The sequence below is a fragment of the Mesoplodon densirostris genome, chromosome 17, assembly GCF_025265405.1.
Source record: "Mesoplodon densirostris isolate mMesDen1 chromosome 17, mMesDen1 primary haplotype, whole genome shotgun sequence".
NCBI classification, from domain to species: Eukaryota; Metazoa; Chordata; class Mammalia; order Artiodactyla; family Ziphiidae; genus Mesoplodon; species Mesoplodon densirostris.
Window position 1 is genome coordinate 33,369,789 of NC_082677.1, and position 288,358 is coordinate 33,658,146.

The window sequence follows — 288,358 nt, forward strand, 5'->3', positions numbered from 1 at the left end:
CCTTTGATGTACTTTAAACAATGTATGTATGGGACTGTGTTATTAGAAAAGAGTGATTTTATATATATATAGATCTCATAATCAGTTGAAAGACATTTATTTAAATTTTGTTCCACACACCTTAAGTAATTTTATCTTTTGTTGGTGAGTGAGATTAGATTTAGATTCACTTTTCTCTATAATTTTATGTTAATAATAATATTTTTATTTTAGACAGACTTGAGAACAATTGGCAAGAAATTCCTCCCCAGTGACATCAATGGTGGAAAGGTGGAAAAGGTAATGAAAAATGTTAACTTCCTAAATTATGCTAAGTACAATAAATATGAACATCTACTAAATTACTGGAATTATTTTTTGTCAATGAAGACTGCAACTTCAAAATATTTTGGAGGTGAACAAGTCACAGATTTATCATTATAGTGACTTCCTATACACATGGAAAATTATTAAAGCTTAAACTTTTAAACTTTTGGTGACTTTTCAACATTTAAAAAAAACCTTTTGTTTCAGGAATTGTAACTATGACACACTTACTTTACATGTGAGACTTACCAGATATTATTGGTGCTCAGGAAAAGGACCTTTTTGTATCTTTTTATTTTAGTTACCTGTTAACCATATTTGTTTAATGAACTTATTAATATAAAACTATAAGATTGGGAAAGAGTGTTAGGAGCAATTGGCAAAGCCGTGCATTTGGTTGCTGCTATCATTTTGTGTAACACATATATGTATTCATGTTATGAATTTTTCAGTGATGTTTTTAAAATACAGGGATACAATTTTTAGATACCAACTAGTCAGTCTTTTACTTCTTATTCATTTGTATTCAATTTCTTCTTTTTATTTGAAAATACATGTAAATTACGTCAACCAAGAATTTTATATGTGCTACTGCTCACTTTTTGAACTATTACAGAACATCATTATGTATAATTTAAAGAAATACTTTGAATGTATATGTTTTGTGTTTGAATAAATATTCTTATCATTTTAACACTCAGATATTTAAGATAGTTGCTATACCTCAGATATTTAAATTTTAGATAATTTTAAAAGGTCTGAAATGCAACAACATATTTTTCACATTTTCCCTTATGCAGTAGATGGTAATCATTTAGCTGGAAAGAAAACAAGAGTTTATTTTATAATTTACAGTAGTTTTTTTTTTTTTTTCTTGCGGTATGCGGGCCTCTCACTGTTGTGGCCTCTCCCGTTGAGGAGCACAGGCTCTGGATGCACAGGCTCAGCGGCCATGGCTCACGGGCCCAGCTGCTCCGCGGCACGTGGGATCCTCCTGGACTGGGGCACGAACCCCTGTCCCCTGCATCGGCAGGCAGACTCTCAACCACTGCGCCACCAGGGAAGCCCTACAGTAGTTTTTGAAGCAGATACTCAGAGAAGAAAGTTCTACAAACGCCTTAACAATTCATTTTAATGTTTAACAACACTCTGTGTCAGCAAACTTTAGTTGTATTTTAACCTAAATTTCTTATGATGCAACTTGAAGTCCGTAACGTCTTCTTTATCTTCCCTCAGGGGAAATGGAGAACATCTGGTTACCTTCCCTTGTGAATAACTCTTCATATACTTGAAGCCTTGTAAATGTCAGTACCACAGGTTTCTTCTTGCTAAAGCCACCTATCTTGGTTCCTCTGTTTATTCTGTCTCAGGCATTCCATTCATCTTCATTGTTCTTCTCAGAGTCCTCTCCAGTTCCTTACATTTCTTTTTCTGGTTGTGGTCGTAGTTCTCAGAGCTCAGCATGCATCAGAATCATCCTGAGGCCTGGCTAGAACACTCATTGCCAGCCTCTAACCTCTCCCACTCCCACGCCTCTGTCTCCATTGAACTGGGATAGAGCCCAAGAATTTATATTATGAACAAGTTTCTGTGGGATGTTGATTCTGCTGGTCTGGGAAGAATAATTAGAAAACTTCTGGGGTATAGAACTCCAAATTAGGCAGCAGTCTTGGACAGGTCTGATGAATGCAACAGTTCTTTACAGGAAAAGTAACTAACATCAAAGCAGTGGCTGTGCATCCTTATGCTAGTTGATTTAAGAAAACTAGCATTCTGGATTATTGATTTTCCATTGTTTCTTCGTGTGTCTTTAGGGATACTCAGAACCTATCTCTGCTATAAGCTCATGGGGAAAGGTACTGATAAGAGTTTTCTCTTCCTCCAACTTCTCAGAGCACTTTTTAAAAAATACTTTTTAATCAGTTATCTATTTTATACATATTACTGTATATATATATCAATCCCAATCTGCCAATTCATCCCACCACCCCACCAGCCCTGCTTTCCCCCTTTGGTGTCCATACGTTTGTTCTCTACATCTGTGTCTCTATTTCTGCCTTGCAAACTGGTTCATCTGTACCATTTTTCTAGATTCCACATATATGCGTTAATATACGATAATTGTTTTTCTCTTTCTGACTTACTTCATTCTGTATGACAGTCTCTAGGTCCATCCACGTCTCTACAATGACCCAATTTTGTTCCTTTTTATGGCTGAGTAATATTCCATTGTATATATGTACCACATCTTCTTCATCCATTCTTCTGTCTGTGGACACCTAGGTTGGTACCATGACCTGGCTCTTGTAAATAGTGCTGCAATGAACATTGGAGTGCATGTGTATTTTTTTTTTAATTAATTTTATTTTTGGCTGCGCTGGGTCTTTGTTGCTGTGCACAGGCTTTCTCTAGTTGTGTCGAGTGAGAGCTACTCTTCATTGCAGTGCATAGACTTCTCATTGTGGTGGTTTCTCTTGTGGAGCACGGGCTCTAGGCACGTGGGCTTCAGTAGTTGTGGCACACAGGCTCAGTAGTTATGGCTCACAGGCTGTAGAGTGCAGGCTCAGTAGTTGTAGCACATGGGCTTAGTTGCTCCGTGGCATGTGGGATCTTCCTGGACCAGGGCTGGAACCCGTGTCCCCTGCATTGGCAGGTGGATTCTTACCCACTGCACCACCAGGGAAGTCCAAGGGGTACATGTGTGTTTTTGAGTTATGGTTTTCTCTGGGTATATGCCCAGGAGTGGGATTGCTGGGTCATATGGTAGTTCTACTTTTAGTTTTCTAAGGAACCTCCATACTGTTCTCCGTAGTGGCTGTATCAATTTACATTCCCACTAACAGTGCAAGAGGGTTCCCTTTTCTCCACACCCTCTCCAGCATTTGTTGTTTGTAGATATTCTGATGATGCCCACTCTAATCAGTGTGAGGTGATACCTCATTGTAGTTTTGATTTGCATTTCTCTAATAATTAGTGATGTTGAGCAGCTTTTCATGTGCCTCTTGGCCATCTCTAAGTCTTCTTTGGAGAAATGTCTACCTAGGTCTTCTGCTGAGTTTTTGATTGGGTTGTTTGTTTTTTTCAATATTGAGCTGCATGAGCTGTTTATATATTTTGGAGATTAATCCTTTGTCTGTTGATTTGTTTGCAGATATTTTCTCCTATCCTGAGGGTTGTCTTTTCATCTTGTTTATAGTTTCCTTTGCTGTGCAAAAGCGTTTAAGTTTCATTAGGTCCCATTTGTTTATTTTTGTTTTTATTTTCATTACTCTAGGAGTTGGGTCAAAAAAGATCTTGCTGTGATTTATGTCAGAGAGTGTTCTTCATATGTTTACCTCTAAGAGTTTTATAGTGTCTGGTCTTACATTTAGGTCTTTAATCCATTTTGAATTTATTCTTGTGTATGGTGTTAGAGAGTGTTCTAATTTCATTCTTTTACATGTAGCTGCCAAATTTTCCCAGCACCATTTATTGAAGAGACTCTCTTTTCTCCATTGTATATCCCTGCCTCCTTTGTCATAGATTAGTTGACCATAGATGTGTGGGTTTATCTCTGGGCTTTCTATCCTGTTCCATTGATCTGTATTTCTGTTTTTCTGCCAGTACCATATTGTCTTGATTACTGTTTGTAGTGTAGTCTGAAGTCAGGGAGTGATTCCTCCAGCTCCGTTTTTTCCCCTCAAGATTGCTTTGGCTGTTCCGGGTCTTCTGTGTCTCCATACAAATTTTAAGATTTTTTGTTCTAGTTCTGTAAAAAATGCCATTGGTAATTTGATAGGGATTGCATTGAACCTGTAGATTGCTTTGGGTAGTATAGTGTTTTTCACAATATTGATTCTTCCATTCCAAGAACATGGTATATCTCTCCATCTGTTTGTGTTATCTTTGATTTCTTTCACCAGTGTCTTACAGTTTTCTGAGTACAGGTCTTTTCCCTCCTTACATACGTTTATTGCTGGGTAATGTATTCTTTTTGTTGCAAGAGTGAATGGGATTGTTTCCTTAATTTCTCTTTCTGATCTTTCACTGTTAGTGTATAGGAATGCAAGAGATTTCTGTGCATTAATTTTGTATCCTGTAACTTTACCAAATTAATTGATTAGCTCTAGTAGTTTTCTGGCCGCATCTTTAGGATTACCTATGTATAGTATCATGTCATCTGCAAACAGTGACAGTTTTACTTTTTCTTTTCCAATTTGTATTCCTTTTATTTCTTTTTCTTCTCTGATTGCCATAGTTAGGACTTCCAAAACTATACTGAATAAGACTGGAGAGTGGACATCCTTGTCTTTTTCCCTATATTAGTGGAGATGCTTTCAATTTTTCGCCATTGAGAATGATGTTTGCTGTGGGTTTGTCATGTATGGCCTTTAATATGTTGAGTTAGGTTCCCTTGCCTCTATGCCCACTTCCTGGAGATTTTTATCATAAATGGATGTTGAATTTTGTCAGAAGCTTTTTCTGCATCTATTGAGATGATCATATGGTTTTTATTCTTCAGTTTGTTAATATGGTATATCACATTGATTGATTTGCATATATTGAAGAATCCTTGCATCCGTGGGATAAATCCTGCTTGATCATGGTGTATGATCCTTTTAATGTGTTGTTGGATTCTGTTTGCTAGTATTTTGTTGAGAATTTTTGCATCTATATTCGTCAGGGATATTGGTCTGTAATTTTCTTATAGTATCTTTGTCTGGTTTTGGTATCAGGGTGATGGTGGCCTAATAGAATGAATTTGGGAGTGTTCCTTTCTCTGCAATTTTTTGGAAGAGTTTGAGAAGGATAGGTGTTAACTCTTCTCTAAATGTTAGAATTCACCTGTGAAGCCATCTGGTCCTGGACTTTTGTTTGTTGGAAGATTTTTAATCACAATTTTAATTTCATTACTTGTGATTGTTCATATTTTCTTGCTTCAGTGTTGGAAGGTTATACCTTTCTAAATATTTGTCCATTTCTTCCAGGTTGTCCATTTTATTGGCATAGAGTTGCTTGTTGTAGTCTTTTATGGTGCTTTGTATTTCTGCGGTGTCTGTTGTAATTTCTCCTTTTTCATTTCTAGTTTTATTGATTTGAGTCCTCTTCCTTTTTTTCTTGATGAGTCTGGCTAAAGGTTTCTCAATTTTGTTTATCTTCTCAAAGAACCAGCTTTTAGTTTTATTGATCTTTGCTATCTTTGTTTGTTTCATTTATTTCTGCTCTGACTTATGAAATCTATCCTTCTACTAAGTTTGGGTTTTGTTTGTTCTTCTTTCTCCAGTTCCTTTAGGTGTAAGGTTAGGTTGTTTATTTGAGATTTTTCTTGTTTCTTGCTATTAATTTCCCTCTTAGAACAGCTTTTGCTTCATCCCATAGGTTTTGGATCGTCCTGTTTTCCTGGACATTTGTCTCTAGGTATATTTTGATTTCTCCGTTGAATCTGAATGAGATCCTTTTCAGGTTGAGTAATCTTGGTTGTAGGTTCTTCCCTTTAATCACTTTAAATATATTGTGCCATTCCTTTCTGGCTTGTAGAATTTCTACTGAGAAATCAGCTCTTATCCTTACGGGAGTTCCCTTGAATGTTATTTGTTGTTTTTCCCTTGCTGCTTTCAATAATTTTTCTTTGTCTTTAAGTTTTATCAATTTGATTATTATGTATCTCGGCATGTTTCTCCTTGTGTTTATCCTGCCTGGGACTCTGCGCTTCCTGGACTTGGGGGCTGTTTCCTTTCCCATGTTAGGGAAGTTTTTGACTATAATATCTTCAAATATTTTCTCAGGTCCTTTCTGTCTCTCTTCTCCTTTTGGGACCCCCCTAATGTGAATGTTGGTGCATTTAATGTTGTCCCAGAGGTCACTTAGGCTGTCTTCATTTCTTTTCATTCTTTTTTCTTTATTCTGTTCCACAGCAGTGAATTCTACCATTCTGTCTTCCAGGTCACTTATCTGTTCTTCTGCCTCAGTTATTCTGCTATTGATTCCTTCTAGTGTATTTTTCATTTCAGTTATTGTATTATTTGTCTTTGTTTGTATGTTCTTTAATTCTTCTAGGTATTTGTTAAACATTTCTTGCATCTTCTCAATCTTTGACTCCATTCTTTTTCTGAGGTCCTGGACCATCTTCACTATCATTATTCTGAATTCTTTTTCTGGAAGGTTGCCTATCTCCACTTCATTTAGTTGTTTTTCTGGGGTTTTTATCTTGTTCCTTCATCTGGTACATAGTCCTCTGCCTTTTCATATTGTCTTTCTATAAATGTGGTTTTCATTGCACAGGCTGCAGGATTGTCGTCCTTTTTGCTTTTGCTGTCTACCCTTTGGCAGATGAGGCTATCTAAGAGGCTTGTGCAAGTTTCTTAATGGAGGGACTGCTGGTGGGTAGAGCTGGGTGTTGCTCTGGTGGCAGAGCTCAGTAAAAATTTAAACCACTTATCTGCTGATGGGCAGGGCTGAGTTCCCTCCCTGTTGGTTGTTTGGCCTGTGGCGACCCAACACTGGAGGCGACAGGCTCTTTGGTGGGGCTAATGGCAGATCCAGGAGGGCTCACAGCAAGGAGTACCTTCCAGAACTTCTGCTGCCAGTGTCCTTTTCCCCGTGGTGAACCACAGCCACCCACACCTCTGCAGGACACCCTCCAACACTAGCAGGTAGGTCTGGTTCACTCTCCTGTGGGTTCACTTCTCCTTCCCCCTGGGTCCACTTCTCCTTCCCCCTGGGTCATTATGCACACACTACTTTGTGTGTGCCCTCCAAGAGTGCAGTCTCTTTTTCTCCCTGTCCTGTCGAAGTCCTGCAATAAAATTCCGCTAGCCTCAAAATCTGGTTCTCTGGGAATGCCTTCTCCTGTTGCCGGACCCCCAGGTTGGGAAGACAGATGTGGGGCTCAGAACCTTCACTCCAGTGGGTGGACTTCTGTGGTATAATTGTTCTCCAGTTTGTGAGTCACCCATCCAGTGGTTATGGGATTTGATTTTATTGTGATTGCGCCTCTCCTACTGTCTTGTTGTGGCTTCTCCTTTGTCTTTGGATGTGGTGTATCTTTTTTGGTGAGTTCCAGTGTCTTCCTGTAGATTTTGCAGCAGTTAGCTGTGATTCTGGTGCTCTCGCAAGGGCGAGTGAGCGGACGCCCTTCTACTCTGCCATGTCTCACAAAGTTTTATAAGTTGTCTCTTCAGAATTTCCTTTGAATGTAGCTAACAAAAAAATATATAACTTAGAATATTTGAATCTAGAATTTTCTCTGCCAAATTTTATCCTTTGAAATATTTTTAATGCTGATGTAGATTTAGTTTATATATAAGATGAAAAGATAGAAAATAAGCTCTGTTCACGTGAAACAGAAGTAGAGTGGGATATCCCCTTTCTGCTCTTCCCATTTATATTTTTCCTTCAGACGCCAAATATAATTCTCTTCACAGTATTCGTGAAAATGTTCTGAAAATTAATTTTAATAGAATTTTTAGAAGCCAACACACGGGAATTACTCATTTTATTTGCCTTTGGTTAAAACTTCATATATTATATAAAAATATAACTACTTTCAGGCAAAAGTAAATGTTTAAGGAATGTATTTTTGACATGAATTACTTGTGCGTCTATCTGTAAAATAAGACTAATACAGTAAAAGTTGCTTTATTTGTGCCTTTATTGGAAAGCTTTATTACCCAGCACTTCATCATGTTAATGGTGACAGAATCATTAAGACATAGGTCTAGACACTAAAATTATGTAATAGTTCTTATTTAAAATATATTTTAAATAAAAAATTTTACATAAATTTTATTCTAATCTGTGCATAAGATAAGCAGAGTATTTGAATAAGTAATCTTCCTGTTCCTTGAACATGCCAGATTTTGGTATAAAATAATAATATTTTCTAATTTTCTTTTAATAGTACAAAAATAATGAATGAAAGAAAGAACTGTATCACCTAGTGATTTTACAAATAGATCATACTAGAAACTAATTTTGCAAAAACTAATTTAGACAAAATTTAAAGTGTGAGATAGACTAGCTGTCCCAGGAAGCAGAGGCATGGTTTTGATGTGCTTCAGATACGATGTGGAGAGGGAGAATAAAACAGTAGGGGCTGGTAACATACTGGACAGATACAGATTTTAGAATTATTGGGCTAGATTTAAATCCTCATTCTTCTGCTTATTATGTTTTTGTGACTTCTGGTAGTTATTTAATCTTGCCAGATTTTAATTTTCTTATCATTCAAATATTATGTCCCTTATGACATTGAAGAATTAAATGACGTAATTTATGTGACATCTTAAATGTAGCACAATGTGTATGGCAAATATTGAACATTATGGGACATTTAGGATGGTATTTTTGTCCTGGAGATCTAAGAGTGCATGTTAATTACCTCAGTTTGTTATCTTGTTACTTAGAGATCTCCAAGGGAATGCAGTAAATGAAGTAAGGCAAATGGATACTTCATTATTGACTGTGTTTTAGCCCCAGCCCCTAATGCAGAACTTTATCACTTGAGCTAGGTTGATCTTAGGATAATAGAATCAAAATAGGTCAAATTCCTGCTCTATTTCTACTAAGTTCCATGCCTGCCTGTGATATTACCACTCCTAAGAGAGAAAGCCAAAGGAAAAAGAATTGGAGAGCATTTGCCCCAGTGTTTAAGAAGCAAATCCTTAATAAGCAAGAGAAGAGAGGAGGCTGTCTTTTTAGAAGCTACTTCCATTAGTTTTGTGTGGGTCCTTTAAAAGAGCCGTAGTCCTGTGTCTTCTATCCCCCTTGGAAGCTTATTCATTAGGCCCCAGGCTCCATCCAATGTACTAGAGACTTGGCAAGACAGAGCAGTAATCCTCTTTAGAAGTAGATTAAAGGAATGTAGAGAGGAGTCTTCAAACTTCTTCTCCTGAGAGGCCAAAAGTAAATGCTTACATGCTGTGTATTGTTATTATCATAATTAATAAGACTTAGATAACAGCATTTCAGCATTTGGAAAGGAAGTGTGGAGAGAGCTATGATTCGGTAGGAGAGATGGTAGGTCTGTAGTTAGGAGAAGACAGTTAATCCTGGAACATTGTATTTACATCTGTTTTGTCCTAAGACAAACTGGGACCTTCAGAAGGGCATTGTCATCTGAAGTTTGAAACTGAAGTCTTAATAATTCTATTAGTTATCACTGATTATTTTATGAGGAAGTAGGATGGCCAAAAAAATACAAGTAACTTTGTTAGTAATTAATGTAATAGTTCTGTTCACATTCTTTTCTCTTTCCTTCCATTCTCTTAATATTATTTTGCAGTTCCCATATTTTCTCCATAAGGTTGCTTGTAACCTTGATGCAAAGGTTTCAGACAAATGTAAAAAGTAGTGAGAGTGGGAAGATGACAGTTTTCTCCAGGGTTCTAAGCCTAAGCTAGATTTTCCCATAAGCAGTTTATGTTTGATTTTTAGGCCATAAAGGGTTTTAGAGTGGAGCAATATGTTCCAAGGAAGCTATATGCTGCAACTTCTGAGTTTTTCAGGGCAGGCTTTTTATATCTAGATATTACAAGGTCCTGGAATATTTAGCTTGCAAGGTAAAAATAATGGAAAGAAGTCATGACAAAATGGAAGTAAAACTATACTTCCTATAAAACTGTTTAATATTTTTCATATTCTTCTCCAAGTTTAATATTTTGTTGTAGTTATTTTCATAGCTTTAGCCTCTGAACCAAGGTGTAGAAGTTAATTACAAAATATAGGTTAATGTAAAAATGCTTTATTCCCAGTCCAGCTGTGTGAGGACTTTAATGCATTACTGTGAAGCCCTAACAGGAAAGGCTTTCCAGATCTGTGTTTATTTTTTTCATCTAAGTTTAGGACTGACAGGTTGTATATGCATTTTTTTTTTTTTTTTTTTTTCGGTACGCGGGCCTCTCAGTGTTGTGGCCTCTCCCGTTGCGGAGCACAGGCTCCGGACACGCAGGCTCAGCGGCCACGGCTCACGGGCCCAGCTGCTCCGCGGCATGTGGGATCCTCCCAGACCGGGGCACGAACCCGTGTTCCCTGCATCGGCAGGCGGACTCTTAAGCACTGCGCCACCAGGGAAGCCCTGTATATTCATTTTTAAATGTGAAACTGTGATTAAAGGCCTAATTTTTCCGGATAGAATTGACCTTCTCAAAGCCTCAGCAACACCAACATCAACCACAAGATGGCTTCACTGCCTTAAAATTCAAACAATGCCCTCTCACCCTCAGACAATATAGAACTTGGATGTTTTCAGAAAAAAAATAATTGAAAAATGTTTTAAGTTAAATAAATTGTATGTTTTATATATGTTAATAGATAATACGATTTACCAGTGTTTCTTTTAGTGAGTTATTAAAATTAAACATGCACTTTTAATTTTAGAAAAATGGATTACTAAAATTCTGATATTACTGTGCTTTATTTACAAGCGCTTATTGGCAATTATTAGTAGGACTTCTGTGTAGTTTAAAAACAACTGCACAAAACAATATATAGAATATATATTAGATACTCTAATAATAATTGAAAAACAAACTGTTCACTTTTTTTTTTTCTAATTCTCCTAGAAAACGAAATGCTATAGCAGTGAAGGATGGAAATAGGCAAATGACACATTGAAAGAAGTGTTACTTTTGACTGGAGTCCCACAATGTTTTTCTTGTAATTGATTGGCTGTAATTGCCCTGATTGAATAAGAGCAAATTATCTGCTGTGCTGTTACTTTGATGTATAAATTGATGTTTTTTCAGGTGATCTCAAGATTGGGAAAACCTATTCAATATTATGTTGTCTTTTTGTCTATTACTAGACATTTATAATACCCTGTTTTTAAAATTTCTAAGGGGTAGAAACTTTTAGATCTTCTAGTAGGTATACCATCATATTTATGATTCAGGAAGTTTTTCTTTTATTATTATTTATTTATTTATTTATCCATTTAAACTCTCTTGACGTATATGAATATCAATTGAAAATTTTGAGATCAGGATTAGGGACTACCTTCCCAAAGCTATTTTTTTCAGTGTTCCTTTTGCTTTTAACCTTCTTTCTTCTTGACCTTTCTTGGTACAAGCCCCTAACTTACCTGGGAGAACCCTGGTTTTCAGTAAACACTTCTTCTCTTTCTCTTTATTGAGAACCTATTTTGTGCCAGGTCCCATGTTAAATAATCTGTGTAATCTTCAGAACAGCATTGAAAAATAGAAATCGTTACCAACCTCTGTTTTACTTTAGAGATGAGGGAACTGCAGCTTTTCTAAAATCATAGTCTTTTGTTGCTATAGGGCCTTAATAATTGCCATGTGAATGGAATGTTCTTCCCTCGGCTGTCAGGCAAACTGCTACTTAGTCTTCAAATTCCAACTTGAATGCCACTTCTCTTCTAATTTTCTTGACCTCTTTTGAACAGAATTAATTTTTAAGAGTTAATATTCCCACTGCCCTTTATACCTACATGTTTTTAGTATGTAACGAACTTTATCATAGTTTTAGAATGTATGAAACAAAGAAGACAGACTTTGGTGTGTGGCATATCTGAGTTTGAATTCTAATTCTACCTCTTACTGTCTGGGTAACCTCTGTCAAAATACTTTATCCTCTGCTCTCAGTTTTCTCATTTAAGACACACAAATGGTCCTAATATACTTTTTAGTTCTGGAGGTTAATTAAATAACTTATGTAGGACTTCCCTGGTGGCGCAGTGGTTGAGAATCCGCCTGTCAATGTGGGGGACATGGGTTTGAGCCCTGGTCTGGGAAGATCCCACATGCCGTGGAGCCACTAAGCCTGTGCACCACAGCTGCTGAGCCTACGCTCTAGAGTCTGTGAGCCACAACTACTGAAACCGTGTGCCTAGAGCCCGTGCTCTGCAACAAGAGAAGCCACTGCAATGAGAAGCCCGTGCACCACAAAGAAGAGTAGCCCCCGCTTGCCACAACTAGAGAAAGCCCATGCGTAGCAACAAATACCCAATGCAGCCAAAAATAAAATAAATAAGTAAATAAATTTATTTAAAAAATAACGTAAAAATCCTGCCACATTTTCTGGTGTATCTAGTAAGTGCTAAATAAATTATAGTAAAAACACAAGGTAACTTCTTTATCAAGCAATTTTTGAATGTATATATGTGCTAAGTGCAGGGGCTGCAGAGATCAATAGGACAGCCCCTGCCTTGAAGCATATACCCTAATAAGAGATCAAGAAAGCAACAATGTCAGTATAGTGGAACAAATGCTATGTCAGAAGTACATACAAGGGAGGGGCAGCCATCTCAGCTTGTTAAGCTTAGTGAGATGAGGTGGAGAGGTTGCTTTTCTTGCTAGACTGTTAGTTTTTAGACTTGTAATTCTCAATAAGGGAATAATAGGTAAATCCCCATTTGGGGGCATATTTAACATCTTATGGTGGGAGAGTGTATCTGGTGTGTGTATAAAAGTTATATATGTATACACATGCATACACACACGTATTATTTATATTTAGAAAATAAAACTACCCCAAAAAAGGTATTTTATTATACAAACTATAGAAAATAAACCTTGACAAAATCTTCTTGCCTGATAATAATACATGGAAGATAAATAAGTTAACATTTATACTTCCTAGAACCTGAATTCTCTGCCTTTGTTTGGGGGAATTTCCCATTTTCAAAGTCTTGGTGGTGGAGAAGAAAATGCCAGATACTTTTTCCCTAGCCTCCTTTGCACCTATGCCGTGCACATGTACCTCAGCTTTACTAATTCAGGTATAGCTGCATAGGACATGGGTTAATCACACCAAAAAAGCAGGAACTGTGGTGAATCTTCTTTGGTAGTGGCAGAAGCTACAGCAGGATTGAGTTTCTAGAGTAATAGCTGCCAACAGTGCTGGGGTCAGTGTCCAGGGCTAGTGAAATTGATAGTACAAGGTGTAGAGCTAGATGCTTGAGTGTGCTGGATCTAGCTTGTTCCAACTGATGAAGGCCGAACATCAGCATCTCTTCCCTGTTTAGAGGTGAGTAGTTGAAATCAGCCATGGGAATTGGCAAATGCTACAAATTAGGGCTTCTTCTCTACCCTTCCTATCCCAAACTGTTTCATCAACATACTACTGCCATTAAACCAGTCCGTGGTTTGACTTTCACTGCTATTCTTGCTGTGAAGGCTACAGACTTAGTTCTCTAATACTCCTGACACTTCTGTGAACTACTCAATGCCTTAATTTCAAAATGTTACCTAAATTATTTGAGCAATTTTAATGTAATATTGGATATATACAAACATCCCTTTTGAAGCTTAAAAATGAGGTGAGCACCTGTGAAGCCTCAGCCTGTTGTAAGAACTAGAACGTTACAATACCATTGTGTGCTACCTCTTCCTCTCCCAAACACCAAGAAATGATTGTTGTGAATTTTGACTTTAGCTTTTCTTGACTTTTAGAAGACATATTTTAGTTACATATGTAGTTATTTCTGTGTAATATATTGTTTTTATGAGAGAGTTTTTTTTTTTTTTTTAATTAATTAATTAATTTATTTTTGGCTGCGTTGGGTCTTGGCTGCTGCAATGGGCTTTTCTGTAGTTGCGGTGAGCGGGGGCTCCTCTTACTTGTGGCGCGTGGGCTTCTCATTGCAGTGGCTGCTCTTGTTGCGGAGCACGGGCTCTAGGCATGCAGGCTTCAGTAGTTGTGGCACGTGGGCTCTAGAGTGCAGACTCAGTGGTCGTGACGCATGGGCCTAGTTGCTCCGCAGCATGCAGGATCTTCCCGGACTAGGGCTCGAACCCATGTCCCCTGCATTGGTAGGTGGATTCTTAACCACTGCGCCACCAGGGAGGTCCTACTGTTTCGTTTTTAAGCTTTACAAAATGTTAACAGATTGTCTGCTGTAACTTGCTTTTATCATTCAGTGTGATGGCTGTAACATGTGTCCATGCTGTATATACCCAATATTCATTCATTTTCACTTTTATATAATATTAAGCTATCTAAATATACCATAATTTACTTATTCATTCTCCTGTTGATGGACATTTAGATGTGTTTCTTTTTCCCTTCTTTTTTTTCTTTAAATAATAGATGCACTACTACTACGTCTAGGAACAAACTTGTATATTTTTTCTGATGCATGTGTGTAAGAGTTTCTTTAGGGAATATAACCAGGAATTGAATTATTGTATGCTAGAGTAAGCCAGTGTTCAACTTTACCGGATAATGCCAAATTATTTTTCAAAGTGGTTGTACCAATTTGTATTACCTTCAGTAGTGTATGTGAGATCCCATTGATCCATGTCTTTTGTGGCACTTGATATTATCAAATTCTTCTAATCTTTTGGTTGTAACATACATTATTCTTCCTCAGGCTATTCTGTCCCTCATGACCACCTTCTCTAATATACATTTTAGAATCAAATGATCAAGTTTCTTAAAATGGGTCAGAGTTTTGAATGAAATTGCATTGAATGTGCATATCAGCTTAAAGACAATTGACATCTTTATGATAACTAATTACAAGTGAAATGCTGGTAAGCTGCCTCTCTGAAGAGGAAAAAATAAAGCCCTAATATATAGTAGTTGCCACTATTTGTAGTATAAAAAGTCCTGCAGGGGCTGATTATAAGCTATTATACTATGAAATCACCAAAGCTGGAATTAGGAAGAAGTGCTCCTAACAGGCACTTGTGAACTGGCCTGAGCTGGCTTCAGCACACCTTTGGATGTATCTCTTCATTTATTTAGTTTTGTCCATAAAGTTCTATAATTTATTGAAATTATATAGGTTGTGTATCTATATGCAAGCTTTATGCTCGGAACTTCCTATTTTTGTTGTTGTAAATGGTGTTTTTTAAAAAAATTACTCTTTTTTTCTTTGTTGGGGTACATAAAAAGGTAACCAATAATTGTATACTAATCTTAAATTTGCTATCTTGTACTTATTATTCTTAATAATATATCTGTATATTCTTTCACATTTTCTCTATATGCCTTTTGTTGACACTTCACATGAATGGGATCACACAATATATACTTTGTTGTATCTGGCTTCTTTCATTTACTGTCATGTTTTTGAGGTGAATCCATGATGTAGCATGTATCAGTAGTTTGTTACTGTTTATTGCTGAGTAGTATTCCATTGTATGGACTTTACTTTTTCCTTTCCATTCTCTAGTTGATGGACATTTAGATTGGTATGCATAGGTCTCTTATTGTTTTTTCATTGCTACTGAAAGTATGTTTGTGTTTTTATTATTATTATTACTCTTTAGATTGTTTATTTGCATTATTACTCTTTGCTTCCTGGTCAGTCTTGCTCAGTATCAGTTTCATCAGTCTTTGCAAAGAACCAATGCTAGACTTTGTTAACCCTCTTTATTGTATTTTTAGTTTGCTATTTCATTAATTTATCTTTATTTTCTTCTTTCTTGTACCTTATTTGAACTCATTCTGTTGTTCTTTTCCCAACTTGTTAGTTCGACTCATTTATTTACTTTGTTTTCTAATATAAGCATCTCAAGGCTATTAATTTTTCTTCTACCATTGCTTTAACTATATCCCAAAGGTTTTACACATGGTATTTTCATTATCATTCAGTCCTAAATATTTTTCAGTTTATATTAAGATTTCTTCTTTGTTTTAATAATAGAACATTATCTTTTTTCTTTTTGTTACAGATTTCTAATTCAGTTATATTGTGGTCAGAGAATTTGGACTGAAAGATAGCTGTATTTGAAACTTTATAGAGGCTTACATTATGGCTTGATATATGTTTATATGTCACATGCTTGCTTAAGGGGAATATTTTTTCCCTAGTTGTTAGGTTCACAGTTCTATATAAATTCTCTAGATTAGGCTTATTGTTTTATAGTCTGTGTTTGATAATTCCAAATTCTCAACTCCTTAGAGTCTTAAATTAAAAAAAAATATTTTTATGCTTCTCAGATTTTGTAGCTTATTTCCTTGTATCATATTTTCTTGTAATTTTATATTTCTTTATCTTTCTGCATGGAAATCTTGGGCACCTGAATCAGGAAAGCTGATAGAAAGGATTGTGGAGCTAGTGTGGTGCTACTAACTGACAGTGAGTTGAGATTCTGGCTAAAGTTAACTTTGCTACTTTTCCACAAGCTGAAAGCTGAGGCTCTCAATTGCAGTGTTGTTTTGATCAGAAGCAAACATAGATTTTCTCTGGAGGAAAATGTCCTCCAGATTGAGGCTTACCATAGATGCCTGCATGGGTGACATGGGGAAAGTTCTAAAATTTCTAACATTATAATAAACAATTCTCTTTTGTTCCAGTTTTCTTGAGTCTGATACTATCCTTAGGATGGTGCAGGGTGTGACAAATGATACTTTTTATCTGATTTCTTCCTGTCTCACCCCTATGTTTATTAATATCAAATTTTGTTAAAATGATACTGAGTTATTTCAACAGAGCAAAGAAGTAGATGAGAAAGAGGGCGTCATAAAAATTTATCCTTCAGGCTTTTAAAGCAGCTGTAGGCAGACCACTATTTCATATTCCAAGGCAACTTACTTGAATCATTACCCAGTTGCTTGGATCCTCAGGTAGAGATGTGAATAGTGCAGCAAAAACTTCTCTTGATATAAATATAGTGGATGAAAAAATGAGCCCTAGAAAATCTCTACTGAAGCCACTGGAAATGCTTTTGGAAGTAGTAACAGTAAAGAAATAAATTATGATTTTAAGTACTTAAAAAGGACTGCGGAGAATGAAACTTTTTTATTCTCTTAATTTTAACCCACTTTGCAATAATGATGGAAGATTTATCAGAACTTAATCATATTCATAGATTCCTTCTGAGTATATGGCCCCGTTTCTAGGGTTGATGGAAAATGTGATGCTTATGCTGTTAGGTATAGATAGAGTGAGAAGTTTATTTCTCAAGGAAACTGATAAGATTATAAAAAGAAATGGCTGGCAGATTTTTCATAGTATCATAGAATGTCTAAATTTAGATAGTTTCTTGATTCCTCAAAAATTCTCAGTTTTAACTGTTTATTAGGTGTGATCAGACTATAGATAAGTGGTTCCATGTCATCCAAACTTTGGAGAGTCTGATTGTAAGCAAGAATGTTATTTAATATGATCAATAAATTAATAAACTAATACAGTCATTTAAATCTGACATTCCATATCAATTGATATGACTAGTTAGGAGTTCAGATGATAGAGAGGTCCACCTACCTAGGGAAAGGAAGGAATGAAGCCTGGATGACTTTTTCTGGCCCCAGAGAATCTGGTGTATACTTGATATTGTTTATTAGAATTAGAGATCTTCAGCTCCGTGGTTTGTGACCACCTAGAGGGCTGGGATAGGGAGGGTGGGAGGGAGGGAGATGCAAGAGGGAAGAGCTATGGGAACATATGTATATATATAGCTGATTCACTTTGTTATAAAGCAGAAACTAACACACCATTGTGAAGCAATTATACTCCAATAAAGATGTTTAAAAAAAAAAAGAATTAGAGATCTTTCTTCTAACCTATTTAAATTTTTTACAATAATTTCTTTTACTTGCTCCTTATTGCTCAGGTAAAGGTGAAAGTCAGACATTAAAGAAATCTTGGGCAAAATTAATCCTTGATTTTTATTATTTTCATTTAAATATGATATCTTTTTTCACTTTGGGGTTGCTCTTGACACTAGATGAACAAGGATTTTGAAGTTAATTCTCATTCAGTTTTGTGGATGCTTTTAGATGATTTTAGATTCAGTGTTAAAGTTAGGATTTAGGATCTTAACATTTTATTCTACTATTTGTGTTTTATTTAGATCCAGTACTTCCCTATTTATTTTTTGACTACAGAGGATAATAAACTGAATATTGTAAACATAATAATGAAAAAAATGTTATATCTGCAATTTTACTTATAGAATCTTTCTGAATTGTGGTACTAGTCATAAGCCCTGTTGATTCAAATTGAGAATTGATTATAAAAAGACTGTGTGCAATTTGGGAGTTTCTAAGGAGAGTCTAATAAATAGTACCTTCTTTTTTACTTTGGTTCTGAATCGATTGATAAAGAAAGAAGTGGCAGATGTGGGCCAAAGTATCAGCTTTACTACTGATAAAAATTAATTTGGAAGATATGGCTTGGTGGGAGAGCCAAATGGATGCATTAATTGAACCACAAACCTGACAGATTTGTACACTCACTTATTGCAGTGCCAATCCAGTGAAGAGGCTGAGTAGGTACCTCCTCCTCAGGGTCCCTACCTAGATCCCAAGAAAGGAAGGGTGAGGATGAGCCCAAAATATACAGTATATTCTTCCCAATCAGATAAGTCATTTCATAAGTGGGTGTGTTAGTTTCCTGAGGCTTTTGTAACAAACTCCCACAAACTTGGTGGCATAAAACAACAGGAATTTATTCTTTCACAGTTCTGTGGGACAGAAGTCTAAAATCAAGGTGTCAGCAGGGTTGGTTCCTTTCGGAGGCTCTGAAGGAGAGTCTGTTTCATACCCCTCTCATAGCTTCCAGTAGCTGTGGGCAGTCTTTGGTGTTCCTTGGCTTGTAGATGTGTAACTCCAATTTCTGCCCCCATTTTTTTCTTCCCATGGCCTTTATACCCAGTGTCTTTGTGTTTATTTCCCCTCTCTTCTAAAGAAGCTCATCATTGTATTTCTCCTAATCCAGGATCATCTCATCTTTAGATACTGATCTTAATTAGGTATGCCAAGTCCCTTTTCACAAATAGGGTTATGTTTACAGGTTCCAGGTAGACATATATCTTTTGGCAGGGCCACTATTTAATTCACTAAAAGGGATGGAGAGGCCAGGAGTTGGAGTAGTTAAATAAGTAAACTTGCTGCTTGCTAGGAAACATCAAGATCTGGGAGCAGGTGTTCCTCCCTAGCATTCCTAGCTTTTTGTTCTCATGGTCAACCAGTTGTAGGAGATCGGCAAAAATGGTCCTGTTCCCCCCTCTGTGATTGCATTGTTGGCATTATCTTCAATTTGTGTTTCTTTGGCAGAATCTTTTAAAGCCACTTGTCCATTTTGTGATCATTAATGGTTAAAACTAGGTAATATCTGTATATCCATTTAACTGCACACAAATAAATGTCAGTTTGTCACAATACATTGAAAGCAAACAGACTAGTGAAGGTGCCATGTCAACACCCTTGAGATGTAGATTTCCCCAAATTCTATAAAGATGCCTTGTGACCTATGTGTCATATGGACTGAATGAGAGTGCCTTTGTTGCTCTGATTATGAAGTAGTAGGAACATTTAATTTCTTTCTTACTAAGAATTAAATAGAAACAATTGTTTTCCTCCCACACTTGAATGTATGTGCACTCCCTAGTATCATTGTGGAACACATAAGTCTAGATCACCACTGATTGTCTAATAGAACTTTTTGCAGTGATGTAGGACAGTCTGTATACGTGTTGTGCAGATATGGAACACTCAGAATGTGACCAGTGTGACTGAAGAATTGAATTTTAATTTCACTCATTTTTAATTAATTTAAATGTAAATTTAAATAGTTATATGTGGTTAGTAAAGCAAAGGCTAAATATTTGTCAGTGTCTAGGCTAAAAATATTGGGAGTAGTAGAATATAGAGAATGATGAACATTATAAGAACCGTTAACATGCCTCTGGTTTAATTTAAATGTCTTTATTTTAATGGCATTAGCAAAAGTAAAAGAAAAAGTTTATCCTGAATTAGTAGCTTATCTACATTTGTTAAAGGTTTTAGACTTATTTCAACATAGAATTTTTTTTTCATTCTTGAAAATTAGATGTGAATTTCATATCTTTTCTCTAATTATATTCTCTAGGGCAAATTTATAACAAAATTACTCCTTTTCAGGAGAGATACTGGTAAATATGAAGTGGAAATTTGTCAACCTGGGAACATGCTTACTCAAGAAATTGTGTAAATGTTATTTCACATTTCTTTTTGCTGAAAATATAAATTAAACTAATGCATACAGAAAGATTTTACTTAAAAGGCTATAACAAAAAGCTTTTTTTTTCTTTGTAAGTGTGATACTACTTAATGGATATAATATTTTATAATGTAGAAAGTGTTACTTTATGTTAAATTTATTTTTCAGACATGTAAGCAGATTTTGCTCTCATTCCCCAGTTATACCATAAGTGTTTTATTATATAAAAACTTTTAACTTAATATTCAATAGCTAGTTAGCCCATCAATTTTCTTTTTGTCTTTGATTAAAATATGGCTAGATAGGACATGTATTCTCCTTACTGCCAATGCATAACAGCATAGCATTAAACTCATTTAAAAAGGAAATGTGCCAATAAGTCAAGTATAGTTCACACTTCTTAGATTTTATATAGTTTAAGTTTTGGAATATGTTTTTTTTTTTTTTTTTTAATGCCAGAAGAAAGTGTACTTTAAACTTGATGTTTTTGAGCAGAAAACATTCCTTTCAACTGCTGCTGTAAAGTTGATGTCCCTTAAAAAATTACCAAGTTCTTTAATTCTAGAATGTCTGTTAATGTACATGGGTGGAACGGGGGGGTATATGTGAACAATTGAGAGCACATAAGACTGAAAACATCTTTTAATATACCTTTAATTCAGAAAAATAACTTTTTCCCTGAAGTTTTTTCCTGTTATTTTCTGAAAATGAATTCAGAATTATATTAAAAAAATTCTTCAGGAGACTTTTTTGAAGTTTTATCTTTAAATACAAAAGAAAATAAAACCCACCCTGATGTGTGTAACAGTTTAAATTTTGAACTTATTTAATTGAAGTTATCATTATAAATAATAAAGTATAACCATTAAGGAAAAGAGAAACATTTTAAGTGAAAACAAAGCTATGGCTAAAAGTGATATTTATTCCTTTGTCTTTTGACAGCTTGAAGGTCCATGTGTTTTGCAAATTCAAAAAATTCGCAATGTTGCTGCACCAAAGGATAATGAAGAATCTCAGGCTGCCCCAAGAATGCTGCGTTTGCAGATGACTGATGGTCATATAAGTTGTACAGCAGTAGAATTTAGTTACATGTCAAAAATAAGGTAATTGGCACTTTATGGTGTATATTTGTTATAAGTGTTTAAAGGTACTGTTCACATTGGATTTTGTTTTTAAGACCTTTGAAAACAAGGAATGAACTCTTAAGTGCATGTTACAGTTTTCCAGAATAAATTAAAGAGTTTGTATTTTTACTTTATCTGTAAAGAAAAATAGTTTAAAATGGAGTTAGTTGCTCCTTACTTTTAAAGTTACTAATTAAAAACAGAAATTTAAGGTGTTCTTACATGGAAAGTAAGCTTTTCAATTTTATCACTAAATTTTAGGTCATTAAAATTTTTTCAGAACAAAAATTTCTTTAAATATGTTACAATTTCTTCCTTGACAGTTAGTTTTATCCATTCCACTGTTTAGCAGTCTAGAAAAGTTATAAGCAAATGGGTTTTCTTGGGGAAAATGATTGAAGCTAGAGGGGTTTGTATGCCACCCCACTTTCTAAGAGGAGGAAGAACTCCATAAGGAAAAATTTTCCAAATCTTTGTTTTGGCTATTTTTCATAAGAGGTTTTTAGAGTCATGCCTGTTGTAATGGAGAAAAGCAATGAGAAGCAAGAGAAAGTGTCACCTTTATTCTCAGTGTCCCCATTAGATCAGTTTAAACTCTGTTTTCTGAGATGGGAATTTTCATTGGACATTTGCAAACCCAGCCCCCCTTTTCTTAGTCATTTTATATGCTGTGTTTGCTGCTCAGGGTCCTTTGAGCTTTTTCATTTAGTGTAAATGCCTAGACCCTGCTTCTCTCCTGCCCAAGAATTTATTCCAGCCTCTTTATTCGGTGCTGGAGGGACAAAGGTATTTAAAAAGAATTTAGATTTTGTCTCCAAGTAGCTTATATGACAACAAGGTAAGCACACAGCATACAGATTACAATAACTATATCAACTGAAATGAATAGGAGTTCAGAAAATTACCTTTACCTGGGGGAGTCAGGAATGGGACTTAAAATATGAACAGGTGTTTTGAGAGAGATGAGGGGGGAATAGCACATGCAAAGACATGGTACCCTGATAGCAGATGAGTGAAAAGTTACACTTGGAGGAGCATAGGTGATTGGCATTGTGGTATGTGGGAGGAGATGTGGTAGGTTGAGGCCTTGTATGCCATGTTCAATGATTTCTTTTTTTCTTCCTTCAACTAGTGTCTGCCTTTAGTGAGGGAGGCTCCTTCCTTAGAAGATATATTTATTCGTCTGAAATGTTGATTTTCATATACAAAAGGGAGTATATTGACTTTGTGATTATGTTGCCTTTTTTTTGAAGAGTAGAAAGAGTCCTACTTTTATCGAGAAACTTCCATAAAAGGAAGTGCAGCCTTTCCTCCTTTGACAAATTTAATCAGATCCCCTCCAAGGGAGTTCACAGATGCCTGAGAAGAAAGACTTGCCATGTAATGGCTCATTCTCTCATTTTACTGCTGTATATTTCTCTGAGGTAAATGAAAACACAGGATCAACCCAGAGAAGAGGGTCCCTTACACTGTTTTCTTTTGTTGAATTTATTACAGTTTGACAGTTGGAAAAAAAAATGTTGCTACTTTCTCATTCACTCATCATTGAAGTAGCATGTCTACTTTTGGTGCTGTAAAAACAACAGCTTACAGAAGTGTTCTCACATATGAACAATTTGGGAGACCATTTTCAAAATAAGTTTGGTTATTGGTTATCTTAGAAGGAAGGTAAAAGAACTCACTAGAGAGGATAAACCAAGAACTGGTGTAGAATGTGTTTTCTCTACTGGACATTGCATTTCTCTGGGGTGCTTCTTTACATTCATCTATCCTACCTCCAGCCCCACTTCTCACTGTATTTTTGTTTTTGTTCTGCTTTTTTTTTTTAAATTTCAATGAAGAGAGAATAAAGGAACTTTGGAGTGTGAATAAGTATTAATTAAGTCACAGTATGCTCTCTGAGTAAGAGTTAGTTATGGCCCTGAAGGTGATGTAATAAAAATAATATTAAAATTTTAGCACCTATTTATTCTTTTGTGGGAATAGAACTATAATTTAATTTGGTGAATAGAACTCTTTATCAATTATCTTAATGAAATTGTATGTCCAACTTCAAGTAATTCACCATGTTTTCCTTCTTAACCTGTTAGAGAAAGAGTTTGGGAAAGGTACAGTTACTTTACATAAAAAATTAGCTCATTTTGATTAGCTTTTAGTTTTAAAAATCACAACTTAAATGCCCCTGTAATTTGTTTGCTATTTTTTAAGGTCTTTTGTAGTTTCTTATGTTGCTAATTTATGTTTTTTACATTTTCATTTCATTTCCAATTTACTAATGTGTTAGAAATTATTGGCGAAAAATGGTTTTAAAGAATGCATATTGGTCTTATATAAATGATGTAATTCATTAATAATTTCTTTAGAGGTAAAGAGTATAGCAGCCTGGTACCCTTGGTGCTTAGTTTTTTTATTTATCCCTAAATGATGACTATAGAGTTAGAAAATCTGTATCTGCTGATTACCTGGAATTGGGAAAAACTTTACTTAGTGTAAGTGTATTCAGTTGTTGCTGATCTTGAAGTTTGATAGACGGTGTGGTAAGTTGCCTACATTTACCACCACACAGCTCTCTACTTAAGAGTTAGGTTAGGCAAGGCTGTCCATGACCATTTGTTTTCTAAGTTACATAGGATGACTAAGAATGATTAAGCTTGGAGTCCTCAGAATAATTTTTACCAGATAATGTCTTACTCCATATGGGCTCTTTGAAACCGTAAAAATAGGCATATTCTATTTCTTCTTGTTAATAACTATTTTATCAACCGTCTTTCTTAAAAATAGACCAGAGATAGCAGTGCTTTCATTGATTTGCTATTGCACTTATCAGCACATGGTGAATTTTATGAGCTTTAAAAAATGTGACAATGTGAAGTCTTTCAGCATGATTTTCTAATTTATCCGAAGTGTTTTAGGACTATCTTTATTCCTATTTGGAGTTCTTTACCCCTTGCTATATGTACAAAGAGATGCAGTGGATCTTGGTATATGTGCTTTTACTTTAGAATAAACCTATGTGATGAAATGGATTTCTTCTACTGTTTCCTTTATTAAAAGATTGATAGGAGGGTAAACATCTTTTCTCTGGTTTTTGTAAAAGGGGTCATGGTGTTATAATGTTTGCCCCACATCTGATAATGTTAACCTATTATGAAAAAAATACTTTTGAAGTCAGTATGCTTTAGAGCAAATAACTCTCATCTGATCTTTAACTGGATAGTTAACCAAAAAGAACATTGTTTCATGTGGATTACAGTAACTCATATAGGTGTTAAATGTCTAAGATTATTACTGGTTTGATATCTCTTCTGTATTGAAATTTAATTTTATAACATAGTATATCTTTGCAATAATGCACAAAGCTCAGAGGGGGAAAAAAGGGCAAATCTTACATTTATACAACATGGCATGGTTGAGAAAGTACTTTCATATCTTTTATTCTATTTATCTTTACCATAAGTTTGTGAGCTGTGATTTTTATTATCCAGATATTTTTTATTTGTTTGTTTGTTTGTTTACTGACTTACTTATTTTTATTTATTTATTTATTTTGGCTGCTCCGGGTCTAGTTGCGGCACGCAGGATCTTCGTTGCAGCATGCAAACTCTTAGTTGTGGCATGCATACAGGATCTAGTTCCCCGACCAGGGATCAAACCTGGGCCCCCTGCATTGGGAGCACTGAGTCTTACCCACTGGACCACCAAGGGGGAAGTCCCTATCCATATTTTTTTACATGTAGAAAAAAATTAAGGTAGAAAATGACAGTCTTGTACCTGGTCTTTTGACTTCCTTCCTGATGACCTATTCACACTATATAGCCAGTCACCTGAAAAATAGTTTTCACATTAGTGCATTTTGAAGAATTTTACTAGGTCACAGTATAAAACTGAATTCCAGTTTGGGGAAGGAGCTTAAATGTGTTTTAACTCTTTTTTTCCCTTTGCTTTAGCCTGAACACACCACCTGGAACTAAAGTTAAGCTTTCAGGCGTTGTGGACATAAAAAATGGATTCCTGCTCTTGAATGATTCTAACACCACAGTTCTTGGTGGTGAAGTAGAACACCTTATTGAGAAATGGGAGTTACAGAGAGTAAGTGTAAACGAAGAATGGTTTGAACTTTTAAAACACTATACTCTTTTTATTGTATTCTCTGTTTTAAGGGACCTTCCTATAATGGATCGTAAAATTAGTTCTTTATGCCAGAGTTGAATAGAATGGAACACAGTGATCTTTACAGAAACTATCTACCTTTGTTTAAGCATATTGTTCTTCTAAAACAGATGTCATTTTCAGTATTTGTTACATTTTATTACTTATTTTAAAGGCCATTCTTTACTGACGAGTTTGCAAAACTGCCAAGATACCAGTTGTAAGATATGTGTAATGTATCTGTATATAATTCTTTCTTCAGAAAACAAGTGTTTGTGCATATATATGAATGATGTATGTGTATTTGTCTTATTTACACACACACACACACACACACACACAGATACAAGTGAAAGCAAATTAGAATTTCACTATAATGAAAGGGTTCTTGTTGCATTTGTCTTCCTAGTCACATTAGTTGATGTTTTCACCATTTATGTTAACAGTATCTTCATCCTCCTAGTCATCTAGGTTATCTAGTAATTGTCCTTCTACTTTGCTTCTAGCCACCAGTTTTATTGATCCTCTGCAGTCAGATTTCTTGTCAATCCCTTGCTCTCAGGTTCCATTGCCATTATTGTAGTTTAAGTCTCTGGCCTGGACTACTTGCAGTAGCCTTTTAACTGGTTCCACCATATACCCTTTCTCCATCTTCTAACTTATTGTACTTCTGCCAGATTACCTTCAACATAATTCAGACCATGCTACACCCTGCTTTTATTTCACATACCTTAATCTGAGATTCAGGTCATTTATAATTTAGCCCTAGTTCCAGCTTACCTTTTCAACTTTCTTAATTTTTTCACATAGGTTTTGTTTTAGCTAAATGGAACTACTTTTTATTTGATTCTCTAAGCTTTCCTCAGTTGCACTTTTGAAAAAGAAAAAAGATTTTCCCACTTTTAAGACATTTATCTTAGTTTCTCTCTCATCCCCATGCTTTTAGACTCAAAACAAGTGCTCGTTTTTTTTCACAAAATGAAATAATTGCTCCTTTATTGAATTCTTAGAATACTTTATTCATTGTATTAAGAAGTATATTACTTTTATCTAGCACTAAAATTATATTTATTTCTTATCTCCTTTGATTGTAAGCTTTTTGAGGTCAGAATTCTTGTTTGTGTTATCTTTATTCAATTCTACAAATATTTGTTGAACAGTGTGTAGGTCTTGAGCTGGGCTCCTGTATCTGTATATCATGTAATTCACCTAGCAGTCTTGTAAGAGAGTGTTATGTCCATATGGATCAGAAAATAGGCTTTAAGAACCGTTAAACTTATTTTATGATTAGACCACTAATAAGTGATGGATCTGAGCCTTCCTGTATCTCCACAGTGGTGGCCCTGAGTCTTATATGTAATAAACATCATAACAAATAATAGTGAAATAAATGAATTACAAGCACATAGAGCGAATTACCCTTTGAGTTAGAATTGATGTTTTTGTGCCACTCTCAGATCTTGTCTGTTGTCTAAAGTGAGCCAAGGGGCCTAGCAATATTTCAAGCTTTTGGTATTTTAAGATAAATTACTAATTTTTATCTTCTAAGTTTGAAAGTGCCTCTGTTTGGGATGTAAATAGATAAGGAAATTTAGGCACATTTTTTATTCCTTAGTACTCATTCCTTATGATACTAATGTGCTACACTTTGGGCTGCTGTGAAATATAAGATACTATTATATACTATATAAGATACTATGAAATATAAGATAATATTCCATAACTGCATTGTTTGATTGAAAATGTTACACAAGCAAGTTAATCAGAAGTGGTTTGATAGTTTTATATAAATAGCCAAGTTTATGAACTTTGAATTTCCTGGAGAAATCCCACCCATTTCATGTGATCTTTTCCTTTCACAAGTTGATATACTGTATTTTCATTATCATTAGAGATTTTTAAAAGTGTGTTAAGATGTTGTCAAGTCAGACCAACATATTATACATAATTTTTACAACCCAGCCAGAACTACCTTACTAAGTGTAAAGTCAGTCAGACATTCCTAGGAACTTCCTCACCTCCAGCACACACACATACACACACACAAACACATGCATGGATCAGTAGTAGTTTGACAGTTATTCTTGTAATGTTTTATTATATATTTTTGCACTTTGTTTCCTGAAAGCCATGCTAGTATTTCTTATTAGGGGGCAGTAAAAATTTACATGAAAAAGAGTTTAAAAACATCTTAATATGATAATAATTCTCTTTGGTTTTATAGTTTTTTTGAGTTTGGTAACTATAGTGTTGTAGAAATCATGGAGAGTTCAAATTACTTGAGCATCTGGCAGGTGAAACACATAGAAATCAAATGTACACATAGAAATAATAAACCATAGAGTTAATTTTGGAAGTAACGGGGTCCTAGGCATTCTTGCAAAATAAATAGAGGGGGAAGAGAACATTGGATAGTATTTAAAGCATGTGTAGGTGTTGTAGTTGTAGCAAGTTGCTTATAGACAGGTGATGAAAAGAAAAACTCAAAGTATGATAAAGATAGGTTTTGGAGAGTTCTGTAGCAGATATAATTTATAAAGTAATGTAGTTCTATAACATTTTAGTGCTCCCCCCTCACCTCCTATGACAGATAATTTTTTAAAAATTTTTTTCTGTTTTTAAAAATTGTAAAGTATACATAACAAAGTTTAACATTTTAATCATTTTTAAGTGTAAAATTAAGTGGCATTAAGTACATTCTTATTGTTACACAACCACCTCCCTCCAGATTTTTTTATCTTCTCAAATTGAAACTCTGTACCAATTAAACAATAACTTCCCATCACCCCCCTCCCAATCTCTGGCCACCTTGTACTCCAGCTACCTCATAATAGTATAAGTCATATAGTATTCGTCCTTTTGTGTCTGGCTTATTTCACTTAGCATAATGTCTTCAAGGTTCATCCATGTTGTAGCATGTGTCAGAATTAACTTTTTAAGGCTGAATAATATTCCATTGTATGTAAATGCCGCATTTTGTTCATTCATCCACTAATGGACATTAGGGTTGTTTCCACCTTTTGGCTATTGTGAATAAAGGTGTTATGAACATGGGTGTACAAATATCTGCTTGAGTTCCTGCTTTCAGTTCTTTTGAGTTTATACTCAGAAGTAGGATTGCTGGATTGCATAGTAATTCTGTTTAATATTTTGAGTAACTGCTATATTGTTTTCCACAGCAGCTGCACCATTTTGCATTCCCATCTGCAATGATTAAGTGATCCAATTTCTTGACATCCCTGCCAACCCTTGTTATTTCATGTTTTTTGGATAATAACCATCCTAATAAGTGTGAAGTGGAATATCATTGTGGTTTTGATTTGCATTTCCCTAGTGCGTAGTGATGTTCAGCATCTTTTCATATGTTTACTGGCTGTTTGTGTATCTTCTTTGGAGAAATGTGTATTTAAGTCCTTTGTCTATTTTAAATTTTGTTGTTGTTGTTGTTGTGTGAGTTTTTGATTTATTTTGGATATCAATTCCTTATCTGATATATGATTTGCAAATATTTTTCACATTCCATTGCTTGCCTTTTCACTCTGTTGGTAGTGTTCGTTGATGCAAAAGCATTTAAAATTTTATTGAAGTTCAGTTTTACCTGTTTTTTTCTTTTCTTGCCTATGTTTTTGGAGTCATATCCAAGAAATTGCAAAATCCCAATGTCATGAAGCTTTTTCTCTATGTTTTCTTGTGGAAGTTTTATGGGTTTAGCTCTTTGGCTCTTAAATTTAGGTCTTTGATCCATTTTGAATTAATTTTTGTACATGGTATAAGTCTTTTGCATGTGGATATCCAGTTTTCCCAGCACCATTTGTTGAAGAGAATCTCCTTCCCCTATTGAATGACCTTATCTTCCTCATCAAAAATCATTTAACCATACATGCAAGAGTTTATTTCTTTATTCTATTAGTCTGTCTTAATGCCAGTACTGTTTTGACTACCGTAACTTTTTAGTAAGTTTTGTAATCAAGAAGTATGACCTTTTTTCAGGATTATTTTGACTGTTGAGGGTCCCTTGAGATCCCATATGAATTTTAGGATGGATTTTTCTGTTTCTGCAAAAAGCATTCTTAGGATTATGATAGGAATTGCATTGAATCTCTAGACCTGTTTGAGTAGTATTGCCATCTTAACAGTATTAAATCTTCCAACTCATGACTATGTGATGTCTTTTCATTTATTGGTGTCTAATTTCTTTTAGCAATCTTTTGTTGTTTTCATTGTATAGATCTTCTTCTTTGTGTAATTTTATCCCTAAGTGTTTTATTCTTTTTTATTCTAGTATAAATGGAAGCTTATAACTTGCAGTTGTTTTTTGCTTAGCCTAGTTCTCAGCAGTGACTTAAGGGAATTCCTATACAGGTTTCTGGAGCTTCATTTCTGTACAGGGCTCTCTTTTTCAAAACTCTGCCCCAGAGCTTCCAGTTATTTCAGCCTGGCTTGAGCTATGAGACATTTTCTCAACCCAGCTCTCTGTGCTGTCTGTCTGCATTATGCCTCCAAGCAGAAAGGCAGAGTTCACCTGTTTTTTTTTTTTTTTTCTCTTTCTCTTTGGGATTACAGTCCTGTGCTACTTCTTGCCCTATGTCTTAAAACAGTTGTTTCCTACATGTTGTCCAGATTGCTAGTTGTAGAGTGAGATTAAGTCTTGTCTCTTACACAGTCATAGGATGGGAAGTAGAAATCCTGTAATATGCTTTTAATTATATACTGTGTATTGAGAGATGGTATTATTGGCAGTTTATGTGAGCTTTTAAGGAAGTCATGGCATAAACTGAAATGATTTATTGCTCTTTGAATGGTCTTTTTCTTTTATCTAAATTAAAACTGGGGAAGGGACCCCTAGATAAGTTTGTGCATTTGCTGTTTTTTCTTAAAATAGGTTAACATCATAAATACAGCTTATCAAGAAATGTGATATTCATATACAGTTTAAATTTTTCTTTGATTAATTAACTGAATATTACTGTTGTCTTTAGTCTTAGTTTTTTTAAAATATAACTTATATAAGATACAAAGTATTCTTTTTATAATTCAGGGACTCTAGAGTAGGTATAAGGTACATATGGTAATTTTTAAACTTATTTTTCACCATTTAAAATATTTTAAATGTAATATTTTCTATAACGATAATCATTAAAAATGCACAAAAACTTTAGAGTTGAGAAGATGTATTAAGTGAAAACCAGTGCTTAACAGATATATGTTAACACCTCAAAGACAAAACAGATAGGAAGAATAGATGGGTGAAAATATTCCTTACGGCATTTTTTTTAACATATTTATTGGAGTATAATTGCTTTACAATGATGTGTTAGTTTCTGCTTTATAACAAAGGGAATCAGCTATACATATACATCTATCCCCATATCTCTTCCCTCATGAGTCTCCCTCCCTTCCACCCTCCCTATCCTACCCCTCTAGGTGGTCACAAAGCACCGAGCTGATATCCCTGGGCTATGCGGCTGCTTCCAACTAGCTATCGGTTTTACATTTGGTAGTGCATATATGTCCATGCCACGCTCTCACTTTGTCCCAGCTTACCCTTCCCCCTCCCCGTGTCCTCAAGTCCATTCTCTAGTAGGTCTGCATCATTATTCCCATCCTGCCCCTACGTTCTTCATGACCATTTTTTTCCCTTTAGACTCCATATATATGTGTTAGCATATGGTATTTGTTTTTCTCTTTCTGACTTACTTCACTCTGTATGACAGACTCTAGGTCCATCCACCTCATTATAACTCAACAAATAACTCAATTTCATTTCTTTTTATGGCTGAGTAATATTCCATTGTATATATGTGCCACATCTTCTTTCTCCATTCATCTGTCAATGGACACTTAGGTTGCTTCCATGTCCTGGCTATTTTAAATAGAGCTTCAATGAACATTGTGGTACATGACTCTTTTTGAATTATGCTTTTCTCAGAGTATATGCCCAGTAGTGGGATTGATGGGTCATATGGTAGTTCTATTTTTAGTTTTTTAAGGAACCTCCATACTATTCTCCATAGTGGCTGTATCAATTTACATTCTCATCAACAGTGCCAGAGGATTCCCTTTTCTCCACACCCTCTCCAGGATTTATTGTTTGTAGGTTTTTTGATGATGGCTATTCTGACTGGTGTGAGGTGATATCTCATTGTAGTTTTGATTTGCATTTCTCTAATGATTAATGATGTTGAGCATTCTTTCATGTGTTTGTTGGCAATCTGTATATCTTCTTTGGAGAAATGTCTGTTTAGGTCTTCTGCCCATTTTTGCATTGGGTTGTTTGTTTTTTTGATATTGAGCTACATGAGCTACTTGTAAATTTTGGAGATTAATCGTTTGTCAGTTGCTTCATTTGCAAATATCTTCTCCCATTCTGAGGGTTCTCTTTTCATCTTGTTTATGGTTTCCTTTGCTGTGTAAAAGCTTTTAAGTTTGACTAGGTCCCATCTGTTTATTTATTTTTTTATTTCCATTTCTCTAGGAGGTGGGTCAAAAAGGATCTTGCTGTGAATTATGTCATAGAGTGTTCTGCCTATGTTTTTCTCTAAGAGTTTGATAGTGTTTGGCCTTACATTTAGGTCTTTAATCCATTTTGAGTTTATTTTTGTGTATGGTGTTAGGGAGTGTTCTAGTTTCATTCTTTTACATGTAGCTGTCCAGTTTTCCCAGCACCACTCATGGAAGAGACTGTCTTTTTTCCTCTGTATATTCTTGCCTCCTTTATCAAGAATAAGGTGACCATATGTGCATGGGTTTATCTCTGGGCTTTCTATCCTGTTCCATTGATCTATATTTCTGTTTTTGTGCCAGTACCATACTGTCTTGATTACTGCAGCTTTGTTGTATAGTCTGAAGTCAAGGAGCCTGATTCCTCCAGCTCCGTTTTTCTTTCTCAAGATTGCTATGGCTATCTGGGGTCTTTTGTGTTTTCATGCAAATTGTGAAATGTTTTGTCCTTGTTCTGTGAAAAATGCCAGTGGTAGTTTGATAGGGATTGCATTGAATCTGTAGATTGCTTTGGGTAGTATAGTCATTTTCACAATATTGATTCTTCCAATCCAAGAACATGGTATATCTCTCCATCTGTTGGTATCATCTTTAATTTCTTTCATCAGTATCTTATAGTTTTCTGCATACAGGTCTTTTGTCTCCTTAGGTAGGTTTACTCCTAGGTATTTTTTTCTTTTTGTTGCAGTGGTAAATGGAAGTGTTTTCTTAATTTCACTTTCAGATTTTTCATCATTAGTGTTTAGGAATGCAAGAGACTTCTGTGCATTAACTTTGTATCATGCTACTTTACCAAATTCATTGATTATCTCTAATAGTTTTCTGATGGCATCTTTAGGATGCTCTATGTATAGTATCATGTCATCTGCAAACAGTGACAGCTTTACTTCTTTTCTGATTTGGATACCTTTTATTTCTTTTTCTACTCTGATTGCTGTGGCTAAAACTTCCAAAACAATATTGAATAATAGTGGTGAGAGTGGGCAACCTTGTCTTGTTCCTTATCTTAGTGCAAATGGTTTCAGTTTTTCACCATTGAGGACGACGTTGGCTGTGGGTTTGCCATATATGACCTTTATTATGTTGAGGTAAGTTCCCTCTATGCCTACTTTCTGGAGGGTTTTTATCATAAATGGGTGTTGAATTTTGTTGAAAGATTTTTCTGCATCTATTGAGGTGATCATATGGTTTTTCTACAATTTTCTTAATATGGTGTATCACATTGATTGATTTGTGTATGTTGAAGAATCCTTGCATTCCTGGGGTAAACCCCACTTGATCGTGGTGTATGATCCTTTTAATGTGCTGTTGGATTCTGTTTGCTACTATTTTGTTGAGGATTTTTGCATCTATGTTCATCAGTGATACTGGCCTGTAGTTTTCTTTCTTTGTGAAATCTTTGTCTGGTTTTGGTATCAGGGTGATGATAGCCTCGTAGAATGAGTTTGGGAGTGTTCCTCCATCTGCTATATTTTGGAAGAGTTTGAGAAAGATAGGTGTTAGCTCTTCTCTAAATATTTGATAGAATTCACCTGTGAAGCCATCTGGTCCTGGGCTTTAGTTTGTTGGAAGATATTTAATCACAGTTTCAATTTCAGTGCTTGTGATTGGTCTGTTCATATTTTCTATTTCTTCCTGGTTCTGTCTTGGAAGGTTGTGCTCATAGAAGAATTTTTCCATTTCTTCCAGGTTATCCATTTTATTGGCATATAGTTGCTTGTAATAGTCTCTCATGATCCTTTGTGTTTCTGCAGTGTCAGTTGTTACTTCTCCTTTTTCATTTCTAATTCTATTGATTTGAGTCTTATCTCTTTTTTTCTTGATAAGTCTGGCTAATGGTTTATCAGTTTTGTTTATCTTCTCAAAGAACCAGCTTTTAGTTTTATTGCTCTTTGCTGTTGTTTCCTTCATTTCTTTTTCACTTATTTCTGATTCATCTTTATGATTTCTTTCATTCTGCTAACTTTGGGGTTTTTTGGTTCTTCTTTCTCTAGTTGCATTAGGTGTAAGTGTAGGTTGTTTATTTGAGATGTTTCTTGTTTCTTACCGTAGGATTGTATTGCTATAAACTTCCCTCTTAGAACTGCTTTTGCTGCATCCCATAGGTTTTGGGTCATCGTGTTTTCATTGTCATTTGTTTATAGGTTGTTTTTTTTTTTGTTTTTTTCAGTACGCATGCCTCTCACTGTTGTGCCCTCTCCCGTTGCGGAGCACAGGCTCCAGATGCTCAGGCTCTGTGGCCATGCCTCACAGGCCTAGCCGCTCCGCGGCATGTGGGATCTTCCCGGACTGGGGCACGAACCCGTGTCCCCTGCATCGGCAGGTGGACTCTCAACCACTGTGCCACCAGGGAAGCCCTATAGTTATTTTTTGATTTCCTCTTTGATTTCTTCAGTGATCTCTTGGTTATTTGGTAGTGTACTATTTATCTTCCATGTGTTTGTATTTTTTACAGATTTTTTCCCTGTAATTGATATCTAGTCTCATAGTGTTGTGGTCAGAAAAGATACTTGATACAATTTCTATTTTCTTATATTTACCAAGGCTTGATCTGTGACCCAACATATAATCTATACTGGAGAATGTTCCATGAGCACTTGAGAAGAAAGTGTATTCTGTTGTTTTTGGATGGAATGTCCTATAAATATTTTTTAAGTCCATTTGTTCAGTGTATCATATAAAGCTTGTGTTTTCTTATTTATTTTCATTTTGGATGATCTGTCCATTGGTGAAAGTGGGGCGTTAAAGTCCCCTACTATGAATGTGTTACTGTCGATTTTCCCTTTTATGGCTGTTAGTATTTGCCTTATGTATTGAGGTGCTCCTATGTTGGGTGCATAGATATTTACAGTTGTTATATCTTCTTCTTGGATTGATCCCTTGATCACTATGTAGTGTCCTTCTTTGTCTCTTATAATATTCTTTATTTTAAAGTCTATTTTGTCTGATATGAGAATTGCTACTCCAGCTTTCTTTTGATTTCCATTTGCATGGAATATCTTTTTATATCCCCTCACTTTCAGTCTGTATGTGTCCCTAGGTCTGAAGTGGATGTCTTGTAGACAGCATATATATGGATCTTGTTTTTGTATCCATTCAGACTGTGTCTTTTGGTTGGAGCATTTAATCCATTTACATTTAAGGTAATTATCGATATGTATGTTCCTATTACCATTTTCTTCATTGTTTTGGGTTTGTTATTGTAGGTCTTTTCCTTCTCTTGTGTTTCCTGCCTAGAGAAGTTCCTTTAGCATTTGTTGTAAAGCTGGTTTGGTGGTGCTGAACTCTCTCAGCTTTTGCTTGTCTGTAAAGGTTTTAATTTCTCCATCAAATGTGAATGAGATCCCTGCTGGGTAGAGTAATCTTGGTTATAGGTTTTTCCTTTTCATCACTTTAAATATGTCCTGCCTCTCCCTTCTGGCTTGCAGACTTTCTACTGAAAGATCAACTGTTAACCTTATGGGATTCCCTTGTATGTTATTTGTTGTTTTTCCCTTGCTGTTTTTAATAGTTTTTTCTTTGTATTTTATTTTTGATAGTTTGATTAATATGAGTCTTGGCGTGTTTCTCATTGGCTTTATCCTGTATGGGACTCTCTGTGCTTCCTGGACTTGATTAACTATTTCCTTTCCCATATTAGGGATGTTTTCAACTATAATCTCTTCAAATGTTTTCTCAGTTCCTTTCTTTTTCCCTTCTCTTCTGGGACCCCTATAATTCGAATGTTGGTGTGTTTAATATTGTCCCAGAGGTCTCTGAGACTGTCCTCAATTCTTTTCATTCTTTTATCTTTATTCTGCTCTGCAGTAGTTATTTCCAGTGTTTTATCTTCCAGGTCACTTATCCGTTTTTGTGCCTCGGTTATTCTGGTATTGATCCCTTCTATGGAATTTTTAATTTCATTTATTGTGTTGTTCATCACTGTTTGTTTGCTCTTTAGTTCTTCTAGGTCTTTGTTAAATGTTTCTTGTGTTTTCTCCATTCTATTTCCAAGATTTTGGATCATCCTTAGTATCATTATTCTGAATTCTTTTTAAGGTAGACTGCCTATTTCCTCCTCATTTGTTAGGTCTCGTGGGTTTTTACCTTGCTTCTTCATCTGCTGTGTGTTTCTTTGTCTTCTCATTTTGCTTAACTTACTGTGTTTGGGGTCTCCTTTTTGCAGGCTGCAGGTTAGTAGTTTCCGTTGCTTTTGGTGTCTGTCCCCAGTGGCTAACGTTGTTTCAGTTGGTTGTGTAGGGTTCCTGGTGGAGGGGACTAGTGCCTGTGTTCTGGTGGATGAAGCCGTATCTTGTCTTTCTGGTGGGCAGGACCGCATCCGGTGGTGTGTTTTGGGGTGTCTGTGAACTTATGATTTTCGGCAGCCTCTCTGCTAATGGGTGGGGTTGTGTTCCTGTCTTGCTAGTTGTTTGGCATAGGATGTCCAGCACTGTAGGTTGCTGGTCATTGAGTGGAGCCGGGTCTTGGCATTGCAATGGAGATCTCTGGGAGATTTTCGCCATTTTTTGTTGTTGTTGTTGTTGTTATAAAAGTCCGTAATTTATTACAGATCATATGATGGGGAGATAGCTTTTTTTTAATTTTTAAGATTTTAGGTTTATTACAAAGTATAACTGCTCAAGGACATCCAATATCCAGTCGATGAATTAATCATGTACTCACATACCTATACACAGATACATTCCTATACAGAGAGCTCATTGTTAAATATTCAGAGGGTTTACCTCTGGTCTCAGTGAAGAGGGCCACTCCCTCACCTTGATATCAGTATGGCTGAAATTCTATTTATGGGTCGTATATCCTCAGCAATTCTAGAGTCTCTGATTGTCCCCAGATCTTTTTTCTTCCTTTAATCATCAGTTTTTACTTAACAAAGTTGATTTCTGGATTGAGTTTCATTTTGAGAAGAGAGGTTTTAATCAATTAATCTGGTAGTGTGTCTGATTAATTGACAAGACAAAGGCCTAGGAAGTGAGATAATTTCCCCCTTTCTCTAAGGTCAGCTGAGTTTTGGCAGCTCCATTTTAATCCTCGTTAGATATACTTCATCAACCCTGCTTTCTTAGACCTTGGTTTCAGGTAACTCAGTACACATGTAAATCCAATGTACAACCACTTTGTATACCATTCTCTCCCTCGTTTCATTTTTTTTTTTTACTTATTTTGACATTGTTTTTCATCCTTAGCTGGTTTATATCTATTCTACCCTTTGATTATATTTATTTATTATATACTTTTTTAACATCTTTATTAGAGTATAATTGCTTTACAATGGTGTATCACTTTCTGCTTTATAACAAAATGAATCAGTTATACTTATATATATGTCCCCATATCTCTTCCCTCTTGCATCTCCCTCTCTCCTACCCTCCCTATCCCACCCCTCTAGTGGGTCAGAAAGCACCGAGCTTATCTCCCCGAGCTATGTGGCTGCTTCCCACTAGCTATCTGTTTTACGTTTGGTAGTGTATACATGTCTATGCCACTCTCTCACTTTCTCCCAGCTTACCCTTCCCCCTCCCCATATCCTGAAGTCTTTTCTCTAGTAGGTCTGCATCTGTATTCCCATCTTGCTCCTAGGTTCTTCTGATCATTTTCTTTCTTTTTTTTTTTAGATTCCATATATATGTGTTAGCATATGGTATTTGTTTTTCTCTTTCTGACTTATTTCACTCTGTATGACTGTCTCACCATTTGATATTACATGGAGCTGGGAGTCCTCTGGTGGCCCAATGTCCTGAACTCGGCTCTCCCACCTCCGAGGCACAGGCCTGATGCCCGGCTGGAGCACGAAGACACTGTCATCTACACAGCTCAGAATAAAAGGGAGAAAAAAAGAAAAACAGAAAGAAAAATAAATAAATAAATATAATATAATGCAGTTATTAAAATAAAAATTATTAAAATTTAAAAAGTAATTTAAAAAAAGAGAGAAAGAGGAGAGCCGCCAAACCAAAAAACAAATCCACCAATGTTAACAAGTGCTAAAAACTATACTAAAAAAACAAAAAATGGACAGGCAGAACCCTAGGACAAATGGTAAAAGCAAAGCTATAGAGACAAAATCACACACAGATGCATACACATACACACTCACAAAAAGAGAAAAAGGGAAAAAAAAAAAATATATGTATATATACCATTGCTCCCAAAGTCCACCATCTCAATTTGGGATGATTCATTGCTTATTCAGGTATTCCACCTGAATAGGTGGAATGCAGGGTACATCAAGTTGATTGTGGAGATTTAATCCACTGTTCCTGAGGCTGCTGGGAGAGATTTCCCTTTCTCTTCTTTGTTCGCACAGCTCCCGTGGTTCAGCTTTGGATTTGGACTCGCCTCTGCGTGTAGGTCGCCAGAGGCCGTCTGTTCTTCGCTCAGACAGGAAGGAGTTAAAGGAGCCGCTGATTCGGGGGCTCTGGCTCACTCAGGCCGTGGGGAGGGAGGGGTACAGATGCGGGGCGAGCCTGTGTCTGCAGAGGCCCGTGTGACGTTGCACCAGCCCGAGGCGCGCCGTGTGTTCTCCCGGGGAAGTTGTCCCTGGATCACGGGACCCTGGCAGTGGCGGGCTGCGCAGGCTCCGGGAGGGGAGGTGTGGAGAGTGACCTGTGCTCGCACACAGGCTTCTTGGTGGCTGCAACAGCCACCTTAGTGTCTCATGCCCGTGTCTGGGGTCCGCGCTGATAGCCGCGGCTCGCGCCCGTTTCTGGAGCTCATTCAGGCAGCACTCTGAATCCCCTCTCCTCGAGCACCGCAAAACAAAGAGGCAAGAAATAGTCTCTTGCCTCTTCAGCAGCTCTAGACCCCCTCCCAGACACACTCCCGGCTAGCTGTGGCACACTAGGCCCCTTCCAGCTGTGTTCACGCAGCCAACCCCAGTCCTCTCCCTGGGAGTGGCTGAAGCCGGTGCGTCAGCTCCCAGCCCCCACCCGCCCCAGTGGGTGAGCAGTCGAGCTGCTTGGGCTGGTGAGTGCCGGTCGGTACCGATACTCTGTGCGGGAATCTCTCTGTTTTGCCCTCCGCACCCCTGTTGCTGCGCTCTCCTCCATGACTCCAAAGCTTCCCACCTCTGCCACCCCCCTCTCAGCCCATGAAGGGTCTTCCTAGTGTGTGGAAACCATTCCTCCTTCACGGCTCCCCTCCCACTGGTGCAGGTCCCGTCCCTATTCTTTTGTCTCTGTTTTTTCTTTTTTCTTTTGCCCTACCCAGGTACGTGGGGGAGTTTCTTGCCTTTTGGGAGGTCTGAGGTCTTCTTCCCGCGTTCAGTAGTTCTGTAGGAGTTGTTCCATGTGTAGATGTATTTCTGATGTATTTGTGGGGAGGAAGGTGATCTCCCCGTCTTACTCCTCTGCCATCTTGAAGCTCCTCCTCCTTATGGTATTTTTAAAGGACTTTATAATGTGAGAAATTGCTTTTGCTAGGAAGTTATTTTTTTCATTTCCATAATATATTGTTATCTCTCTAATCATAAATATGATAGGGAAAAAAGAAAACTAAAATTAGTAGCGTTTGGAAGCTTTTTTATTAAAGAGCAATCTGAGTTGAATACTTCTTTGAAGTATAAATTGATTTGCAAGACAAGACTTTTATTAAGGAAATTTTACTGTAATTGAAATTAACCTCCATATTATAAACTATAGCAGTCTGATCTCTTTAAACAGTTAGAAATCACTTTTATCAGTATTCCTATGAACTGTTTCTAGTTAACAGCACTTCTGACACCAAGTGTGGAGTTTTCTTTTTCACATCAAGCAATTCTCCAGTTCTCTCCACTTGGATACCAGGTGAATGTCCTAAAATTTAATTCAGTTCTGACACTAACTACCTGGAGTTAGTACACACCCCATAGGTTAAGAACTCCGTCTGAGAAGACTGCCCCTCACTTCAGGTGCCAATTGAAAGTAGTAGGTCCTGACGTTATCCACTCTTCTGTCCAACTTGGCTATAAATTAGGGGCTCTCAGGATCCCCTGCTCAGATTTGATAATTTGCTATAATGGCTCACAGAACTTAGGGAAACACTTTACTTGTTATTACTGGTTTATTATAAGCGATGTTATAAATAGCCAGATGAAGAGCTTAATAGGGTAAGATCCAGAAGGGTCCTGGACACAGGAGCTTCTGTCCCTGTGGAGTTCGGTGTGTACCACCCTTCTGGCACATGGATGTATTCACCAGCCCAGAAGCTCCCTGAACCCCATCACTTACGGGGTTTTAATGGAGGTTCATTACATAGGCCCGCTTGATTTAATCACTGGCCATTGGTGATTGACTCAATCTCTAGCCCTCTAATCGCATGGTTGGTTTTTTTGGCTCCCAGTTCCCACCCTGGAGCTTGCTAGGGGCCCATTAATAGTCACCTCATTAATATAAACTCAGGATGCTCAAAGGTGCTTATTATGAAGAACAAAATGTGCTCCTTACCCCTGTGATTCAGGAAATTTCAAGTGTTTTAGGGTCTTTGTTCCAGGAACTGGGGACAAAGACCAAATATATATTTCTTATTATATAACAGTATCACAAATATGTTGTTTGCTAATAGATTTTTATGTCTAAACATTTCATTTTGAAGATGATTTCCAGTTAATATTTTTCTGTCAGATTTTAGTTTTACTATGCATTAAAATGAAATTAATTAAAATGAAATTCTTGCTACCAAAGTTTATCATCTTTGTTGAGAGGTTTTAACTGTGTTTTCTTCTTATGGGAGCAACTTGACAAATACTTCTTAAAATCATATGTCAGTTTGGGTTTTGGAAAGGGGAAATAAGGGGAGAGCCTTTGCCTAGTTATTGAAGTTAGGAATAAGATATTTTATATAGTTTGAAATTAATAATAGAAGGCTTTTTTTCTATTTCCTATAAGAATCTACTAAAATGAGTAGATTCCTGGTACATTATAAGTGTTGTTAAATATATTTTTAATGTATAATTTCTGTTTTACAACTCACTTTTCTCACAGAGCTTGTCAAAACACAATAGAAGCAATATTGGAACCGAAGGTGGACCACCTCCTTTTGTGCCTTTTGGACAGGTAATGACTTTCATTTTGGCAGATGAATTTTAATCAGCAAAAAGTGTTTTTTATTTGTATTCAAGCTGTGTTTCATTTTGTGCTGAACTGTTCACTCAGAGGTCATAAGAGTTATATGGAAATATATTAACTACAGGAAATCAGTAATTGTGTTTTTTTTCTCGTTATTGTAATTAAAGTTTTTGTGTAGATTCTTTTCTCAAAAGCTGTTAACCCAGGGCTTCCCTGGTGACGCAGTGGTTGAGAGTCCGCCTGCCGATGCAGGGGACACGGGTTCGTGCCCCGGTTCGGGAAGATCCCACATGCCGTGGAGTGGCTGGGCCTGTGAGCCATGGCCGCTGAGGCTGCGCGTCCAGAGCCTGTGCTCCGCAACGGGAGAGGCCACAACAGTGAGAGGCCCGCGTACCACCCACAAAAAAGCTGTTAACCCAAAGATTGAAACAGTTAAGAGACACACCTGAAATGCAGCTTAAAATTAATTATTATCAGATGGTGGTGGGCGCATTTTTTTTTGAGAGAGAGAAATGCAAAAGTAAGAAGACAAAAATATGCTATAATTTCTCACTTTGTTCATTAAAAACAAAAGAGGGAGAAAAAATAAAAGCATCATCAGAAAGATTGACAGGAGGCAAAAGAGTGAGAACATGAGGCAGGGAAGGGCATCACTGCACTTTAGGAGAGCCTGCTGTCCCAGCTGCCCCTTCTGAGATTCCGTTCTTCTGCCTTGATCCAAATGCCCATCTCAGTCAGGTACTTAATTTTATTTCCAGTTGGTATTTTCATTTTCAACTACAGCAGCCCTGATTCTTCTCTCACATAAGCTAAAGGTTTGCCTTCTGCTTCCTAACTTTCAGCCCCCTTGCTGCAAAATGTTACCTTGAGGTAGCTCCTCAGCTGACCAATATCTTGTGTCTTCCTGGTTGTGCTAAGCATCAAATTGCCTTTAAAACAATCTCCTCCAGCTTGTCCCTGCTTCATATCTGAAGAATCTGAGAATAATCCCTGTGGCTGCTTGCTCTTTGCCACATGATGCCACTAAAATTTAGCTCTTGGTAATCTGCCTTGCATTTGTGCTTTATTTTCCTTCAAGAGTGCTGGCTTAAGGTGAAGATGAGTTGGGGACACAACAGCTAGGAAACAGAGACCTATATCTCAATAACAATTAAAAAAATTTTGGTATGAAAAACAGATACCTAGTTGATCAGAAAATAAGTGGGCAGGATCAGTTGACTGGCATCCTCTTCAAAACCCTTTTTGGAGGATCTACTCAAAATTAAATAAGACATTCTTGCATTGTGGCTATTTTGAAAGTATTTAAAACATATGTCATTTTTTTATTGTGCTTTGGAACATGGGACAGTCAAGATAAAAGGAGGCATGATCTATGCTGATGATATTCTTATTTCTATCAGTGAAAAACCCCAAGAATGAAAACAGAGTGTAAACATTTTAATAATTTATATTTGAAAATAATAAATGCTGTGTTGGTAAGAATTTTCTTTCCCCTTAAACATTTTGGTGATAATACTTCTTTCAAAAATTGCTCACAGAGACTTATGATTTAATTATTTTCAAGAATTTGACGTGTGTTTATAGTTTTTTTGTATTAGGAAGTATATTAAAAGTTATAGCTTAAATAATATTATTTGTTTATGAAATCCATTGTGAAAATCTGTTATTCAGCATCTTAGCCTTGAACATGGGTTAAAGATAGAATATTCTTGGCTGTGTGTTAGAATCAGCTATTTTATATTTATGTTATTGAAGATCAAAAATCTGTATATTTGTATAACACATTTATTTGAGAGCATATTTTTATTCTTCTTTAAAATTATCAAGTTGAAAAAGGTTCATTTTATAGGATTTTTGCTGCTAGAATTAGAAGAGAGAACAGAATTCAGGACTTATTTTTAGACAATGATGGCTTTCTTAATTTGTCTTAAGAGACTAAAAACCTAAAGCTTTGCAACCTGATTAGGGGGAGGGAGTATGTTTTTAGCTTTTGGCTTATACGTTGAGAGACACCTTTCTATATGTTAAAATAACTATAAACTCTCATGGATATTGTGGCATAATGTGGAAATCAAGTGCTTAATAAAAAACTGAATTTACTTCTTGGGCAATAGTCTAGACTGTTTGAAATTTAAAATTATTTTAAGTCATTATCCTAAAATGAAACTTAGATCTTTTGGTTTGATGTATATTTTAAATATTAGGTTGGCCAACATGTTCATTCGCAAGATGTTACAGAAAATCCCGAACGAACTTTTTGGCCAACCCAATATGTGCCCTGTTTTAGATTGCCTACATTTAGTGTAGCTTTCATTTACCAGTTACAATTACTTAAAAGTTACTTCAATTAGTTTTCTACCTTTATTTTTAAATCTATGGGAAATAATTGTATTTTTGTGGACTCTTAGCTGTTGTGATACAAATATTTCTTTTGAAGACATTACTTTCTTATGAAAAACTTGAATCTCTTTTGGAACTACTGAAACAATTTATTTTTATTTATTATTACCAGAAGTGTGTATCTCATGTCCAAGTGGATAGCAGAGAACTTGATCGAAGAAAGACATTACAAGTTACATTGCCTGTCAAACCTCCAAATGATAATGATGAATTTGAAAAACAAAGGACTGCTGCTATTGCAGAAGTTGCAAAGAGCAAAGAAGTAAGAATCTAAATCATTATGAATTTGTCTTATTCCTTGCCATTATGTTCTATTTAGATTACTCACAATCATTATTGTCTTTTCACATAAAGTAACTAATTGAACAGACTTTTGACATTCTTTTTCCATATTCCATCAGTAGAAAATGCCCTGGTGCCTTTTGGAGTCTTATGGTTACACGTTTTACTCATATACATTCCTTTTCCAATCTCCTTAACAATTCCATTAAGTTACCTTTACTAGCAAACCACCCTTCTTTTCTCCCGCTTTCTTTTCTTCTTAACAGTATACAAGTGAACACAACTTTTTTTTTTTTTTTTTGAATGGCAGAGGGTTTCCTGTTATTAGTTGGGATAGATGATACTTTTTGAGGATAATTTTCCCCTATAATAGAAATTTTTGAGGAATTCAGGTAAATATTAGAGGGTAAATCAATGGCTCAGGATTAACATTTTTTGTCAGTTTTCATTCTTTAATGTATAGTAAAAAATAATTTTTATCTTTGGATTATATGTGCATTTATACATACCCTCCTTTATCATTTACTGCTGCTAGCCAAAAGGTTTTCTTTTTATTATTTGTAATTGCTTGCTTATTTTAAATAGGTGTTTTCTCTAGTTATTTACTAATTTTTAGATTTTGACAAGAAATTTTAGTTCATGAATTGGTTGCTTAGATAGACTTTTCTTAACCAGTGGTATTGAAATAGGTTTCTTTATTCAGAACCAGTAATAAATCTTAGCTAACAGCTGTTTTCCTATTTAAATTCAAATTTTAAGTAGGAGACTTCTTGAATTTTGGTAGTTCTTCATGCAGTGTCTTTCTGTCCTGTTTATATAGGGGACAACAGCACAAATTCTGGAATCAGGCAGACAGGAAACATATCCTGCTGACAACCTTGGATAGGTTACTTAAGTTTTGTACCACATTTTCTTTATCTATGAAACTGTGAGAATTAAAATTGCTAATCTTTAAAACATTTAGAATACTACATGGCACAGATCATGATATTGTTACTGAACTCCAGTTCGGCAGCTTGTCACTCAAGAATCCAATGCTGAGAGTGTTGGGTTAAAGGAAAGATAGCTTTATTGAGGAAGCCGGGAATCCTGGGGAGAAGGTAGATGCATGTTCCAGAAAACCAACTCCCAACTCGCCAGTTTTGCTTAGAGATTATATAGGGGAAAGAGGAAAGGGCTACGTGCTCATGGGGAAGGGGCTGTCTTCTATTTTCAGAGATGTTTTTCTTGATCACATGATTCCAAGTAGCTAGCAAGTCTCGCTTGTGGTTGGAACATTAAGTCACAAATCTTTGATTAGCTGTTCCTGGAGAATAAGGAACAAGGGTGAGGCCTATAGAATAACTAATCTTCAGTCTCGATATACATCAACAGCTTTCTTCATCCAACAAGCTAAGCTAAGTTAACGGTAAACTAGAGTAGAAGTCAGGCATAGTAAGCATAAGATCACAGCCATATCCTAACTAAGAAATAGAGTTGGAATAATGCTGAGAAGCTGAGAGCCCCTAATTATAGTCTCACTGCCTCAGTTACAATAGTCCTTTGCTAAAAGCCTTCAGTAAATGTGACTATTGCTACTCCTCAATGTTTTCTCTATTCTAAGACACATTTAAAAATCATTTTTAATATTTCTGAAATTAATTCATTTTGCACAGTTTACATAAAATGCATTTCTTCTTTCCCAAAAAGCTGTTAAAATTATGGAGTTTCAGAAAAGGATATTGGGAGTATATCAATTTCTTAATGATTATAGGAAAGTTGTTCTTTTGATTTACATTTTTCTCAGACAAACTTTCTTTCCAAAATCCTGTTTGATGTCTATTTTCTGGAAGATGGGACAGACAAGTTAGGAAATTACTGAAGTAATCCAGGGGGAGGAAAGTTTTTGGTAGCAGTGGCAGCTGTGTAGGTGGTGCAAAGTGTTCAGATTCTGGCATTTTGAAAATACAGCCATCAGAGTTTCTGAGAGATTAAAGATGGAGCTTGAGAGAAAAAGAGGTGTCATGAATGACTTCAAGGGTTTTGGCCTGAAAAATTGGCAGGTTAGAGTTGCTTACTTCATACTGGAGAAGACCGGGGTGGACCAGGGTGTTATTAATATAATTAGTATATTAATACTGAGGTACTTCTTAGGCATCCATGTGGTAATGTTTAATAGGCAGTGATACAGAGAAGAGTGTAGCTGAAAGGTGAGCTTTGGATTGGATGTATGCATTTGAAAGTGGTAGGTGTATGGATTATATTTAAAATCATGAGGTCAAATGAGATCACCAAGGGAATGAGAGCTGAAGGGAAGAGAAAAGGAGAAAGAATGAACCCTGTAGCATTTCAACCTTACCAGTTGAATGAAAGAAGTTGAACCAGCCAAGGTGTGACCAGTAAGATAGGATCAAAACAAGAGAATACAGAAATTATTTCATGGAGGGTGATGTATTGAATTTATCAAAGACTGTTGAAAAGTCATGTAAGATGTGGCCTGAGAATTAATGTAGAGTTAGGAGTCATTCATTCTCTCCACATTCCTTTATCATTCATATAGATGCTGGTAAGATAAAGTATAAGTGTGCAGATATCAGTGGGTGGGTTGATGTGGTAAAAATCTATGTAAGTTCTTTAGTGATTATTTCCATTTTTTCAGTGAGGAAGTAAGCATGGTCAAACAGGCACAATGAGGGAGAAGATGTTTGAGATTTGAGGAGTGAGGAGAACATGTAAAATAGTGGTTTTTATTATTTGTATTATTTGTCTACTTTCTTAGATTCTAGAATCCTATTACTGGATCATGAACATAATGTAACAGATTCCTAGATGTTTGGTGCCTTGCTAAAGAAGATTGGGAGGGTGAATGGGCTAAGAAAATGTAGTAAGATTGCAAGACAGCATTAAGGCCCACTCGGGGTTTATGGTCGTGATGATGTCACAGATGCCTAATTCACATAATATGGAGGGGATGGTGTGGCTCATACAGGACAACATCAGTTACTTTATGGGTAATGTTTAAGTTGTGATGTTTCTAGATATTTGTATGTTTAATGGGTAACAACTGTTTTAAAGCAGTAAAAAGCAATTCTGAAAATGCTATTTATCCTATTCCTTAATCCATAAAGGGGAAAGAAAATAATAAGGAAATGCCTCCAGAAGATGGGACTATTTCACTGGCACCAAAATAAAAAGCACTTTTGGAGTTACGTAATTTAAATTCCAGAAATAGGGGCTTCCCTGGTGGCGCACTGGTTGAGAGTCCGCCTGCTGATGCAGGGGACGCAGGTTTGTGCCCTGGTCCAGGAAGATCCCACATGCCGCAGAGCGGCTGGGCCCGTGAGCCACGGCCGCTGAGCCTGCGCATCCGGAGCCTGTGCTCTGCAATGGGAGAGGCCACAACAGTGAGAGGCCCACGTACCGCGAAAAAAAAAAAAAAATTCCAGAAATATATTTAATTTGGAACGGGTCAGGATCCAGACTTTTCAGGTAACTAAGTTCTAATATATTAAGCAAAACAGTAATATTGCCATCTGTTATGAGTGTTTACCATATGCCAGTTATTGAATTCATCACTTCATGTTGATGATGTCATTTAATCCTCACAACATCCCAGTGAGGTAGGTGTTTTTGGGCCGTCCACGCGGCTTGTGGGATCTTATTTCCCTGACCAGGGATCGAACCCCTTCCCCCTGTAGTGGAAGCATGGAGTCCTAACCACTGTACCACCAGGGAATTCTCTCGTCCCTGTTTTAAAGATGAGAAACCCGAGGTTCATGGAGGGTAGAAGTTAAGTGACTTGCCTGAGGGCAGGAACTAGGAAGTGGCTCAGTACAGATTTAGTCCCAGCCTTGTGTAGCTCTTAAGCCTGTATTCTTACCTATACTACATTGTCTCTCAATCTAATAAACTTTGTGTCACATTAATATAAAATCACATTTTTCCTTGTGGTTATGTAAGCAATGACTATCAAGACATTCCAAAGCTATTTTTTTTTCTTTTTTTGCTGGGATTGCAGAAACCAAAAATTGAATGAATCCAGTAATGGGTCTTTGGTCTTTGAACATGTAGTTTTAATTTTGATTTGAATTAAACTTAAATATTCTGGTGTATCAACCACCTAATAGAGGTATTTAATATGTTGTTCATTGATGCTTATCTCACATCATTTTTCTATTTTTCAGGTTCTATTTCTTTACATTTTCATCTGATTCAAAATAATTTCCCAGTCTTATATAAATGTATATCTAGGATGTTTTCTTATTGTAATCATTTTAAGATAAATTAAAAAATATTGATAATTATATCTAATAAAAATCGTCTTGGCTTCTGCTTTTATTAGCTCTATTAGAAAACTATAAAGATATTATATAACCAGATATTTAATTTAATATTGTACAAATAACAACTGCAGAATACTTTTCAATCATGAATTTGTATCTTTCCAAACTGGTGTTTTTTCTGTTCTAGTCTTTCCACTGTAGTTTTGACAAAACAAAAATGAGATCAAATTCAAATTTGATTACACATATAATTATTCAAATAAGTCAGACAAAATAAGAAATATGGACTTTAAAGCTTTTATACATAGTTGGTAAGATATAGCATATGTGGTAATTAATGTAAATAATAAATTAGTAATGAGACTTTTAATCCCATGTTAAAATTTGTATTATTTGTCTACTTTCTTAGATTCTAGAATCCTACTACTGGATCATGAACATAATGTAACAGATTCCTAGATAGGTTTGGTGCCTTGCTAAAGAAAGCCTTGCCATGTAGCTGGATTTGTAACTCAGGTCTCATGATATCAGTCAAGTATTTTACCCTAGAATAATTTTTGACACCTAATCTCCATAATACTTGTACTATTTTCTTTTCTTTTATATTGTTGTCTACTTAGGTTTATTCTGATGATTTGCCTTGGCGATTTAAAGATTATAATCATGTAATTTTTTTAATTGCTTCACCTGGACTTGTGAGATTATGACTAGTAGATATTTAGAAAGAATTAGTTAACATTTCATTTTTTTCCTGTAAAGCAAAATTAAGAAACTTAACTACTTCAGTTTTTAGTCATAGCTTAGCCTTTAGAGCTTTTTAAAATGTTATTTATTTACATTTCTTTTATCTTTCTGTTATCTGAAGACCAAGACATTTGGAGGAGGTGGTGGTGGTGCTAGAAGTAATCTCAACATGAGTGCTGCTGGCAACCGAAATAGGGAGATTTTACAGAAAGAAAAGTCAAACAAATCAGAGGGAAAACATGAAGGTGTCTATAGAGAACTGGTAAGGCTGAAGAACCAACCACAAAGTTTATGTCTTTTTTTCTTTAATAGTCTTGGTTTTTTTAATTCTTTCTCAGAACCACCACTGGCTTTTTGAGTATATTATAAATAGGTGTCACAACTCTAAGAAGGCTTTCATTAAGGATTCCAGTTAATAATTTCCAGTTATTCCATGGAAATTTTGGATTGGTTGAAAAATAATTTACTTAAGTAAAATTTACGCTTAACTTTCTAATGTCTGAATGATGTCTTTTAGAATGGATTGATAAAAAGTCATCAAATTAAACAGAAAACGCTCAATGGAAATTATATTCTAAAAGATGCATCAGAAACATACAGTTATGGGCCGTTCCCTACCTTCCTCACATCTTTTCTCAAATTTTGTCTAAAGTGATTTTGTTTTGTTGTGTTCTTTGGGAAAAATATATTGAAATAGTAAATGTATATTATAGACTCAATTGCAAAATATTCCTGGATTTTTGAGATAATGGGAGGAGTCAGAGATATTTCTGGTATGCTACAGTGTCCTCAGATATAAGGGAACTGACAGGAATTCATTTTCCTCTGCCTTTAAAGGTTAAATGACTTTGGGTGATTTTGTCTATAGAGTGCTAAGACTAGCTTAAATAATGGGGTTTCATCACCTCATGTAACAAGAAATTTGGAGATAGATGGTTACAAAGATTGGTAAATTCAGCAGTATAACAGTGTTGGACCTCTGGTGAGCATCTCTCTAGTTTCTTGGTTTTCTTCTCTGGGTTACAGGATTCTCTCTGTGTGTTAAATCTTCATGCAATAAGTTCAAAGGCAAGAAGGAAAGGGGACATTTATCTGGGTGTGGGTCTGTTTTATCAGATAAAAAAATAATTTTGGAAATCTCCAGTAAATTCCGTCTATGGTTCATTGACTAGAACTAGGTCATATGCCCACTCCTAAATCAATCACTAGCCAAGGAGAATAGGTTTATAACAGAGCCAGACTATCTTTTCCTTGAATACATGACCATCTCTTTCTTTTAAAAAAAAAAGTCAGTTTTCAGGTTTGAGTGAATACAGCAAGTTGAAAACTACACAGTCTCTAACTCAAGAAACTCTTAAACTTGAGTGAATTGAGAACCCTTGTCTGGGGATGTCTTGCCGTAGAACACCGAAGACCAGCAGTTTCGGATTGTTGTGAGGAGTAAAAACATGAAGGGAGTTATATCACAAAGATCGCAGAATGGAAAGCTCCAGGAATTGGGCTGTCCACCAAAACAACTCTTAAGCTGACAAACATTGTCTGAAGCAACTATTTTACAACTCTGGAGTCAAGTCAAACTCTTACAGCATACAGAGTGGTGATTAATGAAGAAAGAGGATGGTCACTGGCTGACCAGGGAGATAATGGAACAAAGACTCCAGTGATCACATATCACAAGGAATAAAATCCTTACAAAAGAAAATCTGGAAAAGTTGCTAAACAAACTTACAGCTGCAGTCTTCATTAACTAACAACAGCAGTCCCTGAGGAGGAGGGAGAATCTGATTTCCAAAATTACCATCAATACAGTATTCAGAATTTTCAGTTCTCAACAGAAAATTACAAAGCATACCATAAAACAGGAAAGTATGATCCACTCATAGGAAAAAAAAAAGAAATTGAAAGAAACTATCCCTGAAGAAGGTCAGGCATTGGGCTTACTAAACAAGAACTTAAATTAACTGTCTTAGAAATGCTCAGAGGTGTGAAGGAACCATTGACAAAGAGCTAAAAGAAATCAGGAGAACAATATATGAACAAGTAGGGAATATCAATAAAGATAAATTATAAAAATAAAATAGAAATTCTGGAACTGTAAAGTACAGTAGTGGAAATAAAAAATTTCATTAGTCAGGTTCAACATCAGACTAGAGCAGGCAGAAGAAAGAATCAGTGAACTTTAATATAGGGCAATTGAAATTACCCAGTCTAAGATGCAGAAAGAAAAAAATGAAGAAAAATAGAGCCTAAGGGACCTATGAGGTACCATCAAATATACCATCATACACATTATGTTGTGTATGTTCTCTTCCCAATAGAAGAGAAAAAGGGACATAAAAAATATTTGAAGAACGAATGCCCCCAAATTCCCAAATTTGATGAAATCTACAAATCTAAGAAGCTTAGTGAACTCCAATAGGATAAACTCAGAGACACACCAAGACACATAATCAAGTTGTTGAAAGCTACAGACAGAGGAAATCTTGAAAGCAGTGAGAGAGAAGCAACTCATCAAATACAAGGGATCCTCAATAAATAAATGGCCAATTTTTCATCAGAAAGTATGGAGGCAAGGAAGCAGTGGGATGATATATTGAAAGTACGGAAAGAAAAAAACTGTTCACCTGTAATTCTGTATTCAGAAAAACTGTCATTTAAGAATGAAGGAGATGGGCTTCCCTGGTGGCGCAGTGGTTGAGAGTCCGCCTGCTGATGCAGGGGACACAGGTTCGTGCCCTGGTCCGGGAAGATCCCACATGCCACGGAGTGGCTAGGCCCGTGAGCCATGGCCACTGAGCCTGTGCATCTGGAGCCTGTGCTCCACAACGGGAGAGGCCACAACCGTGAGAGGCCCGCGTACCGCAAAAACAAAAAAAAAAAGAATGAAGGAGACTATCAAAAGGACAGTTTGAAATTTTAATGACCAGGAACCCTGTTCTTTTGCATGTTGCATGGTATTCAGTTCTTTATTTTCAACAATTGAAAGAGGACTTGATTGGGATGTCAGTTGACAGGTTCTTAAAACAATTTTTGATAATAGGTGGTATCATAGGTTGAATTGTGTCCCATCTATCACCCCCATGTCCCCCGCCCCAAACAAGATAGCTTGAAGTCTTGACCACCAGTACCTTAAAATGTGACTGACTCTCTTTGGAAACAGGATCTTTGCAGAGATACCAAGTTAAAAAGAGGTCATTAGGTTGGGCCCTAAGCCAATATGACCCTAATTTAATCTCCTTATAAAGAGGGGAAATTTAGACACAGAGATATAGACACTTACAGAGGGAAGTTGACCTGAAGACACACAGTGAGAAGATGGCTGTGTGACTGGAGTGATAGATACATCTATAAGCTAAGGAATGCCCAGGATTGCCAGCAGACAACAGAAACTAGAAGCGGCAGGGAAGGTTCTTCCCTAAATCTGTCAGAGAGAGCATGGCCCTGCCAACAACACTGAATGAGAGTTAACTGGTTAACTGCAAATCAGATTAACAAGAAAGGTACAATAAGTTATACCAAGGTTGGATATTAATTGCTTCTTGAGTGTGTTTGGTTAAATCCTATGTATGGGACAATATTCTTAATTAGGTATTTACTTGGGAGATAATTGGGAGAGGGAAAGGCTCTGGAAGGATTTTTTTTTACATTTAGATAAGTTTTTGAATAAGAAGGATGAATTATAGATGTAATGTCCAATCCTTTTTACATTTACTTTAGTATATCTACAGCAGGGATGTAAATTTTCTCTTATGTGTCAACTCTGATCTGTTGATCGTTGCTACTATATTTAGAAAGGATTTTGTCTTTGGAAGTCACAAAATCAGGATTTGAAAAAAAGTCAGGGTTTTAAAAACGGAATTTTAAAAAACGTGCTATGCTTTTAACAACATCTACATGGGTATCAGAGTAGCTGTCTGCACCATGCATGCCATGTGTAATGCTATCTTAAAGCCTATCCATCTTAACTCTTAAATGTATAAAAGTTAGTTATGTATTCCTCAGCTGGTTATGTTTCAGTAATTTCTTCATGGGATGTGTTTATGTTACTTAAACAGTCCTTTAATTCTACTCAGGTCTAGATTTTTCAAGATATAGGGTTCTGACATTTGTAAAGTAGATATTTTTATTTGGGGTACAGGCTGTCAAAGCTTCATAGATAGTATTGCTAATAAATATAGAGCAGAGTACTGAAACAATAGAGAGTAGAAAAAAAACCAAGCTACTGAGATGGTACCATTTTGTTAGCTTCTTTTTATACTTTGCATTTTTGAAGAGGTGCTATATAAATTGTACTTCCTTAGGACAGAGAAGTATCAGCCATGAAAATTTTTCATTAGGTAGTTTTCACTGCCTGTATTATCTTCAAAAGCCTTATTCTGACATATAAAATTTCTTTTTTGTTTGTTTTGCATTTGTAATGGTACAGAGAAAGTACTCAAGGCACAACCCTGCATATCACAGATCCTTCCTTGACTATTGGTATGAAAAAACAGCAAGTGATGTATTAATATCACAATTTTTCCATAAACATCAGATGTAATTTTTAGTTTAAAAAGAGTATGTAGTTAAAAACTTATACCTTGCTTGTTTATTGGCTATTAGCATAACTTATCTCTTCGTTCTTTACAGGTTGATGAGAAGGCTCTGAGGCACATAACAGAAATGGGCTTTAGTAAAGAAGCATCAAGGCAAGCTCTCATGGATAATGGCAACAACTTAGAAGCAGCACTGAATGTACTTCTTAACAGCAATAAACAGAAACCTGTTACGGGCCCACCTCTGAGAGGTATAATTCATTAAGCAATGTGCCAGACAGTATTATTTGATTTTCAGAGAAATATATGTTGTCGACAAAGACTGGGTTTTGTTGCTGTGAAGGCTATAATGGTAAGTGGAAGGAGCAGCAGTTTGGGAACCACAGAGTCTTATGTAGGTTATTCTTAGTCTCATTGTCTTCATCTTTATATAAAGTAGGTCTAATACCTTATTTAACAAGGCCATGAATAATACAGAAAATATAAAGTAACTAGCTCTGTTAACTATTTCTAGAACTATTTCTAGGCCATTTGTATAAATGACTAATTAGTCTATAAATTTTTAATAATTAACAGGAACATGACTTTTATTTAATGTTATTTTAAAATTATTGTATGGTCAAATGTATTATGTGATTTTTCAAGTCCCAATCCTATATTCTTTTAAAAAAATAAGTGGTTGCTATACAGCAGAGATTGGCACAACATTGTAAATCAACTATACTTCAATTAAAAAAAAAAGGGGGTTAAAGAAAAATCTTATAAAAATGCTTTATTTTTCTTAAAAGATAATTTACATGAACAAATTCAAATTTCCAGATAGATCATTTACAGGATTAAAGGTACTACTTAATATAGTTGTTTAAAAACATTTTTGTTATAATGGATGTAGAATATACAGAAAAATATCAAAAGAAATATATATATAAAGTTCTACTTAAGATGTCTGCTGATTATATTTTAGTGTATATTCTTCTTTTGTTTTTGCATGTATAATGTATATGTCTTGCTTTACTTGTTAAGGTAAAGGAAAAGGCAGGGGGCGAATAAGATCTGAAGATGAAGAGGAACTGGGAAATGCAAGGCCATCAGCACCAAGCACATTATTTGACTTCTTGGAATCTAAAATGGGGACTTTGAGTGTGGAAGGTAGGCCAGCTTAAAGTAGATTTCTTTTTATTTTATTTATTTATTTATTTATTTATTTTTGGCTGTGTTGGGTCTTCGTTGCTGTGTGTGGGCTTTCTCTAGTTGTGGCGAGCGGGGGCTACTCTTCATTGCGGTGCGTGGGCTTCTCATTGCGGTGGCTTCTCTTGTTGCGGAGCATGGGCTCTAGGTGCATGGGCTTCAGTAGTTGTGGCATGCAGGCTCAGTAGTTGTGGCTCATGGGCTCTATAGTGCAGGCTCAGTAGTTGTAGCACACGGGCTTAGTTGCTTCGTGGCATATTGGATCTTCCTGGACCGGGGCTCAAACCCATGTCCCCTGCATTGGCAGGCAGGTTCTTAACCACTGCACCACGAGGGAAGTCCCTAAAGTAGATTTCTTTTTGAAACACCAGACTTTATTTGGAATCGTACAAAAAAGGTATAATATACTGACAGTGTGAATGTCTACTCTTGGGTATTTACAAATTTATTTAATTACAAATTTCCTGTTTGACAGAAGTACAGAAGAAAATTTTAATTGTTGCATTCTGAAAATAATAAAGCTTATTTTGCCCTCTAACTGTATGATGGGCAATATCACCAAACTCTTACCCTCAGTTTACTAGATGACAGATTTAGCTATGAAAACATATTGTTATATTGGATAAATTACTATATAATTTTATATAACTTTTTTGATTGTGAAATTGGTCTCTTTTTTTTCTACATATTATACATTGTATGAAAATATGTGGTTATGGTTAGGGTTAAATGAGCACAGTGAGTGAATATGCTCCCACATTGTGATATATTTCTTAGTATGATATATTTTAGTGATTAACATAATACTGAAAGAGATATAATCATGTTAAATGTTTATTTTTTAATTGAAGTATGGAATATGATAAATATTCTCTAGAATTGTAAGATTTGAATATATGATTCCAAAAAGTTAGGGAAATATTCTTTTAGATTTAGTTTTCTCTTTCAGATATATTTCGAATTAAATTTAAGCTCAGCGATAAAACGCTTTTATAATAAATTTGAAGTTTACAGATTTCATGAAAATGGAATCTTTTGTTAGATGACAAAGAAAAGATAATGCATTGTTTGAAAAACAAATGTTGGATGTAGAATGTAGATGAGATTTGTAAGTAGACACATGTAAGAGCAGTATTTTTTTGCTTTTAAAGTATGATGAATTCATTTCCTGTTGCTGTTTCACAAATTACCAAAAGGTCAGCGGCTTAAAACAATGCAAATATACTATCTCATAGTTTCTGTGGTTCAGGAGTCAAAACACAGCTTGGTTGAGATCTCTGATCAATGTTTCACCTACTAAAATCAAGATTTCAGCTGGGGCTGTGATCTTGCTTCAGGCTTGAGGTCCTCTTACAAGTTAACTGGTTGTTAGCAATATTCACTTCCTTGTGGATGTAGGACTGACATTCTTGCTTTCTTGTTTGATGTTTCCTGGGGAGTGCCTTCAGCTCCTAGAAGCCCTCAGGTGCTTGCCACATGACCTCCCCCCTAGGCAGTTCACATGTTTGCTTCTGCAAGGTTAGCAGGAGAATCTCTACTGCCTCTTAAAATCTGACTTCTAGATATTTTTTTCTCAACCTCCCTTTATACTATCCCAATCAGAGCTCCTTTGATTTCCTTTTATCCTTCTGTCTCCCTACATTTGCTTTTGACTCCTAGAGTCTCTACTAAATCCTAATGAAGTTGAGACCAAGAATAGTAATTCTACGGTGACCTGTGTGTCTATCAGCTTTCAGTTCTCACAGAACACATCCTATACCAACAAAATTTAGTATACTAGCATTCCACTTGGGAAAAGGTATTAAAGTTAATTAAGATACATGACATGAATAATACACTCAAATCCAAACATCAGTGTTAGAGAGACTTACTTCTGAGGGGACAGAAATTTATAAACACATATGTTAATATTGGATATTGTTTTAGTAGACTGGTTTGTATTTACATTATTGTTATTAATATGGTACAGAGTCAGCTAGAATGTGAGAAAGATATAGACATTATAATAGTATTTCACACCCTAGATTTTCACAAGGAATATAACCTGTGACCTTCATAAATCCCCAAATTAAAAAATTAGGTATTTCTAATGTTTGTAGAGGCCCTTAAATTTTATCCAAATTCACGTGTTCCTTTGATCATCCTAACCCCAGAAATTACCCCCTCCAACTTACATTAGAGTTTTCTGTCTTACTTGATAACCACTGTTCTCAGAGAAGCAAATTTCTGTTCTTTCCTAGAAGTACTGTGTTGGGAGGCCAGCTAACCAAGATGGGAGATAGGCAGAGGCTTCTTAGAGTAGGTGGCATTTAGACAGGTCAAAGGAGGAGTGTTGGGGGAAGGGCGGTCCAAATGTAGGGAACTCTGCATGTCCAGGCTTGGAGGCAGCAGAACGCCAGTTCCTGTGCCTGGGAGGTTATGGGAGAGGTAGGGGTAGAAGGCCAGATGGAAAAGCAGTAGTCTGGAGCCAGATCAAGAGGATTTTGTCCTCAGGAGTTTTTATTTTATCCAAATGACAGTGCAAAGCCATGAAAGGGTTTGTGGCATGACAGTAACAAAGTTTGGTGCTTTCAGAAAAAAAAATTTGTCCATTGGCAAGGTGGAAAATGGGATTGAGACTGAAGTGAGGCTACAACTGTATGTGTTGTAAGAAATTATTCATTCTATATATGCAGTATTTTATGTAGTATTTATTTGTACCTGGTCTATGATAAGCGGCAGGGACACAAAATTTAATAAAATACCTCATTCAGAAAATTCATGGAAATAGATGGATTTTGTAGCTCTTGCCCCAAAGAAGTTTACTGTTTAGTTTGTGAAAAAGAAGAAACCACAAACTTAAAAGGTCATAGGAATGCTTATTAAAAAGAATATTATTATTAACTTTGTGTAAACCTTTTTATCCTTTACTTAGAGTAAGCAACACTAAACAAAATATAAAGACTTAGAAGAGGTATTTTGAATACAGTAGTCAAATCTGATCTGGCATTTTTGTAATCTGTAATAACATTACATTCTTTATTTCAAAGTTTTATTGCCAAAATAAGGCTAACTAGTTGTTTTGAATGGCTAAGAAATCCTTTAAACAGGCAGCCTTGAAAATACTGCTTGGTTTGCTATTTCATTGTTTTAAATGTTTGACCAGAGAAACTTATCCTTTCAGTAATAGCTCTTCTCACCCTGAATTCTTTCTTTCATGATGCTGACATCACATCAGAGGAGATTAATGATAACAAACATGAGCACAAGTATCAGGACAATAAATTGATACATATATGGACTGAAGATTATCATGCTTGTAGATGTTTCTTATGCAGGCATGCCTGGAAGATATTGCAGGTTCGGTTCCAGATCACTGCAATAAAGTGAATATTGCAATAAAGCAAGTCACACGAATTTTTTGGTTTCTCAGTGCATATAAAAGTTATGTTTAAAAAAAAAAGTTTATCCTATATTGTAGCCTGTTAAGTGTGCAATAGTATTATGTCTGGAAAAACAATGCACATACCTTAATTAAAAATGCTGGGGCTTCCCTGGTGGCGCAGTGGTTAAGAGTCCGCCTGCTGATGCACGGGACGTGGGTTCGTGCCCCGGTCCAGGAAGATCCCACATGCCGCGGAGTGGCTGGGCCCGTGAGCCATGGCCGCTGAGCCTGTGCGTATGGAGCCTGTGCTCTGCAGCGGGAAAGGCCACAACAGTGAGAGGCCCGCGTACTGCCAAAAAAAAAAAAAAAAAAAAAGCTTTATTGTTAAAAAACGATGCTAACCATCATCTGAAGCTTCAGTAAGTCATAGTAGTAACATCAAAGATCACTGATCATAGATCACCATAACAAATATAATAATAATGAAAAAGTTTGAAATATTGTGAATAACCAAAATGTGACACAGAGAATGGAAGTGAGCAAATGCTGTTGGAAAACTGGTGCCAGTAGGCTTCCTTGATGCAGGGTTGCCACAAGCCTTCAATTTGTTAAAAAAAAAATGCAATATCTGCAAAGCGCAATAAAACAAGGTGTGCCTGTATTCTCTTGGCTCTGTCTTTGTGTAATCCTGTTACAATAAAGGTGACAGGATTAATGGAAATGCTTGATGTGTTGTCCTCCTCAGATATCTTGCCAAAAAAAGATCATTCTGTTACTCCTTCTCTTATTAATTCTCATACTATTGAGGTATTCCTAGGTGAGCTGAGGTTCATAGTAAAATAAACAGTTGAGGCAAGTTAATGAATTGTTTTTCTGCTTACTTCATGATTTCATGTTTCTTTTTAATTGAAAATAAAACCCAGAATAACCTCTTACTTTTGTAAAATTGAATCTCCACTTTGGTTTTCGCTCAGAATTTGGTCATTGTTCCATAAATCTTATGTTCTAAAATTAACTCTGCATTGATGGGAGAAAATATTGGCCATTTTTCTAAGGAAAATCTAGAAAGCTTTTCAGGATAGAGTCTCCATAAATTTTAATGGTTAAATGCCTTATGAGCAGCTAATAAAAAAAACTATGGGCTTTTCATTTTATTCATGTTCATATCATCAGTGTCATTATTTGTGTCTGTTACAGACCTAAATTGATTATAAAGAAGTAATCATGATTCAATGATGTGTATATTTGGGGTTTTTTTAAATGTTTGTTTCTAATTCAGTTGAATTATCAAACCGCTCTTGCTTCTATGTTTTGTATCATTTAAGCTGTCTGAGTATTTTCTTTAGTTCAGGTAACCCTAAAAGTCATGTTTAGCTGAATAAGCCTAGGCCTGGATGGACTTGTTATGTTATATCAAATTCTGTGTAATGTGTTAGGCTTGTTGGAAAAAAAATACATTCTCTAAGAATGTGTTTCTTACAGAGTTAATGCAGGTAAGTACCACATTTACTTTCACATTGTATTATATAATTTTCTCTAAAAGAACAAAGGGCACTATCATTTCTTTATTCTGATTTTTAAAAATTTCCATCAGAGATACAGGCTTACCTTGGAGATAATGCAAGTTTGGTTCCAGACTTCTACAATAAAGCAAACATCACAATAAAGCGAGTCACACAAATTTTTTTTTTTTTTTTTTTTTTGGCAGTACGTGGGCCTCTCACTGTTGTGGCCTCTCCCGTTGCAGAGCACAGGCTCCGGACGCGCAGGCTCAGCGTCCATGGCTCCCGGGCCTAGCCGCTCCATGGCATGTGGGATCCTCCCGGACCGGGGCATGAACCCATGTCCCCTGCATCGGCAGGCGGACTCTCAACCACTGCACCACCAGGGAAGCCCCACAAATTTTTTTTGATTTCTCAGTGCATATAAAAGTCATGTTTACACTATACAGTAGTCTGTTAAGTATGAAATAGCATTATGTCTAAAAAACAATGTACATAGCTTAATTAAAAATTACTTTATTGCTCAAAAATGCTAAACATCATCTAACAATTCAGAGTTGCCACCGATCTTCAATTTGTAAGAAACACAGTATTGACAAAGTACAATAAAGTGAAATGCAATAAAATAATTAGTGCCTGTGATTGATCATCACATGTACTTTTCCTAGAGATTTTCTCGTATCATTAACTTTTTTGTTGTGTCTTTTAATTCAAGACAAATGTAATTCTAGTTGACATTATTATCAATATTCTGAAAAAAATGAGGTTGGGCTTCCCTGGTGGCGCAGTGGCTGAGAGTCCGCCTGCTGATGCAGGGGACACAGGTTCGTGCCCCGGTCCGGGAAGATCCCACATGCCGCAGAGCGGTTGGGCCCGTGAGCCATGGCCGCTGAGCCTGTGCGTCTGGAGCCTGTGCGTCCGGAGCCTGTGCTCCGCAACGGGAGAGGCTACAACAGTGAGAGGGCCGCGTACCGCAAAAAAAAAAAAAAAAAAAAAAAAAAAAAAAATTAGGTTGGATTACATTGTTTTACGAGAGTAATCACTAAAGTGTTCTATGTGATATGTAATAATTTGCTGTCAAGTTGGTTGATGTCAGTATTCAACTGATGAGTTTTTGATAGGGTTGTGTTCGAAAAGGCTCATGTATAGGCTCTTAAAAATTTTTTTGGTTTCATAGACTAGATAGAGTTCATGGCCAGATTATCAGGCCAACTTTCAACTTTACATACCTTAAGTTTATCAATATATTACTTCAGTAATACATAACTACCATTTGAAACAAGGCCCACTAGAAATATATATTTTAAGTTTCAACTTGGGACAAAAAGAGTAGGTTTTATTCTTTCTATTATCATGGAAGATATCTGGGTTGGCCAGAGATAGAGGGAGGGGTTGCCTTAAGACAGTAACTTTACTGTTTTAACTTTTTTTTTTTTTTATTCTTACCCAAATTTATTTGTTTTTTTTTCTTTTTTTTTTTCTTTATAACAAATTGAATCAGTTATACATATACATATGTTTCCATATCCCCTCCCTTTTGCATCTCCCTCCCACCCTCCCTATCCCACCCCTCCAGGCGGTCACAAAGCACCGAGCTGATCTCCCTGTGCTCTGCGGCTGCTTCCCACTATCTATCTACCTTTCGTTTGGTAGTGTATATATGTCCATGCCTCTCTTTCGCTTTGTCACAGCTTACCCTTCCCCCTCCCCATATCCTCAAGTCCATTCTCTAGTAGGTCTGTGTCTTTATTCCTGTCTTACCCCTATGTTCTTCATGACATTTTTTTTTCTTAAATTCCATATATATGTGTCAGCATACAGTATTTGTCTTTCTCTTTCTGACTTACTTCACTCTGTATGACAGACTCTAGGTCTATCCACCTCATTACAAATAGCTCAATTTCATTTCTTTTTATGGCTGAGTAATATTCCATTGTATATATGTGCCACATCTTCTTTATCCATTCATCCGATGATGGACACTTAGGTTGTTTCCATCTCCGGGCTATTGTAAATAGGGCTGCTATGAACATTTTGGTACATGTCTCTTTTTGAATTATGGTTTTCTCAGGGTATATGCCCAGTAGTGGGATTGCTGGGTCATATGGTAGTTCTATTTGTAGTTTTTTAAGGAACCTCCATACTGTTCTCCATAGTGGCTGTACCAATTCACATTCCCACCAGCTATGCAAGAGTGTTCCCTTTTCTCCACACCCTCTCCAGCATTTATTGTTTCTAGATTTTTTGATGATGGCCATTCTGACTGGTGTGAGATGATATCTCATTGTAGTTTTGATTTGCATTTCTCTAATGAGTAAAGATGTTGAGCATCCTTTCATGTGTTTGTTGGCAGTCTGTATATCTTCTGTGGAGAAATGTCTATTTAGGTTTTCTGCCCATTTTTGGATTGGGTTGTTTGTTTTTTTGTTATTGAGCTGCATGAGCTGCTTATAAATTTTGGAGATTAATCCTTTGTCAGTTGCTTCATTTGCAAATATTTTCTCCCATTCTGAGGGTTGTCTTTTGGTCTTGTTTATGGTTTCCTTTGCTGTGCAAAAGCTTTTAAGTTTCATTAGGTCCCATGTGTTTATATTTGTCTTTATTTCCATTTCTCTAGGAGGTGGGTCAAAAAGGATCTTGCTGTGATTTATGTCATAGAGTGTTCTGCCTATATTTTCCTCTAAGAGTTTGATAGTTTCTGGCCTTACATTTAGGTCTTTAATCCATTTTGAGCTTATTTTTGTGTATGGTGTTAGGGAGTGATCTAATCTCATACTTTTACATGTCCCTATCCAGTTTTCCCAGCACCACTTATTGAAGAGACTGTCCTTTCTCCACTGTACATTCCTGCCTCCTTTATCAAAGATAAGGTGACCATATGTCCGTGGGTTTAACTCTGGGCTTTCTATCCTGTTCCATTCATCTATATTTCTGTTTTTGTGCCAGTACCATACTGTCTTCATTACTGAAGCTTTGTAGTATAGTCTGAAGTCAGGGAGCCTGATTCCTCCAGCTCCATTTTTCGTTCTCAAGATTGCTTTGGCTATTCGTGGTCTTTTGTGTTTCCATACAAATTGTGAAATTTTTTGTTCTAGTTCTGTGAAAAATGCCAGTGGTAGTTTGATAGGGATTGCATTGAATCTGTAGATTGCTTTGGGTAGTAGAGTCATTTTCACAATGTTGATTCTTCCAATCCAAGAACATGGTACATCTCTCCATCTATTTGTATCATCTTTAATTTCTTTCATCAGTGTCTTATAATTTTCTGCATACATGTCTTTTGTCTCCTTAGGTAGGTTTATTCCTAGATATTTTATTCTTTTTGTTGCAATGGTAAATGGGAGTGTTTCCTTGATTTCACTTTCAGATTTTTCATCATTAGTATATAGGAATGCCAGAGATTTCTGTGCATTAATTTTTTATCCTGCAACTTTACCAAATTCATTGATTAGCTCTAGTAGTTTTCTGGTAGCATCTTTAGGATTCTCTATGTATAGTATCATGTCATCTGCAAACAGTGACAGCTTTACTTCTTCTTTTCCAATTTGGATTCCTTTTATTTCCTTTTCTTCTCTGATTGCTGTGGCTAAAACTTCCAAAACTAGGTTGAATAAGAGTGGTGAGAGTGGGCAACCTTGTCTTGTTCCTGATCTTAGTGGAAATGGTTTCAGTTTTTCACCATTGAGGACGATGCTGGCTGTGGGTTTGTCATATATGGCCTTTATTATGTTGAGGAAAGTTCCCTCTATGCCTACTTTCTGCAGGGTTTTTATCATAAATGGGTGTTGAATTTTGTCGAAAGCTTTCTCTGCATCTATTGAGATGATCATACGGTTTTTCTCCTTCAATTTGTTAATATGGTGTATCACGTTGATTGATTTGCGTATACTGAAGAATCCTTGCATTCCTGGAATAAACCCCACTTGATCATGGTGTATGATCCTTTTAATGTGCTGTTGGATTCTGTTTGCTAGTATTTTGTTGAGGATTTTTGCATCTATGTTCATCAGTGATATTGGCCTGTAGTTTTCTTTCTTTGTGACATCCTTGTCTGGTTTTGGTATCAAGGTGATGGTGGCCTCGTAGAATGAGTTTGGGAGTGTTCCTCCCTCTGCTATATTTTGGAAGAGTTTGAGAAGGATAGGTGTTAGCGCTTCTCTAAATGCTTGATAGAATTCACCTGTGAAGCCATCTGGTCCTGGGCTTTTGTTTGTCGGAAGAGTTTTTATCACAGTTTCAATTTCAGTGCTTGTGATTGGTCTGTTCATATTTTCTATTTCTTCCTGATTCAGTCTTGGCAGGTTGTGCATTTCTAAGAATTTGTCCATTTCTTCCAGGTTGTCCATTTTATTGGCATAGAGTTGCTTATAGTAATCTCTCATGATCTTTTGTATTTCTGCAGTGTCAGTTGTTACTTCTCCTTTTTCATTTCTAATTCTATTGATTTGAGTCTTCTCCCTTTTTTTCTTGATGAGTCTGGCTAATGGTTTATCAATTTTGTTTATCTTCTCAAAGAACCAGCTTTTAGTTTTATTGATCTTTGCTATCATTTCCTTCATTTCTTTTTCATTTATTTCTGATCTGATTTTTATGATTTCTTTCCTTCTGCTAACTTTCGGATGTCTTTGTTCTTCTTTCTCTAATTGCTTTAGGTGCAAGGTTAGGTTGTTTATTCGAGATGTTTCCTGTTTCTTAAGGTGGGATTGTATTGCTATAAACTTCCCTCTTAGAACTGCTTTTGCTGCATCCCATAGGTTTTGGGTCGTCGTGTCTCCATTGTCATTTGTTTCTAGGTATTTTTTAATTTCCTCTTTGATTTCTTCAGTGATCACTTCGTTATTAAGTAGTGTATTGTTTAGCCTCCATGTGTTTGTATTTTTTACAGCTCTTTTCCTGTGTTTGATATGTAGTCTCATAGCATTGTGGTCGGAAAAGATACTTGATACAATTTCAATTTTCTTAAATTTACCAAGGCTTGATTTGTGACCCAAGATATGATCTATCCTGGAGAATGTTCCATGAGCACTTGAGAAAAATGTGTATTCTGTTGTTTTTGGTTGGAATGTCCTATAAATATCAATTAAGTCCATCTTGTTTAATGTATCATTTAAAGCTGGTGTTTCCTTATTTATTTTCATTTTGGATGATCTGTCCATTGGTGAAAGTGGGGTGTTAAAGTCCCCTACTATGAGTGTGTTACTGTCGATTTCTCCTTTTATGGCTGTTAGTATTTGCCTTATGTATTGAGGTGCTCCTATGTTGGGTGCATAAATATTTACAATTGTTATATCTTCTTCTTGGATCGATCCCTTGATCATTATGTAGTGTCCTTCTTTGTCTCTTCTAGTAGTCTTTATTTTAAAGTCTATTTTGTCTGATATGAGAATTGCTACTCCAGCTTTCTTTTGGTTTCCATTTGCATGGAATATCTTTTTCCATCCCCTTACTTTCAGTCTGTATCTGTCTCTAGGTCTGAGGTGGGTCTCTTGTAGACAGCATATATATGGGTCTTGTTTTTGTATCCATTCAGCCAATCTGTATCTTTTGGTGGGAGCATTTAGTCCATTTACATTTAAGGTAATTATCGATATGTATGTTCCTTTTCCCATTTTCTTAATTGTTTTGGGTTCGTTATTGTAGGTCTTTTCCTTCTGTTGTGTTTCTTGCCTAGAGAAGTTCCTTTAGCATTTGTTGTAAAGCTGGTTTGGTGGTTCTGAACTCTCTCAGCTTTTGCTTGTCTGTAAACGTTTTAATTTCTCCATCAAATCTGAATGAGATCCTTGCTGGCTAGAGTAATCTTGGTTGCAGGTTTCTCTCCTTCATCACTTTAATTATGTCCTGCCACTCCCTTGTGGCTTGTAGAGTTTCTGCTGAGAGATCAGCTGTTATCCTGATGGGGATTCCCTTGTGTGTTATTTGTTGTTTTTGCCTTGCTGCTTTTAATATGATTTCTTTGTGTGTAATTGTTGACAGTTTGATTAATATGTGTCTTGGCGTATTTCTCCTTGGATTTATTCTGTATGGGACTCTCTGTGCCTCCTGGACTTGATTAACTATTTCCTTTCCCATATTAGGGAAGTTTTCAACTATAATCTCTTCAAATATTTTCTCAGTCCCTTTCTTTTTCTCTTCTTCTTCTGGAACCCCTATAATTCGAATGTTGGTGTGTTTAATGTTGTCCCAGAGGTCTCTGAGACTGTCCTCTTTTCTTTTCATTCTTTTTTCTTTATTTTGCTCTGCAGCAGTTATTTCCACTATTTTATCTTCCACCTCACTTATCCGTTCTTCTGCCTCAGTTATTCTGCTATTGATCCCATCTAGAGTATTTTTTATTTCATGTATTGTGTTTTTAATCGATGCTTGATTCATCTTTAGTTCTTCTAGGTCCTTGTTAACTGTTTCTTGCATTTTGTCTATTCTATTTCCAAGATTTTGGATCTGGGAAATAGAATCTTGGATCATTTTTACCATCATTATTCTGAATTCTTTTTCAGGTAGACTGCCTATTACCTCTTCATTTGTTAGATCTGGTGGGTTTTTATCTTGCTCCTTCTCCTGCTGTGTGTTTTTCTGTCTTCTCATTTTGCTTATGTTACTGTGTTTGGGGTCTCCTTTTTGCAGGCTGCAGGTTCATAGTTCCCGTTGTTTTTGGTGTCTGTCCCCAGTGGCTAAGGTTGGTTTAGTGGGTTGTGTAGGCTTCCTGGTGGAGGGGACTAGTGCCTGTGTTCTGGTGGATGAGGCTGGATCTTGTCTTTCTGGTGGGCAGGTCCACGTCTGGTGGTGTGTTTTGGGGTGTCTGCGGACTTTTTATGATTTTAGGCCACCTCTCTGCTAATGCGTGGCGTTGTGTTCCTGTCTTGCTAGTTGTTTGGCTTAGGGTGTCCAGCACTGTAGCTTGCTGGTCGTTGAGTGAAGCTGGGTGCTGGTGTTGAGATGGAGATCTCTGGAAGATTTTTGCCGTTTGATATTATGTGGAGCTGGGAGGTCTCTTGTGGACCAGTGTCCTGAAGTTGGCTCTCCCACCTCAGAGGCACAGCACTGACTCCGGGCTCCTCAATTTGGGATGATTTGTTGTCTATTCATGTATTCCACAGATGCAGGGTACATCAAGTTGATTGTGGAGCTTTAATCCGCTGCTTCTGAGGCTGCTGGGAGAGGTTTCCCTTTCTCTTCTTTGTTCTCACAGCTCCTGGGTCTCAGCTTTGGATTTGGCCCCGCCTCTGCGTGTAGGTCGCCGGAGGGCGTCTGTTCTTCGCTCAGACAGGACAGGGTTAAAGGAGCAGCCTCTTCGGGGACTCTGGCTCACTCAGGCCGGGCGGGAGGGAGGGGCACAGAGTGCGGGGTGAGCCTGCAGCGGCAGAGGTCGGCGTGACGTTGCACCAGCCCGAGGCGCGCCATGCGTTCTCCCAGGGAAGCCGCCCCTGGATCCCGGGACCCCGGCAGTGGCGGGCTGCACAGGCTCCCGGAAGGGCGGTGTGGTCAGTGACCTGCACTCGCACACATGCTTCTTGGCGGCGGCAGCAGCAACCCCAGCGTCCCACGCCCGTCACTGGGCTCCGCGCTTTCAGTCGCGACTCGCGCCCATCTGTGGAGCCCCTTTAAGCAGCGCTCTTAATCCCCTCTCCTCGCGCACCAGGAAACCAAGAGGGAAGAAAAAGTCTCTTGCCTCTTCGGCAGCTCCAGAGTTTTCCCGGACTCCCTCCCGGCTAGCTGTGGCACATTAGCCCCCTTCAGGCTGAGTTCTCGCCGCCAGCCCCAGTCCTCTCCCTGCGCTCTGACCGAAGCCCGAGCCTCAGCTTCCAGCGCTGCGCACCCCGGCGGGCGAGCAGACAAGCCTCTCGGGCTGGTGAGTGCCGCTCGGCACCGATCCTCTGTGTGGGGATCTCTCCGCTTTGCCCTACCCAGGTATGTGGGGAGTTTCTTGCCTTTTGGGAGGTCTGGGGTCTTCTGCCAGCGTTCAGTACGTGTTCTGTAGGAGTTGTTCCACGTGTAGTTGTATTTCTGGTGTATCCGTGGGGAGGAAGGCGATCTCCGCGTCTTACTCTTCCGCCATCTTACCCGGAAGTCCTGTTTTAACTTTTTACATCTAAATAAAACCAGGAAAACCTTCATTTTTCCAAATAGGGAAAAAGAGGCATTGTGAGAAAATTGGACAGAGTAACTTTCTTAAATTCATACTCCTCTGTTTCCTTGTTTCTATAGCTTATTTTGTAAATTAAGTATTTGTTACAAGTTTTATTTATGTTTCTCCATATTTTGTGTCAAAATTTTGGAAAGTAGACTAGAGAATATGACCCAGTTATATAAAGGGTAAACACTTAGAAAAATATGAACAGAATTTAAATAGAGATTTTTTTATGTAAAGGATAAGATTTAAATTAAACAATTATAGGAACTAAGAACTCATCCAACATTCATAAATGTTGGACATGGTCATAGGTGATCAAGCTTCCCCTTTCCAGGACCCAGTCTCATCTTCTGCTTTTCCTCTTTCATTCCTTGGTTCATAGAATTCTGTAATCTCTCAAGAAGCATGATTATCTGAGTCACAGTCCTTTTGGCTTTTTGGTATAATTGAGAAGAGCACCTCATAGCTAGTTGCATCTGTGTTCTTTCTACTTTCAAGCTTGCCAGCTTGTTGCTTTCTTGTAGGACTTACTGAAGGCAATAAGAAGTAACCAACACCTTTCATCACCCTGACATTTTCATACCAAGTTCTCTAAAGCATTGGCCTCATTAGTTAGGTGGTCTCAGTTCCAAAAGAATAGGCTACAGTTTAACCAAACAATGAGGAGTGCCAACTTCTGTTAGGGGATAAAGCAGCTTTCACTACCCTGTACCCTTTCTTTACTAAACAAGTTTTACATTTTAGGTCTGTCACTTGTATCACTCTTTTTCCTGGCACTAATTTCTGAATTAGTTTACATTAAGCTGTAAGCCACAGAAATCCAAATATGCGAAAAAGTAATTTATTGGCTTATATAAGTGGAAGGTCTTTCTCTGTCTCTGAATTGTGTGTTGATGGGCTGTCTTCACGTGGTAACAAAGATTGGCCCAGGTAGCACCAGGTATAGCATAAGGCCATCGTATATAAGGGGGCATAATGACATATAAAGATAGGCACGTAAAAACTTATCTTAATTTTGCAAAAACATTTTTTCTGGGAAAAGATAAATACCTTTCATCATATAATTATTGATTCCCCAAGCTCAACTCCCAGTGGGGATGTTGGCATTTGTGTGTGTGAAGTGGCTGAAATAGGAGTACAAAGAGACTTGGATGGTCTGTTTGACAGTTGTTGGTATCAAATCTCCATTCATAATATGAAAAAGTAATTTAAAAAATTATTTCTCAGAAACAATATAATGGCCCTTATACCTGGCATATCAGACAGAAAAAGACCTTCCATCTTCTAATGTCTATATCTGCCTCCTTCTTAGTCAGGAGAGCTTAGGACATCTTAATTGATTCTGGATTATATGTTAAAGGGGAGGGAGTAGTTATCACTGAAAGCAGAGTTCTTTTACCAAAAGAAGGGGAGAATTGAATGGATGCTGTGGCAGATAAATACAACTGATTCTACCACTAACTTAACTCACATCTCTTGTATTTACTAGCTGTATGTCTTTGGGAAAGTTACATAATCTCTCAAACCTTAATTTCATTATTGGGAAATGGGGAAACAGTTGCACCACCTAGATTTAGAGTTATTGAGAAGATCAAATTAGATTATGCATAAAAGTGCTAAGCACAGTGTTTGGCACATAGGCCTCCATATAATGGTAGTTCTAACGCCACCACCACCACCACTGTCATCATCGTTAACATCACTGTGATTAGCAGGAGTAGCAATGGCATCCTCCACTCATTGTGTCCTCATCTCCTCCCCTACTACCCAACTTCAGGCCCTCATCAACCCTCCTGACTTTTTGCAGAACTTTATCATCTCATCCTCCATTTTGCAAACAGTGATCTTTCAGGACACAAATTTGATCCCACTACCCCCTTGCTTAAAATGCTCCATAGACTCTTCTTGTTGGCAGAATAAAATTCAGATTATATTACATATACTATTTTTGTGGAGTTCCATTTCTTTATTTTCTGTGGCTTTTGTGAGAAGTAGCATTTTTCTTGGTTAATGGTACTGTATAATTTCAAATTCCGCATAATATTCAGATGTAATATATTTAGATGGCAGCAGGTATAATATTAATGGTTGATGCATATGAAGTTGCAGGCTTTTGATGGTTGGTAAGTGTCTTTTTTGGTTTTGTTTTATTTTCATTTAATCAAGTTTCAAGTCAGTTTAAATAGTTTGACTTATAGATTTATAGCTTGAATTTTAAAGAATGAAGAATAGGGATACAGGAAGGAAATGTGATAGAATGGTAACAGTTTTATTGGAAGGCCAGAAAACTAGGTCAAGAAGACAAGGAGAATGTGTATGTGTAAGGCTAGATGTTCTTGTGAAGGATTTCCTCAAGAAAGGATTGCCCATGTATTGAGTATCGTATATGTTTACATCACCCATGTATTGAGTCTTGTGCTTGTTTACATCCAGTTGCATCAAACAACATTCCTCCTCATTTCCCTATGCAACTGATTGATTGAAATTGATGGTGGAATGCTTACTTGGAAGCCAGGGATGAATGATTGCTATGTGAATAGTCATAAGCTGTTAGCAAAAGAGAGAAAATGTGTAGTTATCTACCCCACTGCCTGTCACTTTCTCTCTATCCCTAACCACCAGTATGACCTTCCCAGTCCTTGATTTTTTCTTATAGGACTGATTTCTTTCTACCGTTACCTTTTTTTTTTTTTGAAGTGCAAATTTACCCCACATATCTAGATAGTGCTTTAAGGTTAACTTGAGATAGTTGTTTCTAATTCTGTCATGTGGACTTGTTACTTCAACAGTGAATAGTCTGTACCGGTGATACTGTATTCTATACTGGTATAGTGTCTGATTTTGAATAAGTACAGATAAGTACTGAAATTGAGAGTAAGTATTCAGAAACTCTTTTAGCAGTTTGTCAATGCCTCAATATTTGTTACTGCATTTTACCAAAGTGACAGTCAACAGCTGATTGGAAATTAAAACCAGAACCAATAACTACAGCAAAAACCCTGGTCCTTAGCTAGAATTACTTTGAAATGCTCTGATCTGTGTTGTTATGACATTGTGGCCCCTAGATTTTTAAGCATTCTGATAGCATAGCACCTGACATTATCCAGGTAGTTTAAGGTGCTAGATAAAATAGCAGGTGGAAAGTGAAAATATGCCACAGTGCTGCACAGGTAATGTCCGGATTATTAATGTAAAGTTAGTAGTTATTTGAATTTAAAAATTAATTGTATATAGAAATTTACATGTGGATTTAGGGATAACTTTAGTGAAAAAATTTAAAGGTAATGTATAGAAAGTTGGTGAAAATTGGCTTACTGTGAATTTGAAATACACTTTTTAAAGATATGTTAAGTTTTTAAAAAATCAAGGAGAGATACTCAACAGGCAGTAGAATTTAGAGATTGAATAGAGCTGGAAGAGCCAGCAAAGGAAACTGAGAAAACAGCTGCCAAAAAGCAGGAGGAGTAGAAACAGAGATAAGGATGGGAAGTGTCCATTGGGTTTACATAGCATTAAGAGTGTGTTGGTGAATGTTTAACAACTGGCTCTGGGGGAAGAGGTGGAAGGCAGGGGAGGGATGCTCTGATTTTTAGCTTTTCCTGATTTCTGTGGTGTAAATGTTCCACTGTGGCTAATTTCAAGCTATCAACAATTAGCTAATTTCAATCTGCAACCAGATTGCAGATTTTCTGAAAATTTAATAATCTGTTTTTGTGCAATATTCAGACTGGCTCCAACACACCACTGATTGGAGACCTTGATAAAAATAGTGTCAGTGAAGTAGTGGGGCTAGAAGGTAAGCTGAAGGATATCCAGTAGATAAATGTTCTATGGATGTTAAAGTGATTATTTTGAAGAGAGTGGTAAGAAAGGATGTATTTAATATAGCATGAAAAAGTTATGCTGTAGGCTTGGGGTGATGGGCAATTTCTCTTCCTATAACATAAGATTTTTACAAGGCTACAGTTTATTTTTTACTATATGGAGAACATAATCATCTAATAGCCAGTTGTATTTATATGTACCTGCTAAGAATGAAACATAGTTCCTTGTCTTAACTTTTTTAATCTAAGTCAGAATTCATACAGAATAAATTTATAGAGGAAGTAACTTTTAAAGAGGAAACAAAGTATAAATTTTGAGCTGATAGATAAAATTTTATAGCCAAGAGTTTTGTGATCATTACAGAATATACACAATATCTCATGATATTTTACACAAAAGCCCTGATTTGTATAACTGAGAAAACTAGTTGAAAATTTTGATGTGAAGAAAAAGTAATCGGGTTTATATATAGACATAGAAATATTAGAAAGTGTTATGCTTCTGTTTTAATGTGAATTCATGTACTAATCAGTTAATATCATCTTTTTGTAACAAGTATCTTTAATGATTTGTTTTTATTTTGCTTTATTTGTTGAAGGATTACTCAGCAATAATTTTAACCATTCTTCTTGAATTCATGTCTGCATTAGTAGGTAACCTGTTGCACTGTGGTACTATGACTTTTTAAAAATAGTATCTGGCCCATAATGGCCATTCCTTTGGTTTTGCGAAAGAGCTTTTGTGATTTCTGCATCGCACCAGAAATGAACAAATGTAGGTGATAAAATTGTAGTTAACATGTTGGTTACATTCTGTTTTGTTCCTATGGGCAGGCAGGTTGGCATAATGAGAAAATCGTGGGCTTTTGCTTCAATTAGATTTGAGTTAAGCTCTGGCTTCAACATCTTCTAGCTGTTAGCCTTGCTTTTTGTTAATTCACTTGTAAAATGGGGATAATAATATTGCCCTTCAGCGTGGTTGGGAGAATTATATGAAGTAATGTAGTCAAAAGACTTTAAAGTAGAGTCAGGTGCGTAGTAAAGTCTTAATTAAGTCATTTCTTCAGATAGGTGTCTCAGAATAAAATGAAGAGTCATCTTGGGAAACAAAATATACCTGTTTTTTTAGTATAAAAAGCAGGTACAACTGTGACTGGAGAATGAATACTCTGCAAAGAAGTATTAATATTTTAAGATACCTGATTAATCTAGCATATTCTTATGTACAAACCCAAATAATTTGTGACAATTAATAAATTCGTTCTTAATGATCCTTGCATTTCAAATCATGGGGCTGTAAAACATTGTAATCAATTATCTTGTAAAGATGCATTTTGAAACTCATGATCTGGTCTAATACGAACATTTTATTACAAGGCAAATGAAACTCATGTAGTAGTCTTTGATTAATTTTATCATATGGACTTGTATCACTTTAATTTTTTAGATGTTTTCACAGTTTTATCTATTTTGTGCTGAATTTTTCTGTCATTTTTTTGCTAATTTTCTTTTTTTTTCTCCTATTTAATATTAAATGTTACCAATTTCCATTTATGCTTTTGTTTTGTTTCATCTTTCCCCTTCAGGTCATTAAAAAAAAGAAAAAAATAGTGATGCATTTTATTCTCCTTCCTATACAGAAGAGTGTCTCAGTATATTCCTATTAGAGTGACTGTAGACCTGGCCCCTGGTGCCAGTTAGTATTTTGGTGGTTTGGAATGATCATGCCTCCTCACGAAAGGTGGCAGAGAGCCACTAGATCCCTACTGCAGAATTGAAGAGCTTTCTATTTGACTTTTGGGCTATTTCTTAATTTATTTAAAATCACAGTTCCAGAATTTAGTGATTGAGCATATTTTTTTATTTATTTAATAGATTAGTTCAGTTTCAAAATATTTACTTTATACCTGACATCATTACTTAACTACCTAAGATAAAAGGTATTAGGTTTAAGGAAATCCAAGAATGATGAAACCTTTAAGGACCTTCCTTGGCTTACTCTTACTTTGTTTTGGAGTGAAATGGATGTATATGAAAACTATGTTCTTTTAAAAGCACAATTTTATCTTCTGCCTCATCGAGTTTATTTTTTTAAAGGTGTTCTTATTTAAAAAGCAGTTTCCTTTATAGATTCTTCTCTCACTATATTGCCTCAGCATAATAATGCAAATGAAGTATATTCTTTAGTAGTAAAATTAATTATTTTATTCTGTAATCTAACGTACTTCTTCAGTTAAAATAGATTAGGAAATCTTTACCTTTTTTCTTCTTTTAGAAGAACTGAAATCAAGTCCTCCCGCACCTACCAAGGCTATTTGAAGCCTTCATTCCGTATATATGGTTATTCAACTGCCATTTGTAGTCCAGGATACTCAGTTACTCTCATGATGACTTAAGTTATTTGTATTTCCTGATCATCATAGATTTTGGTGTCCCTAACTGGAATAATTTTGAAAAATTGATCCCTAAACACAAATCTAAAAAGCTTACTCCCCGAATATCTATTCAAACCTTGTTGTCAGGAAATAAAATACCTTCATATTTGATTTATTTTGGAAGCTGAAAAATTTATTCAATTCAATATATAAAGGACTTTACCTCTCTCTATTAAATAAACCCCACAACACCTGTATGTTACGACTACTGTGGGGACTATTGATAATGTGTATAAAGTGCTAGCGTGGGGTACCTGATGCATTGCAGATTGTCAGCAAGAGACGGCTGCTGCCTTTATTCTCTAATAATGACTGGAGCAAATGCCAAAACATGCTTTCTGCTGAAAATGCTCATTTGTGTCCATTTTTCTTCTCTCTAAAGAAAAAATTAATATTGACTACAGTGGTTTAAAAATAAGATACTTGTGTTATATTTATAAAGCCCATCTTGGGGAAAAGTGATTTTGTAAAAATGTCTCTGTAGATGGTCTTGGCTAGTATTTGAGATCTTGCATGTTTGAAAAATCTTTATTCTTTGTCACAATTAATGGGTGGTTTGGCTGAATGTAGAATTGTACTTAGAAAATATTTTTCCTTTAATTTCAAAGACATTTAAAGTCTGTTAGATTGCTTTCTAGCTTCCAGTGGTTCCATTGAGAAGTTTCTTTTCATTTTGAGCCTTGATCTTTAGTCTTGACTTGCTTTGTCATTCAGGAACTTTTAAAGGTCTTCTCTTTATTCCTATTGATCTAAACATTTTATCTGGTACCTTTTTTCCTCCAGTGGGTGTTTGGAAATGTATGGAGACAGTTTGAGTAGTCACAGTGACTAGGAATGCTGAGGGAGAATGCTTTAGGATTTAGTATCTGAAGGTCAAAGAAGTTAATTTTCTTGCAAATACAGGAAACATTCTCACCCAGAATGTCAATAGTGCCCCTGTTAAGAAGTATTGTGACAGTGGGGAAATGTAAGAATAATCCTGATCTGCATATTGATTATACAGTATGACAAGAGAAACAAGATGTGTACACCAAAGACCAGTCAATATGATTGGTAGTAGTGTTATAGACATGCTATGTGAAACAATGGAGGAAGAAAGAGTAAGTGACACAGTACAAACTGAAGTAGAATAAAAATGATTATGTGAAATATAACCATCAGATTATGAGTATATATTTACCATGTTACTGATTTTGATTTCTAGTTGGACATTATCTGCACTATTTTGCTTAATCATATTAGTTGGACATTATCTGCACTATTTTGCTTAATCATATTTTTGACACTTTTTTCTGTATTTCCAAGTAGTACCTGTTCTTAATTACTTTGATAGGTTTATAGTAAATATCTAATTGTAATCCAAACACTTGGCAATTCCAGATCCAGAAAGATTTGAGAAATATTTTTTTTTGCAAAGACTAGAACTTGACTGACAATGATAGCTATACATTTTAAATGGGACTGGGATTCAGAAAGGAGTTGAGCAAGGGTTGTACTTGTACAGTTTTATAGCAGCTTCTGTGTTATCAGGTTGCAGTTCTATTTCATTACTGTCTTGGGAAATGAATTACCAGAATAGCATATATAGATAGGCTTTGTTATAACAGTGCAAACGTTCAGTGACAAAGACAAATTGTTTTTGAATTATCCACCATTTATTCATGGTTCATATCATTGCTTTACTTCACTAATGTGGCTAACCAGGCAAACTGTACATTAGAAATACAGGACCCTAACAAAGTAAAGAGGGATTAAGATAATGAGGTGGGAAGATAGTGGAAGATGTTAAAATAGTAGTTTGGTAATTACGTATTAATACAGAGTCTTCATTTTGATATGCATATGATATACTTTTACTTTTCAGAACCTAAATCACAGCCACAGCAGCTTCATCAAGGACAACACAGATTGTCAAATACTGAGCAAAATGGAGTAAAAGATAATAATCAACCAAGATATCTTCCTCGAAATGATACCAGACAGCCAAGAAATGAAAAACCTCCTCGTTTTCAAAGAGACATCCAAAATTCAAAGTCAATTTTAGAAGGCAGCGGATTACCTAGAAACAGAGGTTCTGAAAGACCAAGTACTTCTTCAGGACCTGAAGTATGGGTTGAAGAGAGAATCAAGTGTGATAGACCATATTCTAGATATGATAGAACTAAAGATACTTCATACCCTTTAAGTTCCCAGCACAATGATGCTGCATTTAAAAAAAGGGATAACTCTATGCAAAGCAAATCAGGAAAAGTTCTATCCTATGCAGAGGCAAAAGAAAATCCATTTCCTCAAGAATCCATAGATTATAATTATCAAAAACGTGGGAAAAGAGAAAGCCAAACAGCAAATCCTGATCATTTTTATGATAGGAAACCACGAACAATAAATAATGAAGCTTTTAGTGGTATAAAAATTGAAAAACATTTTAATGTAAATGCTGATTACCAGAATCCTGTCCGAACGAATAGTTTCATTGGTGTTCCAAATGGAGAGACAGAAATGCCACTGAAGGGAAGGCGAGTAGGACCTATTAAGCCAGCAGGACCCATCACAGCTACACCCTATGATGATAAAATATTTTACAATAGTGGGCCCAAAAGAAGATCTGGGCCAATTAAACCAGAAAAAGTATTGGAATCATCTATTCCTATGGAGTATGCAAAACTGTGGAAACCTGGAGATGAATGTTTAGCACTTTATTGGGAAGACAACAAGGTATGCATGTTACAAAGTTATTAAATACTAATAATACTGAATGTAAGAGTCTAGTGAGACCATAGAAAGCCATTGCTTTGGGACTGAGTTGTGTTCTATGATTGTACTTGTTTATAAAGTCTTTGAATAGATGTATACATATATAACTTATCAAAGGGAAAACAAAATATTTAATATTTTTTATGGATGCTTAGGAGTCCCATAGGATTTGGTTATGTTAGGTTTGATTTTCACTTGCATATCAGAAAAGTATTGTAAAAGTGATGAAGTGAAGTTGATGAGTTACTTCAGTTATCATCAACTGAACTATTAATATTTTCTTTCTAGTAAAATTATACTGATTCACAAGGAAGAAAATCAGTTGAATGGCACACAAATTCTGCAGATTTCATTTAATTTAAAGATAAATACACAGTCAGCCTACTTTAAAAAAAACTAAGAGCAGGAAAGTTAATTATTTAGCTAATAATAAATAATTTAAGAAACAAATCATTTAAACAATCTTCAGTTCTACATTATATTCTGGCTAAAAGGGAAAGAGGAAAATCGTGAAAAAAAAAAAAAGGTGAGGTTGAGAAGGAATACAGTGCATCAGATAAAAGAGCCTGGCTGAGAGGGAGAAGACCAACACAGTGCAAACAGGAAGGGGAAGAGGACAGAGGGACCCTCAGAGAGAAGGGCCTTTGTACGTGTTTCCCCTTCTGCCCAACATGATCTTCCACCAACTACTCTTCTGATCCTTGAGGACTTGGCTCAGATACTTCCTAGAAGAAGCCCTTCTTTTCTGCCCCCTCATCCCTTCTACATTATTGTCTTTCTGAATCAGTGCCTTGTTCACTTTCTAAAACTTATTACAGTTTATAAGTATTTTTGGTTTTGGTTCCTGCATTGATAACTCCTTCCCCTACCATGATTTTAAGTTCCTTGAAGGCAGGACTATATATCTCTAGTTTTCCCTCTATTGCCCTGTTCCTCTCATAGTGTAGGGATTTCATAATTATTTGTTGACTTTGTTAACTAGTTCATTCTCAAGGGGGCACTTACACAGGAAAAAAGTCAAGTAGTTAGGGGACTGGAGATATTAACAAGGTAATAAAAACAGAGGTGAGTTACAGTGTGAGGGACCTAGGTGGATGTGAGGATCAAGTCAAAAAATATTTGAAATAAATATTTCAAATGTAGAGTAGTTTCAGTTGTTAAGGGTGTGCCTGTGTGTGGCTAAAAGGAGTGGTGGAAGTAAAGTTACCTGAAAATTTCAAGGAACTGAAATTCAGGCTAGGAAGTGTGGTTGGATCTTTTAAAGATTCTGTAGGACTTGGGATCAGGAGGTGTTATTTAATGATAGCAGCAAGGAGGGGTCCAGGTACAACTAGATGGCATAATCTTTTAAGATTTTGGTATGAATGTGAGATAACATTTGCCTAGAAGCAGCATCTCTACTGTCAAGTTTTTATTCAAGGCTAAAAGCAGAGGAGGAGACAGCACTAGCTGTGTCTTTTCTTTTTTTCAAGAAAAACAAAAGCCTTCCCAGAAATACCTACAGACAATTTCATTGGTTGGAACTGTTTCACATGGCTTCTCCTTGGCTATTAGGGAGACTTGGAAAGCAAGTACAGGTGTTCTTCACTATCTAGACTCTTACTCTTGCATCTGAGACCACTCACTTTCCAAAATACAACAACTGTTTGATTTGGCTAGTGAGGGGTTACTTATGGAGGGGTTACTCCATTATGGTAGAGGCAAGAAGTAGTTGGAAATCAGTGTTAGTTTATAGAACTAACATTGTCTACCTTAGAGGGAGGGTTCACTTCTGTCAGATGCTTCTGGAAAAGTTAAGATGAGGATGGAAATTTTAGTTTGCATTGGACAGTGTGGAGTTGATGGTGACCTTGACGAGCAGAGGAAATAAATGATTAATAATTAATCATTAATAATGTTTGAAAGGCTTGGTAAAAGACTCAGGCTTTCCATTGAAATCCCATAAGGATTGTGCCCTAGTAGTAAGTGCAAAATACAAACAAGCCAGTACAATGCCTAAAATCAACCCTTTACATGATTAAGGATATCTCCTTGTACTCTGTCTGCCTGCCCCCCAAAATATAATCCTCTTTTGGGGAAAAGTAACATTTTCTATACAGATCCTCTTCATGGTATTTCATCTACAATGTCTGGCATCCTATAAAAAATTATGAGGCATGGTTAAAAATACAAAGAGAGAGAGAGAGAGAGAATATGAAAGACCAGAAACAAATAAAGCAACAGAGAATAACAGACCTAGATATTCAGATATTACACTTAGACAAGTTCTTCAACAAATATTGAGTATTCAACAGACCATTATTGAGTAGCTGCTAAGCGTTAGGTGCTTGGGATGTAGAAGATAGTTTTGTCTGTGCTATTACCCAAATGCCTTCAAATACCTGATGAGATTGTTTTTAAAGCTTTACTTTCAATTGTAATTTTCTCAGAAAATCAATGATACTGAATTCATCGATTGCCTCTACTGAATATATTCAAAATAATGTCATATAGCTTCTGAAAGATAGTGCCTAATATTTCCCAAAATGTTTTAAGCTTTTAGAGTATTCTTAGAATAATTGGATGATCGTCTAAGATGACTACTTTGAATTTACGTGGATGTATACATTCAGTTTAGAGTGAAGGACTGTAGGCTCTGTATAGATGCACCTTTAAGCAAATAAGATAAATTTCACTCTCTGAAAGAGATGGCATTAGTTATCTTCTGAAACCACTTAATTTAAGAAATAGCTTTTAAGTGTCTTTTCAAGAATAGGCAACTTTCCAATTTTCTAGCCAGAGACTAAGGTAAAGATTTAAGAAAAGCATTGTCTATAACTGTCATTAAGAAAGCATAATCTTAATTGCATTGTAATGATGTTTTGGAAATAATCAGTTAGTATCATTTAAAACATTCCTCATGATACCTTGCCTTCTCTCAAGCTTTACTTCCATAGCAGGATTTGAGCATCTGGGACAATGCTTTTTCTCCCTGTATGTCTGCCATAACTAGTTCAGCTCTTTCAGCCCTTTCAACTGGGATATTGTAACGGCCTCCAAATTGGTCTCCTTGCCTTAAATCTTATTCCTCTTAAACTTGTCACTGAAACTGCCAACACTGTGATCTTGGTCTTAGAGCATGTCATTCTTCCTAGTTAAAATCTTTCACTTGTAGTCTTTAGCATGCATATAGAGCCTCTATCAGCTGGTCCTTACCTTCTTGTCCTATTGGTTGACCCTTCTCACATCATGCCATAGTTAATTTAAAACTGCTTGTTGTTTCCTATACTTCTCTTTATGTTTTATGTCTCTGTAACTTTCCCTGGAACACACTCCTCCGTTCTTAACTTGGCTAAATACTCTTCATCCTTGAAGACTGTATCCATTGTCATCTGCCCCAGGCAGATGAACTCCTCAACTTTATTAAGTGCCATATCACTACACCTGTATTGCAGTACTTTCCACATTATATAGAATTCATCTTTCACATGTAGCTCCTGAAAGGATGTCAAGTTATTTGTTTTCCTAGGATGTATTATGACTAGCTATCATTGTTGAACTTACCTCTTGAACTTACCTGAACTGACATTAAGTATCTAAGAAGCTTACAACTGAAGCATGGGTCCAGAAATACAGCAATTTAAAGAACACAGAAGTGTAAGGCTAAGAAATAAAGGAGGAAGGGAGAGATGTGAGTGTATATTAAGAACTCTAAGATAAGGAAAATTCTAGCATGGTATCTCTAAATTTGCTAGCATCCAGATCTGGAAAAGAAAATACGATGGATTAACTTAATAACTTTTGTAGTGTGAAGTATACTAGTTAATCAGTGAAAACAGGGACTTCCCTGGTGGTCCAGTGGTTAAGACTTTGCCTTCAAATGCAAGGGGTGTGGGTTCGATCCTTGGTCGGGGAGCTAAGATCCCACATGCCTTGGGGCCAAAAAAACAAAAAATATAAAACAGAAGCAATATTGTAACAAATTGAATAAAGACTTTTAAAAAAAAAACCCATCACTTATTTAAAAAAAAATCAGTGAAAGCAGGTTCTTTCCTGGTATACCCAGAGTAACTGCTATTTTAGAAGATTTTAGAGAATAAGAATTTTTGTTGTGTTTAGTATTTTTTGATTCTGGTGAGCCTGTTAATGTTACTGAACTCAGGCTTTTCTGTTCATAGCTTGAAAGCCAAATCTCGAGAGACAAGTGCTGGGTAAAAGGAAGGATGGCTTTATTGAGGAAGCTGGCAGTTCTGGGAAGAAGATGGACTCGTGTCCCAAAAAACTAACTCCCCATTGCTGATCAGGGGGCAAGAGCTTTTAAAGGGGACTTTCAGGGATGTACGGGTGGAGGGAGGGGTTGGTGGAGGGGAGCTACATGCAGAACAGTACAGTCAGCTCCAGCAATCATCTTGAAATTGGTCATGCAGTGATCTGATCAACATCATATGATTGTTTTAAGTACAAGTAATCTTCAACTCCAGCATCAGTGTGTTCCCATTTTCTTGAGGCCAGTTCTTGGAATTGTGTAAGATGGAACAGCTTATGTCATGGTTACAGTCATCATGTGGTTAACTTTTTCTTTTTTTTTTTTTTTTTGCGGTACGCGGGCCCCTCACTGTCATGGCCTCTCCCGTTGCGGAGCACAGCCTCCGGACGCACAGGCTCAGCGGCCATGGCTCACGGGCCCAGCTGCTCCACGGCATGTGGGATCTTCCTGGACCGGGGCACGAACCCGTGTCCCCTGCGTTGGCAGGCAGACTCTCAACCACTGCGCCACCAGGGAAGCCCGTGGTTAACTTTTTCTACCTGGTGGGGGTTTCAGTATCTGCAAAACAGCTCAAGGGATACAGCCCAGAATATTTATCTATAGACCTGGAGGAGAAACTAAAGGTCCTTGACTTTGCTTAATGGTTAAACTATCAATATTATTATTTTGTCTTGTTTGACTATTTTCCTTTGTTTCTGCATTTTCTCACTTCTCTGATTAAATTTATTCTTTGGCTAAAGTTTTTCTACAGACAAGAGGCAGGTGGAGGACATGGAGGGAGAGGGGTGTTTGTCCTGGAAGGTCCTATAGGGTCCTGTTATATTAAGGGTTACTGTTAGAGTGTTATATTAGAGCATCCAACTGCCCTAGTTTGAAGAAAACATTCCTTAAGAGTAAATAAGAGTTTTATGAGTTTTTCGTTTCCATTTCATATTCACTAAGCAACGTTCAGACGTATAATTTGAGCCCTGAATGGGTTGACCTATAGTGGAGGGAATACTCCAATCAGTTGACCTACTCCCAGTTACCTCAACAGATAAATTTAAAAATTGTAGTTGTTATGTAAATTCAGTTCCTAGTGAGTTTGTTAATGTGTGTTGGTTCCAAGAGCCAAGGAACACTGGGTAAACAGATGAAATAAAAGTGTCCGGTCTTACAATGTCTCAAATCCTATAAATCCTGGATACAAGTCATGTGCTTACTTTTTACCTGAAAACCCTCCTTCACCACAGCTGCCTGTATGACTGCAACAATAAGCCTTTTTCTTTGTTTGTTTTTTTTGTTTTTTTGTCATATATTTCTGTTTTTTAAATACATTGCTCCATACTTAAATATTCTGATAAGTACATAAGAATCTTCTTACCAGTGTTAGTCAAAGGGCTTCAATGGCTAACAACAAAACATAACACTAGTTCTTTTTAAACCCATTAGCATGTGAATGTTCTTCTCTATTGACCCTCTTAGTTCTGAAATCTCACTACTGCTCAGTGTATGTATGTCAGAACTCACATGGCTGAGAGAATTTCTCTCTTTTTCTTAGCCAATTTATGATTATCCAAAGGTAAGCTTTCTTTCTTAAAAATATTATTCTCTTAAAAATTATTTTCTTTAAAATATTGTATATTTCAAAGTTGCTAAGAGAGTAAATCTTAAAAGTTCTCATCATAAGAAAAAAATGTAACTGTGTGGTGATGGATGCTAACTAGACTGATGGTGGTAATCATTTCACAATATATACATATATCAGATCATTATGTTGTCCACTTAAAACTAATACAATGTGTCAATTATGTCTCAATAAAAATTGATTTAAAAAATGAGCTTTCAAAAAATACAAATATTGTAACATTTTGAGTATTTACATTTCCATCATGTATCACCCTTTGTAGACAATATTGATTCTCATATTTAAAACTCCTTTTTGTCTCCTCAGTTTTACCGAGCAGAAGTTGAAGCTCTTCATTCTTCAGGTATGACAGCAGTTGTTAAATTCATTGATTATGGAAACTATGAAGAGGTGCTACTAAGCAACATCAGGCCCATTCAGACAGAGGCATGGGTACGTGATCCAAATTCTGTACAAAGGCATAAGCTGTTTTGAAGGAAATACATAGCTCTAAAAGATTAGTCATAGTAATACGAAATTTGCCAGTGGAAAAATATTTTGAATTTGCTTAAAACTGGCTACTCCTAAAGTAAGATTTTAATTTAATAATTACACTGAACTACAGTAAAACTGAATGCATTGCAATTGCTTCTCTTGTATAATGCTTTGTTATATTATGCTTTGGAAATAGGTGCCCTTATTTATATGTTGGCGAAAAATGTGTATATGTTTTTATGGGTTCTTATGCATATTTTGTTCTTTCTGAGTTTGTTACTTTAAATTTGACTAAATTATGTCCAGCAGTTGTCAAATTTAAGTCTCTGTTGGATACATGTATATTCTTTATTATTTTAGTTACATGTAAAATTAAGAAAAACACTTTAAATTATATATGAACTCATACTCTATTTACTACACGTATATTTATATATGTATATGTGCAGATTAAATTTAAATATCTTTGTTTAATAATTATTTGATTAATTTTGTTGCCAAACGTTATGTCAAAGCTTTGATGATTTTGTTGATGTAATTTAGACTGTATTGGCCTCATGGAGTCCATTTTATACAGGACTTGTGTGACTTTACATTAGATAGATTCTCAGCTACATTTAGGCAAAAACAGGAGGACAAGGCATATTAGAATTTGTTTCATAAAGTTTTTTTAAAATTTATTTCCTTTCTGTAATTTGTGGATAGCTGTTAATAAACTTATCACTAGAAGCCTAATTTGTTGCTGTTTCCCTAAAATGTAAAAATATACTAGAAAACTATATCATCTAGACAGTAACCTTCATCATTGAAGCATACATTCTCGTTAGCTGCTTTTAGTTTAGTTTAGCTTTGGTCTTTCTAGATTTTTCTGTCATGACCTCTGTGTCACTGCTCCCTCTCACCTTCCCAAAAAAGATAGATAAAACAACAACAAAACGCCTAGTAGCAGCAATCATATTTGGGTCCATAGATCTTTATTCTTTACCTTTTTATTCTAGAAAAATGATCATTTTCTAGGTAGCTTATTGTTTCATATTTTACAGTACAACATTCATATGTTTAAGAGATCCTTTCCTTCACTCTCATCCTCTAAAGTTTAGCTGCTTTTTCCCTAAAAGACTGAAACACCATCAATGTCTAATTTATATTTTCTTAGAGAAACTTGATGTAACTATATCCCTTTTGATTCCCATGCGATGGCTATTTTTATTCTCTTTTCATTTATTCTCTTTTTCATTAATACATCTTAATTTAGTTTTGATGGTAAAAGTATTTATTGAGCCTGTATTTCTAGAAGTTGAACCCTAGTTTGCTATTCATCATATGATCCCAGTGTTTTTGGCCATTACAGTCAGAGTCAAAATAAAATTTTTACATTTGGTGTTTTTTAAGGAGATTTAATAAAAAATTAATTTTATTCTTTTCTCCGTAAAGAAAAATTTAAGTTTCCTTACTTTGTTTCTTCTCTATTTCCTCTTTCTCTTCCAGAGTAGACATAACTGATGAGCACATTTCTCATTCCTCACTGTAGCTTTTCCATTCAGAGGTGTTTGGTACTGAAGTGATCATTTTCTTTCTACAGTCAGTGACTTTTCCTTTTTTCCCCTTAATAGTCCTCATTGCTTTATTATTGATTTTAGGTCTTTGTAAACTTAGCTGGACAATAAATTTCTCACGTGACAGCCCACGTAGTGATTCTGAACCACAGCAATACTTTCATATTCTCCCTGCCTACTTGTGAATACTCTTCTAGGCTTTATTGTGCTATATTTTTTTTTTTTACCTGTTTACTTTTTCTGAAGTCAACTTAAATATCTTTCATAAGATACGTGAAATATTTTTCAGGTAGAAGCAGCATAGTATTACTAAATCTTTTGGAGATTCTGGTATTTCTTTTCTCCTATTTACAAGTAACCAAGTGATTGTTGATGTTTTATGATTTTGCATAAATTAATATAGCAAATATTTTTGGATCATGAACAGTGTTATTGAGGATAAGATCATCCTTCCTTATCTGTGTGAATAATTGACTTAGTTGTAGAAGCAGCTCCTTCTTGATAAATAGAAGCCACCAGCTTAACATATCTTAACCCATCTCCATTAAAAAAAAATACATATGTGTGCATATACATAAAAAGCCTCTGAAGAAAAACCATCTATGTGGCTGTCAGTACATTTAACATAGAATTAGTGTAGAGTTCTCTTATCCTCTGAGAGTGCTGTTGGGGTCTATGAACACTTTTTCTTTTTGTAACTTGGGAATTGTAACAAGTTTTAAGTTAATCCAAGCAAAACATTCACTATACCAATAAGATGGTAACTCTAATAGATAAGTCATACTAGAAAAATTAAAGAGCTGCAAAGGTATAGCGAGGTGTTAGAAGCCTTAGCACAATTATTCACTCACACTATGGACTGTGTAATTTTTAATTGTTTTCAACTCTTGCACTACATATGTACATTACTGTTTTTAATTATGAAATGATTTTGTATATTTTATTAAGGTTTATGTTTGTTATTGGCACAAGATTATGGAAAACCTCTTTTTTTCCTAAATGTAGCAATGATCATTCATTGAAATTTTTTTAATAGTTTGCAGGAAAAATAACCAAGAAGCCTGCATATAAGCCAAAAATCTTTATAGAAATCAGTTGTCTGTATTGTCTCTTAAAGGTGTAAGGATAAATTATTAAATAAAAAGCATGAAATGAGATTCAATGACTAAGTTAATAGTTTCTTATATGGAAAATTAAAATAAAAGTCAAGTTAATAGTTTAAATCTAACTGTTAATATTTTTCTCATGAAGTTTAAGAACTAATTGCCTTAAAAAAAAAAAAAAGAACTAATTGCCTTAAATCAGTCTGTAGACAAATTTCTATTTTCCCCTCCTATCTGGTTGTACCTTTTTACTTCCAGAACATACTCAGTGATGATATTTTAGATGGTAAAAATATATGTTCTGATTATGATTAAATACTTTATTTCCTCCAAAATGATCTACTGAACTTTTTGTTATGCTATGTCATACTTGATTTTTTTCTTCTAGCTAGATTAAACCTGGATCTTTTAACTATGGTAAAATATTGTCTTAATTTTAGTGTCTTTATCATAGTAAACTCTCTATCATATATTAATGTGAGATTCACAGCTCATTCTTTTTTTTTTTTTTTTTTTTTTTTGTGGTACACGGGCCTCTCACTGTTGTGGCCTCTCCCGTTGCGGAGCACAGCCTCCGGACGTGCAGGCTCAGCGGCCATGGCTCACAGGCCTAGCCGTTCCGCGGCATGTGGGATCTTCCTGGACCGGGGCATGAACCCGTGTCCCCTGCATCGGCAGGCAGACTCTCAACCACTGCGCCACCAGGGAAGCCCACAGCTCATTCTTAACTGGATTAATCCTCTAACTTTTTTTTTAAATGTTCTTTGTATATTGCAGGATTTTCCTTATTTTACCAAAGTAAAGGAAGCATTATGGAATCTCATATTATTTGTAAAACTGTGTAGGGAGAAAACCATAATATTATTTTATATTTCTGACCACTGTATGAGAAAACATTAGGGGCAAAGGAAACCTATTTGTGTTTCCTGCAGGCACTTTTCAAATTTATTCTTTTTAACTCTAAAACTGATATCAGGAAACCAGTAAAAAGATGCCACAGGCAATTTGGAATTACTGTAAAATACCCTGGTGTTGATGCTCAGACAAATCTTTTGTGTTTTTAGAGTGTTGTTTCTTCTGAATCACTTTTCTAAACCTGGAAAGACAGTGTCAAGTCCTGATTTCCCAGAATATTTATGACTTGTATGCCACTGAGACTTATATATCCCAAGAAATGTTTTAGAACATGCTGATTTCTAAACTTTCTTTTTAAAGGTTCATAGTATCAGGAAATTATCTTTGTTCAGTTACTGTTCCAACTAGAAAAATTATGATTGTATCGATAATGGTTAGTTCTAAGACCTTAGCATACACATCATCTTGGGCAGTAATTCTGGAAAGTGACAGATGGATTGTTATTGTCTTTTAACCTACCTTAAATGTTTGTCTGTAGCATATTTATTTATTCAACAAATATTCATTGTACGTATGTTAGGTGCTAGACGTTGTTCTGGGTGAGGAATATATGTTAGTACTCAAAACACACAAAAGTCCTGCCCATAAAGCTAGAAGAAAGTTATATTTCCAATTATGTGAAACAAACTTAAATATCTCATGGGAGTGTTCGTTCTTACCTCTTGAAGCTTTAAAACAAGATATAAGTGGGAAAAATGTTGTTTACTGATTTTTAATTTAAATAATGTTTAGGTCTTTATTTTATTTCACCTTATTTGAAGATAAAATTATTACAGAAGAAGAAAGTGTCATTTAATGAATTTTATCTATTTAAAATTTCCTATCTGTTTATCTACTTGATTTAAAAAGTAAATTTCTTTTTAGGTGGGTTTGGGTTTCTTTTAAAAATAATTATATTTGTTTCAGTTTTAGCATACTTTAAAAAAAGAACTATCAGTTTCAAGTTTTACTTTTGAAGTAACTGTGCAAAATTTATTTTATAATGACATCCTGTGAAGCACATTTGAAAATTACCTTTTCAAATTCAAATAATGTTCAGAAAAAAACATAAAGTATTCTACCACTAATAAAAATATTAAAGAGAAACATACTACCCCCCAAAAAACCCCTAACCTATTTAATGAGGAAGGAGATTGAGAGTTGTGATAGTAAATTAATGAGTTAAAATGGATCCTAAATGTATTAGAACAAGGTCATGTTAGTAATTTTAATGATATAGTAATAAAGTTAGGCTATATCTAGTTTGTATTTGATATCAAAGATCATAATAGATATTAAAAAGAGGACAATTGTTATAGAAACCATTAACTTCAAAGGGAAATTAGAATTATGTAACAGTGAGGTTCTGCCAATTAGTATCCAGTAAAAAGTGCAGGCACCTATTTGAACATAATCCAGAAGGTTTTTCATTTCTGATAATAAATTCTTAAATAGATTAGTGGGTATAATTTACCATACTTAAATTTCTGCACTAAAAGCATAATTTGAGTAAGGTCAATGAAATACTGAAATACATTTTCTTCCACTATACGTATTTTGAGACACTTCCCTTTCAGAGATTACCATATAGGCAATGCTCATTTTCTTTTACAGTGTAAACACAGAGTAAATCAAAAGGAAACTGTACAGCTAGTTCAGCCCCATTTAAGAACATAATTTTCACCTTATAGATGATGGAATTTGGGGGATTCCATGTAATATCTTTAAGCTCTGTTTTAATAAAGTTTAGTTGTATTTGATATGCTTTATTTATTTCTTAATCTATCACCCAGCTTTTCACAATTCTCACAGGAGGTTGTGGATTATACAGAAGGACCTTACTAGAGATATGAAAGCTTCTGACATAGAGGGAGAGATGATTCATTCATAAATGATGCCATATACATTGATATATCAACTTAAATACTGTTGACATCTACTTCCTAAATCCCAAATTCAGTTTGTGAATTTGAGATTATTATGAAACCTAAGAGATTATTATGAAAATCTTGAGATCTAGTTTTGACTAGGCTATATTATTCAAGAGACATTTTATTTCACCATTAAATTAATACTAAGAAAATAGTATACTATTTTAAGAACCTGTACAAAAGTACTGCTTGAATTTTGCTATATGATAATTTAATGTATTGTAATATATTCAAAGGAACTGTGTATAAAAATATCTTTAAAAGGTTTCTGGGTAATCTGAGTTTTCCTTTATTGAGCAATGAAAGTACATCATGTTATTATTTCATGTTCCTTTTTACTGAAGGTAAAATAACTCCCAAAGTTAAATAACATGGTAGGGTATTACCTAAGATGTGCTTTTTGATTTGTTTCTAACTTTAATTACAATTCATAAAACAATTTAAGCCTTATATTATTTAAATATTAAGAATCAATTTAGCATAACTGTTTGAAAAATCTTTTTTGTGTACATGAATAATACCAGTAGGTATTATGTTAATCTTTTATCTTCTAAGTCTCCCCTTTATTAATAGCAACTTAAAGGATGGACTCCTGAATTATGATGCTGGCCAATTGAGAAGTAAATTCGAGATGCTTTAGATTTATGCTAAATGTTGTATAATTTTTATTTTTTCTTCAAAGTAGTCTTAAGGAGGCATCCTGGGTATGATCTACAGCTGAAGGGAGCTAGGATTGTCAGATGAACTTATTTTTTCCTTTGACATTTTTGATTTAATAGACCCAAGGTTTGTTCTCTTTCAAGTGTAAATTTTATTTTTTCATTTACTTTACTTACCCGGATTTTTAAAACTTTAATTTCAAACTGCACTGAATTTTACCATTCCTTCACATATGTATGCAGAAGACTTGCTAATATACTCATTGCACAGGAAATAAAGTAGTAAAATAAATGAATCTGAGGAATATTTTTGTTTTGTTTTATTTCTTGTTCCCAAAGATGTTAAAATCTTATATTGGGCATATGCCTTGACTAGGCACTCATGTCAGTATGTTTTAAAGATTTTTATAAATCTGAAGAGGCGTCTTTCTTGAATTAAAAAAAAAAAACGGTGCACACAGTTCTGTTTTAGTTTCTAGTGAATTTCTGAGCCTCTTCCATCTATACCTAAAAAGGCAGACAAATATGTTGCTTATTGCACCATAGACTTTATTCCCTTTCAGATGGAGCTCCTACAATGCATCTTTCCAATTCTAAAGTCAGTGGTTGTGAACTTTGTTGGTGATAGGCTAAAAGAGGACTTATGATACATATTTGATTGCATACCATAACGAGTCATCAGTTGTACATTTTCTTTTTTAACCTTACATGGTTATTTGTGTTTTTCTATACTCTTGCTTTTGTCACCTTATTTATTAGTCATCTCTCTGTGTTTTCATTCTATCTCTTAAACATCATTGTATCCTTTTGACTTTGTTTTTTAAACTTTATTTTCTTTTCACATTTAGTGGGTGGTATCTCTTGATGTATTTGGTTACCCTTCCTACTGATCCTAATTTCCTGAATTTTACTGGACCTATGCCGTTTGTTCTAGAATCATGTGCAGTAGGCTTCACTATCACACCTCTAGAAAAAGAGTGGAGTTGATCTGTCTCCTTGTGAGAAACACTCTGGTTTTAATAGGTTTCAGTTCCATTAAACTTGAGAAATACTGGCAAGAGTTTTACATCTTAGTTTGAAATAACTCCCTTAGTAGTGGCCTGTCGTTGGCTGAGAGCTCCATTCAGAAGGGACAGGACGTTCTGCAACAGTGAGTACGTTTTATTTGCCTTAAAAAAAACAAAAAAAAACCCCATATAGTTTGTTAAGAGTAAACATAATGATGAGGCTCTAGTTAAGTAGCTCAGACCATCATAAGAATTAAAAAATTATTATTTTTTTGTACATATTTCTTCATGCCTAGTCCATCTAGCTCAGGGTTAGTTCTGTTTCCTGGTTAAATAAATTTGGAAAATACTGGGTTAAAAAATTAAGTATACCTTTGATTACAGGACTTCTTTGAGCCAGTAACAGATTAATATGTATTTTAAATCTCCAAGAGAGAGACATATATAGTGTTTATTGCTTCACAAACTTATTGGCTCATGGGACCCTTTTTTTTTCCTGTATAAAATTTGTTATAGAAAGTCTACAGGAAGTGCTTTGAAAAACGTCGTAGCTCTTCTTTGTAGTTTTCAAATTTCACATTTTTAAAATAGGGTGAAGATTTATCTTCAGAAACACTGTTTTAGATGTTCCAGACTTCTTCTTAATAATATAATATTGTACTTTTATGTTATAAATAGAGACTAAATATATAAAAGGCAATTTTTCCTCAAACATGTTCCATGATTCTTTAACTTTCTATGAATAGAGGACAAAATATACTTCTGAAAATTTATGTCCCTTCTAAGTACTTATGCCATTAGTAGTAGTGTTTTATTACATAAAAATAAAATTGAGATCTTCTTTTACATGTAATTATACACAACTCACTGGTCATTTAATTTAATTTTAACTTAACTCTAATTCTAGAAACATTTATGTATTAACTTTTTTAAATTTTCATTCATGAAAACTCCCATTGTAGCTTTTATAATATTGCTGTTTCTTTTCTGTAATTCTTGCCTAATAACCCACATGATATTTATATGTTTCAGCAGTAAGGCATTGTCATCATTTGTTTGGGTATTGTATTTGTTATTCTCCAACAATCTAGCCTAAAGCAAAATCTGAAATCCTTTTTTTTGTTAAACTGACACTGGCTACTGAATCAAAAGAAAATATCAAATCAAGTTAATTCCACTGAGTGTGTGGGCATTCTTAAATGAAGAAGAGGGCTCCTAAAATACCAAAAATTCTGTTTTGTTTCAACATTTGTATTGCTCCTTTACTAATAGGCTAGTGTGTTCTCAAGCCTTTGACTAGTATTATTTCAATAAATTAAAAGCTTGTTAAAAGCCTCAGAGAAAACAAACTTAAACTTAACTGCTCTTGATCTTCTGTTCAAGAGATCAGAAGATCTCTCATTTTCCTTGTAACAGTTATTAAGATGAATTGATAATCTTGGATCTAGCTCCAGAGCTCACTTGAGAGATCTAGAGGGGAAAAAATTCTTATTTTAAGAAACATATCCGGGCCTCCCTGGTGGCGCAGTGGTTGAGAGTCCGCCTGCCGATGCAGGGGACACGGGTTCGTGCCCTGATCCCGGAGGATCCCACATGCCGCGGAGCGGCTGGGCCCGCGAGCCATGGCCGCGGGGCCTGTGTGTCCGGAGCCTGTGCTCCGCAACGGGAGAGGCCACAGCAGTGAGAGGCCCGCGTACAGCAAAAAAATAAAAAAAAAAAAAAAAAAAAAAAAAAAAGAAACATATCCTTTCCAGGCACTTATAATTATAAACAAGGGCAGAATGTATGGTTGGATAATAGCTAGTGAAAGTGCAAAGGAACTCTATTAATAACCAGTAGATATATACTATAAGTACCATTTGTTTTAGAGCTTGAGGGGATTTGATTTTAAGTGAGCATATGAACTGACTTGGTGGCTGAAACAGTGGAAAGAGGTCAGTAATTATTTGTTGAATGATTAATGTAGTCCTAGTGGTCACCCTTATTACTTCAGACATGAAGCCTGAGTGTAAGAGTTTAATATGGTAGTTTTTCCACAAGTATTCTGAGTGCTTTTTGTAACAAAGCTACTTTAGAAAATAGATTGGCTTATATACACAAGGGATTAAAAGGATATAAGACAAGTAGAAGATAAATTTCCTTCCTTCCAGAAGCCACATAATAAATATTAATAAGGCCTCTATCTGGCTGGCATGGTTCCAGTCTGGGAACCATTGTTGGAATGGTTCTTGATTATAATTTTGTTATGCCTGTTAAATGAATGGTATGGTGTGAAGGAAGTAAGTGGGGAAGGCCAAAGTTGACTTCTTAAAACTAGTATTAACTTTAACAACTTTTTATTGGAATTTTTATTTTGCCCGAAGTGTGCTCATTTTTTCCCCCAGATCATGTGTTTGGGAAATTAGGCTCAACCCTCCTGGTCATGCTTACCCAAGAGCTTATTATTCAAAGTAAGATGCTAGAAGTCAGTTTCATTCTGTTTCTATATGGTTCAAATTCTAAAATTTATGGACTTGTTATCTTTTTTTTAATGTTGGTAGCCATTTTTGATACTATTTAATGAATGATTAAGGAGAATATAATGAGCATTTTATCTTGAAAAGATTTAAGTAAATAAATAAGGCTTAAAATAATGTGGAGAAAAGTATTCTAGTGTATTTTTTCCTTATAAAGTGATCAGTTAATATGAATCTTATTAAGAATTCCTGAATTTGACCATCAGTACTCAAACGAATTAGACTTAATTCGATTTTTAAAATATGGAATTGAAGTCTTAAAGCAAATTGAAAAGGGAGACAGATCAAGAACTTGAGAGTAGTAGTTCAGAAAGCCTCTAAAAGCTTTGGGCACAAATAAAGATATCCCTGGTTGATCTTTTATGTGCCCTGATTAGTGTTAATGCATACTAAGTACTTGGCCTTACTGATAGTAGTTCTCATAAATAGAAAGACTGTTAGAGACTGAGATGTAGTGGAGCTGATTACAAAATGATCTAGAAATGCCCAGTCCATTTAAATTGTATCCTTGTATTCTTAGGAAATAAGCAAAGCAGAGAAAAATTCTCATTGAATGTTTAAAATTAAAATATATAATTCCCTAAGAAAAATTAAGGAATGATACAAGAAACTTGAGACTGAGAACTCTAAATTTTTTTATAGAAAATTACTTATAAAAGGCTACAATAAAAGCATTTTAGATATAATTTTAAAATGAATATAAGATTTAAATTTCACGAAGATGATATGCACATTTTCCTATTGATTTATTGAAAATACTTAAAATTGGCTACGAACAGACTGAATATTCTCTTCATTCTAATGATTATAATTGCTTTAATGAAATTAATGACAGGGAAGATATTTAAGATAGGGAAAAAAAATGACCACAGAGTAGGTTAAATGTAGATTTGGTATCTTGATTCTTAAGCATTTTTCAAAATAATTTTCATAATGGTGTAATTTAAAAGGTTTGACTTAAACTGCTAAACAAAAATGTTTTAAACAAACTGCTTTAAATAATTTCAATTATAAGAACAAGTTTTGCTTTCTGAAATGATAATTGCTATTCTTTGAAGTTCCAATAAATTTCACATAAATGGCAGAAATACTTCTGACATTGTCTACTGCCAGTTGCCATTCTTGGACCCAAGGCTGAGAAACATTTTCAGATTCTGTGTGCTTTATCCTGAAAGCATTTGATGAAAAGGGGTCACTGAATGAAATGTCTGCTCTGCTTGGCCTTTGAAAGAAGGGGAGAGGGCAGGGCTAGTCTTGGGCAAATTACTTCCACCTCCCTTTTTGCCCCTGCTTCAGCTCCAGGGGAGCTGGAAATGCACAGAAGGAGTCAGAAGACCTGGGTCGAGTCCTGGCTCTGCCACTTACTACCTATTTGACTTTGGGTAAGTTATTTAATGTCTCTGGGTCTCAGCTTCAGTACAGGGTTGTTGTGAGGATAAGTAATATGATCAAAGGAAATGTGCTTTGTAAACTCCCAAGGTCTATAGAAATTTAAAATTGTATTATCATAACCTGGCCTTCTTCTTCCCAATTCTTCCATAGTCTAGTATCCTTGGCTATGCATTTTTAAAGCAGCCCAAAATGAGAACTCCTTTTGCTTTTCCCTGTATCCTCTCCATATTGGAACTCTTATTCCTGTCCTCTGCATGCTTCAGACTTAAGTATTCTAAGAATATTAAACCAGACTGGTTAAATTAATCTTCATTGTAGAGTGTGGATTGTGTTGCCCCTTTTTACCCTTCCCACTCTCACCTTTCTTCTTTAATCTTCTCAGAATTGTGCACTTAGAAACGTCGAAATATCTCCAGTGCATGGAAGTTCACACAGTGTTGGCAGAAGTCCCTTAAATTGTGTTACCCAGATCACTTCTCCGTTAGTTAGTAAGGTTGATTGGTAAATGGGAATATGATTGTGTCTCTTGTCCTTTCTTTTTCTCTGTGGGAAAGGAGATGGAAATAGTTCAGAGTTAAAAGTTCTTCTGAAATCTCACTGATAAACTAGGTCCTAAGTTGAGGAATAATCATAGAGGGGAGACAAGGGATTTAGTGGCCATTTCTTTGGTCAGCTCTTTGAGTTATATCTGACTTGGCCTCATCTTTGATTCTCAGTAAACCCTAGCCTACCCTCAGTCAAACTAAATTTATAACACCTGTTGTCTTTACTGGGTGCTCAGTTGATAGAGCCTGCATGGAGCTAAGGAGGAAAGAGAATTTACCTTCTGCATCACATCTGGTTTCAGATCAAGGGATCTTTAAGAGGTCATAACGAGAGCTTATAGCTTTACTTGATCCAGCCTTCCCACATAATCTAAGAATGCTTGATTTGGCTATGTGTCAATAATAGTAATAATGGCCCCTTATGTTAACTGCTTGCCATTAATGCCTAATTACCATGGAGCACAATAACAGTTACTCATGTCATGATTAGATTAACTTTCTTAAAATTTTTATTTTATTTTTACAACCTTGAACCATTGACTTATGCTCAATATGGTTTCTTGCTGAAGTAGCAGTGTCATCTTTCTTAACTAAAAATTAGAAATATTGAACTCTGGTGGCAATCAAATGCAAATTGAAACAATTAGTTACAGTGTTAAATGTGTGAATTAATGGGAAAAAATTAAATGATAATGTTCATGCTGGCAAAGATGTAGTGACACGAGTACTTTTATACATTGCTGACGGCAGTGTAAATTGGTGTGATCTTTCTGATTTTTTTCCAAGCCTTAAAAGTGTTCATTCCCTTTAAACTAATAATCCCACAGTTGTTAATCTCTGCTAGTGAAAGATCGAAGGAATAAGTGAATTTCTGAGAGATGATCATTGCAGCAATAACAGGAAAAACTAGAAACTACTTAAATGCCTAACACTAAGAATGCTAAAATAAAAGCATCATTCATCAGCTGGGTGAAATATTTTACAATTGTGATAAAAGATCATAATGAAGGCTGTAATATCATGGGAAATATTTATGATGAGTGAATAAAAGCAGTTTATAGGGTTGAGAATGCCCTCTCAAAGTAGTGGTTGTTTTAGTGTAGTAGAGTTATGTACAGACTCTGTATATGTGTATATACTTATTTTTCAATTTTATAAACTTTCTATAATTTTGTATTACATTTTTTATTTGAAAAAGTAACAGCAAGCAAAATAAAATTAGCAAGAAGAAAGTTGATCATGATTAGGGAATTTTAGTCTTAAAAAGGAATCCCTAAAATTTGCAAAAAGGATCTGAAAATATGGGAGTTTAAAAAAAGAAATATGAATAAAAACATAACTTCTCTCTAATTTTGCCCTTTGCCTTCAGTGAAGTTAACAACAACATGATTATGGTTTTCCATGATAAAATACCATGATCTTTGAACTTGTTCCTGTCTATAATTAGTAAATGAAATACTCCTACAACTAAACCAATAGACTTACCTATACAAATTACCACCTTCATTCAGTCTGTGCATACAACCTACTCTCCAATTCTTTGCAAAATTCTCTCTTAATCACTGTCCACAGAACACTTCAGAATTCAGTCTCTCCCAAGTGCTTTCAAATGCACAGCAAAATACATTTCTCCTATGAAATGTTTATTTAATCCGTACAGGCATATCTTGTTTTATTGCACTTCATTTTATTATGCTTTGCAGATACTGCATTTTTTTACAGGTTGAAGGTTTGTGACAACCCTGTGTCGAGCAAGTCTACTGGCACCATTTTTCCAACAGCATTTGCTCACTTTGTGTCCCTGTGTCACATTTTGGTAATTCTCACAATGTTTCAAACTTTACTGTTATATTTGTTGTGGTGATCTGTGATCAGTTATCATTAATGTTACTACTGCAAAAAGATTTCAACCCGCTGAAGGCTCAGATGATGGTTAGCATTTTTTAGCAATAAAGTAATGTTTAATTAAGGTATGTGCTTTGTTTTTTTTAGACATAATGCTATTGCACATTTAAAGACTACAGTGTAGTGTAAATATAAATTTTGATATGCACCGGGAAACCAAAAATTAGTGTCACTCCCTTTATTGTGATATTTGCTTTATTGCAGTCGTCTGGAACCAAACCTGCAATATCTCAGAGGTATGCCTGTACTTACTTAACATTCATAATTTTGGGAATATGTTAGTATATAATTATGATACTTTGTTTGACTCTTTGTCCCTGTTTTTTTTGATATATTATTAAAATATTAACTGTAAAGTGATATTTTTATATTTGAGGTTTTCTTATTAACTTATCATTTCAAATATATTTTAATCTGTTTCAAAAAACTTTTTGAGCACTTACTATGTGACTTTATCTCTCCACCCAGAACAGTGCCCAGCACAACACATTTCCTTAGAATGATTGCATGCTGGACAATGGCAATTCATAGATGAGCAGTCTCTACACTAAAAGAGTCAGACTAGTAGAGGAGCCCAGCAAGTAAAGCACCATAGATGGAGAGTGTTTAACTCAGTCAGGAACTGACTCATAGAAGAGGCGAGGCGTTCCCTAACTATCGTATTATAAAACAGCAATGCGCCATCACACAAACTCTCTATCCCCTTTGCCCGCTTTATTTTCTGCATATCCTGCCCCTCCTTCCAACCCCTAAGTGAAAGCAATGTGAGAACAGGGACTTTGTCTCAGCTAATACTTCAGCATTCAGAACAGTCCCTGAAACATAAGGTTTTCAGTAAGTACTTGTTAAATCTGAATGAATGAAGTTTAATGTGAGTCTCGAAAGTTTTGAAGGACTTAGCTTGGGAAAAAAATGTGTGAGAGAATAGCAAAGAGTGTAGGAGGGCATGGTAGGGTGAGGTATTTTGGCAGCAGTATAGGTTGGGTGTAGCAAGTGTCAGCAGATGAGGCTGGCTGCAAAGGCAGGTGGCTTGAAGGATGGGGAGTCAGGTGGGTTACAGTAAGGAGTTGGAATATTTATATCTGAGAATAGGGACCAATGAAGGATTTTGGGTAGGGGAGTGTCATGATGTGATTTTGCTTTAAGAGATTATTTCCTATGGTATAGAAAATGGGTTTCAGTGAGAGCAGAGAGCAAGGAGACCAGTTATTGCAATAGTTAAGGCAAGAGATGGGGACTTTGGAGTCATCAGCGTCTAGGCACAAGTAAAGAGTATGGGTGAGATTGTGTGTAAAAAGAAAAAGTGTGTAAAAAGAGAAAAGACGAAGACAAGGGTCAACTTCCAGGGAATTTCACAGCTGAGGGGTGGGAAGGGACACTGAGAAGTAGCTGTAGCTTAGGAGGACAAGGGGTTGGGCAGATGGGAAGGGATGCTTGATCCACAGTATAAAATGCTGGAAAGGTCAAGGAAGATGAGAATTGAAAAGTGGCTGTTGGATTTGGCAATCGACAGGTTCTTATAACTGTAGAATGCACTTTCAGTGGAATGGTGGATGTGCATGGCAATTTGTGGTTTCTTGACAGTAAGTGGGACATAAGAAAATGAGGGTTAGGCTACTTATAGGATCTTGGTTGTGAAGATAAAGAGGATAGAAGAAGAGAATAAGTAGTAAAGGAGCTCAGGGTGAAAATCCAAGCATGTTTACATCAAAGGCAGAGTGAAGAAAAGAAAGAGAGGTTGTAAAAATAGGTGTAAGGATTAAAAAAAATCCAGGCTGTGGTGAGAAAGTGGGGTACGATCACTTTGGTGACTTCGGGTATGTTGAGGAGTACTAAAGAGAAGAGAGGAAGGAAGTAAATATAGGTGTGGATGAGAGTAAGCTGGGTGTCAGCGAAGGAAGGTGAATAATTCTTCACTAATGAACTCTTTTCTGTCAAGTAAAAGCAGGTCATCTGTTCAAAGTAATGAGGTCAGGAATAGGAGAGGAATTTTGAAGAGAGATGTAAAGATTTAGGAACCACCCAGGAAAGTGGGAGAAGAAGCTGACCAAGAATGTATTTTCACAGCAGAAGTTTTCAACCCTTAGTAAAACTTAATGTGCAAAGCATTCTGTGAGAGTTCATTCTCAGTTTCTGGTCTTTTAGTAACTGCAGGAAAAGTTTAAGTGGATATAAAAATGAGAAGACCTTTACGAGTTTATTAAGTAGAAACTAACAAGTTAACCACTCAGCCAATTTTCAGTAGAGGTTCTCATTAAGGACCTGATATTTGAAAGTCTGCACAGTCATAATGACTATGCTATTGCCCTGGGACCTCAGCAGAATTCAGTATTGGAAAATGCCCTGTGAAAATGGTTTTAAGCTCTTGCTAGTAACATTAGTATAATCCTAAGAATGTTAACAAAAATTTCAGGCCTTCTTGAGCTAATTTTCATGCCAGGTAGTGATACATTAAATAGATAAAAATGTTAATTAGGTATTTGAACATTCCCAGACGCAATGACCCTGTGTGTGTTTGGGTGTGCAAGTGTGCAAGCATGTGAGAGGTATCATTGTTTAAAAAGTTGTGATAGTTACTAAAATGTTCATTTAGAGTGGCTTATCTCAGTAAGGAGAAGAGAAGAAAATAAGGTAGAAAATTTTTAAACTCTTGTTTAATCTCTTAAAACTTAACCTATTGACTTTTCTATTAACTGACCTATTTACAGAAGGAGATTTTCCTAACATGGACACAGTTTTAAATAAGGAAAAAAATTTTTAAATGCTCATCATAATTTTTGCATGACAGTTATAAAGAGTTGTCTAGCTATGGAATTATAAAACAAAATCCAAATATGAAACCAGTTAAGAACATATGCTGTTCACAATCAAAGAGTTAATTTATAAGCTACCATGGAATATTTTTATTCTGCTATTGAAGTGGACAGCCCTTTCTCATTGCTACCATACCAAAATATTGATACAGATTTCTGAAAAAAGAGCCTCAACAACTCACTTTCAACTTTCCTAAGAGAGCTTAGGAAAGTTATCTGTCTCAAAGTTTATGCCACAGAATGTGATAACACTCATTAAACAGAAACAATACTGTGAGGTTTATCAAATTATGAAATGGATGAACATCCTTTATTTAAAATGTATTATAAGTTCTTAGGTAAATTTAGGAACTTGCCAATTACATATACAAAGCAGAATTGTTTGTATGCATCTAAGCCTCTGAGGATAAATGTCTTGGAACATGTAATAGTTAATGGGAAGAATCTGGTGTGAAAATATTTGTATTGGTGAATTTTACTGCTTTATTATACTTTCCTTCTCATTAGTAATATTTTTCGGAAGAGTCTCCATGTCTGTGGATACCAAGGGTGGGGGACATTAAGTTGGATGAATTTCATAAAGACAATTACAGTGAGCCCTCTGTATCCACAGGTTCCACCTACCGTGGATCAAAAATATTTGAAAAAAAAATTATAGGAAGTTCCAAAATGCAAAACTTAACTTCGCTGAATGCAGGCAACAATTTATATAGCATTTACATTGTAATAGATATTATAAGTTATCTAGAGATCATTTAAAGTCTACAGGAGGGTGTGTGTCAGTTATATGCAAATACTATATACCATTTTATATAAGCATGCACAGATTTTGATATAGAGGGGCAGTCCTGGAACCAATCGCTCATGGGTATTGAAGGACAAATGTACTGTATTTGGTAAGCTAGTAGGATTTGTCTCAGTAAAGAAGATTACCTCTGGGTTCCTTTCTTCAATGGAAGAGAAATGAACATGTTACTAATTGACCAGATTCTCAGCCTCACTTTTGTATTACATTGGTTATTGACACCAGTAATTGTAAAATCACTTTGTAAATGTAAAGTGCCACATCAAGGCTCATTTAGCCTTATGTGTTCTCAACCTCTGTAACTCACTAGAATAATGCAAATTGCTTGACTCAAACCAATAAAAGAAAGTGTTGTATGTGACATTATAAAGAATGGAACTTTACACTTGTGAAGGAGTAATGATAGCTAACTTTATTGAACACTTAATGTTGTACCCAACATTATTCTAAGCTCTTTACTTAACACTAATTTATTTAAAGTATAGTAGCTGCTTATTGATAGTGTAGCCATTTCAGGGTAGTTCATTCTCTCATTGAGTGATTCATAGTAGGTGGTGCTCAGAGTAGATAGCATTGTGGATAATTTGTGTTTTATAGTAAGAACTATAGCACCTAAATGATACCACATCCATTTTGTTTTATAATTTCATGATGTATTGAAAATGTAAATGAGATGGAAAGCACTTGATTTTGATCTATATAAGTCTTGTAAAAGTTTAACATGATAGGTAATTCTCTCCTTCAGCCTCTGCATCTACTGGGATGTGTGGAAAGAGCATGGATTTTAGAGTCCAGCATAACCTGGGCAAGATACATAATCTTTTGTTTGTCTTAAAGAACATAGTAGCTGCTCAATAAATATTTTGTTCAGTCATCAAATGATTGAAATGCCTGGCACATAGGTTCTTAATTACTTTTGTTTCCATTTCTTTAGTTTTCCTTCAAGGATTTAGAAATAGCAGCCTCCCTTATTGTTCACTTCCTCAGAGTGATATTTGTTGACCCTTGACAGCTGCAGCAATTACTGATTAGAACTTCCAGATCAGGAGTTGGGAAGGAAACCGAAACTGCTTCCTTGTACCATCTTTTTCTTTGAATTAATTTTTTTCCTTTTATATTTCCTGTTAAAGTTTTCTTTTCTGTTTGAATGTTACTAGGATAACAAACTTTTGTATTAAGAGTCTTACAATATAGCCTTAATATAAAAATTCACAAGTCTTTTAAAGTAAACTAGTTTTTCTCATAAAGTGAAAGAACTGCAGTCCCTTTAAGCTCATAGTATTGCCTGCAAAGTTATAAAAATTTCCATCATTTTCTTTCACACTTTTGAAATCCTGTGGTTTATAACAGCCTTCATAAATTGGCGACTTCCATCCCAGCTCTGACACAGAGCTTTTCAGCCTGTCCTGCTGTCAGTGTACGTGCTGCTTGACATTGACAGGATTCTTGTCAAAACCGGGATTTTGGGCTTCCCTGGTGGCGCAGTGGTTGAGAGTCTGCCTGCCGATGCAGGGGACACGGGTTCATGCCCCGGTCCGGGAAGATCCCACATGCCGCGAAGCGGCTGGGCCCGTGCGCCATGGCCGCTGAGGCTGCGCGTCCGGAGCCTGTCCTCCGCAACGGGAGATGCCACAACAGTGAGAGGCCCCCGTACCGCAAAAAAACAAAACAAAACAAAAAAAACAACGGGATTTGCATAAATTAGTGTTTAATCCTGGACAAGCTTTTCCTCCTCGTTTCAGTGCAGCTTTTAAGAGACTGTGCTGCTCTTATCCATAGATAATGAAAGTGAAATTTGACTATTTTATCATACATTTTACACTCTGAAGGAGTACCATAAACTTTACTAGTCTTATTTATTTTTCTTTTTTAAAAACTAAATTTATTTATTTATTTATTTATGGCTGTGTTGGGTCTTCGTTGCTGTGTGTGGGCTTTCTCTAGTTGCCGCAAGAGGGGGCTACTCTTTGTTGTGGTTCATGGGTTTGTCATTGCCGTGGCTTTTCTTGTTGCAGAGCATGGGCTCCAGGCACACGGGCCTCAGTAGTTGTGGCACACAGGCTCAGTAGTTGTGGCTCATGGGCTCCAGAGTGCAAGCTCAGTAGTTGTGGCACATGGGCTTAGTTGCTCTGTGGCATGTAGGATCTTCCGGGACCAGGGCTCATACCCATGTCCCCTGCATTGGCAGGCGGATTCTTAACCTCTGTGCCACCAGGGAAGTCCCCTTACTGATTTCTCATTAATCCCTAATTAGTAATTCTCAGTTTTACGAATTCTTGTACAATATAGACACCATCACTGATAGCCTACTGTCCCTTCTTGTCCAGAGGACCTATTTGCCTTACTTTTTATTTTAATAAGCAGCTTACATTGTATGTGGGGGAGAAAGTGAGAGGAAGGGGAAGGAGTTTCAAGTTGCATAAAGGAGTACACTTTAAATAATCTTATGGATGAATTTAGAATTTTTAAAAAGTTGATTGCTTTACCTTAATACTTTCCGGAAGGTACATATTAAGCATTGTGGATAATTTGTGTTTTACAGTAAGAACTGTAGCACCTAAATGATATCACATCCATTTTGTTTTATTAATTTTATGATGTATTTAAAGCTATTTGTATAAGCACTTGATTTTGATCTATTTCTTGGGTATTTGAAGCACCCAAGAAAATCTCTTGACTCTAATGCAGAGACTTTATACCTTCCTGATTTGTTCTTAACATCATTGTTCCAGCCATGGCTGAATGGAGAAGGAACAATAGCTTCATTCTTGAACTACAAGAATATTTACATATTCAGTAGGAACAAACATTTATTTGCTTTTCCTTTGGGTCTGATGATGAGCAAAGTATTCTCCATAGTATATTATCAGTTCCCCCAGTCTCTATTGAACATCTCAGATGTTTCAGGTGTGGAATTACATGTGACTAAAAACATGGTTCCTGAATTTCAATAAACCTAGAAATAGTATTATTATAGCAAAATATAATATGTTTAGTAGCCTTAATTAAATCAGGTGATATATACTGTCTAATTTTTCTTTACCTAAGTTGATGGAAATGAGTTTATCTCCCTTATTATTCTTGGAGAAAAGCTTTGTGATACCTTTTCTTTCTTCAATAGTCTAACCATCAAAAATGATTGAGAAGAGAAGGTAAGCTTGGAAAGAAAATTATTTCTTTTTAAAAAAGCTAACTCTTCATATACCGAACATTTTGAAATCTCAACATGAGGGAAAAAAACTCATAAATTTAATCATACTAAGAGTAATTTATACTTAGGTAACAGCAAGACGATATGTTATATCTTTACCAACATATTGAAATAAATTAGAATAAATGATTGAGAATGTGAAGATTGGAGTTCCTTCTATACAACGCCTGCTTATAATTGGAACATATACACCAGGCACCATATATGTGTTAACTGATTTAATAACAACAGGAACCCTATGAAATAATTATTAGTATTCCCACTTAATACACATGAAAAAGTACAAATCCAAGTTCAGAGCCATTAAGAAACTTGCCTAAAATCATTGAGCTAGTAAGTTGTAGAGCTGATGTTCAGTTTGCAGACTTGCTGACATCATAGCACATGATTTTACACTTTACCTGTAAATGGAGATAAATGATACCAAACTACTTTTTGTATAATGTATATAAAAATTTCATCATAGCAGTAAGTTTGTACTCAATATGTGATACACAGTTTTGGTAAAGTAACTTTCAACTATTTAGTTCATTCAGTCTTAATTCTCTCTTAAAATTTAGAGAATTTTAAATTGAGAAGCAAAGATGTATATGCAAGAGGTATAGGCTAGTATTTCTCAAGGGGCTAGAAAATATTTTACAAAGAGTAGAAAAAGAATCAACCTATTCCTTTAACCTACAGTTCTGTTCCTAAGAGCTTAATCTTATACTGTGAATCTCCTTTTATCTTCTAAATTTCACTGGAATCTAGTTTCAGGGTTAAACTACATTTTAGCCACCCATGTATGTTTTAGGTGGTAATCCTCCAATTTCCACTAGGCAAAAAAAAAAAAAAAAAAAACCTAACAAATTACCAAGATAACTTTTTAGGAAAACTGACTTAATATTATACAGTTATTCAGAACACACCAATGATAACACTATGCCAAAGTAGTATCTTTCAATAGTGCATGTATTCAATTACAGTTAAATTTAAAACTTTAGGATGGGAAAATAATTCTCTTCAAATATCCAATGAAATAGACCTGGGAGTAGGTTATAGACATTTCGTTTGATGACAAGTACAGTATGAGCAAGGAATGATCAGCTGCTAAAAACATTAAAGCGAGGTCAGATTGCACTAATGACTTTATAGAGTTTGCTCATCATGGGAAATAGTAGTATTATGCTGCAAGCAGACCATACATGCAATATTATTCTGAATACTAGGTTACGTAGAATAGTAAATATTAAAATGTATAAAGGAAAAGATGATCAAGATGATGGGAGATACTGGAAATAATGGTATTTGACAAATGATTCCAGGAACTGAGTCTTTTGGTTTTAGAAAATAGAAGACTAAGGGAAAGACATAATACTTGTTTTAAAATAATTTAAAATCTTCCATATGGCAAAGGAAATAGGCTTAACTAGAAAGCCCGGGTAGTTTGCACTTTCTAGAGAAGGATACAAAGGAGTGAGGTTGGCTGCCTGAGAAAGCCTTAGCATCCTTCACCACTTATTTGAAGGAGACAGAACCATCACACCACCTGTGTGTGATGTGTGGGGATGAATTTTGTATTTGTAGATCAGATCATTGACTCCTGGGGCACCTCACAATTCTAAAACTACAGCTTTTATTAACTAGCCTGATAATTGATAAGGACTTTTAAACATGTTTTCTTTATGTTTCACTAAAGAGTAATAATTTTACTTCATTATGCAGACATTGTTAATATGGGTTGCTGGGTATGTATGGGATTTAAATGTGAAAATGATTATTACATTGTAATCTTATAGATAACTATAAATAATCTTATAGATAGCTGCTATAAGATTCAAAATTTTAATTCTTTTCCTGTCAATCTTATGTTCCTTAACTTTCACTAACGGGGTGAAAACATTAGCAAATGATTTTATTTCTGTACTGTTAGATATTGCAAATCTTTTCTTAAAGTTATATAAAGCATGTCAAGTCGTCTCCTTTCCCTACTCCAACACTCAGTACTTTTTAATAGCAAAGATCTGGCCTGTATTTTATCAATTTGACATGGAGTTGTTTTTTTTTTTCTAATTCTGTTTCTTCAGTCTGTATTACAGGTCACTGAAGCATACCATAAGTATTTGTCTCAAGTGGTCGATTACATAAAATGTACTGGGCTGACTGTTTTAGAATAAAAAGCAGTCTGGCATTATGATGTGGTAATTATTACTTTCAGAGAAAGAATTAGTTAATTCATTCTTAAAGTATATTGTATTAGTTACAAATTTAAGATATAAAAATGATATAACTTATGAGGGAGTGAAATGATTAACCACTTGTGATTAGTGCTTATAAGTTTTAACCACAAAATATTCTAAAACGTATTTGCTCAATTAGCATATTTGGGAAAGCAGTTGCTTTGCAAGGATAATTTATACATATCAACAGGCATAGATAAGCATTTTTCATTATTAATCATCATTGCTATACCTCTGCTGTTTAAATAGTGTTTCTGTTTTTTATGGCATTTGATAAAATTTTAAGGGTATGGTATTGGTATTAAGGCAATATGTTCAAAGAGGTTAATCACTTATTTTTAGCTTTTTCTTAAAATATTCATATTTTAGGCAAATAATGCATAACTTTTGATTAATCATTTTCAGTAATGTGTCTTTGCTAATTTTCTCCTTTCTTTGTTGTGTTTGCCCTTTTTCTCTATAATTAAAAAAGAAGACCTCTTCCTAAAAGAAACGAAAACAGTGGTAACAATAGAATGATTTATAATGTGAAATTATTAGTTTTTGTGTATAGATGTTTTTAAAATTTCTGAAGATATAAAAGACAAGCAGGTGACAAGAGTCTTTCTCCTTGCATTGGCTCTTTCATTTTCTTCAGTGGTTTTTCCACTTTCCTTATCTGACCAAAGCAATTTGGGGAATATTCTTACAACAAACCTGATTTTTAGCAAAATCTGTGAGTCTTGATAGTTTAATTGAAGTGAGCATGTATATATTACTGTCAAAGAATTACTTAATTCAGAATAATAGACAACGTATATGGCTTATTTGCTAAACTCTTTTTGGGTATTATCTCATGTAATGCTCCTTGTATACCTATGAGTTGATTACTGTTGTCTATGTGAGAAAACTGAGATGTAGAGAAGTTGAGTAACACATATAGGAAGTGGTGGAGTCTAAACTCAGACTCAGATCTGACCTAACAGACTGAGGTCTTAAATACCAATGCCATGATAAGGTATCTCTCAAGGAAATCTGAGTAGATTGGCATCTTTTGGCACAGAAATATGCTTCCTACCCTGACTTCTGGACAACCTTTGGAATCTATTTAGCCTTTAGTTTTAAAAGAGGAAATGAGTTGGAGAGAGGTACACATTTTTACAAATCATATATTCATTCTTTGGACTTCACTATGGCATTTCAACAAAGATGCTGACCATTAAATGTTGTTTATACTAGCCTCCAGGCAGAAGCCATCTATTTATTTAAAATTAATCTTTAGCTAGCTCTTAGAAAAAAATAAGCAAAACTGTCTGAAGCAAGCAATGTAAAATATACACTATGTGATGCCATGAAAAGAACTTTGGAGTGGACAGCCCAGGGGTCTTATTGAAGCATGGCCACTTACATAACTTTGGGTAAGTTACACTGAGCCTTAGCTTGTTTATCTGTAGAAGGACGAGATTAAGTAATTCAAAGCATTGTTGCAAGGATTAAATGAGATAAAATGCCAGGCACATAGTAGAATAATAATTCCTTTTTTTTCTGTTCCAAGTTTTAAATAAAGTTGGGTGTGTTTTTGAATGGAAGAGTATCAGTACTTTTATTATTTGAAGTTTGATAAGGGTGACGTTTTCTAGTCTCTTTTTTGTATTATATTCTCCTAGTTGAAATATGGATGCAGCCTTTTGATGTTGAGTTGCATTTTCTTGAGTGTCTAAGCTGCCAAAAATAGCTTGTTTACTTTGTATTAAATAGTAGAAGATCTTAACGATGTTAGAGGAAAGACAATGGTGGATAGTACTGTTTTTGCTTTAACTGTCATTGAAACATCCAGTTTTCTTCCATGTTAAAGTTTAGTTGTCTTATTTGGGTAGTGCTTTAGTTGGCAGAGTATAGAATAAAACCCTTGAGGTAGGGATTCAGATGATTTCCTAATATCTGATAGAATCATTGATAATCCTTACCTAATTCTTATGTAACTTTAGAGAATATACTCTTTTCTAAAAAGAGAATATCAGAACACAGTGAAATGTCTCAGAGTTCTCCTGAAATTCTACATGATACAGGAATGAAAACATTATATTGCCATTCCTCCCTGGCAGCCAGGCGCACCTCCAGTCCTCCCCTCGGTCCCCAGCAGCAGAACAGCGGCTGGGAGGCCTTCTGGCACCATTTGCCACGTGGCCGCCTCCTCTGCAGTGCTACGATGTACTGCGAGAAGTGGAGCTCCGGGGTGGAGATGTGTCTCTTCCTTGAAGACCTTGGGAGGGCTCCTGCATCTTCTGCCTCTGCTCCAGGGTGTTTGTGGAAGATCAGAAATTGTGCAGTTTGGGATTAAAAGGCTACTACGTTAAAGATGATGGCAACAGTGCAGGAGAGCAAGCTACAGAAGAGGAAGAAGGTGGTTGTTTCCAGGGCACTGCAGAGTCACGTGACAGCAAAGACATAGGCCCAGATGAAAATGAACTTGATTCTGAGGCTGAACTCATGAGAAGTATGGGGCTGCCACTTCAGTTTGGCATGGTGTCTGCACATAAGAATTTTGAGGTATCTCTGAATACTAGAAACAAAGTTAAAATAAAAAAGAGAAAAAACATCAAAAGAAGTACTTAGATGAAATTAAGAGAGAATCTTGGAGACAAGAATGTGAGGAAGATGACATTTTGGCTTCAGATGATCCATCTTCATCTGAGAATGAGAACACCGAAGGTATAAACTTCGAACCAAAAAAGACATTGAAGGTGAGAATCTTCCTGCTGAAAATACATTATCTCCAAAGCTGGAAATTATGGAGCTCTGGGAGAAGTACTGGAAGGAATACCGGGGGGAACTGTTGTGGCAAAGCTGGCAAGAAAAGCATGTAGGTCAGACGCCATCCTCAGAACACTGGAACATCCCTAATACAGAGGAGGAATGGGAGCAGCATTATAGCCAGCTGTATTGGTATTATTTGGAACAGTCTCAGTATTGGGAAGCTCAGGGTTGGACCTTTGATGCTTCGCAAAGCTGTGATACAGATACTTGTGTGTCTAAAACAGTAGTTGACAACAAGAAAGATGAAAACCGCATGAAAGCAGATGAACTTCTCCATCTTCATCAATGGGTAGTGAAAGCTCTAGTTCAAGTGATAAAGATCATAATGAATTTTTTTTTAAATTAGTTTCTGCTTTATAACAAAGTGAATCAGTCATACATATACATCTGTTCCCACATCCCTTCCCTCATGCATCTCCCTCCCTCCCACCCTCCCCATCCCACCCCTCCAGGCGGTCACAAAGCACCAAGCTGATCTCCCTGGGCTCTGCGGCTGCTTCCCACTATCTATCTACCTTTCGTTTGGTAGTGTATATATGTCCATGCCTCTCTTTCGCTTTGTCACAGCTTACCCTTCCCCCTCCCCATATCCTCAAGTCCATTCTCAAGTAGGTCTGTGTCTTTATTCCCGTTTTACCCCTAGGTTCTTCATGACTTTTTTTTTTTAATTCCATATATATGTGTTAGCATACGGTATTTGTCTTTCTCTTTCTGACTTACTTCACTCTGTATGACAGACTCTAGGTCTATCCACCTCATTACAAATAGCTCAGTTTCGTTTCTTTTTATGGCTGAGTAATATTCCATTCTATATATGTGCCACATCTTCTTTATCCATTCATCTGTTGATGGACAATTAGGTTGTTTCCAGTTCCGGGCTATTGTGAATAGAGCTGCAATGAACATTTTGGTACATGTCACTTTTTGAATTATGGTTTTCTCAGGGTATATGCCCAGTAGTGGGATTGCTGGATCATATGGTAGTTCTATTTGTAGTTTTTTAAGGAACCTCCATACTGTTCTCCATAGTGGCTGTACCAATTCACATTCCCACCAGCAGTGCAAGAGTGTTTCCTTTTCTCCACACCCTCTCCAGCATTTATTGTTTCTAGATTTCTTGATGATGGCCATTATGACTGGTGTGAGATGATATCTCATTGTAGTTTTGATTTGCATTTCTCTAATGATTAATGATGTTGAGCATTCTTTCATGTGTTTGTTGGCAGTCTGTATATCTTCTTTGGAGAAATGCCTATTTAAGTCTTCTGCCCATTTTTGGATTGGGTTGTTTGTTTTTTTTGCTATTGAGCTGCATGAGCTGCTTATAAATTTTGGAGATTAATCCTTTGTCAGTTGCTTCATTTGCAAATATTTTCTCCCATTCTGAGGGTTGTCTTTTGGTCTTGTTTATGGTTTCCTTTGCTGTGCAAAAGCTTTTAAGTTGCATTAGGTCCCATTTGTTTATCTTTGTTTTTATTTCCATTTCTCTAGGAGGTGGGTCCAAAAGGATCTTGCTGTGATTTATGTCATAGAGTGTTCTACCTATGTCTTCCTCTAAGAGTTTGATAGTTTCTGGCCTTACATTTAAGTCTTTAATCCATTTTGAGCTTATTTTTGTGTATGGTGTTAGGGAATGATCTAATCTCAAACTTTTACATGTCCCTGTCCAGTTTTCCCAGCACCACTTATTGAAGAGGCTGTCCTTTCTCCACTGTACATTCCTGCCTCCTTTATCAAACATAAGTTGACCATATGTGCGTGGGTTTATCTCTGGGTTTTCTATCCTGATCCACTGATCTATCTTTCTGTTTTTATGCCAGTACCACACTGTCTTAATTACTGTAGCTTTGTAGTATAGTCTGAAGTCAGGGAGCCTGATTCCTCCAGCTCCGTTTTTCGTTCTCAAGATTGCTTTGGCTATTCGGGGTCTTTTGTGTCTCCAAACAAATTGTGAAATTTTTTGTTCTAGTTCTGTGAAAAATGCCAGTGGTAGTTTGATAGGGATTGCATTGAATCTGTAGATTGCTTTGGGTAGTAGAGTCATTTTCACAATATTGATTCTTCCAATCCAGGAGCATGGTATATCTCTCCATCTATTTGTATCATCTTGAATTTCTTTCATCAGTGTCTTATAATTTTCTGCATACAGGTCTTTTGTCTCCTTAGGTAGGTTTATTCCTAGATATTTTATTCTTTCTGTTGCAATGGTAAATGGGAGTGTTTTCTTGATTTCATTTTCAGAATTTTCATCATTAGTGTACAGGAATGCCAGAGATTTCTGTGCATTAATTTTGTATCCTGCTACTTTACCAAATTCATTGATTGGCTCTAGTAGTTTTTCGGTAGCATCTTTAGGATTTTCTATGTATAGTATCATGTCATCTGCAAACAGTGACAGCTTTACTTCTTCTTTTCTGATTTGGATTCCTTTTATTTCCTTTTCTTCTCTGATTGCTGTGGCTAAAACTTCCAAAACTAGGTTGAATAAGAGTGGTGAGAGTGGGCAACCTTGTCTTGTTCCTGATCTTAGTGGAAATGGTTTCAGTTTTTCACCATTAAGGACAATGTTGGCTGTGGGTTTGTCATATATGGCCTTTATTATGTTGAGGAAAGTTCCCTCTGTGCCTACTTTCTGCAGGGATTTTATCATAAATGGGTGTTGAATTTTGTCGAAAGCTTTCTCTGCATCTATTGAGATGATCATATGGTTTTTCTCCTTCAACTTGTTAATATGGTGTATCACATTGATTGATTTGCGTATATTGAAGAATCCTTGCATTCCTGGAATAAACCCCACTTGATCATGGTGTATGATCCTTTTAATGTGCTGTTGGATTCTGTTTGCTAGTATTTTGTTGAGGATTTTTGCATCTATGTTCATCAGTGATATTGGCCTGTACTTTTCTTTCTTTGTGACATCCTTGCCTGGTTTTGGTATCAAGGTGATGGTGGCCTCACAGAATGAGTTTGGGAGTGTTCCTTCCTCTGAAATTGTTTGGAAGACTTTGAGAAGGATGGGTGTTAGCTCTTCTCTAAATGTTTGATAGAATTCGCCTGTGAAGCCATCTGGTCCTGGGCTTTTGTGTGTTGGAAGATTTTTAATCACAGTTTCAATTTCAGTGCTTGTGATTGGTCTATTCATATTTTGTATTTCTTCCTGATTCAGTCTTGGCAGGTTGTGCATTTCTAAGAATTTGTCCATTTCTTCCAGGTTGTCCATTTTATTGGCATAGAGTTGCTTATAGTAATCTCTCATGATCTTTTGTATTTCTGCAGTGTCAGTTGTTATTTCTCCTTTTTCATTTCTAATTCTATTGATTTGAGTCTTCTCCCTTCTTTTCTTGATGAGTCTGGCTAATGGTTTGTCAATTTTGTTTATCTTCTCAAAGAACCAGGTTTTAGTTTGGTTGATCTTTGCTATCGTTTCCTTCATTTCTTTTTCATTTATTTCTGATCTGATCTTTATGATTTCTTTCCTTCTGCTAACATTGGGGTTTTTTTGTTCTTCTTTCTCTAATTGCTTTAGGTGCAGGATCAGGTTGTTTACTTGAAATGTTTCCTGTTTCTTAAGGTGGGATTGTATTGCTATAAACTTCCCCCTTAGAACTGCTTTTGCTGCGTCCCATAGGTTTTGGGTCGTCGTGTCTCCATTGTCATTTGTTTCTAGGTATTTTTTAATTTCCTCTTTGATTTCTTCAGTGATCACTTCGTTATTGAGTAGTGTATTGTTTAGCCTCCATGTGTTTGTATTTTTTACAGATGTTTACCTGTAATTGATGTCTAGTCTCATAGCATTGTGGTCGGAAAAGATACTTGATACAATTTCAATTTTCTTAAATTTACCAAGGCTTGATTTGTGACCCAAGATATGATCTATCCTGGAGAATGTTCCATGAGCACTTGAGAAAAATGTGTATTCTGTTGTTTTTGGATGGAATGTCCTATAAATATCAACTAATTCCATCTTGTTTAATGTATCATTTAAAGCTTGTGTTTCCTTATTTATTTTCATTTTGGCTGATCTGTCCATTGGTGAAAGTGGGGTGTTAAAGTCCCCTACTATGATTGTGTTACTGTCGATTTCCCTTTTTATGGCTGTTAGTATTTGCCTTATGTATTGAGGTGCTCCTATGTTGGGTGCATAAATATTTACAATTGTTATATCTTCCTCTTGGATCGATCCCTTTATCGTTATGTAGTGTCCTTCTTTGTCTCTTCTAATAGTCTTTATTTTAAAGTCTATTTTGTCTGATATAAGAATTGCTACTCCATCTTTCTTTTGATTTCCATTTGCATGGAATATCTTTTTCCATCCCCTTACTTTCAATCTGTATGTGTCTCTAGGTCTGAAGTGGGTCTCTTGTAGACAGCATATATATGGGTCTTGTTTTTGTAGCCATTCAGCCACTCTGTGTCTTTTGGTGGGAGCATTTAGTCCATTTACATTTAAGGTAATTATTGATATGTATGTTCCTATTCCCATTTCCTTAATTGCTTTGGGTTCGTTATTGTAGGTATATTCCTTCTGTTGTGTTTCTTGCCTAGAGAAGTTCCTTTAGCATTTGTTGTAAAGCTGGTTTGGTGGTGCTGAACTCTCTCAGCTTTTGCTTGTCTGTAAAGGTTTTAATTTCTCCATCAAATCTGAATGAGATCCTTGCTGGGTAGAGTAATCTTGGTTGCAGGTTCCTCTCCTTCATCACTTTAATTATGTCCTGCCACTCCCTTCTGGCTTGTAGAGTTTCTGCTGAGAGATCAGCTGTTAACCTGCTGGGGATTCCCTTGTGTGTTATTTGTTGTTTTTCCCTTGCTGCTTTCAATATGTTTTCTTTGTGTTTAATTTTTGACAGTTTGATTAATATGTGTCTTGGCGTATTTCTCCTTGGATTTATTCTGTATGGGACTCTCTGTGCCTCCTGGACTTGATTCACTATTTCCTTTCCCATATTAGGGAAGTTTTCAACTATAATCTCTTCAAATATTTTCTCAGTCCCTTTCTTTTTCTCTTCTTCTTCTGGAACCCCTATAATTCGAATCTTGGTGCGTTTCATGTTGTCCCAGAGGTCTCTGAGACTGTCCTCTATTCTTTTCATTCTTTTTTCTTTATTTTGCTCTGCATCAGTTATTTCCACTATTTTATCTTCCACCTCACTTATCCGTTCTTCTGCCTCAGTTATTCTGCTATTGATCCCATCTAGAGTATTTTTCATTTCATTTATTGTGTTTTTAATTGATGCTTGATTCATCTTTAGTTCTTCTAGGTCCTTGCTAACTGTTTCTTGCATTTTGTCTATTCTATTTCCAAGATTATGGATCTTGGAAATAGAATCTTGGATCAGCTTTACTATCATTATTCTGAATTCTTTTTCAGGTAGACTGCCTATTACCTCTTCATTTGTTAGGTCTGGTAGGTTTTTATCTTGCTCCTTCACCTGCTGTGAGTTTTTCTGTCTTCTCATTTTGCTTATGTTACTGTGTTTGGGGTCTCCTTTTTGCAGGCTGCAGATTCGTAGTTCCCGTTGTTTTTGGTGTCTGTCCCCAGTGGCTAAGGTTGTTTCAGTAGTTTGTGTAGGCTTCCTGGTGGGGGGACTAATGCCTGTGTTCTGGTGGTTGAGGCTCGATCTTGTCTTTCTCGTGGACAGGTCCACGTCTGGTGGTGTGTTTTGGGGTGCCTATGGCCTTATTATGTTTTTAGGTAGCCTCTCTGCTAATGGGTGGGGTTGTGTTCCTGCCTTGCTAGTTGCTTGGCATAGGGTGACCAGCACTGTAGCTTGCTGGTCGTTGACTGAAGCTGGGTGCTGGTGTTGAGATGGAGATCTCTGGGAGATTTTCGCTGCTTGATATTGTGTGGAGCTGGGAGATCTCTTGTGGACCCGTGTCCTGAAGTTGGCTCTCCCACTTCAGAGGCACAGCACTGACTCCTGGCTGCAGCACCAAGAGCCTTTCATCCACACATTCACAAAAAGAGAGCAGGGGGAAAAATCAAAAATCTTGCTCTCCAAGTTCACCTCCTCAATTTGGGATAATTCGTTGTAAAAAGAGGAAAAGGAGGGGGGGAAAGTCTGAAATCTTGCTCTCTAAGTCCACCTCCTTAATTTGGGATAATTCTTTGTAAAAAGAGGAAAAGGGGGGGAAAGTCTTAAATCTTGTCCTCAAAGTCCACTTCCTCAATTTGGGATGATTCGCTGTCCATTCATGCACTCCACAGACACAGGTCACATCAAATGGACCGTGGAGCTTTAATCCGCTGCCTCCGAGGCTGCACAGAGAGATTTCCCTGTCTCTGCTCTCACAGCTCCCGGGTCTTAGCCTTGGACCTGGCCCCACCTCTGCGCGTAGGTCGCCGGAGGGCGTCCGTTCTTCGCTCAGACAGGACGGGTTTAAAGGAGCCGCTGATTCGGGGGCTCTGGCTCAGTCAGGCAGAGGGGAGGGAGGGGCTCACAGTGTGGGGCGGACCTGCGGCGGCAGAGGCCAGCGTGACATTGCAGCAGCCCGTGGCGCTCTGTGTGCTTTCCTGGGAAAGCCGTCCCCGGGTCCCGGGACCCTGGCAGTGGCAGGGTGCACAGGCCCCCCGGAAGGCGGGGCGGACAGTGACCCGCGCTCGCACACAGGCCCCGCGGCGGCAGCCCCAGCGTCCCACGCCCGTCTCCGAGGTCCGCGCCTTACCCGCGGCTCGCGCCTGTCTCCGGCGCTTCCCCAAGCAGTCCTCTTAATGCCCTCTCCTCGCACACCAGGAAACAAAAGGGAAAAAAGTCTCTTGCCTCTTCGGCAGCTCCAGACCCTTTCCCCGGACTCCCTCCAGGCTAGCCGTGGTGCACTAACCCCTTCAGGCTCTCTTCCTGCCGCCAGCCCCAGTCCTCTCCCTGCGCTCCGACTGAAAGCCGATACCCGAGCCTCAGCTCCCAGCCCCGCCTGCCCCGGTGGCCGAGCAGACAAGCCTCTCGGGCTGGTGTGTGCCTGAGGGCACCGGTCCTCTGTGCCAGAATCTCTCCACTTTACCCTCCACACGCCTGTTGCTGTGCTCTCCTCCGCTACTCCGAAGCTTTCCCCCTCCGCCACCTGCAGTCTCCGCCCACGATAGGGGCTTGTAGTGTGTAGAAACCTTCCCTCCTTCACGGCTCCCTCCCACTGGTGCAGGTCCCGTCCCTATCCTATTGTCTCTGTTTATTCTTTTTTTTCTTTTGCCCTACCCAGGTATGTGGGGAGTTTCTTGCCTTTTGGGGGGTCTGAGGTCTTCTGTCAGCATTTAGTAGGTGTTCTGTAGGAGTTGTTCCACGTGTAGATGAATTTCTGATGTATCTGTGGGGAGGAAGGTGATCTCCGCGTCTTACTCTTCTGCCATCTTCCTCCGGGGAGCCCCATAATGAAATTCTTGATGGACTAGTAATATAAGTCTGAATTCAGAGGAAGTAGAACAGAGCCGATTAGATCCCTCTGTGAGTTGTGATGGACATCAGTGTTTAAGTGAAGTTAACAACAGAAGAGAATGTCTTGTTTCCGGGCCAAAGTGAACCATGTAATGGAGGAAGCAAGGAAAGCAGCGTGTCTGGGAACAGAAGCACAAGCCAACCAGCTCAGGATTCACAAGAGTCATCAGAAACAAACACAAAGACAGACCACATCTCATCGGCACTGATGGAGATGAGAGTGGCGAAGATCCACCTGAACAGAAGCCAAACAAATTCAAGAGGAGCCATGAACTGGTTATCTATGAAAACCCAGATTCAGACTTTGATGTCGACAGTTCCCTTCTAGGATTCAAGCATGGCTCAGGACAAAAATATGGTGGAATTTCAAATTTCAGTCACCAGCGGGTCAGGTATCCACACAAGTCAAAGTACTTGGACGTGAGAAGACAAATCAATATGAAAAACAAACACATCTTCTTCACTGAAGAGCCAGGAAAAACTCTTCAAGAAAAGAAAAACTTTGAGTAAGGTAGAAAAATTCCTAAAATGGGTTAATGAACCAATGGATGAGGAAGCATCACAGGAGTCAGTTTCTCATAACAACGTGCAGGATACTTGCACAAGCAGTGGTTCAGAGGAACAAGAAGTGTCTGTTGAAAAAGGGGGTGACCCACCAGAGACGAGTGAGCCAGAACCTGGGAAGTGTCATGCCATGTCTCCAGCTGGGGAAGTGGGAACAGAGAAAACTGACAGGGACAGCACAGAAACAGCAGTGACAGATGAGGGTGACTGCCCCACCCAGGCTGCCCCAGACCGTCTTCAGGTAGAAGCCGAAGCTGAAAATAAAAAGAAGAAGAGCAAGAACAGAAAGGGAATTGGTGTGCCTCCTGAGATCACTGCTGTGCCCAAGCTGGCGAAGTACTGGGCCCAGAGATACTGGCTCTTCTCCCACTTTGACGATGGGATTAAATTAGACAGAGAAGGCTGGTTTTCAGTTACACCCGAGAAGATTGCTGAGCACATTGCCGGCAGGGTCAGCCAGTCCTTCCAGTGTGACACCATAGTCGACGCATTTTGTGGAGTTGGAGGAAATACCATTCAGTTTGCCTTAACAGGAAAGACAGTGATTGCCATTGATATTGATCCTGTTAAGATCGATCTTGCTCACAGTAATGAAGAAATTTATGGGGTAGCGGACAAGACTGAGTTCATCTGTGGAGATTTCCTGCAGCTGGCTTCTCGTTTAAAGGCTGATGTGTTTCTCAGCCCTCCTTGGGGAGGACCAGACTACAACACTGCCAAGATCTTCAACATCAGCACCATGATGTGTCCTGATGGCTTTGAAATTTTTCAGAATTTCCCAGAAGATCACTAATAATATCATTTATTTTCTTCCAAGAAATGCTAATATCAACCAGGTGGCATCCTTGGCTGGGCCTAGAGGGCAAGTGAAAATAGAACAAAACTTTCTTAATAATAGATTGAAGACAATCACTGCTTATTTGGGGGAACTGATCCACAGATCAGCCTCTGAATCATAGTGAGGTGGTATAGAGATCAAAAGATCATAGTGGTCAGAACACTATTCACTTGGAATTTCTTCTCTGTATTCACTGATACTTTGTACCCATAGTCATGGGTATTTGTACCCTCATACACTTTTCCCCCACATTGATTCAGTATCATCTGGAATTTGCTTTTAAACATCCATTTATTTTATAAAGTTAGTGTTTTATAAGTTTCTATTGAAAAAATATGAAATACTATATTTTGTAATATAGAAGTTTATATTCTTTTTCTATTAAAATGGTGGTGAAAGGAAGTAGAAAAAAAAATATTATATTCTCAGCCATGCATTTTGGACCAGTTGCTTAGTTATTAGATTTTGAATCAATTTTGTTTCTTGTCTTGAATCAGTGTGGATTTTTTTTTTATTAAATTTTATTTATTTTTTTATACAGCAGGTTCTTATTAGTTATCCATTTTATACATATTAGTGTATATATGTCAATCCCACTCTCCTAATTCATCACACCACCACCACTACCCCTGCCACTGCCCCCCTTGGTGTCCATATGTTTGTTTGCTACATCTGTGTCTCTGTTTCTGCCCTGCAAACCGGTTCATCTGTACCATTTTTCTAGGTTCCACATATATGCGTTAATGTACGATATTTGTTTTTCTCTTTGTGACTTCACTCTATATGACAGTCTCTAGATCCATCCACATCTCTATAAATGACCCAATTTCGTTCCTTTTTATGGCTAAGTAATATTCCATTGTGTATATGTACCACATCTTCTTTATCCGTTCGTCTGTTGATGGGCATTTAGGTTGCTTCCGTGACCTGGCTATTGTAAATAGTGCTGCAATGAACATTGGGGTGCATGTGTCTTTTTGAATTATGGTTTTCTCTGGGTATGTGCCCAGTAGTGGGATTGCTGGGTCATATGGTAATTCTATTTTTAGTTTTTAAAGGAACCTCCATACTGTTCTCCATAGTGGCTGTATCAATTTACATTCCCACCAACAGTGCAAGAAGGTTCCCTTTTCTCCACACCCTCTCCAGCATTTGTTGTTTGTAGATTTTCTGATGACGCCCATTCTAACTGGTGTGAGGTGATACCTCATTGTAGATTTGATTTGCATTTCTCTAATAATTAGTGATGTTGAGCAGCTTTTCATGTGCTTCTTGGCCATCTGTATGTCTTCTTTGGAGAAATGTCTATTTAGGTCTTCTGCCGATTTTTTGGTTGGGTTTTTTTTTTTAATATTGAGCTGCATGAGCTGTTTATATATTTTGGAGATTAATCCTTTGTCCATTGATTCCTTTGCAAATATTTTCTCCCCTTCTGAGGGTTGTCTTTTCGTCTTGTTTGTAGTTTCCTTTGCTTTGCAAAAGCTTTTAAGTTTCATTAGGTCCCATTTGTTTATTTTTGTTTTTATTTCCATTACTCTAGGAGGTGGATTAAAAAGATCTTGCTGTGATTTATGTCAAAGACTGTTCTTCCTGTGTTTTCCTCTAAGAGTTTTATAGTGTCCTGTCTTACATTTAGGTCTCTAATCCATTTTGAGTTTATTTTTGTGTATGGTGTTAGGGAGTGTTCTAAGTTGATTCTTTTACATGTGGCAGTGTGGGTTTTTTTCTGCCACAAAATATTTGGTTAAAATAAATTATTACTGGATGTGGTATATTAAACAGATTATCTTAGAGCTGCTCTGAGGGAAAGAGGGATTATAATTCTGCATTACACTTTATTCTAAAATGGTATCTTATTTCACTCAAAGTTTCAAAAACAGATAAATTAGTTTATTATCATAACATTTGCTTATTTTGCTTATGTTTAATGAAGCCTGAGATTTTCATTTTTCCCCATTTAGTTATAGAAGGTGAGTTTGTATTGTCAAATGAGAAATTTAATTCATAGAAGTCAAAAGCAGGGTTTAGATTTTCCCTGTGATAACACACAAAGACAACAGTCTCTGAACTGAGTCAGGGGCCTGTGTTCCCGTTCCTGTTCTTTCAGCAGCTCATTTTCTTATATTAATCAAGCCACTCAACCTAACTGGTTCCTAGTGTACAGCAGAGGTTGAACCAGGTTGGGTTTTAGTTTTTGTGCTTTAAGGGTTACAGAACTTGGAAAAACTAAAGAAGAGAAAGCCAAGGGGATACTGCTCACATACACATGTAAAAGCACCCACTGTAACCTGAGCCCATCTATTTTATATTGGAATTCTATATAAAATTTCATTTGAAAGAAGAGTGTCACATTTACCCCAAAAATAGACGATGATAATGATGATTTTTAAAATTTAAATCTGCTCAATTAGATTATCCCCAAATCCTCTTCCAATTCTGGCATTCACTGTATCTGTATTTCTTGTCCTCATTACTTGGAAGCATAGTGTGAAGGGCAGACAGGACTATGAATCAGAAGACCTACTAACTCAGGTTATGGTACTAATTCCTTGAGCAAATTAGAGCTTCTTAGTTGTTTGGACTAACTGTTCTTTACAGAAGCTATCTGTTTTGTAGTCTGTGGTTCCAGGCTACCACAGACAGACCCAGTTTATTTTGTGGTGGAGTTGTAAATATGGAATTGGAATATATTTTTAAACAAGAATAATTGGTAAACTAAGGTTCAGTGTTAATCATAATACTTGACTCCTGTAGGCGCAGCTGTTATCCATAATCTTCAATTACTTTTTTACTCTCCAATTTTCAGTTACTCTAATGTAATAGAATATTAGTATAATTGATCTAAAATAGATTACTTAAAATATTTTAAGTTCTACTTTTGGAATCCATTACATGATTTTCTGTTTTTGTTTTTGAATGGGGCAGAGGTACTTTATTTCATTGCTTGGACTAAAAAGCAAAATCAAAGGTCAAAGTTTCCCAGTGGAAACCAAGAGGAAATGTTATGAATATCCAAGGTATAATCAAAATTAAACACAACCTAGAGCCAATTCAGAAAGCTCAATAATCTTCAAAGTGGTTTTCATACATTAATTAATGCTGATGGCATCACAAGGATGAAAGAAATTTAATTCTCATATTTTAGTTACGGATAACCACAGGAAGAATCTGAATGGATCAAGATGTGCCATTTTAATAAGGCAGGTCAACAAATATTTCATCAAATATTAAGGATCTACCACATCAGCAATATAAGAGGTGCAAAGTATCCCACTGATGTGGCCTATTTTACAGCCTGTTTTTTGTTTTTTAGACTTTATTTTATAGAGGAGTTTTAGATTCACAGCAAAACTGAGAGGGGTATGGGATTTCCCATGTACTCTTCGCCCCCACACATGCATAGCCTCTCCCGTTTATCAACATCCCCCACCATCTATCAGTTGTACATATATTACAATTGATAGACCTACGTTAACTCATCATTATTTTCCAGAGTCCATAGTTTACATTAGGGTTCACTCGTGGTGTACACTGGGTTTGGACAAATGTATTGGGACATGTATCTACCATAATAGTATCATACAGGATAGTTTCACAGCCCTAAAAATCTTCCTGTGTTTTGCGTGTTCATCCCTCCATCCCTCCTAACCCTTGCCAACCAATGATCTTTTTACTGTCCCTATTTTGCCTTTATTACATGATGTTTTGGGAAAGCAGGTTTGTCTTTAAAATTTTTGTTTGCTTAGGTTTTATATTGAAATTAGTTTCTATTTCTATAAACTGACTACACAAGTTAACCAGACAGGCAAAGGTGGTCTGGAAATTCATAAGTAGTTCATATGTGAATCACTGAAGGAGATATGTACTCATTAAGATTTCAGTGTTCAAAATATTCAGAGTGCAAAGATTATTGTTGAGGGTACGTTGTATACATTTTGTATGCTGGCTTGTGTTTTTGTGACTGCTATGCAAATTGTTAAAAGGAACTGACTAGAAAAATTTTTATTAAATTTCACACAAAATAGCTATTAGAGGTGACAATATTAGTAAGTTTTTCCAAGTTTTTTGTGAAGAGAATTGCCATTCCTGTTCCTTACTCCCACCAGTAATCAATAATCGTTTTCTCCTTACAAAGTCATGGCTGTGCAAAAATACTGGAGAAATGGTAATGTAAGATAAGGCAATTCAGTAAGTTAAGTTAGTATGAACATGTTGCTGAAGCAGAGGAAAACATAGTATTGTCAGCAAATAGAGACCTCCCCACAGAAGTTCCATAAACGCAGCTTTTAGGCATTCGAGACAGAAGCAGAAGAAATATCCGAAAAGGTAAAGGGAAAGGGTGGCAAACCCAAACTTCCAGAACTTCAGAATTATTTTCCAGGCTGTCCTGACACTTAAGAATAGGAAGTTTCCTCCTCCTCCATTTGCCTAGTGAGCATCCTTGGCCTCTACGTACTGGATGTAGTAACAACTCCCCCCACCTACTCCTCAGCTTGTAATAACCAAAAATGTCTCCAGACATTGGCTACCTCCCCCGCCCCCCCACTGTGGGGTAGGGAAATCACTCCCAGTTGAGAACCACCAGATCCACCACCTTCTTTAGAGTGGTGGTTTATATTCTTATCTGCACATCACCTTTGTTTGTGGAACAGAGAACCTGACCTGTATTTAAATGTCTTTCACACCTCCTACTGAAGTATGTTCCAGGTTTGAAGTAACTGATTTACAATGAGCTTTTCCAACAGCTCATTTATAAATGAGGAAATAATGTATTTGTCTGTATTCTCACTCAAGATGTAGTTTGTGCTACCGAGAGACTAAAAATGATATGCAGGAAAGGTGTAGTTGTGACCCGTCAAATGTGTTTTATAGGTGACGTTGTGTATCTCCTTTTTGCACTGGTGCTGTGACTCTTTTTTCCTTTCAACATATCACCTCATTCATGTTTGGTGTCACAATGATTATTGCATATGTATCTTTTCATTAAAAAGAGTAATAAACTACTAAATATTGGCATAAAAAGAGGGCACATTTTAAATATTATTTATTTCGTATTTTAAAACCAGGTAAATCTGATAGCATGGTGAGCAAAAATCTGAGTCCCAATAAAATGGTTCTAAATCTCAAAAGCTTTGGTGAAGATGGCATTGGTCAGTTCCATTTTTATAAACGTTATCACCAGTCTTTTAAAGAGCCTTGTCTGAGTCAGAAACAAAATGGCCCTGGTCTGGACTCTTCCTCTAGTGAGCTCTGTGACTTGGGAAAATCACCTCTCTGGGTTTAGAGATTCCTCATCTGTCAAATCTAAGGGGACAGACCAGATAGCCTTCCAGGACTGTGCCAGCTCAAAATATTGTCAGATTTTTTTAAAATGTTCATCAACTGTGCAATTAAATTTTTTTTTTAGTTCTAAAGCTGTTACAGAGTAGTGAAACTAAAAGAAGATAAAGGTATAAATTTCATTCAAAGATGACTCCAAATAAACTGATCTATTAAATTGAGCTGTGTGTTATATGGAAAGAGGTGTTCATTCATTACTAAAAATTACTAGCTCTAAACTGTATGAAGTGATTTTTGTGGGTAACCAGGTTTGCCCCCAACTACTCTGTGGGAAGAATATTTCAAAGTTAAAAGAGCAAGATTGTGCCTTTGACAACTGAAAACCAAGCTGTCAGAATTATTTTTATTTTTTACCTCCATTTTGTATAAAAGGATTGTGAAGACATCAAATAATGTGAAAGAAATCTCATGGTTGGTCATCTCTATAAAACCATTTAATTGGTTATGGCTAGTATAGTCTGAGATTCTTTTAAACAGTAGAGATAGTTTTTCAAATAGCAATGTCATATTTATTATATAAATCCAGCTCACTCACTAAGTAAATGTAGTGTCCTACCTTTAATACTATATTTTATTGATAAAGTATATAGGTTTTTAGATGTCCTCTAACCAGTTTTGCAGCTGGGTGTGGAGAATAATAAGATTCCATTCTAATTCCTAGAATAATTACTTCACCTTCTACAGCAGCAAACATATTTTCATCCTTCTCAGTTAATATGCACAGTTGCAAATGTCATATGTCATAAAAATAAATAGTTTCTTTTCAAATTTAGCTATAAGATTTGACAATAATCATTCAGAGCAGTGACCATATTAATAAAAAATATTTCTCTTCTTTCCTGAGCACTTTAATTTTTCTTCCTGAATCTTAATTGCTTTACTAAATTATAGACATAATATCTGATGCTTCTAACCATTTTGAGATTGATTATTAATGAAAGGGGCATAGAGAAAGGAGAACTAATCTGGAAGTTTGTCTCTAAAATGTTGTTATTGAGTTATGCCAGATATATTGTCAGATTTCTCTATTCTCTTATTTAGGTGATGATGGCCCCTTAAGGGTGATCATTAATTTTGGGCAATTAGTTTATTTCTTTTACATGCAGACCGAGACTTAAGGATTTAAATAGCAGTATCTGAATCAAAACTCAGACTTATCTTCGAAGTATTAGGGCAAAGTCACAAAGCTTTCCTGGACTTCCGTGGCCTTTATATAAAATGGAGATAACCGTTCTTAAGAATACTGTGGAGAATGCCTATTAATGAGTGATACGTTCGTGCCAAATATTAAATATCATTTCTAAATAATAGGATTTGATCAAATTATCATAGCATCTTTCTACTTGCATCAAGTAAAATTGCAATAGTTGACCAGTAAAAATTAAAGAATAGAACTCAGTCTTTCATATAACTCCATTTGCTATTAGGGTCAAAGGAAAGCAATCTTTTGGGACAGAAGATTCAATGATAAAGTAAGGAGGAGGAGGAAGAAATAGGATAAATTTCCTAAATCATGCAAACTACTGTGCTCTGATAATTCAGCTGGAATTTAAACTCTGCTTTTGAAATAGATACTGTTTCTTTCATAAACAAAAATGAGAGCCAATTTTTTTCTCTCTCTGAAGGGAACATACTTCACAGCCGCATTAATTTAAAACACTAAAATAACAGTGTGGCAGCACTCAGTAAGAAACCAGTGTGGCTTTTGGCTACATTTCTGTTGCTTCTAAGTCCTTTTCAAATATTGTAATTAACTATACAGTTTCTGCTGTTTATTCTGCTTATACTAATTTATACATGCCATTCCTTGAGTTGCTGGTTCTACCAGTAAGAAAGAATATGAGAAGAAAACAGTTTGCGTCTTACTGTGGCAATTGCTGTGTCTCGCATGAAGCTTTCTTTATATGTAAATTGTATTTCTCTCCTCATTCCAATCCATTATTTTTTCCTGTCTCTAGATGTAAGGTTCTTAACGATGTTGGAGGTTTCATCAGATGAGGACAAACAGCTGGTGAACATTCTCTGGCTCCTCAATCCCTTTTCCATATCTTACCAAAACCCCTTTCCATGATATATACCTGGAAATATTTAGAAGCCCAAATATTCAATTAAAATTGTATTACATTGCTCGCTTTTCTGTGTTTTTACCACATTGTGTCAAGTCATTTGAGGAGATAACCATACTATTATGTGGAAATAGTTTCCTTTTCTAGAATTAAATTTGATTCTAATGTTACCACTATAAATTTCATCCTTCTATTAACAAGGACCAAAAGAGTTTTAACAATGTCCTTGCCTTTTTTTTTCTTTCCCCTGCCGCCCACTATTATAAAAGTTGACAGATGTGAATCCCAGGGCAGCTTAAGAGGGTATATCAAAATGGGGACCATAAAATATATTTAATGTAGGAAACTTGGAACTGTTTTGAACATGTTAAATCACTACTTTTTGCAAATAGGAAGAAGAAGCCACCTATGACCAAACTCTTGAATTCCGTAGAGGAGGTGATGGCCAGCCAAGACGATCCACTCGGCCAACCCAGCAGTTCTACCAACCTCCCCGGGCTCGGACCTAATGTGAGAAGGTAAAGTTGACACTGTGAGGAGCTTTCCATGTAAAGAAAGATATTATCATGTTAAATATATAAGTCCAGTTATATATAATATATTATTATATATAATATATAAGTATTATATATATATAATATTTCATAATAACATATAGACCTACCTCATTTTATTGTGCTTCATTGTATTGCACTTCACAGATATTGCATTTTTTACAAATTGGAAGTTTCTGGCAACCCAGCATCAAGCAATTCTATCAGTGCCATTTTTCTAACAGCATTTGCTCACTTTTCTGTCTCTGTGTCACATTTTGGTAATCCTCACAATATTTCAAACTTCTTCATTATTATTATATTTGTTATGGTGATCTGTAGTCAGTGATCTTTGATGTTACTATTGCAAAATGATTATGATTCACTGAAGGCTCAGATGATGGTTAGCACTTTTTAGCAATAAAGTATTTTTAATTAAGGCATGTACATCGTTTTTTAGACATAATGCTATTGCACACTCAATAGACAACAGTATAGTGTAAATATAACTTTTATATGCACTGGGAAACCAAAAACTTAGGGTGATTATTTTATTGCGATATTCACTTTATTGTGGTGGTCTGGAACTGAGCCCTCAGTATATCTGGGGTTTGCCTGTAATAGAAGATAACTAATGTTTTAAAACTACTTTCAATTATAAAGTATTTAAGATAATACCACAGTTACAAACTACTTTTTCTCCAAACCTTTCCCCGCAAATGCTATCCCTAATCCCCTTTTTTCTCTATACCTACTCTTTTCTATTGGAGGTGATGACAATCAGTGAAATGACTATAGGTTTGAAAGCAGGAAGAAGATGAAAGAAAACAAAGGACTAAATAATTATCAACCTGGGTAATTGAGTTCATTTTTTGTTTAATTGATTTCAGTCCTTTTTAAGAAAGAGGAAATGTTTCATATATATCTTCAGGAATTGGATGAAGACAACATGACTGCTTATTGAGATGTAATTTTGAGGCCTTATGCTGTCAATCCAGAAACTTTAATCTTAGAGTTTCAGCAAGAGAGGTGGTATCTGAAAAACATCTTCAGTAGGAAGGAAGAGAAATATAACAAAGTCAGCAAATTATAGGACCAATCTAAGACATTCTCATTTGATGAACAAAGACCTTACTTCTTAATATGTTTTTAGAAAGAAATACTTTTGCCATCTTTGGTAACATTTCTATTTTTTCCTTATGCCAGGGTTTTTGAATATTTTTTTTAATAATTAGAGTTTTCCCATTACAGATTTTGTTATACATCACATAAGACTATTTTAGACTTTATATCTTTTTTCTTAGTCTCTTCTTAGTAGCAAGACTATTGAGAATTTTAAAGAAATTGTTCCCAATTCCTTATTTTCTTATTCCTTATTTCAGCTGTTCATTCTGATAATGCTGTTATCCACATTGTATTTGTCCCCTACTAAGTGACTCTCAAACCAGCCAAGACTGTTTAGCACTTGAAATGCAGCTAGCCTGAATTGAGATGTGCTATAAATAATAAAAAATGCATACTAGATTTCAGATTTAGTTTGAAAAAAACTCAATAATTTTTATTATTTATATATCAAAATAATATTTTTAATAAATTGGGTTAAATAAAAAGTTATTACAATAATTTCACCTGTTTATTTTTACTTTTTACTTTTTTTTTTTTTTTTTTTTGGCGGTATGCGGGCCTCTCACTGTTGTGGCCTCTCCCGTTGCGGAGCACAGGCTCCGGATGCGCAGGCTCAGTGGCCATGGCTCACGGGCCCAGCCACTCCGCGGCATGTGGGATCCTCCTGGACCGGGGCACAAACCTGTGTCCCCTGCATCGGCAGGCGGACTCTCAACCACTGCGCCACCAGGGAAGCCCTATTTTTACTTTTTAATGTGGCTACTAGAAAAGTAAGAATTACATATGTCTCACATTATATTTCTGGACAGCACTGTTCCAGAGTCTTATATCTCCTGCAGCTTCCCCAAAGCTCTTTCATTGGTTAAAAATTAGTTCTGTCATCCTAAATGAAGAAATGTTTTCATATATTTTCTAGCCCTTTGCTCCTTATGTAATAGTGTGCCTGGAGCAGAAGCCTGATGCTATTTGACTTCTGATTTACCCGAGTAAGCCAGTATAGCGCCCTTTCCCTCTTATCGTTGGTTTTTCTTTGCCCTTAATACAAGGCTGTCAAGTAAACAAACGTGACCTTTTGTCCACAGTATCACAGAAGAGCTACTTCTTGACTTTGGGCATTTTTCTGTAGCATGCAAGAATTGACCAAAGCAGAATTAAAGTATACGTAAGGACTTCAGCAACTTTACATTGTGCACGGTTGAACATCCACTTTTAAAATAAGCTCAGTGTGCTTATAATTAAATCTTATTTAAGGTAAATGAAAACAGAATTCCCTGTTAGCTTTCCAGGGTCTTCTAAATTGTTTAAAACAGGTTTTAAAATGAGGCCAAAGGTTCTCAACCCTCTGATTGCTCTAGGACAGTGGATGCAGCACTCTAGGGCTCTTCAAGGGTGCCTTAGGGCTGTTGAAGGGAGGGCTAGAAGTAGAGAGAAGATGGTGGGACTGAGTAAGAGTGTAGCCAATGGGTAGAACTCTCAGTCCTCTGGCCTCTTCTTTAGTGTCTTTCATATGTTTTATACATTAGGGTTCCATCAAAAATTTCCTTTGAAAAAGAGTACACTGCTTAAAAGTAAATTATAAACCACAGCCCTGGGGTAATTGTAGCTTATTTGTATCAAACTGTACAGTGCAGATTGTTCCTAATCAACTAAAATGTTACAATCTTGTACAGTGCAGATTGTTCCTAATCAACTAAAATGTTACAATCTAAGTGGTTTTCTATGTTTCCTGAGCTAAAACTTCCATCTTTCCCAGATGCTTGCTTTGGATTATACTGTTGACATGGAAATCCTCACAGTAAGAAAATTAATTTTGGTGGGGGACAGTCCCATGATGGTATCACTAGAAAAACCTCACTGCAAAATTTACTCTAAAAATTAATTAGTAAGACACATGTGATCTTGGTTGAAAAAACTTATTTATTCATTTTTGTACTTAGTTCAAACATATGTTATGAAAAATTATGAAGTAATTTTGAATGGGAGGTTCAGCAATAAGAATTATACTTTTTGCTTTTGTCACACGACTGAATATATTATTTTCTTTTTTTAAAGTTGTTATATTTATTACTTTTTTTTCTTAAGATATAATTTTAAATGAAAGGTTTTTAACATAGGCCTTTTATTTTTTTATTATTTTTTAATACATCTTTATTGGAGTATAATGGCTTCACAATACTGTGTTAGTTTCTGTTGTACAACAAAGTGAATCAGCCACATGCATACATGTATCCCCATATCCCCTCCCTCTTGCATCTCCCTCCCACCCTTCCTATCCCACCCACCCCTCTAGGTGGTCACAAAGCACGGAGCTGATCTCCCTGTGCTTCCCACTAGCTGTCTATTTTACATCTGGTAGTGTATTTTGTTTTTATTTCCTCATTCCTGGTTTCCATTTAACTTAAACATTTAAAAAGAAGATGTACACTGTATCCAGCCGTTTGACTTCCAGCAAATATAAGCATGAATTCTAATATATGCTGAAATTTTTGTAAGATTTTGTTATTTAAAGTTATTCAAGATAGTGAGAAACACTTAAGACACTTTCTTTTATCACTTCTAAAAAACATAATTTCGTAGTCATAATCTTTATGTTTTGGGTACTTTGCTAGGTGATGAATGACACATAGTAGCTGCTAAGTAAGTGTTTTTTAAATCAATGTTTTAAATCAAAGATTTAAAGTTGTTGATGTGTAATTTACATTCTTTGATTATCCTAAAAAGGTTTTTTACGAGCCTTCTATGCCATCGCCACCACCGCCCACCCCTACATACTCATATACTTCCCCAAAAGTGGAAAGGGAATTAGATTCTGCTTGAGCCTGGCCCTAAGGACAACATCAGTGCTTAGCAAAAGCAAGAGATAGCTGAGAGTTAGGGCTCAGTGGAGGAGGAGGTCTCTGGGGGCAATGTGGGAAATAGGCCTAGGTCTGAGAAAGAGTGCTGGCAAGTCAGATTCACCCGCTGGGGGGAGAGAGGGCCCAAAACCTCTAGCTCCTGGGCTCATCATTGTTACAGACAACTTAGAGATAAGAGCATATATGGATAGAGAAAGTATACATAGTTATATAATCAATGAAAATGACCAGAACTATGTGCATTTGGAGAGGTCTCTGACATTATTGGAGTCCTAGGAATTAGATACCAGTTATTGGTGGTGGAAGAAGAGTACGGCTTTAGACACGTTAAGAGTTTGACTTTGATGTGTTCGGTGCTATCATGAACTTCTGAATAAGAATTATATGATTAAAATTAAGCTTAAGCTTAAGAAATATTGCTGCTATGACATATATATACTACTATGTATAAAATAGATAACTAATGAGAACATACTGTATAGCACAGGGAACTCTACTCAATGCTCTCTGGTGACCTAAATGGGAAGGAAATCCAGAAAAGAGGAGATATACGTATACATATGGTTGATGCACTTTGCTCTACACTTGAAACTAACACAACATTGTAAATTAACAATACCTCAATTTAAAAAAAGAGAAATATTGCTGTTGGATGTAGGATGGATTACAACACCAGGAGGTAAAGAATCTAAGAAGCTATTGCACTGGTCCAGTCAAAGAGTTACAGCCTCGTGTCCTGCTGTAAAAGGAGAGAAATGGCAGACCTGTGTAGAAAGACCTTGTCACACAACACACATCAGCAGGAAGCTCCCTAGTGCCATGGAGGTTAAGGCTAAGTATGCAAAGTGGTTTAATAAATGATGACTCACTTTTAATTTCATTTCTAGTTTCTTATTTGTTTCATGAAAGAGTAGTCTTCACAATTTTGCATATTAACCAGAAACCTTGAAACCAATAGCAAAGCATAGACTACTCTATAAATACCATGACTTTGTTTATTTTCTAAGGTCCAGGTTTTAGCACCATTTGTAGCTGGTAAAAGATGGATTTTTAAAGGGCTTTTTTTTTTTTTTTTTTTTGACAATCTAAATCAGCATCTTTTTGCAAAATTTTTCAAATCAAGGTCAGGGAAGTGATTGCCATAAAGATAGCTATTATTACAGGATCCCGTGATGCCAGCAGGATAGGCATCGTGTGAGGATAATAGTACCCAAAGTTCTTTATTTTCTAATCAGGAGACTATTTACCTCAGAAGACTTCTGCGCTGTTTGAATGCAGCCATGGGAATGCTACCCATCCCTGCCCAACCATTCTTTCATCCATGAGACTGAAATAGGACTGGAGCAAACAAGGCTTCTCTCACCACCTCTCTCAGCCTTTTCTGTTGTCACCACCCAGAGTGTTTCTACTAGAGTGGTATCTGATAAAGGTGGGGAGCAGGCAGGGGGAGGCGACAGACTCAAGTAAATTACTTGTGAGACTAAACCAGCTCAAAGGTGTTCAAAGGGGAAATGGAGGCGGGTAGAATGGGGGTACACGTGCATTGGAAGACTGCACCTTTTTTAGGTCATCCTCTGTTAAACTCTACTCAGTTAATCCGAATTCCTGAGGTCCACATACTAGCAATAGAAGGACTAACGGTGACAGAGATGTACTTTAAGAATTTCTAGAAGAAAAAATTATTTAAAATATTTTGCTTTTTGTTTACATACTGATTTATAGAAATTATAAATCAGTATATTTATAAATCAGTATGTTTATGAATTAACAGTGTCCAATTTGCTCTACTTGTGATCTATTGATACTTATACAAACACTTCACATTTACAGGTAAGTTTCAGCAGTGTATCTTGCATATGGAAAAGTCAATTTGAGAGTCCAGTTTCACTTTCTTCCTCTCTTTTTAAATAGAGTCTTTGTGAAGAAAGGAGCTGTTGACTGAAACATCCTGGTCAAAACCTGTTGATAGACCTCCTACTTTCCCTTCAGAATAAGATGGAGCCATGGTGGATATTATTATTTGGAGAACTAAAAGACAGATTTTAGGGGAAAAAAATTCAACCCACATAAAGAATGGGGAAAAAATACAATAAATTAAGCAAATACCTTTTACAAGTGAAAGAATTTTTTCTTCTGCCATCAATAAAACCAGTGCACTATTAAATACATTGTTTTGCTGTATGTTTTATTTGCTGAATGTTATTTTCCTTGTTCATCTGGTACTAACCCCATACTAATTGCCTTCTGTAGAATGGCAATTACAGCATACTGATGCCTCCCTGTAATTACAGAATAAACTGACTTACACAGCTTGCCACATTTCTTACAAAACAACCTGAAGCCAAATAGAAGTTCTTAGTATGGTAACATTACTACATATGACAGCAAAAAATATTCAAAACTTGTATATGTTGTTTTAGCACTCTATTAATGTAATTTGATTGAAAAACAGTCATTCTCTTCCTTATAAAATGTGCAGTGGATCTTTTAAGATGCAGCCGGTTGCAAATAACAGAAAACACAGCTCAAACTGGCTTAAACACTAAAGTACTGACTGACTTCACTACCAGAAGTACAGTAGATTTCAGCTGGTTTAATTTAGTGACTCAGAGTTGTCATGAAAGATCCTGATTCTTTGCATCTCATTTCTGCTTTCTCTGGCATAAGCGTTCTACAGCAGGCTGCCCCATGTGAGCCCAGGATGGCTACAGCTTCCTGAGCTATTAAATCCAGGGATGGGGTTGGGGTCCCTTCCAGAAGTGCACTTAGAAGAGAAAAGAATCTTTCACACTCAGGCCACATTTACCTGTATTGTGTGACTTTTCAACCTATGAACCAGAAACTTCAACAAGGGTCTGTGGGTTAGTTTAGGCCTGACCCAAGTGTCCCACCCTTACAAGTGGGGGCCATCTGCTTTCCTAGAAATATATTCGATTTGAGGCAGAAGATATATATCTGAAAGTCAGGATACTTGCCAAAAGGAGAGGGAGAGGTGTTGGAGAAGCAACCAGAATGTCCATTACAGAGAACCAGTACGTCTAAACTACAAACTCTTAATTTAATAGGACAAAAATAATGCTCTTAGTCTTATGAAATAAGAAGTGAGTAGTTAAAAAGAAATAAAGAGAGCTTCCCTGGTGGCGCAGTGGTTGAGAGTCTGCCTGCCGATGCAGGGGACACGGGTTCGTGCCAGAGTCCAGGAAGATCCCACATGCCACGTAGCAGCTGGGCCCGTGAGCCATGGCCACTGAGCCTGAGCGCGTCCGGAGCCTGTGCTCCACAACGGGAGAGGCCACAACAGTGAGAGGCCTGCGTACCGGAAAAAAAAAAAAAAAGAAAAAGAAAGAGGGATGGAGGAAGGAGGGAAGGGAGGAAAGGGAAAATAGAATTCTCTGGTCAAAATAATTGACAAAATTTAGCATTTTGCTTTGAAGGAGAAGGCCTTAGGCATTTTCTCAGGGCCCATTAACTCTAAGTTTTGTTTCTTGATTAGCCCATGGTCGACTGTTTCTACAGTATCTTAATAAGTGAAAGAGTACAGGTGAGAAAAACATGGCTAATGGTATAGGGTTTTTTGTTTGTTTTTACCATTGCTGTGCATCATAATCAGCAAGGAGTTGGGTGACCTGGGCATTGGTTTTTTAAAAAAAGATCTCCAAGTAATTCTAATGAATATCCTGGGTTGAAAACTAGAGGAAGGCCCATGGTAGTTTTGATGACTTTGACAACTGATAAGTCAATAAGGGAAGAGGCAGAAGAATGTAACTGAGGTCTGAGAGTAGCTTAAAGTACTGGTTCTCTGCACTTTCTTGTTGATAGATGGGGACAGTAGTATCTAGTACAATGTTAAGCCTAGAATAGACTAAGTGGATGGCACTAGTATTGGCTAGTGGTTGTCATGATAACAATCCCTGAGAAGAGTTCTGTGTGGTAATGTGTGATATACATGATTTGACCTGATAATCAAGAAAAGTTTAGATTCTAAAGCAAGTGAGGCCAGCCTATCTGCCCTGCTGACTGCTGGGTGCTGCTGAGCCACTGATGGTGGGAGTGCCATTTCTGACACAGCAAGATGTACTTGGCTAAGTATACCAAAAGCTAAGCTCCACCATGACTTTCTGTTATTAAGGCTAGCTGTAAGTCTGGATATGTGGGTGGAGTGTGTAATAATAAAACAATTGTTAACTATTTGCTGAGGTTTTCCTAAATGTCAGCACAGTGGTAAGCATTTTTTATTCATTATCTTTGTAATCTTCACAACTCTAGGACACTCTTCCCTCTTTTCCCCTCTTATTCTTTTTTTTTTTTTTTTAGCTGAACGCAGGCCTCTCACTGTTGTGGCCTCTCCCTTTGCAGAGCACAGGCTCTGGACGTGCAGGCTCAGCAGCCGTGGCTCATGGGCCTAGCCACTCCACGGCATGTGGGATCTTCCCGGACTGGGGCAAGAACCCGTGTCCCCTGCATCAGCAGGTGGACTCTGAACCACTGCACCACCAGGGAAGCCCATCCCCTCTTATTCTTTATTTTTGTTTCATTTTGGTTTGCATTATGGTTATATTCTGTCATGTTAATTAGCCCCTTAGGTTTGTTTCACAGTTTGTTATTGCCATGAAGTGTGATGTTTATTTTTGTTGTTTCCTCCTATTTCTATAGCAGATCTATCTCTTTCACCCTCATGGCCTCTTCCTCTCTCACCCTCACTCCTTCCTCTCCTTCCTTTCCTCTTTTCCTCTTATTTCAAATCTTACTTTTTCTTTGAATTTCCATATTTATATTCTTAGCTTAAGTTCTTTTTTCTCCTTTCAAAAAAAAATGGTTTTAAATATAGGTCAAAAATTATTCAGTAGGGCTTCCCTGGTGGCGCAGTGATTGAGAGTCCGCCTGCCAATGCAGGGGACGCGGGTTTGTGCCCCGGTCGGGGAAGATCCCACGTGACGCGGAGCGGCTGGGCACGTAAGCTATGGCTGCTGAGCCTGCGTGTCCGGAGCCTGTGCTCCACAACAGGAGAGGCCACAACAGTGAGAGGCCCACGTACCGCAAAAAAAAAAAAAAAAAAAAAATTATTCAGTAAATATGTACTGAATACTACTCCCTGTGTTCTAGGCACTATGCTGTGAACAAGACCAGCATGATCTTTAATCTCACCAAGCTCCAGATGTACCTCCTCTTAGCAATTTGTTTTAGTATTTACACATTATCCTTTTCACATTCCTTTTATTTATTTATTATAAACTTCATTTCTTAAATGTATTTCATTGACTTTTATTTTTGCTAAACTACTAAAAATTATCAATTTTTAGTTTTAATATTTTACCTTCTGCTTTGCTTTTCAAAATGGTTTTAATTTTAAAATATTTTTCACCTCTGGGCCATGGGCATTTGTTTTCTGAAGAAAGTCCTCAAGATAGGGGGAAGCACCTGAGGTTGTCTCCAAACTTTTGCCACTTCTCCAAAGTAGACGTGACCTAAAGGATGGTTAGCACTGGTAACCATTTTTTCCCACCCTATACCACTTCCACTTATTAAGATACTGTAGAAACAACTGTGGCCTAATAAATGAAGAAAACTAAGAGTTAACAGGCTCCAAGAGAACTCCTGAGACACACCCCTTCAAAGCAAAGTACTAAATTTTGTCAATTAATTTGTCCAAAGGATTCCCCATCCACACACTTTTCCTCGCTACCTCCATCTTTCTCTTTTTCTTCTCTTTCATTCTTTTTTTCTTTCTCTCTCTCTCTCTCTCCTCTTTCTTTCTCTCTCCTATGTTTGTTTCTTTTCTCTCTTTACTTTCTTTCTTTCTTTCTTTCTTTCTTTCTTTCTTTCTTTCTTTCTTTCCTTCCTCCCTTCCTCCGTTTGTCACATTAAATAAATAGTTCATAGTTTGCTGGACCTTCCAGGCTCAGGCCATGATGACAGCAATACCATCACACACACACACTTCCAGCCTCATGTGATTCTCTCCTATTTTTATATAGTTACGTCTCTCATGGGCCTTTCTTTGTGACTCTTAACTAACTCATCATGGCTAACCCACTACCTACAAGGAGTAAACATGGAAGGAACAAAGAAGGAAAATATAACTGATAGTGGTAAGAGTGGTGCTTCCACTCTGACTGGGCCAGAGTGGCTGTCAGACTTGCCAGCCCTGACCCTTGACTGGAACATACAGGAAAACAAGACCTTGGCCCATGTGTGAGCAAGCTAGGGTGTCAGTGCATGGCTTAGAGAACATTTAGTAGGCTCTGTCTGTAGTCCCATTTCAGGTACATAGATATTTTATGCTGTTTTTCAAAAGTAAAAAATGTGTGAGAATGTTTATCACTCTTTTCTATCTCGCATTCCATCCTTCCAAGGCAACTGAAAAGATGGTATTACCATTTTCTAAGATGAGAAGTACTGCAAGAAACCAGGTTTTGTGTTAGCGGGGCAGAAATCTTACCATTATCCAAGCTTTATAACCTAGATAACTAAATGGGTAGTTTAATATGTGGAAGTCATATTTATGTTTTTTCAAAATATAAAAAAAATTTTTTTAAATAAATTTATTTATTTTTGGCTGCATTGTGTCTTTGTTACTGCACACGGGCTTCTCATTGTCGTGCCTTCTCTTGTTACAGAGCACAGGCTCTAGGCGCACGGGCTTCAGTAGTTGTGGCTTTCTGGCTTCAGTAGTTGTGGCTCACAAGCTCTAGAGCACAGGCTCAGTAGTTGTTGCTCCATGGCATGTGGGATCTTCCTGTACCAGGGATCAAACCTGTGTCCCCTGCATTGGCAGGTGGATTCTCAACCACTGCACCACCAGGGAAGCCCATCAAAAAAAATTTTTTTTAATTCCTGAGGTGAAATGCTGTAGAAAAAGATATTCAGTAAGACAACATAATATGTTTGCATAAAGGAAAAGACGGCCACAGACATCAGAAATGATTTTATAGAAATAACGAAGAGAACAGGGCTAGAGTTAAAATTGTTTTAACTACAGAAGGAAAATCTTGAATTTGGTGGATAGTTTACATACAATGGGAAGGAGAAAGTACAATCAAGAGGAGTAGGTATTCAGCCTGAGGAATAGATTCCACATACGGCTGGGACAGGTCTTCCTCTCTGGGGTTCAGACATACTCATAACCCTGTGTTGTTCAGTGCCAGTGAATGCCTGGCAGACAACAGGTGGGTGGCAGCACAGGGCTAGCTCCAAGAGAGATCATGGACAGGCAGGAGGACACACGGCACCCACAGGGTCCAACACTAGGAGAAATGTGGGCCTTAGGGTGCAGGCCTGGGTCACCCACAAGAGCTCAATCCTCTAGGTTCCCCTTTTGCCAGGTTTGACAACCAATGTGGGGTGAGGGCCTGGCACATTACAGTAAGTCCCCTACATAGGAACCTCCAAGTTGCAAACTTTCAAAGATGTGAACGTGCATTTGCATGTCCAATCACATAAGTCAGTTCACCTGTCTGGTGTACATTGTCATGTGCATGCCTCCTCTACAAGTGGTTGTGCTTTTGTGTGCTTCACTGTACAGCACTGTATACAGTAGTACAGTATCTTTGTTTCAAGCCCAGCATGTCCGGAAGCAAGCGTAAAAGCAGCGGTATATAGCCAATTGTGTTAGTTGGGTACCTAGGCTAACTTTGTTGGACTTACGAACAAATTGGACTTATGAACACACTCTCAGAATGGAACTCGTTTGTATGTAGGGGACTTACTGTACTTAAAATAAGGTCACCGATACAGAGTTCAAGGTAATTATCATAAAGATGCTCAAAGAACGAGGGATAAGATTGGATATACACAGTGAAAAGTATAAAGAAGAACCAAAACAGAGCTGAAGATACAATAACAAATGAAAAGTACACCACAAGAAATTAACAGTAGATTAGATGGTACAGAGGAATGGTTCAGTGAACTGGGAGACAGAGTAGTGGCAATCACCCAAGCTGAATAGAAAAAAGAATTTTTAAAAATAAGGGAGGTTTAAGAGACTTCCAGGACAATATCAAGTGTACTAACATTCACATTATAGGGGATGGAAAGATATAACCTGCTCATGGAATGGAGGTATTAATATTATTAAAATGACCATACTATCCAAGGCAATCTACATATTCAATGCAATCCCTATCAAAATACCAATGACATTCCTCACAGAACTAGAACAAATAATTCTAAAATTTGTATAAAAATACAAAAGACCCGATAATCAAAACAATATTAAGAAACAAGAACAAAACTAGAGGTATCACACTTCCTGATTTCAAACTGTACTGCAAAGCTACTCCAAAACAGTATCATACTGGCACATAATAGGCACATAGATCAATGGAACAGAATAGATAGCCCAGAAATTAAGCCACATTTATCTGTGACAAAAGAGGCAAGAATATACATTGGGTAAAAGACAGCCTCCTCAATAAATGGTGTTGGGAAAACTAGACAGCAACATGCAGAAGAATCAAACTGGACTACTTTCTCACACCATATAAAAATACAAACTCAAAATGGATTAAAGACTTAAATGTAAGACCTAAAACCATAAAACTTCTGGAAGAAAACAAGCAGTACATTCTTTGACATATATATATATATATATATATATATAGCAATATAACAATATTTTTTGGATATGTCAGGCAAGGGAAAAAAAGCAAAAATAAACAAATGGGGCTACATCAAACTGAAGAACTTTTGCACAGTGAAGGACTCTATCAACATAACGAAAAGGCCACCTACTGGGGCCTCCCTGGTGGCGCAGTGGTTGAGAGTCCGCCTGCCGATGCAGGGGATACGGGTTCGTGCCCCGGTCTGGGAGGATCCCATATGCTGCAGAGTGGCTGGGCCCGTGAGCCATGGCCGCTGAGCCTGCACGTCCGGAGCCTGTGCTCCGCAACGGGAGAGGCCACAACAGTGAGAGGCCCGCGTACCGCAAAAAAAAAAAAAAAAAAAAAAAAAAAAAGGCCACCTACTGAATGAGAGAAGATATTTGCAAATGATATATATAGATAAGGGATTAACATCCAAAAATATACAAAAAATCATATAACTCAACATCAAGAAAACAAACAACCCAATTAAAAAATGGATAGAGGAATTGACATTTTTTCAAAGAAGGTATACAAATGGCCAACAGGCACATGAAGAGATGCTCAGCATCATGAAGCAACAGGAAATGCAAATCAAAATTACCTTACACCTGTCAACATGACTATTATCAAAAAGACAATAAGAAATATTGGCAAGGAGGTGGAGGAAGGGGAACCCTCGTGGGAAAGTAAGTTGGTGCAGTTAATATGGAAAACATTATGGAGCTTCCTCAAAAAATTAAAAATAGAACTACCATATGATCCAGCAATCCCACTCTCCGAGGTGTTTATCCAAAGAATACACAAACACTAATTCAAAAAGATATATGCACTCCTGTGATCACTGCAGCATTATTTATAATAGCCAAGGTATGGAAACAACCCAAGTGTTCATCAGTAGATGAATGGATAAAAAAGTTGTGGTTTATAGATACAATGGAATATTACTCAACCATAAAAAAGAATGGAGGGCTTCCCTGGTGGCACAGTGGTTGAGAGTCTGCCTGCCGATGCAGGGGACACGGGTTCATGCCCCGGTCCGGGAAGATCCCACATGCCACGGAGCGGCTGGACCCGTGAGCCATGGCCGCTGAGCCTGTACGTCCAGAGCCTGTGCTCTGCAACGGGAGAGGCCACAACAGTGAAAGGCCTGTGTACCACAAAAAAAAAAAAAAAAAAAAGGAATCTTGCCATTTGCTTGGACATGGATTGACCTAGAGGATATTATGCTAAGTGAAATAAGTGAGACAGAGAAAGACAAAGACCATATGATTTCACTTATATGTGGAATCTAAAAAACACAACAAATGGATAAACATAACAAAAGAGAAACAGACTCATAGATACAGAGAACAAACAGGTGTTTGCCAGAGCGGATGGGAGTGGAGGGAGGAAAGAAATAGGTGAGAGAGATTAAGAGGTACAGACTTCCAGTTACAAAATAAATGAGTCATGGGTGTGAAATGTACAGTGTGGGGAATATAGTCAATAATTATGTAATATCTTTGTATGGTGACAAATGGTAACTAGACTTATTATGGTGATCATTTTGAAATGTACAGAAATATCAAATTACTATGTTGTGTACCATGAACTAACATGGTATTGTAGGTCAATTATACTTCAAAAACAAACAAATTCATAAGAAAGGAGATCAGATTTGTCATTACCAGAGAGGGAGGAAGGGGGTTGGGGGGAGTTGGATGAGGTGATCAAAAAGTATAAACTCCCAGTTATAAGATAAATATGTACTAGGGATGTAATGTACAATATGATAAATATAATTAACCCTGCTCTGGGTTATATATGAAAGTTGTTAGAAGAGTAAATCCTAAAAGTTCTTTTCAGAAAGAAAAAATATTTCTATTTCTTTAATTTTATATCTATATGAGATGATTGATGTTCACCAAACTTACTGTGGTAATCATTTCATGATGCATGTAAGTCAAATCATTATGCTATACACCTGAAACTTACACAATGTTTTTCAATTATATCTCAATAAAGCTGGAATAAAAAAAGAACGTAGGGTTATAATCAACTGCTTCAGTAAGAGAGGCCTCTGAAAGGGTCTCTTGCATTCTCAAAGCAAAGCTTGCTAATTTGTTTTAAGTGTTTCCTAATCTGAAAAATGACAAGAATGAGAAAGAGACATATTTGGGGAACATTTTTTTTCTTCTCATTCAATTTCTGTCCTTTGAGAGCACAGGTATGAAACATACTAGTAGCACAGTGACTGCTTTGAAGGATTTGGGATCCTTCTGGGCTAGAGAAATACCAGGAAAAACTGGGTTGCTACTTAGATAATATGGAGCTTAAAGAGGTGCTATTTGTTTGTTTTGTTGTTTATTTGCTTATATTAGAGATTCTGCCCACAAGAGGGTGGGGTGAAACAGCGGTCAAAGGGAAAATGGAAAGTTAAAAATAAGGATACAAATAAAGGAAAGAACTCTTAGGGAAATACTTGAAAATGAAGACAGGCTCTTTCAGCCCCCATTTTCCAAGAGGGCAGATTGTCTGCATAATGGAGAACTCCCACCCCCACCCAGAACATAGAAATCCTAGTATTAAAACTTCTTATGTTATGAGATTTTTTCTGAGTCATCTGAGGGTGTTCTCTGGGCAGTAGCATGAATTCTTCTGGCACACGGTGAGGTCTTTTTTCCTTGCTAATTTTTCCATCTGCCTTCTTTCCAGATAATAGAAAGTCAATTTTATAACCATGGTTAGACTGACCATGTAGGTTAAAAATATCAAGACATTGCTTGCTGGTATTGTCAGGTCCACATTATATAATCCAGAGTCATAGACATTATAATTTGAGAGAATTATGATGGCATCATATTTAGTTTCACATTGGGATGATCTTAACTGAAGTCATATAATGACTCAATTCAGAGATTGCTGGACTCAACCTCAATGAAACTTTTATAAAAGGCTTTCAGAGACTAGCTGCCCATCTTGCAGGGTCTAGATAGTTTTTTAAAAAATAATAAATTTAGAACAGCAATAGTAAGGAAATGTAGCCTCATGAAAGGGCAGACAGAACTTTTTTTTTTGGTACCTATTTTTATGTCATCTGGTTTAAGAGATACAGAAATACCCATAATTTTCACAGGCTGTTAAATGCTTTGAGGTTTATAGGCAAAGAACAAAGTTAGAGGAATGTGGTGACATATTCCAACTTCAGGTGTCATATTCTTGCCCTTTCATCACAAAAGAAAGGCAATTTTGTTAAAGTTCGAGTTCACAGGATCTCTGCTTGTGTCAGGATAGAGCAACAGAGGATGGCTTTACCTTCCTGCCTGAAACACATAAAGAACTGGACTAAATACATGAGACATTGGAACTCAAGACATTGGACATGGGCAGCAAGGTACAGTGACTCTTGAGAGATGAGAAGCAACTGGGTGAGCCTTACAATTGCTTCAGCTTACTGCCTGGAGGAAGTTTTAAGGCCATGGTGAAGGGAGGGGGAACCCAGGTGATACCTGTCAGTCTCTATGAGTTGAAAGATAGAGGGGAGAGCTTAGGGAAGACAGGGTTGGTAGATTTTGCAGGGCAGAATACCAGAGAAATGTTGTTTGACCTAAATTTAATATGTAAAACTATAAAAGATCTGGGAGAAAACAGGAAATCTTCATGACCTTGTGTTTAGACAGAGTTGTTATGTATAACATCAAAAATATGATCCATAAAAGAACAAACTGATAATCGTACTTAATCAAATTAAGAACCTATGTTTCTCAAAGACACTGTTAAGAAAACTTAAAAGAAAACAAGCCAAAGATTTGGAAAAAATATTTGCAAATTACATATCTGATAAAGGACTTGTATACATAATATATAAAGAGTTCTCAAAACACAATAAGAAATCAATCTTATTGAAAAATGGGCAAAAGATTTGAACAGTTGACCAAAAAAAGATATACAGAGGGCAAATAAGACATGAAAAGATGCTCAAAATCATTAGTCATTAAGGAAATGCAAATTAAAACCATAATGAGGTAACCGCTACACACCTACTAATATGACCAAAATTGAAAAGACCCTCCATACCAAGCGTTGGCAAAGATGTGAAAGAATGGAACTCCCATACACTGCTGGTGAGAATGTAAGTGATACAAACTGCTTGGAAAACAGTTTGACAGATTCTTAAAAAGTTAAACATATATATATATATATACCCATCGTATGACCCTGTCATTCCACTCCTAGTTATTTACCGAAGATAAATGAAAGCAGATATTCATACTTAGACTTGTATATAAATGTTCACAGTATCCTTACTTGTAATAACCCCAAACTGGAAACAACCCAAATGTCCTTTAACGTGTGAATGCGTAAACAAGTTGTAGTATATCCATAAATAAAATACCACTCAGCAATAAAAAGGAATGAGCTGATCAATAGTTCATGCAACAACAGAAATGAATCTCAAAATAATTATGCTGCGTGAAAGAGGCTAGATGCTCTTCCTTAGAGGGAGGGGAAAGGGAGGGACAAAGAGGGGGGAGAAGAATTTCTATATGCCAATCATACCTCAATAAAACATCTTTAAAAAATTGTAAACTCAATGTGGATGTTTTCTTGCTCTTCCCCTAACTCACTGAAATAAAACTGGACACTACTGCTGCATTCAATGAAAAAGTCACATCATAACTTTTTACTCTTCACTGGGTTGTGGTGACAGTATTCTGACAGATATAATTGGCTTTGTTAGAAAATATTTAACCTCAAAAATATTAATTCTTTATGATCATCTTAGAGATATGGAATCTTTAAAATTGCCACTGTCATTTGTAAAGCTCTTAATTCTCAGAGGCCAGATAGGTCATTATAATTATTGTTATTTTTATTGTGTTAGTACTACTTAGACTTTTAAACTAAGTCTTCTTGGGGCCTGGGTTTTATATATATGTGTGTGTACCTAAATTTTCTACTTTCAGACTTTTATCTTTCAGAAGCCTCAGGCATTTCTTTAAAAGGACTAAGGTTTTTAATAGAAAACATTTGCTTGTCTGAGCCCTTTTGTTTTTTTCCTTTTATTTATTATACAATTTCAAGTACTGACAGAAGTATCTCTAGTACCTGTGGCCTAATTTGCTACTTAATAGGTACCTGTTTTAATTTCATAAATCCTTTAGGTCTTTAGGGAAAATAAACCCATAAGTGGTTAGCTCTGGCATTTTTACAGTACATTGAATTCTTCTAAACTTTACATGGCATTTTTTCAAAATGAAGTAAGTTTTCCCCCTCCTATCTTACATTGCATCTGTATGACATACACATGCTAAAATAAATACAGTGTGTTTCCCTGGTGGCGCAGTAGCTAAGAATCCACCTGCCAATGCAGTGGACACAGGTTCAAGCCCTGATCCAGGAAGATCCCACATGCCACAGAGCAACTAAGCCCATGCACCACAACTACTGAGCCCATGCCACAACTACTGAAGCCCACACCCCTAGAGCTTGTGCTCCACAAGAGAAGACCGCAATGAGAATCCCACACACCCCAAGGAAGAGTAGCCCCCACTCACTGCAACTAGAGAAAGCCCCCGTGCAGCAACGAAGACCCAACACAGCCAAAACTTAATTAATTAATTAATTAATTAATTTAAAAAATAAAATAAAATAAATACACTTACGTGGTAGCATTTACACACTATCATAACTCTTCTGTTCTTGGTACTCAGGTTAGGTGCACTAAATAAATAACTCGTACATTTTGTCTTAACCTGTTGCTTTCAATGTATAACATGCTAAAACTCATAAACTCAGATGCATGTGATAATCCCAAGGCTGAAGATTTTTATAACCATTTTATAGGAAACACTTTATTTTGAGATGGAACATGGTAATTTTTCCATGTCTTCATGGTATTTGCAAAACAATACCCTTTATATACAAATGTTTCCAACTAAATTCTTCTTCATATCCCTTAAAAACGTTTTGGGGACACATTTCTTTGTCCTGCTGAATAACAAGGCCCGGGGAATTCAGGCCATTTACTATTTTCTTGTGCATGAAAATGGGTAGAAACAGATTCTGGGTAGGCCAGATTACAGTTTAGTCTCCTAAAATAATTTCCTCTGTGAATAATTCAATCAACTTAATATAAGAAAATTGTGCCATATGTTGTAAATAAGCTGCTTATATGAAACCAGCTTTTTCCAACAAGAATTGTTCCTTCCAGGTGCCATTTATATCACTTTTTGGAACTTAATTCTTGGACTCCTCACAGTGAATAGTTCCTACTTAAGTGTCATGGTCATGTCCAATTGCTCAGTTAGTATTTCCTGGGTTCAAATGTTTCTACTTCAACCCCTGAATCTGATTCTTAGATTTTAGACACCAGTAAAAAGAAGCTACTTATACTATCAGAGTAACACTAAAACTGCACCAGTGGAATTACTTACTAATTCACATTTGTAAGAAAGTGGACACCTTTTGGATTGTTTATCCAGCCCTCTTCTCTTGGCACTGCTTTTCCCCCATCTTTCATACTTTCAGAAAGAACCACTATGTTTGCATATTATTTACAGCAGGAAGGAAGTAGAATCATGAAGTAGCTGGGATCAAAGTCTCTACCGCTTCTTGACCTTGTGAATTTAAGTAGCTTAACCTTTCTAAGTCTTTGTTTCCCCATTTGGAAAATAGTAGTACTTACATTGTAGGATTATTGTGAGACAGAGAGAAGCAGCTGCTGACAGGCAGATGCTGGCCTGGAAATCAACTCAACTCAACTCTCTTTTTGCCCATAAACAATTTCACAGAATATCAACAGCAGACAAAGTCACTTAAATCCACTTGGAAAATGAAGAAGCAAGAAAAAACAAAAACACTCTATAATCATGTCTGAATACCAAAAGAAACCAAAAAACAAAACACCAGAGAAATAATTTAAAGAGCCAAAACCAAAACAAGAATTTGTCCAAACCACAAAAATGACTGAACTTCTCCCTTTTCTGGCTAATTTGAAAGACTGCTGCTCCTTTACCAAGTAGAGTTTCAGCTCTGCTTCATTCATCCCACCACTGAGATAACAAGTATGAAGATATCCAGTCAGAGAATTTTTCCTGCTTCTTGACAACATCCAACACTGAGCAAAGCCTACTTTTCTTGTACCATTCCAAAAGTCCCATAATACAAGGCCAAATCCTACTGTGTTTTACCACATTTTGTAGTTTCTGTATTTGATGTTCTGACCTCTGGGACATTGCTTTTATATGAAAACTAACCAATCCAAAGTCCACTTACCCTCGTGAGACACTAATCCCCTGCCCTAATCTTCCCAGGGCTAGGCATCAGACAAATAGGGGCATCCTCTACACCCCAGAGTCCACTGAAATTATTTAAACTATTGTAAACCTGGTCAGCCCATCCATTCCTGGGAAAACCACAATAAATGAAAGCTCTTCCCAGATTCCCTCACTCTCTCTCTGCCTGCCACCAACCTTTGTGTTCTCTCCTGTGGCATGTCCTCCTATTCTTGGAAACTGTGCATAATAGACTATCTTTTCAATGGCACTTGTCTTCTAATCTGCTGTCCACACCAAATTTGAGTAAAACCAAAATTCCAGGTACATTTTTAAATACCTATAACAAGTCCTTTCTAGCATCTTCTTACTAAGACATCACACAGTTCTCCATGGCATATGGTCTCTTTCATTACAATGAGCCAATAAACCAAGTTTGTTCAACAACAGGTATATTTCTGGAAGTCTTTGGCTGGTCCTTGGTTGATCATCAATGCTTTCCAAAGAAAGATCTCAATCAAAAGGGGGAAATGTGAAAGGAAAATCAGATTGGAGTTGGAAGTGAGAGGAAGTGAGAATTATGCACATCTCAACCCGGATGGAATCTGAACTTTTGACCACTTATAAGGCATCCAGAACATCTACCCAAAGTTCCAGAAACTGAAGATACTTATTGGATCCTTACCCTAAATAACTTGTGACATCCTATCCTTTAAAGGCAAATCTTCCTTTTTGCATCACAGCTAATCATATTTCTTGCAAGGCAACTTTAACAACCTTGTGGATTTGCCTTTATGAGCCCCTGACTCATTCTCTTCCTTGGAACATTCTCAGTTTTACCCGAATCAGTGTCTCCTGAATTGTAATTCCTAAGACCCCAGATAAAGCTCTTTGTCCTTTGCAGCCTGGATGCTGATTACTGTTTGACATTACGTGACATCAGAAGTGGGATCCTAAGTGACTTACCTTTACCTCTGGTGCTGCCATGGTTACTGATTATTGTTTGACACCGTCGTTAATTTTCTCAGTGTTTTATTAGGACCCTTCAAGAACTTGTTATATTTACCACAAATATAGAGATGCTGCTGCTAGAGGTGCCATGGGGTGGTTGTTATGCTTCCTTCTTTTGATCTTTTTTACTTGTGAGCTGTATTGTCCTCTATGGCACTAAGTTTGTTTAAGGTCTCAAGCCTTCCAATCTTTCAGGCTATGCTTTACAACATCTTTGTCCACATACTCCCTGAACATGAAAATAGAACAAAACCAAAAAACTATATACCTTCTAGCATACAGTTAAAGAGGAAAACTGCAGGCCTCAAATGGCATCACTTATGCTAAAGCCAAAGCTAGATTTAATACCTAATCTAAGTGCAGTTTCAACTGTCACCAGAAGTACAAGCTTAATCACTAGTCTAAAATTTACTGATCAGCACCACTGAGGTAGTAGGTCTTGTGGGCCCTCTTCATCCCCCAGAGGAAGAAGAGGCAACCTGCTTGATAAAACCCTTGCCATCCTCTTCCCCACAAAATCAGAGGTCGTGGCCTAAAAATAATCCTTTCTTTTCTTTTGCTAATAGCTCCCTTATCCTACCCTTCTTTCTATAAAAACCTTCCATTTTATACAATCCCTCAGAAGTCTCTTCCAGTTGCTAGAATAGATGCTGTCTGATTTATGAATTGCCTAATAAAGTCAATTAGATCTTCAGATTTACTTGGTTGAATTTTTTTTTTTTTTTTTTGCGGTACGCAGGCCTCTCACTGTTGTGGCCTCTCCCGTTGTGGAGCACAGGCTCCGGACGCGCTCAGGCTCAGTGGCCATGGCTCACGGGCCCAGCTGCTCCGTGGCATGTGGGATCTTCCCAGATCGGGGCACGAACCTGTGTTCCCGGCATCGGCAGGCGGACTCTCAACCACTGCGCCACCAGGGAAGCCCTGAATTTTGTTTTTAACAATATTGTTAAGTCGACATTAAAAATTTTTATATGTACTTTTAATATCTTTATATATTTGTAACAGGGAAGAGCCAATTTTGACCCCATGTTGGATCTGTTTCTTTTACTTTAACCTCTGCTTCTCGTTGCTTTTGTTATTATAATCACATATAATGGCCTGCCTCAGGGAACCCTGCCCCTCTGCCTGAATGTTAAACTAAAGTTTAACATTAAAAGCTTTAAAGCTTTGTTCAGCTCACAGGGAGACAATCTGACCCTTCCCACCAGGGAATGGCTGCAGAAAAGAAGAAATTAACATATCCCCTCCCTGTGGCTGGCCATTCCAGGAGATGTTTGCAAGACTTATGGCCTTTTTACTTTACTTCCCCACTTCCTCCCCCTCTCTGTTCTATAAAATAAACTGGCATCCAAACCCCAATAAGATGGTTTTTTTGAGACTTCAGTCTGCCATCTTGGTCAGTCGGCTCCCCGAATAAAGTCGTATTCCTTGCCTCAACACCTCGTCTCCCAATTTATTGGCTGTTGTGCAGTGAGCAGAGCAAGCTCGGACTCAGAAACATATATTCTTCAAAGCCTTGGAGCTACACATTAAACTCATTCAGTTTTTGGACAGTGTTGTCCATTTTCCATCAGTTAGCCAAAGCCAGTCCTCAGGTCAGACCAGTCAGCCCAATAAAAGCATAAGATTTGGGGGATCTGAAAGCACCTAACTTTATTTTCTTCCCCAGCTCAAACAAACATGGCAATACCTTTCTTTTAAGACATTCACCTCAATTCTGAATTCTAAGATAGATGGAGCCTGGCTGTGAGTTTGTTGTCAGGATGAAAGAAGATAACTTGAGTACTTCATGGCCTAGTTCTCTTTCTTAGCTGCTCCAGGATCCCCCTGCAAGTCGCAAAACTACCTCCAGCCATAAAAATATGAGAAGTTTTTTTCTCCACTAGATACGGCTGATAAGCTAACATAGACAGTCACCCCATTTACCACGTAAGTCAAGGATGAACTATGTGTGACAAATGGTACTGTCAAGTACCCTTACTTGAGGACTAGTTATTGTCTGTCTGAGAACATGTATGTAATGGGTTCTATGCTTGATTATACAAGGGGGTCAGATTTTTTTTCTGTCACTGCAATCTCTCAGCAGACTGCCTGTGGTGTGTATCACATTCTGATTTAACTTTTATTCATTAATGTACCTGTTTTCTGTCTCCACTACCTTTGTGGAGAGGTTTTCTGGGTTGGAAGATTTTTTTTTAATGCTATTTCCCCAGCAGGTGCAAATAGTTCTTTACACAGGTTCCCCAGGGTAAGTAGTGAGCCTGACCCCCCTGGGAACCCACAGCACTGGGGAAGCTCTGTTCCACTGCCTGAAGGCCCATGGGGTCAGCCTGTGAGGGCTCCCCTTGGGCCACAGGGTCACATTGTTACCAAGTCGAAGCTTGCTCTGCTCACTGCACGACAGGCCAATAAATTGGGAGACTACGTATTGAGGCAAGGAATAGTGACTTTATTCGGAAAGCTGGGCATCCAAGAAGATGGGGCTAGGGTCCTCAAAAAACCATCTTATCGGGGTCTGGATGCCAGTTTCTTTTATAGAACAGAGAGAGAAAGGAGGCGAGGAAGTAAAGTAGAAAGGCCATTAGTTTTGCCTGGCTTGGCCAGCCTCGGGGAAGGGAATGTGTTTCTTATTTTCTGTAACCATTCACAAGCGGCGGGTCAGATTGTCTCCCTGTGAGCTAAACAAAGGCACTTTAATTTAACATTCAGGCAGAAGGGCAGGGTTCCCTGAGGCAGGCCATTACGTGTGATTATAATAACAAAGGCAACGAGAAACAGAGGTTAAAGTAAAAGAAACAGATCCAACATGGAGTCCGATTTTGCTCTTCCCTGTTACAACGTCCTCTGACTTGCTTGTGGTAATCCAGGCACCAGGGCACCAGTTAGTGAATGCAGGGCCAGCACTGACATGACATACACTGCTTTTCCTGACAACTGCCTCTCAGAGTTGGCTCTGACAGCATATCTCAGCCTCCAGATTCCCTGGCTCAGTGGGCGGCTTCCTCATCACCATGGGAGCTGCTTTGTGGGAACTCTGTGATTTGGGCTGTTAAGGAAAGCTTCTTGAAGAATACTGCTGGGGCGACCATCTTTTGGGAAGGACAAGTCTTTTCTCTGTGAATTTTCTCTCTATTTTTCCCCTCTTCAGAACTTGCCTTTGCCTTGTTTCGCTGACATGTTTTAAAATATTCTCTCAGTGGACATTAAAAGCTAGAAAAGGCCTCACCATGTTTAAACTTCCCTTTCCTCCTATGCACTTCCCTCCCCTGCCTGAGCCTCACCCTGGGACTCTGCTTGCATCCTGGGCTCAGCGCTTCCCTGGGAAGCAGGATGGAGCTGGATACTGGCAGGTCAGGGACATCCACACAGTCTGATTTGAGGAGTACTGAGCCCGCCCACCTCCAAAGCTCTAAATTCAGTATTCTGGAAGAGTAGCACTTTAAGCAACTTGCCTTTCAGCACAAAGAGGATCTCCAGATGAATTTGCACTTTAGAGGCTATATGAGAAGTGGGGAAAGCTGGGTTCAGATCTAGGCTAGCTATTAGCCAACGGGGATGAGTTATTTTATTTTTTAAACCTCATTTTCTCATCTCTAAAATGGAGAAAATTACCCATCTTGCTTCTTGTAAGCCCTAAATTGGTGCTTTTAGAGTAACTAAGATGTTGCAGAGGCTCAGACCAGACAACATGCATTGGCTCCTCTTCAGGTGAAGAGCAGTCCTCTGAGGGTGCTGAATGAGAAACAGGGCTGGGGAGCTGGGGAAGAGCTAAGTCATCACTGAGGGAACACCTGGGTCAACATGAAGGGAAAACCTGACTCAGATGGGGAAGAGATATTGTGGGAGGAAAATCAAAGTGGTGTTGGTATTGCTAAGTGAGCTCTCTAAATGGAGCTGGAAGGCCATTGAGGAAGTGTGACTTATTATTGTCCTAATGAAGGTATCCAGAACATCTGCCAGAAACTCAAGATACTTAATAGAACCTTACCCTAAAATAACTGGTGACATCCTATCTACTTGTTGGACCCCCAACCCTAAAATAACTTGTGATTCCTTAAGTACAAATATTTTCTGATTCATGTCAGAGTCTATCACAGTTCTCACCAGGCAACTTTTAACAACCTGTGGACAAAGAATGTTGTCTGCCATTGCAGGGGCTTCCCTCGTGGCGCAGTGGTTGAGAGTCCGCCTGCCGATGCAGGGGACACAGGTTCGTGCCCGGGTCTGGGAAGATCCCACATGCCGCGGAGCGGCTGGGCCTGTGAGCCATGGCTGCTGAGCCTGTGCTCCACAACGGGAGAGGCCACAACAGTGAGAGGCCTGCGTACCGCAAAAAAAAAAAAAAAAAAAAAAAAAGAATGTTGTCTGCCATTTCAGTAAACAAAGCATATTGCTGCCATAAATCTATTGACCACTGTAGCCACCACCAACGATGCACCCAAATGGGATTCAGGGTGGAGAAAAACAGGACACTGGCCCTAGATAGTTAAGATACCTATCAAAGGAATAATTTCAGTGAGCCCAGACTCTTGCATCTTTCATATATAGAAAGGCACTAAAATCATTAACTTGAGATGTTTGATTTTTTGTGATTAGCAATAATCTTTTGATGTTTGACTACGTTTTTTTGTTTTGCTTTGTTCTTCAGCAAAAACTCCTGTATATCCTGGCTCTCCCTTACCTCTTTTGAAAAGTTTCTCAGAGCTATCTGAGAGGTTGTTTCCAAGATATAACCCTCAGTAATGCCTTGAATAAAACATAATTCTCCACTTTTAAGTTGTGCATTTTTTTGTTTTTGTTTTTTTCAGTTGATAGTTTTGGCGACCAGTGAAGGGATTCAGAGCAGACTTCTCTCCTTTGCCTGAACTCTATGAAGATCTGGAACCCGGTACAAGCAGAGGCCTCTTGGGTCTGTCCGCCTCCTGAGGGAGTCCAGACAAACTTGTGTGAGTCTCTCCTGGTTCTCAAATGTCCCATTATTGGCTGATGATCCTAGGTTTTATTTAGTCGTATTAAATTCCTCTCTGGAGGAGGAAGTTATCTTTGAAACTTAGTTTCAAGAAGAGGTATCTGGGTTATCCTCAGTTGAAAGACACTGAGAAGATTTTTGCCTAATTTAGACAATGAGTAGGGTTGGTCTGGGTAATTAGATGGGAGACTGGCCTGGCATTTTTCCTTGAATTGGCTACTTTAATAGAGTTTGTTGGAATAAAGTTGAAGATATCTCATGAGAGCTTTCAACTGTGAATAAGGAACATCTTCTTCCCAGCTGACAAAGGCTTTCTCAGGGAACTGAGAAACTTTTGAAAGTGGTGGCAGCAAGTCCTCATACGTGCGGCTGTCCCTATAGAGAAACCCACTCATTTTAATTAAAAACTTGCTCTGCTGTGGACACACATGAGAGCTGGCCACTCAGTGATCTGAACACCCACAGTGGTCTTATACTACCCAAGGGAGAACCTGAGACATGTAAGAGGGCTGAAACTCCTAGAGGAGTTAAGCTCACAAACAGCACATTGGTCCACCACATGATCATCACTAGCAATTTATCTTGGCAGACTGACCTTGGAATGGAGGACAAAGTTTTCAAAACAAAAGAAAAGGAATGACAGATTGCCAGCTTCCAACTAATACCCCAGCCAGGCTTTTGTATGTATGTACAAAACTTATATTTACAGGGAAATCTTGCCCTGAAAATGCCCAAGATGTGGCTCTTTTATTACATACACAGTTAAGTTAGAGAAAACTGGCTTCATAAAACATCTTTTCAGAATTCTGACCTTAAAGAAAACAAAAACCCTTACATTTCTCTCCCTGTGTCTTTGAGATGTAAATGTTCTACCAGATCTTAGGCATTGTTTGCTGCTGTTGTTGTTGTTTTTTTTTTTTTTCCTTTTCTGTGTTTTAAGAGCTTAATCTCTACCATCCAGAAAGTACATATATAGTGTACATTTGGCAGCCAGTCGAATAGACTGGGATTCTGAGCAGTGTTTTGTCTTGCTGTGCCAGCTCACAGGGGTCTTTGTCACCTTAACTTTTGTTGCATTACCCGTATAACAAAGGCCCTTTACTTTCTTAGGTGGTTTTGGGGAGTAAACTTTCTAGATCTTGTGAAGGCTACATCCATTGCACTCTCTTGTGGGGATGCCTCCTGTGACCTGAGCTGCTATTTAGATACATTTCATCAATGACCAGATGATAGATCCTTTAAATTGAAAAAATTTCTAAATTGGTAAATTTTTAGAGAGCCCTCATTATAAATAGCTGGTACCTATTGGTGAGAAAAACAAATTAGAAGAACAACATATACATATATCTATATATCATATATATAGATATGTATTCTCTCTATATATATTTAACCTAAGAACTCCCTTAGTTTAAAACAAATAAAAAACCAATTTGAGAAGCCTTATTTGTGGTCTCCACTTCCCCTCAATGGGCCTTACAGATGCTCATAAAAACATTAGGATAATTAATTTTAACAGGATTAACAGGGAAATAAGAAAAGACTGAAGAGAAAGTCTAGAGACTTCTTCCCAGGAAGGTGGAAATTTTAAAGGAACTCATCTCAAAAGAATAAAAATCTTTAGATGGTTATTAAGAAATAGGACATTAAACAAAATGAACATTAATGGGGTTAAAACAAAAGGTTTTTATACAACATGACCTAAGGTTGGATGGGCCAAAGGGACTCCCTATTGGTCCCAACATTAAAGGGGCCCCAAACAAGTCCACTCTTTTGACCCCAGTTAAAATCTATATATTTAAAAGGCTGGAAGAAAATTACACTGAGATATCTGATCAACAATTGCTTGGGGCAAAAGGCCAATTAGTCAAGTTAAAATCTTGACAAAAAGACCTGAATCCCTCAGCTCAACCTTTCACTGGGGATCCCAAAGCCTTTATACAAAAATAGATAAAATGGCTGGGGAATTAAAAGGAAAGCTTCTAAGATTCCTTATAATACCAAAGCTTGTTGATGGGGTCTTAATGGAAACTAAAGTTAAAGGTATTAAAGTTGACAGAATTGAGAAAATTTATAAAAATCGGTATATTTAAATGGGCTTTATATAAAATGGTTAAATTACTTTTGCTTAATTATATTGTGTGATAGACATTATGTCTCACTGGGTTGCTTCTCCTCCCCTTGGTATTATAAGACAGGGCATATAAATGTGCCCTTCAGACAATAGTAATTAAACATACTAAAAGAAAACAACAGGATTACTTGAGCCTGCACAATATGAAATAAAAACTGAGAACTAATATTCAGGGGCAATGAAAACAATAATAGAAATTTTTTTGCTCTGGTTTTAGCTTGTACCCTCAAAAAGAGGTCCTTTGTTGAATGCCTTGTGCAAAATTCTGAAAACGTGATAAGTTGATCCTTAAAGTTCTAGAACATAGAACTCTTGATTTTCAGTTTATTTGGGAATCTTCTCACTGATATAAAAAAGCAAATTAATGAAAATATAGTTGGGCAAATCAATCTTTTAATATCATTTATGTGGCAGACCAGTTCTTTGGGGAATTAAAGCAACTGTCTTTGTCTTGAAACTCAGAAATGTAGATACAGCCCACAATAACCTGAGACTGAGTCTAATTAGTTCAATCATGTAAAACCTGAAACCAAAGTTTTTTAAAAAAGGAAAAAAGTGCCATTTTAAATCTCAAACCACTGGAAAGACTCCCTAACACAAAATCTAATTCACAGCTTCCTTAAGAATTTATCAAGAACAAATATATATCTTAAAAGTCTTTTCCACAAATAGTAAAGACTTAGTCATCTGAGCAAATAAATTTAACGTATTCCAACTGTTCTTTATGAACTAATAAGTTTATACTGTAAGACATGATTCATCACTAAATGTTAAAGTGAAGCTATGAGATCTCTAGTTTTGTCTGTTTACATGTCTGTGTGTACGTTATACATATGAGATGTCTCTATCTTTGGAAAATATTATCAAAATTAAATTTATAGAAGAATTCTATTTAATTGACTTAAAAGTGTTTACAAATTAAATATTTCTAAATATAAAGAAAACTGGCCAGAATGAATTTCAGGTTATCCAGGAAATATTCAATATTAAATGAATATTTTGCATTAAAACTAGCTTAAACTTATTGGGTTAATCGATATAGACATGTCTTACTTTTATTGTATCTAGGTTTACTAAAGGTCAATAAATTCATGTTATTTCTGTTACAGAGTTCTTTCAGAAAGGAGAAATTAACTTGGTATGATATTTTCATAAGTTATAAAATAGTGGTAAATGGAATAAGAGTTTTCAGGTGAACTCTTTAGGAATAATTATGTTTGGGGTACGTCTATCTAAAATAGTTTCTCCAGATTTTTGGTAACTTGAAATTTTAGAGTTTTGGTAAGTTAAGTTAAATGATGGGAATTAATTGTTTATCTAGGTCATTTCAAATAAGATGAAATACTGGAACATTAATTGCTAAACAGGTCTACATTTACCTACTTTTTTCTCCTTATGAGAGGGAAACTGAAGATGTTTAGGTTTATTAGACGCATGTCTTATACCACATTGAAGAAAGAAATTATACTATGAAAAGGTGAACATTTCTAGAGGTTTTGGAATGTTCCTAAATGTTTGCCAATCAAGAAATACTGGTATGACAAACAGTTCACAATTGCTTGCTGCTTGTAGGTTTTTGCTGGAGATCAAAGTTTTTAAGGGTTAAAATTTTAATATGTAATTAAAGCTACTGAAAATAATAAGGGAAACATTTTAGTTTTCAAGGAAAGTAGGATGTGTGTTTTCAGCAAAACCAGGTATGAAGAATAGAAATACATTTTGTTAAGGGGAAAGATTAATTTTGTCCTATAGCTGGTTATTTCTGGATGGAAAAATAGGGACAAACTAATATGGATACAGAAAGTTGTGGAAGGTTTATAGAAAGAGAGACCTGAAAAAGGGTCCTTGTTCATGGTTAGGCTGGAATTGAATTGAATTGAATTAGGTAAATGAATTTAGTTATTGAGAGTGGGCTGGTGCAGGACTGGAGTTGGTTTCTCCCTCTGTTAAGAGAACAAAGTTTTCTTGCAATGTTGATCTACTTTTGATAACAGATTGTGAGTTTCTTTGCCTTCTAAATGATCTGTATTTGCCTTAAAGAAACTTTTATTGTCACTTTGGTTGAGTGAATAAGTATTGTTTCACAGTGACCTACAATCCTATTTGACCAACTGTTTCAAAAAACTTTTGAGGGGAATTCCCTGGCAGTCCAGTTGTTAGGACTCTGTGCTTTTACTGCTGAGGGCCTGGCTTTGATCCCTGGTCAGGGAACTAGGATCCCACAAGTCACACAGCACAGCAAAAAAATAAATAAAATTTAAAAAATAAATATGTATTATTATTTATTATTATTATTATTATATAATAAATTTAATAAATAAATTTATTATTTATTATTATATAATAAATGCTTATTATTATGCTTGTTATTTAAAAATAACAAATGAAAACTTTTGATAATATTTTTGACAGACTTCCCAAATGTCAAATTCTAATTAAGATTCTTTTGACCTCTAGCTAACTTTGAGTTGCTTCAAAGGGTCCCAGAAACATCTCAAAGAGAGATATAAACAAGTTAGATTTATTTGGTACGTTAAATTACATGGGAACCATTGTCAAAGAAGTGGTGATAAAATCTTTGGTTATATTGTTTGGATAAATGTCCAAACAGATATTCCAAAATTTATGTGGAATTCCTAAAAGTCTGTTATGTCCTGGTATAATATTATTAGTCATAATTCTACTTACTATCTTAAAATGTATGTCACAGAAATAACCAAATTTCTTGTCAATTGCATTGTAATCAGACATTTAACCATGCTATTTTAAGTCTTTTGTCATTTACAGACAATTATTATTTTACTCTGATGTTTTTATAAAATTAAGATCTTCAAGAAGATTCATAACAAGGACTTTTTGACAAATATGAGTTTCTGATGATTCTTAGATCATATCACTGAGCTGGTAAGAAATTATAAAATTCTAATGGAAAACCTGATGGTTCATCCAGATCAACAGGAATTAATTACATGGGACTGAATGAACTGATCAATATGATTTATTATTTTATGACATTTTTACTGAAAAATACTGGCATTTAATATTTGTTTTCCAGGAAAACTTTCCTCTTATGTTAACTATGACTTACAACAAGTTGATAAAGTATATTTTTGTAAACAAAGATGAAACATTTATCTTTTTCTCTCTACCTGATCCCTCCAGAATTTTGTTTCTCCAGCTAGCTCCCCTGTGGACTTGATGGCTTATTGCAATCAGATTACAACTAGTTATACTAAACATTGTTTTAATTTGTTTTCTCTTGTTTTCAAATTAGTTATGCCTTGTGCCTGTCTCTGCTGTACTGTGACTTTATTAATGTTATAGCTGTATTACTTATACCCTGTCTATTTTATAAGATTGTTGTCTCTTGCATTACCCAATGTGTAACCAGGCCTCCAACAAAAGTAATGGTGGCTAAATGTCTAGAGGCAATCAATCACATATATAACTCTACATAGAATAATTTTAATAGTGCAACTCTAGATATGGGAAGAAGCAATAAGGGAAGACATTTCCTGAATCATAGTAGACTAGTAAGACAGGTGATCCAGAGAATTTTAGATAATAAACAGGGCCTAATCCAAAAATTAGCACTTGAGGGGTCTATCACCAGAATGTTTGCCTGACCTAGGAATGAACCTTCTTGACATCATGGAACAAAATTGGTCATGAAATGCCTCCCAAACATTGGTCGAATTTATGACCAAAAGGAGGCACTATGGACCAAGAATGATACCTGCCATTTCAGTAAACAAAGGATATATGGCCATAAAGCCACCAGCCACTGCAGGTTCCCCCAACAGTGCACACAGAGGGGAATTCAGGATGGAGAAAAACAGGATTCTGGCCCTTGATAGTTAACATACATTTCAAAGAAATGATTTCAATAAGACCAGACTCTTGCATCTTCCCATACATAGAAAAGCACTAAAATCATTAACTTGAGATGTCCTTTTTTTTGTGATTAGCAATAATCTTTTAATGTTTGACTGCATTTTTTTTTTCAGCAAAAACTCCTATATATCCTGACTCCTCCCTCACCTCTTTGGAACAGTTCCTCAGAGCTACCTGAGAGGCTGTATCCTGGGCTTAAACCCTAAGCCCACCAAATAAAATGTAGTTCTCAAATTTTAGGTTGTGCATTTTTTCAGTTGACAAACCTTGTGGTCTTAATAAGCCCCTGACTCTTTCTATTCCCTGGACCACTCTTTCAGTTTTACCTGAGTCTGTGTCTCCTGAATTGCAATTCTTAAGACCCTGAATAAACTCTTTTCTTATTTGCAGCCTCCTGCATTGTGTTTTGGTCGACAGTATAGAGAAAGAGTTATGGAAGAAACACTTCTACAGCTCCATAATTTTACCAATCTTAAGGCACAAATATTGTATCAGATCTAATTGGCTTATTTTCTGTAGGTTGTCACACGTGTTGAATTAAGAATTTAGGAAATGGATAATGGAATGAATGTTTACTTTGCTCTAAGATGCAGTTTCATGTGGACATTTTTTTGACAAAATCCAGTGTTTAATGATGTATACGAAATAGAGTTTTTCAAGAAAACACCAGTCTGAAACCCCGTATGTTTAGTTTTGAAATTAAAAAATCTCTGAAAAATTTATTGATAAATTTGTGGCAAATATTTTTGGCATCAAAACCTCACCAGAAATGACACAAAGTTTCACATAGACTTATTTATCCCACTTAGTGTCAATATTCATATTTCACGGCAGAAATATTAATATTTGATATGGATGCTGCTTCTGTAAAAAATTAATAAACAGAGACCTCAATTAAACTGACTTGAGAAACCGAAGGGGGAGCGCTTACACCCTGCAACAACAGCAGAGCCCAACAGGAAGAAGAAAGAGGTTTTCTTTCCTGGCAAGGACTCAGCCAATGAAAAGCTGTGGACTCTGTTTAGTATATCCCTCCCAAGTTCCTTTTTCTCTGTGAAAGCATTCTTCCTTCCTTGCCGGGACTCGTAGGTGGCTCACCAGGATTGCAGACCCTGAATTGCAATTCACTGTTGATTCTGAATAAACCCATCTTTGCTGGGGAAATATGTGACAGTCTATTTCAGGTCAACATTTCATATGCCATTTGAGGGTATCATGTAATATAGCACTCTATTACTTTACTAACATCCCAAAAATTTCGAATTCAAAACACATCTGGCCCATAATGTTTCAGGTGAACTATTGTGGACATAGTTTCATCACAGTTAATTTTTTTTTTTTTTTTTTTGGTGGTACACGGGTCTCTCACTGTTGTGGCCTCTCCCGTTGCGGAGCACAGGCTCTGGACGCGCAAGCTCAGCAGCCATGGCTCATGGGCCCAGCCGCTCCATGGCATGTGGGATCTTCCCGGACCGGGGCACGAACCTGTGCCCCTGCATCGGCAGGCAGACTCTCAACCACTGCGCCACCAGGGAAGCCCAAATTTATTTGCTTTTTATTCTTCCCTACCACCTGGCATGATGTCTGATACATAAAAGATGTTCCCAAATGATGGTAAAATGTAAAAGTAAAGTTATATATATGAATGCAACCTGTACCAAAGCCATGTTCAGGAATAATTTATTAAAAAAAAATTTTTTTTAATCACTTTTTAAGTTTAAGTATTTAAATGCAAACATGTCATTCTCTGGTACCAGATGGGTGTTTGGTTCCTTTGGCTTTGTTTTCACATCCCTGGTAACCTAGACATGGACACAGACACACACATACTTGTTCTTTGTTGTTTTAACAGCACGTGGTGCTGGTGGTTGAGGTTTGGCTTTGGTTTTCGGTGTCACAAATTCGGCTCCTGGACTGCAGTACAACTCTGAGCTCAGAGGCAACAGGGACAGATGCCAAAGCCTCAACTTGCGAATAATCTCTGCTTCCTCCTCTCAGGAGCTCACATAATTCATGGATCTGGAGAGGCCTGCCACAACTTTCAGCTGTATTAGGTTGTAATTCATGTTCAGAACAAGAAGATTCCAAATGTAAAGGCCAAACTACTCGGAAGCTGCTCTAACAAAATGATTCTGTGGCCTAGGGCATCTACCAACCCTCCAGGTGGGCCTGAGCAACTCACAAAACATTTCACCCCCAAAGGGTTGTGAATAGTATTACCCATTCTTACAGGCCATCAAATACAGGTTGGGCTTGACTCCACTGTCAAAGGGGAGGGAGGACTTTGGCTCATTATAATGATTACATCCTACCTGCCCCCCCACCCGCAACCACCAACCCTCTAGGCGCAGGACCCAGGTCGGTCCCTGACTGCATAGGCTTTTCTTGGCACAGACAGCAACGGCTTCGGGCCAGTTTCCATTTGTCACTTGCCAGCAGGCTGCAGCCAGTGTGCAGTTCAAGTGCCTGGCTTGAAAGCGTTCCAGCGTAGTGCGCTGTGGGTTTAAGGTTTGCCCTCACTCGTTCTCACTGTGTGTGGGAAGTTCCCCTGGGAAATGAGGTGGTGGCTTGGCACGCCAGACTTTTCAACGATCTTCCGCTGTGGGTCTGAGGCCAGCTCCACCGGCAAGTGGAAAGTGGCCAGGCTCTCTGAGGAGGCCTCTGCTAGTTATTTTCAAATGCAGTTCAGTGTGTGTTCCCGTCTTCCAGTTCTCAAGTCTGAATAGGGCAAGTTGTTTGTCTCTTTTTCTTTCTTCCTTCCCTCCTCCCTCGTCCCTTTGCATTTTTTTTTGGCCACGAGATTGTAAGTTCCAGTTTGCATTTCCTGATTATATTCCCTTTGTCAAATTTGCAACATAACCTTTCAGATCTGGCAACATCACCTGTTAAAAATCTCCTTACCAGTAAATACTTGTTAAAGGACTCCATTTCCCACTTCCCTTCCTGTTCAGGGTTTTGTTTCTAATTAGCATTCAAATATTTCTTTTATTAACATCAGAAATTTAACTATGTACATATTTGAAACCTGAACCCATTAACTCTATAGATCCCTTGAAAATGCTGTTTGCCAGGTGTGCAATCACAGTGAATGTGCAAAAATGTCACACAATTAGTTTTTAAAGCTTACCTTAAAACATGCTGAGGGACTAGCTTTTTAGGTAGAGAAAAATAACTCCCTAGGCATTAGAAGAAATAAGGAAAATGCATGAATGAGTGAGAAATGAAATTAAGAGGATTATATTCAAAGGAAAGATATTGGGGAGAGGGAGACCTTAAAAGGAAGGAAGGAAACAGAGACTTTCCAATGCAAATGTGAGCAGATTCCATTTGTCAAGAAAGGCACTGGTCAGAATGGCCATCATCAAAAAATCTAGAAATAATAAATGCTGGAGAGGGTGTGGAGAAAAGGGAACACTCTTGCACTGTTGGTGGGAATGTAAATTGATACAGCCACTATGGAGAACAGTATGGAGGTTCCTTAAAAAACAAAAATAGAACTACCATACGTCCCAGCAATCCCACTACTGGGCATATACGCTGAGAAAACCATAATTCAAAAAGATTCATGTATCACAATGTTCATTGCAGCTCTATTTTCATTAGCCAGGACATGAAAGCAACCTAAGTGTCCATCAACAGATGAGTGGATAAAGAAGATGTGGCACATATGTACAATGGAATATTACTCAGCCATAAAAAGAAACGAAATTGAGTTATTTGTAGTGAGGTAGATGGACCTAGAGTCTGTCATACAGAGTGAAGTAAGTCAGAAAGAGAAAAACAAATACCATATGCTAACACATATATATGGAATCTAAGAAAAAAAAATGTCATGAAGAACCTAGGGGCAAGACGGGAATAAAGATGTAGACCTACTAGAGAATGGACTTGAGGACACAGGGAGGGGGAAGTGTAAGCTGGGTTAAAGTGAGAGAGTGGCATGGACATATATACACTACCAAATGTAAAATAGCTAGCTAGTGGGAAGCAGCCACATAGCACAGGGAGATCAGCTCGGTGGTTTGTGACCACCTAGAGGGGTGGGATAAGGAGGGTTGGAGGGAGGGAGATGCAAGAGGGAAGAGATATGGGGACGCATGTATATGTATAGCTGATTCACTTTGTTATAAAGCAGAAACTAACACACCAGTGTAAAGCAATTATACTCCAATAAAGATGTTTAAAAAAAAAAAAAGAAAAAGAAAGGCAGAGGCTGCTGGCTCTTCCTCCGCTCTTGTGTTTCCTGGGTCGTGTCTATCCCGATTCAGTCACCCCTCTTCTGCATGTACGTAATCACCTCCTCCTTGTGAGTCTGTTTTCTTATGTGTTTAATTTTATGCTTCAGTTATCATCATGATTTATTAAGATTTCTCTCACCAGACTACAACTCCTCAGGGGCAGGAATCATGACAATTTCTAGGACTACTGGTAGGACTAGAATTAGTTGTTGGGAGGTTAACAGTGTCTGTGGATATGACCCCCTTCAAAGGATGACTTCTATCCTGGCTGCCACAGTGCTATCAGTCAACAGCTTCAGAGCTCAGCCCATCTGAGACCAAGGTCACATCATTCCTGGGTGGCCGATCTGCAGTGACAGGGGCCACCATCCTGGGTCGGCTTGGGGGAACTCTGAAGGGGCGCTCTAGCTCCAGAGCTTCTCTGTGGGCTTGGCCGAGCTCTCAGGGGCCTGCCTCACCACTCGACTTTTCTCTGTGTCCACTTCTGTGTCCTCCCCTCACTTCCACAGATGTTTGTCCCAAGGGCACTCACCAGTGAAAGAGTCTGTGTCATGGAGAACTCCACCTGCAATCACTTTTAGCTGAGGATACAAAATAATTAGGAAGTGGAGGTAGAGATTTTAGGGGGAAGTATTTTAATATCTTATATGGTGTGGAGTTCTAGAGGGGTATCAACAAATGTAAAGACCAAGAAAATAGTGCAGTCTGCTGGAAAGAATAATCATCAGGGAGTCCCCAGACTCAGTGCTCATGCTGGCTTTATTAAGAACTGAGTGTGTGCCATCGGGATGGTCACAGCCTGACCTGGGCATCCCTCCTCTTCTTCAGAGGGAAGGAGTTGGAATAAAATATACCCAAAGTTCCTCCCTTAGAAGAAACAACTTGGCTGTGAGCAAGAGGTTTTCAAAGATGACTTCAGAACTGTACATCCAGTGCAAACCTGAAGGAAAAGAAAATGTACCATTCAGAGCTGGAGGTGGCGATGTAACATCCATCTGAGACTGTCATTCTGACAACTTGCAGATGCGTTTGAAGAGAGATTCCTTTGATGGCTGCTTGTCTAGAGGTAACAGATGCCTTTCAAGAGGAATGAGGAGAGAGGATGAAGAGGGCATGGGCTGGCAGACAGTGGGGGTTAGGATAGAAGCACCATGGGAGAGTAAATCAGATCGTAAAAAACATAATCACTGACACTTAAAATGAAGAGATTGACAAAGAGGGACATTTTGTAGTCACATAAGTAAAACATTGCCAATCAACAAGTTTGGCCCCAAATGAAAGTTGGAATTTTATTCAGTTTATTTCATTTTGGTTTCAGGATCCTCTGGTTTATAGGTTAACTTTGGTCAAAACAGTAGTCATTCAGCAAATAATTAAATGCCTGCTTTTATCAGCTAGGCTTCTTTGATGCACTTGATAAAGGAACAAAATAATAAAATAATGTATGGTCAAGATAGAAGGTGGCTCACAGAATAGAAGGCAAAGTTGAACCAAGCAGGCCTCCAAGATGAGACCCAGGGAAGCTCCAAGGGTCTAACAGCAGGAGCTAGAGAGAGGCTTTCCTAGCATCCATGCTTCCAAACTTTTCACCCTGTGAAGATTTAACTTTCCAGGAAAATGGGAAAATGACAAACTTGAGTAAATTCTCACACCTTGGTGGGAAGGATAAGACCCCTTGACTGACAGTCCTACCACAATTGCATACACTGGGGGAGGGCCAGTCCCCAAAGGAAAATCAATGTTCTGTAACCAAAAGAAGACACAAAAGACGGATGCTTGGCCAGCAAAAATTTCAGATGTTCTTCCCCTCTAGGTATTGCTCCAGTAATGGCATATGTTGGTGAGAGGCATGGACATGAGCCTTGTTTGCAGGGAGCATGTAGTCTAGTAAGAAGGTACAATAATGGTATGATAGATACTGTTAAATCACTACTTACAGCCATTCCGAGTGCAGCTTTTTTTTTTTTTTTTTTTTTTTGCGCAATTCTACAGTTTGGCAAACACTTTCCCAGACTCTCTAGCAGCTAGGAGTGGCCAGGTGACATAGTTTTGGCCAGAATGTATGGGAAGAAGTCTGTAAGAGGGTTCAGGGGGAAAAAAACCAAAAAAACCTTTTGCTTTCTCTGATAAAAGGGACAGATGCCTCTGGCACTGTCCTTTCCTCTTTCTTCCTACTTGAAACATGATGTCTGTTGCTACAGCAGCCATTTTTGTCCATGGGGATGAAACAAACAATTAAAGTAGTGGAGGAGAAAGAATGAGTAAGCCTAGAGACTTAATAGCATCATTAAGAGGCTTCCTTGTTATTAGTAATTCACTGTTTTTTTGTTAATTGCAGCTGAATGCATTTCTACCTGATATACAGAGAACCTTATTTAAACTATGGAGTCTGGGATGGAATTTCTGAGGAAGTGAATGGGATATAAATAGGTGTTATCTAAGTAGCAGGTGTGAATTGGAAGGAAAAGTTGAGCATTCCTGGTGGTCTAGGAGTAGGAACATCTGTGCCCACTTCCTACCTAATACATATGGCCTGGACCAGGCTAACCTTTCTCAGGCCAGTTTCATTCCACAGAATCCACCTTCTCCTCCTTTACACTAAACTTAGGGAAAATGTGGCCTTTTTTTATTCAAGGAAGATCCCTCCACTGAGGTCTGATGCAATTCTCTCCCAGCTATTCCGGGAAATTATTAATTATTCTTTCTGTTTTTACAATATCTCCCCCTCTACCAGCTCCATCCTCATAGCCTGCCCATATTCTCAAGTCTCACATTAAAAAAAAAAGAAAGAGCCTCTTCCAGCTACTGCATTGTTTTTCTTTTTCCCTCGAAAAGTGTACTCTGCCTTATATTTACCTCCTCACTTCCCTCTAACTCTGTGCCTATTGCTGTTAGACAGCTACACTTCACCACTGCATGAAACTGTTCTGAGAAAGGTCACTGTTATTAGAAGGTAATTTCTAAGAGGGGAGGGGTCTTCTCTATTTTGTTCCCCACTGTGTGTTCTGTCCCCAGAGTAGTGCCAGGTACATAACACCTGTTCAAAAAATGAATAAATATCTTTCTAATCATCAAAGCAAAGAACTTTGCCTTATTATCTTACTTAACTTCTCAGTAGCCTTGTCATTTTTGACTACTTCCATCTTGAAACTCACTATCTCTTGGTTTTGCAACTTATTTCTTTCTCTTTAAAATTTTTGTTATGGAAAATTTTAATAAATGGATATAAATGTAAGAAAAAGAAAATAATGAAGGCCCAGAAGCATCACTCAGCTTCAACTCACAGCCAATCTTGTTTCATCTAAACCTTCATTTACTCCCTCTGATATTAATTTGAAGCAATTCCAGACATCGTTTAATTTCACCCATGCATATTTCAGCTTGTACTGCCAAAAGAAAAGAAATATTTCAAAAAGCATAACTGCAGGACTTTTCCCTGGTGGCGCAGTGGTTAAGAATCTGCCTGCCAATGCAAGGGACACGGGTTTCAGCCCTGGTCCGGGAAGATCCCACATTCCGTGGAGCAACTAAGCCCGTGCACCACAACTACTGAGCCTGCACTCTAGAGCCTGTGAGCCACAACTAATGAACCCACGTACCACAACTACTGAAGCCTGTGTACCTACAGCCCATGCTCTGCAGCAAGAGAAGCCACCACAATGAGAAGCCCATGCACCTCAACGAAGCGTAGCCCCCACTCGCAGCAACTAGAGAAAGCCCGCGCACAGCAGCGAAAGACCCAATGCAGTCAAAAATAAATTTAAAAAATAATAATAAAATTAAAAAAAATTAAAAGTATAACTGTGATATCATCATTATACATAAAAATTAACAAGGATTCCTTAGTATCAGCAACTTCATTCTTTCTTGATTTTATTTTTAACTCCTTTGATCGTTTTTTTGGTTGGTGGAATATTTTTCTGTTTCTGTTTCTTTTACCTGGACCTTATCTTACAGGTAAATTGGGGAGTTGGAGCCAGCCCTGGTCAGGCTCTTCTGAGATCTTTTGAACAGTATCCAGTTTGCAAGAGTCCTGCACCTCTGCCCTAGTGAGAAGGGAAGCTCTCAGGGCATGCACTGCCTGCAGTTTGTCCATCTCTGCCATGCCTGGGCAGGCAAGTTAAATTCAGGGTGGACTATTAGGGAGCCCATCTGCTTTGGTCAGTAATCAAGCTGATGCTTTGATCTTCAGCCATCTGACTTCCTGTGCCTGCCTCCCAATCAGTACTGAACTCAGAAGGCAGAATGATGTTAAGCCCCATCAACATAACGTTAGTATTATTTAGAAACATCGTGGTAAATACCAGAAGAAAGAGCTAAGAGATGAAAGTGATTGCTTCTGAGCAGGGAAGAAGGCATAGGAGGTGGGTGGGCACCAAAGACTTCTTTTTGACTTAAGCCTGTGATATGTGACTCTTTAAGGTATATACAATGTGTTGATAAGTACAAAAATTGATGAACACATATCATATCATAACATATTAAAAAAACATAAAAATTCAAAATCCCCTCCTCATACATGGCCCTCCTTCTCTTAGGGAGAACTTCCATCCTCCAGAAATCTAGGAGTCCTCCTTCTTACCTTTCTGCTTTTCCCTCCCAGATCTAGGTGGTGACCAGGTCCTTCTTAATGTGTCCTGTGCCCATCACCACCCCTGCATCCCCAATGCTCTTGCCTTGTTCATGCTCCTATCAGCTGGATCATTGCAGCATACTTTACATAACTTATCTGTTATGGGTTGAATTACATCCCTCTGAAATTCCTATGCTGAAGTTCGAACACCCAGTACCTCAGAATGCAACTGTATTTGGAGTTGGAGCCTTTATAGAGGTCATTAAAGTAAAATGAGGTCATATTTATGGGCTGTAATCCCCCAAATGACTGAGTCCTTATAAGAAGAGATTAGGACAGAGAAAGACACAAGGGGAAGATCATGTGAAGTCAAAGAGGAGACCATCACCTACAAGGCATGCAGAGAGGCCTCAAAAGAAACAGCCCTGCTGACACCTTGATCTCAGATTTCAAACCTCCAGAACTGTGAGAAATTCCTGCCGTTTAAGCTGCCCAGTCTGTGGTACTTTGTTATGGCAGCCATTACAAACTAATATGTCATCTCCCTGCCTTCCTCGGCCATGATCTGATTCATCTTCCAAAACAATGTTAAAGGAAGCTTCCAATAATGCACATCTAATCATTATTTCCCTGCTTAAAATCCTTAAATGACTCCCTATCACTGCTAGTTAAAACCTAGCTCCTTAGCACGAGATGGAAAGTCCTCATTTATCTTCTCTTGCCTGATTCTTCTTTTGCTGAAGCCCCAGGCTTAGTGGAGTACTTGTCCTCCCGAAGGTGCCACCTTAAGCTTTACTATCTCTGCAGGTGTATCTTCCTTTCTCAGAACACCTTCACCCTTCTCACTCCCCTTCTCACTAAGACTCTCAGGTCAAGCCCATTTCCTCTGGAAAGCCTTCCTCAGCCCCTCCTTCCAGATAGAATTGACTTCTTCTTCCCCTTATGTCCACTCTGGACCTTATAAAGAATTCATCCTAGATTTACAGCATTTTTATTGCCATTATCTTATCTTACTCATCGAGTCCTTAAAAGCAGAGACTATGTTGTAACTATGTGTACAGGACCTAACATAATTCCTGACACATACTAGGTGCTCAAAAAATGTTGACCATATAAATGCATCTGTAAAATCTAAATAATTATGTTAGTATAGCATACTTCAAGAAGCGATTCTCCTATAATATATGTAGAAATTTTTTTTTTCCCGTACGTGGGCCTCTCACTGTTGTGGCCTCTCCCGTTGAGGAGCACAGGCTCCGGACGCGCAGGCTCAGTGGCCATGTCTTATGGGCCCAGCCGCTCCGCAGCATGTGGGATCTTCCCGGACCGGGGCATGAGCCCGTGTCCCCTGCATCGGCAGGCGGACTCTCAACCACTGCGCCACCAGGGAAGCACTATATGTAGAAATTTTAAACAATTTAATTACAATGTATGTAATTATTTTTGAACTCTTAAAGATGAATTGAAATTGCAATTTATTACTTAATGGTGAGTTTCAATGTGCGCTGATAATGAGTCATTTCCAACCCTTAAGATTAGGTTGATTCTTCTTAAAACATGGAATCAAGAAAATATGTTGCTGGAAAAGGTATTAGAGATGATCTGATCCAAACATTTCATTTTATCTACAAGGAAATTGAGACACAGACTGTCTGCCGTCACAGAGCCCACTGTTACCACAGCCAGGACTTTGATTCTCTGTCTGATGCACTTATCTTGCCTCTGATGAAAACAGAAACACTGCAGTTAAATTGGTTTGAGGAAAAGGGAATTTAAATGTAATTCAATGAAGAAAAAAAGCCACCCAATTTACATTTATAAAAGTAATAGAAAGACTCTTAAGTTGCTTCTAAATAAAATTATAAATAAATAAATAAATTGTGAATGAACTTCATCCAATATTGATATATCCTTTGGCAGTGGGACATTTTTAAGTATTTATTTGTTACTGTGAAAAATTACATTCGAATAATGTATATAACAAGATGTATATCCAAATTGCCTTTGAATAATGTATAACAAGAAAGGTTTTCTTTATACGTTTAGTGCCTTTCTTTCAAGGAACTACAAGACAAATGCATTATGCACTTCAGGTTAGGTGTGGCTTGTTGGATACATGCTTTTTCACGTAATCTTCGCATTTTTGATACCATAGCAATGGCTTGAGCCTATAAGAGTAGTACTCAATAATCCAAGGGACAACATCTTGACAAAGTAACAAATTTACATTATCTACCCATCCATCAGCAAAATTTAGAAGCACCATCTTGGAATTGAAGAATGGGTGAACTTGAAGTTGCTTCTGTTGGTGGAATTCAGATATTTCTGAACTTTTGGGGAGTCTGTAGGTCCAGTAGTCCATAGGCTTCTGTGTGCAGGCCTATTGTGGTGCCCCAGTGACAATGCATGGCCACAAATGAGAATGGTGAGCATTCTCTTCACTGCTTCCAAAACACAACGTCCACATCAGCAAGGGCTGCGGGGAATGTGCCACAGCTTTGCTGCTTTGGAGATTCAGTAGCTTCATCCATCCTTGGCATAGGCAGAGGGTGGTTATAGTGGTTGTGGGTCTGGCAGCAGGGGTGGGTGGGAAGTGCCCTCAAGAATGGTTATGAACAGCAACCATCAGCAGGGCAAAGACCTGAAATGGCTATTCATGTACTCATGGGAGACACTCCTGAAGACTTCTCCAAATTACTGGGAAAGACTTTCAAGGGGTACAAAAGGTCCTATATTGGTACAGTGGGATAGAACTCATTCAATCATTGACAAATCTGGGTTAGGCATTCTTCTTGGGGTTGGAGATGTTGCAGTGAACAAAACAAAGATTTCTATTCTTGTGGAATTTACACAAAGTTTGGGGGGGTGGAGATGATAAATGCTATGGACTGAACTGTGCCCCCCTAAACTTTACATGTTGAAGCCCTAACCCCCTAGTGTGATGGTATTTGACTCTGGAGCTTTGGGGAGGTAACTACATTACACAAAGTCATAAGAGTGGGACCCTCATGATAGTATTAGTGCCCTTTAAGTATAAACACCAGAGAGCTTGCTTCTTCTCTTTCCACAAGTGAGGACACAGTGAAAAGTAGCTGTCTGCAAGCTAGGAAAAGGGCCCTCACTTGGAATTCCCAGCCTCCAAAGAGGTGAGAAATAAATTCCCATTGTTCAAGTCACCTAGTCTATAGTATATTTTTTTATGGCAGCCCAAACTGATTAATACAATAAATAATAAATATAATATTACCTAGTATGTTAGGCAGTGATATGTGCAATAAAATATCTTAAAGAACAGAATAGTGAGATTATGAGTGTATTTGTGGGGAAAGTAGGTGGTCAGAGTAGGAATCATTAAGAAGGGGATATCTAAACAAAGAATTGAAGTGATGAAGAAATTAGTTAAGCAGGTACCTGAGGGAAATGTGTTCTATGCAGCAGGTATAGCTAGAACAATGGCCCTATGGTGGGAATGTGGTTGGCATATTCTAGCAACTCCAAGGAGGCCAGAGTGGCTGGAGGGGAATAACAAGGGGGAGAGTAGAATGACACGAGGTCAGAAAAATGATCTGGGACTGGATCACAAGTGCCTTTGTAAGGTATTGCTTTGAGTAAATGGAGAGATACTGTGGAGTTTTGAGTAGAGAATGACAGGATCACATTTATTGATAAGTTCAAAAGGATCTCTTGGGCTGCTGTGCTAAGAATAGTGTCCAATCTAGGAGGCCAGCTAAGGTGATATTGCAGTCATGTAGATGGAAGCTTGGACCAGTTGGCAGCAGAGGAAGTGGTAAGCAGTGGAAGTCTAAGACTGATTAGATTCTGGATATATTTTGCAAGTAAAGCTAAGACAGTTTGTCATGCTAGAGAGAGGGAGGTGTCAAGGATGGCTGACTTGAACAATAGGAAGGATGGAGTTGCCATCAGATCAGTTAAAAAGATGCAAGTGGTACAGATTTGGGGGGTTCAGGAGTTTGGTTTACCCATATTGAGTTCGGAATGTCAAGACTTGATTTTCAGCTAGTGTGAACTCATGAGTACCTCATGTAATGAATCTTGAGGGAATCTGGGTTACATTCACAACATGCCCTTAAAATAGCAAGTTTTGAAGGAATATTTGCAGAAGTGGCTGCTGTGACTTGTTAGAAGTTGGATGCCTCCATGACACAGTTTGATAAGTGGCTGGATTTTCAGCATTGGGTAATGACATCTCTTTACAATCTAAAAAATTTGTAAAAAGATCTGACTTCTTCCAAGAAAAAACTATTTTGGACCCACTTATTTTCTTTAATAAAATTGTCTTTTAATGTGTTTGCCTCTCCCTTTTGATGATGAGCTCCTTGAAGGCAGGGACTGTATTTTCTTTATTCTTGTTTTCCAAGCAATTGGCAATCTAGTGTCTAGAAGCAACCAGTAAATGCTTATTGAATGAACAAATAAGTGAATTTTTGTCTACATGAAAATCAATTAATCATTTTGCTTAAATAAACTATTTTTAAATATTTAAAGTCATCTATCTTCTGCTTAATGTCCTCAATTAGTTCCAATAAAACAGGGCATAAGGTAAAAAAAATTAAGCAAAATATTATTACTATATGCAAATGTATTGTGGGTAAACACAGTGTATTATTTCTCCTACTGAGGTCTGTCTCAAGAGAAAATCTATATGTTATGTGACTGATAAAATGGATGTTCTGCCTTGTTATTCAAAGTATTGTCCTCAGACCATTAGCAATGGCATCTAGTGGAAGCTTGTTAGAAATGCGCTCTCAGGCTCCAGTGTAGACCTGCTGAATCTGAATCTGCTTTTCAGCTAAATCCCCAGGTGATTCTTATGCCCATTAAAGTTTGAGATGCATTGCTCTAGAGTAGGGGTTGGCAAACTACCACCTGTTTTTGTAAATAAAGTTTTATTGGAACACAGCCATGTCCTTTGGTTAAGCATTGCCTGTGCTGTTAAGGTGCCAGAGCACCAGAGCGGAGTAGACATAGTTGCAACAAGGACTACATAGTCTGCAAAGCCTAAAATATTTACTATTGGGATTAACATATATACACTAATATGTATAAAATAGATAACTAATGAGAACCTACTGTATAGCACAAGGAACTCTACTTTACTCCACTGTATAATAGAAACTAAAACAACATTGTAAAACAACTATACCCCTATTTAAAAAAAAAGTTTACTATTTCACCTTTTAAGAATCAGTTTGCAGACTCTGTTTTTGGACTGAAGGGTTGTTATGGGAAAACTTCCCTGAGAGATCACATGCCCAGTGTGAATGTAGTGGCCTAAATACAAATGTAAAAGTTTATTTATCTTTTATTCTTTTTTACTGGGAAAATCGTTCAATGATTCTTTTTTTTAAATTTATTAACTTATTTATTTATTTTTGGCTGTGTTGGGTCTTCGTTTCTGTGTGAGGGCTTTCTTTAGTTGTGGCAAGCAGGGGCCACTCTTCATCGCAGTGTGCAGGCTTCTCACTGTTGCGGCCTCTCATTGTGGAGCACAAGCTCCAGACGTGCAGGCTCAGTAGTTGTGGCTCATGGGCCAACTTGCTCCGCGGCATGTGGTATCTTCCCAGACCAGGGCTCGAACCCGTGTCCCCTGCATTGGCAGGCAGATCCTCAACCACTGCACCACCAGGGAAGCCCCCTGTTCAATGATTTTGAATGCAAATATGAATTCTTCTGAGGTAATACTGGATAATATAAGGTAATTGTAAATATCATTCATGTTCCAAAAAATTTTGTTAAAGTTTATCTTTTTCTGATTATAAAAATAATACTTGCTTATTATTGGGATTTTGAAAAGCACAGAGGGATGAATAAAAGAAATACTTCCTAGGTTTTAACACACATTTTTCACATAATTAGAACAATACCATTATTGTATATTATATTCTGATTTTTCACTTATCATATTACAAGTCTTTTCTCAAGACATGAAAAATTATTTTTAAGCATCATGCTTAGCAGTGCCTAATCTTCCATATTGTGGCAACTGTTTAGTTTAGTTTTCTTAATGATTCTCCTATGGTTGGCTATTTAGATCAATAACTATTTAAGAATGAAAATTAGTGCTTATTATAAAAGTGACTAGCAAAAGATGTGCTCTGGCCATTCTACTAAAAAGCACAGGGAAGCAACACAGGATGAAAGTCCAAATTAATTAGCCCTTTAGTATTGATGTGTCTTTGTATATATAGAAGAAAGAAATGATTTAGGAGACATAACTGATTGAACATCATGGAAAATAAAGATAAAAGCTGAATCTCTTAATAAAAAACTATGTGATTTGTGAAAAAGAGAAAGCGTAACAAACACAATGCAGTGAGGATAGTTTTGACACAACACAAATGAGAAGACATTATGCCCTGAATTGTAAGACTAAAAAACAAGGCTTGACTACCAACAGGCAATTAAAATATCATTTCCCAAACAACATGGCATTTACAGGCAAAATAGGCTATTTCTTCCTGTTGACAATATAGCATCTTGTAAGTTAGTGAATATCCAGGCCGAGGTTTAGTTACTTGACTCAGATAAGTATGCTCACCTCGCTTTGATAGGTGTGAACTTTCTCTGAAATAGCACTGAGGAAAGTGCAAGAAGACCACCTGAGGACATGCTCCTTGGGCCTCCGCAAAGCTGCCTTACCTGCCTTACCTGCCTTACCTGCTCTCAGTGGAGACCTGCTAGATCCATTCCTGCAGGGGGCAGCTGATCTCTGTCCTAGGAGAAATTGTCATCATCCACTGTGCTCCTTATGTGGATTTACTTATTTGTTCCGAGCCTTAGACTACACTCCATCCTCACCCTCTGGAATGAACTTCCGGCTCATGCCCTTCAGCTTGGATTTTAACCCCAGCTGGCTAACCTGGAATACTTGCTCCGTGCTAACTGCTCGGAACTCTCGACTGTGACCTTAGCATGCTCTTCTGATTTGTAGTGCTCACAAGCCCTTCCTTGGAGAACCCAATTTTCGAATGGGATTGTGAATTGTATAGCAGTTAATCTAGAAAGTCCACAGTCCTATGTCCAGCTGAACTAACTAGTAGTGAATGGTTCATGGCTTGCTGACTGACACTGTCAGGATCAGAATTATTTCTGCAGTCTGCTGTGTTACCATTAAATATACAATGGAAGAGGGAAGTCTTCACTCAAAGAGACAGCTGCAGAACTCTCTTGGCTCTGTGGTTCAGCAGTGCTCTAAATTGGAAGTAGGAGGGTCTGGTCCTGCAGTGGTTAGGAAGTGTGTTAGTTTCCTAGGGCGGCTGTAAAAAAGTACCACAATCTGGCTGGCTTTTGACAATAGGAATTTATTCCCTGACAGCACTAGACCAAAATCAAGGTGTTGCCAGGGCCGTGCTCTCTCTGAAGTCTCTGAAGGAGGATCCTTCCTTGCCCCTTCAGCTTCCGGTGGCCCAGATGTTCACTGCCTTGTGTGCCATAAATCCAATCTGCCTCTGTGGTCACATGGCATTCTCCCCTGTGTCTCTTTTCCTTCTTTTAAGGGGACTAGTCACATTGGATTAAGGATTCACCCTACTCCAGGATGATCTTATTTTAACTAATTACATCTGCAAGGAACCTATTTATAAATAAGGTTACATTCTGAGGTATAGGGAGTTAGAAGTTCAACATATATTTTTGGGGACAATTCGAACCATAACAAAAAGGTAAAGCAAATGAGTGTGCAAGAAAGTATGCCTTGTTGCAGACTGAATTTTTAGGAGTATTCTTCACTTCTATGATGAAATAAGACCTATTCCATTTTTCTTGAAACAATCAATTCTCTTGTTCTACTTTTATTTTTCCTCTATGGGTATAGAGAAATATTTCATTTTCTTTTTATTACTACCTTTAAAAATATACTATACTATAAAAAAATTGCAAGTGCAGTAGTGAATGGCAGCTAATCTGGGTCTCCATGTCAGGGAGACATTAGAGTGTAGTGAAGAAGAGTTTAGTAAATTTGTGTGTGCATATGTCTTTAAAGAAATAAAGACATATTTAATAAAGCTGAGCTACTCAGCTCTTGCAGACTCCTGCTAAAAATAAACATGGGCCCAGTGATGTTCCCTTCTGTAAATGGATTATATATCCTATGCTATGAACTCAGGCATGTGATATGTGTCACTTCCAGGCAGAAGCTTTAAGAACTTCTGTTATGGTTCTGTTATGCTCTTTTTCCTTCCTTTCAAATCATGGGGACATGTTTTGGGATAAAGCCTCTGTCAGTCTCCTTGAGTGGTAAGATAAGCAAAGGCCCTTTCAGCCCACTGAGAACATATAGCATGAGTAAGAAATAAGTGGAATTTTTTCTTTAATGTTGAGTTTATGGTCATTTGTATCTCAAACTAACACATCTTGACTGATATAAACCATAAATTTTAATTTTTATGTGAAATCTCCTAATTTTTACATATTACAACCAATGAAAATTTCTAAAAATGATACTTATTTTTTTATAAAAATAGCACATACAGGTTAAAAATTCACATGGTATAGAAAGTGTATACTGTAATAAAATAGAGATAGGTCACCCTCTCCCACTCCTGACTTCTCCCTGGAGTGGGTCATGGTCATCATGTCTGTGCACATTTTGCTCCTCAGGTTGCCCTTAGCAGGTCCTGTGTTAGGACTCCTCTATCTCGGTGCCTCATCCTCCTGTGTCTGGTTCCCTCATTTGCTCTGTTGAAGTGCAGCTGCTGCTGGCTTCTAAAGAATGTGTGTGAGAGGGACATTTCTTGTCTTTGCATGTTTGAAGATTTCTACTTTCACATGTATTTAGTAGTTTGGTTGAGTAAAAGAACTTGAGTGTGAAAAATATTTTTTTTCACTCAGAGTTTTGAAGGCCACTTGACTGGATTTTAGCATCTTATACTATTATCGAGGATTCCAAAGTGATTCTGATTTCTGATTCCTGATCCTTTGGGTGGTTTGAGTTTCTCCTCTGTAAAAACTCTCTATTCTGGTTGTTCTGAAAGTTCACGTTTATGTCTGGGGCCTGGGCATCTTTTCATTCATGGTGCTGGGCACTTGGTTGGCCCTGTATAAAGACTCCTGAATGGGAAATTTTCCTGTATTAATTTCTTGATAGTAACCTCCCCACCCCTTTTTGGAATGTCTTTTTTTCTGGAATCGTTGACTGTGGAATCCCCTGGACTGATTCTCTGACTTTCTTATCACCTCTTCCCTGTTGCCTATCTGTGTATCTTTTTGCTCTGCTTTCATGGAGATTTCCCGGCTTTATTTTCTATCTCTTCTATAGATTTTTAAAAAATAATAATTAATTATTTTATTTTTGGTTGCGTTGGGTCTTTGTTGCTGTGCGTGGGCTTTCTCTAGTTGCGGTGAGCGAGGGCTACTCTTCATTGCAGTGCGCGGGCTTCTCACTGTGGTGGTTTCTCTTGTTGCAGAGCAGGCGCTCTAGGCGTGCGGGCTTCAGTAGTTGTGGCACATGGGCTCAGGAGTTGTGGCTCACGGGCTTAGTTGCTCCGTGGCCTATAGGATCTTCTTGGACCAGGGCTCAAACCTGTGTCCCCTGCATTGGCAGGCAGATTCTTAACCACTACACCACCAGGGAAGTCCCTCTTCTATAGATTTTTAAGAAAAATTTCAGCTTTCATATTTTAAAATTCCTGATCTCTTTCTTGATCTCTGATTTTTCATTTTTACAGCCATATATCTCATCTTTCTCTGTTTCTTCTGCTCCTCCCATTGAATTGTTTTTTGGAGTCCTTAATTTTTAAATATTTTTGTTTGTTTTGATCTCTTGAATGTTGTAGGATTTTCTTAAATGTTTTGGTGCTCTTTGGCAGTCTATTGATACTTAAAGTGAAGCATTGAGAAGCCGTTTATAAGTTTTATATGCAAGGGCAGTGTTGACTGGTTGGTGGGTTTGCCATGGGGTTATTGAGCGATACCTGATTTTTCTTTGAAGCTCTTCAATGTTAACATCATTATGTCTTTCCTTTGGGGTGGTTCAGGTTTTCAGAGAAGACTTCCTAGTTGTGTGAGTCTGGCTGCTGGTGCTCTAGGACTAGGCAGGAGAAGAGAAGAAGGCTTTGAACTTCTCAATTGTTCTGTATGTAGACTTTCAATTAATCCCCCTACCTCAGCCCTACACTGAACAGATGTCCCTGAGTCTAGGATGGCTCAGATTCACTTCCCCAAAAGAGTAAACATTTGGTCTTCTCGTTGGGTGAGCATAAGGGGAGTTGCCTAACCACACAGACTGGGAAAGGGGACTTGAGGGTCCAGTTGCTCCTGAAAGAGGCTTTCCACCCAGTATTAAGACTTCAAGTGCACTTTGAACTCTATGTTGCTTCTCAGGTCTAAGACCTTCTAACTTTCCAAAAAGCAGATGAATACTACTGTATTCATAGCATGAATACTACTGTTGCCAACTGAAGGCACTTAAGTTTCAGCTTTTTCTTTGCTAAATTTGTTACCACTCCTCAATTCACTTTCTGTCTTCCAAAATTTTGTTGACATCTCTTATACTCTACCACCTCTCTTCCTGTCCTCTTCATCATCAGGGTTCATACTATTTTTATTATTTTACTATCACTTTAGTGACATTTTATGAGGGAGTGGATGTAAACACATGTGTTTGTTCTGCCATGTTTAACCTTAATTGAAATTAAAAACAAATAAACCAGAACTATACACTGTCTGGACCTCCTTATCTTGTGGGCTGCCAGTTTGTGATAACAGGTCTAAATTAATATTTTGTTTCTACTGAACTATATCTCTGATAAACATGACTCTAGGCAAGTAACAAATTAGAGTCTAGAGGTTTCTATATTCTTGAAGTATTTGTTTATATGGGTTGCTTGTCTATTTTCTCCACTGGTTTTATTTTAATGTCTTATATAAATATACCTATCAGGTGAAGAGTCTTCAATCCTGACATCAACATCTTTAGCATTCTGAAACAAATCAACAATGTACAGCATTATTTGAGTGTCTGGTATAATTGGGACCAATTGGATTCTACAGCTATGGATGCTTTTATGTTGAAAATCTCTGTACCACCGAATGATTAACAAGGCTTAGCTAATGCCTATCTTGTTTCTGTGTCAGTGGAAGTTCACGGTAATGGAATCTGACTGGTTTAATGTTAATGAATCACACTCCATGGCCAGGTGCCTGCCTTTTGTCTTAAACACTAAAGTCAGACTTACAGCTCTGTTTGTCATTAAGCAGATGCTTTGCCTCACCACTCATCTTTCAGTTGCAGAAAATATGTTTCATTGCAAAATTAAATTGGTATGTTTGTCTAATTAACTGCGAGAATCTGGACAAATTCTTTCCCTCTCTTCTCCTTTTATTCCATAATCCTACTCAAAACCAGATCCCAGAAAGAGAGACTGCACAACCTCACCAGCTCAGCAAGCCTTTTGTGAGGCAGAACTTCTTTCATTCCAGGCTCTGCTGCTCCAACAAAGAGGCCAGAATGTGAATGGTGACTCCAGTGGCCAAGGGAGTCTGATCTGCTCTCAAATCCTATTGTCCTAATATGTGAGGCCTGGGGATCCCACTTCATCAGGAATCTGTCTAAGGAGAGGTCTCAGAACACACTATGTTGTGTAGTATGACCAACCAACCCAGTTTTCCCAGGACTCCGGAACATCTCAGGACATAGGACCTTCAGCATTAGAACCAGCAGAGGTCAGTCAGCCTGGCTGTCTCAGGCCAGGGATCACATGCGACATTTTTGGCTGAGGACTTACCTGAGTGCCACACTAGATGGACGAATGCTGGGCAACAACTGGAGAGGCTGGCATCGGGAGACGAAAGACCAAGCTGCCCACTGTCCAGCTCTCTGTCGGATCTGGGCAGGGGGTGGCCTTGGCTTGTTGGGTAACTTCTGCTGTCCCCATGTGGAAAGCTCTGCACTCCCAACAGCTCTTGCTCACTTCAGCGTCCCACCACTAGTGCCCTGTTCAGTTACAGGATGTGGAATGTGCTGCGGTTATGTTTCCTGGAAAGAGGCATAGCACCTACATTCAGAGTAAGAGCAAATCATTTTAGATAACCTAGTACTGTGAATTTTTATCCATATGTTTTGATAAATTTGAGCACTCCAAGAACCATGCACTTACTGACTACAGTCAGCAAAAAAGAAAGAAACAAACCCAAGAAACAAATGGCAGGGATTTGTTTCCACTCCCCTCTCTACACCTGGCTCCTCTATACCTGGCTCTGTCTGTCTGTCAGGAAAGTCCTTCAGGGCGGATGTTGCTCACTACCAATGTCACATCATTGACCACCTGGGCTCCCGTTTTCAGGAGCTGTTCTGGCCCAGGAGAAGTCCCAGTGAGGTGTCGGGGCTCAGAGTGTCCTCCAAGGGAGCACTCCTGCTTGGGGCCAGTTCTGCACTGCATGGACTTCCTGCTTCTCTCCATCAGAGCAGGGGGTCACTTCCCATGTGGTGGTTTTGCTTTCATTAAATTAGTTTCTCCTAAGGCTCATTCAGAGACAGGGACTTAATTATTATTGGCTCAATTACACTATCTTAGCTAGGAATTAAAACACTTTTATGACCAGGTAATGCTAACAAGTTCCAAATGCTCTCTGATTCACTGCAATAATCCAAAACATAATAATTAGAATATAATGAATATGAATCTCATTCTTTCTTACCCCACAGTGTGATAATCACAAACAGAACTTAATAAATCATCTATATAGAGATAAATGTTAGACTCTTCCCCATATTATTGTCATGAATGCATTTTTAATTATTTGATCTGCTCTATGATTAAAAGGGGAAACAGAACATTTATTGAGCACCCATGACATGTCAAGCACTATTATTTAAACAATAGAACTGTCATATCCCCATCTTGTATGAGTAGTTGAGTGATTCACCTAAGACCTCACACCTAGTAATATAAGAGCTATGCTCCAACTCTCACGGGCCTACCACAGAGCTCACCTACAGCATGCTGAGTGGTGCTAACCCTCCTTCTTGCTCTGTTTTTGGGTGGCCCTAACACAAGGTATGTGAGGAGGTCAGGGTACTTCTCCAACAGAAGTTTGAGAGAAAGGGGGAAGGCAGTGGAAGGAAGATGGCAGTTGGGAAGGTTAATTCTGAGTGTCAACTTGTCTGGGCTAAAGGATACCTGGATAGCTGGTAAACATTATTTCTGGGTGTGTCTGTGAGGTTGTCTCCAGAACAGGTTAGCAATTCAGTCAGTAGATGTGAGTGGGCATCATCTAATTCACTGAGGGCCTGAATAGAACCAAAAGGCAGTTTCTCTTGAATTCACTTAAGTTGGGACATCCATCTTCTCCTGCCTTTGGACATCAGAGCTTCAGATTCCTGCGCTTTGGACTCAGACTCGGACTTCTACCATTAGTCTCCTGATTCTCAGGCCTTTGAACTGAATTACACTATATATATGTGTATATATATATGTGTATATATATATATACATATACATATATATATATATACATATATATAAACATGTATTTTTCTCCATATTGCCCTGTATCTCTCTCTTTCCATATATATGTATATATGTGTGTGTGTGTATATATATATATGTATGTATATACATACATATGTATATGTACATACATACACATACATATGTATATGTATGTATACACACATATACACACATGTATACATATATACACATATGTGTACATATACATATGTATGTATATACATACATATATATGTATGTATATGTATGTATATATGTGTGTGTATATATATATATATGCACACACACATATAAAGAATGATTGCTGTATTAATTGGGGTTCTTCAGTGAAATAGAACAAATAAGGATATCTTTCTCTCTTTTTCTGATGTCTGAGTTCTTCTCTGTATCATTCAAAGTCAAGCTTTCCAGCTTGATATGAATCCTGAACTAGACCGTAAATATTCATCTCCTTTAATTCCTTAACATTTGTCTAATCCTTTCTCTTGTTCATTTTGTGCTTTGCAGTTTGCCCATTTTCCACTATGTTCCTAGTGGGTCCAGGAAATTTTGGCTTTCCCTAGAATCCCTAAGAGACTCTCTGGTCCCTTCTTCGTTGATTTTGTTTGTTTGTTTGTTTACATATCAGTTAGTATTTTAAGTGGTCACCTCATTTAACTGTAAATTCTACCCAGACTCAGATTCAAGAATACCCTGTACCTGCCTGGGACACTACCAATGCATCCTGATATGATCATGGGGTCCTTTTCAATATTTTTTTTTCTGAGTCCTTGAAATTTAAAGCAGTCCAATGGTTACCCTTTTGTATTTAAGATTTTTATCTAATTTGGCCTTTGTTATTGTGCAGTTCTCATTTTACTATTTTCTTTTTGCCATTAAAATATGTTAATTCATGTGCTTAAGATTTGGTTACTTTGTTGTTTGGATTCATATAACTGCCATTTATAATTTTTTCTTCTGTCTTTCTCAGACTTTTGCATATTCTCCCAGTTTATTATCATCTAAAGGTTTCATCAGGTGTGTTATATGCTCCTTTTCCATTAGTAGTGTTCAATGTTTATGGATCTTTGAGAGGCTCAAGGCCTGGAAATCCCAGGGGAAAACATAATACATGTGCTCAGTACAATCTGTTGAAAATGATTCCAGGTTAGTAAAATAGTTTTAAAAGTTTTAAAAAGTTTTGCCACTTCCTTTTGTGGTATCACTCCCTTATCCCTGTTGTCAAGGAAACATATCAAAACATTTCATTTTACGATCTTTGGCCAATTCTTAGTACATATGTAGCAAGTGTCAATGTCTCTAATTTCAAGAGACAACTTCCTCAATATATTTGGGAAAGAAATTATTTATCATGTATTTGTCTGTGAGTTGACCACTTGGCAGCTAATTCTCTGACTTGCAAGTTCTTCTGAAACTCCTCTGCAATGAACACCACTCTCTTTGTTCTTGGTCACTGCTTGGACTTGCAGGACCATGTCTTACTCAGTGCAGTGTTGCCACTGCTTTGCTTTTATACCCAATAGACTAAGCTCTGTGAGGCAGGGCTGAGTTCTTATTGAATATTTTCTGCTCATCACATTCTCAGTACTCAACACAGTTTCCATCCCATAGTCAATTCATAAGAGATATATTTTGGGTGAATAAGTTTGTTAATTGTCTGCTATTTGTCAAGCACAGTGATGCTGGGCACTGAGGATCCAATGGTTATCAAAAAGTCCATGCTTCTCATAGCCTGTAGTTTCACAGGGAAGATAAAGAATTAAATAGACAATTAGGATAATATATGATAAGTGATATGTCAGGTTGGTGAGGCAGAAGGAAAATGGGGAAGGAAGATACAGGTAAGGGTTGAAGCAAGGGTCTAAGGATTGTAGGTGGGTAGGGAAGATGTGAAGATAGAGCATGGTCATAGAGAGGAGAGGGGTCTATGACCTGGAGGAAGTGTTAAATGAAACAACTGGGAAGATTGATATTGTACTCAGAGAATGGGGTATTGGGTTCGTTATTTCAAAGGTACAGAAGATCCAGGCAAAATCTATGCTCATGGTGTGCTGTGGGAAAGGATAGCCTGGAGGAGAAAGTTACTATCCAGGAATAGGTCAAAGAACTGCGAGGTCAGAGAACTCGTATCACCCAGTCCATTTTGCATGGCACACAAAGCCATGCAAACTGTGATCCAAAACGTGTTGGCTGAGAGCAGGGAAAGCGTGTTACACAGAGGGAAATTGAGGTATAGTTATCAAAAGAAAAGTAAATGGATTCTGGGTGGTAGTAACAACAGTTATTTCTCTTATGAGACCAAGAGGTACCAGCAACAACTTCAAGAAGTTCAGGAGCTGGATCTTGTTTGTTCTTCAGGGTTCAGAATCATCACTTAGATGTATTTGAGTGAAGATCACCTGCCTTTGTTCCTGATGAGGTGGTCGATTTGACTTCCTGGAATCTCAGGGTAGCTGAAATGCAGAGTTTGGAGGTTGCTGGCTGTGGGTCACACACCTCGTCCTTCCAGCAGTCCCTTTGAGCTATGGTGGTAGGAGCACTGTGGCTATCATAGGCAGCCTCCTTTCTGGAAATCCCCTTGAGACACACAGATGGAGACTTGACAGAGACTTCCTATTGAACTTAGACCTGAAAGGCTTCCAGCCTTACTGCTGAAAACAACTATCTTGGAGGTGAAAGAAGGATAAAGGCACAGGGAGTTGGGGAGGGGTGTGTGTGTAGAAGTTAAACTGAAACCTGTAGGTGAAGAGGAAGGTCAACAGTAAATTTCAGGATGATAGGAAAAAGGAGAAGTCTTCCCTGGTCAATGTTAACGTCTTGGAAGCCAGAGGCTAAATCTGCTCATGGCACTTAGCTGTGTGTAGTGACCTAATAATCAGAATCCTTTACAAAATGTAAAAAGCCTCATTAGTAGGGAAAGTAACAAAATCTATTTTAGAAGAACTTAAGCAAATCTGAGAAGGGAAAAAAATAAAGTGATGGACAAATTATTAAATGAAACAGACATGAGCACATTATCTTAATCTCCTGGTCAGTATTCTCCCAGGCTTTGAGCCATTTTAATTCTCTTCCAACTTACAAATTACTTTAACATTTCTAAGGGACACTGATGTGTCTTAAATTGATAAGTGGAGTGTCAAGCATCACTTCCAGTAACAGGAAAAAATCCACAGTCTTTAATTTTTATGTCTAATTGACTTCACTAGTCAAATGTATATTATTTCTTAATTTGACACCTTCCATTTAAGAGGTCTTTTTTATATGCACCAGAGTCACAGGGAAGGCTAACTGTTCCAGATTCTTTTGACCTTATGGCTGGAAGAAATTGAATTGTAACCTCATAAAAAGAAAAGAATTCTGGTCACTAGGGAAGATGATTACATGGTCATTGACAATGTGAATTTGAATGGCTACACTAGCTCTTTAATTATAATGAATCAAGAAGAAATGTTCAAGGCTGGAGAGCAGGCACTTGATAGGGGATAATGACCAGTACTTAGGCAACTGGTATCAACACTGACAGGACGAAGAGGCTGGAGCTTCTGGCCAGCTTGAGATTTCAGCCAGGAAGAAGTACAAAACCTACTGAAGATTCAGCATCTGTCATTAAAACTACCATGTAAAGTGACACATTTCTCTTCACTAAATCTCATGGTGGAGTTTTCCTTTGTCAGGATGGTGGTTCTGTTGTCTTTTCCCTCTTGAAGTTTTCATGCTAATTTAGTGTTAATTCCTTTAAATGTGAAGGGGAGGAGGGAAAGAAAAAACATAGCTGAGAGCAGCATGTCCAAATCTTCCAGTAACCAAATTTTCCTGAATTTTCTTTATATAGGTCTCCGTGGGGAAAAAAAAAAAGTTTTTGTTTGTTTTTTCATTCCTAGCTGTGGCTTCAACATCCATCAGCTCAAAGCACCCAGGGCAGTTCTCAATGCAAGACTAGATGAATAAATTGGTGATTGAACTAATGGGTGAATATGGGGACGTGAATGTTGTGAAGAACAAATGAAAAGAAACTAAAAACTGAATTAAGGAAACAGCTTTAATAGGAGATCTCAGTTTATATACCTTTTGTAACACTGAAAATAGATGTAGTTCTTGGAATTCTTTAAAGAAAGTCTGTTGAGAATACTTGTGAGATAATCCTTTTCAGTCATCGATTACTTAAAAGGTAAGAATGTATAAACAGCTTTTGCCACCCACAGGCAAAGTACTGTTGTTTGTCAGGGTAATGAAACTGGTTTCTGTTTATAGAAAACTAGGCAGTCCTCATTGGAGCTCTTGCTTCTCAACAATGAAAAAAAGTTCCAATAAAAAAATATGTTTGTTTTTTTAGAATATGGGGACAGAATATTTCTTCCTCAGTTCTAATGCTTCCTTCTGTGTGCATAGAACTTCTGCTACAATAACATCTCTCTCCTTACCTTGTTCCTTCTCTCCAGTGCACGAGACTTTATTTGATATGTCAGTCTGGGAGAAGAAACTGACCCTCACCCTCATTTCCAGAGCGACTCTGCCCACAGGAAGCCTCTAGGTCAATGGTTTGCAAAGTGTGTTCTTGAACCAGCAGCATTAGGATCCCCTGGAGACAGGTTGTATAAATGAGCTAAAGATGACCTTTGTATGTTGGTCCTATGTTGTTTACTTTTTCACAGCAGCCTGGGACCAGTTAACTCAAAAGTCCACTGGCACCCAGCTCCATTTTTACGTATCCATTTTTTTCTTCCAGTTTTATTGAGATCTAATTGTTATACAGCACTGTATATATTTAAAGTCTACAGCATAATGATTTGATTTGCATACATCATTAAGTGATTATCACAAGTTTAGTAAACACTCATCTAGATACAAAATTAAAGAAATAGAAAAAAAATTAGTTTTCTTGAGATGAGAACTCTTAGGATTTACTCTCTTTATAACTTTCATATGCAACATACAGCAGGGTTAATTCATTACATCCCTAGTACTTATTTATCTTATAATTGGAAGTTTTTACATTTTGAATGCTTTCATCCAATTATGCTCCCTGCCCTTACCCCCACCTCTGGCAGCACAAATCTGATCTTTTTTTATGACTTTGTTTGTTTTTGAAATATAATTGACCTACAACACTATGTTAGTTTCTGTTACACAACCTAGTGATTCAATATTTCTACACATATCAAATTGATCACCAGGATAAATCTAGTTACGATATGTCACCATACAAAGATATGACATAGTTATTGACTATATTCCCCACACTGTACATTTCATACCCTTGACCCATTTATTTTTATGCAGCTGGAAGTTTGTACCCCTCAATCTCCCTCATCTATTTCTTTTTTTTTTTTTTTTTGTGGTACGCGGGCCTCTCACTGTTGTGGCCTCTCCCGTAGTGGAGCACAGGCCCCGGACGCGCAGGCTAAGCAGCCATGGCTCACGGGCCTGGCCGCTCCACGGCATGTGGGATCTTCCCAGACCGGGGCACGAACCCGTATCCCCTGCATCAGCAGGCGGACTCTCAACCACTGCGCCACCAGGGAAGCCCCTCCCTCATCTATTTCTTTCCTCCCCCTCATTTCTCTTCCCCTCTGGAAGCACATGTTTGTTCTCTGTATCTATGACTTTGTTTCTGTTTTGTTTGTTCATTTGTTTTGTTTTGTTTTTTAGATTCCACATATAAGTGAAATCATATGGTATTTGTCTTTCTCTGTCTGACTTATTTCACTTAGCATAATACCAAGTGGGTCCATCATGTTGTCACAAATGGCAAGATTTCATTCTTTCTTATGGTTGAGTAATGTTCCATTATGTGTGTGTGTATATACACACACACACACACACACATATGTATATACACACCACACTTTCTTTATCATGTCCATTTTTTTAAAGTACGGCTCTAGGGCTTCCCTGGTGGCGCAGTGGTTGAGAGTCCGCCTGCCGATGCAGGGGACACGGGTTCGTGCCCCAGTCCGGGAAGATCCCACATGCCGCAGAGCAGCTAGGCCTGTGAGCCATGGCCGCTGAGCCTGCGCATCTGGAGCCCGTGCTCCACAACGGGAGAGGCCACAACAGTGAGAGGCCCGCGTACCGCAAAAAAAAAAAAAATAAATAAAGTACGGCTCTAGTAAGCAGATTTTTAACCATATAGATCCTGCCTGCTTTGTTTATCCCATGAAATTGCACCCTTCTGCTAACCACAGAAAAGATAAGGTAAATCCTGCAACTATAAATAAGGCTCCAAGCTCCTGGTGACCTTCAGAGCTCTGTGACCCAGAGCCTCTCTGTTGGGCAGCTAAACAACAACAGATAGACACACGATCCCCTTTCTGGGTGGTAGCCTCTGGATTGACTTATGTTGTGAGGGACTTTTCCAATATGCAAACATGTCAAAGTGTCACTCAAATAAAGCTTGATGATCTTATGGTCACATCTTTTTCCTTGATCAGATCCCTGGAACTCACCACAGAATTGCAAATCCTCAGGCCCTGCCTTAGATCCACTGAATCAGAAACTCTTGGTTGGGGACCAGAAATCTGTGTTTTGATAATCCCTTCAGTTGATTGTGTTGCATGCTGAAGTTTTACTACTGCCTAAGTTTTACAGGGCAGGAACCCCTCCGTGAGGCCTACAGTTCTCCAGCTTTTTTGCTATAACCTGGTAAGTAAGTTTCTGTATTATTAATCTGTTGCAGTGTAACAAATTACCCTCAGAATTTAGTGGCTTAAAACAGTAAACATTTTAATCTCACAGTTTCTGTGGGTCAAGAATTCGGAAACAGCTTAGCTGGGTGGTTCTGGCTGAGGGTTTCTCATGTGGTTACAGTCAGGATGATGGTTGAGTGTCAGTCAGCTAGGGGCTCGACTGGGAGTGTCTGTCCCAGGATGGTTTGCTCCCATGGCTGCTGGCAAGAGGTCCCAGTTCCTCAGCATGTGAGTCTCTCTGTCAGGCTGCTTGGGTAACCTCGTGACATGTCCCCCAGAGTGAGAGATCCAAAAGACAGCAGGATAGAAGTTACTACGTCTTTTATAACCTAGCCTCAGGAGTCACATTTGCCATTTTCACAGTGTCTTATTAGTCACGCAAGTCAGCCCTGTTCAGTGTGGGAGAAGCCTTCACAAGGACACGCATACCAGGTGGCAGGGATCTTTAGGGGCCATCTTGGAGGCTGACGACCATATTCTCTCTAAATCAGGAAGGAAACATTGGCAACATAAATTTCCCAAATGTCAACCTAAATAAAGAGTTAAACTGAGGCAAGATGAAATTATGAGAAATTGAGTTTATTAGAGAACAGCTGAGGAATTGAAATTCTGGAAACGCATGCTGTAGCAAGTTACAGGCGAGTCCTTTGAAGGTTGGGGGTGGGCTATATTTATGGAGTGCAAAGTGGAGGAAGTACAGCCAGAGCACGAGCAGTAAGTTCATTGACCTGGAGATGCGGAGAGCTTCTTGGCAGATGTTCATTGGTCAGGAGATAAATCTCAGTCTTCCATAAATCAAGCATTTAAAGGAAACCAGTCCTTCCATTCTTAAATTCTGTGCTTCTGGGGGTACGGGTATGAGATTCTCTATTTCATATCCCCTGGCTCCATTTTAGATTCAAATCCTTTCACATGAACATGGCATGTATGTATAATCAAAGGGGATAATTCTTCTGTCTGTTCATGTCCCTGTTATTGACCTCTCAAAACCCAAGATATAAAACACTGAGGATAATCCCTCTTTTGTGTTTTTTCTAGTTAACTGCCTACTATACATCTCTTCCAGGATGTCCCACAGCACCTCAAGCTCAAAATTAAATTCCTGATATACCCTGCTAAACCTATTTAAAACAAAATTTTTTTCTCATAGTCAAAAACACCACCATCCATTCAGCTGCCCAAGTCAGGAACCTGGGAACCTCTCTGAACTCCTGCCTCCTGAGTCCTGTTACTCAGCAAATCCTGCTTACTTTATCCTCTGGATAGCTCTCAAACTGTTCCACCTCCTTATTTCATGACCACAATCTTTTTCTCTCAACACAACTGATGTTGCAGCCATCAGCTTGTCTCCCGTCTTTCCCTAGTTTAGGAGTGGGACAGATTCGGGACAGAGAGTCCAGCTGGAGGTTGCGGTGTCATTCCTGTTGAAAGAGAAAGGTTTTGATGGTGAAGAAGCAAAGTGACTAACGTGAAAGCTACTCAGGAGATAAAATAATCAGGACTTCGTGATTTTTCTAAAGTGTTATTTTCTTTAAACCCTTAGATAGTTCACTTTTGTCCTTAAAGTCCCAATTCACAGTCTGCACTCAATACCTTCTTGACCCCCAGTGGATTTTATCTCCACTTCCTCTCTCGCACACTACACTCAGCCAGTCTAAGCTTACTTCAGACCCATGATTGCCAATTCCTACTCACACCAAACCTTTTTGTTTTTCCTCCTCCATCTGAAATACCCTGGACCTCATCCTATTCATTTGCAGAGATTTTGTGTGTTCTCTGGGGCTTGGTTTAGGTGTTCCCTTCTCTGTTAGGTCTTTTCTGACTCCCAGGTTTGGGGTAGAAGATGTTCTGTGGTTTCCCTCAGCACCCCTGGTTAACTAAGCATAACATTTACCAGTATTGAGATGACGTTACTTGCAGCTCTCCTCCACTAAACTCTACATTGCCCAAGGCCAGGACCATGTCTTACTAAGCATTGTGTGCCCAGCCCCTGACACAGGTTCAGCATTTTATAGTTTGTTGAATAAATGACTACTTTCATATTATCACTTAATATGTTATTATGCTTCTATTCTCAGTGAGAGGTTGTCTCCTTTGATCGACGGCTCATTGTTTCCCTTTGTATTCTCTGCCCTCCCTCTCTCCCTTCTGCCCCATACCTCCTCCCCTCTTTCCCACTTCCTTTCTTCCCTTCATCCTTTCCCAAACCTTTATTGATCTCCTACTATATTCCAGTAAGTGCTCTTGTGACTTCTACTATTTCTTCACACTTTCTGCCCTAGATTTCTCCAGTTGCTATTTTCTATTTTAACCAAGAATATGGATAATTTTCAAGATCATTCTAACATATATCTAACCTTATAATAAGTATAGTAGACAAAAGGCTTTGTGTTGAATCAGAGATGTGATGCATTTGACTCATGGTGATGCACGTCTTATTTTATTTTCTTTCTTAAACATATAAACATACCTGGGTGAACAGGTGGACAGAGTTCCTTCTAGAGGACTATGCTTGTGAGGAAAAATGTACTAAGGCTATCTGCAGAACTTCACAGTGTGTGAGTAGAAGTTAATGTGGCTGTGTCCAAAATCGCAAATCACGGAGACTTATGTGACAGTAGTGTGCTGGTAAACTGCTTCTCTGAAAAAAGAATCCCTGATTTACATAGCATTTGCCAGTTTTCATGGTATAAATACTCCTACCATAGTTGATTTCGAGCTACCAGTATGACATCATTGAACATGGAGTTGAGAAGTGAGGGTAGAATCAGTTCTCACCAACTGGTACAAGCTGGTCCAGCACATCACTGCTGTATCAGGGGCCATAGGCTTCCAGGAAGGGAGTGCTGGTTGCTATTATTAGTTTTCTCAACATCTTGTTCTCTTTTCTGTTTTTTTAAAAAAATTATTGAAGTATAGTTGATTTACAATGTTGTGCTTGCTCTCTTTCTGAAACTTGCCCTACCCAGTGCAGAATTGTCAGCCAGATTTTTCTGATTGGATCAGGGATGCTCCACTCAAGTTGGGCTGAGCAAAGTACTTTTTAGAAAACTTGGATTTGGAATTATTCTGGCTGATTTCATGAACAGAGGTATAAATCAGGGGTTAGTTACAGTGACCGTTTCCTTCACATGGGCTTAGGATAGAATAAACCCCATCTGCAGCAAGAGAGACATAGCAACAGGATACAGAGAGAAGGGAATGGCTGTGTTTCCATAGGTCTTTAGCATCTGAGCATGAGGAGTGTTCCTCCCTGTCGATGGATGGGAGAGACTCCCTCATTCTACCTTACCTTTGCTTAAGCTAGTCCCAAGTTATTTGAAAATAGAGATGCTAATAGCAAAAAGGATCTGGATGAAAACCAACAATTTATCATGCTTTTCTTTCTTGCATTCATCCTCCCAACTATTTATCCAGATATTAACTTCTGAAATCATAAATTCTTGATTAAAGATTTAAGAGAAGGAATGGTTCTTAGAGAGGATTTCTTTCACTATATCAACTTCCAATGGACTGGTGGTTTTCAAAGCATATTTCCTGAAAGCCTAGCATTTCTATGAACTGCCTCAGGGTCTGGAAGGACAAGTACAGTGGGCAGAGGTCCAGGCTTCAGTTGTAGCATCAATCAAAACAGCTCTGGGCTTATCTCTTTTAAATGTTTTTTGTTCTATTTATGATTTCATTTATGTAAGTGTTTGCCCTGCTGAAGCCTTAGGTAAAACTCTGGGGAGATCAGCTTGATTTCAGAACCCTTAGTGCTCCCTTCCTGCTCCTGCTTTCCTCCCAGGTATCTGTGTCCTCTCACACTCCTCATTAGATCTGTTCACCACTGCAACTCTCAGTAAAGGGATAGATAACTTAGAACACGCAAGTATATAAGGCTTGAAGTGTTACCTTTCTAAGACTACCTGCATCCAAGTGGAGGACAACTGGAAACCAAGAGAAGCAGCTATAATACTAATACTAATAATAACAATAATAAAAATGTGATCCAAAGGACTTCCCTGGTGGTGCAGTGGTTAAGAATCCGCCTGCCAATGCAGGGGACACGGGTTTGACCCCTGGTCCGGGAAGATCCCACATGCCGCAGAGCAACCAAGCCCATGTGCCACAACTACTAAGCCTGTGTGCCACAACTACTGAAGCCCATGCACCTAGAGCCTGTGCTCCGCAGCAAGAGAAGCTACTGCAGTGAGAAGCCTGTGCACTACAATGAAGAGTAGCCCCCACTCACCACAACTAGAGAAAGCCCGTGTGCAGCAATGAAGACCAAACCCAGCCCCCCCAAAAGAAAAAAAAATATACATATCATTCAAGATGTGGAGAAAGTACATTTCCAGTAGATGTGGGTATATGATGTAGTTGATTGGGGATGATTTTCCAGAACCTTTGGAATTTACCAGGTAGGTGAATAACTCTTCTAAGAAGTCATAAGATCTGTTCTGAAGTCAAGGGCGTGATTCCCCATCCTCATCCGGAAATGGAACTTGAGATGAACTGACATCTCCAGTTTTTACGCTGGTTTTTGTTAGACAAAGTACTTGAATTATTAGTACTAACATTTTTTTTTTTAAGTTTCATTTTTCAGTAGAAAACATGAATGAATGTGCTGAGCTGTGGTACGTCTCTAATGGCTTTTTTGAGACAACAGTCCTTAATGATGTTTAACTAGCTCTTACTTTTCTTTCTTGGCTCAAGATTTGAGAACGCTTTCTAATAGACCTCACAGGTCTCTAGGTGGTGGTGACTCATCAGAGTTACAGCATTAGTAAGATAATCAGCAGGAAGATGGGCAGGTGAATCTGACACAAAACAAACCCAAACCAAAACCAGAGTACAGTCTTGAGCATAGACACTTAAGGCACCACACTCATTGTGGAGGGGAGACAAAGGAGGGGAGTACACATGGGCTGAGGGGTTCTAACATGCCCCAGGCTTCCCATGGAATAAAATACACTCCTCAGAAATCTCCAGGAGAGGAGATAGTATGACATTTTCCACATGTGTATAGCATGGCAATTACCTTCATTCCCATGGGTTTTCTTTCTGGCCTTAGAAATGTAATCACATATAATAGAATTCTGTATTGAGCCCATTGACTTTGAATGTTTTCTCTGTAGCCCCTGGATTTTATTGTGTGTAACCTAATTAACAAAATATTGAATAGATGCAATAGTACATTAAGGGCAATTGCTAGTTGAATGCTCAGAAGTTTTAGGAAGAAATAGAAAAGATGATTTTATCTCTAAGTAAATATGTAATACAAAATATCTTGCACTTTCTTGTTTTGTTTTGTTTTTGATTTGCCATGAATATTTTAGCTCTGACATCTTGCTGTAGGTTTTGTTTGTGGGGACTGTTACTCAACTGGACAATTTATGTATGACTTTAATTTTAATAAAAATTTCTCTCTGAGAATGATATCTTGTTTTCCTATCTTAAATATATAGGCTAAATTTTGTTCTATTAACAATCATTGTTTCCTTTTTCTTACTTTTCCCTTAGGTAAGGTTCTTTTTCAGATTTTCTTTTATAGTTATTTTAATGTCACTGCTTTACTAGAGTGCCTATTATCTGGTGCTATGATTTGATCTTTCCCTATGAACTTTTTTGCTGTGATGGGACTTTTTCTATCATCAGGTTGTTTTCATCATTCCCTCTTTCCCTGCCCCTGGGTGAAATTGGATTGTACATGGACAACTATATTTTTTAGAACTTGATATCTCCTTTCATATGATTTTGGAAGGCTACAAGAGCTAAGATTGCTTAACATATAAAATCTTTGCCATGGTCAGAGCTTTCTTTTTTATAAGTTCAACAAACAAACATGCTGACTAAGTATTTGCTACCCTTCTTCCCCACACCCCTGGGATGAAAAGAGCTACCAGCATAAGCTGGAACTGAACATGTACTGAGTATCTACTTAGTGGTAACTACTGAGAAACACATCTGCCATTTCCTTTACTCTTTATGACAAACCCATATTTGAAGTAGTAATATCCTCAGTTCACCCATGAGACAACTTTAGTATGTATCAAGTGAATCATACAAATTGCACAGGGCTGGGCATTTCCTACATGTTTCTCTATATAGTTTAAGACTATCATAGGAAGATGTGTGCTTTAAGAGTATCAAACAGCACTTCTGACATCCTGATGTCCTTGCCCCTGCACTCTTTCTGAAATTCCATCTAAATATTGGTGGTACCTTTGATTTATTCTTTTCTCTTTGTGAAAAGAGGCTGAAATGAATCCAATTAAGAGGAATTTTTATAGATACCTGTTACTTCTTCGTATTTTCACACCTAATTTTTTTTTTTTAACAGTAGAGCTTTCTAGAACTCAATATTGAGGATCCATTGGGGTTGACCTGTTTACAGGAGGGCAAAACCATTTATTAATTTAGTAAGTGTTTACAGAGAACTGAGTGTTTGTGCATGTAAAGTTATTTGTTGTTTCTAATTCTTTGCTGTCTCTAAGGAGACTGGATCCCAACTGGAAAAGCCAAGAGACAGGCAAATTTTTCTGTAAAGAAAAGGGACATAGAAAGATGGGGGCATACGGATGAAGCTGGTAAGATGGAGGTTGGGGGGGTGCATGAGAATCTGCATTTTAACAAGGTCCATAGGTGATTCATAAGGCCATAATAGTTTGAGAAGCATTGCCTAAGGCAATTTTAGGCTCTCAGTTGGATTAAAAATACCAAAGACCGCCTTTACTGGTTTGAGCTTGCTTGTAATCGCGATGAGCTGAAAGCACATGAACTGGCAATTAACCAAAGGCGGTAAGAGTTTAGCTGTAAGCCAGTGGTACCAACAGAAAGGCTGTAAGTGTTGGGAGGAAAGAGCAATCACAGCCAATTAGGCCCACCGGGAAGATTTCAAGCTGGCCGCCTTCAGGCATTTTAAGTTCTTTGAACTTGCACTTGCATTGACAGCTGCTGCCATAGGGGGCAGTGTGGGATAGTAAAATCCAGATTGGGTCTCCTCCCATTGTTCCTTTCAGTAGCCCCGTGACCTTGAGAAATCAGTGACTCATCTCCCTGAGCCCCAGTTTCCTCCTGGAAGACTAAAATAAAACAACTCCTTCCTCACGGAGCTGTGGTAAGGATTGAAAGCAAAGTAATTAAAACATCTAACACATATTAGGTACTCAGTTTCTTCACTCAGTGCTCTCTCTGTCTAATTCACAGTTACCTAATTCATACTAGCAATGAGGAAAACTATACTTTTATTGGCGCTTCAAGATTGTTAACATGTTATGTTGAAGCAGGTAAGTTTTGGAAGAAGTTGTGGGCAGCGGCTAGCTTGGCTGACAGTGAAGTTTTCCAGAGGGTGGTGCTCTCAAGTGGTTTCTCCCTCTGGGAGCTCAGCAGGGAGAGAGAGGTTCAGCCCCGTGCTTATAGCGACTGCAGGAACTCAGAAGCTGGTTTCAGCGTCCTGTGATTTTCTTGCCTTTCCAGGCAGGGATAAGCCCAAAAGCACGTTACAGCATGCCAACCCCTGAGGCTCAGCTTTCCAGAGGTGGTTCTCCAGCTTTGTCGGCACCGTAGAATCACCCAGGGGTTTGTAAGAAGCACCGGTTCCCAGGGCCCACCTGAGGGCAGCTGAAAAGAATCTCTGCGGTGGTATTTTAAGAAAGCACCCCAGGTGATTTTAAGGTGTTGCCAAGGTTGAGAACCACGATGAACTGTGCTTTACAGACTTAGTACCACTGTGAACCATTCGTTACAGGCTTAGTACTTAAGTGCTGGTAAGTTAGGACTTCGTGCCAAGGTTGTGACTCCTCTGGCTGTCAACACGCTCCCGTGGGTCTCCTGGCTCCTAAGAGAGATTTCAGTTTAATCTGTTTTGGAGTGTGACAGCTGAAAAACAAAACAAACCTGAAATAAAAGCTGAGTTTTACATATCCAGATGTTATACCCTTTTTTCTTTTTTTTCTCCCAGTTTTATGTGGGATGTCTGGATCCTGGCTGGTTTCATTCTGTATACTCAGCAACATTTGAAACACTTGGTAATAAAGAGTTTATTTGCTTAGAAATTTGCTTGCATTTCTATTTCCTACTTATCTCCTTGTAATAGAGAAATCGCTCATTCTCAGTCTGTTGGGGGAGATGTTGATTCTTTTACCCAATGTGTTTTCTAAAGTTTTGTTGATCTCGATCGGCTATTCTTACTAAAATTAATCAGCAAAGACACAAGGTCAAAGCACGTTTAACTAAGGCAGGTTACAACGCACTGTTTGATATCAGTGTGGCTCCAAGCTCCTTCTAAAACCTGGGGCTGGGGCAACAATAAACATGTTTGAATTCATGTATAGTGAATGGGGATAATTAAAAGTAACTTCCTCTCAGGGTTAAACCAGTTAATATTTACAAGTGTTACGAGCAGTGTTGGTGCCTAGTAAGCCTTGGCTTATTTTATTATTCTAGGAAGCAGGGTCAGAGAGAAACAAATGTGTTGGGAAATAGGGGCACAGGTTAGTTGGCTGTGGTAGTGAAAGTCTTTACTTTTCTATCTATGAAAATTTAAAACTTAGGGAACAAGTAAAATAATAACACATTGTACAGTTTATACAGATGATCAAAAGTGGTTGTGATATTCTGACATGTTTCTGATAGTTCTATGTTCTTTTCCCAGGAAGAAGTTGTGTGACTTAGAGAGGCCTGGGCAGGACTGTCAGTGCTATGAATAATAAGGAGGTTTTAATTTTTATTTTTTAATGTCTGTAGAACTTTATGAAGACAGAGAAATCAGTTGAAATAACTGAAGCAGCCTTAGAGAATGAGAACTGTATACATTTTTGATCTCTTACTGTTTTATGTAATTTTCTCTGACATTAATTTTATCTTCAGAACAGACCTTCGATCTCCTCACTTTGTTTCTGACTCTGCTACAATCCTGATTCTACCCTCTACTTCTCTTCAACTCTACTATTATCACAGTAATTTCCTGTTTTTACTGTTCACCAAATAACAAAGTAATCTTTCACAGCACAAATTGAATCATGTGGCTTCTACACTAAAACTCATTCCATTTCTTCCTATTGATCTTTGAGAAAAAGAATCAGACCTCCTTAGCACGGCCTTCAAGGCCCTGCATGATCTGGTTTCAGCCTCCTTTTTTTCAGTCCTACTTTTGACATTCTCAGCATTCCACCATTCTGTTCCTCAGTTCTTAGATGCCAAACCTCTTCTCCAGGCCTTGGTAGGTGCACTTCTCCTGGCCTGGAATCTTCCTTGCTCTTGCCTCCAACTCCTTGCCTGTCCCACTCTTCAAATGGGGCCCTTTCTTCTCTTTCAGATCTGACTTTGCATGCCTTCTCTTCAGAGAGGCTCTTCCTGGTCAACCTGTGGAAGGATCCAACCTATTCTACACACCTGTTCACTGTTATTTTCCACTCCTGCATCATGTTTCTTTTCTTTTTTAAAAAATTAATTAATTTTTATTAAAGTATAGTTGATTTACAATGTTGTATTAGTTTCAGGTGTACAGCAAAGTGATTGAGTTGTACATACATATATATCTATTTTTTTTTCAGATTCTTTTCCCTTATAGGTTATTACAAAATATTGAGTATAGTTCCCTGTGCTATTAAGTAGGTCCTTGTTGGTTATCTATTTTATATATAGTAGTTTGTATATGTAAATCCCAAACTCCTAATTTATCCCTCCCCCAACTTTCCACTTTGGTAACCATAAATATATTTTCTATGTCTGTGGGTCTGTTTCTGTTTTTTAAATAATTTCATTTGTATCATTTTTTTTAAGATTCTGCATGTAAGTGATATCAGATGATATTTGTCTTTGTCTAGCTTACTTCACTTGGTATGATAATCTCTAGGTCATCCATCTTGCTGCAAATGGCATTATTTCATTCTTTTTTTTATGGCTGAATAATATTCCATTGTATACATATGCCATATCTTCTTTAGACATTCATCTGTCAATGGACATTTAGGTTGCTTCCATGTCTTGGCTGTTGTAAATAGTGCTGCAGTAAACATTGGGGTGCACATATCTTTTTGAATTATGGTTTTCTCTGGATATATGCTCAGGAATGGGATTGCTGTGTCATATGGTAATTCTATTTTTAGTTTTTCAAGGAACCTCCATCCCGTTCTCCATAGTGGCTGTACCAATTTACATTCCCACCAACAGTGTAGGAGCATTCCCTTTTCTCCACACCCGCTCCAGCATTTATTATTTGTAGACTTGATGATGGTCATTCTGACCGGTGTGAGGTGATATACCTTGAGGATGGTCATTCTGACTGGTGTGAGGTGATATACCTTATTGTAGTTTTGATTTGCATTTCTCTGATAATTAGCAATGTGGAACATCTTTTCATGTGATTTTTGTCCATCTGTGTGTCTTCTTTGGAGAAATGTCTATTTAGATCTTCTGCACATTTTTTGATTGGGTTATTTGCTTTTTTGATATTGAGCTGTATCAGTTGTTTGTATATTTTGGTGATTAATCCCTTGTTGGTTGCATTGTTTGCAAATATTTTCTCCCATTCTGTGGGTTGTATTTTTGTTTCATTTATGGTTTCCTTTGCTGTGCAAAAGCTTTCAAGTTTAATTAGGTCCCATTTCTTTATTTTTGTTTTTTCCTATTACTCTAGGAGAGGAATCCAAAAAGATATTGCTGCAATTTATGTTACAGAGTGTTCTGGGTATGTTTTCCTCTAGGAGTTTTCTAGTATCTGGTCGTACATTTAGGTCTTTAATCCATTTTGAGTTTATTTTTGTGTGTGGTGTTAGAGAATGTTCTAATTTCATTCTTTTACATGTAGCTCTCCTGTTTTCTCAGGACAACTTATTGAAGAGACTATCTTTTCTCCATTGTATATTCTTACCTCTTTTGTCATAAATTAATTGACCACAGGTGTGTGGGTTTATTTTCTTAACAACACTCTCTACAGTTCAATAGCTTTTTTCCTTATTATGTTTCATTCAATAGACTAAAAGCTCCACAAAGTCAGGCAATGCCTCTGTCACAAGGAGATGACATTACCATTGACAATCTGTCAAATATCATGGATTCTTTTCCACACTTCAGAGTGCTAACTGTCTGCCACCTCCTAAGTTGAGAGAACCTGCAGTGGGAGAACTCCACCTTCCTTTTTTTTTTTTTTAACATTTTTATTGGAGTATAATTGCTTTACAATGGTGTGTTAGTTTCTGCTTTATAACAAAGTGAATCAGTTATACATATACATACATCCCCATATCTCTTCTCTCTTGCATCTCCCTCCCTCCCACTCTCCCTATCCCACCCTTCTAGCTGGTCACCAAGCACTGAGCTGATCTCCCTGTGCTATGTGACAGCTTCCCACTAGCTATGTATTTCACATTTGGTAGTGTATATATGCCCATATATACACTACCACTCTCTCACTTTGTCCCAGCTTACCTTTCCCCTTCCCTGTGTCCTCAAGTCCATTCTCTAGTAGGTCTGTGTCTTTATTACTGTCTTGCCCCTAGATTCTTCATGACCATTTTTCTTTTTCTTTTTTTTTTTTAGATTCCATATATATGTGTTAGCATACAGTAGTTGTTTTTCTCTTTCTGACTTACTTCACTCTGTATGACAGACTCTAGGTCCATCTACCTCACTACAAATAACTCAGTTTCATTCCTTTTTATGGCTGAGTAATATTCTATTGTATATATGTGCCACATCTTCTTTATCCATTCATCTGTTGATGGACACTTAGGTTGCTTCCATGTCCTGGCTATTGTAAACAGAGCTGCAATGAACATTTTGGTACGTGACTCTTTTTGAATTATGGTTTTCTCAGGGTATATGCCCAGTAGTGGGATTGCTGGTTCGTATGGTAGTTCTATTTTTAGTTTTGTAAGGAAGCTCCATATTGTTCTCCATAGTGGCTGTATCAATTTACATTCCCACCAACAGTGTATGAGGGTTCCCTTTTCTCCACACCCTCTCCAGTATTTATTGTTTGTAGATTTTTCGATGATAGCCATTCTGACTGGTGTGAGATGATATCGCATTGTAGTTTTGATTTGCATTTCTCTAATGATTAATGATGTTGAGCATTCTTTCATGTGTTTGTTTGCAACCTGTATATCTCCTTGGGAGAAATGACTATTTAGGTCTTTTGCCCATTTTTTGGATTAGATTGTTTGTGTTTTTGATACTGAGCTGCATGAGCTGCTTATAAATTTTGGAGATTAATCTTTTGACAGTTTCTTCTTTTGCAAATATTTTCTCCCATTCTGAGGGTTGTCTTTTGGTCTTGTTTATGGTTTCCTTTGCTGTGCAAAAGCTTTTAAGTTTCATTAGGTCCCATTTATTTACTTTTGTTTTTATTTCCATTTCTCTAGGAGGTGGGTCAAAAGGATCTTGCTGTGATTTATATCATGGAGTATTCTGCCTATGTTTTCCTCTAAGAGTTTGATAGTGTCTGGACTTACATTTAGGTCTTTAATCCATTTTGAGTTTATTTTTGTGTATGGTGTTAGGGAGCGTTCCAATTTCATTCTTTTACATGTAGCTGTCCAGTTTTCACAGCACCAATTATTGAAGAGGCTGTCCATTGTATATTCTTGCCTCCTTTATCAAAAATAAGGTGACCATATGTGCGTGGGTTTATCTCTGCACTTTCTATCCTGTTCCGTGGATCTATATTTCAGTTTTTATGCCAGTACCATACTGTCTTGATTACTGTAGCTTTGTAGTATAGTCTGAAGTCTGGGAACCTGATTCCTCCAACTCTGTTTTTCTTTCTCAAGATTGCTTTGACTATTTGGGGTCTTTGTGTTTCCATACAAATTGTGAATTTTTTTGTTCTAGTTCTGTGAAAAATGACATTGGCAGTTTGATAGGGATTGCATTGAATCTGTAGATTGCTTTGGGTAGCAGAGTCATTTTCACAATGTTGATTCTTCCAATCCAAGAACATGGTATATCTCTCCATCTATTTGTATCATCTTTAATTTCTTTCATCAGTGTCTTATAATTTTCTGCATACAGTTCTTTTGTCTCCCTAGGTAAGTTTATTCCTAGGTATTTTATTCTTTTTGTTGCAATGGTAAATGGGAGTGTTTCCATAATTTCTCTTTCAGATTTTTCATCATTAGTGTATAGGAATGCCAGAGATTTCTGTGCATTAATTTTGTATCCTGCAACTTTACCAAATTCATTGATTAGCTCTAGTAGTTTTCTGGTGGCATCTTTAGGATTCTCTATGTATAGTATCATGTCATCTGCAAAGAGTGACAGTTTTACTTCTTCTTTTCCAATTTGAATTCCTTCTCTTTTTCTTCTCTGATTTCTGTGGCTAAGACTTCCAAAACTATGTTGAATAATAGTGGTGAGAGTGGACATCCTTGTCTCTTTTCTGATCTTAGAGGAAATGCTTTCAGTTTTTCACCACTAAGAATGATGTTTGCTGTGGGTTTGTTGTATATGGCCTTTATTATGTTGAGGTAGGTTCCCTCTATGCCCACTTTCTGGAGAGTTTTTATCATAAATGGGTGTTGAATACTGTCAAAAGCTTTTTCTGAATCTATTGAGATGATCATATGGGTTTTTTCTTCAATTTTTTAATATGGTGTATCACATTGATTGATGTGTGTATATTGAAGAATCCTTGCATCCCTGGTATAAATCCCACTTGATCATGATGTATGATCCTTTTAATGTGTTGTTGGATTCTGTTTGCTAGTATTTTATTGAGGATTTTTGCATCTATATTCATTAGTGATCTTGGTCTACAATTTTCTTTTTTTGTAGTATCTTTGGTTTTGGTATCAGGGTTATGGTGGCCTCGTAGAATGAGTTTGGGAGTGTTCCTCCCTCTGCAATATTTTGGAAGAGTTTGAGAAGGATAGGTGTTAGGTCTTCTCTAAATGTTTGAGAATTCACCTGTGAAGCTATCTGGTACTGGACTTTTGTTTGTTGGAAGATTTTCAATCACAGTCTCAATTTCAGTGCTTGTGATTGGTGTCTTTATATTTTCTATTTCTTCCTGGTTCAGCCTCAGAAGGTTGTGCTTTTCTAAGAATTTGTCCATTTCTTCTAGTTTGTCCAGTTTATTGGTATATAGTTGCTTGTAGTAATCTCTCATGAGATTTCTGCAGTGCCAGTTGTTACTTCTCCTTTTTCATTTCTGATTCTGTTCATTTGAGTCTTTTCCCTTTTATTCCTGATGAGTCTGACTAATGGCTTATACTTTTTGTTTATCTTATCAAAGAGCCAGCTTTTAGTTTTATTGATCTTTGCTATCATTTCCTTCATTTCTTTTTCATTTATTTCTGATCTGATCTTTATGATTTCTTTCCTTGTGCTAACTTTGGGGTTTTTTATTCTTTTTTTTCTAATTGCTTTAGGTGTAATGTTAGGTTGTTTTTTGAGATGTTTCTTTTTCCTTAAGGTAGGATTGTATTGCTATAAACTGACCTGTTAGAACTGGTTTTGCTGCATCCCATGGGTTTTGGGTCATCGTGTTTTCACTGTCATTTGTTTCTAGGTAGTTTTTGATTTCCTCTTTGATTTCTACAGTGATCCGTTGGTTATTAAGTAGTGTATTATTTAGCCTCCATGTATTTGTTTTTTTTTTTCTTTTTTTTTTTTTGTGGTACATGGGCCTATCACTGTTGTGGCCTCTCCCATTGCAGAGCACAGGCTCCGGACGCGCAGGCTCAGCAGCCATGGCTTATGGGCCCAGCCGCTCCACGGTATGTGGGATCCTCCCGGACCGGAGCACAAACCTGTGTCCCCTGCATCGGCAGGCAGACTCTTAACCACTGCACCACCAGGGAAGCCCCATGTGTTTGTATTTTTTTACAGATTTCTTCCTGTAATTTATATCTAGTCTCAGAGCATTATGTTGGAAAAGATACTTGATATGGTTTCACTTGTCTTAAATTTACCAAGGCTTGATTTGTGAACCAAGATATGATCTATCCTGGAGAATGTTCCATGAGCCCTTGAGCAGAAAGTGTATTCTGTTGTTTTAGGATGGAATGTCCTATAAATATCAATTAAGTCCATCTTGTTTAGTGTATCATTTAAAGCTTGTGTTTCCATAGTTATTTTCATTTTGGATGATCTGTTCATTGGTGAAAGTGGGGTGTTAAAGTCCCCTACTATGATTGTGTTACTGTTGATTTCCCTTTTTATGGCTGTTAGTACTTGCCTTATGTATTGAGGTGCTCCTATGTTGGGTGCATAAATATTTAAATTGTTATATCTTCTTCTTGGATTGATCCCTTGATCATTATGTAGTGTCCTTTTTCTCTTGTAATAGTCTCTGTTTTAAAGTCTATTTTGTCTGATATGAGAATTGCTACTCCAGCTTTCTTTTGATTTCCATTTGCATGGAATATCTTTTTCCATCCCCTTACTTTCAGTCTGTATGTGTCCCTGGGTCTGAAGTGGGTCTCTTGTAGACAACATATATACAGGTCTTGTTTTTGTATCCATTCAGCCAGTCTATGTCTTTTGGTTGCAGCATTTAATCCATTTACATTTAAGGTAATTATCAATATGTGTGTTCTTATTACCATTTTCTTAATTGTTTTGGGTTTGTTGTTTTAAGTCTTTTCCTTGTCTTGTGTTTCCTGCCTAGAGAAGTTCCTTTAGCATTTGTTGTAAAGATGGTTTGGTGGTGCTGGATTCTCTTAGCTTTTGCTTGTCTGTAAAGGTTTTAATTTCTCCATCAAATCTGAATGAGATCCTTGCTGGGTAGAGTAGTCTTGGTTGTAGGTTCTTCTCTTTCATCACTTTAAATATGTCCTGCCACTCCTTTCTGGCTTGCAGAGTTTCTGCTGAAAGATCAGCTGTTAACCTTATTGGGTTTCCCTTGTATGCTTTTTCTTGTTTTTCCTTTGCTGCTTTTAATATTTTTTCTTTGTATTTAGTTTTTGATAGTATGATTAATATGTGTCTTGGTGTGTTTCTCCTTGGATTTATCCTGTATGGGATTCTCTGTGCTTCCTGCACTTGTTTACCTATTTCCTTTCCCATATTAGGGAAGTTTTCAACTATAATATGTTCAAATATTTTCTCAGTCCCTTTCTTTTTTCTCTTCCTTTTCTGGGACCCCTATAATTCGAATGTTGGTGCATTTAATGTTTTCCGAGAGGTCCCTGAGACTGTCCTCAGTTCTTTTCATTCATTTTTCTTTCTTCTGGTCTGCCATTGTTATTTCCACTATTTTATCTTCCAGGTCATTTATCCGTTCTTCTGCCTCAGTTATTCTGCTATTGTTCCCTTCTAGAGAAGTTTTAATTTCATTTATTGTGTTGTTGATCATTGTTTGTTTGCTCTTGAGTTTTTGTAGGTCCTTGTTATACATTTCTTGTGTTTTCTCCATTCTATTTACAAGATTTTGGATCATCTTTACTATCATTATTCTGAATTCTTTCTCAGGGAGACTGCCTATTTCCTCTTCATTTTTTAGGTCTGGTGGGTTTTTACCTTGCTCCTTTATCTGCTGTGTGTTTCTTTGTCTTCTCATTTTTCTTATCTTACTGTGTTTGGTGTCTCCTTTTTGCTGGCTGCAGGTTCGTCATTCCCGTTCTTTTTGCTGTCTGCTGCCAGTGGCTAAGGTTGGTTCAGTGGCTTTTGTAGGCTTCCTGGTGGAGGGGACTAGTGCCTGTGTTCTCTTGGATGAGGCTGGATCTTGTCTTTCTGGTGGGCAAGTCCACATCTGGTGGTCCACACCTGGGTGTCTGTGACCTTATTATGATTTTAGGCAGCCTCTCTGGTAATGGATGGGGTTGTTTTCCTGTCTTGATAGTTGTTTAGCATAGGGTGCCCAGAACTGTAGCTTGCTGGTTGTTGGGTGGAGGTGGGTCTTGGTGTTGAGATGGAGATCTCTGGGAGATTTTTGCCGTTTGATATTATACACTCACAAAAAGAGAAAAAGAGGAAAAAATATATATATGTATATATATATGTGTGTATATATATATATATATATATATATATATATATATATATATATATATATATATATATACACATATATATATATATATATATATCTCATTGCTCCCAAAGTCCACTTCCTTGATTTGAGATGATTCGTTGTCTATTCAGGTATTCCACAGATGCTGGGTACATCAAGTTGACTGTGGAGATTTAATCCAGTGCTCCTGAGGAGGCTGGGGGATATTTCCCTTTCTCTTCTTTATTTTCACAGGTCCTGGGATCCAGGGTTTGATTTGGCCCTGCCTCTGTATGTAGGTCACCTGAGGGCATCTGTTCTTTGCTCAGACAGGACGGGGTAAAGGAGCAGCTTATTCGGGGCCTCTGGTTCACTCAGGCTGGGGGGATGGAGAGGTACAGAGTGAGGGGTGAGCCTGCGGCGGCAGAGGCTGACGTGATCTTGCACCAGCCTGAGGCATGCCATGTGTTCCCCTGGGGAAGTTGTTTCTGGATCATGGGACCCTGGCAGTGGCAGGCTGCACAGGCTCCCTGGGGAAAGGTGTGGATAATGACCTGTGCTTGCACACAGGATTCTTGGTGGCTGCAGCAGCAGCCTTAGCATCTCATGCCCATCTCTGGGGTCCGTGCTGATAGCCGTGGCTTGTGCCCATTTCTGGAGCTCTTTTAAGCAGAGCTCTTCATCCCCTCTCCTCGCGCACCAGGAAACAAAGAAGCAAGAAAAAGTATCTTGCCTCTTCGGCAGTTCCAGACTTTTTCCCAGACTCCCTCCTGGCTAACTCTGGTGCACCAGCCTCCTTCAGGCTGTGTTCACGCAGCCAACCCCAGGAGAGATTTCTCTCCCTGGGATCTCACCGAAGCTGGAGCCTCAGCTCCCAGCACCCACCTGTCCCAGCGGGTGGGGAGACAAGCCTCTCGGGCTGGTGAGTGCTGGTCAGCACCGATCCTCTGTACAGGAATCTCTCTGCTTTGCCCTCCACACCCCTGTTGCTGTGCTCTCCTCCGCAGCTCCGAAGCTTCCCCCCCTCCACCACGCACAGTCTCCACCCATGAAGGGACTTCCTCTTGTGTGGAAACCTTTCCTCCTTCACAGCTCCCTCCCACTGGTGCAGGTCTCATCCCTATTCTTTTGTCTCTGTTTTTTCTTTTTTCTTTTGCCCTACCCAGGTACATGGGGAGTTTCTTGCCTTTTGGGAGGTCTGAGGTCTTCTGCCAGCATTCAGTAGGTGTTCTGTAGGAGTTGTTCCACATGTAGTTGTATTTCTGACTTTTTTGTAGGGAGGAAGGTGATGTCTACGTCTTACTCTTCCACCATCTTGAAGCTATTCTGTTTAATGAAGTCATATCTCTCATGGCACCCCATCATCACCAATACAACCAGAAAGTTCAAATGAAAATGACAGGTATTATCAAGTTTGGCAAGAATGTGTATAATCCTTGAATCTCATTCACTGCTGCTGAGGATGAAAATTCATAAAAATGTTTTGAAAATATTTAGAAGTATGTGGCTGTAGGTAGGAGGCTTCAGTTCCTTGCCACATGGATCTCTCCTTAGGGCTGCTTGAGTGTCCTCATGACATGGCAGCTGGCTTACCCCAGGATGAGTGATCTGGCCCACAGTCCCCAGGACTGTCACGGGTTTAGCTGCTGGGGCCCCTCTTGAGTCAGCAGCCTCAGTGAGGCTGCCCTCCCCTTGGGCTCTGGGACAGTTCAGTGACAGCAGAGGGAAGAGACCCTGAGCCAGGAGTTCCCATCTTCCTTTTATTACCCAAGTAGTAAATGGTGTCAAACACAAGCTACTGGACAAGGTACTAAAATGATCATAATAATTCTTTAGATCTTTTGGGTATTTTACAAAGGGTAAATTTTTTCCACTTCACTTTATTTTTTAAAATTTGATTTTTACTAAGTTTGTATTGAAATCTGAGCTAGTTTTATTAAGTACCATAGAAAGTACTGTCAAAATACAAAGTACATGTTTTCAGATGGTTTCCATTTTTATTTTATGTTAGAGAAAAGGGTCATACACACAAAGAAATATTTAACATGTTTGTATACCTTTAAAATAGCAAAATGAACAGTGAGATTAATTAGTAAATAAAACAAAACATTAATTTTGAATACCCTTATATGTCCTCTATAATTTCATCCCTTTCCTCTCCCCTCCAAAAGGGAACTTCAATTCAGAATTTTGTTTACTGTTTGCTTGTTTTTTAAAATGTTTTTTATCACATAAGTATGTTTCTCTAAGTAATAGATTGTTTAGTTTTGTTTTTGACCTTTATATATATGGAGTCATACTGTATATATTCTTATGTGTCTAGTTCTCTTCACTCAACAGAACTCTTGACATTCATGTCTTGATAAATGTCATATAGTTCATCCAATTTTACTGTGGTACAGTATTCCATCACATGACTACAACACCTGATTATTTTTTTCCATTCTACTCTACTTGGACAATTGGGTTTTTTTCAGTTTTTTGATTTTATAATAAAATATTTGATAATATTGGTATATTTTTAGGTATATCTCTTGGTGGACATAGGTGAATTTCCCTAAGATGTATACTCATATAGAATTGAAGAGTCATGAAAAATGCATATATTCAACTTTACAAGAGAATGCCTGATTATTTTGCAAGTTGTACCAATTTAAACTCACTAATAATGTCTCAGATTGTTTTTTGTTTTACATCTTAGTCAATACTTTTACATTTTTATAAATCTCATGAGAAATAAAATGATATATCACTGTGTTTTTACTTTGCTTTCTCTTGATTAATACTGTTTGAATATCTTTTCATATGTTTAATGGCCTCTTGTGTTTCCTTTTCTGTAAAATTCCTGTGATGTATTCTGACCATTTTTATAAAGGATTATTTATCTTTTTCTTATTATTTTGTAGGACTTACTAATATATTCTGAATACAGACCTTTTAGCAGTTATATATGTTGCAAATATTTTCTTGGAAAGTGTGGCTTTTTACTACCTTTATTGTGTGTGTGTGTGTGTGTGTGTGTGTGCGTGCATTTGTGTATGTATGTATGTATGTATGTGAGATTTCATGAATAAAAGTCTTTAAGTGTAGTTGAATTCATCTTTTTCTTTATAATTTTAACTTTTTGAGTTATTTAAAAGAAATTGTCCCTTATACTGAAGTCATCAAGTTATTCCCTGATATTTTTTCCTGAAAGTTGTACATTTCTTAGTCCTTGGTCCATCTGGAATTGATTTTTGTGAATGGTGAAGTGGGTATTTCAATCCATTTTCCCCATAAGAGTAACAATTTTCCCAGCTTTTCTGTTCAGTCCATTCTTTGCCTAATTAGCTATAATGATAGCTGTATGTTATATTAGGTTTTTATGTATGCATGGTCTATTTCTGGGTTCTCTACTCTATTCAGTGGTTTGTCTATCCCTGTATCAGTACTTTGGTGCCTAAATTACTCTATAATTAAGCCAATATCCAGAAGAACAAATACCTCTGATCTTATTTTTCCTCTGCCTCAGGAGCGTTTTAGTTATTCTTAGACCATTGATCTGCCATATAAATTTCAGAATCAGGTTGGCAATTTCCACAAAATATACTATTAGGATTTTTATTGCAATTGCATTGAACCTACAGAACATTTTGGAAAGAATGATAGCTTTACAATATTGTTTATTTCTGTCCATGAACATGATATATCTCTCTATTTAAGTCTTTAATATTTTAAAGAGTTTTTATGGTTTTCTAAATAAAGGTCTTACACAACTTTTGTTAGATTTATTACTAGGCATCTCACTTTTTTGTTGCAATTTTAAATGGCATTGTTTTAAAAGCAGATTTTTCTAACTTCTACTGAGATACAATAGGATTTTACATAATGATTTTATATCCATCGATCTTGTTAAACTCTCTTAATATTTCCCATATGCTATCTGTACATTCTTTGGGGTTTACATACAGGCAGTCATCTGATACTGAGTTTTGTTTCTTCCTTTACGATCTTTGTTTTAATTTCCTTCTGTTTCTATTTTGCTTGCTAGGAGGGTATTGTTTAGTTGTTAGGAGCACAGATTCTGGAGTCAGTTTGTCTGGGTCAACCCACCTCTGCTATTAACTTGCTATCTAACCTTGGACAAGCTATAAAACCTGAGTTTTCTCATCTGCAAAAATGGATGAAGGTACATCTATTTCATAGGATGTTGTGTGGATTAAATAAATTAATTCCTGTAAGGTGCTTAAATCAGTGCCTTGTATGATAATGTTCTAATAAATGTTCAGTGTAATTATCAGACCCTCCAGTATGATGTTGAAATAGCATGTACTGGGTTTTGTTTTTACTTAATCCAGTTTGAAAATATTTGCCTTTTAATTGTAGAGTTTTTTTCAAAGTTTTATAAAACCCTGTGAAGTAAAAAAACTATATATTGCATTTCTCTTCTTTTAGTGAGTTCACTAACAATTTTAAAGTTCCTTTGTAACTTAGCCAAGTCTAAAGTTAATATCATTATTTTTCTCCTAGGAAGCATTCTTATTAATAGCTTGCTAGTGTTATGCCATTGAGGTATGTTAGTTTTACTTTGCTTTTAAAAAAACCTTAAAAATTAGACATTTTCCTGATTACTGTATGGTCGATATTTATGTTTACCTCATGTTCATCATTTTCTAGGCTCATGAGTTCTTTTTGCATTTTAGATCTTCCTTCTGAAATAATTTTTCTTCTTTCTGCTCTTCCTTCTTTGGAAATTTCTTTGGAGTTTCTGTTGACACTAAACACTCAGTTTTTTTTTTTTTTTAAATACAGTTTTCTTGTTCTCATAATTCTTTATTATATTAGCATTTTGAAATGCTAAAGCATTTCCTCTGGCTTCCATTGCTACTGTTAAGGTTCTCTTTCATTCTTTTGTAATTTCTATTTATGTTATTGGTCTCCTTTTTTTCCTGCTGGTTTTTAAGATAGTCTCTTGGTCCCTGGTGTTCTGCAGTTACGATATAACATGCATTTATTTCCACTTATTTTGCTTAAGATATGTTGTTTCTGAATCTGAGGACAAGTCTTACCAATTCTGGAAAAATTCAGTCATTTTCTCTTTGAATATTCCTTTTAGTCTATTCTTTTCATTCTTTCCACTTGAAATTCTGTACTTTCTGCATCTTTGATTGTGTTAAATTCTGGGCAGTTTCTTCAGATCTATGTTCTCGTTCATTATATCATTTTTATGCTATCCTATCTGCTGTTTTTTCTGTAATTTAATTTTTAATTTAATGTTAGATTTTTATGTCTAGTGGTCAAATTTGTGTCTTAGTGCTTCTGAAGTGCTTTGTTCCATTGGCATACTTTTAATAACTTCTTTTATTTTTAAAATGTATTAAACTAATTATAACAAACTTATAGCTTTGTGAATCTTATTCTATAGTCTGTTGTTATGATTGACTTTTGCTCATGTTACCTTGGTCCTCACATGTTTAGGAATTTTGTTTTTATCTCTATAAAATCTTTGAAGTGTGGGTTTTAAGTACCTTTTCTCTTGTAGGATTGTGTTTGTTTAAAGTGCTAGATAATACTACCAACCTGAGTCCATTTTCAAATAATTTTAGCTTGGGATATAACTTCTAGTTTTAAATGTGTGTGATATGGGATCTATTCAGACCTAAGCAAGTATCTTCCCCATCTCAATTTGTCCAAAGGGACTTTTCTCTAGATTACTCACTGATATTGCCTTGTGAAAACCCTAGCTTCATCTGATTATCTCTGATACAAACTTTTGCATTCTTCAAGCCCCAGGCTTTGCCTCCTGTCCCCTCAGTCATGGGATCCTTTACAACTTGGGATCAAAACCACCAGAGATTGTCATATGCTCTCAAAGTAATGCCTGCTCCAGAGTTTGCTTACGTCTTAGGAAACACACTTTGTACTTTTTTCCTGGCATCTGTAGATTTCCCTTAGCTTGCCATTAGCTCAACCATGTAGTTAAAATGTGGGATAAAGATTTTTAAAAAATATTTTCAAGTGGTCTGTACTAGAAGGTCTTTCTAGACATATTCACAGCATATTCCCAATCTCTACATTTTAACTACTTCACAGAAGTATGTTTTTAAGTTAAAATAATAGTAGCTAATATTTATTTATTTTACTTAAGTATCAAGATTCTGCTAAGTGGCTTACATGTGTTATCTAATTTAATGCTTACCACAATCCATCCTAGTATATACAATGGTAGTCTTTATTTTAGAGATGAGAAAACTGAGGTCTAGAAAGGTTAATATAATAGCTTCTCCCAGTTCACACTGCCTGACTGTTTGGAGCCAGACCTCACCCCAGGGTGATCTGACTCCATTGAAGGTTTTGTTGTCTTTTTCTCCCACTTTTTATAATGAAATGTTTCAAACACTGAGAAAAGTTGATATAATACAGTTAACTTATACCTTCAGCATTCCAATGTTGTAAACATTTTGTTGTATTTGTTTTCTCTTTCTCTATGTACCTATATATTTTTTGCTGTACCATTTGAAGGTAAGTTTTAGATATCATGACATTTCACTTCTCAGTATTGAGATTTCATTTGCAAAGTGACCTTTTAGCTATCTTCAAAGTGGTCCCTTTGGTGAATTCTTATTGCTTTCCTGGCAATGAGGAAAATTTTTTACTTAAGAGGAAGGAATCTTTTTTCTTTGAAATTCAAGGTTTAGTAAAGTGCCTGGCACTTAGGGGAATCAATGAATTTACCTAGATGAATAGGAGCAGAGGTAAAAATTATCTAAGATAAAAAACATGTTCCAATTTAAATGACAGGAAAACAAATACATTGAAGAGGCTAGTTACCTGTCCTTGAGAATTATGCTATAGCATTTCACCCTGCCAAGGAATGAAGAGAAAACTTCCATGTGTATCTATATGGAAACAGTTATTCCCCTGTCATGCACTATTTTGTCCTCTATCTAGATGGTGATCCCCTGGGGTAGGGACTCTGTCTTCTGTTCCTGGTATAATTGAATGAATGAATTCATACCAATGTACTATTTATAGTAGATGTAATTTCTACCTTATTATTGCCACTGTTCCTGATACTGAAACCCAATTCTACTGATATTGTTACTGCTACTGAAACTATTACTATTTCTATCATCAATATCTTTCTGAGGAAGACAGAGCCAATCAAGGGATTTTATTCCCACTTATAGCTAAGGAAGAATTGAAGCGAATTAGCTCAAACTTGAATGTAGATATTTTATCTCCAAGTCTAATGTTTCCTCTGTGCCATTCCTTTTGATTTGCCATTTGTTGAACTCTCACAATGTACCAGGAACTATTCTGCAGGTTAAAGTAGCTAAGAAACTAAGAGCAGAAACAGTGTGTTTGCAGAACTGCTGATTTCACTAATACCTGACATCCATGAAAGGGCATGACTGGTATCAGCTGCTTTTTAAAAGTCAAGCTATATAAGTGATTATGCACATATTAATAGAATATGAAAATATACTTTTAGATGAATATATATTTAGATATTTATATGTATCACCTATGAAATATAAGTATTATTTATAAAATGTACTATATATATATTACATATGTACATATGTGTGTGTGTATATATATTTATTTATTTATATTCGTATGTCTCTGTGTATACTGCAGTGGCTTATGCCTAACTCTGTCTGGGAATGGGTGGGAAAACCAAGAGGTAAGGAAGCTGATGAATCAGGGAGGTCCTGGGGTTCCTGGGGCTGCTGATGAGAGATGAGGACTAAGGAAGAGTGGGTTCATTGCCTTGAATGTCAGCTGGAGTCAAGCTGTGAGTGTTGGGGTCATTAGGTACCCGGCGTATGAGTTGATTGTCTGAGAATATAGAACTAGGGGGTTGTTTGCACACTTTTTACCTTTACCAGCTACCAGGGTCCTGCTTATATCGTGGCATGTGGAACATTTGCTAGAGATGGTACACGAAGTAGCAAGGAGTCAGTGAGCATCTGGGTTGATTGTCTTTAATAAGCTTCTGTGTTCAATTCCTGAATCTATTCCTACATTTATACTATTTCTGCCTTTTAGGAGCCTCCTGCTAAGCACCAACCACTACTAGATTGTTCCACTCTGACCTCTGAATTAATGTTCAACTTTTTAAAGAAAAGCAAAGACTGTTAATTTCATAATGAATTTCTTGTGTGACAAATTGGTGCTTGATGGTGGTGATCTGGTACATTGGTTCAACATGCTCCCCCAGAGAGGAATATGGAAGATTTGTCCTGTTCTTAGATCTTTATACTCATATTTGGACAAGAATTTGTTATCTTTGTGGTATTCAGGAATACTTTGTCTGATGTTTATCTCCCTTATCATCATCATCCACACATCTATTACATGGTAGCAAAGGAATACATATTTAATATCAGGTATCTAGTGTAGAAACACTACATAACTGTGGAAAATCAACTGCAAATTGACAGTTTTATTTTCTGCAACATTTGACCTTTTGGCAATAGCTATCTCTACATAATCTCCAGACTCTCCTCATTGTAAAGTGCTTTCCTAGCAAAAATATAGTAGATAATATAAATGCAATCTTAAAAAAAACTTGGTAATGTCTATAATCCTTTGTATTATAGACCTCAAACTTGTTAGAGGAATATAAAATATTGGTGTAGCAAGAAGTACATTCTTTTTTAAAAATTTTATTGAAGTAGAGTTGATTTACCATGTTGTGAAGAAGTGTATCCTTAATGGCATCCTTATTTCTTTCTTTCTTTCTTTTTTTTTTTTTTTTTTTGCGGTACGTGGGCCTCTCACTGTTGTGGCCTCTCCCGTTGCGGAGCACAGGCTCCGGATACGCAGGCTCAGCGGCCATGGCTCACGGGCCCAGCCGCGGAGCGGCATGTGGGATCTTCCTGGACTGGGGCACGAACCCGTGTCCCCTGCATCGGTAGGCGGACTCTCAACCACTGCACCACCAGGGAAGCCCTCTTATTTCATTTTTAAGCAAAATGGAAGGAAGTAAAATGGCTCAAGCTCAGACCTTAAATGTATTAACATAGAAATACCACAGGGCATTCTAGATACTGTACAAACAAGTCAAGCAGTAAAACATCATCATAGAAGAGTGAGGAAATGAGAAAGATTGAGAAATCTTTTATTGGGACTTTATTCATTAGGAATCTATGGACTCCATGGAAGGTAAGAATAATTGCATACTCTTTAAGGGATGGATCAGGTGGCCATCTAATGAAAATGGCTTCTTGGGACCCGAGGTTACCAGTTCATAGAGTGAGACCAGACAACAGGCCCATCCTCGTGCTACTTTTTATAACCATCTGTCCTGTGGAAGGGAGTTAAGATGTAAGGAGGATTCACACCAAGGCTTTGGTTCTCACTGAATGCAGAGCAGAGGAGACAGGATGCTGGAGAGTGAGGGAGAGAAAATACAAACAACTGTTATTTAGTGTTTGAATGTTTGAAGTCTAAGTTGGGAGCTGAGAGAGGCTAGGGATGTGGGGCTTAATGAGGAGAACTTCACATGACTCTGTGTTGCTCCTTCCTCAAGAACTGGCTGACTGTTTCACACCATAGACGTGAAGGTACAAAACTCAATTTTGAATATTTGCTGTCACTTAATATTGAATAGCTCTGTGATATTGGAGGATTTCATGAACCTCAGTTTTCTTACCAAAAAACAGGGCTACTGATATCTACCGTAGAGTTGCTTTGAAGGTTAATACATGTCCAAAAGTCTACCAGTGTCTGACAAAGGCCAGGTACATAATACCAGTAGCTCTGTTGTATTTGCAATTCTTAGTGCGTTTTGTCTCTAATATGATGTGTCTTCCTGTCAAAATCACCCCTGGCTGCTGCACAGCGAGAACAGGACAGTGTCTTACAGAAGCTCACGAGCACCCCACCTGTGTCCCTTCCCTCCAGTCCCCAGGTGAAGTCCTCTGGGCGCAGCTGTCAGTGGAGTCCCAGGGTGACCCCAGCAATGATGGCTGTGTCCGGGGTGCTGTCTGTGTTGCTCAGAGCGCTGCATGCCCTGGCCAGATCACTACATAACCGCCATGCCAGTTCCCCACGGAAGGGGTCCAAGGCCCCCTCTCTCACCCTGAATCTCCCTCTTACCTGGCACCCAAGCACAGCCACTCATGTTGCTAAGAAGCTAAGTTTCTTAGCTTCTGTCTTTAGCCCCTTCCTCTGCAGGTGCAGTGGTGAGACTGTGGCTGTAGCAGGAAACACACATTTCTCTGTCTCCCACGTTCATTTTCTCCCCCAGGGGCCTGGGGGAAAGCTCATGCTCACAGACCCCTTCCCAAAGGAAGTCAGCTCCCGCAAAAAGGGCCCCTGCCTGCCAAGGCTTGAATTTCAGGGTGGAAACAACTTAGGCTAGGCTCTCAATCCTAACACCTTGCTTTCTTCATTGTTCTCTCCTTGATCAAAATGACTTCATCTGTTAGTGTTTTGCTTATTTCCTATCTCTGCATCTATTCTGTAAGCACCTTGAATGAAAGGACCACTTTTTAAAATTGTTGTTTTTTAAAAAATCTCTCCACTATTATGTTCCTAAGACCAAGCACAGTGTCGAATATATGAAAGTTCGGATGAACAAAGGAGTAAATCTTTCCTATCATCTGTGCCTCGGTTGGGTGACTTCCTTTTCCAGCCCAGAGGAGCTGTGCTCCCTACGGAGCACAGGTCACACGGACCAGAGTCCCACCTCAGCTCTGATGAATCTCCTGCACCTGTGCATGTGTGTCACCTGTGCGTGACACACGGCCAGAGCCGCTGTAGTGGGGGGAAGGGGTGGGTGGGGTGAAGGAAGGCCCCAGGCTGAGCCGTGGAGGTTACCTTCCCTCTGTGGGAAAAGGGTAGCTAGCTTGCTCCAGCGGCTTCTCTCATCTTGGCAAGGGAATGGAATCAGCTATTTCCGGAATCAATTCTAGAGCCAATCTCCACATCTGTATTAAAAGGTTAATTGCTTTTCACCTGCACATCCCCAGTCTGGCTTCTCCAAGAAAGCAAAACAGTGTGATGAGAGCCGCATTTCTATTCTAATATCATTTGCTGCATCAAGTGCTCAGAATCTCTTTACCTGAGGCCAAGTGCAATTCCCATTTGAGAGACAGTTGCTACCCGCAGCGCAGCGAATAGTGGCGGCTCGACGACTGCTTGTTTGGAAACCCTTGAGGATATTGCTCGGTCTCTCATTTACTGTTGGCTGGTGGAGGCGACTCCATGTTTTCTAAGGTCAGTCTTTAATGAGCGCTGGGTGGCTTCTGATGTTGCCCTCCCACACACTGTGGGTAAAGACAGTGCTGGGAGCCATACATTTTCATCAGTGGAAGTATTTTGTACTGAGCCCTGTCAAAAACAACACTGCCTTTGGGACACAGAAAATCCAATTTGATAGCAGTTTTCCTGCTTTTTTCACTTGGACACATTGTATCAGTTAGGGTGTAGTCTTTTGGACCTCAGCTATTTTTCAACCGGAAATTAATTTGGGACCTGGCTCTGTGCTGTTAGTGATGACTTGAAAAACTATATTTACAAGCAGTCCTGTCCTAAAATGACCCGAATTAATACCTAGCATTGTAAAGGGTGGGGAGAAGAAAGGAGGAAAGTAATCAGCCCATATGCCTTCCTTGGGAACTCTCCATGTGCATAAAGCCCTCAGGAAGTTCATGAGGATGCTAGTCCCTCAACTGCTCCCTGCCCAAAACATCCTTCAAGAAGGAGAAAGAAAGATTTGGGGCTGACAAGGGAGGTTCAGGGACCAGGAATTTCTACTCTCTAAACTGGAGACGAGTGTTGGGTGGGGGATTGTTTTCCCAGATCAACAGAGCTCTCATCCTGCGTTTTGCAAATAGTCATTCAGATGATTTGTTCATTAATTAGTCAACATATATTTAAGGGTCTACTGTGTGTGTCAGGCAGTGCTGAAAAGAGAACACTTGGATCTTGTCCTCAAAATCTTACAGGGGATAGAGATATGTAAGTAAACAAATACAATAAAGCATTATAGGACTGAAATTCAGTTATGTGCAGATACAATGTCAGCTTAGGGCAATATTTCTCAACCTTGTTTTTTTTTTCCATTATCACCCCCCTAAAAGAGCCTTTTAAAAGAGATTTTTTCCCTAATCACTTTTTCTGATATTAAATTTTTACACCACACATATACTATATATCTGTTTATGTACCTCATAGAAGTCTCTACTTTATACAGAAGAGACTTCGTTTGGCTCTCCAAAATCAATGTTTGCGTACTTGGATGTGATGTCACCCCCACTGAGAATGTACGGCATAATACAGACGTGATATATCCATACAGGACATGCAGATGCACAAAATTCAGGAGGTTCAAAAGGCCTCACCATCCCCTTTGCAAGAGGCAAACTCTGTTATTAAGTTCTTGTGTATCTTTCAGAGATATGTGTTAATAACAGCAACAGTAATAATTGTGGTAATAGCAGCAAACACTTAATAAAAGACTGTTGTAACAATTGACCCTAAAAGTTATTATTCTTCAAACCCAACAGAAAGTTATCTAAAGTCATCAATGTGTGTGTGGTGACCAGAATCAGTCTTTAAGGGACCTCCCATAGACAGAGACCTTGCAGTCTTCCGTCTGTGTCTTTGAGACTGACCTGGCAAAAGGGCAAAGAGCATAGAAGATAGCACGTAAAAGGCTTTTATGAGCCATGTCTGCCAATTACTGGCTAGAATTCAGTCACATCCTCACCCTCACTGCGAAGCTGGCCAGTATAGTCTAGTGTGTACCAGGAAGAAGAGGAAATGTGTTTGGTGATCAACTAGCAGTCTTTGCCTTACTTATATATTAATTTACTTAATTCTTACAATAGCTCTATGACCTAGGGAATATTATGCCCACTTTACATATTGATAAACTGAGGAACTGAAAAGTTAATTCATTTGCTGAAGATCAGCTAGCAAGTGGCAGAGCCTAGAAGTGACAGAGCTTAGGAATCAAAGCTGGGCCTAACCACTCTGCTATATCCTTTCTTTATACAATGTAGTATATTATACAGACTGTTCTAAACCTTGTTACTTTTTTTTTCCTTAAGGATATTTAGTTGAGATTATTCAATGCTAGTACATATAAGGTTGTACAGTTGACCCTTGAACAATGTAGGGGTTAGAGGCTTTGGCCCTCACAGTGTCTAAAATCCACTTATAGCTGGCCCTCTGTATACTTGGTTCCTCTGTATCCACAGTTCGCATCTATGAGTTCAACCAACCACGGGTCATATAGTACTGTAGTATTTACTATTGAAAAAAATCTGCATGTAAGGGGACCTGTGCTGTTCAAGGGTCAACTGTAAATACATTTTTAAGAGCTATATACTATATTGTATACATGAGTCGTAGTTTAACTCTCTCATTATGATGATTGTTTTAATTTTTTTTCCCCGTTTCAAATAGTGATGCAGTGAATAGCTTCAAAAGTTTGTATTTGCACACATGTGCATGTATATGGAGAAAAATAATTTCTGGAAGTAAAATTGCTCAGCCAAAATAGTATACACATAGTTATTTTTTATAAATGTTTCCAAAGTTCCCTACAGTGAGAGTATTTTCTTATACAAAAATTACAATTTACATTCCCATGAACAAAGTATGCAAGTATATATTTCTCCACACTCATGCCACACAAAGATTTTCAACTCTTTTGATATTTGCCAAATTATAAGTAAAAATGGTATTTGATAGTTTTAAGTTTTCTTTTTATTGATACAATAAATGCTAAACATTTCTAGGTATACTGAAGTGACATTTGAATTTCTTTTTAAAGTGGTTCATGTCCTTTGTTCACCACACTTTTGGAATGTTAGATATTATCTTATTGATTTATAGAAGACCTTTATATACACATTTACCTATGATGTATGTTGCTATATTACTTTGGCCAATTTTTAGTTTCTCTTTTGATTTAAGTCATGGTGGATTTTTTCCTATCATAAAATGCCACTTTATTACATATTAAATTCCATTTTGGTCCATTTCTAGACAGTTTGTAGATCTATTTACATTTTACTACCACACATTTTTACTTACTGTAGATTTAAATGTTTTAATATCTTATTGTAAAAACCCCCACTATTCAAAATTTTCTTGGTTTTTCTTTCCCTTTTATTTTTCCATATGAGTTTTGAACATCAGCTAGAGTAGTTCTTAATAAAGAAGCTTATTGTTATTGTTCTATAGAACCTATACTTTTTTTTTTTTTTTTCTGTACGTGGGCCTCTCACTGTTGTGGCCTCTCCTGTTGCGGAGCACAGGCTTCGGACGCGCAGGCTCAGTGGCCATGGCTCACGGGCCCAGCCGCTCCACGGCATGTGGGATCTTCCCGGAATGGGGCACGAACTCGTGTCCCCTGCATCGGCAGGCGGACTCTCAACCACTGCGACACCAGGGAAGCCCTGCTCATAACTTTTGCTGATGTTTTCAATGCCCTATTTGAAACAACTCTCCCTGTGACCATAAGCTCTCTTGGAGACTCATATAGACCTCTTAAAACCAAGCTTCTGGAAACCAACTCCTGTCTTTCCTTACAGCAGAGGTTCTTTACCCTTCATAATCCCCCCTTTAATATTGTTTTCCTGGGGATTTCCATTATGATTTTCAAGTAACGGACTTAAACAGAAGGTATGGTAAGCCTGTATATATAAATGTATATGATATAATCTGACACTTTCGTTGTCACATACACCCGGGTTCCCTTTTCATTAGCTCTGTGGTGACCCCACCTCCTTCCCTGGATGCGAAGACTAAAGCCCTGAATGGAGGTGTTTTGTAATGTAACTCAAAGCTGGGGAAGGAAAAGCTAGTCCTTTAGCAAAACAATGTTGAGGAGGTATGCCAGCAGGAGGTTCTCTTTCCTGCTACAGGGCTGCTTGGTTGCTTTTTGGATATTCTACTTGAAGGTCAGGCCACTGTGGAGAATCCAAAGTATCATTTCTGCCTGAGCAATGAGAGGACCAGAGGAAGAAAGGATGGATTAAGGCTCTTCTCTGGAGGCCACCTAGAAGAGAACATGGGACCTAGGACTGGGGTGTGGATGGTGAGGGGTTAAAAGGAGTGAATGGCAGTAGGAGAGAGTTTGTGGAGGCATCTAGGGGAGAGCCTCTTCTGGTTGGTAAAGGGAGAGCTCACATGCTGTCCCCAAGAGCTAAGGAATGCAGTCCCATGCCATAGGTAGGACTGTGATTCCTTTGCAGGAAACCTCCTAGATCTCTGCTTCCATTGTAGACTCTGTATAGTTTGAACAAACAGTAAATAACTAATTGAGCATTTTAAAGGATTCTGGTATATGTGCTTCACGGCTCAAAGAGGTGGTAGATGCTCTTCTCTTCCCCCTCTCCAGCTGATATTCAGATTCCCTCAGAGTGGAAGGCAGGGTGGTGAAAGACCTCCATGGGACCCCATCAGACCATGGTAGACAGACCATGCTATGGCTCCCTTCCACAATAAGACATTTAGTGGCCAAGTAAACCTGTGGGGAGAAGCCAAAGAGTAACAACTGTAGTGTGGCATCTGATTCAACTCAAGAAATTGGCTTCCATCTCTCTCATCTTCTTCTGTCTAATGTTAAACATTTGTACTTGCTTCAGGCTCCAAAATTGTCACTCCATCAAATTATACTTTCATATATTGTTATAGAATACATAACAATATATTGCCATGCCAAAGCTTTTTTTTATTGTTACAGAAATTAGGAATATAGAAAGGAAAAAACAATAAAATAAAATAAAATCATCTGAAACTTTTCCAACTTCTTGTTTTTTACATGAGATGATGGAACATTGAGGCTAATTTTTTTCTTCATGTCCATACAAAGTATAATTTTCCAAGGGCAGTTTTTCTATTACTTGATCATGGAATTTGTAGTGAGTGCTGCAACACAGTCCTGAAAAAATGCTGTGACAAGAAAGCTGAACGCACAGAGATTTGGGGCAAATAGGGCACTGTCTACTGAAGGGTTGCTGCTGGCCTCTGCTTCTGTATCCTTGAAGGTTTCACTGGAGGTTAAAGGTGGAAGTTTTAGTTCAGTCCCTTTGTGATTGAGTAGACAGAACAAACCTGTTCACAGTTTCTACCATCTTCCTGTGGACATGGGTCTGCCGTTGCTTTTCTTTTCTTTCCTTTTTTTCTTTCAGTTTTCCTTTTCTTAATATCGTTTTCAGCTAGTGAACTATTTAAAGCCAACACCTTTGTAATTACCACCCAGGCCAAGAGACAGAACTTTACCAGCCACCCCAGGAACCCCTGGGTGAGGCCTGGCCCAGTTACAAACACTACCTACTTTTTACTCTCTCTCCCTGACCTTTAGAGTAATAATGGCCTTACATTTTTAAGAATAGTTTTACCATTCAAGAGTGCATCCTTATACACTATATCTTAGTATTTTCCATTAAAAAATGATGTCTGGTAGTGTAGTGGTTAAGAATCCGCCTGCCAGTGCAGAGGACATGGGCTCGAGTCCTAGTCCAGGAAGATCCCACATGCCTCAGAGCAACTAAGCCCGTTCGCCACAACTACTGAGCCTGCACTCTAGAGCCCATGAGCCATAACTACTGAGCCTGTGTGCCACAACTACTGAAGCCCACATGCGTAGAGCCCATGCTCTGTGACAAGAGAAGCCACAGCAATGAGAAGCCCATGCACTGCAATGAAGAATAGCCCCCACTCGTCGCAACTAGAGAAAGCCTGTGTGAAGCAACAAAGACCCAACGCAGCCAAAAAAAATGATGTCTGTAGATTCTCTTTTAATCTACAGGCCTTCTCCCCACCCCTACCTTATTCCTTTCTTTTCCTTATAATTTTCTTGTTAAAGGACCTAGACAGTTTGAATTGTCAAGTTTCCTATTGTCTGAATTTTGCTAACTGTATATTCTTGGCTAAGTTAACATGTTTCTTCTTGCCTGTCTATTTCCTGAAAATTGGCAGCAGGATCCAGAGAGCTGATCAGCCTCACGTATGACACTTTGGCAAGACTGTAGAAGGGACATATATCTGGTTGTCTCTGTTTTTGTTAGCAGACACTGATAATATATAAATACATTAATTCGTTGAGTGGAGGGTGGTTGCAAATGGGGATAGTCGATCATTTAAAAAATTATTTTTTAGAATATTTTTTTGTGGTACGTGGGCCTCTCACTGTTGTGGCCTCTTCCGTTGCGGAGCACAGGCTCCAGACGCACAGGCTCAGCAGCCATGGCTCACGGGCCCAGCCGCTCCGCGGCATGTGGGATCTTCCCGGACCGGGGCACGAACCCGTGTCCCCTGCATTGGCAGGCGGACTCTCAATCACTGCGCCACCAGGGAAGCCCTAGAATATTCTTATAAACAGATAATTCCCTTCATCTATTATTTGGTTACCCAGTGGTATAGTCATATAGGAAAGGCAGAATAAATGCTTGATTCTTTCTCTTTATTTACCATCCTTTGAAGGTGATCATTTAAACTTTAATAAGTAATTTAAATATTATTAATGAATAGATTTATTTATTCATTTCAATACTTGAAAATTATTTTCTTTATTGAAGCTAAATTATCCTATCTTTGACTGGTGGAAACCTCATAAAGTTGGTTACTGAGTCTTTTTTGCCATATTTCTAGTAATCTTTGCTTCTTTTTTGACAAGGTATATCAGGCTCATCTTGTACATATCCTGCCCTAGACATGGAATCAACCATTTATTCAAGAAGCCCTGGTTCCTGTTATAGGAAAAGGTAACTCAAAACCTTATTTATCTTTTATCTTATTGCTAATACTACTTTTCTGACTTCATAGTGCTCCTCCTTTCATTGTTTTCGAGTACTGTTCATAAACTGGTGGCTTGCTTTCTGCAATTTCCCGCATCTGCTTCATCTGGACATTTACTTCCCTTCATTTTTATTTCCCTTGTTCTGTAAAATTTTGATTCAGTTCTTAGAAGTTTCTTTTCAGAATGGGCTCTGTTTCAGAAGAAAACCCTGTCTGATCAGTTTCATAGGGTCTAGACTGCTCTAGCTCCTTTTCTCTTAATACAGTTTCCTTGGACTCTCCCACTGTTAGATTGGACAAAACCCCTTCCAGTTTCAGGTACTGTTCTCAGATTCACTTGTCATGATTCCAGTGAGCATGTGTTTCCTATTATTAGCATTTCGTATGCTCACAACCGTCAGACGTCTTATTGTTTTCCTTTGCTTTCTCCTTCACAAACACTGATACCACGCAGATCTTGTGATTTTTGGTGTTTTGTCCCCATTTGTTTTGCAATTTATGGTGTGTGGGGATGCCTTGTTCTTTATGGGCCTTCTTAAACAAATGTTGTATATGAATATTTCTTTGTATCTAGATACTTTACATGAATATTTAGGAAGATGCAAAAACTATGTGGCCACCATCTTCCCAGAATATTTCTTTTTTAAAAAAATAAATTTATTAATTTTATTTTTGGCACGTTGGGTCTTCGTTGCCGTGCGCGGGCTTTCTCTAGTTGCGGCAAGCGGGGCTACTCTTTGTTGTGGTTCGCGTGCTTCTCATTGCACTGGCTTTTCTTGTTGCAGAGCATGGGCTCTAGGCCCGCAGGCTTCAGCAGTTGTGGCACACGGGCTCCAGAGCGCAGGCTCAGTAGTTGTGGTGCACAGGCTTCGTTGCTCTGCGGCATGTGGGATCTTCCAGGACCAGGGCTCGGACCCATGTCCCTCGCATTTGCAGGCAGATTCTTAACCACTGTTCCACCAGGGAAGTCCCAGAGTATTTCTTTCCTGGTGGAGTAAGAATAGGGAGAGAAATAGTTCCAATACTTTTGCTCCTTTACTTCTACTCATTTTAGATCTTTTCCCTGAGTTTACTAGTTAGTTCTACAACTAGTATAACTAGAATTCTATTGATGCATAATCATAGCATGACTGATAATACAGCCACTTAAAAAGAAGATTTTTTAAAATCACAGGATCATCATCAGCCATATTACTGTTGTATGTCATCCTTTATTTTCCTTTCATTTTCCTTTTATATATTCTTTTTCTCTCCCTCTTTCTAGATAGTGTCCTACTATTTTCAGGGTGATATATACAACTTTCAATGCTCTATAGCTTTCTTAGAGGCAGCTTATAAAGAGCTACTGATGTCCTTCTTGTGTTTCTCCCTAATTCAACCCAAGCCTGTCTTTCTATAGATAGGTAAAATGCCTCATAGTATAAAATAGTGACTTTGTTTGATTTGTCTTGTCCAAGATAATTAAGCAAAATTAGTTTGGTCTATAAACATAGACATCAATTTGTTTTGCTTTCTCCCCCTGTTTAAATTTTAAGTTTAGTCATTACACATTTTGGACCAGATTGGAGAATTATGGTCAAAGGCAATACCTGAGGAAGGCTGTTTCTCTTGGCCTCTGTAAATAACCTGACAAAGTGACTTGTGGCTTCATCATTGCCTAATGTGTACATTTGGAATGCTCAGATGCTCAGTATTATTAGACATTTACAAAACAAAGACTGTTTTCCCCCTACATTGTAATTAGTGTACTTAGAGTTTACATGTGAAGTATCATATATCTATTGTGGAGGTTTTTCAGAATAACAAAGATACTGAATCATCTCACTAAGATTGTTGGCTTAAATAATTAGTTTGTGTAGTATATTTCACAATACTTCACATGAGAAAGTTAAAGTCCCTCCAATCAATATAGCATTGAGTGATTTGGAACAAGAATATATTCTTGCTTATACTCCTGCTACTCCAGGCTGACTGGGCATAATATTTATATATGAAATGAAAAACAGACTAGAACAAGATTATAGGATGACCTTTTTCCCTGAGAGGCTAACAAGAATAAGCATGTGTAATGCCATGCTAACCTAGAGAACAAAATTGTAAATATGAAGAGGAGAAAGAGTTTTCTGAGTTTATATTGCTGCTATCTTATGGGGATCAACTTTTGTTGATACCATAACGTGTTATGTTGAAAAGGGTAGACAAGGTGGCTGAGCAGCTGGTTGGAGAGTCCCCAAGAGATTACCTGGGAAACGCAGTTGCACACATGTTGGAGCAGCCTCACAGGTGAAAATAAATCCACGGCATGTGGTTATCTTCCTGAGAGTACTTGTCATTCCCTGCATTGTTCATCCGAATGAAACGTCTCTTTAAGATCACAAATTGCAAAATGGAAAATGTTATATGTTGTGCAGACCAGCACTGCATCTGCAGTTTTCTAAACGTGATGTAAAAGTAGAGTCTGTAGATAACCAGGAGCTCTATTGACCTTTTAGAAAATCACATTATTCAAATGTAGTTGAGGTCCATCTACAGTGGCTCCTATTATTTCAGACCAATGTTTAATTGATATGCTCAATCTATTTTCTCTTCACTCCCCAGCACCACTATTGATCAAAAGCTAAATTGGACCAAGTTGCTATGCACAAACTATTGTCAGCTCTGTTAGCACACTTTTTTCTTTTCCTGTCTTGGTGCCCTCAATTATACTTAACCAAATCACTGTTAAATTAAATTCACATAAAAGTAGAGTTCATATATAGATTTTTTGCTGTTGTGAATTTCAGAGAGAAAAATACTTTGCAAGAACATGCATATAATTCAGGTGAGTGGGTAGAAAATATTGCAAAAGCAGTTAGTGATGTGTTGTATGGAGATGTGAGAGGTTTCCTGAATCCCTCATTCTGTCTGAAATTAATGAGTTGTTGCGTGACATATAAAGAAGGTTCAATGATTATAACTTTTAATCTCTTTCTAGAAAATTTTAAATCTTACTTTTACCATTTACCATGACAAATATTTTACCTCCAATGGCCACTCTTGAAAATTACTTTGTTCTTCAGTTTTGTTCAATAGAAGAGGCAGCTGACTAGTCTTTGTAATTTTTTCCTGTGTCAGACGATTTTCCTTAAATGCAGACTGAATTTATCAGAAGATTATAACCTAGTGCTCTACTCAGGCTTTTTGAAATAACTTAGGCAATAATGCTTTCTAACTAGTGCATTTCCTTTGGATTACTGACCACTTGAAAGAGTTTCAAATGTTTCATGAGATCTATTTAGTCCTCTTGGAATTGCCAGCAAAAAGAAGAGGGTCAGAGGCAGAGGTTGATGTCACTAAAGCCTTTTAAAATACCTTTGTGAAACTCTTTAAATTTGGCATCCAGAACCACAAGTTTCTGTTAAGATAATGATCAGACTCTTTGGGAGAAAATGAATAGGAACATGTTTATGGCACATAACCCTTCTAAGTATGAAATCTGTGAATGTATTAAAGACCCACTTTTTCACTGATTTAAACTGGAAGTGCTTTGGAAATCACATATTACACTCCAGGAGATTAAAAAGTTGATTTCTACTACCACTTCCTATGCATCTGAACTAGTAGTCACGTGGGACCTGGAAATCATATTGTAAACTGAATTGTAACACTGGATGGCTTCTGGGTGATGTCACAATTAGCATTTATTTTCAAAATTACTTACAGCAAATGAAAAAAAAACACAATAGTTTTCAGTCATGTTGAGTATCTCCATAGTTTCTTGTTCAACATGTGTCTCAAAGGTAACTTATAGGTAACCTGAGGTTGACGGAGTCAGGCAGGAGCATCCAGTCATGGTCCCAGGTTTCCTTAGATTTCCTGTTTCTGACAAGAAAACGTGTGAAAGAGACATGGAACTGCCCTTGCCTACACCTGACTGTGTTGTAGTGCTGATGTTGTAGTGCTGTCCGTGAGAAAGTGGCCGCTCAACTGGGGACTGCATTCTCCAGAACTCCCTTGCAATTAGATACAGCCATTGATTGGGTTTTAGGGAATAGAAAGTAATTGGAAGTGACGCACATCATTTTCAAGTCTGACTCATAAAAGCCTCTGTCACACTCTTCTCCAGGCAGGAAAGAATCCCACCAGCTAGTTGGGAAGGTAAGAACCCCCAGGATGAATGTATAAGCTCTGAGGTGAAGATGGCAAAATTTATGTGATCTTGAGTTCCTATGACCTCATGGAAGGGCTGCTCCTCCTGTTTTTCTCAATATTAGGTGAGCAAGAAAGAAATTTTAATTAAGTAGTGTCTCTGAAATTTTTGGCTTTATTTGTTACAGCAGCTAGGGTTTCTCTAACTAATAAAGCATGTAAAAGCTTGGATGAAAGCATATATAAGCCAAACCTAAACTGAATTAAAGGCATGGGAAGGTTGATAGAGAGGGAGAAAGAGTTTATTTCGGGTTCCTAGTTCCTGAAGGTATACCATGGAAGTTTAATGCATTTTAATTCCAAGATAAGAAAAGCTATTGTAAACTAGTTTTAGAATTGGGGCCAGTGTAGGATTCAAACATATTTATTCATTCATTCATTCATTCATCCAACAAATGCCTACTATGTGTAGACACTGAACTAGGCATTTAGGATAACTCAATGAGAAAGAGAGGCCAAAAAATTTCAGCCTGTCTCCAAACTCTACTGCTTCTACTCATTAATTCTTGTTTTGCTTTTGGTTAATGAGGGGATTCATCATATCTTCAGTCACAGTTGTCATAAGTGAGTAAAACCCCACTGTTGTTTGCTCTTATAATTTCAGTTCTTTTTGAATGTTGAGTGGTTTTGATTAGGGCCCCTTCTGAAGGGGAAGAGAGTGCTGGACCTGGATTTCTATGGTCATTTCTCCTGGGTCTAGCCTGGTTTGATAGCAGAATAAACCGGGATATTTATGAGGCTGTGAAACAACTGCTGTTAAAATGTGCAGGGTTTAACATTTAAAAGGAATTGCATTTCAATACATGATAAAATTTCCAGATTATCTTGAGAATTGGGGCTGCTGCTGTCAGTTATATTGAAAGCAATCCAGCACGCTAAATTACCTGACAAGTTGTGGTGTTTTATGTGCTGTATTGATATTGGAGTATTTGTTTTGCTTCAGTGGGTACTTAATTATTTGTTTCTTCTTGACAATGTACTAGAATTAATTCATAGAATTATGAAACTGCCTCCTTTTGAGAACAAAAGCTGGATGTTTTAACCCTGGTTCATCATCTGAATGTTTAGCCCACAGTTTAAATATATTAAATTAGGGTCATGAATTACTTTTAAAAGGAGAGAAGTTATAGCTTTTCCACCCTAGGGGAGATTTCAAGGTTGCAAGATGAAAGGAGACAATGGTAGGAAATGGGGGCTATTATCAGAATGCAGGTTATGACAGGCTCATGGGAACATGGCTTTCAGGGGAGCAAGACACAACTCAAAGCACATGTGTTCCCCATTAGCAATTAAAAATTATTTTCCACACAAACAAAGCAAAGTTTCTGGCTAAGATCCTTTTGTGCAAAATAAAAGACATAAAATGAGTTGGCCAAAGATTTTATAAATCCTTGGTGTGTTAAATTTCCATTAGTAGTAACCTATGGGATAGGTGAATTAATATATTTATAAACATATTAATATGTTAATAATTATAAGCTCTTTAGCAAGTGAAAAGAAAAACCAGAAAGTTAAATGTCAATGTTCTTTATTTAGTGCTGAAATGCCAAAGATTTTTGTTTTTTGTTATCTGGAAGATAATTGAGAATGTCAGAAAGTTAAAATAATGTCTCTTAGATATTCACAAAATGTTTTTTTCTCTGAGGAAAATGAAGCTCTACAAATAGGGAAAATTTACTTCCACTTCTGAAGTTGTGATCCTTTACTGGGTAAGCAGTATTTTCTAATCAAAACAACACTGAAGGGTTAGATTTTCTGGTCAGAAATTTGAAAGCCTTAAGTGAGGGCCCATTCTTTCATAGACTCGTGTTAGCAATTTTGAAAGGAAATGGTAGTCTTCCTAATTTATTTTTTAATGAACTCATAAAATGCATTTCTATTTGATTCTAGTAATGATACCTTTTTACTGGGATCTCAGCAGAGTCTGTTTTTGAGGGAAAATACCTGTATGAATAAGTCATCCTGTGATTTTCTGAAGTGAGTATTCAGGAGACACTTACAGAAAAGAAAGAAAAAGAAAGAAAAGATACTCCTACATTGATATGGAGGATGAGTGTTTTTTCCCCTATTGTAATAGCTGCAGAAACAAGCTGGTTATAGGTCAAGAAGAATAATGGAGAAAAATGTTACAAAATTGAAGTAAAAAGTTCAGCCCTTTTTTTGTGCTCCTTAGTGGCGCTAGCATTCTATATATTTTATGATAACAATAGTCATGACAATAATTACACACAGAACTGTGAACTAAGATTCCCCATGTCTGCTCTGTTTTTCCAGCTTGTTCTATTTGTGAAGTGGGTTTGGACAAAATATTGACAGTATCTAAACCTAGCCCCTGCTGTGTTTGGAGAAAGTGGTTTTATATTAGTTCTGTGATTATAGGTGTAGCTGAAAAAGCACATCTTCTGAAAATGGAAAGCACATCTTCTGAAAATTTTCTTATGAAATTTCAGAAGTCTGACGTTGTATTTGTTTGCCAAGAAGGGCTAACTGATGCCATTTTTTGGGGGGGGGGAAAAGGAAGCACATAGGCAGGATAGTCGAATCAACAGCTCAAATTCATGGTACTTAAATGTTCCTTTCCAAGTTTAAGGGTTCTTATGGCGGGGAAATAAACAAGGAACTTGTCAATATATGGTATTAAATACTAAAAATTAACACTAAAGTGAAACTAATAAACATTTTAGACAAAGCACTATTTTGAGAACTGTTACATTTTTCTTAATGCGAATGTATTTTTTAAATGTTCGTATAAAAGCTGGTGAATTTTATACATCTCTCAATGATATATCTGAGATAGAAAAACAGAAATCTGTTCTAGTATTATGTAGAAATTGGTGAATGGAATCTTAGTAAATGGAATTAGTAGTTCTTTATGATAAATTTTGGGAAAAATATTTCAGATTTCTTTCAGTTTCAGATATTGTAAGAAAAGAAGCAAAAGAAATAAGTATGGTGTAAAAATAACTATTTGAGTCACTTCTTATACTTTTCTACCTGACAGTAGCTATAGTACTATTCTGAGAAGTATTTTTCATATACTGGAGTTAGTTATAATATATCCCATTTATGTATACTGAGTTTCTTTTGTGTTTAAGAGAAAATAAGAATGTGATATCATTCCTCTCAACATAGTAAGTTCTGTAATATAACCTATTATATTAATAGACAATAATCTATAATAAACAGGCTTTTACTATTTTAGGGATTTGATTATGGAAATTTCTTTTGATTACACATCTTTGTAAAGAATATTATTAAATCATAGCAAAGGATCTTGGTTGATTTTCAAAGTGAGATTGGGGTGGGCATATGAGTTGTATCTCTTTTATTGTATTTACATTTCTCCAGTATTGATGTACTTTTTCTATGGATTACTCTTAGGAGCTGCATAAATAGTAGGACAGTGAAAAAAATTATGTGAGTGATAAGAAGGGAAACATTTTTACATACGTAATTCTCATATCAAAATGTCTGTTGGCAAAAAGGGAGAAGCTTTACTGTAAGAGGAACTTTTTATTAAAAGAAAGTAAGCATCAGCCACAAGCAAATTATCATAGTATCTTAAAATCCCATAGAACTCTGTTTCTTAATTTCTACCAGTGTATTTTCTACAGTGATCTGATCTGTGTTGGACAAACTTTTCATACTGAAGAGCTTACAATTTGTCTTCTAGTGTGTTCTGTTCACCTACCTTTTCTACTGGCCATTTTTCCCTTTGCCCTTTCCCTGCCCTATTATTGAGCATCAACTCTGATTGGCAGCAAATACACAGAGATGGAATGATCACTTTATGCTTGAATGATCTTTCCCAAATGTGTATTGGATCATGTGACTCTTTAGTTTATATCATTTAGAGGCTTCCTTGCTGTCCTAAGTTTGAATTCCTAAAACTCTGCTCGGAGTTTGCCATCCTCCTGCTTATCAGTCATCAAATGATCCTCATTGCCTATGGAATAGAATTTGAGTAGGACATTCTGCTTGGAGCCAGGTTAAAGAGGACCCTGTTGCCAAACCAAAGACTTTATTTCATTCAACACGTCTTCACGTGAGCTCCAAAATGAATTCATTGTTTCCCCCAAATTTCAGATATTTTCTTCTGTCAGAATTTTGCTCATGAAATGAGTAGTCTGTCCCAGTGGATTACCTGGGTAAAAAAAGATCTGTGCATAGTTAAATTCATTAGATATTGTTAAATTACTCTTCAAAGTGATTGTACCAATTTACTGTCAATACAGTGTATACGATTTCTTATTACTCCATAAACTTCTTGACACTTGGTAATATTAGACGGGTGTGAAACGTTAACTTGTTTTAGTTTTCTTATGTGTTTCCCTGATTTCTTGTGAGGTTGAACATCTTTTCTCTTCCATGATTACCTTTTAATATTGTGGTCATTATTATTTTTCTATTGGCTTGCTTGTCCTGGATATTGATCTCTTCTACCTTAAATTGGTTACAGGTATCTTCCTTCAGGCTAAGGTTTGTCTTTTGATGTTTTTTATTTTAATATTGCCATTTGATATGCGGAAATTTCTAATTTTAATGTAGTCTAACTTATTAATCTTTTCCTTTATGATTCATTTTTTTGGGTCTTTTAAAACACAATACTCTATTGTTTTTTCCTTTAAATGTTCTTAAGTTTTGCTGTTCATATTTAAGCCTTTAAACTACATGGAATTTATTTTTGTGTAAGAGGTAAGGCAGGAAATCCACTTTTTTCCCATGTGTCTAACCACCTGTATGAGCACCATTATTGATTTGTCCATGTTTCCTTGGCTCCTCTTCAAGTTACTAGATATGCATAGGTCTGTTTCCAGACTCTCTACTCCCTTCCATTGGTTTAGCCATCTGTCTCTGCTTAAATATTGTACTGTCTTAAATAATCTAGTTTGTAACAAGACTTACTATATAGCAGAGTGACTCCCCTCTTCTTCTCTTCAAATTTTTTCTGTTCTTTAATACAAATTTTAATATCAGCTTATCAACATCCAAAACAAGGCAGACCCATTGGGATCATGTTTGAAATTGTGTTGAATTTCTAGATTTCTCCTTTCAAACTGCAGAAAAAAATGGGTCTGATTGCACTTTATTTCCTACCTACCCTCCGAAGAATAACTTTGCATCTTGCATTCAAAGAACCTACAGCCACCCTCGAGGCAAGCTGCGTGCAGACATCAGAGGAGATCTGCTCTGTTAGGATGAGCAAGGGGGACTTTCTCACACCTCGTCTCTAACTAACTCAAAGGAAAAAAACCAAACAAGGTTATTCTCTGATGAAGCGTGCTGTTAGGGAGATCAAATGAAGACTGGGAAAAAGAACAAATCAGCACAAATCAGTACAATTAAGACAAAGGGATGTAGAGATTTCGTTTATATTCTTTTCAATCCTGCCTGCTTCCTGTCTTTGTTACTGTATAATATCATTACTATAGGGAGGAGGTGGGAGGGCTAAGAGTAATGAGATGTAACTTTAAAAAGAGAAGGGGACTTCCCTGGTGGCACAGTGGTTAAGAATCCACCTGCCAATGCAGAGGACATGGGTTCTATCCCTGGTCTGGGAAGATCTCACAGGCAGTGGAACAACTAAGCCCATGTGCCACAACTACTGAGCCCGTGTGTCACAACTACTGAAGCCCACGCACCTAGAGCCTGTGCTTCGCAACAAGAGAAGACACCACAATGAGAGGCCTCATGCACCACAACAAAGAGCCAAGGCAGCCAAAAATAAATAAATAAAATAAAATTTTTTTTAAAAAGAGGAGAAGGATGAGATTTGAAATTGACTTATAAAAGTTTATATATAGATGTAAGTCTAAAGACTGTATAATCTAATCTACTCATTTTATAAATAAATAGAATGGTGGCCCAGAGTGTTTAAGTAGCTTTTTAAAGGTGGCTTAACTAGTTAAATGGAGGAGCCAGGATTATCAGATTATCTTGTTCATTGTCCAATGTTCTTAAATTCAAACATTTAAAACACTGTATAATTACTATTATTTTAATTAAAATAATTTCTGTTTATCATCTAAATTCACCATTTCTACTCATTTTACCATTATTTCTAGTGCCTTCATCTTTTGAATCTCTTACAGTGCAACATAATGCCCTGATAGCTGGCTTACTCATTCTGTCATCTATCCATCCATCTATCTATCTATCTATCATCATCTATCATCCATCTAGTCTGTTGTTGCATGAATAATACAAGAACAACTATTACTTATTTCATGTGTGTGGGTGTGTAGCCATATTCCTGATTGGTCTGCTACTAATAGGAAAGTATTCACAAGCATTTTGTTTATTAAATACAGGTGGTATAACATATTTTTTCATAAACATTTTAGTAAATGTTCATTTCTACCTAATTTTCTGTTTTCTGGTAAAAAAATCTGAAAAATATCTTCTTCTTTTATTACTATTACTAGTTATTCAGACATAATTTTTAGCATGCCGAAAAATTTTGTCTATTTTAAAAGGGCAGTGTATTTTATCTAAATATGCTTTAAAAATTATGTTAGGGTAAGATAGAATTATAAATGGAAATCATTTAGTCTAGGAAGTTTGAGTAAGATGGAAATTTGGGATACATGCTGAATAGAATAAATGAAATAGCAAAGAAAGATGCTTTTGAGGAACAAAGTTTGGCACAGAGTGGGCAAGACTGCTTTTAGGGTAGAATCTTGGATAAGGTTTTTTAAACATTAGTTTTTTGAATATGTGTCAGATCCATAACTTCTCCAGTTTCATGTATTAATAAGTTCAGTCCCACTTGTCTAATTTAAAGTTTGTCCTCTTCTGAGGCTCAGAAACCTGCATGGGGAGGAGGGCAGGCATCTTTGTTCTTCTCCATTCACTCTGCTCTTTCTGGGACCTTCAGGGTCAGAGAGAAGGAGGGGCAGGAACTGGAGGAAAAGTACAAAGGCTTATTGGATGGGTTGTGGGTGACCTGTCATAGGCACCCTCTGTGAGATGATGCACCAAAGCTGAATCTTTCTCTTCTGGAGCACTTCTGGGTTCTAGGGGACACCTTAGGGGAACTAATAACACTACATTGTTCCCTGATTCACCTTCCTCACACCCTACTTCTTTCTGTAAACCTTACACAGCCTTTTGCTGTGGCGGACCCTGCACCTGGCAGGTAAATTTCTTCATCAAAATCATTCAAGATGACTCATTCCTGGCCACCCTCTGCCACATTCATTGGGCTTGTGGGGTAAATTTGACCCCTGTGCCATACTAAATTCTGGAAATTCAGGTCACTTACAAAACATTCCCCTCTCTCTTCCTCTGCTCTGGTTACCTGGTCATTTTGGACGTTTATAGGCACCAGCTTTTGTGCCTTTCAAATACTAGGGTTATGTGTCAAACTCTCTAAATGGTTCTCTTGGGGGAACCATTTGGCTTCAGGTAGCAGTGGGGGTGGGAGAAAGTCCCCAACACCCAGCATTCCATAACTCTCCATAGAGTATTCTTGACTCAACAGTTTTTGCTCATTCATCTCCACATGGCCTTTTCTTTATATAACCTGGAGGTGGGTGATGAATTAAAGGTGGCCTAACTAGCTTTGGGCCAGCTCTTAGCAAATCATGCACAGGTGTTTTAGCATATTTTTGGGGGGTACTTTACAATGTTTATCCTTAGCTTAGGGCTTCAGCTAAACCTTTGAGACAACAGGAAACGTTCCACTAAGTATACTGTTATGTATGCCAAGATACTTTTGGGGTTATTTCAGTATCCAGCATTGGAAGAAGTCAAAATTCATTTCTTGGATGAGGGCAGAGTTGCCACTGCATAGATAACATTGTGATGTTTAGGGTTTGTAGCCCTGTATGTGTATGTGTGTGTGTGATGCATGTGTAGTATTGGGAGAAGGGTAGTGTGTTGGTCAGAGTTCTCCAGAGAAACAGAACCCTGTTCTGGAATTGGCTCCATGTAACTGCTTGAGGAAGGCATTGACTCATGTAATCATGGGAACTGGCAAATCCAAGGTCCTTAGGGCAAGTCAGCAGGCTGAAAATTGAGGCAAGATTTGATGTTGCAGTCTAAAGTCTGACATCTGCAGGGCAGGCTAGCAGGCTGGAAACTCAGGCAGGATTTCTAATTTGCAGTTTGAAAGCAGAATTTCTTCTTTGGAAAACCTCAGTCTTTACTTTTAAGGCCTTTAAATGATTTGATGTGGCTCACTCATGTACAGTAATCCTCTTTATTTAAAGTCAACTGACTGTGTTAATCACATGTAAAAAAATACCTTCACAGAAACATCTAGACCAGTGTTTAATCAAACAACTGGGCACTGTAGCTTAGCCAAGCTGACACAGAGAATTAACCCTCATAGGTATGTAGCAATATTTGTTTCTATTTCTTCCTTTATTCTGCTTCTCGATAATGACTGAGGCCAAAATCTGTCATAATATCCCAAGCATCCATATTACAATTTTTTCATGGACAAAGTAACATCATATTACAGCCTGACACTACACATTAATTAATGTGGCTCTTTATTTAACATCTGTCCTTTCTACTAGCCTATGAGTGACTTAAGAGCAGATAATGGATCTGCTTTGACTTGTTGTTATATCCGCAGTGCCAAAAGTTATTGTTTTTGAAATTGTCCAGCCCATTTTACTGGGGTAGGAAAGCAGACGGGGCAGAGACCTAGGAAAAGACAAAGAATAGGAATTTTGTGTAGAGTCCCCCAAGTTTCATTCTCCAACACTGAGTCAGGCAGCTGGCAGTTAGGGAGGGCAAAGATTCACGGAGTGAGAGGACCCTTAACAAACAAGTTGCTCTAGGACATTTTTTTTTCTTTGCCTGGTCACTATATGTTAAAAGAAGTAGAGAGAAATTATGATGAGCAGACAAGGGACTGTATTCCTATAATTTATAAGCTGAGGATTAAAGTTCACTTTTTTAAACCTGAAGGGGAAGAATGTTTCAAAGCACTTTTGAAGTTAAGCTGTTTAGAAACTGAGAAGTCAAGGAATCAAGAAAATGGAGAAAGCATTGTGTATGTGCCTGAAAGGTGCTGATGGTTGGATCTGAGGCTATTATGTACCTTGTGGTCATTGCATGAGAGGAAACCATGAAATTACAGGAAATAAATCAGACTTTCCTGCCCTTTCTGTTGCTATACACTAATTCCTTTAGTCCTATTCCATTATTTTTCCTTTAAACACCCTCTTACTTCCACCTAATACAGAAACAATAAGGAACACAGGATAAACCAAAAGTGACAGAATAGATTGGCTTGGGTTTTCTGGAATCAATAGGTTAGGGCCTCAGACCTTAGTGCCAGGCCACTCTCATCTCCTTTTTCTTCCAGCAGCAGGTTGTGCACGTGGAGAGGAAGTGTTCAAAGAAAGTTTGTATCAGGGACAATCACACTTACTCATTGTATGATTGATCCAAACAGTGTAGTGGGTGCTCCATTGTACATCATCTCACTTAATCCATGAAAATTTGGTATTATTATTTAATTGAGAAAACTGAGGTTCCGACAGGTTTAGTGATTTGTCAAGTTTCTCAACTAGAAAGTGGTGAATTCAGCATGGAAACTTATTTGATATGATTTCAAAGCCCAGGTTTTTCTTGCTCCTCCAGACTGGCTTCTGCCCTTGTTACAAGACAACATAGATTTCATCTTACTGTCTCCTGTGTCAAAGGACAAAGTTCCAGGAATCATATGGCTATACCATATCTCCTAGGAAAAGATAGTCAATTCTGTGATATGGCAAGAAAGAGTGTCAATGCCCCAAATAACATCTTTAGCTTTTAATCTATTGCTAGAACATGAAATTAAACTTACACATATATACACACATACTGCACACACTTCCACTCCCACCATATCATTTATTAAATGTGCTAAGCACTTTACATAATTTGCTTGCATTATCACCCATAATCCTGCCAGCAATCCTGTAAGATAGGTAGTATCCTTCCGATTTTTGAAGAAGAAATTGAAATTCATAAAGGTTATTTGTCCAAGTTCACACAACAAATACATAGTAGAGCTGGAATGGATACCCACATATCTGTGACTCCAAACTAAGATCTCTTAATTACTATAGTGTCGTTCATTCATTCATACAACAAATGTTTACTGAATTCCTTCTCTGTGCCTGCATTATGAAAGGTAATGTGGATACAACAATGAAAACCATTAGCTTCTACCCTAAAGGAGCTCAATTAGGTGGAAGAAACAGACATATAAATAGGCAATGCTAATGACATTTAAAAAGGCAATGCTGGATATATATTCAGGGTCACACATGCAGAGATATGTGTAGAACCTGTACATATACATACCTCTATCATGGTAGCTCTGTGGGAAGACATCCAGTTTGGCCTTTTTTTTAGGGGGATGGGTGTTGAGGATTATGTCAGGTAAGGAGGCTTCTGGGAGGAGGTGACTCTTCATATAAGTCTTAATCAATGAGAAATAGTTTATCAGATAGAGATAACTAAAAGGGAGAAAGCACATCACATAGAAAGAATTGTGTGATCAAAAACACAGAAGACAGACAGAGTATGATGCCTGGGAGAAAATAATGTAGTCAAAGTTGATTTTTTCAAAGAATCATTTTCTCTGTGTCCTCAGTCATCTCTGATTTTCCTCCACCTATTTTGGAAGCCATTCTGAGTCATGAATTGATATCTGAGAGAAGAAGAATGCAGAAGGCAGAAAGAAAGGCACCACCGTTTCTTTGGTGCCTACTGAGTACCAGGTACTGGCCAAATTTTATCCCATCGAATCCTCACAATATATCTTCAAACTAGAATTATTCTTATTTTAAAGAAAAGGAAATTGAAGTAAGGCTAAAAGAACTTGTCCAGCTTCACTTAGCAAGCTAAAGGAAGAGGTGAGATGCAAACTCAGGATTATCTTTTACTGAAGCCCCGTGTGTTAGACATGAACCTCTCTGGGATGAGAGCAGTATAATTGTTTATATGACATTTTCCTCTACTTTTACTTAACTGAGATGCTTACCTGAGAAAACCTCAGAATCATTATCACTGAATGCCTGTGTAAGAAAACAGTTTTTTTCCTTTAATTGTCTATCCTCTGCATTTGGAGTTACGCGGGCCTCTCAGTGTTGTGGCCTCTCCCGTTGCGGAGCACAGGCTCCGGACGCGCAGGATCAGCCGCCATGGCTCATGGGCCCAGCCGTTCCGCGGCATGTGGGATCCTCCCGGACCGGGGCACGAACCTGTATCCCCTGCATCGGCAGGCAGACTCTCAACCACTGCGCCACCAGGGAAGCCCTGCATTTGGAGTTTTATTTACCATATGAGTTTTATGTAAGTTCATAAAAGTCAATAAAATCAATATTCCTGAAATCACTTGCAATTTAACATCTAGATAATTAGGGTAACAAAAAGGAAGTTAATTCAATGTGGGTTTATGATAGGGATTAACTTAGTCCCATTTCTTTCCCTGAAGAGAGGAAGAGTTCAGAAATAAAGTAATGTGAGACTGCTGTATCCAAGGAGATAGCTGTAAGAACAAAATATTTGTTTCGAAACAGTTAAACTCACAGTGCCCTTTTAAAAAGCTAATTATGGTAGCTTAATTAAAGTTATTTTAAGTAAGTTAATTATGCTTAATTAAGGTAATTATGGAATTAACCAGGGGAATTTGAATGAACCATAATGCAGACATGTTTAGCCTCTGAGGCTCAAGTATACCAGTTTGCATATATCCTAAAACATCTCCATGTGTGCATATAGGAGAAAACATAAAATAAGGCTGAGATTATAGTTTTGATTACACAAAACTACTACTAACAAGGAATAAATTTATACACATGATGCTGCACAGTAGAGTAGTATATTTTCAAAAAGTATAACATTTGAAATTCTGTTGGATTTGATTTCGTTTACTGTAGGATTCCTTTTGGGAGGCAAATGAGGATTAAAGTTCTAACAGTCAATGCTGTTTATGTTTTGAGAGTCTAAATACTCTTCCCTGTCCATGCATTATTAAATTTACCAGATGCTTTAGGAACTCTGACTTTAGAAAAGATCTAGCATTTTTACTTGGAGATATAATTTAGACTGAAATATCTAGGTCTGGCATTGTTAGCATTCTGTTCTTGATTCAGTAAGGAGCAGGAAACATAGGCAAATGTATAGTCTTCCCTGTGTGTTGGTAGTGTTTGTTGAAAAACCTCCCTAATGCCTTCTTGGCTTTGCTGTGGCTGGAATATATCATTCTGTTTTGGGGGGAAATTCCCAGTGAATTATTTTTATTAGGTCAATTGTTCTTAAAGTACAGTGACCTAGAATATTCCAGGTGCTGTGTCCATAGGCTAATTTTAGTCTGCTTAGGTTAACTAATTATGTTCCCTGAGATGAACTTCCCTTCCCCATGATAGTCTCAAGAAAATTTGTGCTGATCCAAGTTTCCACCTAGATTTTTAGGCACCTAAATCTTTTATTAGGTTTTCTGCTGGGTAATTGTTATTCTTTCTCTTTAACAAGGAGTATTACCAAAAAAATCAGTGATCTCTGCCCATAACTGAATGTTAAATAGACAGTGAAAGATTAATTTTTTTTCTCTTGAGGGTAAATCACACCGGAATGGAGGCTCCAGACAATCAAGCAGTGAAGACCTCATAGAGGTGCTTAGTTCTACTACAAGTGCTAACATTTACCATCACCTCTCAGGGACTGCATCTGTCAGAGGAGCCACAGTGGTAGTTTCTCAGTAGGAGATCACAGCAATAGGGACTCCTAATAGAGTCTCTTACCTCCTTAAAGACCATCAAACAGTTTATGAGACTCTATGAGGCCCTCTAGATGAGAAGTACAAGACATTGATGAGCTTTTATAATCAACATTCTTCTCATTTAAACATAATATGTATTTTATTTAATTACCATTAAATAAAGTGTATTTCAAGACCAATGCATGCTTATTATAAAATATCAGGAAAACCCAAAGAAGCACAAATAAAAATCTGCTAACAGTGTGTACCATTCCATAGTTCGTAGAAATTGGTTCAGCAGAGGTCTTACAAAAGTTAAGTAGCCAAAACCATATTAACAAATTGAAAGATGAAAACCATATGATAATCTCAATAGATTCAGAAAAAGCTTTTGACAAAATTCAACACCGATTCATGATAAAAACATTCCAGAAAGTAGGCATAGAGGGAACCTACCTGAACATAATAAAGGTCATATATGACAAACGCACAGCCAACATCATTCTCAATGGTGAAAAAATAATCTTGTTTCCTCTAAGATGAGGAACAAGACCAGGTTGGCCACTCTCACCAATGTTATTCAACACAGTTTTGGGAGATTTAGCCACAGCAATCAGAGAAAAAGAAATAAAAGAAATCCAAATCAGAAAAGAAGAAGTAAAACTGTCACTGTTTGCACATGACATGATACTATATATACAGAATCCTAAAGATGCTACCAGAAAACTACTAGAGCTAATCAATGAATCTGGTAGAGTAGCAGGATACAAAATAAATGCACAGAAATCTCTTGCATTCCTATACACTAATGAAGAAAAATCATAAAAGAAATTATGGAAACACTCCCATTTACCATTGCAACAAAAAGAATAAAGTACCTAGGAACAAACCTACCTAAGGAGACAAAAGAACTGTATGGAGAAAACTATAAGACACTGATGAAAGAAATTAAAGATGATACAAACAGATGGAGAGATATACCATGTTCTTGGATTGGAAGAATCAAAATTGTGAAAATGACTCTACTACCCAAAGCAATCTACAGATTCAACGCAATCCTTATCAAACTGCCAATGGCAATTTTCACAGAACTAGAACAAAAAATTTCACAATTTGTATGGAAACACAAAAGACCATGAAAAGCAATTTTGAGAAAGAAAAACAGAGCTGGAGGAATCAGGTTCCATGACTTAAGACTGCACTACAAATCTACAGTAATCAATACATTATGGTACTGGCACAAAAACAGAAATATAGATCAATGGAACAGGATAGAAAGACCAGTCATAAACCCATGCACATATGGTCACCTTACCTTTGATAAAGGAGGCAAGAATATAAAATGGAGAAAAAACAGCCTTTTCAATAGGTGGTGCTGGGAAAACTGGACAGCTACATGTAAAAGAATGAAATTACAACACTTTCTAACACCATACACAAAAATAAATTCAAAATGGATTAAAGACCTAAATGTAAGACCAGACACTATAAAACTTTTAGAGGAAAACATAGGAAGAACACTCCATGACACAAATCACAGCAAGATCCTTTCTGACCCACCTTCTAGAGAAATGGAAATAAAAACAAAAATAAATAAATGGGACCTAATGAAACTTAAAAGCTTTTGCACAGCAAAGGAAACCATAAACAAGACAAAAAGACAACCGTCAGGATGGGAGAAATTTTTTGCAAATGAAGCAACTGACAAAGGATTACTCTCCAAAATATACAAGCAGATCATGCAGCTCAGTATCATAAAAACAAACAACAGATCCAGAAATGGGCCGAAGACCTAAATAGATATTTCTCCAAAGAAGATATACAGATTGCCAACAAAAACATGAAAGGATGCTCAACATCACTTATCATTAGAGAAATGCAAATCAAAACTACAATGTGGTATCATCTCACACGGGTCAGAATGGCTATCATCAAAAAATCTACAAACAATAAATGCTGGAGAGGGTGTGGATAAAAGGGTACCCCCTTGCACTGTTGGTGGGAATGTAAATTGATATAGCCACTATGGGGAACAGTATGGAGGTTCCTTAAAAAACTACAAATAGAACTACAGTATGACCCAGCAATCCCACTACTGGGCATATACCCAGAGAAAACCATAATTCAAAAGGAGTCATGTATCACAATGTTCATTACAGCACTATTTACAATAGCCAGAACACGGAAAAAACCTAAGTGTCTATTGACAGATGAATGAATAAAGAAGATGTGGCACATATATACAATGGAATGTTACTCAGCCATAAAAGGAAACAAAATTGAGTTATTTGTAGTGAGGTGGATGGACCTAGAGTCTGTCATACAGAGTGAAGTAAGTCAGATACAGAAAAATAATTACCCTATGCTAACACATATATATGGAATCTAAAAAAAAAAAAGGTTCTGAAGAACCTAGAGGCAGGACAGGAATAAAGATGCAGATGTAGAGAATGGACTTGAGGACACAGGGAAGGGTAAGTGTAAGCTGGGACGACATGAGAGAGTGGCATGGACATATATATACTACCAAATATAAGATAGATTGTTAGTGGGAAGCAGCTGCATAGCACAGGGAGATCAGCTTGGTGCTTTGTAACCACTTAGAGGGTTGGGATAGGGCGGGTGGGAGGGAGACGCAAGAGGGAGGGGATATGGGGATATATATATATACATATAGCTGATTTACTTTGTTATACAGCAGAAACTAACACAACCTTGTAAAGCAATTATACTCCAGTAAAGATGTTAAAAAATTATAAATAAAAAATAAAAGTTCTATATTTGGAGGGGAAAAAAAAAAAGAAAATATCTGACTGGCTGGAGCCACATAGTCAAGCTTGTTTGGGGTGAGAAGAAACAAGGAAATTAGTGTCCAGCGCTGACTTGGCATTTGGGAATTGGCTCACTGATACACTGCATTTCTAGTCAGTTGGAGCATTTTCAGGGACATGAAAGTTACCTAAATTTTGGTTTGCCGAAGTGGCACTCTAGGTAGGAGAGGCTTCACCTTAGACCTAGAAAATTATATTAACAATACTGATAAAAGTGAAACTACTTTCAGGATAAATTTTCCTCTTTTGTTTGTAGTAAACTCCCTATGTTCTCAATAAAATTTCACTCATTCAAAAAATAAATCAAAATCTGATGGAAGAAAAAAAAATGTTAAGTAGCCAAATAGAATCTTTGACTGAATTGATATATGGATATGCAGAAATGGAAATGCCCTCATTCACGGGGGTGCTAGGCTGAAAGGGTGAGAATCTGGAGCTCTTGGTCTATCATATTCCACCCCTGTGGAAGGAACATGTGCAGAATGAAATGAATACAGAAGCACAGCTGAGAGAAGAACCTTAGTGGTGTTATTTGAACCCAAAGATTTGACAATTCTAAACAAGTTCACTATTGGCCTTCACAGTTACGTGAGCCAATAAATTCTCTTTTTTGCTTAAGCTGTTTTGAGCTGGGCTTTTGTAACTTGCAGTTGAAAGAGTTCAGACAATACTTGCATGCCTTTGTCTCATTGTGAGGTACTTCAGCGTTATGGGAACCCTCAAGGACCTGGGGAATGACTCTTGTGAGGTCATGCTCGAGCCTCAATGTAAAACACACCTGGAAGTATAGGTGAAACAGAAGGACTTTCTAATATGAGAAATAAAAATAAGGGAGACCCAAACTAAGTATCTGCTACAGAGTGGGAAATGGTAACTTTACAGTGGAGAAACCTGGATGACACCACCTTAATCAAGTGACCAAGGTTAACATCACCAGTTAAGAAATATTGGTATCATGTATTCCTCAATATGAAGCACTGAGCAGGGCACATCATCTCTCTGGTGTCATAACTGCAATCTGATTATGATAAAACATCATATAAAACACAATGGAGAGACACACTATAAAATAACTCACTAGTACTCTTTGCAAGTGTTAAGACGATGAAAGACAAGGAAAGACTAAGGACTGTTATGGATTAGAGGAGACTAAGGGGACATGACAGCTAAATGTAATATTAGTCACAATGCCAATTATCTAATTTAATCAATTTAATGTAATATCAATTAGATCCTTAAGTAGAAAAAAGACATTAGTAGAAAAACTGGTAAAAACTGGATAAAGTCTCTAGTACAGTTAATGGTATTGTACCAATGTTTATTTCTTAGTTTTGATATTTGAATTATGTAAGATATTATGTTAGGGGAAGCTGGTTGAAGAGTTTATGGGAATTCTCTATACTTTATAAATCTTCTGTAGATCTAAGATTATTTGAAGATAGAAAGTTAAGATAAACAATGTACATAGCAAGAAAAGGAGTTGGGGAGATGATGGGGGTCATAGAAATGAGAGAGAAATGGCATTGGCCAGCCTAGAAATCCCCTATGTGGGGATAGAGTATCTCCCCTGCTTTTGCAGAGAAGAAGGGGTACCCAGTGGGTGTTGTTGGATGGAATCTGTTCCTCTGCCTCCTTCAGTTTTTTAAGGCCCTGCTTTCTGTCTCATGACTTCATCATGGACTTGGCTAATGTCTGGTAGATCACTGGTCAGTTCTTAGTTTCTAGAACTATTGAAACTCTTCATTTCTCTTTGTGCATTAGTATTTAAATGGAAAATTGTGAAAAGGAAAGCCAGGCATCTGTATTTTCTCATTTTCTTTATTTGGTAGGAATATTTTCAGTATAATTCAAGCAACCCTTTATGCAGATAATGATTTTATTGGGAACAAGCAGCTTGCATTTTTCTTTATCGTTCCCATGATTAGCATAATATGTGGAACACAGTAGGTTCTCAATAAATGTCCATTAATGTCACTAAAACATTTTTGATGCAAGCTACACATTTGAAATCTTATTAAATAATTATAAAAATGATGTGAACTTTTTTTTTTTTTTTTTGCGGTATGTGGGCCTCTCACTGTTGTGGACTCTCCCGTTGCGGAGCACAGGCTCCAGAGGCGCAGGCTCAGCGGCCATGGCTCACGGGCCCAGCCACTCCGCAGCATGTGGGATCTTCCCGGACCGGGGCACGAACCTGTGTCCCCTGCATTGGCAGGCGGACTCTCAACCACTGCGCCACCAGGGAAGCCTGAACTTTTTGACAAACATATCTTTTTATTAAATATGTAATATGTGCCAACTACTATGTTGAGTGGTTTATTTTCTTAGTCCTCACAACATCAATGGGGCAGATGTTACTGTTATCACTTGAAAGATGAGGTAAATGGGACCCAGCGGCTTCCCTGGTGGTGCAGTGGTTGGGAGTCCGCCTGCCGATGCAGGGGACACGGGTTCGTGCCCCAGTCTGGGAAGATCCCACATGCCGTGGAGCAGCTAGGCCCCTGAGCCATGGCCGCTGAGCCTGCGCGTCCGGAGCCCGTGCTCTGCAACGGGAGAGGCCACAGCAGTGTGAGGCCCGCGTACCGCCAAAAAAAAAAAAAAAAAAAAAAAGGGACCCAAAGAGGTTAAAAAACTTGCCCCAGTTCACAAAGTTACTAAGTTGCCAGGCTAGGATTCTAACCCTTCTTTGTCTGATTCCCATCTTCATGTTCCTGACTATGACACTCTACTGCCTTTCAGAAAATATGTGATGCATTTTTAAGTGGTTGCAAGATTTATATATTTAAAATGAATAATTGCGTGGTTTTTGTTTTAAAATATAAATGGGAGAATATTATATCCTAATTTTAAAATTAGAAGCAATATATCAATTCAGCATACAAGTGCTTTGCTATTCTTATGTTTGCTTCAAGTGCATTGGAATAAGGTATATCCCTTATATCAGTGGTCCTCAACCTTTTTGGCACCAGGAACCAGTTTCGTGGAAGGCAATATTTCCAAGGAAGTTGGGGGAGGGTTCAGGCAGTAATGCGAGTGATGAGGAGCGATGAGGAGCGGCAGATGAAGCTTCGCTCGCTTGCCCGCTGCTCATCTCCTGCTGTGCGGCCCAGTTCCTAACAGGATGCAGACTGCTACTGGTCCACGGCCTAGGGGTTGGGGACCCCTGCCTTATAGCTTATCCAACATCATCAGAATAAAAAGACAGAGATTAATATAACTCCTGTTTTGTCTTGGGTATAGTGTTAAGATTCTTAGCCCTACAACACATGCGTGCATGTGCGCATGCATGCACACACATACACACACACACACCCCAAAAGCAGGTATATCAGGTTTTATGTAATATGCAGGTATTTTAAAGTTAGTTTTGAATGCTCTTAAGTGCTCAGTTGGAAAACACAAAGCACAGAGTTAAAGAAAATTGCTACAAAACTCAAAAAGAAGGTTAAAATATCTTAGGACTTTGTCTTGTTTTTTTTCTTCATGCCCATTTTTTATGTAACAAAATAAGCACTTAAGGAGTCAAGTAGGGTTTCTTTTTCCCTGCAATATGTTATTTCCTTCCTAATTGGTCAATGCAGGGCAAACACATCATTAAACACACAAGGGACTCACTATAGCATAAAATTTTGTATAAGGCAGATCCATCTTGAGCAGTGAGGACACCTTTAAGTGCCAAGAGGCACTTGCTATAGCTTTGCTTTACCTATTAGAGAGGCCCTCAGCAAGGCAGCCTTATGGGACCTCTTTGGGATGCCAACTGATGAAAATGATGATGAGAATTTCTTCAACCTTTAGAAGTCTGTATTATGCTTAAGAATAAGATTTTCTGTTGCTCCAACAGGCTGGTATCCAATTAAAGGATTCTGTGGTCATTTTGAAATGAAAAATGAATTGTATTATTCCGGATCTCCCACTTAAGAAGCCAGGGTACTTCGGTGCCATCAACATAGTGAGAAGCCCTGGGCTCCTCTTGCCTGATATAAAGTTAGAGCCATCTGAGCAGGGCTCACTTGGCATCTTGTGCTGTCTGGGACTAATCCAGTGAATTGGAGAGGCAAGCAGGAGGCAAGCAGAAGTGGAAAACAGCCAGCCGCTGGCCCAGTACCATGAGGCTCAGAATTATTCTGCAGAAAGTGAATTATTTCTTTTCAATGTATGACTCTCTTTGTGAACGGAACATACTGGCAGGGAGTGAAAAGGAAGTGCTCTATCAGGATTTGGCTGAGTGAGTTATGGAGCATGTATGTGTGTGCTTGGAAGAGCTGGGAGGGGTGGATTGGAATAAAATATGATCAGTGGTCCAAGATAGTTCACAGCACCGCACAGCCATCTGTTATCACTCAACTTAGCATGATGGTCAGACTCTCAAGGAAAGAGACTTCAGGTAGGAATGCAAAGTTGTAGGTGCGTAGGGAGTTCAGGAGAAATAACGACGTTCCAAAAAAATTAAATGAGCTAACCCCTGGGGTTTGACAAGTTAATATCAACACATGGTCATCCAGAAAGGACAGGTCAGCAATTTTTCATAATTAGACATTTTTCCAAAGAGGAAAATGGCTTGATTAGAATTATGTCTTCTATCATTTGTTTTTAACCATTTTATGGTGGAACCATCATTTATGGAAATGAGGACCAACATATCTTAGGTCAAACTGGAAGCTCAGATTTATGTTAAGAGCAGATATTTAGCCCAGGGCCCCTTGTTGCATGACCCAAATGTCTGGAATACAGAGAGAGGACTCTCAAAGGCTAGGGTATGTTTAGGGATGACACAGAAGATATGGTTTAAGCCTTTTGGTTTGGTACTTAGAATTCTCAGTAAAGGAGTATTCTAGATTGTTTCTTAGGAGCTTTGTAAGTATGAGAATGTTACAGCCCCTCTTTCCTTCTGAGGCATCTCATTAATTTTTATAGTAAAATCTTCCATGGTATATTTTTCTAACTGTACCTCCCACCACAGCACCATAAACAAGGGATACAACTCCTTGACCAGCATGAGACTCAATAAACATTAGCTGAATGTGTGAAAGAAGAATGCCATCCTTGTGAATCTAGTGAGAAACACACAGGCTTCGAGTAAAACCTACACCTGTTACACTGTGTTCCTCCTCCCCTTCAGTGTAATCCTTTGCAACACAGTTTATAACTCAATGAATCCTCTAAGTTTCATTTTTAATATTTTCTCAGGTACAGTCTCTTTTCTTCAGAGGTAAGTTACTTTTTTTTTTAACATCTTTATTGGAGTATAATTGCTTTATAATGGTGTGTTTCTGCTTTATAACAAAGTTAATCAGTTATACATATACATCTGTTCCCATATCTCTTCCCTCTTGTGTCTCCCTCCCTCCCACTCTCCCTATCCCACCCCTCTAGGTGGTCACAAAGCACTGAGCTGATCTCACTGTGCTATGCAGCTGCTTCCCACTAGCTATCTATTTTACATTTGGTAGTGTATATATGTCCATGCCACTCTGTCAGTTCATCCCAGCTTACCCGTCCCCCTCCCCGTGTAGAAGTAAGTTACTTTCGTTAGGACTTAGTAGTCCTTCGTGGGTGATAATAGACTCTGCCATTAATGATCCCTAGAGATAAGACCAAAAGTCTGGGAAAGCTGGAGATGAGCTGGAAGCTTGGTGCGGATGAGGGGGACTGTCAGGTCACAGACATGTCAAGACTGGTTATGGCAGTGTATGAGGCAGGGTGGGTTGGAGTCAGAATGTCAAAGCAAGTCATGTCAAGAATGGGTATGCTATAGAGTACTTCCCATGGATCAACTTCAGTCATTTGTAACTATCTCAATGCTCCATATCTTACTTCATGGTTTGACTGTATTCAGCATCCTCACGCAGGGCATAAGACAAACGCCACTTATATGATGCATGCAAAAAAAAAGAGTAATAGCCTATGTCATCAGCCGCTCATCTGCTTCCAATTCACTCACTAGAGTGGAATAGGCTCATGGGTATAGGTGTATTTACCCCGGGGAACTGTGGCTTCGATTGCACCTTCTGAACCATAGCTTAGCTGCACAGGTGTCTTACATCATAGGTAGACCAGAGGAGTAGAATTAGAATTCGGGGCTAGGATGAACAATTGTCTTTTCCCCAGGATGAGGGGGTTTCCAAGATGTGGAGATTCAGTGTTAGAATTGAGGTGATGCTGGGAAAATTATCCTTGTTTTTCCTAGACTGATGAGTCTGGGGGTTAACTGAACAGACTAGCAAGGATTATGGTAACTGACCAGGAATATGATATTGTATAAGAACTCCCCACTTCACTTTTGTACGTCAAAGCAGGTCAGCCTCTCTCTAACCTCTTTCCCTTGAGGCTGTTCTGTTAGACCGTGTGGGGCTTATTTTTGTTCTAAGGCCATAGCAGAGGAAGCAGGATATATACTATTGGCTTAACCACTTCATCTTATGCAGGGAAGTAACATTACTACATTAGGGCATCCATCTGGCTGGGTTTCATTGCCAGTACAAAGTTACTTTTTGATTCATGATACATTTTGATCTAAAACACCCACTATGTAAATTTTGATCAGTGCTGTGCTTGCTCTCAGTTTGAATGTCTCAACAAAAGGAGAAAATACACCTGTAGAAGAATTCCCACACACGTTTCACCTTTCTCATCCCAAATCCAAGTTTGCATAATCACCAATAGAACTCTAAGAAATATCCTCTGAAGTTATCATGCAAACAGGGGTGAATTCAGAATCAGGAACAAGAATGCCAAGGCAGGGACAAAGGTGAGGGCAGATTGCAAGTGGCAGTCAAAGCAAATGCAAGTCACCCACAGATTCTGCTGTGTGTCACTTCCTGTGTGCCATGATTTCCGCTGCATTTTATTCCACTTGCTCTGTGAGTGGCTCTGATGGCCCTGAAGAGCCCTCTGTGCGCAGAGTGGCTTCCTAGAAGTACTGGATATTTTCTTGTAGAAACAATTCTGGTTCCCTTGGATTGTGTCTTGAAATTCTTTCATGCACATTCTAAATTACTTTTTTTGGTAAAGATTTAAAATTGTCAGTAGCAGCAGAGGGAATACTTGGAATGTGGACATATCACAATTACATTTTGAGCCTATTACCTAACTTCTGCCCTTAGAATTTACTTAATCATGCTAAATTAATGACAATAAAAATCTATGGCTCTGAAAAACATTTTGTGAAATTTTTCTTTTAGTTCATAAACTTTTCAGATTACCTTCAGAAGACCTTGTGGGACAAAGACATTCTGTACTTAGGTATCACAATGTGGTTATGAACTCCAGAGAAAATTTTCCAAAGTTCTTTGTGTGCTAACTCTGCAGTACTTCAGTTACTTTCTACTCAAAGTGTGGTCTGAGGGGCAGGCAGCATCAGCATCACCTGGGATCTTGCTAGAATTGCAAACTCAGGCCTAGCCTCAGACCTATTGAGTTGAATTTGTATGTCAACATGATTCCCAGGCAACTAGTAAACACACTAAAGTTCGAAAAGTAGTACTGTAGAGAGAATTTGGAGGAAAAATGAGAGGATGATTCCAGCCATAATATACCAGTCCAAGCAATCTGTCCTGCAGTCATAGAGCCCTTCATCTTTGGAATGTCCACCCAAGACTTGATGTATTTGCAGTAGAACACAAATTCTGTGATAGAAGAGAATTCTTCTAAGCATCAACGTCCCATGTTTTATGAATGTTGGTGCCACTTTTACTGTTTTTGCAAACACATTACTACATTTGGAACTTGACTTTTGGTCTACTCAAGGAAAACGACAGCTGCAATCCATTTTCCAAAACTTCAGTGCTTTGGGTAAAGTGCTTGTTTTGTTGTTTGGAAGAGACATGTCATAAAGGAGCAGAGTTGGAAGGGGACTCTGCTGCAGTTTTTTCATGGGAGTTCCCAGTAAACCTCCAGGAAAGAAATAGGTAGTTAGGTAGGTAGTTAGGACCTATAAGCTCTTAGCATCAAAAGATGCAATGCCTTAGAATTATGCTGCTAGATGCTTAATAAGGCCATAGCAACTCTGTTGTAGTCTGAGATTATTGAGGGGAGAATTAGAGATGAAACACCAGTTCTTTTTATTTTCATGGAAAGTTTTTCTTTTGATCCATAAGTAAACCACACAGTACTAAGTTTTCCTTTTTTAATAACTATATTATTATCATTTTAAAATAGAATTTTAAAATAGAAGTGTAATAGACATATAACATTATATTAATTTTAATTGTACAACATAATGATTTGATACATGTATATACGTATTGCCAATGACCACCACAAGTCTAGTTAATATCCATCACTACACACAGTTACAACATTTTTTCTTGTGATAAGAACTTTTAAAATCTACTCTCTTAGCAACTTCCAAAAATACAATACAGTATTATTAACTATAGTCATCATGCTGCATATTACATCTCCAGGACTCAGTTATTTTACAGCTGGCAGTTTGTACCTTTGACCCCCTTCATCCATTTTGACCCACCTCTGGCAATCACCAATCTGTTCTCTGTATCTATGAGCTTGATTTTTTTTTTTTAGGTTCCACGTATAAGTAAGATCATATGGCATTTGCCTCCCAATGTCCGACTTATTTCACTTAGCATAGTACCTCAATGTCCATCCATATTGTCACAAATGGCAAGATTTCCTTCTTTTTTATGGCTGAATCATATTCCATTATATATATATAAATATAAATATTCTATATATTTATCACATTTTCTTTATCCATTCATCTATCAATGGACACTTAGGTTGCTTCCATGTCTTAGCCGTTGTAAATAATGCTGCAATGAGCATGGTAGTGCATATATATTTTCTAGTTAATGTTTTCATTTCCTTCAGATAAGTAACCAGAATGGAATTTCTAGATCATATAGTAGTTTTTTTTTCTAATTTCTTGAGGAATCTGCATACTATTTTTCGTAGTAGCGGCACCAATTTACATTCTCCAGTGATAAGTTTTTGAAGCTGCAGAGACGGAAGACTTGGAGGCATTAGCAAATTTTTCTCTATTAACATTGTGAACCAGGGTCTCTGAGTACATTCCAGAGCCACTGTGTCACATAACTCTAGGGAGGCCCACATTGTGATTTATATGAGTGGGGCTCCCTGGAGTTGTGCATATCCAGAATTCTGTTTACATTTCCCAGTGTGGACAGTAGGTAAAAAGGATATAAACAGAGTTATTTCTTTCATTCAACATCTATTTAACATAATTATGCTCAACTAATGCTGCATATCAAAATCATCCCTAGAACTATAAGAGATATAGGTACCCAGGTCATATTTCCGTAGATATCAATTCACTAGGTCTGGGGCAGGACCTAGAAATCTTTATTTTTATAAAACTCTAGGTAATTCTGATGTGCTGTCAACTCCATATTTAGTGCTAAGACAGATATTAAAAAAAATTAAGACACTATGCCTTCAAGGCATCTGTAATTCTGTAAGAGAGACATGAATGTAAATGACACATGATACTATAATATTTTAGAGGTGTGACAGGTGCAAGGACCAAGAGTCCTGGAATGATTGTAACAGAGAATGGAGCTGAACTCTTGGGCACATTTTTGGATGTTTGTGTGTATGTGCATCTCCAAGCAAAATTAAGACCTCATGGCCATCTATGTTACCTTCCCTCTTCTGTATTCTGCACTAACTTGTTGAGCTCTGACCTCTTCCCAGTAGACATCCCTACAGACGCCTGGGGTCCCCAGTCTACTGTTTTAAACCCTGTTAAAAAATGATGTATTTGTTCACACTGAACTGTCTATAATTGGTGATCCTGTTGAGTTGCTTTTCGTGGACATCTTTCATGTTAGTAGACTAACCAAGACCATAATGGGACCTGGAGATTGACAGCCTGCATTGGGAGAGGTGTGTGTGTGTGTGTGTGTGTGTGTGTGTGTGTGTGTGTGTGTGTGCGTGCAAGTCAGGAGTGAGAGTCCCAAGACTCCTTGTAATCCCACTAGGTGGCCATCTCTTATTACTACATTTCAGGCTGACTCAAAATTTAGCAATTAAGGTAGGAAATGAGGGGAAAGAGAGGAGTATCAACTGATTCTAGTAGCTTACAGCAGTGTTAGTTTCAAATGAAGCACTAATTCAGAGAAGTGCTGAGCAAGAGGAGAACAGGAAAATTAAAGGAAATGAAAGTCCAATGAAGTTGATCAGGTCTTAACGAGCAGTGAAAATCGATGAGGTAAAAGATGTTTGCTTCCTTAAAAAGGTATTTTCCTGGGCTTCCTTGGTGGTGCAGTTGTTGAGAGTCCGCCTGCCAATTCAGGGGACATGGGTTCGTGCCCTGGTCCAGGAAGATCCCACATGCCGCGAAGCGGCTGGACCCGTGAGCCATGGCCGCTGAGCCTGCGCGTCCAGAGCCTGTGCTACGCAATGAGAGGGGCCACAACAGTGAGAGGCCCGCGCACAGCAAAAAAAAAAAAAAAGATATTTTCCTGTGTTTTAAAATAGTAAGGTGTCAAATGCAGTCTCTACTTTAGTAATGATTAAGATATATTTTCCTTATGTTTCTTCACCATTACAGTGGCTTTCAAATTGTTTCCTTGAATTCTTATCATGAAAATGACATTGCCTTATTATTTTTACTTCATATATGAAAAAACTGAGGGAAATTGTTGTTCTAAGGCAAGCCAGATTCTTGATCATTAAATTCATTTCATGGTTTTCTGGGTAATGAAACCAGAGTGTCAATATCTCAGCCTCATAGCTATCCAAGCTGTAGTGATAGGAAGGTTATTAATACCATTTCAGGGAAGCTTCTCTGAAAGTAAATACAAAACAGTGAAGAGTTCAACTCTCTTATATGGCTTATTATAAGTTATAGAACCCAGGGTTTACACTTTCAGATTTATGTTCATTTTGATAGATTATTCATCCTGTGCCTTACCTAGAGCTTCAGAGAGTGAAGCCAAAGAAACTTGGAACTTTTCCTCTGAGGTCTCTCTCTCACAGAAGATCACTTCCTGCTGGTTGACGGGATGCTGAGGATGTTCACAAGTTGACTTTTTGAATTGTCTCAGCCTCACCACCCCGCAAATGGCCACGGGTTTCTGGGCCTTAACTTTGCTGATAACACTGGACAAGAATACACAGGTATTCCAAAATACTTCAAAATATGTTAATCGCTGGTGTGAGATGAACATGTTGCTTGTCCTAAGATTTCATTTGCAATGATTTTCATGTTTTCCTTTCTGGGAGACACTACTGCAGGAGATGAAAAATACAACACAATTTTACAAGAAATAAACACATATACTTTGAATCATCTGTTTGAATTCTTCTAGATTTAAAATCATGGGACCTGCACAAGGATATTGGTAGGTCATAACATATATTATTTTAGTTATCAGGAGGGTCAACCACAGTTTAAGTATGAGCCTGGCTGATAGTGCTGTTTAAAAGCTATGGGGAAAGCCCTGCATGAACTTCTGATTTGTTTGTCAAACTTGTCTGAGAGTATGTACATCTCTGTCTGCTTTTATGTGAGAAAACACAACACAGCTGGAATTCAAAACACTAAGAAAAGTACTCAGTGAAATTTTGTTGATAGACTTTTTTCTTCTTTGTATTTTGAAATGAACAAAGCCATCACTTTACAGTACTGTCAAGATTTGAAAGTCCACAAAAAGTAAGATAGAGGTGATAGTGGGGAATGCCTATACACTAAATGAATCATCTATTTAGCAGCAACTAATTCATCTGTAGACCACTTTATAGGAAGTACAATAGACCTGGACTTCTTTTGCATGCTCTCTCTCTCTCTCCTTCTCTCTCTCTCTCTTTCTCTCTCTCTCTCTCAGAATCAGGGCATGTCTTCAAAGCAAAAACTTTAAGTCTAAATCCATGGCAAGGTTTCAGGATTATACAAATCTAGGATTCATGAAGTGAATAAAACAGATTAGTCACTCAATAATATAAACAACATGCAGAAGTTTTGCAGTCTATCAATGAAAACTAATTAAGTATACAACAGTGCTCATCTCAGGAGATTAGAGCATTGACAAGCTATAGGGTGTGCAATGGAACTTGTTAAGAGTACTGAAAAACACCCTCTTCACCATTTCCCAGTGATTTGTACAATCAAGCAAATAACATATTCTTTGATTGCTTGTTTGCTGGCCTGGAACACTGAATCTCACATTTCATTAGTTTGCATTATTAGATGTTCCAGTTCCCAGCCATGGTGGTGTCTGGAACAAACAGCCTCAGGAGGGGCAGGTAGATTGTGAAATTATGGATTTCAGAGTGTTTCCTAATTAAATTAGCAAGGATCTATAATATGCCTTGATTTACTTAAACCCTTGTTAATAACATTTCTAGAGTAACAGGAATATGCTTCACTATACTCTGTGGTAAAGACTTTTGAGCACTGATTCCAACCATATCATTGCCTAACAACAGGAACCACTTTACTTCCAAAACCCTTATTCAAGAACAGGGTGAAATTAGCAGTTAGTGGTCAATTTCCACTTCATAAGAAGGTTGAATGTGATGACTGTGGGTGCAGTATTTGTCTTACTCCTTTCTCTTGACCACTTCAGCATCTCCTCCGTAAAGGAAGGCAAAACGCAAGAATCAGCAAAAATGGAGTGAGAATCGGACAAAACTGAAATAGTTGTGGAAAGAGGACTTAAAGCTGTATTATGCATTGACTGTTTACTGACACCATTGTAATTTTAGAAAAGGTTGATAGACTCCATTCAATGTCTTTGTAGTCACAGGGAGTCCCATTTTTAATTCTGTTTCAGTTACAATAGTAACCATAATTTATATAGTATCTACTATGTGCCAAACACTATGCTAAATGCTTTGTTCACATTATTCTCTCATCTTGAAATCAAACCTTTGAGGTACTTTTTTGTAATTCTCAGTTTGCTAAGGAGAAAAGTGAATCGTTGTTGAATAGTTTGTCCAAGGTCATTGCTAATAAGTGGTAGAGCACTTTAAAACCATGTCAGCCTGACCCCAGAGCCCATGAAATTCCAACTGCCATCTATTCAACCAACCTACTCAAGGTGGGAGATAGCAAAATGAGAAGGTGTGTCTTTTCTGAGCCCATCCTAGTGCATAGAAGTTTTCTATTTGTGTGTGTGATTGAAAATGCTTTCCTATTTAAAATTCATATATTAGTTCTTAGAATAGATGACTCACTTATATTACTACTTTGCATCTCCCTCCCTCCCACCCTCCATATCCCACCCCTCTAGGTGGTCACAGAGCACCGAGCTGAAATCCCTGTGCTATGCAGCTTCTTCTCAGTAGCTATCGATTTTACATTTGGTAATGTATATATGTCCCTGCCACTCTCTCACTTTGTCCCAGCTTACCTTTCCCCCCACCCTGTGTCCACAAGTCCATGATCTAGTTGGTCTGCATTTTTAGTCTTGTCCCACCACTATGTTCTTCATAAAATTTTTTTTTAATATTCCATATATATGTGTTAGCATATGGTATTTGTTTTTCCCTTTATAAGTAACTTCACTCTGTATGACAGACTCTAGGTCCATCCACCTCACTACAAGTAACTCAATTTCATTTCTTTTTATGGCTTAGTAATAGTCCACTGTATATTTGTATCACATCTTCTTTATCCATTCATATGTTGATGGACACTTAGTTTGCTTCCATGTCCTGGCTATTGTAAACAGAGCTGCAATGAACATTGTGGTACCTGACTTTTTTGAATTATGCTTTTCTCAGGGTATATGCCCAGTAATGGAATTGCTGGGTCGTATGGTAGTTCTACTTTTAGTTTTTTAAGGAACCTCCACACTGTTCTCCATAGTGGCTCTATCAATTTATATTCCCACGAATAGTGCAAGAGGGTTCCCTTTTCTCCACACACTCTCCAGCATTTATTGTTTGTCGATTTTTTGATGATGGCCATTCTGAATGGTGTGAGGTGATACCTCATTTTAGTTTTGATTTGCCTTTCTCTAATGATTAGTGAAGTTTAGCATTGTTTCATGTGTTTGTTGGAAATCTATATATCTTCTATGGAGAAATGTCTATTTAGGTCTTCTGCCCATTTTGGCATCGGGTTGTTTGTTTTTTTGATATTGTTTGTAAATTTTGGAGATTAATCCTTTGTCAGTTGCTTCATTGGCAAAAATTTTCTCCCATTCTGAGGGTTGTCTTTTCATCTTGTTTATGGTTTCCTTTGCTGTGCAAAAGCTTTTAAGTTTCATTAGGTCCCATTTATTTATTTATTTTTTATTTCCATTTCACTAGAAGGTGGGTCAAAAAGGATCTGGCTGTGATTTATGTTATAGAGTGCTCTGCCTATGTTTTCCTCTAAGAGTTTTATAGTGACTGGCCTTACATTTAGGTCTTTAATCAATTTTGAGCTTATTTTTGCATATGGTGTTAGGGAGTGTTCTAATTTCATTCTTTTACACATAGCTGTCTAGTTTTCCCAGCACCATTTATTGAAGAGGCTGTCTTTTCTCCATTGTATATTCTTGCTTCCTTTATCAAAAATAAGGTGACCATGGCACAGTGGTTGAGAGTCCGCCTGCTGATGCAGGGGACATGGGTTTGTGCCCTGGTCTGGGAAGATCCCACATGCCTCAGAGTGGCTAGACCCATGAGCCATGGCCACTGAGCCTGTGCATCCAGAGCCTGTGCTCCACAAGGGGAGAGGCCACACAGTGAGAGGCCCACGTACTGCAAAATAAATAAAAAAAATAAAAAAAATAAGGTGACCATATGTGCATGGGTTTATCTCTGGGTTTTCTATCCTGTTCCATTGACCTATATTTCTGTTTTTGTGCCAGTACCATACTGTCTTGATTACTGTAGCTTTGTAGTATAGTCTGGAGTCAGCTAGCCTGATTCCTCCAGCTCTGTTTTTCTTTCTCAACATTGCTTTGGCTATTCGGGGTCTTTTGTGTTTCCATAAATATTGTGAAATTATTTGTTCTAGTTCTGTGAAAAATGCCAGTGGTAGTTTGATAGGGATTGCATTTAACCTGTAGATTGCTTTGGGTAGTAGAGTCATTTTCACAATGTTTATTCTTCCAATCCAAGAACATGGTATATCTCTCCATCTATTTGTAACATCTATAATTTCTTTCATCAGTGTCTTATAATTTTCTGCATACAGGTCTCTTGTCTCCTTAGGTAGGTTTATTTCTAGGTATTTTATTCTTTTTCTTGCAATTGTAAGTGGGAGTGTTTCCTTAAATTCTCTTTCAGATTTTTCATCATTAGTGTATAGGAATGCAAAAGATTTCTGTGCATTAATTTTGTATCCTGCTACTTTACTAAATTCATTGATTAGCTCTAGAAGTTTTCTGGTAGCATCTTTAGGTTTCTCTATGTATAGTGACATGTCATCTGCAAACAGTGGCAGCTTTACTTCTTTTCCAATTTGGATTCCATTTATTTCTTTTTCTTCTCTGATTGCTGTGGCTAAAACTTCCAAAATAATGTTGAATAATAGTGGTGAGTGGGGGCAACCTTGTCTTGTTCCTGATCTTAGTGGAAAGGGTTTCAGTTTTTCACCATTGAGGACAGTGTTGGCTATGGGTTTGTCATATATGGCCTTTATTATGTTGAGAAAAGTTCCCTTTATGCCTAGTTTCTGGAGGTTTTTTTTTTTATCATAAATAGGTGTTGAATTTTGTCGAAAGCTTTTTCTGCATGTGTTGAGATGATCACATGCCTTTTATTCTTCAGTTTGTTAATATGGTGTATCACATTGATTTATTTGCATATGTAGAAGAATCCTTACATATCTGGGATATACCCCACTTGATCATGGTGTATGATCCTTTTAATGTGTTGCTGGATTCTGTTTTCTAGTATTTTATTGAGGATTTTTGTATCTATGTTCATCAGTGATACTGGCCTGTAGTTTTCTTTCTTTGTGACATCTTTGTCTTGTTTTGGTATCAGGGTTATGGTGGCCTCATAGAATGAGTTTGGGAGTGTTCTTCCCTCTGCTATATTTTGGAAGAGTTTGGGAAGGATAGGTGTTAGGTCTTCTCTAAATGTTTGATAGAATTCACCTGTGAAGCCACCTGGTCCTGGACTTTTGTTTGTTGGAAGATTTTTAATCTCAGTTTCAATTTCAGTGCTTGTGATTGGTCTGTTCATATTTTCTATTTCTTCCTGGTTCAGTCTCAGAAGGTTGTGCTTTTCTAAGAATTTGTCCATTTCTTCCAAGTTGTCCAGTTTATTGGCATAGAGTTGCTTGTAATAATCTCTCATGATCCTTTTGTTTCTGCAGCGTCAGTTGTTACTTCTCCTTTTTCATTTCTAATTCTATTGATTTGAGTCTTCGCACCTTTTTTCTTGATGAGTCTGGCTAATGGTTTATCAATTTTGTTTATCTTCTCAAGGAACCAGATTTAGTTTTATTGATCTTTGCTATGTTTTCTTCATTTCTTTTTCATTTATTTCTGATCTGATCTTTATGATTTCTTTCCTTCTGCTAACTTTGAGGCTTTTTTGTTCTTCCTTCTTTAATTGGTTTATGTTTAAGGTTAGGTCATTTATTTGAGGTGTTTCTTTTTTCTTAAGGTAGGATTGTGTTGCTGTAAACTTCCCTCTTAGAACTGCTTTTGCTGCATTCCATAGGTTTTCAGTGTTGTGTTTTCATTGTCATTTGTTTCTAGGTATTTTTTGATTTCCTCTTTGATTTCTTCAGTAATCTCTTGGTTATTAAGCAGTGTATTGTTTAGCCTCCATGTGTTTGTATTTTTTATAGGTTTTTTCCCCTGTAATTGATATGTAGTCTCATAGTGTTGTGGTCCGAAAAGATACTTGATATGATTTCAATTTTCTTAAATTTATCAAGGCTTCATTTGTGACCCAGGACATGATCTATCATGGAGAATGTTCCATGAGCAATTGAGAAGAAAGTGTATTCTGTTGTTTTTGGATGGAATGTCCTATAAATATCAATTAAGTCAATCTTGTTTAGTGTATCATTTAAAGCTTGTGTTTCCGTAGTTATTTTCATTTTGGATGATCTGTCCATTGGTGAAAGTGTGGTGTTAAAGTCCCCTACTATGATTGTGTTACTGTCCATTTCCCCTTTTATGGCTGTTAGCATTTGCCTTATGTATTGAGGTGTTCCTATGTTGGGTCCATAAATATTTTCAATTGTTATATCTTCTTCTTGGATTGATCCCTTGATTATTATGTAGTGTCGTTCTTTGTCCCTTGTAGTAGTCTTTATTTTAAAGTCTATTTTTTTCTGATAAGAGATTTGCTATTCCAGCTTTCTTTTGATTTCCATTTGCATGGAATATCTTTTCCCATCCCCTCACTTTCAGTCTGTATGTGTCCCTAGGTCTGAAGTGGGTGTCTTGTAGACAGCATATGTATGGGTCTTGTTTCTGTACCCATTCAGCCAGTCTATGTCTTTTGGTTGGAACATTTAATCCATTTACATTTAAGGTAATTATCAATATGTAGGTTCCTATTCCCATTTTCTTAATTGTTTGGGGTTTGTTATTGTAGGTCTTTTCCTTGTCTTATGTTTCCTGCCTAGAGAAGTACCTTTAGCATTTGTTGTAAAGGTGGTTTGGTGGTGCTGGATTCTCTCAGCTTTTGCTTGTCTGTAAAGGTTTTAATTTCTCTGTCAAATCTGAATGAGAATCTTTTTGGGTAGAGTAATCTTGGTTGTAGGTTTTTCCCTTTCATCAATTTAAATATGTCCTGCCACTCCCTTCTAGCTTGCAGAGTTTCTCCTGAAAGATCAGCTCTTAACCTTATGGGGTTTCCCTTGTATGCTTTTTGTTGTTTTTCCCTTGCTGCTTTTAATATTTTTTCTTTGTGTTTAATTTTTTATAGTTTGATTAATATTTGTGTTGGCGTGTTTCTCCTTGGATTTATCCTGTATGCACTCTCTGCACTTCCTGGACTTGATTACCTATTTCTTTCCCATATTAGGGAAGTTTTCAACTATAATCTCTTCAAATATTTTCTCAGTCCCTTTCTTTTTCTCTTATTCTTCTGGCACCCCTATAATTCCAATGTTGGTGCATTTAATGTTATCCCTGAGGTCTCTGAGACTCTCCTCAATATTTTTCATTCTTTTTTATTTTTCTGCTCTGTGGTAGTCATTTCCATTATCTTATCTTCTAGGTCACTCATCTGGTCTTCTGCCTTAGTTATTCAGCTATTGATTCTTTCTAGAGAAGTTTTAATTTCATTTATTGTGTTGTTCATCATTGTTTGTTTGCTCTTTAGTTTTTCTAGGTCCTTATTAAACATTTATTGTATTGTCTCCATTCTATTTCCAAGATTTTTGATCATCTTTACTATCATTATTCTGAATTCATTTTCATTTAGACTGCCTATTTCATCTTCATTTGTTTGGTCTGGTGGGTTTTTACCTTGCTCTTTCATCTGCTGTGTGTTTTTGTCTTCTAATCTTCTAATTTTGCTTAACTTACTCTGTTTGGGTCTCCTTTTCACAGGCTGCAAGTTTGTAGTTCCCATTGTTTTTGGCATCTGCCCCCAGTAACTAAGGTTGGTTCAGTGGCTTTTGTCGGCTTCCTGGTGGAGGAGACTGGTGCCTGTATTCTGGGATGGATCTTGTCTTTCTGGTGGGTAGGGCCATGTCTTGTGGTGTGTTTTAGGGTGTCTTGAACTATATATGACTTTCAGCAACCTTTCTGTTAATGGGTGGGTTTGTGTTCCTATCTTGCTAGTTGTTTGGCATGGGGTGTCCATCACTGGAGCTTGCTGGCCATTTGGTGGAGCTGGCTCTTAATGTTGAGATGTAGATCTCTGCTAGATCTCTTGCCCATTGATATTACATGGAGCTGGGAGGTCTCCTGTGGACCAATGTCCTGTACTAGGCTCTCCCACCTCAGAGGCACAGGCCTGACACCCAGCCGGAGCACCAAGGTCCTGTCATACACATGGCTCAGAATAAAAGAGAGAAAGGAATAAAGAAAAATAATGAAATAAAATAGTTATTGAAATAAAAAGTAATTATTAAAAATAAAAAAATTAAAAAGTAATTAAAAAAACAAAGAAAGAAAGAAGAGAGCAACCAAATCAAAAACCAAACCCCCAATGATAAGAAGCAATTAAAAACTATACTAAAAAAATAAAAGAATAGCCAGAAAGAACCCTAGGACAAATGGTAAAAGCAAAGTTATACAGACAAAATTGCACACAGACACATACACATACACACTCACAAAAAGAGAAAAAGGAAAAAAAATATATATATAGTTGTTCCCAAAGTCCACCACCTCAATTTGGGATGATTTGTTTTCTATTCATGTATTCCACCGATGCAGGGTACATCAAGTTGATTGTGGAGATTTAATCCACTGCTCCTGAGGCTGCTGGGAAAAATTTCCCTTTCTCTTCATTGTTCACACTGCTCCTGGGGTTCAGCTTTGGATTTGGCCCTGCCTTTGCATGTAGGTCGCCTGAGGTCATCTGTTCTTTAATTGGACAGGACGGAGTTAAAGTAGCAGATGATTAGGGGGCTCTGGCTCACTCACGCCGTGGAGAGAGGGGTATGGAATTCGGGGTGAGCCTGCTGTAGCAGAGACCATCGTGATATGGCACCAGCCTGAGGCGCGCCATGTGTTCTCCTGGGGGAGTTGTCCCTGGATCACGGGAACCTGGCAGCGGCGGGCTGCACAGGCTCCTGGGAGGGGATGTGTGGATAGTGACCTGTGTTGCACACAGGCTTCTTGGCGGTTGCAGCAGCAGCCTTAGCGTCTCATGCCCGTCTCTGGGGTCTGCACTGATAGCCACGGCTTGCGCCCATCTCTGGAGCTCATTTAGGCAGTTCTCTTAATCCCCTCTCCTCAGGCACCCCAAAACAAAGAGGCAAGAAAAAGTCTCTTGCCTCTTCGGCCATTCCAGACATTTTCCCCAACTCCCTCCCAGCTAGCTGTGGCTCACTAACCCCCTTCAGGCTGTGTTCATGCAGCCAACCCCAGTCCTCTCCCTGGGATCTGACCTCTGAAGCCCGAACCTCAACTCCCAGCCCCTGACCGCACCGGCGGGTGAGCAGACAAGCCTCGTGGGCTGGTGAGTGCCGGTTGGCACCGATTCTCTGTGCGGGAATCTCTCCGCTTTGCCCTCCACACCCCTGTTGCTGTGCTCTCCTCCGCGGCTCCGAAAGTACCCCCTCCACCACCCGCAGTCTCCGCCCGCGAAGGGGCTCCTAGTGTGTGGAAACCTTTCCTCCCCCCCTTCACAGCTCCCTCCCACTGGTGCAGGTCCCATCCCTATTCTTTTGTCTCTGTTTATTCTTTTTTCTTTTGCCCTACCCAGGTACGTGGGGAGTTTCTTGCTTTTTGGGAGGTCTGAGGTCTTCTGTCAGCCTTCAGTAGGTGTTCTGTAGGAGTTGTTCCACATGTAGTTGTATTTCTGATGTATTTGTGGGGAGGAAGGTGATCTCCACGTCTTATTCTTCCGCCATCTTGAAGGTCTCCTCCAGAGCTAGCAATGTATTAAATCCTAAAATATACCTTGTCCAAGAAGAAATAACCTAATCTAACTTCCCATTTGACAACCAAGAAATCAGAGGCTCAGGAGCTGACATGCCTTAACAAAGACCCTACAGCAGGCTCTGATTGTATTTATTGATATCAGAAAAAATTCAAGACTAGATGTGATCAATCTGAAATATGCTAATTATTTATTCTGTGAATATGCATCCACACTATACATAGTAACATTAAGGGAATCTTCACCACACTGTCCATCAATATGTAGCTGTCAATCTCTTGGTTAATTATAATTAATGCAGTTGGCAGAGTTACAATGCATATTATCAATAGTTTGCATTCCCCAGCCAGAACATTTGCACCATCACAGAGTGTGTGATGAATATACATTAAAAATTATGAATCCTTTTCAGCTAAATATTAATTTTGACACAATGATGACATTTCTCCCTAGTTTTCTAAAGTTCTTATATCATTTCTCTTCTCCCTCACAACCAAGGAAAGCAAAACAAAAAAGAAACAACTTCCAAAGGGACTAAGAAACTACTGACTTAATTTCTATGTGCTGAATGAATAGTGTTCTCAAATCAGCCTGGGAAAAGTTCCTTGCTGTCTTTGCCCTGATAAGATCAGGGCAGTGCTTTTATTTTTGTCTATAGTAGGCTGAAGTTCTTATAAGGAAGAGAATTCTGGAAGAATTTTAAGACAAAAATAATTTAAAAGCTGTCTTTTGACAAATTTTTGCCTCTATAAGATTTTTTTTCCTGTTACTAATTTATTCACCTTAGCGTGTGGAGATTTACTGCATAATTATGTGCCATCCTGAAAATATGGCATATCTGCCAACTGATACAGACATAAGCAAATGGGATTGTGAGAAGCCATATCTGAGAAGTCCCAAAAACTGCCACAGTTGGTCTCAGAACTCTCCTTTTCTTCAGTGATGTAAAAACCCTTCACAAGATTCTTTTCGTCCTTTATAAATGGACTGAAACAAGTTCTGTAGCATCTCATGTGTCTCAATGCCTCAGAACTGAGTATCTGCTCCATCTTCAAGAAACCTTTTCTGTTACTCCCAACATCTCAGCTGCACGAGTGGCCTGGAGACCATGGCAGATGCTGTTCAAACCGCACAGACTTTCTACCTTCTTCTCCATTTAAAAAGAAAATATTTTTCTTATTTGGATTTCCAAAGGGTTGTTTCTCAGAAGGAAGTAAGGAGAGGGTGATTCTCTCTAATTCACTTACGCTCTGAGAACTACCTATTCCGTGGGTACCTAAAATCCTCCTCTAGGTTTGCATGCTTTCCAGCTTCTTCTCCGGGCAATCAGCAGCTGATTGTCGCAAGTGGAAGGTCATTACATAGAAACGCCGGCGCGTATAATTGCGAGTTCAAGGTTCCTGGCAGCTGGCACCCACTGCATGTTACACCACCAGAAGCCATTGTTAGGAGGTGTAGCCCGTGCCATTGAGCTGTCACTATACTAGTCACCTCCTAAGGAGCATGGCAGGGCTCCTCTAAGTATATTCTGATTCTTTCCTCGCATACAGGGCAGAACAGAGCCTGACAGTAATGTTCTTTCTAGAATGGGCTCCGCTTGCCAAAGCACTCGGCTCCTATCTTCATGCTCTTTCCCTTCTCTTATCCTCTTTTTCCTCTTCTCTCTTCACTCAGTATTACATTTTCAACAAAAGGCTGAGCATGGATAAAAAATAGTATAAATGTAGGGCTAATAGTTAAAGCACTTTAAAACCTCCACTCCTGGAAAAAAGAAAATTGCATGTTTGACCTGATTAAATCTTTTTGAACTATTATTACAATGTACTCATAAGAATTATTCTCTTTTTTCCTAGTTAAGAACACTTTACAGTTAAACCTGTTGAATTCTACCAAGATTTCCTCTTAAGGGATATAATTTATCCTTCAGTCCCAGTCACAGTATGTTTCAATATACTTCCTGAGAATAAATTAATTTTGCTTCCATGTCGTCAAATGTTTTTGAAAAGACACATATATGACAAAGTAGATTATTGTTATTCCTACTGAGTGAAAATATAAGAAAATATCTTTTTATATAGTGACTAAGTTCATGGGAAAACCTTAAAATACTATTGATATCAAGTACATATCTAAAAATGATATTGAGACTCTACTAAAACATCCTTCTGGGATATTTTCATTTATACCACTTTAAACCATGATCCATGGAAAAAATAGTTATTTTCATTAATGATAATTTGTTATTTGTCTGAATGCAAAGAACAGTATTATGGGATATATATCCTAGGGAGTGACCTATGTATGTAATTCAAAGCATGTCAGATTTTCTTCACTTGTGGCTTATCTATGCTTTGCAATAGAAGGATTCATGTTGCATTGCATAGCATAAATTATAGTGATCCTCTGGGCCAGAAGAGCATAATTACTCACCATACAGGGGCACCTGCTTACTTAATTTCTGCCTTAATCATCTATTTTCACTACTGTCTTTTCTTAAGAATAAAATAAAAACTTGCAGCTTCTTTTAAATAGATTTAAAACTATTTAAAAATCTTCAAACTGTTAGATCTCTATCCTCAAAGACCTCATGACTTTCCTCCATTTCAGTAGGAGTGGGATTGAGGAAACCAGTTAAGTCATGGCTAATTTGCCATTTTTCAACCAGGTAACAAGAGGAAAACTAGCAGCTTTGAGGCCAAGATCTATGTCAAGTCTGTATTTTTTTCCCCACCTACTTTCTCTATAATGTTCATTTTGAATGAAAAAATTATCTTGTAGTTTGGGAAATACTTTAAAAAAAACCCTGATTTGCATAAAAACAGGCACTATAGCATGAGGCTAGGGCACCCCAATGCCATCATACTTCCAGTGTCTTTGAGAGTTTGGAGAGAGCTCAGATCCATTGTGCCTTGAAACAAATCATTTCTCTTCAAGGCATTTATAGCAAATGGTTATTTGTTCATTTCAATAGTGTTTTGCAAATCTTAAGTCTGACTGGGAAGTGAAGGAGGCAGGTGGGTGTGTGTGTGGGTGGTCCATAGTCATCATTTTAAAATCCTTTAAGAAGATTTCATCCTTTTGGAAAATGAATTTTGTGGTGGTATTTTTCCTTTCATTTGATTGAAATGCTCTGGAAAGAAGGAAAGGAAAGGAAAGGAAAGGAAAGGAAAGAAAGAAAGAAAGAAAGAAAGAAAGAAAGAAAAGCAAGCCAGTTTCTATAGAAGTTTATCTACATAGACTAGGAAGATAAAATAAAAGGATGGCCAATTTATTAACTTTGGGCACTTATGATTGATAATGATCATCACTGATGAATTCATTGAATAGCCCAGGCTGATTAACCATTCATTCTATTGAAATGAGCAGATGGATTATACTATGGGTTCATTTTGTACAGGTAGATATGCCCAAAGTCCATTGGCTTTCTTGGAATAATGCAAATAATAATTAGGACTAGCATGAAAATCTGCATATATGAAGTCATTTTACATTTGAGCTTTAACTGACATCACTATCTGTAAGGTGTTACTTTCTCTTCAATAACAATCATAAACTTTTTGTTCATCTTTTTCTTTGTTAATTGCTTACTATGGGAATCTGGTGACATTGCATTAAATTTCAATTTTTGTTTAGAGCACATCTCTTCCCTCTTACCTCCTGCAGCTTACTCCTAAGAAACCTACCATCATCTTCATCACCATAGTCCACCAGAGGAGAATTAAACATGACTTTGGCTTTCAGAAAAGTGACTATAACTATAACTTTGTGCTATGACATTAAAAAGACACAGAAAGAAAGTCAGTGCAGTTATCTTGAGGGTATATGTGTGTGTAATGTCTGATAGAGCTATAAATCAGCAATGCACGACAGGCCAATTCCCATTATCAATAACTTCATGGAGCATCACAGTTTTACTGTAGTGTAATATTGTTATTTTCAGAACCTTTCTCAAATTGCCCAGTTTTCAGGACTAAAATGTGGCATTCAGTTTCTCTGGAGGTAATAAAGCAGTAGAAAAGCCCTGCCTTCTTAGAAGTAATAAGAGTATAGCAAGGTTGTTGGATATAAGATCAGCATATCAAAATCAATTGCCTCTCTATATCCTGGCAATAGCCCATTGGAGAATGGAATAAGAAAAGGATTCCATTCAAAACTGCAACAAACAGGATACAAAATTAATACACAGAAATTTCTTGCATTCGTATATATTAAAAATGAAAGATCAGAAAGAGAAATTAAGGAAACAATCCCATTTACCACTCCAACAAAAAGAATAAAATACGTAGGAATAAACCTACCTGTGGTGACAAAAGATCTGTACTCAGAAAACTATAGGATACTGATGAAAGAAATCAAAGATGACACAAACAGATGGAGAGATATATCATGTTCTTGGATTGGAAGAATCAGTATTGTGAAAATAACTATACTACCCAAAGCAATCTACAGATTCAATGCAATCCCTATCAAATTATCAATAGTATTTTTCATTGGATTAGAATAAAAAAATTTATAATTTGTATGGAAACACAAAAGCCTCTGGATAATGAAAGCAATCTTGAGAAAGAAAAAAGGACCTGGAGGAATCAGGCTGCCTGACTTCAAACTATACTACGAAGTTACAGTATTCAAGACAGTATGGTACTGGCACAAAATAGAAATATAGATCAAAGAAACAGTATAAAAAGCCCAGAGATAAACCCATGCACCTATGGTTACCTACTCTATGACAAAGGAGGCAAGAATACACAATGAAGAAAAGACAGTCTCTTCAATAAGTGGTGCTGGGAGAACTGGACAGCTACATGTAAAAGAATGAAATTAGGGGCTTCCCTGGTGGCGCAGTGGTTGAGAGTCCGCCTGCCGATGCAGGGGACACGGGTTCGTGCCCCGATCCCGGAAGATCCCACATGCCGCGGAGCGGCTGGGCCCGCGAGCCATGGCCGCGGAGCCTGTGTGTCCGGAGCCTGTGCTCCGCAACGGGAGAGGCCACAGCAGTGAGAGGCCCGCGTACAGCAAAAAAAAAAAAAAAAAAAAAAAAAAAAATAATAAATAAAGAATGAAATTAGAACACTCCTTAACACCATACACAAAAATAAATTCAAAATGGATTAAAGATCTAAAGGTAAGGCAAGACACTATAAAACTCTTAGAGGAAAACATAGGCAGAATGCTCTCTGATATAAATCACAAGAAGATATTTTTTGATCCACCTCCTAGAGTAATGAAAATAAAAACAAAAATAAACAAATGGGACCTAAGGAAACTTAAAAGCTTTTGCAAAGCAAAGGAAACCATGAACAAGATGAAAAGACAACCGTCAGAATGGGAGAAAGTATTTGCAAACAAAGCAACCAAGGGATTAATCTCCAAAATATACAAACAGCTCATGCAGCTCAATATCAAAAAAACAAATAACCCAATCAGAAGATGGGTGGAAGATCTAAATAATCACTTCTCCAAAGAAGACATACAGATGGCCAACAAACACATGAAAAGATGTTCAACATCACTAATTATTAGAGAACTGCAAATCAAAACCACAAAGAGACATCACCTCACACTGGTCAGAATGGCCATCATCAAAAAATCTGCAAACAATAAATGCTAGAGAAGGTGTGGAGAAAAGGGAACCCTCTTACACTGTTGATGGGAATGTAAATTGATACAATCACCATGGAGAACAGCATGGAGGTTCCTTAAAAAACTAAAACTAGAACTACCATATGACCCAGCAATCCCACTCCTGAGCATATATCCAGAGAAAACCATAATTCAAAAAGACACGTGCACCCCAGTGTTCACTGCAGCACTATTTACAATAGCCAGGACATGGAAACCTAAATGTCCATCAACAGAAGAATGGATAAAGAAGATGTGGTACATATATACAGTGGAATATTACTCAGCCATAAACAGGAATGAAACTGTGCAATCTGCAGAGATGTGGATGGACCTAGAGACTGTCATACAGAGTGAGGTGAGTGAGAAAGAGAAAAACAAATGTATAATATCACTTATGTGTGGAATCTAGAAAAATGATATAGATGAACTTACTTGCAAAGCAGAAATAGAGACAGAGACGTAGACAATGGGCATATGGCTATCAGGGGGGAAGAGGGGGATGGGATGAAATTGGAGAATGGGATTGACATATATACACTACTATGTATAAAATAGATAACTAATGAGAACCTACTGTATAGCACAGGGTACTCTACTCAGTGCTCTGTGGTAACCTAAATGGGAAGGAAATCCAAAAAAGAGGGGATATGTGTATGCATATAGCTGATTCACTTTGCTGTACAATAGAAATGGACACAAATTGTAAAGTAATTATACTCCAATAAAAATTAATAAAAAATGACTTTCAGTAATCAACTCTGATTCCAGTCAAGCTTGCCATGAGTGATTCCTGTGGCAGTGTGGTATAGTTTGCTGGAACCTAAAAACAAGAAAAATAAAATAAAAAAAACCCCAAAACCCAAAAAACAACAAAATTGCAACAGTATCTATGTAGTATCTGGGAATAAACCTAACAAAGGGTACAAGAACTTCAAGGAGAATTGTTCAATGAAGAAGCAAACTGTAAATTAATACATTCACTATGATATATTTATATTCAAAATCATCCACAAAATATGCTATTACATTTCAACATATTTATGTGAAAGTATAAAAATGGACTGGAAGGATATACACCAACTCACAGTGTCTTGGAAATTGGGGTTGAGTATTGGAGTGATAATCAAGGGAAATTTTAATTTTATTATTGGACTAAAAATAAGATTTTTGGTTTTAGTTGTGACCTTCAAATTTTTTTTACAGAGAATTTCTTCATATAGTACTTGTGCATTAAAAAAAGTTTATACATGGAGACAGTATTAGAATACTAGAAGCAAATAGATCTAAACACCAATTTTGTATCCTGAGAATATAGGTGATTCTTATTTTCTTTTCACTTTAAATTTTTTTTTCAAATCTTATTTCCCATTGTCTCAGGGAAAAAAAAGTTGACTTGCTATAAACTTAGTCAGAGAATATTGGGCTAAAAGCAAAATGCCGAGCAGAGGAGAAAAGAGCCAGGTTCACCATGAAGTGATAGAAAAAACAAAGCAAAACAATCTGGACATATTAAGGTTCAAATTCAGTGTCATCACTCTGGAAATTCAGGCAGAATTTGGTTAGGTTTCCTTAGCTGTCAACTGGAGATGATAATACCTAATATGCAGGTTTTTGAAAGGAGTAGGTATAATGAATTTAAAGATGCTTGTATCCCAGGGCCACCCTACCCTGTCCCTTCATGGTCCCATCATTCGTTTCCTTCCCCTCCTGAAAGCAAAGTAGCTGAGTCTCACAGCTGAGACCAGAGAGTGGACCCAGTGCTTCTGTCTAACCCGTGACTGTGGCTCCTGTGCCTTAGAGAGGCAGGCAATTTGATAGAAACCAAGTTGACCTAGTCTGGATGCAGGCTGATGAGACTCAGGCAATCAGTCCCGTGTGAGTCCTCACCAGACAGTCCCACGTCTCCCACAATGCGGCAGATGTTGCCATTGTATTTTTGACTGCCGCCCAAGGAAGTGGATTTGGACGAAGGGGCCTCACACCTCATGGGACAGCACTGGGACCTTGGCTGCCTCTGCCTCTTGCCTCAAGCTTTGGGTCCGAATCCTCGCAACTCCTTACAGCACTTTACAGTTTACAAGGCACGAATGGCTCTTGCTCTCTTGCAGACTGTAAAGTCGGGGGCTTTGAGAGGCTGAAGTGAACTGGCAATGATGGATCGATCACAAAGCAGGTAGGCAGCAATCTGGCCTGGAACCCAGCTCTTGCTTTCGTCCACATGGAATGCACAACTGTCAGCAGAGCTAGAGGGTGCTGCTTTAGTGGTCCATTTTAAAAGAAAAAAGTTCAGAAGGTCGTGTTTTCTAAACAAAAGATGAATGTTATGTATACACATATTCAATTATGAGAGTAATTCTATTGTTTCAAATCCTTAGGAGTTTGGTGGATAGAGGTATAGAAAATAGTAGGGAATGGTAAAGAAAGAGAAAATTTAACATTCGTTTGATCATCAATGAGAGCTGTACCCCTCATGCTTGACACATCATTGACACTCAATAAATATTTGTTGAATGAATAAATCCATTAAACATATGCCACAAACAAACAAACAAAAAATAAAGAGGTTTATACAGGTCCTGTTACATATGAGATTTAAAAAAAAATAAAAATCTGAAGATTAGAATATGAAAAGGGATGTGAAAAATTCAACAATCTTAATTTAGTTATGAATCTGGGGGAAGCTGAATATCTAGGACAAATATATCCTATAATAAGATTCAGGACCATCCAGACAGAAATTAACAAAAAATGAGTTATATCAACATACACAAAGGGCATTAGGGTTACTACAGGTGGAGAAGCAGGGCAAGTTGGAATTCCAACCAGAGGCTCTTGGCCAATAATTCATATAGGCCCTCAGACTCTCTGCCTCTATCCTTTGGGGAAAGCCTATTATTTGGTTTTGGTAGGTGAATAAAAACTGTCTAGTGATGGCAGTGGTGGAATTTTGTATGTGTATATATATATATATATATATATGGTTCACACTTTTTGAACACCTACTGTGTGTCAGGCACTGCTTTAAGATTTTTGTGTTCTTAGAGCATTACATTTATTTCCCACAGTAATCTTTTAAGATATTTACAGATTAGAAAACAATCCCAGAGAGGTATAGTAACCTGTCCAAGGTCACAGAACTAGTGAATGCCATCTGCCTTGTTATTGAGGTGATTCTGAGCAGTTTACTCTGCCCTCATCGACACAGCCCTCTCTGGCTCAACCCTAGAGATTATATCTGCTCTCTTTTGCTTTCCTAATGTAATTAGTGATCATTAGGATCCCTCCTTTTTCTGCTATTGTAATTTTTCTGGCATTACAGTTTTCTGGAAAAACTGTCCCCTCTAAAAGCCTTAAAAGTCTTCTTTCCAACCACTTACCTGTTGTCAAGTTTGTACATTTGTGGTTCCTTTTCTAGTTTAAATAATCATGGATAAAAATCCTTAGCTCCGTTGATTCATGAATACCTAACACCTTTTTCAAGTGGAGTTCCATTTCTTTGTACCTGATGGAAAGCAGCCTTATTATCCAGAGAATATTGAGACCGTGAAGGATCCTGCATGAGGGAGGCAAAAACAGAGGGAGGGAGAGGGAAAATAAAGACTGTAATTCACTTGAGAAATGGCAGCAGGAGAGCATAACTGTGGCTGGGCAACCTTGAAAAGTACAATATGTTAAAATTAGCAGTAATACTTTTTTTATTAGACAGCTTTATATAGGCACTGAAGTGACTGCAATCTGGGAAAGGCAGAGATGAAGCTGAAATGCCCAGGGTTGCAAGGCCTTTTTATCGGGTTAGTCAAAATATTAATGGACTCTTTATGGCTGTGAAGCAAAAGTAGGTGTCATTTTCCTGACTCAGTGTGTCTCCTGGGTTTGTCTCATCACCTTCGTTCTCTTCTGCTCAGCATCCCTCTCTTGTGTGGTCACCGTGGCCTGAGTCTTCAGCTTTTCCTTTGTTCTGTCTCCCATACTCTGTGCCCAGAGTCCTGGAAACTCATTTTGGATATTCTACAAGTTGAAGTTCTCAGCTAGTTTTAACTGTTCCACCTAGAGTGTAGACTGAAAGTTTTTAAAGAGATATATCAGGGTGTTCAACCATTTCACAATCAATCAAAAGCTATCGCTATTACACTGTAGATTATGTCAGTTAGAAAGAAACTATGGCTATGACAAGTAAGGGTCATAGTGATTCCTGCACACTTTGTCTTCTCCTGTGTGGGTGAATCTTAACTATGAGGTAGATAAATCCTTTCTATAAAGCACAGACATAAAAAATCATTAATCAATTTATTAATACCTTTACCTATGTTGCACAAATAATAAAGCAGAATTTGTTTTCTTCATAAGAGTTTTTCTTTTCCCCAAATACAGACTTTCTCTCCAAATCTTTTCTTTTAGTGCAATAGCAAGAAGTAAGCTTCCAATAGATGCTAATATATTGTTCATTCTCACTGCTGCTACTTCTTATTTTAACAAGTGGGACTGGTTTGAGGAACATCATTATAGAAGCTCGCCTGGACCTCGGGGCTGGGTCAAGAGGGGCCTCAGTGGATGGAAATATATTGTCAGTATTGAGGGTGAACATTCAGAATTGTGAATACAGAGGGCTCCCACCTTCAGTATTTATAAATCTCACATTTATAGACTTGGTCTTATTGTTCAGAGAAAATAAAAGAACATAGAAGAACATTGTTCTAAACATTCCATATAGGATATACTTTATGTAACAGCAATGAGAAGCAGAAGTTGTCTGGAAGATAAAATCAACACATAAAGAAAAATGTTTAACTGAAAATCCATCAATGGATCAAATGATAAGCAGAGAGTATTTTATGAGTTTTTTCCAACTTATCCAGTGCTGATTTGGTCTTAGTCTCTCTGAGTTTGATAACTGGTTACCGTTCCTGTTCTATGTTGAGTAAAATCTCATTTGCTAAGCATCATTGGGTAATAACATGTTTTGTATTTGTGTGTGTTCCTAGGTAATTGAAAACTACCCCTTTAAGGATTCAAATTTCCAAAAAAAAATTTAGGTAAAGCTCTTTCACTTTATAGTCTTTTAAGATCGAGTCCTTTGAGCATCATTTAGCATTTTCTTGACAACTAAGATTGATCTTGAGAATATTGTTTATTGTATTATGCTGAAATGCAATGATTTTTTTCCTCAGGCTGTATTGTTTAGAGTAGTTTATGTTTGCACTAAATGATGCTGGATTGTTCTGTTTGAGGACTGCTGTTCTTTTTTCCCCCTAGTTCTCTTTTCTCAAATTGTGTGTTTTATTTATTATTCTTAGTGCATTCTCCCTTCTGATTTGTTCATTATAATTTTGTACGGTATGAGAAACTAGATAACCAAGCATATTAGAAGCAGAAATAGCAGTAAAGATAAATGGGTTCCCAGGAACTCTCTAAGGAGTAAAGTTCATGAACTTGCACAGTATATGTGTTGTGCAATTTGTCTTACATCTTTTAGGACTAACAACCATGCTTCTAGAGAAATTGACCTCTATTTCCTACCTCTTAGCTAGTTCCTCATATTCCTCAATCCACTGATTTTTCTTCTCTTCAGACACTAAGACTATTCTTGCTTTGATTATCAATAACATTTTTTGCTTCTGGTTGTCCATTTTCAGTTCCCCTTTGGTGCCTCTTCTTCTCTGCCCTCTTATATAACATCACTCTCAGTCCTCATCTCTCCATACTGTCTTGGTGAGCCATCAGAGGGTGACTGCTCAAGGTCCTTTGGGTATAATGTGGGAAAAGAGGATGACTGAGGGGACTGTTAATAGGCATAAGAAGGAGCCGGAGCTCATAAGTCCCGGCAAAGGAGTGAGCTGTGCCCTTGGGGGAGGGAGTGGGCCCCATGATCTCATATATAACAGAGTGGTAGAGGAAGGCTAATCTGAGCTTATGTGGAAGCTAGAGCTGGACTCACTTCCCAGATTTAGGTGCTGGATATAGTGGAACAGGGAGAAGGTGCTCAACAGCTGACACAGAGGGGATCCTGGACACATGCTCACTTCCTCTGCACGGATCTTCAGGAGCTGCTTATGAACTGAAGGTGGAGAGAATGCAACTAACCTATCCATGTTTAAGCCCAGAGCAGTAACTAGTCCACAACTCTGCTAGCCCTCTGGGTCTACCCTGTTTCACTCTCACTGCTTTTTGAGACAGGATCAGTACAGCCAGTGTGTCTATATAGATAACAGATTGAGTAAGGGAAGAGCAAGTAGTAAATATTTTATTTATGGGAGAAGTGTTATAAAATGCATGATATTAACTGCTACCGAGACACCGATGACTCTCAAATAAGTTCCAGTCCAGAGAACTCTGTATAATACAACCAAGTGTCTTGATGCCTAATGCACAGTGTTCCAAAACTGACCTCCTTCTCCTTCCAGGCTCATTTGGTGTCACCATGATCCACATAGTTGCATAACCAACAAGCTGGGAGTCATTCTAGTCTTCTCCTTTTCTTTCTTACCCCACATCAAGTGGTCACTCAGCTCAGCAGCTCTGACTCATAAATACTTTTAATTGCCTTTCTCATTATCCAAATGCCACTACTCTGTACAGATTTACATAATTTCTCATCTGTACTATTATCTTAACTTAAAAAAATATTTATTTATTTTATATATTTATTTTCCTTATTTTTTTGGCTGCATCGTGTCTTAGTTGCTGGCACACGGGATCTTTCTTGAGGCGTGCGGGATATTTTGTTAGAGCGTGTGGCCACTTTGTTGTAGCACTCCGGCTTCTCTTTAGTTGTGGCATGAGGGTTTTCTCTCTCTAGTTGTGGCACGCAGGCTCCAGTGTGTGTGGGCTCTGTAGTTTGTGGCACGCAGTCTCTCTCGTTGAGGCATGTGAGCTCAATAGTTGTGGTGTGCGGGCTTAGTTGCCCCGAGGTGTGTGGGATCTTAGTTCCATGACCAGGGATCGAACCCATGTTCCCTGCATTGGAAGGTGGATTCTTACCACTGGACCACCAGGGAAGTCCTTATTATCTTAACTTTTAAACTCATTTCTCTTTCTTTTATGTTGACCTTAAAATGTACCTTCTCTCACAGTATCTGGTCATGCTAATATGTTGTTAAAATATTTGTTAACAAGCCTAAAATTAATGAAGTTGTTAAATTAAATGAAAACATATAATCAATCCTGACGTTATTAAAAGGGTGGATAATTCTGTTAGTGGCCAAGGGTTAAGATTTACTATGTGATAGATACGTGTTTGGTGGGTCAGTAAATGTTATCATATAAATAAAGGATAACTAGTAGTGTAAATATGTAAGCTTGAATGAAGGCTACTGCAAATTCTAGAATTATGAGTCCTAAAATAATAAATGTAATTGAAATCATTGAAAGACTAATCAATATTAGGACATAGTTTCTCTAATCAGGTGAATTAATGGATGACTTGCTGTAACGTTTGTTGAATATTACAAATATCAGTCAGTCAGTTGTAGAGCAAAAGCTATGGGTTAAATAAAAGCCTGATAGTTTTGATAATTACTTGTATAGAGATAAGTGGAATTGGTGGTAAAACGCATGCCAGTGAGACTCCAGTTTTGTGGCAGAGGCCAGTAGTTACTGTTCTTGCTAACAATGGAAATGTTAATCCCCTAATTTCATTAAAAGTTCTTTTGCCTCAACCCATGATCTAGGTTCCATATTTATGATCTTCAGTAATTATTGGTGCTTGCTATGTATGGGCTAGACACTTGGCTGTCATATTGTGGATATAATAATGGGATAGCTGGTAAGGTCTTTGCCCTCAAGCTTAAACCTTCTTAAAAAAACCATTGAAACAACCATTTCAAACAATCATTAAAATAATAACAACAACATGTTCCTGTCTAACACAGTACAATTGTTCTTCATAAAATCATTTTCCCAAAATGTAAGACCTAAAATCCCATTAGTTCCTATACCATCTCTGAGTGATATTTATTCCTTTTTTACTTTAGTCACAATTCTACTTTGACATATTTAACCTGAAGGTTAAATTTTGAGTTAACCCTCAGCAACAAGTTTATGTAAATTGTTAGAGGAAAAAGAGAGAAAGTGGCTAATAATATAATGAAAATATTGTATATATTAAGAACAAAGAAGAATATAGCCCCTATAGTCTTTCTTTCTGCAACTGGTCATGGAGCTATAATTGGTATTTGTATCTTCTTCATTTTCTATTTTATGTTTCCTTTTTTCCTAAGCCAGCACCTGAGTTAGTTTTTTTAAATTAATTTTTAAACTTGGGTGAGTTGAGATACTTCAAACCTCAATCCTGAGGCAATGGGGACCTTGACAGTCCTGCTTGTGCTGGGTTGTTCTAGTCTTCCATAAACTTTTACCACTGGACATGGTGAAAGGAAGGAGATATACTTTTCCACTTTCTTTGTGTAGCGCAAAATATTACTCCTTGATAATCAAGAGTAATTACTTAAACATCATAATAATTCTCCTTCTCTCTTTTTTCCTATTTGTTTCATGACTTAAATTGCCTAAAATGCTTATAAGGGTCATATAACTGTCTCAACCTCAAGTTTAGTGAAGCCAATAATTTGGTCCCTTCTGGAAGCATTCTTCCCTTGGGTTTTAAGGGAGCTAAACCAGTAAAACTTAACGTTATGCATTGTGATAGAAAACTTTTGTTTTGCAATTAAATGTAAGGATAAGAAGTGCTGTTCCCACCAGGCATGGATTCTATCACTAGAAGAAATGGCACCATATCCAGAGCATATAGCATATCCAGTTCTCCAGTAGGAGAACACTCTGAATTTGCAAGGTGTTGCCTCCAAGCTGATGCAGCAACTGAGTCTTCAATAAGTCAGTATGTTGTTCTGTGGAGTCACCTGCTTTTGCATGATGATTCATGAAAATAACAGGAATCATCACAGGTGTCAGCTGATGACTTCACATTTTTTGGTCATAAAATTCAGTCTTTTGTCAGAAGCAAAACTCCTTAGAATAACATCAATTCTGGAATACAGTAAGAGAATAGAAATAAAGGCATTTCAAAAGTCCATGGATAGTGGTAACTGGTAGAGCAGTGGTCTTTATTTTAATGTAGACCATGTGTTCTTCATGGTGAGAGGAGTTTAAGACAATCATCTCACCAGCAGATGGCTGGATAGTTGTTCTAGATGTCTCATTGTGGTTCCCTGTGTTTGGCAGAAAGGGCACTCATAGTACCAGATGAACAATGGTTGATGATCTGATCTATTGCCTCTACTCATACCACCATAGCCACTTTTACATGGCCTGCAGATTAAATATTGGAATGGCAGTGAAAATGTGATGACTGACATTCACAGGATGGCTCCCCTTGCCCATTTGTTTTGTAGTGACCTCTGATGAATATTTATGTACACACAAATACAGCAGAAGTATTTTCCCACTTTGTGTCCATTCTGTGAAGTCCATTTACATCCCTCTTTCCCAGACCTTCTTGTCATTAATCTTGAATTCTTGTTCTAAAACCCTTGCCACCTAGCCAGCTTCTGCCCACCAATCAGTGTGGAGCCATTCTTCAGACCATCTCCCCTTCCACAAGGAGTGGATGATTGGATGTACCACTCAAAAGATCTTCTTCCATTTCGATGGTTGCTCTTCACATTGTCTTCCAGAGCCACCAAGAGTGTGGGATTTGGATATATATTACTTTTATTCACATTGCCATTGTTTTTGAACCTTATTAGTTCGGTAAATAGCGTAATTTATTGGTTTTTTAAAAAATACATTTCTACTGGTTTTTTGGCAGTTGAATAGGGAGGAGTAGGTGTTTTAAATTTGCTACCTTCCTACTAACTGTCATGTGTATATGAAATATTAAGCAAATTTGTTTTATATACATTGTGGTTAAAAGAAGAGTGAAATATATTGATTTCATTTTAGAATCCATTGCACTTTGCCTTATTTAAAGAAAAATTTTGAGAAAATTATGTTTCCTTTTTTGAAGACCACAGAAAAAGGGATTCCATTTTAGAATATTTCACAAAATGTCAACAGAATAAGCACAGCAAAATGCCTTCAGTTTTTGTCAAGGATAAGTCTTATGTTGGGAAAAATGTCTGAGCATATGACAAAGTCTTGTAGAAAGATATTGACCTCCAGTGTGTGTAGCATTGTGCTCATAGGGATGTGTTCTAGTTGGTGTGATTTTTCTTATTTGTCAACTGCATGACAGCTTCAAATTGTGGAACAAATCAGTTAGACTCAGTTTTTAGTATATGGTATTACTTTGAAGATGCTGGGTTCATAAATTGCATGGACATCAAAATGGCATATTTTTATTCTGTAATACAGATAATCTTAACCTAATGGTGTTTTTTTTTTTATAAAAAATTCTTTTTAAGGTTTATTGAGGTGTCTATGTAGCCTTCAGGAAACAACACTGAACTTTTAAAGGAAAAAAAAATAAAACCCTTAATGATGCATTCTGTTTTGATAAAGACTTTTTACTTGGCTGTCATTTATTAAACACCTTGATAAGAAAGATAGATTTACAGTTGTTAGAGTATACATTTCTTTGTACAAATGGTAGTAATTTGAAGAGACACACTTTGAATAATGAGATAAAATTTCAATATTGAAATGAGCTTGACAATTCCATTCATATCAGAGATATAGTAAATGAAATGAACACTATACAAATTGTTCTGCTGAAATGCATGTTTCTTTAATGTGGATTAGCTTATATGCAACTGACAAATCAGGAGGTGATGTTGGCATAATATGGAATGTGTGTCATTTTATGTCCCAGAATGTTAATATTTTATAGCTGTCAGATGTAAACTCTTTCACAATTGAGGAGAAAGCCTTAGCAATTAGGAACACTTTAAGAAAATAGCTGAAAAATACTTCAGAAGTGACTTCCTTTCATTTAAGGAAGTGCCTTTCTAGCATAGTGGCTTGAAGAAATGGGATAATTTCTGCCATGAGAAGCTTTTGGGGAAGCTGCAAATGTAGGAGCAGCAGCAGATAACACATTGCTCCCATGTTTAAATAAAAGTAATGGAGAAGAGTATTCCTGGATTGAATTTTAAATTTTTATATAAATTTTATATAATTGACCTCTATTAGAAATAGATTCTGTAAGAATCTACATCTCAAAGTAGGAAGCACAGGCGCAAGGGTATAAGATTGCAAAGGATGTATTGAGGGTGATTTTAGGTGCAGATGCCAACAGAGGATTAACTGTACTCATGGATTTAACAGGATTGTGATTGTTTTTGTCTGTTTTCTGATTATAGAGTCTCATAGGTTTTTACTGGTCTGACAAAACCCTGCTTTTCCCATAAACACATGAGGTTTTTCAAGAAGGCATATTTGGCCATAGACTAGAAATACCTGTACTTGGACTAGGAAGACTGGAATGAACATCTGATAGTGCAAGGGGCAGAGATTTGAAAGGTGGAAAAGCATTGTAACCAGTTCATCTCATAGGCTTTTGTGTAGATAAAATGAGATTATGTGTGTGAAAGTGATTTACAAATTTTAAATCTTTTTATTTTTTTTTAGAAAATCGCTCAAGACTAAAAGTCTTTATACATCCTTTTTTGCCACTTTTTATTCAACAAGCCTTTAGAAAGTGCTACCTCTGTGTGAGGCACTGTGCTAGATGCTGAGGATAAACTGAGCAAAATTATCACAGTCCTGCTCTTGTGGAGCTTACAGTCCAGTGGGGGAAATGAAATTAAATAATATAACCACAGAAATGATTGTTTAATTAAAAGCTATGAAGGAAATAAACGTGATTTGAGAGTATATAGCAAAGCTTTTGGATCTTGACTGTGGCATTGAGGAAGGCTCCTCTGAAGAAGAGATTATAATGAATTGGATTAACCTGAATAGGAATTAATTAAGTGAGTGTGTGCACATACATGCATGTGTGTTTATGTGTGTGTGTACATGTGTGAAGGCTAATTCCTGACAGGGGTCCAGGCTTATTGCAGACAAGGAAGCAGTGTGTACAGAGATCCTGTGGAAGAAAAGAGGATTGATGCTTGCAGATTTGAGAGAAGGCCAATGTGCTGTGGTCATGGGAAGGGAAGAGTATGATAGGCAGGACACAGACCTGTCAAAGCCTTATGGTTAGTGGTAATGATGTTGGGCTTAAACCCAAGAACCATGGTATTCACTGAGTCCAGGAACTCTTCTTTGAGGGCACCATGCTATACCTGTCACTCTGGAATAGGATGGTGGCAGTGGAAATGCACAGATGTAGAAACTTAAAAGCTGAATCAACTGGACAAGCTAATTTGGATGTAAGGTGTCAGGGGAAGGCAATAAATATTACATCTAGGTTCCTGCCTTGAGAAACTGAATGATAGTGGTGCCATTCATTGAGTTGAGCACCAGATTTTGGGGAAAAGAGTGAATTTGAGCTTTGATGTGTTGTGTCTGATACATCATGGAGATTTCCAAATGAAGACGTTGGGTAGCACATTTGATGTATAGGTTGAGTTCAGAGGAAAGGTTTGGCCTGTGTTAAAGTATGAATTTGTGAAACACCTGCATTAATTGCTAATTGTATTCATGTGCACTGATGAGCTTGCTGATGGAGAGTACAGACTGAAAAAAAAGGCTGAGCTTCAAGATAACACTAAAAACTACATAGAGGAAGATGAGACAGCAGAGGAGATTTTGAATGAATATAGAAATAGGAGGAAGGTATGGCATGGTTGGAGCCAAGCAAAGTGAGTGTTTCAAGAGCTCTCTCTCTCTCTTTTCATGCTGATGGGATGAATGTTTCAAGTAAGAGGAACAGAGAAGATAATTTATAGTGTAGGTTTCCTGTGTCTTGGACTCTGTGGACAGAAACTGGCAATGTTTTAGGTTGTAGGAGCTCAATATAGACTTGGTTTGTGACACACGTATGAAATCTACATTTTAACACTTCTGTGAGAATCATGCTCAATAGGATGGCCTTCTGATAAACAGGCTTGCTCTTTCAGGCATTTTATAGAGAGCAGGGCTACATTCTAGCTGCATGCCTTTCTGGATGTTTATGGTTTTCCTACATTAGTTATAATTCCATTTTGATGTGTTATAAATTAAAGATTGAATTATAAGGCTAACCACTATGAACAAACATAACCTTAGACATAGAAAGGGAAAAAACAGTTAATAAATATAGATATACTCCAAAAGCAAGGAAGGAAAAATATATAGCCACTGTTGTCCTTGTGTCTAACACTGGCCATGTGGCTGTGCTTGGTATATATGAATCTTTTCTTCCAACACCCATTCCATGTTCTCTTTTCTTACCCCAGTACCTCAGATGGTTAGGTTTCTTTACCTGGCAGAGTGACTTAAAATCTTAATTCCTGAATGGTTGGTGCTATTAGCAGTCCTTCCTGCATTGGGTTACTGGAGTATCCCACTGACTTTTCAATGGACTTTTACTTTTTGGATTCTATGCATACTTCTCCCTCTTTTCATTGTTTAGAAGCAACACAATTTCCCCTTAATAATCAGAATCAATTACCCTAGAAGTACAGAAATTTATCCTTTGCCAACTCAGTGACATAAAGAATCAGACGTGGCTGGGAAGCAGTCTCAGCCTCTAGTTAAAAGGAAGTCTTTGTTTCCTGGTGGAAGTATTCTTTTCTTGGGAACCAAGACAACCACAACAGCAGAGCATAGAGATGTCAGGACATGGGAAGCAAACACTTTGAAGGTAAGTTATTAGGGATAATAGTGAAGGGAATCACCTTGCTTCCACCATCTAATTCCCAGAAACCATGTGGTTATTTTCCTGGTTCCGAGCATGTACTGCATTCTTAGGACAGGACTTAAGGTAAACACTGTGGTGCATTATCCAGGTCCCTCTTCAGAAATAAAATACTAATTCCCAGTCACTGAGGGTACGATTGGCAGAGAGCCCTTAGTTTTTGGCTCCTTCCAGGGTTGCTTCTGCTGAAGAGGTCACATCCCCTTCCCAGGGTCTGCTGCACTGAATGACTGGTTAACACGGAGGTACAGAGGCCCACCCTCCTGCCCCAACTCCGGACAGTCTCATCTTCAGCTCTCCCTGCAGGGTTAGCTGAGGCTTCCATTCAGCCTGAATTGCAGCTTCTGTTTCTTCTCAACCCTACTTCCTTCCATCTCTTCCACAGATATTAACCCCAAGACTTTCTTGTGCTAATCACCTTGGAAGGGTCAGCTTCCTGAGGAACCAAACTTACAAGAGACTGTCACACACAAGTTAACCCAGCTGGCCGTGTGACCTACTTTTCAGTGGTCTGGTCCACTGCTCTGTCAGGCCAGCTGGTTGTGTTGTCAGGGTAAGACCAATGAATCATGGGGATGTGAGCTTATTTCCCTTCTCCTTTTGCTGAGGAATGTGTTCACTTGTCAGGAGCAGCTGTATGTGGGATAGCATGAGGGAATAAGACATTCCCTAAATCTATATTGTGGGTGCTGGCAGAAGCATGTGGACAGGGAAAGTACTCTCACCTCCTGAATAGTCACTTACTGAATCAATGCCCCTTCCATAATGGAAGAGATCCAATGTAAGCAACCTGCTACCAAGGGTCTGGCTGGTTTTCCTGGGGAATAGAGCCACATTGAGGGCTCTGAATCTCAAGGGAAAGATACACAGTGCATTCCAATTAAACTTACATTGTTCAAAATATGTTCAGAATGTCTACTTGAAACTGTCTTCAGAGCTCATAAAGGGATATATTTTTTTCTTTTGCCCCAAACCATGTTACCTACTCTGGGTATATATTACCTCCATAGATATTATGTATAGTACCTTCTATACCTCTGATATAAATATTCCTTCTGGTTTTAGATTATTTTGTCACTCAGCTTCAATAATCTTTGGTGATTACCAACCACTTTTGGACATTCCTCAATTGCAACTGCTCTCCATGTGATCAGAATAATATAAAAGAACTATGCACTGGCCAAAACAGGAAATATATCAAAATTATACACCAAAATAGTGGATTTGTGAGAGAGATCTTTCCTTTCTTATACTTTTCTGAATTTCTGAAATTTCTGTTAATGAGCAGGTATCTCTTTTAGAGTGAGAAAAAGAAGATTGATCCCTCCCCACACCAAACAAAAGAAAGCTGTTCTTTTCTTATATGTTGGGATATACTATGTTCTAAAAAATTTAAATGATACTGTAAAAAGGTGGTTTTCCTTTTTCTTTTTTTCCAACTCGAGCTCCTGGTGACAATCTGAGTGTGCAGGTGTGTTTGAGAACAACACGGGAACAACAGTTATTTCCACAGTCTGCAGTAGTGACATTTGGATACTTTTAGGAGTTTTTATTATGTTTCTGTCAGTTGCTAGAAGGTGAAATGCTTTCATTATATTTATTAATTACCTAGGCAATGATTTAAGAATATATTCATACCTTTTTCATTCTTTCCATGAAATGGTATATAGTTTTTATCTTGCCTTAGCACAAAGCAATTACTTGGTTACTTTTTTACCTCAATTACAGAAATCAATATTCATTTCCTTTATAATTTAATAAATAATAAAAGGACTATATGCTGGATTTACTACACACAGCATTTCAGAGGTGTGTAATTTCAATATGACAACTTTCCTTTTCCCCACCAATCAGTCATCAATGGATGTTCATCAGAACGCATTCCTAGGAAAGTGACAGGTTGAACTTCTCATAAATTTCAGTTTTATGTGACTAAAACATGAATTTTAATGAATTTGCTGCAGTTTTAAACTTGGAGTGAAGGAGAAGTATCCATTATTATGGCTAAATGCTGAATAGGCTAATGCTTCCTGCAAAATATCACATGGATTCTGAATAGTTCCACCAGTTAGTCAAGGCTGAAGATTTATTTATTTGATCTTTTAGAATGGTTTTAATAACATAGGTAGTTCATTAAGCACACTCTTTTTTTTTAACTAATAGCTTAATAGTCACTGATTTCAAGTAATTCAGGTGATATGGAGATTTCTTCTAGCTTCCAAATGCCATGATTTGGGAAATTTTGATTGCTAACACAACCTTGCTATGGAATCAAGGATTGCCTATGGTTACAAAAGAGAACATTTTTTCATCTATCCTATTCACTGCAGGATACTTGATCTCTTTGAAAGTTCAGTGTGGAATGTAGCTACCCCCTGGTATTTTTAAGAAAAAAATTGGCTAAACCCCTACTGTAGCAATTGTATTTTCCATTCAAAAGTACTGAAGCTTCTGAGACTTGATAGGCTTTAGTAACTGAAAAATAAATGATTCCACCAGCCTGAGCTTCCTTTTATAAAAAGTGAAATTTCGTTAACTCCTCCTTGTTTTGTTGAGCTCTGCTGGCACAAAGACACCTGAATCCCATCACCTAGCTAAAATTAGTATTTTTGTCCTTGCCTGGGGTAATAGGCAAGGTGTGTGGGGGGTGATGAACAGTTGTTTTGTTTACAGAAAGCAGGAGAACTGCTTTGGTGAACGGGTGCATAGGAACATACAATGCACTGCAACATTTCTTCAGGTGGGAAGGATTTATGCCTAGTTCTAGAAAGGATTCATACCTGTTATTAACCTACATTCTTCATGAGGTCTTTAGTCAAACTATACCAGGTCTACAGTGGAAATTTTAATCAGTTTGCTTTTGAATGGATACAAAGACTTTAAAATGCTGGATCAAGTAAGTATGAGTCAAGATAGGCTGTTCCAGATTTTTACCCAAATGGAACTCCTCGCATCAGCTTCATTAGCTTAACCTGGGCTGCTGTGGTTGGAAATGTAAAGCAACCCAGAAGACGTCAAGTGGGATCCAGTTTTAGGATATACCAACTCTCTGTTGCTCTGTTGTAGCCACCTGAGACTCTGAAGAAATTATAAGTTAAAAGGAAGAACATATAATTATGTTTCTGTGGGCTTGTGAGCCTGTAAGTTAGCGCAATTTTGCTTTTCTAAAGTAAGCCTTCCTATGAGGCAGGCTTTTAGAAATTCTCACTCTAGCAAATGGCAGCAGAATGCTATTCTTATGAAAAATTATATCACTACCTTTCTTCTCCCCCTTTTTAAATAAAAGATTTTCTTCAATCGGTGAGCAGACACAGGAGTTTCCGTTAAGATTTGTTTTCATGATGTCTTTAAAGTTTTGAACAATAGATTTTATCACAAGTTTATGAATGGGGGGAAGGCATTTAAATTGAGTGACTCACTGACAATGTGCTAATAAATGTTGGTATTCAAAAAATTCAAAATAATAAGGAGGCTTATTTTAGGACATGCACATGTGAGAGGAGGGTGGTGTGCTGCAGAGTGTATGCTAATTATAGTGGTCAATCCAACTAGACCACCATAGAGTCACAAAACATTGTTTCTCAACAGGAAAGCACAGAATTTGACTCTGACTACTGCTTCCAAATATGAGGCACTGTGGGGATGTGGGCGTGGGGGTACTGGGAGGTTTCTTTGAGGAGCGTGCAAGGTCATAAAGAAACCCAAGAAGAGCTATTAACCTTCAAAATGGCTTTAAAAACACTAAACTATTCAACCATGCTTTGTGCTGTTAACATCACACAAAGAATAGCTTAAAGCAATTTGCATGTGTAAATGAAAAAAAGAGGAAAGATACAAAAAGGGAAAAATGGGACGTGGGTACAAAGGTTTTTGAATGAGATTTTTAAAAAAAGGAAGTAGCTGGCAGAAAGAACCTATATCCACAACAAAGCCTTGAGTTCACTTTTTACACAGGGGCACATAAATGTTTTGGGTCTTATACCCAAAAGGCTAACTAATGTGAAACCACCCAGAAAGGCATGATGGCACTGCTAGCTATATCACTCTGACTGATTCCACAATTGTGGAAATCTTAGCAGGTCTCATAAGGGCAGCCCAAAATCAATCTGAATATTATGCTAGGATTTCAGAAGGCTGTAACGAGGAAATGAGAATAGTTGAATAGATGGAATTGAAGATTATTTCCAAAGTCATTTACAATGTCACATATGCAAACACAGAAAAGATACAAGAAAAGAAAGATTGCCTAGCAAATCAAATAACTCTCTCTCTCTCTCTCTCTGTCTTTCTCTCTCTACATATATTTAAAAACACATTCCTTTAAGTAAATTCACTATGGTTTTAGTTCTAGTGATCACTGTATTAATTTAAGTCTAAGAAATAGAATTTGACAAGCCTGGCCCTGAGTAAGAATGAACATTAGAGGTGAGTGACAGATGTAGAGACGCAGGAGACACACTGACAGGCATGCCAGGAATGAATTCCTGTGTGTCATCTGTACAGGCTGGATGGAGTAAGCAATCTGAATATGCTTCAAAGTGGATCCTTCCAGAGTCTCCTGATAAGACCTCAGCCAGCTAATCTGTTGATTTCTTTCTTGTGAGATTTGCAGCAGTGAACCAGACAAGACCACCTGGAATTCTGACCTACAGAAATATCAAAGGGATATATTGATTAAAATAGTAAAGGAATGAGTTTCATTCAAGATGGTGGAGTAGAAGGACATGTGCTCACTCCCTCTTAAGAGAGCACTGGAATCACAACTAACTGCTGAACAGTCAGCGACAGGAAGACACTGGAACTCACCAAAAATATACCCCACATCCAAAGACAAAAGAGAAGCCACAATGAGATGGTAGGAGGGGTGCAATCACAATAAAATTAAATCCCATTACCGCTGGGTGGGTGACTCAGAAACCAGAGAACAATTATACCACAGAAGTCCACCCACTGGAGTGAAGTTTCTGAGCCCCATGTCAGTCTTCCCAAACTGCAGGTCCGGAAACAGGAGGAGGAATTCCCAAAGAATCACACTTTGAAGGATAGTGGGATTTGATTACAGGACTTCAACAAGACTAGGGGGAACAGAGACTCCACTCTTGGAGGGTACACACAAAGTAGTGTGTGCAGCAGGACTCAGAGAAAGGAGCAGTGACCCAATAGGAGACTGAACCAGACATATCAGCTAGTGTTGGAGAGTCTCCTACAGAGGCAGGGGGTGGCTGTGACTCACTGCGGGGACAAGGACATGGGCAGCAGAAGCTCTGGGAAGTACTCCTTGGCATGAACCCTTCTGGAGTCTGTCAATAGCTCCATGAAAGAGCCTGTAGCTTCCAGTGCTGGGTCACCTCAGGCCAAACAACCAACAGGGAGGGAACACAGCCCCACCCATCAGCAGACAAACAGATTAAAGTTTCACTGAGCTCTGCCCACCAGAGCAACACCCAGCTCTATCCACCACCAGTCCCTCCCATCAGGAAACTTGCACAAGCCTCTTAGATACCCTCACCCACCAAAAGGCAGAAAGCAGAAGCAAGAAGATCTACAATCCTTCAGCCTGTGGAATTAAACCATATTCACAGAAAGATAGACAGAATGAAAAGGCAGAGGGCTATGTACCAGATGAAGGACCAAGATAAAATCCTAGAAAAACAATTAAATGAAGTGGAAATAAGCAACCTTCCAGAAAAAGAATTCAGAATAATGATAGTGAAGATGATCCAGGACCTTGGAAAAAGAATGGAGGCAAAGATTGAGAAGATGCAAGAAATGTTTAACAAAGACCTAGAAGAATTAAAGAACAAACACCTAGAAGAATTAAAGAACAAACAAACAGAGATGAACAATATAATAACTGAAATGAAAAATACACTAGAAGGAATCAGTAGCAGAATAACTGAGGCAGAACAGGGAAGTGACCTGGAAGACAGAATGCTTGAATTCACTGCTGTGGAACAGAATAAAGAAAAAAGAATGAAAAGAAATGAAGACAGCCCAAGAGACTTCTGGGATGACACTAAACACACCAACATTTGCATTATAGGGGTCCCAGAAGGAGAAGAGAGAGAGAAAGGACCCGAGAATATATTTGAAGAGATTATAGTCCAAATCTTCCTTAACATGGGAAAGGAAATAGTCACCCAAGTCCAGGAAACGCAGAGAGTTCCGAGCAGGATAAATGCAAGGAGGAATATGTCAGGACACATAGTAATCAAACTGATAAAAATTAAAGACAAAGAAAAATTATTAAAAGCAACAAGGGAAGAACAACAAATAACATACAAGGAAATTCCATAAGGTTAACAGCTGATTTCTCAGCAGAAACTTTACAGGCCAGAAGGGACTGGTTTGATATATTTAAAGTGATGAAAAGGAAGAACCTACACCCAAGATTACTCTCATAACAAAGACCTCATTCAGATTGGACAGAGAAATCAAAAGCTTAAAGCTAAGAGAATCCAGCACCACCAAACCAGCTCTACAACAATACTAAAGGAACTTCTCTAAGTGGGAAACACAAGAGAAGAAAAGGATCTACAGAAACAAACCCAAAACTATTATGAAAATGGGAATATAAACATACATATCGACAATTACCTTAAATGTGATAGGATTAAATGATCCAACCAATAGACAGTGGCTCATGGAATGGATAAAAAAAAAAAGACCCTTATATAAGCTGTCTACAAGAGACTCACTTCAGACCTAGGGAAGCATACAGACTGAAAGTGAGGGGATGGAAAAAGATATTCCTTGAAAATGGAAATCAAAAGAAAGCTGGAGTAGAAATATTCATATCGGAAAAAATAGACTTTAAAATAAAGAATGTTACAAGACATAAGGAAGGACACTACATAATGATCAAGGGATCAATCCAAGAAGGAGCTATAACAATTATAAATATATATGCACCCAACATAGGAGCACCACAATACATAAGGCAAATGCTAACAGCTATAAATGAGGAAATCAACAGTAACACAATAGTAGTGTGGGACTTTAACACCTCACTTACACCAATGGACAGATCATCCAGACAGAAAATTTACAGGGAAACACAAGCTTTAAATGACACAATAGACCAGAGAGATTTAATTGATATTTATAGGACTTTCCATCCAGAAACAGCAGATTAGACTTTTTTCTCAAGTGCACATGGAACAGTTTCCAGGATATATTATATCTTGGGTCACAAATCAAGGCTTGGTAAATGTAAGAAAATTAAAATCATATCAAGCATCTTTTCCAACCACAATGCTATGAGATTAGAAATCAATTACAGGGAAAAAAACATAAAACACAAAAACACATGGAGGTTAAACAATATGTTACTAAATAACCAAGAGATCACTGGAGAAGTCAAAGAGGAAATCAAAAAATATCTAGAAACAAATGACAATGAAAACATGACTATCCAAAACCTATGTGATGCAGGAAAAGCTGTTCTAAGAGGGAAATTTATAGCAATACAATTCTACCTCAAGAAACAATAAAAATCTCAATTAAATAATCTAACCTTAACCCTAAAGGAACTAGAGATAGAACAACAAACAAAACCCAAAGTTAGTAGAAGGAAAGAAATCATAAAGATCAGAGCAGAAATAAATGAAATAGAAACAAAGAAAACAATAGCAAAGATCAACAAAACTAAAAGCTGGTTCTTTGAGAAGATAAACAACATTGATAAACCTTTAGCCAGACTCATAAAGAAAAAGAGGGAGAGAACTCAAATCAATAAAATTAGAAACGAAAAAGGAGAAGTTACAATGGACACTGCAGAAATACAAAGCGTCATAAGATACTACTACAAGAAATTCTATGTCAATAAAATGGACAACCTGGAAGAAATGGACAAATTCTTAGAAAGGTATAAGCTTCTAAGACTGAACCAGGAAGAAATAGAAAATATGAACAGACCAATCACAAGTAATGAAATTGAAACTGTGATTAAAAATCTTCCAACGAGGGGCCTCCCTGGTGGCGCAGTGGTTGAGAGTCCGCCTGCTGACGCAGGGGATACGGGTTCGTGCCCCGGTCTGGGAGGATCCCATATGCCGCGGAGCGGCTGGGCCCGTGAGCCATGGCCGCTGAGCCTGCGCATCCGGAGCCTGTGCTCCGCAACGGGAGAGGCCACAACAGTGAGAGGCCCGCGTACGGAAAAAAAAAAAAAAAAAAAAAAAAATCTTCCAACGAACAAAAGTCCAGGACCAGGTGGCTTCACAGGGGAATTCTATCAAATATTTAGAGAAGAGCTAACACCTATCCTTCTCAAACTCTTCCAAAATATTTCAGAGGAAGGAACACTGCCAAACTCATTCTATGAGTCAGCCATCACCCTGATAACAAAACTAGGCAAAGATACTACAGAAAAAGAAAATCTCAGACCAAAACCACTGATGAATATAGATGCAAAAATCCTCAACAAAATACTAGCAAACAGAATCTATCAATATATTAAAAGAATCATACACCC

General features: G+C 37.5%; 1 protein-coding gene and 1 pseudogene across 4 annotated transcripts; both read left to right on the forward strand.

Annotated features, from left to right (window-relative positions):
- The first annotated feature begins 213 nt into the window (after positions 1-213).
- On the forward strand, positions 214-131,008 carry TDRD3 (tudor domain containing 3). 4 transcript variants are annotated; one of them, XM_060079818.1, is made up of 13 exons: positions 224-279; positions 21,122-21,282; positions 25,251-25,392; positions 40,914-40,985; positions 43,510-43,659; positions 48,807-48,947; positions 53,315-53,471; positions 54,244-54,369; positions 75,526-76,376; positions 82,595-82,720; positions 96,475-96,506; positions 124,739-124,864; positions 130,771-131,008. In XM_060079818.1, exons 2-13 carry the CDS (start codon positions 21,209-21,211, stop codon positions 130,799-130,801), a joined length of 2,028 nt encoding a protein of 675 aa, XP_059935801.1. In that variant the 5' UTR covers positions 224-279; positions 21,122-21,208; the 3' UTR covers positions 130,802-131,008. The 4 variants fall into 4 exon arrangements, with proteins under 4 accessions (XP_059935802.1, XP_059935801.1, XP_059935799.1 ...); XM_060079819.1 differs by lacking the exon at positions 96,475-96,506 and having other exon boundaries at positions 214-279; XM_060079816.1 differs by lacking the exon at positions 224-279 and having other exon boundaries at positions 21,128-21,282; positions 43,513-43,659.
- On the forward strand, positions 107,507-117,061 carry LOC132477649 (trimethylguanosine synthase-like; annotated as a pseudogene).
- Positions 131,009-288,358: the final 157,350 nt, after the last annotated feature.

Bases quoted from the DNA above. Each gene is read 5' to 3' on its own strand.
- TDRD3 (XM_060079818.1), top strand. From the start codon at position 21,209: ATGCTGCGTTTGCAGATGACTGATGGTCATATAAGTTGTACAGCAGTA. The intron at 48,948-53,314 runs GTAAGGCTGAAG...CGTTCTTTACAG, and splicing joins AAGGTGTCTATAGAGAACTG to GTTGATGAGAAGGCTCTGAG. The intron at 82,721-96,474 runs GTACGTGATCCA...GCTTTATTGCAG, and splicing joins CCATTCAGACAGAGGCATGG to TCGTCTGGAACCAAACCTGC.